Source organism: Paramisgurnus dabryanus, chromosome 21, assembly GCF_030506205.2.
Source record: "Paramisgurnus dabryanus chromosome 21, PD_genome_1.1, whole genome shotgun sequence".
NCBI classification, from domain to species: Eukaryota; Metazoa; Chordata; class Actinopteri; order Cypriniformes; family Cobitidae; genus Paramisgurnus; species Paramisgurnus dabryanus.
Window position 1 is genome coordinate 25,092,694 of NC_133357.1, and position 288,358 is coordinate 25,381,051.

General features: G+C 38.5%; 7 protein-coding genes and 1 long non-coding RNA gene across 14 annotated transcripts in view; 3 read left to right on the forward strand and 5 right to left on the reverse strand.

The window, feature by feature from the left end:
• Positions 1-6,530, forward strand: part of tnnt2a (troponin T type 2a (cardiac)) — a 9,944-nt gene extending 3,414 nt beyond the window's left edge. Inside the window, exons 7-10 of the mRNA XM_065282316.2 lie at positions 124-233; positions 2,760-2,850; positions 3,548-3,588; positions 6,327-6,530. Of these exons, the coding sequence (XP_065138388.2) occupies positions 124-233; positions 2,760-2,850; positions 3,548-3,588; positions 6,327-6,360 (276 nt within the window). The 3' untranslated portion in view covers positions 6,361-6,530. The remainder of the gene's footprint in view (positions 1-123; positions 234-2,759; positions 2,851-3,547; positions 3,589-6,326) is intronic.
• An 8,422-nt stretch (positions 6,531-14,952) lies between these two features.
• On the reverse strand, positions 14,953-55,606 carry pkp1a (plakophilin 1a). The gene is made up of 14 exons (XM_065286384.2): positions 55,354-55,606; positions 53,067-53,182; positions 43,209-43,459; positions 38,210-38,354; positions 36,087-36,294; positions 33,870-34,047; positions 31,115-31,232; positions 29,372-29,518; positions 27,676-27,843; positions 27,445-27,598; positions 27,096-27,282; positions 25,565-25,649; positions 15,881-15,969; positions 14,953-15,803 (listed from the first exon to the last, which is right to left on the reverse strand). Exons 1-13 carry the CDS (start codon positions 55,529-55,531, stop codon positions 15,892-15,894), a joined length of 2,013 nt encoding a protein of 670 aa, XP_065142456.1. The 5' UTR covers positions 55,532-55,606; the 3' UTR covers positions 14,953-15,803; positions 15,881-15,891.
• A 1,237-nt stretch (positions 55,607-56,843) lies between these two features.
• On the reverse strand, positions 56,844-73,369 carry smpd2a (sphingomyelin phosphodiesterase 2a). 4 transcript variants are annotated; one of them, XM_065286385.1, is made up of 11 exons: positions 73,211-73,369; positions 72,883-72,963; positions 71,778-71,874; positions 68,463-68,539; positions 64,239-64,332; positions 63,684-63,773; positions 62,690-62,772; positions 62,440-62,572; positions 62,235-62,339; positions 59,678-59,849; positions 56,844-57,749 (listed from the first exon to the last, which is right to left on the reverse strand). In XM_065286385.1, the coding sequence occupies exons 2-11, from the start codon at positions 72,930-72,932 to the stop codon at positions 57,337-57,339; spliced, it is 1,314 nt and encodes a 437-aa protein (XP_065142457.1). In that variant the 5' UTR covers positions 72,933-72,963; positions 73,211-73,369; the 3' UTR covers positions 56,844-57,336. The 4 variants fall into 4 exon arrangements, with proteins under 4 accessions (XP_065142457.1, XP_065142459.1, XP_065142461.1 ...); XM_065286387.1 differs by lacking the exon at positions 72,883-72,963; XM_065286389.1 differs by lacking the exons at positions 68,463-68,539; positions 72,883-72,963.
• Positions 73,370-75,540: 2,171 nt separating this feature from the next.
• tead3a (TEA domain family member 3 a) lies at positions 75,541-124,374 on the reverse strand. 3 transcript variants are annotated; one of them, XM_065286390.2, is made up of 13 exons: positions 124,155-124,374; positions 105,856-106,109; positions 88,063-88,127; positions 87,331-87,393; positions 86,770-86,781; positions 83,160-83,288; positions 82,834-82,877; positions 82,691-82,755; positions 80,455-80,591; positions 80,179-80,352; positions 79,940-80,083; positions 79,519-79,671; positions 75,541-76,696 (listed from the first exon to the last, which is right to left on the reverse strand). In XM_065286390.2, exons 2-13 carry the CDS (start codon positions 105,992-105,994, stop codon positions 76,583-76,585), a joined length of 1,239 nt encoding a protein of 412 aa, XP_065142462.1. In that variant the 5' UTR covers positions 105,995-106,109; positions 124,155-124,374; the 3' UTR covers positions 75,541-76,582. The 3 variants fall into 3 exon arrangements, with proteins under 3 accessions (XP_065142462.1, XP_073669085.1, XP_065142463.1); XM_073812984.1 differs by lacking the exon at positions 87,331-87,393 and adding an exon at positions 87,516-87,578; XM_065286391.2 differs by lacking the exons at positions 86,770-86,781; positions 87,331-87,393 and adding an exon at positions 87,516-87,578.
• Positions 124,375-135,447: 11,073 nt separating this feature from the next.
• On the reverse strand, positions 135,448-180,912 carry tulp1a (TUB like protein 1a). 2 transcript variants are annotated; one of them, XM_065286396.2, is made up of 14 exons: positions 156,344-156,390; positions 156,202-156,263; positions 148,842-148,974; positions 148,548-148,640; positions 147,569-147,682; positions 143,610-143,720; positions 143,026-143,199; positions 142,791-142,867; positions 142,529-142,690; positions 139,628-139,740; positions 139,445-139,553; positions 139,268-139,366; positions 136,808-136,979; positions 135,448-135,902 (listed from the first exon to the last, which is right to left on the reverse strand). In XM_065286396.2, the coding sequence occupies exons 3-14, from the start codon at positions 148,969-148,971 to the stop codon at positions 135,769-135,771; spliced, it is 1,488 nt and encodes a 495-aa protein (XP_065142468.1). In that variant the 5' UTR covers positions 148,972-148,974; positions 156,202-156,263; positions 156,344-156,390; the 3' UTR covers positions 135,448-135,768. The 2 variants fall into 2 exon arrangements, with proteins under 2 accessions (XP_065142468.1, XP_065142465.1); XM_065286393.2 differs by lacking the exons at positions 156,202-156,263; positions 156,344-156,390 and adding an exon at positions 180,781-180,912.
• On the forward strand, positions 167,712-180,189 carry LOC135772856 (uncharacterized). Its single transcript, XR_010543279.2, has 3 exons — positions 167,712-168,854; positions 169,127-169,386; positions 178,181-180,189. It is a non-coding gene; the product is annotated as an uncharacterized lncRNA (long non-coding RNA).
• A 5,336-nt stretch (positions 180,913-186,248) lies between the features above and the next one.
• On the reverse strand, positions 186,249-193,460 carry LOC135772751 (ETS homologous factor). Its single transcript, XM_065282299.2, has 6 exons — positions 193,334-193,460; positions 193,150-193,170; positions 190,282-190,432; positions 188,998-189,122; positions 188,779-188,923; positions 186,249-186,930 (listed from the first exon to the last, which is right to left on the reverse strand). Exons 2-6 carry the CDS (start codon positions 193,168-193,170, stop codon positions 186,614-186,616), a joined length of 759 nt encoding a protein of 252 aa, XP_065138371.2. The 5' UTR covers positions 193,334-193,460; the 3' UTR covers positions 186,249-186,613.
• A 38,660-nt stretch (positions 193,461-232,120) lies between these two features.
• The window catches only part of lgr6 (leucine-rich repeat containing G protein-coupled receptor 6), a 135,040-nt gene continuing 78,802 nt past the window's right edge, over positions 232,121-288,358 (forward strand). Inside the window, exons 1-2 of the mRNA XM_065286397.2 lie at positions 232,121-232,472; positions 286,315-286,386. Of these exons, the coding sequence (XP_065142469.1) occupies positions 232,291-232,472; positions 286,315-286,386 (254 nt within the window). The 5' untranslated portion in view covers positions 232,121-232,290. The remainder of the gene's footprint in view (positions 232,473-286,314; positions 286,387-288,358) is intronic.

Sequence of the window (288,358 nt, forward strand, 5' to 3'; positions counted from 1 at the left end):
TAATGTTTTAAAATCACAAACATGCATAAATATCATGATGATGAATGTTTAAAAACTCTTTTGAACACCTTCTCTGTGGTATAAAAGCCACATTCAACATTCACGGGTGACGTTGCTTTGCAGACGGACCGGCGTTGTGGAAAGAAACAGACCGAGAGAGAGAAGAAAAAGAAGATTCTTGGTGATCGTCACAAACCTCTGGACATTAGCAATGCCACTGAATCTGTTCTCAGGTTGGTCCTGCCAAAGTTGACTGCTATAAATTTAAAGGGATAGTTCAACCAAAAATGAAAATCCTGTCTTTTACTAACCCTCATTATGTTTTAAACCTGTATGAGTTTCTTGATTCTGTTGAACACAAAATATATTTTAACTCATTCCTCGCCAGCCTTTTTTTTAAAGCAACACTATGTAGTTTTTTTACCTTTAAATAATGTCTCTAAAATTATTTCAGTGATAGAACAACTTTAAACTGAACAAATTGTACTGTTGCTGCAACCTGAGCAGCCTCCTAGCTGCTACAAGCACACTCTGAAAGTGGCGGTGGAGGGTAGGAAACACAGCCCCGCCCCTCCCCCTGCCTGCAGAAGAGTGTCTGATACCAGGCACTGTTGCGCTTTTCAACCACATGGGGGAGCTGTGAGTCATTTTTACATGGAAACTACATAGTGTTGCTTTAAAGTTGCCTGACAGCATTTTTTGTGATTTTCACAAAAGTTTCACAAAATGCCTTTCAGGAATATTTTAATTGAAAAAAGTATAAACATACAAATATATCAAATGAAAGAACAGACCCTCGGTTTTCAGACAAACAATAAACAAACAAACAAAATGGAAAAAGTTTAATCAAAGGGACATTCCACTTTTTTTTGAAAATATGCTCATTTCCAACTTCCCTAGAGAGACTTTTCTATAGATACATTGTGTACTAAGACCGACAGAAAATTAAAAGTTGTGATTTTCTAGGCAGATATGGCTAGGAACTAAACTCTCAAACTGGCGTAATAATCAAGGACTTTGCGGATGTAACATGGCTGCAGCTGGCGTAGTGATATTACACACTGCCCGAAAATAGTCCCCTTGGTTACTTTCAATGGAAAATCGCCTAGAAAATCGCAACTTTTAATTTTCTGTCGGTCTTAGTACACGATGTAACTACAGAAGAGTCAAGTTTTAAATAGGACAAATATCAAAACTCTTTGGTAATTTTTTAGCGCGATGCTAATGGTCTAATCAGATTCAATTGATTATGCTAAGCTATGCTAAAAGTGCGCCAGATCCAGAGATCAGCTGAATGGATTTCAAAACGGGAAGAATCAAATGTTTAACTCTTGGGGAACTGGAAAATTAGCATATTGTTAGCAGGTTGTTATCGCAAAAAAATAAGCCTCCACAGTGTGATCACGACCCAACTCGAAGCGGAGGATCTTGTTTCACACTAAAGGGGCTTATTTTGCAATATTAACCTCCGCTTAGTGTGTGCATTATTTTCGAATAATTCAACGGCTTGCCGTCAATCATTTCTTACATAACAAACCTTGGAATGTTGTGACTGGCCAATCAAAATCAAGCATTTTAGTATGCTGTGTATTAAGTATAGATAAAGGCTGCACTGTAAAAAATACTTTCTGCCTTAAAAATTTTTGTTAAATCAACTTGGATTTACAAGTCATTTCAACTTACTATTATTTATCGTGACTGGAGATGAGTTGTTATAACTACAGGTGAGTTGTTATAACTTATAAAATTAAGTTGACTTTTCTCAACTATATTTTATAAGTTGTGACAACTCATCTCTGTTGACATGACTTGTAAATCTAAGTTGATTTAACAAACATTTTTAAGGCAGCAAAGTATTTTTTACAGTGTGTGTATTAAAATTGTTGCACATTTTTAAATAACAGTAAACCCAGCGGGTCTGAGTTATACAGCAGATCGTGATCGCTTTTGCATCCGTTTCCTATATTATTATTATTATTTTTTCTTTTTGAATAACATTAGTTTAGACTGTTTTGTGTTTTATATTATTAAATAAACAATTGCATTACATTATTTGCTCAAAATGTCTGCCTGAATAGTGTAATATGTAAAATAAATACAATTAATTCTGGCAGTTAAATAGAAAATTATCCCAATACATGTAATCATTGCAAAATTATACCAAAATGTATTATTTCCTAATGACCAAATGCGAACATTTTACCTGCTGCCGGTAGTGGGCAGATTTGGACAAATGACTTAATGGTCGTATGGGTTGGAGCAGGGATGGAGGGGTTGAAGGATATGTTGAAATGATGTTGTGATCTAAAACGGAATAAAAATTTACGGATTTTTTTTTTTACGGAAATAAAAATAAGGATTTACAGAAATGTACTAAATGTGGCGTTTTATCAAGTAGCTTTTTGGGGTCTCACCCAAATCATATTGAGGGAATACACATCTATTCTGGGCTCTTATTAACTGCTTTATCTTTATTTTTCAGAAATGTTGGGTTGAAAAGAGCCCGTTGGGTTGTGATTTAACTTATGCTGGGTTGTTTCAACCCAAAATGCTGGTTTGTTTTAACCCATTGTTGGGTCGAATATAAACATTTTCTGGGTTAATTTAACCCAACAGTTGGGCTTGTCCCTTTTTTAAGCATTTTTAGAGTGCATAAACATTATAGTTTTCAATTACTTTTGTATTTGCATTCTGTACAAACAACCAGATGTATGGAGACCTGATAATAAATAACCATTTCTTTCTTTGTTTATCTTTAGGGAAAAAGTCACAGAACTCTGGACTTGGATGCGTGAACTAGAAGCAGAGAAATTTGAGTTAGAGTATGAGTTTAACAAACAGAAATATGAGGTAGGTGATTCACTCATATAGGATTTCTACGAACGGCCACATAGTTCACATGACATGACGTCAAAATCGACCATATCTACTTTTTCCAGCCCATTCTCATGATTTGTGTATAAATTGCACACAATGCAAAAAAATCGTGCAAATTACAATTTTGCGTGCACGCCAGTCCTTCCCGTTCAACTTTGGCACGACTTTTCACATTGCGTGCTATTCATACGCACTTTATGAAAATGGGCTGACTTTTTCCTAAAACAAAGGAAATACTTTTAGCCTGCAGTCTTTTTTCATAATGTAAGAACTTGGACAACCACATCAGATTTAGCTGAGGTCATCTATCAGGTCATGCAAGCAAGCTATTGGTTATCATATTAACTAGTAGCTATTTAACATAAATACGAAATGATACAAATGCGAAATAATGCATTTTATGTGACAAAAAATGTATCTGTCCTACACAAGTTTATATCCTGTTTCACCTGGAAAAATGACTTTTGAATTAGTGTAGGTATTACAATGACTCACAAGAAAAGCATTCATCTCCGCTCAAATCCCTTCCTGGTCTATTTCTGTAGAAGTTAATAGAAAGTAAACATAAGTAACTTAAGGTCATGGTGCCATTCTCCTGCTTTCAGTGAGATGTTAGAGTATGTACAGTATTGTAAATACAGTAATAAAATAATTATGGTTGTCTCTACAGATCAACGTCCTGAGGAACAGAGTCAGTGACCACCAGAAAACGTAAGTGTATATTAAACATGCACCATTATCTATCTTTTAAATTAAAAGAGTTCCCAAACTGCCAAACGCCAAGCTTACTACTTCTTATGCAAATCTTGTAATAAATAAACATTGTTGAACTGGTTCTCAAGCTATCGTTTTGGTTTTAATACATGCCTGCACTGCTCTCCCAGGCTTGCTATGTTTTTTATCGAAAACTCTGCTACGTTTCCTCGAGGGAATTCACATTCAAACCAATCTCTGACTCATCGGTTTCTGCCTCAGGCATGGAACACAGACACAGAAATGTTTGTGAACACCCATCAGATCAGCGATCTGGCTGGCGGGGACATTGTTAAACCTGCTTTTTGGCGGAAAACTAATGCGAGAGCCAAAACTAAAAGACCTGGGGGAAGAATGAGGTTTTTTGGTTGCGATGTGGTGAATAACAAAGTGAGGACTTTCGGTCCATATCCATGACTTTTAACCAAACCTCTGGATAACAAGTCAACAGAAATACAATCTCAGTTTCAAAATCAAATTAGCTGCCTAATTATACAACATTTGAAAACATCACAGACACAACGGCTGTCAGGAGAATATTACCTGGATGCCTTTTAAAACACCTCAGTGTGCGAATTTGAACGATGTGACTCCACCGTACGAGCGAATGACGGTGGTATTGGCAACCTAGAAACCAACAGTAAATAAAACAAGGCACGCTTAGAAAATGGAAACAGGACTGCATTTAGTTCCGATTTGGCAAGTTATAAATTGCAGCTTATATGAATGCTGTGCACAGAAGAAGAAATGCAGAATTTTTGTTGCAGGCACTAGCAGCAAGGGCATTGCGGCAACGTCAAGTACAAAATATAGGAAAATTAACGTCAGCTAATACAGCTAGACGATCAGTCCCGTGAGTTTAATTTTTGCTAGGTTAGAATTTATTTGGCAAATGCGTTTCCATCTCCCAGTATTCTTATTTACTCTTTTTCAAAAACCACCTCAGGTGAGCGTAAAAACTTCAAAAATGCGCATTAAATCAGTGGAAACCCAGCTAATGGTGTCATGTGGTAGCAATGCAAATTTACATGAATTAGCCACCTTGTAAAATAGTAAAAAAAATGCCTAGGGACCTTGTGTTGACCGAATTACTGTACGAGGCAAAGGATAAAGCAATCCCACAATGCACTGCACCAAGCTCAGTGCACATTTCACTTAAGATGAAGTAAAAAAAAATGTTAAAGAAACAGTATGTAAGATTTTTTGCATTAAAATATATATATAAAAACATCTCTAGCACAGCGTTATATATTTTGTTCACATGTGTTCTCTTACATTATTTCAAAAGTTTTTAAAGGAAAATGCCCACATTTTGGGAATTTAGCTTATTCACCGTATCCCCCAGAGTTAGACGAGTCCATACATACCTTTCTCATCTCTGTGCGTGCTGTAACTCTGTCTGACACAGCCCCCGCTAGCTTAGCTTAGCACAAAGACTGGAAGTGAATGGCTCCAGCTAGCATACTGCTACCTATAAGTGAAAAAAAAACGTGTACATTTTCCTATTTATGTGTTGTGATTTGTATAGTCTCAGCTTGTACAAATAACAAGGTCATATGAGACACAGCCATCTTATAACCATATATATATATACAGGGAACTATATTCTCAGAAGGCGAAGCACTGCTACTTGGGTGGAGTTACTAGTTCCCAGTATATTGTTAAAAAATGACCGTGTCTCATTTGACCTTGTTATTTATACATGCTGTGACTATACAAATCACAACGTGATACAATGTTCGCGTTATTTTGTCATTTATTGGGAGCAGGATGCTAGCTGGAGCCATTCACTTCCATTCTTTGTGCTAAGCTAAGCTAGCGGGGGCTGCGTCAGACAGAGTTACAGAACACACAGAGATGAGAAAGGTATGTATGGACTTATCTAACTCTGGGGAAACGGTGAATAAACTAAATTCCCAAAATGTCGGCATGTTCCTTTAACAATGAATTTGCAGAATTAGGGGCGGTTTACATTTCACATCTAAAACCGTGCAGAAAGTGTACCTTAAGGAGCAATTTTGTACCAGTTAAATTTTAGGGGTACAAAACAGTTAACTGTACCTTTAAAGGTACAAAATAGATCCTTAAGGAACAGTTATGTATCCCAAAAGGTACAACATTGTATTATTTTTATATACCTTTAAAGGTACAAAACCTTTTTTTCTGACAGTGTAGGATTGTTTATACATGGCGTCATCTCCGGGTTATCCTTGGTTTCTGCTTTTGTTGGCATAGAAACCATTCATGGTATAAGTGGAATAATTGACTCTGGTCCTGTGAATGATTTGAAAATAACTACACTTTACATCGTGCCATATTACCACCTTGGATATGCATTATTTTCGTATAATTCAACGGCCCGTTGTCAATTATTCCTTACGCAATACACCCAACGATGTGCGCAGTGCCGCATGCTAGCAAGTCAATTTGCTAATGCTTCAATGAAGCCACACTGTTAGTTTACAATATAATGTAACGATTATAAAACTTTATTGAATTACTTCATCCATTAACATGATTTAATATCAACAGTGAAGGTGAATGACTCTCATTGTTCTTTCACAGAGACATCAAGCTACACCGTTATAGTTGTTTAGAAACTACTAGTGGCAAGAATTTCATATCTTGCCTTTAAGTCTGGCTGTTTTCAAACATTGATATGACATCTCATTTATTATTTGTTTTTATTTCTACAGGTCAAAAAGAACCAAGAGAGGCCTAAGGAAGTGAATCTGTACTGAACAGCTGAACTCCTCACAGAGAGCCCAAGACGACCTGCATATACTTTACCCAAAATAATTAATGTTAAATTGAATATTGTCATTTTAAATAAAAAAAATTATGTTAAAATAATTGTCTGTCCAGGACACACATATATTTACAATACACGCACAGAAAATAATAAATGAGAAATTAAACCAGCAATACTTTTGTCTGATATATTTTACCTTTGTAAAACATTGTTTATTCAGCCTGATAGCACGAGAATTTCTACGTATTTTACGAGATGGCTAATTTGTATGAATTCGTATCATAAAAAAACAATATCAAAACCCCACCCCTAACCCCAACTTCAAAGGGGCAAAAGCAAACATACAAAAATGTACGAATATGGTCGTATGAATTAACCACCTCGTAAAATATGTGCGAATTCCATGAGATATGGTTGTTTTTTCCATTAGTTTATTATTTATTAATTCACGCGATAAATTCAGAACTGAAATTGTTGTTAATTGTGTTTTTTTTTAAGTGTAACATAACTCTACCACTGTAGAGCAAAACTACGACAACAAGGACGTTGACCTGCCAGTCACTTTGACATGCATTATATGTCTATACATACTATTTCTGTTTTAGAGAAAGAAGAGACTACAGGACCATTCTGTGTGTTTGCCCCAAGCAATATCATATGAAAACCACCCATAACAGACTGCAAATGTAATTGGTGGTTATCTTCTATACAAGACAGGTATATCAGATATAAAGATAAAAGGGAATATTCTGAGAAACTGCAAGTTGAAAATATTAAGATGAGACAAGATGGGTGGCGTTGTGACAGGAACGAATTAAAAGGCCACTGGGTTAAGCCCCACATGGAGTCATGGCAATACCCCCTTGAGCAGGACTTTAGGCTCATGTTGTCTGTATAATTTAACAACTCTGTTTAACACATTGCCAAAAATCTTAGATTTTTTTTTACAAAATCATTACTTGACATTTTCATACATTTGATAGTAGTATGAACTTTTTAAAAGTATATTATCAGAGCACATAATATTTAAAAACATTCCCAGCTTAAAGGCAGGGTACAATAGGTGATATTCTCCAGAAACATTTTTAGTCATGGTGATTAAAAAATCTTTTTAAATCCTGATAGCAATCACCAAGTAAAGTGGTGTAAATATATTTATAATACTATATATCTTTGTGGAAGGCATAGAAGTATAATGAAAAAACTTTTTCCATGTAGAAACTGTAAAAAAGATCAACCCAGTAGCTCAGTTTTGGTAAACCATTCTCTGCAAACATGTGAAAAAATAGGTAATTGAAATTTGGTTCCCCTTGTGATGTAAGAAGGGGATAATACCGCCCCTTAATCTGCACTACGCAACCACAGCACTGACATTTTTGAAGAGAGAGAAAAATATTTTGTCAGCACAACTGAGCTTCAACAAACCACCATCATTGTAATCAGTGTTTGCACTTCATCAGCTCATTTGCATTTTAAAGGAAGGACACACCCCAAAACAGCACATTTTTGCTTGCACGTATAAAGTGATTTTAACATGCTATACTAAATGATCTATATGGTATTTTGAGCTTAAACTTCACATATGTTCTCTGGGGACACCAAAGATTTATTTGACATCTTAAAAACATCTTGTGAAATGTCCCCTTTAAGCAGTGTTCTTTGCCATAGTAACTTAAACTTATATTGTATATATGAGATGAATATTAGGCATGAACGCCATCGCAAAGTTTTAAATATGACTGGGAAACTCAAGATTTCCTATGAGCCTCGAATTTATGAGAGAGTTACAATTTCAGTGTTAAACATTTCTTCAATTCAACACCTAAAGAGCAAATGGATCATATTTCGAGTAAATAGTTGTTCAGAGTTAATCATGTCAGTGTTAACCCAACTCCTTAGAGATGTGATTATACTCCGTCCAAACATTTCAGTCTTCAGTTTTGGCTGACCGCCTGTCATTTTCCATGTGTCCTGAAGATCGAACGGTAAGTAAAACTAAATGATTTACATTTTTTAATGCTCTGATTTTAACTTTTATAAACTTGTTTTCTGTGGCTCTATATTATGCTTATTTCTAATGTTTGGTGTCCTTATCTGAACAGCAAGAGTTAAAGGGGTCATATTATGAATATAATGGATTTTTAGCTTAAAATACCATATAGATAATTTATTATAGCATGTTAAAATATCCACTTTGTACATGTGAGCAAAAATGTGCCATTTTGGGTGTGTCCTCTAAAATGCAAATGAGCTGATGAAATACAAAGAGTGATCACAATGATTGATGGTTTGTTGAAATTGAAACTCAATTTTGCTGTCAATTATTTTTTCTTTCTCTCTGCACTAAACAGCAGTGGTTGGATAGTTCAGATTAAGAGACGGTATACTTGTAATAAGACTTACATCACAAAACAGGCAAAATGTTAATAAACTATGTTTTCACATGCTTGCAGAGAATGGTTCACCAAAACTAAGTTACTTGGTTGATCTTTTTCCAATTTTCTAGATTGATAGAAGCACTGGGGACCCAATTATACAACTAAAACATGACAAAAATCAGATTTTCAAGCTACCACCCCTTTAAATTAGGTTTAGATCTTGGCTGTTTCATTTCACCATCATTGTAATCAGTGTTTGCATGTCATCAGCTCATTTGCATTTTAAAGTAACGACACACCCAAAAACAGCACATTTTTGCATGCACGTACAAAGTGGGAGTTTTAACCTGCTATAATAAATTATCGATATGATATTTTGAACTAAAACTTCTCATATGTAATCTGGGGACACAAAACGACTTATTTTACATCTTAAAAATCTCATAATATGACCCCTTTAACACTTTTGTGAGTTAAAGAAACTCTTGAATCGTGTTAACTCTGAACCAGTACTACCTAAATAGTTAAACCTGAAACCAGCCTGGAATCTCTTTTAGTGATGAAACTCTGGCCTTTACAATCTTAAAAAAAGTGTTTATTTAACGTTGATGAGTGTGGAGCTATAATAAACTCGGAAAAAATGTTGAGATGAACTCTGTGAGAGTTCATTTAACAATGGAATTTTTGCTGTGTTGGCGTGTTTCTGTGAGAAACATTTTTCGACAGATCTGGCAACCCTGCACGTTCCTCTACGCCAGTAATTCTCAAAGTGTGGTCCCCCAAACCCCCCCAGTGGTCCGCCAAAAGATGACCTAAACTAGGCAAGTGTTTATACAATCGTCACTTATTTAAGTAGATTTTTAATGTACTTGCAAAACTGTGATATCAGTTCTTGCCTTTCTGTTTTAATAACGTAAAAATGGATCGGTTGGCTAAACCAAAGAGGAGTCAAAAGAAGGATCAAGCGTCAACTGAGAGCAGCTAAAATCCACAGATCTATTAGTTTTGTAATGTACTCGTTTTTGTTTCATGTGTAAAATCCCTGTAATTTCAGTGATTTTGGACATGAAGGGGAACATTTTTTTTCAGTATTTTATTGTTACCATAGTTACAACCATAGACTTCATATACCCATCACCTCAGTTTTAAACTAATGGCTCTTTGGAATGACATTAAGTGGGACCTAGGCTGTTATAGTATGTTTAATTGCATTTTTTTATTTTCACATGTGCAGTTTGTTGTTCATATTAAGCTGCAACTCATTTCACATTTACTTTTTCAAATGAACTAAAATTCATATAATAATTTCTGAAGATAGCATTGCATTTGTGTTTAAAAAATTTGTTTTTGACTTAAAACAGTTGCATATTAAACTTAAACTTAGCTTATCCTTCCTATTGGGGGAGTTTTTTGGGGGAGTGTTAGAGTGGGATTCTGTTAGGTGGTCCTCAGAAAAAAATTGGAAGATAAAGTGGTCCTTGGGCTGAAAAAGTTTGAGAAACACTGCTCTACGCAATGCAGGCCAACCTAGAAAGGAAAGCAAAGCGAATATCTTATGTTCATCCTGAACCGGCAACACATGGAAAAATGACTTAAAAAGACTGAGGAATATGAAGAAGAAACGCCTGGAACAAGAAATAGCTAATGGGGCTTTGGAGAGCGATCTGAAGGAAAAGAGGAATGGTAGCTATTGATGGTCTCACCAAAATTGCCTACCCCTCTTTTAGGCCAAATAAGAGGAAAGATGACAAATAAGTTACACCAAAATATGTGCCGAACTATATTTTGAAACTACCGTGTACAGTAGATGACAACTGAAAGATGCTGTTGTCCCCTCAGGCCTTTGTTTAGTTTCAGTGTTAAACGCATATACAGTAAAGGATCTCCACCCACAAACAGGATTTTTGAGCAAATGCCTAAACGCCTTCACTCCAATTAGATTTTAGCAATACATTTCTGCTGTTCATATCTGACAGCATGCTCAATACAGCATTAACAAAACACTGCATGCACAACAGCAAGTTATAGAGCCTGACACAAATGAAATCAGTATTATTTATTTTGTAGTTATTTATAAACTTGCATTACAATAATTGGAAGAAAAATACCAGTTTGATTTTATATTGTAAGTTAATGGCAGTGTGTGTGAATGAACGCAGAACTCAGTCTAGACTACAGTGTGTGAAACATTCAAAATCCATTCAAAATAGACACTAGATCATTATACTGCACTTTCTACAATGCAATAAACATGAGCAAAATTATGCAAATGATCTTTGTTACAAGTCACGACTTTAACAGTTGTTTGTATTAGCAGTGCGGTACTCGGTTTCCCTATGACAGGAATGCATGAGCTTGCTTTTATATTGGGGAATTTGCATGACTCATAAGATCTTTTCTTGGATCACAGCCAAGCATTTTTTTGTGTAGGGTGGAGATGAAGCATCCAGTAGGGAGATTGATTAAGACAAATGTCTCCTTTGGAAAGAAACAAGTAAAGTTCTGCCTGTGCTGGGGAAACAAATCATTTGTAATATATCTGCACGATTTATGTTTGACACTTGTAGTTTGGCTTCTGACCAAAATGTTAAAAAATTCCTAAGTTAAAGGACACAAAGTTTTGTAAACACAAAACATGTAAATTTAACCCTTAAACTCTGTGGACCCACAGGCAGGTCATCAAACCTTTATATATATATATATATACACACATCGTAGAGCAGTTTACTGCAAAATAAGATTTTTTTTATCAATTTACTCTACATTATATGGGTAGACGACTCTTTTAATATTCTAATAATTTTGGGGGTATTAAAAAAGCGATAATTTTTGACCCATCCAAATGATTGTTGGCTACTGCTAAAAATATACCCATGCTACTTAATACTGGTTTTGTGATCCAGGGTCACATATTAATATTACATCTCTTTATTGTCAACAATTGTCTCATTTGTCTATATTAAATTCAGGTATGCTCAATTCTAATTCATGTAATGCATGAATAACATTTCAAGTTATGAGCAGGTGCCAAAGCATTTTTATTTAACCCTAACTTAACAGACATTTAATATTTAAATACAAAATGTAAAATTTGCATTTAAATGTCTCTGTTTTCCATTTCATTCCAACATTACTAAGTCTTATAAAAAAATACAAAGCAAAAGTAAGCTGCACATTGCACCATAAAACAAACAATATTTACAAAACACAATATAACACAGATGAAGTAAACAGCAAAGCACGGTATACTTTACAATAAAACCAAATATAGGTGTTGTCAGAAGAGGGATAATCTTGGCTCCATAATTGCAGATTATTAAAGGGTACAAAAACCCAAAGAAAACATTATTACAGAACAAAATAATGTTTTTAGCTCGAACCATCAACCTATTGCAACCATTTCCATACAATCATTTAGTATATTTTTACACTGGGTTCATTTGCTGCGGTTCAAACCCAAGGGCGAATGTCTTGACTTAAGCCACAACCTACTTTCTCATGATTTTAAAATAACAAATGTTGTTTTATTGTTATCTTGACAATTCAAATCTCATGACGTAATTTCCTCTCCATAATATTTTGTGTATTTTGAAGTAAACTGCTGATGCACATGAGTTGGGGTCTTCGCCAAACAAATTTAAAAAAATGGATTAGAAAAAAATGGATTTTCGTTCACAAGATCTTAACGTGATTGGATTCCAATCGGATATACATCGAAATCGGATTTGGACTGACGTGTGAACAAGGTCAAAGTTATTTCATTTAAATGTTGTTTAAAGCAGAATTGTTTATATTTAAGTGCAACTTTAGAGATGGTCCCTAAATTCACGACCATCAAATTGGGAATTACTCAGTGGCAGCCGGTGACTTCTTTTTTCGAGGGCGCTCGATGTGAAGTTCGTCACAACATGTATGTAGTCCGTCATGTGTGGGGTTCGTAATTTCAAAATATGTGTTCTGCGCGTCATGTTAACATGTGTGCATCAAGTGTTTTGTCAAAATAAGTGCCTGCTGCAGACGCGTCTAAAGGGTTTATGATAAAAGAGACGCTCACGTTTGCCAGATACTCGCATAATCTCATGCATTATTAGAGTTTACTCTTAAGGGAGTGTTTTGCGGGTATTTTGTGAATGTGAGCGTCTCTTTTATCATAAACCCTTTAGACGCGTGTGCAGCAGGCACTTTTTTGACAAAACACTTGATGCACACAAGATCACTTGACACGCACATCACATATTTTGAAAACACAAGCACACATGACACTTCGAACACTTATTTTGAATTTGAGAATTGTATTATGTTTCATTGTAACAGAAGGGTAAACACTAACACGTTCATCTTGCTCAAAACACACACACAATAACACCCAGTTTCAACATTTACGCTCTGCTCATCCAGTCATAAGAGGAAGTCGATCCACTGCGTAGGTTCAGTTATGCATTCAATAAACTTTCATTTATCTGAAGTCAACTGAGCATGCACTTAATGCATGAAGCACCTGCTGTTTTAAAGCTACTTAACCGAGTACTTTCTAAAAGAAAAGATCTAGTTATGTACAGTACCTTGAATCACCTACACAAGTCAGTATAATGCATTGCAATTGTGTTTGAACAAGAAACCATAAAAAATGTGTTACATCAAAATATTGCTTATTAAAAAATAAACAACAGGAAAAAATCAAATGTAACAAATGTTTTTACTTTTGTTCAGACTGCCAGTGACTAGTAGTGGCAGAGCGACATGATCTCATTCATTTCACAGGAAGTGGGAAAGTCCCTGAAAGTCTGAACGATAATATTCTGATATGTTTTAGCCGTTTTGTCAATTCAATAAAGGTTTAAACATTCAAGCTCCAAAAAGGGAACTTAACCCATGTTTCAAATCTTCTGAAGTAATACAGTCATTTAAGTATTGCAATACATAATACATACAGTGATTGCAAAGGCACTTATCAAAATAGATTTTGTGTTCTGCAGAAGAAATGCATGTAAAATGCTGAATAGAAATGGAAAATAATTTGTATACAATTACATAATATATGGATACAATGATATTCCATAATGCACCCAGCATGAAAACAAAGCCCTAACATGATGAGGGAAAAATGATTCATCTTTATAGAGAGTATAATCCAGGGCTGCAACAACTTTTTTTCTTATTGATTAGTTGGCCTTTGACGTCACACCACCGTCGGACGGCGCTGACAGGCGTCTGCTTTATAGAGCGTAAACTGTTTGCTTATAATTAAAGTCAGGCGCTGTTTCTTCATACAGGGAAAGCTGCACGCTCAAACTCAGGCACGTTTTCTTCATACAACACGAGCTGCACGTTTATCAGCCGCTTCTTCTTATTGCCGCGCAACCAGCTTGTTTTAAAAGCAATTTTGAATGGTTTTGTAATGCGGATCTGGCAACCCGGACAGGACAATGACAGAAGCTAAAGTGCAAATGAACTCTGGCTAATAAAGGTTTAATTTCATTCTTTAATATAAGTGAGTTTCTATTCGTTTAATTGTCTTAGGGTTTTTATAAAATTTTTACTGAAAGACAAACTAAGCATCTGCTTTAAAGTAAGGGGGAACTCAAGGTTTTTATTATGCTGCGTTTACACCAGCCACGGTAGAGGCGGCAAAAACGCGCTATATGCGCGTAGTTGGACGCTTGAACATTTGAGTTTACACGCTTCATTCGCGCGTGAAAGCCGCGCATGAAATTCTAGTCATTCGAGACATTCACGTGGAAATTTGCGTCATGGGAGGAGCTTCTGCGACTCTGCTGAGTCTCCGCTCACATCCTATAATCACGTCACTACTACAGCAAGGTCCTGATTGGTTAATGCGGTGCGGAAATCCGCCGAAGTTCAGATTTTTGAACTTGTGCTTTTTCTGCGGCAACGCTCATTTCGCGCGGAACGTTCCGCGCCACTCGTGCCGCAGGATGCCTAATCGTGTCTTTGCATTGACTTAACATGTAAATCACCCACGTAAAGTTGAAGATTAAAATGAGTTTATTAATCTGTGGCAAGATTTCCTCACCATCACATCCCTGAAAACGTAATTTGTTTTATTTGTTCATGTTTTGACATTTAAGATTTTTTACCATTTAAAAGCTGCACAAACTTTTTTATTTATAATTTTTTTATATCAAAACCCAAAAAATTATATTAGTAAAACTTTTAAAAGTAAAATTTTATACGTGAATACCCTAATTTAGCTATATGAAGTGAAAAAATCTAATTGAGTAATATTTGTTTTATCCGATTAGTCGATTAATTGAAAAAATAATCAGCCAATTAATCAATTATGAAAATAATTGTTAGTTGCAGCCCTAACATTTAGGCATTTAGCAGACACTCAAGTGCTCAAATACTGTTACATAAAGGGACATTTAGATACTGACAATCACACAGGCCTTACGGTGCATTCACACAGGGCGTAAGCGTTAACGCTTCCCATTCACTTTTAATGGGTGACGTCATGCGTTGCCGAAATGAATTGTGGATCTGTCGGCGCTGCGTCAGTACCGTTGCTCGCGGTAGAAGTTGAAAATTTCTCAACTTTTCAAGCGGCAACGAATGCGTTAGCTAATCAGATCACCTTATGCAAATAACCTAGGCAGAGCCAGCCAATTACGTTTATGGAAGACCAGAGCATGTGTTGCGGCCACTGTGATTGGCTGTTGTCCACGCTTCAGACAAGCCTTCCGTCAAGCATTAATGCTTTCGCCCGTGTGAATGTACCGTTACTGCATCAAGAAACACTCTTGGATCAGCATGTATCTTAATATAAGGCATTCGAGAAAGTTTCAATATTGCTAAAAAAACAGCGTAGAAAAGCAATACAAAAATATGACAGGAATTACTATTCTGCAAGACCAGTAGTGCAAGTTTGGCAGGCCAAAGTGTACAAACTGTTTCCCATGGTAAACGTGCACATTAGGCGCTAAAAGGATTTTGCTAGCAAGAAGCAAATATACTCAACAGTATATGTAGGCAATTCAAACTGCTGTTCTCTTTGTGGCTTCACAGAGACCATATCTGCAAAACTGAGATTGAAAATCATATTAAAACACAAAGCTACGGGCATCAAGATACTAAAAAAAATTTGTTTCTTAATACTTACCAACATGTCGATCAGCGGATTTTGCTCGTTACTATTTTGTACGATGCAGCCGTGACTTCGTTTATAAACGTGTACTTGTTCATCCCTTGCTGTAAATAAACACAAGATCAAAACATAAGCATCACTATATCAAATACACGTCACCGTTTTCTTCTGAATCTCTGCTTTATAATCGCATGTTTGCACACGCCTGCTGGAGTTCACAAGGTTTGTGCTGAAGTCAGGCATGGAGGAAATAAATCATTACTTTGTCTTGCTTCACTGCATGCGTTGAGCAGTGAAACAACTTTTCTTCAGTGGTGCGAAACATTACCACAACTAATATAAATCAAGGGTATAAATAATCATTTCCACAATTACAGCTGATTTGAAGTGAGCACTGTGTTACCCTTTACATATTTTTTCACAAATCTTCGAAATGACCAATCTTTGAAATGTCTAAATGCATATTCAGAGGAACTACTGTACATTAACACCTGTGGTATTGAACAGGTAAGATCGATGCAACAATTTCAACAATTTCATGCACAAATTCCAGCAGAGCTTTCAAGTGCAATGCTACTGAAAAAGAAACTATGCAACTTTTGAAATATCCTGTTGTTTGTCACGGGGTTAGGACCAAAATCTGCATTGTATTTAGCAACCACCTCTAGTTAAACCATGCTCTACTTTAACCATATGCACCAATGTCCCTAATAACAAATTTTAATTTTCTTTGTAATTAATATGAAAAGTTCAGACGCATAAGCTGCTAAACGCCACCTCTGTCAAAAATAAGATAATGATTGTAACCGAATGTTCTTCAAATATTTCCGCATGAAATCCCCTTAATCCCACCTCAGGCAATTCAGAAATACCGGTTTTTAGGCAGAATCCATTAAAAGTCTGATAAATAACATGCTAGTTAACAAGAAATCACGCCAGACACACTTGAGATTTTGCATCTGAACTCCTCATTTATACAGTGAGGAAAATAAGTATTTGAACACCCTGCTATTTTGCAAGTTCTCCCACTTAAAAATCATGGAGGGGTCTGAAATTGTCATCGTAGGTGCATGTCCACTGTCAGAGACAAGTATGATTTTTTAACTATTTATTTGTATGATACAGCTGCAAATAAGTATTTGAACACCTGTCTATCAGCTAGAATTCTGACCATCAAAGACCTGTTAGTCTGTCTTTAAAATGTCCACCTCCACTCCATTTATTATCCTAAATTAGATGCCCCTGTTAGCTGCATAAAGACACCTGTCCACCCCATACAATCAGTAAGAATCCAACTACTAACATGGCCAAGACCAAAGAGCTGTCCAAAGACACTAGAGACAAAATTGTACACCTCCACAAGTCTGGAAAGAGCTACGGCGAAATTGCCAAGCAGCTTGGTGAAAAAAGGTCCACTGTTGGAGCAATCATTAGAAAATGAAAGAAGCTAAACATGACTGTCAATCTCCCTCGGACTGGGGCTCCATGCAAGATCTCACCTCGTGAGGTCTCAGTGATCCTAAGAAAGGTTAGAAATCAGCCCAGAACTACACAGGAGGATCTGGTCAATGACCTGAAAAGAGCTGGGAGCACCGTTTCCAAGGTTACTGTTGGTAATACACAAAGACGTCATGTTTTGAAATCATGCATGGCACGGAAGGTTCCCCTGCTTAAACCAGCACATGTCCAGGCCCGTCTTAAGTTTGCCAATGACCATTTGGATGATCCAGAGGAGTCATTGGAGAAAGTCATGTGGTCAGATGAGACCAAAAATAAAACGTTTTGATCATAATTCCACTAAATGTGTTTGGAGGAAGAAGAATGATGAGTACCATCCCAAGAACACCATCCCTAATGTGAAGCATGGGGGTGGTAGCATCATGCTTTGGAGGTGTTTTTCTGCACATGGGACAGGGCGACTGCACTGTATTAAGGAGAGGATGACCGGGGCCATGTATTGCGAGATTTTGGGGAACAACCTCCTTCCCTCAGTTAGAGCATTGAAGATGGGTGGAGGCTGGGTCTTCCAACATGACAATGACCCGAAGCACACAGTCAGGATAACCAAGGTGTGGCTCTGTAAGAAGCATATCAAGGTTCTGGTGTAGCCTAGCCAGTCTCCAGACCTAAACCCAATAGAGAATCTTTGGAGGGAGCTCAAACTCTGTGTTTCTCAGTGACAGGCCAGAAACCTGTCTGATCTTAAGAAGATCTGTGGAGGAGTGCATGGGACAAAATCCCTCCTGCAGTGTGTGCAAACCTGGTGAAAAACTACAGGAAAGATTTGACCTCTGTAATTGCAAACAAAGGCTACTGTACCAAATATTAACATTGATTTTCTCAGGTGTTCAAATACTTATTTGCAGCTGTATCATACAAATAAATAGTTAAAAAAATCATACATTGTGATTTCTTGTCTCTGACAGTGGACATACACCTACAATGACAATTTCAGACCCCTCTATGATTTCTAAGTGGGAGAACTTGCAAAATAGCAGGGTGTTCAATTGCTTATTTTCCTCACTGTAGATATATAAGAATATATCTTGTATACAACACATTTAACGGTTTTTGTTTTTTTTATTGAATGGTAACAATTTGTAATGTGACAAGAATACTTTTTGTGCTGCTAAAGTCAGTATTTGATGCATATTATCAGCAGCAGTACATGCATGCGTTACACACCAACATTGTGCTTCAGCAATAGATTTCACGTGTTCACATTAACTTGTAATCAATAAGGTAATGAGATGAAGCATATTTGCCCTGCTGTCCAAGGGGAGCTCTGAATATCAGCCCAATCCCAGAATACCCCCCCTTTCACTGGGATAGATGTACCAGCAGAGAGTGAGGTGACGGGATGAAGGAGGGAACTGTCACGGGACAGAGGTGAGGGACGGCCATATATTGAGCAATAATTACGCTGATTTGTGGGATTACCATGCTATTACCGAACTCAGTTAAATAAACTTTATGTATATACTGTATAGATAGATGCAAGAAGTTAATAGGGCATCTATGTATTATATATATATATATATATATATATATATATATATATATATATATATATATATATATGGTGCTTCGTTAATATGCATCAGAGACTGGCTTTTTGAGCGTTCTCATTGTTTAATGAAATTAATTATTGGATTCTCATGTAAACATGGGCAAAGATTCAAAAAACAATTTGGACATATAGAGTATTTCTGTGCCGAATGCACTTCGTCGGGGTTTGTACAATTTTTTTAAGTTTCATTCGAAATTTTCATTATGTAACAGAATCGCTGGAAGTACAGTGGAAGTCCTTATATGGCATTTAATCAGACCCAAAAGTCGCGCACACAAAAACCACGCGCGAGTGCGGGATACGAGCGCGCAGAACACTATTCGTGCGCGGACAAGCGTCCTCGCGAGCGCGCAGAACACTATCCGCGCGAGGACAAGCGTCCTCGCGAGCGCGCAGAACACTATCCGCGCGCGGAAAAGCGTCCCCGCGAGCGCCCAGAATACAGTTTGCGCATGGAAAAGCGTCCTCGCGAGAGGGCACCTCCGCTCAGCGTGCACAAATGTAGTCACGCGAGCAAAGACTTGGATGAGCGCTCGCTCGACTCTCTCTATGCTCTCACTGCTGCACCACACGCGCTCGCTCGATCAAGATGACTTTTGGGACTTTGGGGGCGGGACATTGACTGATGTCTCCGCTTCTGTGATTGGTTGTTTGATTTGATTAGTGACACGCATGATCTCTTGTTCCACTATCCGTATCCAGTCAATCTAGGTAGAGAAGACACGTTTATATGACCATTATGTCGGAGCACGTAATTTTAATGATTGCAAAACCAAACAACATTGCCAATTTTATTATGTTTACTGTTTATCATCTTGCATATATACTGTAGGCTACTGACATTGTCAGGTCACATAGTTGGTTCGGACTTATTAGCAAACTTTAGTATAGTCCTGTACAAAACTTTATAAAAAAAGGTGATATTATCTAACAATTGTAATTTTAGTGTACCTTATCAGCATGACAAAGACTGTACATGTATAGCATTTTCAGTTGGGCTGTGTACAAATAAAAGAAGTAAATGTGAGATAGTTAAAAATGTCAAATGGAACAGTAAGATTTTTTTTAAATATACAAAACAAAATAGTATAGTGTAAAGAATATGTAAACAAAGATTACCAGAAATGATACATACAAACACCAACTCACTATAAAGAAATTATGGAAAGCTGTGTTGGTGTGTATAAATGTGTATGTGTATATGTTTATATATAAAAAACTAATATATTAAACAAAACTAGTATCTAGTTTTTTAGTTTTATTCTGTATCTTTACATGGTTATCAAAACCATGGTTATTTTGTGGTTACCATGGTTTTACTACAGTAACCATGTTTTTTTGGTTTTAACTGTAGTAAAACCATGGTTCATTTTTGTAAGAGGAGCTTATTGCATGGTTTAAACAAGACTAATGTTTTAACATAAATTACCTACTCCAACATAATGGTCATATTAAAACATGTTTTCTCTACCTAGATTGACTGGATACGAATAGTGGAACAAGAGATCATGCATGTCACTAATCAAATCAAACAACCAATCACAGAAGCGGAGACATCAGTCAATGTCCCGCCCCCAAAGTCCCAGAAGTCATCTTGATCGAGCGAGCGCGTGTGGTGCATCTGTGATAGCATAGAGAGAGTCGAGCGAGCGCTCATCCAAGCCTTTGCTCGCGTGACTACATTTGATAGTGTTCTGCGCGCTCGCAAGGACGCTTGTCCGCGCGCGAATAGTGATCTGCGCGCTCGTATCTCGCGCTCTCGCATGGTTTTTGTGCGCGCGACTTTTGGGACTGATTAAACGCCATATCCTTATATGGGCACCTCTCCCGGAATAGCGCATGCATACACCAACCAAGAGCTGAAACGAGAGACGTGATTCACCAGAGACGTGTTTTTGTTTGTGAGGGAAATTTAAGCTTTCAATTTAATGATTCACAATGGACATGTAGTGAATCATACGTTTTCCAGAGATAGTGGGATAATGTTTTGTGTGTGTTACTTGCTCATGTCGCGCTCCGCTCGCGGTACCACTCCAGGAGCTCTGCTTTTTTGTAAAGTAGTGTTAGAGCTAGGGGTGCCCCCGAATAGTCGAAGATTCGATGCATCGATAGGAGAAGCCTGATTCGACTACCAATCTCATAGTCGAATCGTCGCAGATGTGTTATGAAATGAGGATCATTCAATTTTGGCCGTATGGGTGCACACATTATCTGATTTCACATATAACAGCTTTCTCACAATATATTAATATACTGCATATTATGATAATGCTGCAAATAATATGTGAAGTAGCAGCTTTCAATAAATATTTTTTTAATGCGTTAATAAATCCAACAACCCCTGTGACCGGGCTTCACGTCCATAAGAGGTTTCTATGTTAATAAACCATTGCCTCTTTGTTTCGACATTTAAAAGACAAAGCTGGCAAATTAAACTATGACTTTCGTTCTTTTAATAATTTCTATATTTTATTTTATTTATAAATCACTTTGGGTTATCTGATTTAACTATTTGGCTTGTGTTTTGTTTACGTGCACTTGAGGCATTTTGCATATTTGTTCTTCACTTTGTTACTTCTGACCTTATTTTATAAAAAAATTGTATTTATTATAAACGTAAATTCCGATCTAATTTAAGTTTGTACATTTTGGATAGCTTTTCGTTGTATTGATGTTGCGCTATTGCGTGCTGGCCATGCTTGCGCATGTAATTTAGCCGAACGGGCTAGGTGCTCTGCATGCGTCTCATATTTAGGAGTTCATCAAACTAAACATTAAAAAGCGGATGTTTTTCGACGAGTATAAGTTTTTAAAATGTATTTAAAACATATATTGTCTATCTTAAAGTTAAACTACAAAACAGGTAAGCCGTTTTTTTATTTCGGTGATAAAACGGAAACTAGTATCTGCACCGAACCTATTTCTGCCTGACACGAATGTCTTTCTTGTGATTTAATATTATTGTCGGTCGGTGTTCACTTTCAAATGATAGCAAAGAGATTCCTGAAATAAATAATATCATCCGGTCTTTCTGTATCTAAAGTGAATACAGAGATGATCAAAGTCAAAGCAAGCAAGCAGGTATTTCTGTGCTAAATAATAACGCGTAGTGTCTATAAAATCATTAATTTCAGTGTTTTTCTTGTTATAAATTAACGTTTAATGAATTGTATATAAAGCTTAGTTTTTATCATTTACAGTCACAATCACAAATTATTTGTCATTTCTCATTTGTCGTTTTTTTTTTTGTCATGACTGCTTTGACGCGCTATCTCCAAATTAAATAAAAACACTTAATTGTAGCCGGAGTTTCCAAGGCAGGATCACCTTTGTTATTTTTTTAGGTTTAGTTATCAAAATGTATTTTTGTGTGATGTTCTGTAGATCTTGGCTTTAAAATGTTATGAGGAATAATTAAACAAATGTTGCCTTACATTTTACCTTAAAAATATATATATATAAATGCATCCTCAGTTTTGTCTTCGTTTATTACTTGAAAGACAGTTTTGGTCACTTTATCAGACAGTTGTTTATGTGTGCTGCTTGTGAAAGAAAATAAAAGTTACCAATTTGTACCTGGTCTGGCCCCCTCCCAACCCATGCACACAAACATAGATGATTCGACTATCGGTCGACTATGGAAAGATTCGAAAATTCTGATTCGAATATGTAAATCCTTAGTCAAGGACACCCCTAATTAGAGCATTTATAAATCTGATTAAACTGACTTTTTGGAGATATGTGGGATGCTACTACTCTATAGGCACTTTAACTAATGCAACAAAAACAACCTTATTTTAACTCTTTCCCCGCAATTGACGACTTAACTCTTCAATTTAGAGAAAACGCTTCCCTGCCAATGACAAGTATTTCCGGCTTTCCGCAATAACGCTATTATCTAGGTGAAGCTCTTCCATAACTTATGAAACCCGAAAGTATTGCACTAGGGCAAAAAGCTGTTTGTCCGTGTAAGTTCTGAGGATTGCTCTGCATCTGATCTCCAACAAAAGTCCTTCACAAAAATTTAATTCTCTCACCAAATTTTGTGTTTTTAAAGAAACCTACCCATATTTGAGATGTGATAGAAACAGAACTAATGAAAGTAGGATGAAAGCAGAGAGTCTGTTCTTTCATTTGATGTATTGTATAGGGATGCACCGAATCCAGATTTTTTGGGTTCGGCCGAATACTGAATCCACTGTTTAAGATTCGGCCGAATCCGAAACCCAATACCAAATCCACTGTTTAAGATTCGACCGAATCCAAAACCGAATACCGATTCCTATTCGCATCCTCATTCCATTAACACATTAATGAAGTAAACAACGTCCACAGCAGTGTATTTTTCATTTTATTTAATTTTAACTGTAAAAAAAGGAAAGGCAACATTATGCCAGGATGACAAGTGAGAAAAACTATTTTGACAATTACCATAAGCCTATGCATAATGAAAGCGATGCGGTGCGACACGCTCGCGTCCGTGAAATGTGAACCGCCACCCTAAGGCTCACAGAAAGAAAAAGCTTATCTCCACGTCAGCACCCGATGTGTGTAATCAACGGCCGCGTGACGTCGACCAGTGTAGTGCAAGCCTAGGGTTCGGTTCGATGGAAAAAAAGTCTAGGATTCGGCCGAACCCCGTCAAAAAGCCCAGTATTCATCCTGGATTCAGTGCATCTCTAGTATTGTATGTTTATATATTTAAGAAGAGCTTTTTATGGAAGGCATTAAACATCATGAAAAATGCTGGCGCTGGCTGGCAACTTTTAAAAAAACACTGGTGGGGAAAGAGTTAAGGTGTTACCAAATAAATCTAATAATAAATAGTAAAAGCGGTAAACAGTAAACACCCCAGCATGTATCCACATACAATGTGAGAGGCTCAGTAAACTATATCAGAAGTCGACTGCATCCCCTTCAAGCAAGCATTAAGCTCCATTATGCACCTATTTTTGGGCGTGTCTGCACAGATACCCGATTTGCATAATTCTTTCGTGGATCAGGTGCTGAATCAACAACCCCCTGCGTGTTTCTAATGGGGTTGGAGGGTCACATCCAAAGTACACTGTGTAAAACGTGGCTGCCTTGCCTCTGACTTTCAACATCGACTGGCAGAGAGACAGAACTCGTCTCCCGAGATTCCTTGCTTATTCCACTTAACCACTTCCATGGTACAAGTACAAGTCAGGACCTGGAAGTGTGCGTATGTGTTAAAACAGTTTGTGCAAGCAAGTGTGGCCCTGTTTACACTTGGTTTTAAGATGCTGTGTTACACAAACAGCCGACTCTGACATAATAAGTGCGTGCCAATTTAAACCCATCATTTCTCGCCCTCATGTTTTCACGACTCGCTCATAGACCTTAAATCACCTTAAAGTTATCAGGACAGAAAAGGGACAAAAGAGATGCATTAAAACACCAGGTGGGAACTGATTACGTCTCTCTCATCGATCAAAATGCATCTTAATACCAGGTGTAAATGTGCTCTGATGAGAGTCTTGTTTGATGTGTTAATGACTAGGCAAGAAAGATGTATGGCGGCCTGAGGATTTTTAACCCAATGCAGGGGTGCACAGACCTCCTGGTTTTATCTTTATCAATCCCTCAAGAATGATGAAAATAAACCATCGCTCTTCCCTGCAGCCGTTTGACAGCAACACATTTTAACTACTGTGCTGATGGGCACGTAGAATAAAAGAATAAAAATAATAAACCAGTTTTTTTATTGCTTCACAGCAATACATTACATAATTAACAGAACATGATATGTAAGATTACATAATAAAGTCTTCGTGGAAAGTCTTCGTTTGCAAAAGACTCGCAAAGACATGTCTGGCTCATCTCGCTCCCTTTTGATACTCAATTCGTTAACAATCATCGTGGTTGAACATGTTTTTGGTTTCGTTAAATTTGCATATTAAAAGAGGTGTGATAAATAACTCCTTGATGATGTATAATAATACATACCCTTTTATACGCAAAGATTCTGAATAATACATGGATAATGTGTCCGGGATTTGACATGGGATTGTTTGATTTTGGTTAATCACATCAATACAGCTGAACACGCGGATAAGTAGTTCGACCCATAGATATTATGTATGAATGCCACATAGAGTGAAGGTGGGGCTAATTCGCATATTCATATCTATGGTCCAAGCTGTGTGATTGAGTAGGGGCGGTTAATAATTCATTAAATTCACTTTTTTCATAAAAATTAATCTGCATTTAAAACAGGCGGTCAAAGAGGTGTCCTGCACAACAACTAGTCATTGCGATGACAGATCCGTCATCGCTACGTCACACTTACAGTATTTTTCCTGCCTTTTGGGCGCATTCTGGGACTGATCCCAGCAGTCTTACTAGGTCCCGATTCTGGGATCAATTCCAGTTTGCATTCACACAGAAGGCAGTCTGGCAATTTTCTGGCATTTTTCTATGATTACTGATTTTCTTCAATAAAGGCAATGATGTCACAATGTAAAATAATCTTCCTAAAACAGGCTTAATTTTGTGAAATATAACCCAGATATGCTCGTGTTTAATAAAAGAGAATATCAAAGCTGACAATAAAAAAGCATTTAAAAACTTCCAAGTCCATAAAACGATTTGCAGTAGGGTGATCTTACCTTTTTTAGCATATTGTGAATGTCTTTTTCGCCCCACATACTATACAGAAGAACTCCGGCAGCTCTTCTTCCATCTGTGAATGTCCTGCAAGCGAGAGAGAAACTCAGCTAGGAATTTATTAACGTTTTTGTATTTCCTGGGATTTTCCCTTCAAGAAAGAATTAAAGAGCAAGTATTGTGCCAGGGTTCCCCAAATCTTACCCTGGAGGGCCGGAGCACTGCAGAGATTGGCTCTAACCCAATCAAACACACCTGAACAAGCTGATCAAGGTCTTCATGATCACTAGAAAATCACAGGTGGGTAAGTTTGATTAGGGTTGGACCTAAATTCTGCAGTGCTCCGGCCCTCCAAGGTAAGATTTGGGGGACCTTGTATTATGCTATCGCATTATTAACGGAGTTAAAGAATTGCAATCCTCTTGCTAAACAAATGCAAAGTGTCAAAAAAGCAGTTGAATGTGTGACGGAGTATTTCGGAAAGTTTTTCCGAACATAGGAACCTGTTACGCATCACTGACCCCATATTCCTTTTATGGCACTTGCCCTGGAAAAGCACGCCCACACGTTAATCAGAGCACTGTACACTGTAATGTGTAATGTGCAATTACGACCAATCAGAGCAGAGTAGCATCACGCAAACAGGGGTTTGGAAAAATGAATCTTAAACGATTCATTTGAGAGTCGTTATAAAATAAGGAATTTTTACATGCACTGACCTTGCTTTTCCATTGCATAGTACCCCGCTGTTTGGTTTGGGTCGGAGCAGATTATTATTTTTGGAGGCTTTCCACTGGGTGCAGTACATAACCCAATACTTCTTTAGTACAACCTCGATTGGGGTTTCAAGCGAGCCAAGCTGATTCCAAAACGTGACACGAAAACAGTGTATGATTGGCCTGAGAGAATCGTCACTACCAGCCTCACCGCTATAATGTAAAAGAGGTAGCTTTACCTTCGTGCTAGCTTGCGCTGTATCGAGTAAACATGTTGTCAACTGTGCCTCGCTTTAAGTTCCCAAACTCCCCAAACTCGCTACGAAAACATCTACAGGTTGAGAATCAGGGACACCATAACAGTTTTTTCCCCACTTGCAGTTTGTGGCGGCACATTGGCGATGCGCAAGTTCGCATATGCTTAAATGCAATTTAAATGAGGCTCAGCGGAGCGCATCGACCGACGCCACCGGTGTTTGTACAGAAACTGTCATGAGGTAGTGATAAACGCGATGTGCAAACATCTATTCGTGGTGGTCAATTTTAATTTTGTGGCGGACTGAGAAATAAATAAATATATGGAAATGTACAACAACGCTCTCACTTGTATGTTGCCACAGCAGTAGGCAGCGCAAATATAACGACACGCCTATAATCCCTCCAACTCTGAAGTGTTACTTAACTCGATCGAAAAACCTAACCAAGCCAATTAAGGTGAGCTGACCCGACCTGACCCAAACCAAACCAAACCGTGGGGTACTATGCAATGGAAAAGCGCCATAACAGTTTAACAATCAACATATCCTTATATACTTACATGTTTCTACTCAGATCGCTCAGAGAGTCTATCAGATCTTTGGTCAGCACCTTTTTGCTGAGCTCGGGCTTGGACAACATGAGTGTGTGCATCACACGACACGCTGAGCTGATGGTGTAGTCAGAATCGTCCGTTTTGGAGTCGACAGAACAGAGGAGCGATGAGAGGTGTGGGAGAACTTCCTTGGCTGTGGTTCACAACAACATCATCCATTTTAGAGACTGACTAAATGCTGCGTTTTTCAAATACACTGTAGTGCAGTTTTATTCACTCTGTCCTGTCAACCTTGTAGCCCTTTACCTTTGGTTAACCATTTTATTTACTTTCAATTGAAATGCACTCATCTTACCCAAAGCACCCCGCAGTTCTGACACCCGGGACATGTTTCCCACCAAGGACACTGCCGTTCTCTGCAGGGAGGGGTTTGCCGAATTCAGCAGTGGAGAGATGAAAGGCAAGCCATTCAACTTTTCAACAATGGTCTTACTCATCAGAGTGGACACCTGGACAGAGATCCATTTAAAATGTACTTGAACGATTCATTATTGAGTTAAATCAGTGTTGATGCGAGTGTACGTACAGTGTTCTTGGAAGCAGTGAGGTTTTGTAGAGCTCCACAGCACGCCTCCAGTGTGGCTTCCTTCGTACTGTAGCTCAGCAGAGTCAGGTACAGTTGCAGTGACTTTTTATGGTACAGCCAACTCACACCCTTAGGCTCCTTCTTATCCATTGATGGAAATGAAATGTCCTAATACAAAAAGAACTGTGATTAGTGATGCGCCCATCATTATTTTTCAAACCAGATTACATTTTGTCTTTGTTTACAGCGGTTACAGGCGCGCAATGAATCTCAGTATAGGCGAGGCTGTAAAGGATTCATTTTATCCTTCGCAGTCAAGAGAAAGATTAGGTTTTTTGCATTTTGAGGTTGCATTAATATTGACAGAGGTTTGAGCGAGATGGGGAGTAGTGATGATGTTACTGTGTGCTGAGGTGAAAGTGCTGCAAACTTCCGCCATACAATATAGTTCTCATTTTTATCCGCTTAAAAAAAATCACCCCTAGTGTCTGGGAGTAAATGCGTTCTATATCTAAGACTATACGAGACTGAAGGACACCGGGTCGGATACAGCGAACTTGCAAGTGGGGTATTCTTCCTACAGACGGTAGGGGCGGGCGAGAGAGTCTTCATTCGTCATGTAATGAGTCATTTAACCATAAACCGACTTACGAAGATGATTTATTAACATAAAAATGCTGCCTTGTGTCCCTTTAAATAGGGAAAACATAGAAGTGTTTGGCGGCTTCTAAATTCATCCCTGTTTGGATCCTAAGGAATGAATGGTGCTAGGCTAAATGCTAACACATTTACGACGCGCTGTTTAAAGATTAAGTGCACGCATTGAAAAAGATAGGTCTGTATTAATCGTCTAAGTTGAGGTAAGAACATAGTAAATATTGAAAAAAGGTGGTATATCCCATTAAACATGAAACCACTTAAAAGGAACAGAATGTAAGAAATTTATATCAATTAATCATAAAATTACCCTGATATGTCACTAGACATTAAGAAATCATTTTCATTTCAAATACTTTTATCACTGACAACAGTGGTCTGGCCAGGATATTGTCATTTAAAAAGTGGAGTTGCAGCCCTCAACTGATGTTTATGTTGTCATTTTGCGTTTTGGCCACTAGTTGTGTGATTGCAGTACCAGTTTTAGCCACAAGGTTTGTGATTGCAATACCAGTTTTGGCCACAATCCTTCTTCTTCTTCCTTTATTTCTTAACGCCATTCCAGCATCTACGGCTATATTCATGGCGAGAACCAGGTAATCCAAACACAAGTTTATTCAGACAAGTTGATTTGTACACAAGTTGGGGGAGGGACAATTTGGTATCTCCAATTTGCCTAACTTGCGTGTTTTTGGCCTGTGGGAGGAAACCAGAGTGCCCGGAGTAAACCCACCCTGACACAGGGAGAACATGCAGAAACTCCGCACTCCCCGGGGCTCAAACCGAGAACCTTCTTGCTGTGAGGCAACAGTGCTACCCACTGAGCCACTGTGCCGCCCCGGCCACAATCCTACATACTGTTCCTTTAAACTTGGAACCGCCAAACACATGGAAACCTTTGCCGAAAGGGTTGCCTTCTAAATTCAATACATATCCATGCTGGTGTCATGGTGTTCAACTTATTGAAGTTAGTTGACCAGTGAAGTGTTTTAGGACCTGCAATTGTAGTCTTTTTTTTTTTTACAGGAAAAGCTCGTACCTTTTGAATCTTGGAGTTCTTGGGGCTGAATAAGCTCTGTTTGCTTGTGTCTTGTGGGAATTCATCTGGGATAGAAAAAGACTCCGGAGCCTCCGTCTCCAGATGGAAGCTTAAGTTATGAAGTACACAGACACAGTTTTCCAACGTCTGCTTCCAGCGTCGCAAAAGAACAGAAGGACACTCAGGTCACATCTATGTACCACTACATTTTTGGCAATATATACAGTGGGCTTTGATTTTGTTTTCCCTTCATAATAAAAAACTTCATTTAAAAACTGCATGTTGTGTTTACTTGTGTTATCTTTGATTAATATTTAAATTTGCTACATGATCTGTAATATTAGTGTGACAAAATAAGAATTCAGAAAGAGGACCAACACTTTTTAAAAGTGTTGCAATATTTGTTTTGATTTTCATTTTTTATAATATGTAAAAACAGTTATATGTTTAGGATCTGTGTGTTTCAGATGTCAGATCTCTCCAACCCTGCTCCTGGTAAGCTACCGTGCTGCACACTCCAGATTTGTGGACCTCCTCAGAGTCCACGCTTTGATGACATCATGTAGTCCAGACTTTAGGGACCCTTGATGCGAGTCCACCAAAGTTGTATTTTGGGACAGACTCGAGCGTTGCGCCGAAAATAGGAAAAGAAGTTGCCCATCAGTGTGAACTCCTCCCTTCTGTCATCTGATTGCTCTTTGGCAAGGACTCCTGGGTTGGTAAAGTGCGTGAATCCTGCTGCAGACCACAACAAGCGTGCAAAGGGGGCACTGATGAGCACAGTTCAGAGCGTAAAAATGACAGATGGGACACCCTATGGACTCGTAGACTAAGCGAGCACGCGCAATTTAAGGCCACGAGACCAAGTGCGCCATTTGGAACGGGACCAGATTTAACCCAGCTCCAACACACCTGTAATTATCAAGCACCCCTGAACACCTTGATTAAGTGCTTCAGCTGTGTTTGATTGAGGTTGGGGCTAAAATCTGCAGGACTGGAGATCACCAGGAGCAGAGTTGGAGACCTACACATCAATGAGGCATCATCTGAAAAGTAGCCATATCATATATAAAGAGTTTGGTTCCAAAACCTGAATTTTGTCAATACATGTTTATTATTATGTTATCATGTTTTTATTGTGCTACTTAGCTGTATTAATTTAGTCATGAAGGTTCAAATCAAAACAAACCAACTGCAGTTTGATATATTTGTCCATCTGTCATATATGTCCATCAACACCAACCTGCCAAAAGGGACTACGGATGAAAATTTGTCAAATACTGGCTAAATCTGGGGCATTTTACATATCTATGTATAGACAATAATACAAAATAATAATAACAATAATACAAAATATTGGAATATTGGGGAAAAAATCTCATTTTGGAAACAAATTCTTCATTCAAAAATGTTTTTTTCATTAGTAATATGTGTTGCTAAAGACTTCATTTAGACAACTTTCTCAATATTTTGATCTTTGCACCCTCAGATTGTAGATTTTCAATATTTGTATATCAGCCAAATATCGTCCTATCCTTACAAACCATACATCAATGGAAAGTTTCTTTATTCAGCTGTCAGATAATGTATACATCTCAATTTGACCCTTATGACTGGTTTTGTGTTCCAGGGTCACACATGTTAGTTTTTACATCGATATGAATAATAAAGAAACCCCAGATAATTAAAGAAACATGTTCCTAGAGATGACTGTAAATAAACAAAGAAGAATGGCATGATAACCTTGTCGTCATGTTCGTATCTTTCCACCTGGGACTTAACGTATGTCATGAGAGAGTCGATCAGGCCTGGGCAGTTTCTCATCGCTATCCTTTCTTCCTCAGACGCGCTGCTAAGGTTTCTGTAAAAGCAAAACAACAGACTGGCATTATTACAAACTACAGCCAGTGGACACTAGGGTGACCAGATGAGATTGACTGAAATTCGGGACGGGGGGCAGACGTCAGCGGGGGGGTGGGGGGGATTTGGTTTGCAGATCATCCAATAATAGTTTTATTTATTTATTTTATTTAATAATAAAAGATAATGAATTTCAAACTGAACCAATCATATTAATAAGTGCATATGCATATAAATAAATTGATATAATACGTAGGCTATAGAAGTATTATACTTCATACAATAATAGTTATATCATCCGATTCTTTTCTATATTAAATGTACTTATAAAAGAGACAATGAATTTCAAACTGAAGTTACTGAACCAATCATATTTTTATTAATATAAGTACATATACATTTATATAATACTTAAAGAAGTAGTTTTTTTAACACAGTGCCTCGCCCTCGATCAATCTGACTCCTTCACGCGACTGACTGTCACTGCCTGCGCTTTCAACTGTCCTCGCGGCTGCTGTAACTTTCACTCTCTTAATCTACTCTATAAAACAAAAAGAGGACAAAAAGCTCATATTGTCTTTGTGCATATAAACAAATTAGAAAAATAAATAGAAACAATACAAGTATAAATTCACACTTGAGCTATAGCCTACCGAGGTTGTGGAGCGGAAGTTTTAACTATATATAAAAAAAGATGCTGCAGCCAATGAGCAGCCGGCGGGGGCTAGCTGCAGGATGACTCAAACTCCTCGCGCATGTTTTATCATACAACAACTACTCAAGATTTTGAATAAGTTTAATTTTCAGGGAAATTCGGGAGCAGATTCGGGATTAAGATTTTGCTTCAGTATAATTTTCGGGACAATTAGAGCAGAATTCGGGACAGCAGCTGTCCAGAATTTTTTGGGAAGTCTGGTCACCCTAGTGGACACTGTTTGAACAAACAAGCGGATGATGTGGGACGATCTGTGACATCAGTAGGGTTTGAAGGAAGGAGATAATCTCCAATAATAAAAAACTAGCAATTAACCTCCCCAAAATTTAAATGAAAACATAGGACGTTTAATGTTCCCCAATTTTTAAACCAAATCTACAACCTTGGATATCAGGGTTCACTGTCACGCAATAAGTGTACAGCAGTACAATTCAATGGACACATAAAACACATTAAAACAGGCCTGGTGTGACTGCCCCCCCTGAACTGAGGGTAGTTACGCCACTGGCACGTTTCAAAAGTATACCCACAATGCAACAGTATATTAGGTTTGGGCTGGACTGGTGAACTATTTAAAGACAAAAATTCACTGGCCACAAAAAAAACCTAGAACAAATAACTAGAACAATTTATGAACAATTTGTTGCGTTATCATTTTATGATTGTTGCTTTACCTTTACTTTCATTGCATTGTTTTATTGTTTCTTTAAGTGACATAAAAACGACAAAAAGTTCAAATTATATGTTTTGGTAATCAACAATATGCCACAATTCACTTGATAAGACTGAACATGTATTGAACCAAGAACTTTATCAAGAAACAGGATATCCAATTTTCTGCCAACCGCCTCTAGCAAAACCCTTTAATAACTTTCCAACCTCTGCAATCTTTGTTGTAAGCCCAACGTGGTAACTTGCTCCTTATTCCTGAAGAAGCCTGTTGAGAAATTTTACACCGCTTGGAAGTTTTTTGCACAATATCCAATTCATCAAATTTATAATATATGACCCCTTTAAGAAAGCAAATTTTGGTATTTGGGCTAAGATCATTGGGCTAGTTTTGATATGCAGATATAGCAACGCCATGCAGACCAAGCAAGAATCGATCATCCTGAACAGATAAAACATGGCACAAAAATCTGAATCAAGAAATAGCTAAAAGCAGAGTTTTGGAGGAGGCGTGGCTTTGGAGAGCGATCTGAAGGAGGGTGGGATGGTGCTTTCCAGGATGCTTTCTATTCACTAAACAGCTGCTGGAAAACAGAACAAGCTAATGATGCCAAGTCTTCAAAGCACACGTAACATCTAAAAGAAACATCATGCCTTTTGACAAGCTAACAGAGCCAATATCCTTGTGTGCTACCCTACGGCGCTTTTGGTTTGACCAAAGTTTGAGTCATATGGGCTTGTATTTTTCTGACTCCTGTTCACCTGCCTCTCTCTCACATATACAGTTTTCTGTCTCACTGCCCTATCCAAATAAAAATGCCACAAAGAATTAATTTGACAAATCTAAACCCACTATTTTGGACACTTAATAAAACAAATAGTCTCAGCCTCAGACATCATCCCCATGTCTGATTCATAAGACTCGAAACACTTCAGAAGTTTTGAAGTTGTCATCTGATTGAGTAGGAACATCAACTTCACATTTTCAGTTGTTACTGGATGCTTTACATGTCATGGTCTCTTAAGTAAAAGCCCTCTGCTGTGGAGGCCAGACCTTCTACCATCAGTCTGAATTAGAAATCAACTTTATTGTATCAATGTGCCCAATGATATAAGCCCAAATGCATATTCATAAGTATCTCAATAGATATTTTTATTAAACTATTTAACGCCCATCCGTGTGCCACAGAAGAAAAATGTTCTGAGGGGTGATCCGACAACGCTCTAATTGGTTAGACAACTAGCAACTCTCACCTTATACAGCCGGTGGTGTTTTCGAAAACCTCAGGCTCGATATGCTTGTCAGTGCTGTCGGTGTTGCTGACAGGCCACCCGCTGTATGGGACCACAATGCTTTCTGTGAGCTGGGGCAGGACACTTTTAACGAGCTTTGGCTTCAGATCATTAGCCGAGGACAGATTCCACAACAAACCTACAGTATAACACGGACATTACGTCACACTTATATAGTTCAAGTATAACACGTTTATTTTCTTAAAAAAGCATTTCATCCATAAACTTAAATGCACAATATTAGTATCACTTGAAATACAAATAAAAATGTGATCCTTGACCACAAAACAAGTCATAAGTATTTTTTTGAAATTGAAATTTATACATCATTGATGTATGGTTTGTTAGAATAGGACAATATTTGTCCGAGATGCAACTCTGAGAGTGCAAAAAGCAAAATATTAAGAAAATTGCCTTTAAAGTTGTTCAAATGAAGTCCTTAGCAAAAGCATCCACTCACAGAAATGAAGTCTTGATATATTTACAGTAGGAAATGTACAAAATATCTTCATGGAACGTGAACTTTACATAATATCCTAATGATTTTTAGCATAAAAGAAAAATCAATAACCCGTACAATGTATTTTTGGCTAATGCATTTAGCCAAATCGTGTATCTCTTATTTTTTATCGTGTATCTCTTATTTTTACATTTTCTTTTTTCTCTTTTATATATTGTTTTCTCATTTCTATGTAAATCACTTTGAATGATCTCTGTGTATGAAATGTGAATAAACTTGCTTGCCTTGCCTAATGCTACAAATATAGCCATGTGACTTAAGACTGGTTTTGTCGGCCAGGGTCACATATGACACACAAACAAACAGAGCAGTTGTACAAATGTCCACATTTACGGAAAATCACACTATACCACTTCCTGCAGTACGTTTACATTTTTGCATATGGCAGACACTTTCCAAAGTGTCTTACAGTACACTTAATATAAGTTTGTGTACCCTAGGAAATTGAATTTATTGCGCTGCTAATGCAATGTTCTTCCAAATTAACCACAAGAAAAGGAACAACAATGCATAGTATGTATACTGTACACAATATTCCCAAAGTATTTCCACATTTTGCCAAAGCGACTTGCAGTACATTTAATATCACTTTGTATTCCCTGGGAATTTAAATTTATTGCACTGCAAATGGGATGCTCTTCCGAATGAAGTAAAGTACAGGAACAGCAATATAAAGTTAGAGTCTGTATACGGTACACAATATTCCCAAAGTATTCCCACACTTTTCCAAAACGACTTACACTACATTTAAAATCAGTTCGTGTTCTCTGGGAATTTAAATTTATTGCACTGCAAATGCGATACTCTTCCGAATGAAGTACAGTACAGAAACAACAATATATAGTTATAGTATGTATACTGTACACAATATTCCTAAAGTATTCCCACACTTTCCCAAAGCGACTTGCAGTACACTTAATATCAGTTTGTGTTACCTCGGAAATAGGCTTGTCGCGATAGTCGGTGAAACGGTGATAACCGGTGCTTCAGCCTCTCACCGGTTAGATCACTTGCCCACCACGACACCGTCTTTCACCGTCGTTTTGATATTTTCGTGTAATTAAATCATTTAGTTTCGTTAGAGAGAGCAAACCCTTACAACTGAATGTGTCTCCTGCCTGAATTCAGCGGAGCTGAACGCGCGTCACGTCACAGAGCAGCAGGTGTCAGATTTCATTTATTTCTGTCAGAGTTTGCGAGGCGAGCTGACTGACCAGATGATGACAGAAGCTGCGTGCTTACTCGTTTTTGTTATAATATACATATATGATGTTTAATATAAGCGAGATCGTTTTGTTGTTGTGTTTTTCATCAAGAAAAATATTAAACCCATCATTCAAGCAGCGCTTTTATGGATATTTGTATGAATATTGTACACCATATGCAAATTGTCTGTTTGCAGGGAATACTCAAGTTTATAAAATGTATAGTTTACAACAAGAACACTGGAATATCAAAGCAGTGAATTTTCTTATAACCAATTATTTCTTTAGAGTTTTGAAGAAACAGAACGAAAAGCCAATATTTCATTTAAGATAATAAATAGATTTAATCAAATGAGTTCATACGTCAACAAAATATATAAACGGCAGTCATCTAATATTTTTGAGAATTACACAAATCATCTTTAATTGACGTTAATAAAACTTTGGTCTTACCAGTGAGGTGTTTCTGGGTTTCCGTGTCGTTACTGGATGCAAGCACATTCCTAATGACTTCTAATCCTCCACAACTCTCCACCTGGAGCTTGTTCCTCAGGTCTTTAAAGACCACGTTACGTAGTGCAGCAGCCGCCGTCTGTTGCAGCTGAGTATTGTCAGTTTTCAAAAGCTGAATGAGAACAGGAATCCCTCCCAAGCGCCAAACCTTCCAGAGAAGCCAAACACAATCAATTATTCAGACGCTCACAATCTTGAAAACTGAACTGAAAAACTGTTGTGTCAAAGTCTGTGTTTGGTACTTTCATCATGTAATACTTTTTTTCTTAAATTTAGAAAATATGGATTTATGTGTTTAAAACAAAAGCAAAAAACCAAGAGCAAGCACAAGAACAGGAGGCTCGTCATTATTAACACCATATTATTGTCATGATTCTGCTCTCTTGTCCTTGTTTTACTCTTTTGCTGAGTTCAGACTGCACGATTTTAGCCCTGATTTTGACTCGCTGACATGGTTTTGAGAAATTGCAGACAAATGCCCGAAATCAAAGGCAAATCGGTGCTGGTGTATGCAAGTGACAATCACACAGTGTGAATTATCAAACACGCGATCTGAGAGAATCGCTGACATATCGGAGACACCTGTGAGATATCTGGCATGCTAAATATCTGGACCTGTCGGCGATTCAAAATCATGCCGTGTGAAATGTTTTCTGACTGAAAATAACGTTGATGATGACCTACAGCCAATAAGAGGGAAACATAAAGGGCAGCTGGAAGTTCGGGGAGGAGTTATGATCCCAGTCCCACGGTCTTGCATCGCAACCTTGCGTTGTTTCCTTGGGTGACTTCTTGCATGCGTTTGTTTGGTTGTGAGACTTTGGCCCAAATGGCACACTCCGGACTTTTGGACCTCCTCAGAGTCCACACTTTGATGACATCATGTAGTGCAGACCTTAGGGACCCTTGACGCGAGTCCAAGGCTGCGCTCCACCCAGTTTTAGACACGCACTCGCAAACTTCCGTAAACACTTTCCCTTGGGGGAATCCCTGTCGCCATTTTGAAGTGCGTTCCACTTTGTCGAGTGAACAAGGGAAGTTTATATGGACAGACCATCGCTCCCTTGTTTTTGACAGAGTACACTTCAGGCAGCTCCATATACCACAATGCAACACGATTGTGACGTCACTTCAGCAGCTCGCGCTTTGCACGTCTCAAATGATGGAGGGGGCGGTCTCAACTTTCTGTGTGATCAAGGGCTTAGTGCGATCCACATTTATCCAGAAGTGCGCCATTTGGGACAGGTTGAATATATTACACAAATGTCATAAAACTCTTTTTTTATGTAAAATCTTTCAAGTTATGCATTTATTTTATTTTTTTATTACCTCAAGCCTTGCAGTCGGGCTACCAACATGCATCTCCGCCCTGCCCATCGAGTTAACTTGACTTATAGGGAGGAAAGATATATTTAAATGCTTATGCATTCTCTCACAGATTTGGATGAGTAATTGTGGTGTTCGAAACTCAGGAATCGGGTGTTTAAATTGTATTTAAATGCGTGCACCTGTTTACTTTCACGATTGCGCAAAGCCGCGAACTGTACAGAAAACAAGCAGTACTGATTAGTCATTGACGATCTGAATCTGTTGGGCAAAATTGCCTCCAACATCGTCCGGTCAGTCATTACTGTCCTCATGTAAAAAATGAAACCTCCCGCAGCAAGCTTTAAAGTCATGTAGATTGCATGTGCAGTGAAAAGAATTAGGAAAAAAGCTACAGTATGTGTGACTTCGTGCAGAACTCACGACAGTAGCCCTTATTTTTTGATTGAAAATGATCCAATCTGTAACTGGAACATCATTGTATGATCCAAACTGTGAGTTTTGTGACCCATTGAACCACTATTAAATGGTGAGTATATGCAGTGCGAAGATGAGCAGGACAGTTTGCTTGCATGGAAATCCAGATCATTTTTTTGTTAAAAAACAACAGCATCAAAAACACCACAGGAATAGCAGAGCAAACATTGTGGCCAGTGGACCTATAGGCTTTTTTTCAAAAATACGACTTTATGATGCCGTTTTGGGTTTCAACTGAAATTCAACGAATTTCAACTGACCTCATTTTTGGTAATGTCCTCTGCAAAGGTGTGATGCTGTATGAATGATGCTCCACACAGCTGATATCTGTCGTCTGATCGTTTGAGGTACTCCACCGCATCCTTCAGAGTGATGCCAGCAAAAGCTGCTGTGAGATCATTTGTACTAAATGGAGAACAAAGAGATTTAATGACATCAATGAGTTAAAACTGCATTGCGTGCAGAATGTGTGCAGCGAAACAAAATGGGGATAAATAAATGGTTAAAGCAGAACTGAACAGAGTCTGTGTAGTCACAGAGACTTCACTGTTGGATGCTGCTGTATTTTCCAGTCAGGACTGTAAATATGCAAAATGCACAACACGATATCCCAGGGTTTTGTAATGTACAGTGTGTAACATCCGATTATGAACACCAAGAGTATGAGCAGTGTCAAACCAAGGACTGCATTTACCTGGGGTTTAGAAAAATTTGTGATTAACTATTTCAAGTAAGTAAAGCCCTAAAGAATGCTGACAGGAATTTTATAACAAAATACATGGAACACAGTTAATGTCACATACAAAGAGCAACTGAATTAACAAGAAGTAAATGGACTGCATTTATATAGTGCTTTTAACAGACCTGTGGCCATCCAAAGCGCTTTACAATTAGCCTCACATTCACACACACATTCATTCACTGACCGGCGGTGTCAGCCATGCAAGGCGCCAGCCAACTTGTCGGAGCACTTGGTCCGGTGGAGCCGGGGATTGAACCACCAACCTTCCGGTTTGTAGACAACCTACATGAACCACTGAGCCACTGCCACTGAAGTGAATCCCTACTATTGCCTGTTAGGCGGCATTAACACTGCATGTTTGAAGTGACTCAATTCAATTTTTCCCCTCATGTGGCTCAGATCAGATATGACCCACAAACGTGTACGAAGGCAAAAAAAGCGCATATATTTCAATATTCTCTGATCGGTTTCAGGCCATATTCATATGTGGAAATAAATCAGATATGAATCGGATACATGCCTTCGTGTCCGCAATGTAAGCGGACAGATTGGATATTCCCATCTCAAGACGGTCATGCGTCACTGAAAATGCAACGCTGGCAAATGACATCAACTCAAATGGACACCAACCACGATCACATGACTCTTTTTAGCAGCGCAATGGAAAAAACGATGACTTTAGTGCTGTAATGTTAAAGTTGTATGTCTTGTTACAGAAAAAAGCTTTATATTCTTGTATAATAATTTTGTCTGTGTCCATTGCATATCGTGACATTTTACTTCCTCTGGTTTAAGCTGTCCTGGGTCAGTATGTCTACCTTGAATTGTTTCACTTAAGTTTTTAGTGTAAATGCAGATATCGGATACAAGTCGCTTTTAAAAGATGATCTAAGCGAGTCGTCCAAAAAATTAGATACAGGCAACAAATCGGAATTGGGCATTAAGATTTGCAGTGTAAATCCAGCCTTATAAATACTGTAGTATGCAAGATAAAAGTCTCCCAAAGCCAATTGCTTGAACAACTGCTTGTGTAACCACAGGTTTAGGGTTCGGGTGTAAAATGCGATTTTTATTGCAAATGCAAAAAATGTTGTCAGTAATATTCAGGGTTCCCACACCTTAGTTGACTTTAAATTCAAGAACCTTTCAAGGACTTTCCAGGTCCAATACCCCCAAATTCATGAACTAAATGTGGGGACGCATTTCAAGTGAGAGCAAGGTAACATCGTGTTACCTTTTAAGATGCATTGTTACAGTTCCCTTTGGAGGGAACTCGCGCTGCGTCACTGCAGTGACACTTTGGGGACGCCTCCAGGGGGTAAGTGCGTCTGAATGTGTATATTAGGGATGCATAACGATTAATCGCGATTAATCTATAGCAGAATACAAGTTTTTGTTTACTACATATACAACCCCAAAACAGAAAAAGTTGGGACACAGTAGAAATTGTGAGTAAAAAAGGAATGGAATAATTTACAAATCTCATAAACTTATATTTTATTCATAGTAGAATATAGATAACATATCAAATGTTGAAAGTAAGATATTTTGAAATGTCATGCCAAATATTGGCTCATTTTGGATTTCATGAGAGCTACACATTCCAAAAAAAGTTGGGACAGGTAGCAATAAGAGGCCAGAAAAGTTAAATGTACATATAAGGAACAGCTGGAGGAGGACCAATGTTTAGGAATAGAAATGTTGTCCTATTCTTGTCTAATACAGACTTCTAGTTGCTCAACTGTCTTAGGTCTTCTTTGTCGCATCTTCCTCTTTATGATGCACCAAATCTTTTCTGTGGGTGAAAGATCTGGACTGCAGGCTGGCCATTTCAGTACTCAGATCCTTCTTCTATGCAGTCTTGATGTTGTAATTGATGCAGTATGTGATCTGGCATTGTCATGTTGGAAAATGCAAGGTCTTCCCTGAAAGAGACGACGTCTGAATGGGATCATATGTATCTAGAACTTGGATAAACCTTTCAGCATTGATGGTGCCTTTCCAGATGTGTAAGCTGCCCATGCCACACGCACTCATGCAACCCCAAACCATCAGAGATGCAGGCTTCTGAAAAGAGCGCTAATAACAACTTGGGTTGTCATTGTCCTCTTTAGTCTGGATGAAATGGCATCCCAGTTTTTCAAAAAGAACTTCAATTTTTGATTCGTCTGACCACAGAACAGTTTTCCACTTTGCCAAAGTCCATTTTAAATGAGCCTTGCCAAGGGAAAACGCCCGTGCTTCTGGATCATGTTTAGATATGGCTTCTTTTTTGACCTACAGAGTTTTAGCTGGCAACAGCGAATGACACGGTGGATTGTGTTCACCGACAATGTTTTCTGGAAGTATTCCAGAGCCCATGTTGTGATTTCCATTACAGTAGCATTCCTGTATGTGATGCAGTGCCGTCTAAGAGCCCGAAGATCACGGGCATCAAGTATGGTTTTCCGGTCCTGACCCTTACGCACAGAGATTGTTCCAGATTCTCTGAATCTTTGGATGGTATTATGCACTGTAGATGATGATTACTTCAAACTCTTTGCAATTTTTCTTTGAGAAACTCAGAAAACTATTTTTCGCCGCAGCATTGGGGGAATTGGTGATTCTCTGCCCATCTTGACCTCTGAGAGACACTGCCACTCTGAGAGGCTCTTTTTATACCCAATCATGTTGCCAATTGACCTAATAAGTTGCAAATTGGTCTTTCAGCTGTTCCTTATATGTACATTTACATTTTCTGGCCTCTTATTGCTACCTGTCCCAACTTTTTTTGGAATGTGTAGCTCTCATGAAATCCAAAATGAGCCAATATTTGGCATGAGATTTCAAAATATCTTACTTTCAACATTTGATATGTTATCTATATTCTACTGTGAATAAAATATAAGTTTATGAGATTTGTAAATTATTCCATTCCTTTTTTACTTACAATTTCTACAGTGTCCCAACTTTTTCTGTTTTGGGGTTGTATGTGTGTGAACTATGTATAATAACTTTATATAGATAAATGCCCACACATGCATATATTGTGTACATATGTATATACATTTGTATAACTTTATTATATATAAATACTTAATATATAAATATACATTTTTTTATTATACATGCATGTGTGCATATAATCATTATAAACAGTTCACACACACATATATGATGTAAACAAAAACTTTCATTTTGCTATAGATTAATCGTTATGCATCCCTAGTGTATATCAAATTCAACCAATGGTGTGGCTTAATGACAAAGACAGGGGGAACCAGGAAGTATATCGCTATCTCAAATATTGCCAAAGTCGGCATTACAGGGGCGCAGGGAGTATGGCAAGGGAGACGCAGTGTCTTGTTCCCTTCTCAGAGAACTACAGTTACATACATAACCTGAGACGTTTTCCTGTGTCAAAAATAACTATGCAAAAAAGCACTTTGGTATGAATCAACATTCACATACAGAAGATATAAGCATTTAAAGCGAACAGTTTAGCACGTGTGCTTAAAAAGTCTAGAATTTTTATGATATTATCCTACACTACACAGGAAATAATAATGATTTTTTTCCAGAAACTTCTTGCATAAAATTGATTCAAGCACTTTCAACGACATGTATCTATTTATGTTTATTTTCAAAAACTTCTTAGGGCCTTTAATTTTTTCCTTAAAGTGTTGTAAATGTCATGTAAAAATTGGGTCAATTTTACTTGCGATTACTTGCAGTTTAAATAAAAAAAAAAAAACGACACCTTGCACCTTTATCACCAAATTCGACTTTGTCACTGTATATTGTCTGCTCATCCTTTGTTTAAAATTTAGACAATTTAATTTCACTGTTTATACATATGAACATGAACACAGCTTGTCTGTAAATACAGTATGTGTAAGAGAAAAAAATAGGGAAGTAACATAGACGAAATCCCCATTTAGCCTAAGGCCGAGCCCGGAACCCTCTCCCTGCCAGGAAGCGCTCCGGGCTCAGGCCATTAACGAGATCGGAGCCCTCTACTTGGACAGCACGCTAAATACGCATATTTATAACCCTGTTCCGAATTATTTGTAAGTGTGAACTCGTGAATGAGTCAAGTTTAGTCACTATGCCATCCTTGTTTTTGATTGTTTGAGAACAGAAAATGGAAATGAGAACAGCTTTTTTGGGCATTCAACTGTACGAGATGCAAAATATCTGTAGGACAGACATGCAAATATGACATTATGACTTCAGGAATATGTTAATGAGTAAATGATCTAGCAAATAGGTCCACCACCATCAGTCTCACAAAATCTTGTTGGAAACATTACAGAATCTGCCACACTAGATTTTAAATAGACCTAACAGGTTATCACATTTCATAGAAAAAATTTAGCAAGTTGCTAAAGCATAAGTTGGTTACACTGTCTTACTGCAATAAACTACAGACTTTCCCTATTGGCAATGAAACACACGCTTTTAGTACATAGTATAATTATGTGAACTGAGCCAGAGCCAATATGTATTTTCCTCATAGGCATTTTTTGAACACTTACCTCAACGCTTCTGATTTGCTCCTGGGTTTTGTCAACGAATGTGATGAGCCGGAAGATTTCACATGATAGGTTGCGGCACGTGATAGGTTGCCCCTCTGGGTCATTACGGGGGCTGCGTGATTTAAGGTGGGATCACTGCCACTGGGCTTTATGCCATTGAATGGTGTCTCCATTTGCATTTGAGATTCAAACTGGCTGGTGCTCTGAATCTGTCTTCTCACGGTTTTGCGCACAGATTCGCTATAGCCATTCTGAGGGAAAAAAAAGAAAAAAAGTGCATTTAATCTGATGCATCTAAAGTTCTCGATTGGGACAGAACGCAGGTCTGGTCTGATCAAGCTGTGCATAGCAGGGCAAAAACCAAAACTTAATGTAAAGAAAAAAAACACTGAACCAACCATATAACTTATTAACTTTTGAAAGGTAAGACATTTCACTTTTCTATTTATGGCAATGATCTTGCATACAATCAAACTACAGTATTTTATCCGCCATGTAATATTTCGTTGGTGAATTAATGGCTGTTGAGATCATTAAAACAACATTTAAAGCACAAAACTAAAGATTTAACAATAAAACATTCAATTTATAAAGACTTCAATAAAGTTACTACAATGTCATCCTGGAGTGGACATCTGGACATGTGAGGTGGCCACCTAATGTCACTGTGAGAAATAAGGTGGGGAGCACATCACCTACTATAACACTAAAAAGGTCCCTGGCTTGAGTTTGTATTTGCTCCCACTTGGGCAAATAATGAAAAAGCAACTAATTGTTTACCACAGCTATGCAGATGGCACCCAGATATACAGTACTTAGCCCTATTATCCAATGAATACAACCCCATTGACTCCCTATGCCAGTACATTGATGAAATTAACAGTTGGATGCAGTGTTTCCCACAGATCTGAAATGTACTTGTGGTGGTAGCTGGTGAAAAGGGCAATCATAATTATCCACCGACAAAAAATGGTCTACTATACATGTGACAAAGAACTAATAATGTGTGACACAACACAATACTTTGATTTATTAAACATTAATATTAATTTCACATTATAGTTCATTAATCTAACCACCCCAAACTTTCTTTGCCATAAACAAAGCTGACACTGTTTGTCAAAGCACCACGAAAACACTTAATGTTTTTGCACTGATATATGAAGCAATTTGATGACCCCTTTTATCAAACTCAATTATATACAATACTATGTATACTTCAGCCTATTAATAGACAGTGCAGGTCTATAGATTATAAATGTTACTGATGTTATAATGGTAATAATTTCTATTAGATCTATTAGATTAGATTAGGCACTTTTACTGCTTTTGCTTTCTATTTCTCTTTTGCCGATTATAATCCACTAATTATTTCAGATTTAAAAGTCTACTTGCTGTCCCGATGACAGACTTTACATTACAGCTTTGCGTTTTTTATTTCCTGAGTCAGCTAGAGCTTTGCTCGTTCAGTATCAGCACTGCTTTTTGCTACAATCTCTGTGCAAACTGTTTAGATTTTAGTAAAGATATGGTCTATTAATAGTAAGATTATAAAAAAATGGGATAAAGAAAATGAAGCGGCGCGTGGTCGTGACAAGAGCCAGTTGTTATGCGCTTGCGGCCGTTCTCCGATCGACTCGGGTTTTACAAACAATATTAATCAGACTTGGGACCCGAAGTTATGAACTAGACCGACCCGGACCCGACTGACCATTTAAAATATAAACCCGGAACCGTACGGGTCCCGCGTCCTCAGTGAAGAAAGACCTCTAATGGTAAAACTCTGCTCAAGTTCAGAAACATGAAAGGATACAATGTGACACTGAGGTTGCTTCGCGTCGCACCCAAATTCATTGAGAAACAGAAAGCACGTGAACGGACACTCAACGGGAGAGACACAACGTGCTTGCACGCAAAATGAAGCCAACTTGGATGCTATAAACACATATGCACATAAGCATATGCAACCATTTTGGTCGCAGTGTAGTTCCCTGGCTGCTCCTTATGTGCTGCAGTTTATCCAGTTTGCCGCGCTGGATGTTTATGACACGTGCATCATCTTCATGGTCACCCGGCCCCCACCTCTCTCTCTCTGTCTCTCTCTCTCTCGCGCGCGCTCTCTCTCTCGCTCTCTCCAAAACACGGGTCATCCAGTCGAGTTCAGAAAATACGGAAATTCGTAAAGTGATTTTTTTTTTACCTGGGCGGGTCGCAATTTACCTGGGCGCACCGCCCAAGTAGGGCCTATGTATGGGAAACACTGGTTGGATGCATCAAAACTTCCTAAAGCTAAACCAAGACATAACTGAAGTTATTGAATTTGAAAACACAAAGTACCTTGATTTTTTAGGGGTCTAAATTGACAAAATGAAGTCAAAAATCAGTAATTTTAGGGTCTGACCTTAAAGGTGTATTGCAGAAGAAATTAAATTATTTGAGGAAAACATTTCAGGATTTTTCTCCATATAGTAGACTTTAGTGGACCTTAACAGTTTACAGTTTCAATGCATCTCTAAACGATCCCAACTAAAGCATAAGGGTCTTATCTAGCCAAACGATCGTCAAACTTTTCGTCTTGCTTCTCATCCGTGTGAAGCGCCAACGTGACCTTACGTATTACATAATCAACTCAAAAGGTTACACATGACATATGCGAAACTACCACCCCAGTTTTTACAAGTGTGGAGAAAGAGGAGCGTTCTGATGTGGTTTGACTAATACAACTTCATAATAATTAATGTCTTTGTGTCACTTTATTGTTTAAAATGGTCCACAAGGGTGCGTTTTACATATCTAACGTGTGACCTTTCGACGTGATTACGTCATACGTAAGGTCGCGCTGGTGCGACACACGGCTAGTGCAAGACGAGAAGTTGTATTTTTTTGGCAGAAAACGACAATAGTTTTGCTAGATAAGACCCTTATGCCTTGGTTGTAGAGGTGCAACGGTTCAAATTACTCATGGTTCGGTGTTTGTCATGGTTTTATGGTCACGGTTTCGGTTTGTTTTAGTGTGTGTATAAAAAATTCAAATAAATGTATTTCTTGGATAACGAACACCTAACACTTTGGTCACAACAGGCTTCTTAACAAAAATAAAAACCTAAGCAGTTTTTAACCTCTGCCAAAATCAACATTTTCACTTAAGAGTACTTGCATTATTATACTGCATGTAGGGCCCTATAATTTCCGCAATCACAGAATCGCGGAATTGGCTAATTAACACGGAATCTGGTAAAATTTGTTTTTTGTGTGGGAGAAGAACGTATGTCTGGGGAAAATGCAGACCGAGGGAAGCAAATCTGGGTAACACACCGCTCTTGTCATTTCAGACCCACTCCAAAACACTGAAAACCATGGCGAAGCGGCTCTCCATGACTCTGCTTTTGTCAGCGGAAAAAAAAAAGAAGTTCAATGCTAAGCACTCAGTTACTAGCAATTCCCACATGACTTTTATGTGACCGGAGAACTGTCATTTTGTAAGTTTTGTCAACATTCCGTTGACTGGGAGCGCAAAGATACATGCACTCTCTTATCCACATCTCTCTCACTGCACCTCTCTCACGTGCACGCGCTCTCGCATCTGTCCGAAATCCTCATGTATTTGTTCAGTTTTATGCGTTTCAAGCGAGCGGAGGCAAACTATCCCTTGCGTTTAAAAAAATCAACTGCATCAAGACCGCTCTCTGTCTCTCTTTCACTCGCACATGCAGAGAGTTGCGCGCTCATGTTGTCCGATGTCAGATCAGTAAGTAATAATCCTGTGAATTTTTGTAAAGTTATATGCATTTCAAGCGATTGTGTTTAAAATATGGATCGCATTTCGCAACTGATGTGTTTAAAAATAAAAACGGATTTTATAGAGCCCTATGCATGTACCAACATATAGTGCATTTCAAAATGAACATAAAATAGCTTAGAACACTGGGTTACTTTTTATATTCTATGCCACAACTTTTTTTTACAAGAAGATCAATTTGTTAACATTTAAACACATAAGGCAATGTGTGCTGTTTCGTCTCATCTGCAATTGCATGCTATCAACAACACCCTGGTGATGACGGCGCAAGCGACTTGTCATATTATTGCCTTGAGCATACGGCACTCGCGCCAAGCAAATTTCACAGTTTTGTCCACAATTTCTTGCGTCAGTAGACTTAAATGAAGCTGGCGGTGCCTCTATTAGCGGCTTTTCTCCTTCTCTCGCCGCGCTAAATGGTTCGCAACACAAGTACACCAACACATGAGGAGAAACTGTGAGGTTGGCAACAGATTTGCATACTTCGAGTTGATTGGACAGATACTCTCACATAAACACACGCAGAGCTTATTCAGAACCATTCATTAGTGGTTTTATGCGTTGTTTTTAGCTATATTAAAAAATGCGTGGTCGAATCAAACACTGTGCACCAAGGTGCACGTACGTGCCGAACCGTGGGAAGATAACGGGATGGTTCGATTCTTTACCCAGAACCATTGCATCCCTACCTGGTTGGGATCGTTTAGAGCACTTTGAAGCTGCATTGAAACTGTGAATTGTTGAGGTCCACTAAATTTCACTAAATGGAGAAAATATCCTGGAATGTTTTCCTCAAAAAACTTTTTTCTGGACTAAACAAAGAAAGACATTAACATCTTGGATGACATGGAGGTGAGTAAATTATCAGGATTTTTTTTAAGAAAGTGGGGTAATCCTTTAGTTTCAGTAGCCACGTGAAAGTGCAAATCAGCTTAGTGCCATCTGAGAAATACTGAGTTAGACGCTGTGTCTCAAGATAAGACTTAGAGAAACTTGTTCACCAGCAGGGTGGATTATTGCAATGGACTTCTTGGTGGGATTCCCAAAAAGATAATTCGATAGAGAACACTGCTGCCAAAAGTCTGACCAAAATCAAAAATCTCTGCATCCTACTCCAGTCCTCACTGGATTCTAGTTACATTCAGAAAAGATTTTAAAGTATTACTACTTGTTTATAAATCACTCAATGCCTTAGGACCTAAATACATTGCAGACATGCTAACTGAAAATAAACCTTATAAATAACTCAGATTATTAGGATTAAGTCAGTGAGAAATACCAAGGGTTAAACCGGTTCACTCAAAACAGAAAGTGAAGCTGCATTTAGCTATTATGCCACCCATAGCTGGAATCAGCTTACAGAAGAGATCAGATGTGCTTCAACAGTAAACACTTTTAAATCTAGATTAAAAACACATCTGTTTAAAGGAAAACACCACCATTTTTTTATATTTTACTATGTTCTTACCTCAACTTAGATGAATTAATACATACCTATATTTATTCAATGTGTGCACTTAATCTTTGTACAGTGTGTTAGCATTTAGCCTAGCCCCATTCATTCCTTAGGATCCAAACAGGGATGAATTTAAAAGCCACCAAACACTTCCATGTTTTCTCTATTTAAAAACTGTTACATAAGTAGTTACACGAGTAAGTATGGTGGCACAAAATAAAACGTGGCGATTTTTTTAAGCGGAAAAAAATGAGAACTATATTGTATGGCAGAGGAGCACTTAGTTTCGGCACTTCGACCTCGGGTGCAGTAATATTAACAAAAGTTTGAGCGAGAGGGGCAGTAGTCAGGAGTGATGATGTTACTGCGCGCCGAGGTCAAAATGCTGCAAACTATTTGCTTAATGCCACCCGAGTCTTTAAATAGGGGAGAACAAAGTGTTTGGTGGACTTAAAATTCATCCCTGTTTGGATCCTAAGGAATGAATGGGGCTAGGCTAAATGCTAACACAATCACGACGCGCTGTACAAAGATTAAGTGAATGCATTGAATAAAGATAGGTCTGTATTAATTCGTCTAAGATGAGGTAAGAACATAGTAAAATATTGAAAAACTGTGGCGTTTTCCTTTAACTCTGCATTTACTGAATGAGCACTGTGCTGCTTCACACTGACTGCACTTTTATCCCAGTCAATTTTAATCTTTGTAAACACATTAGAATTTTTTATGAAATTAAATTTATTTCCTTTTAATTGGTATTTCAAATTCATCTTTGTTTTTTATTGTGATCTTTAAGTGGGAGTCGTGATTTGAAATGTTTCTTATTTGTAGTGTTTTTTCTCTTTATTTCACATACTATCACATATGATAATGTGTTAAGACATACATTTGCTGTTAGCGGTACAAATATAATAAAACAGTCTGCTTGCAATCCTACAGACATTTTATACACTTATGTACATCTTTGAAAGATGAAAGATTATTATTGCAAATCTTTCATCATACCATGTCTTTTATTTATATCCTAATTTTCACGTTTTTTTTTATGATTTGTTGTTTCCTTACTGTTTATTTCGTATGTCTCTACCATTTGTTCTCCAACAGTAGCTGCTTTGCAATAATGCAAAATTGTGAAATAAATCTGAAAGTAACTGAATTGGTCTAAACTAGCCACATTAACAGAAAAAGTTTAGGAGTTGTTATTTACCTTAAGGAACAGCGGACTATCTTGTAATACTTTGGGTATGTGTGTCTTGCTCAAGGGCCAAGCTCCTGGAACAATGCAACTATTAAAGGCCACCTGAGGTCTTTTCATCCATTAGAAAAAATTTAAGAATAGATTAACTAACACAATGTTTAATCTGCAAGAAAAGACTTGTTGTACAAATTGTTGCTGGAAGGCAAACACTTCTAGAATCAAGGCTTTCAAAAGTCCAAAACATTTTCTTAATTAAACACAAAATTCTTCTTTATACACTGTCAGAGAAAATGGTCCCTAGCTGTCACTTAGTCGGACTCGGTACCCTTTCAAAAAGTACTCCTAAGGAGCTGATTAGTGTATGCAAATGCATGCTTTTCACCACAATTCAATGTTCTTCAATGTTTATTCATAAATATGCAAAGCATACAAAATATTTGCAACTGCAAAAAGCTGGAGGACCATCAAATGGTCTGTTTGGTGTTACAGTATGTGTTCCCTTGTAAGTCAGCGTGTGTTTGCATACAGTACCACTGCACAGGCCGTTATTGGAGACATTATATCTCATCTGTTCATTCATGTAGGCTGTGTGGACAGTGTGTTAACAGCAGCCAAACAGCAAGGACCTAACTTGCTTCAAATGCCATTGCTTTGCATGGCGATTTGGGATTGTATGCCTTCAATGCAATGTCTTCATAATTGATGCAACACTAAATAAGACTCTTTATATTTTTTGATGTTGGCAGACTATAAGGCGACAAGTTTTTCCTTGTGGTCATACAAAGAATCTGTGAGTTACTGCATGTTAATATGATTATAAACACATCATACAGAATTATAGCTCAGGTAAATGAAAGGCAAGTAGCCAATAATTATCATAAGTCAAATATTAATAAATATTAATAGTACATTTATGAGCAGCAAATTTACAGCCCACTGTCAATGTGATATTATTAAGAGGCAGGGAGACAACATCAATTTCAGTTCCAGTACAGTTGACCAATCAGAAGACACCAGAGGCAGCATTGCTTACAGTTGCAACTTTTTTTTATTTTACTTCAACATGGCGTCACTTTGAATAAAAGTGTCTGTCAAATATGTAAATCTTAACATTTTATAAAACTTAAAAGTTAATGATTTTCAGATTTTAACCCTTACGGGTGGTTGGGGGACGTTTTCAGCCACTAAGGGGCATTTTTAAATCTTACTTTGGCCACAACTTTCTCTGTTTCAGCAAATGGAATGATTTTTGGTGAGAATTTAAAAAAAAACCTCATCAATATACCATGGGTAAATTTACTACCCTTTCAGTTTTGTGCGTGGATGAAAACAGCCACTAAATTAAACGGCTGTAAAAAATGATCAGATGAATTATTTTTCCACTTTTTTTTTCATAAATCTGTCAATCAACCTCAGTAGCCTACTGATTAAAACTACTAAATATTATACAAAAATTCCATGATTTTAACTCTTTAATTGCCAAGTTCTTAGGTTCCCCAAACTGATTTGGGGAAAAACACACCAAAGAACTGATTTGTCAAAGATTGGTAAAAACATCAGCTTTGATGCATTTATAGTTTTTGTGCAGCATCAGATTTCAGTTTTTTCTCACTCATTTGCTGTTCGTGGCTGTTCTTGCCCCATTGATATTTTATAATTGCAAAACTATGACATCATATAATCATGCAATCTTAATGGTTGGTGGTTTTACCTTTTGCAAAGAGGAAAACATTTGTAATTTTTACTGTTGATCACCATGTGTCACCATTAACCCTTTAGTAGGCCTGTGCAAAAAACAGAGCTTAATTTCTGGCTTGTACATAGAGTTATATGGAGTATAACAGCATATTAGAAAGAGAGAGAGAGAGAGAGAGAGAGAGAGAGAGAGAGAGAGAGAGAGAGAGAGAGAGAGAGAGAGAGAGAGAAAGAAAGAAAGAAAGAAAGAAAGAAAGAAAGAAAGAAAGAAAGAAAGAAAGAAAGAAAGAGAGAGAGAGAGAGTTTGTGTGTATTGTTTATATCAATATGTTTTCTCATATTATGGGAATAATTTTGTTTCATAAGAGTTTTAATGTCTTATGTCTAAAAGGATACAGGTTAGAATGAAATAAAAGAATGATTAGTTACAATAAAAAAAGGACAAACCCAACCCGTTGGGTTAAGGAGCATCTGACATGTTTTTTAATCAGACTCTTAATGGGTTGTGCCAACAAACTGGTATTTCTGAATGACCTGAGGCTGGGATTAAGCCAATTTGAATCAAAGTATTTAATGAAAGTATAATACGTGCCTATACAATTCGGTTAATATCATTATCTAATTTGCATTTAGCGGCTTTTACATCTGAGCTCCTCAATTAACCCATGCTGGGTTGTTTTAAATCAAAATGCTGGGTCAAATATAAACATTTTCTGGGTTAATTTAACACATATTTTTTTTAGTTAACAACATTAAAATGTAATATTATTTTTAAATGAACTTAATAGTTACGCAATAAAATAATCAAAATCAAAGTAAACAAAAAAAATAACTTGTCTAACAATGCCCTTTCTTAATTGACTGCGTTTATGTGAACCTTGTTTGTTTTTGCTTTTGTATATTTGGCAGTTTTAGAGAAATAGCATGCAAAACAAAACTTTATTACTTAATCTGTGTGTGATTGTAAAATCGCCTTAAAAGTTGACGCTTTCAGGATTTCAAAACACATGCAAATAAAAGACGCTTGTGAACTGAAATGACTGTGATTGCAGAGCTATATACGCAATATGCACTTTTGAATAGGGAATATGACGGTGCATCCCTAAATCTATTAGCTACGTAAGATGTTTTAGATTTAATTAGTTACCAGCACTTACATTTGAACGTGTACTTAAATATAATATAAAAAACGTCCCTCATTCCCTATCACTATATTTGTTACCATGGAAACAACACACTAATACCTGGGTTTAACATTCATGTCACTTTTTAAAACTTGGCAGTTTGTTATCAATCAATCAATGTTGCGTAACACTCCTTTACACAGGAAATTCTTAGGTATGCTGTAGTGTTGTTGTATAAACATCAAGGGTAGCGATGCAGAGAATAAAACAAAACACCCTCATTGTAAAATCACAAGGCTGTGTTCTCCGGAGGTTAAATTTGTCAGCTGCATAGATCATCGAGGTCATCCCATAACAGAATCATGAATCATGATCTCATAAATGTAGTAACTATACAGCACCATAACAAAAAGAAGTAACAAGAGTACACGGTGAAAACAACTTTATGAAATGAAAACATGTATAATCTCTTGAACCTGTGTGTAACGTGATCCTTAAACTCTAAACAAGCAATGGACATAACTAGTTGACGTCCTTCAGTATAAATGAAAGATTTTGCAGGGCCTACTGTAAGTGAAGTCCGTACCATTCTGCTCTGGCGTCTGCTCATGTTGGTCGAGCTCTTTCTGAAGAGAGAGCCGTTCATTTTTGTCGGGGAAAACTGGAATTTAGGCTCACTATATTCCGTCGCAGGTGACTGAGCTGCAGGAAAAAAAGCCAAATAAATTTGCAATCAATGCAACAATTTATAATGTAGTTATTTTTACTATTTCTATTATTTCATGCACATTATGAACATCGTTGTCAAGCCAATTGAATTCTAACGTTACATTTTACATTTTTAATGTTTCAAAATTCAAATTAAGCCATTTTTAGAGTCAGGAAACAATTTCATAATAACTCTACACTAAATGTAACCAAGTAAGACAGCCCTTAAAACATTAGTCCATTTTCTTAAAAAAATCAAGATAATTTACTCATCACCATGTCATCCAAAATCTTGACGTCTTTCGCGACCTCACGCAATACGTCATCATGTCAAGAGGTCACAGAGGACGAACGCGAAACTACGCCCCAGTGTTTACAAGTGTCGAGAAATAGGACCGTTCCACCGTTGCATAATACTAATAAATGTCTTTGTGTCAGTTTATTGTTTAAAATGGTCCGCAAATGTCCGTTTCATATATGTAACACGTAACCTTTCACGCATTTATGTGAGGTCGCGCTGGCGCTTTTTAGGACTGGACATAGACGAGAAGTTGTGGTTTAAAAGTGCATATTTTTTATATTTCTTGTCAAAAATGACAATCGTTTTGCTAGATAAGACCCTTATGCCTCATTTGGGATCATTTAGAGTCCTTTGAAACTCACTTGAAAAAAATGTTTAAGTGTTGAGTTAAGTGTTAAGTGTTGGGCTCTATTAAAGTCCATTAAAATGAGAAAAATCCTGCAATGTTTTCCTCAAAAAACATAATTTCTTCTCGACTGAACAAAGAAAGACATTTTGGATGACATGGTGGTGAGTAAATTATCTGGATTTTTTTTAAGAAAATTTACTAATCCTTTAAGTAAGACAGGCATGGGAAAACCAAAAAAATCTATATTTATTTTAAACCTTGATTTTTTTTCTTCTTCCAAGTTCATTTTGTTTCAAAATTGTAATGTGCAAGTACATTTCGTCTAAACTAATTTACGCTAGCCTAACATTGTACTAAAAACAGTTGATACAAGTTGGCTGTAGTGGTGGGCAAAGATTGATCATGATAGTCGCATACAAAATAAAAGTAAGTTTTTGCATAATATATGTGTCTAATTAATTTGTATATTTATAATTACATTTCAGAATATTTAAATTTATATATCTATTTTAAATGTATATATAATATATAAAAATATAAATACAATTAAATACATGTAAATGTTTCTTAAATAAATACATGAATGTGTGGGTATTTATTTATACATAATTATTGCACACACTAATATATTACGTAAAAACTTTTATTTTATACGCGATTAATAGCAGTTATTCTTGCAAACTACTACTTGACTTATCTGCATATTAATTACACTTAAAAATGCTTGCCTAAGCAAGATTTAGGATAACCAGTTCACTAGTGACCACCTCCATAAACAATGCAACTTCAATAAACTATACGCACCTTACTAGTTATATTCATTAAACAGTGTCAAACTAAATAACATTTGTATTTTCAGACTCGAAATGCTTTTGAGGCAGCACCTATCAAGTATGTTTTCTTAAATTAAATAAGTAAATAAAACTACTTACTATTCCCTGTTTACTATTTCTAATTACAGTAACCGTTTACAAACAGCATTACATGATATAATGGTTGATAGGTCAGTAGTGGTAATTTGTACAACTGATGCAGGACATGTCAAACAATGCAATGTCACGTGTCCAAAGAAAGTTTACACTATTTATTATGTATGGTCTATATGGTTAGTGGTTAAGTCATTAGGCGAGTGTCACACAATAAAATAGTCTGCGACCATACTGAATGACACATTAGGTAAATGCGTCAGTTCTCATCACTGGATACTATCGTCTCAAAACATATTGTAAGCCCTTATTACATTTTTTGCACCGATCAGCCTCATATTTTTGAGACAACTTGTTAAAACAACCCCTTTTTGTGTGTTTGTCCGAAAATCCTCGAGTAGGTTTGTGATATTAATTACAAATAAAAGCTCGACCTCACAAACTTCCTTCAACTTGCTGCTGACAAAAAATGTTTTCAGATGCCAGACTCACACAGGTAACGTTAACTGCGCTCTCTTTTAACTTTAAATGCATAAACCTTTATTTTTTTTATTGCAAAGCAATTCGTGCATATGAGCAGCAAACTTACATGTTGGTGACTGACTGGAGTCATTTCTGACTATTTTTGACTTGCTCCTCTTGATGCTGTTCACCTGCTGCATGACTCGCTGCTGCCCGGTGCAACGACTTTTGTCGGACGGGAGGACAAGAGACGTGTCCTCCGTCGTGCTGGTGCTCCTTGCCGAACGAAGCGGGTCCGCCATCATCGCTGATGTTCACCCTAATCCGTCTCGTTATCTTCTGCACGTCTTCACTCTGGAAGCGGTCCTGCGGATTTTTGGCACTTCTGTGGTGAGCCACACCTAGGTCACGCCCTCCGAAGTTGTCGCTCTGTGGACCAATCACAGGCCTCCATTCACTTTTTAACCTGTCAGTTACCTGGCGTTTCATAGCAACCGTGTGGAAAAATTAAACTGTAGCAGTGCGCCAGCGTGTACGTTATTAATAAAAGTAAAAGTGCACGCCTGTACACGCATACTTGTAGTGCGTATAATGAAGCATATGAAGAAAAAATAATAAAAATGGTGTTTCATATGTCAACATGCTTGAAATAGTTGCAGAAATACTTTATGATGATCATACTCATGTCACTTATGTTAAACATTTTATGACTACGGTGCTCAATGTCACACATTGCTCATAGATATTTTGCAGGACTGACACTCTTATAATACAATTCTGCACATTCACTCACCAAACCAACACAATATAATCATGAAACACAATCAATATTTTATCCAATTGCTGTAATGTTTACAGCAGAGACACAGATTCATGAGCGTTTTGGTTACAAATATTCCTCAAAATATCATCCTTCATGTTCATCAGAACAAAGAAAACCAGCTTGATCAGGCTGGAAGTTTGGTTATCTGGTTATTAAAGATATTAAGGTTGTATTCAAAATGATAGAAAGGCAGGATTACATTTGTTACAATTTATTACCGGTACATAGAAAGCCAAGATGATCTGTTATTTTTATATGACATACATTGAACTCTGGAATGTTAAAAGAAAACATAATAAATGTTTGACTCTTCCTTGGAATCAATGTGTAAATTCATTGGAAGCAGACACTAAAGGTTAAAAATAGGTTGCTGTTCATTTGTTTGCTGTTCTGCGTCAGGAACCAGACACTTTACATCACCAGAAAAATGTTTCTCAAAGAAAACAATAGCCAAATAGTTTTGTACTTATTTTTATTTTATTTTTAATAATCAATCCTTTGAGAAGTTTTCAAGTAGACAAATATATGAATAAATGTAATAATGTAATTATCATTTTTTTTAACCTTTGCTATTAAATCCATCCAGTGGGAAAACATACTGTATGTGTAAATACTGTGTGCACCCTTACAAAAAAAATACATGTTTTTTGGTGTATTGATTACTATTAGCAAAAGTATGGTTTTACTACAGTAACCATGGTTTAACTAAGGTTTTTGAAAACCATTGTTATTCAAAACCATGGTCATTTTGTGCTAACCATGGTTTTACTACATTAAGCATGGTTCATTTGTAAAAAAACAAAACAAAAAAAAAAAAAACAGTAAGGGCTTTACTGCTACTATTCAAGTGTACTGCAAGAATGAGTTGATCAGTAATAAGAGCGCTACCTTGTGGAATGGCAAGGAACTTTTAAACATTTCAAAATGAAGAAAAACAATGTTTAAAATGCTTATATTATGGTACTACTTATGTAAATTAAACAAAACTAAAAAATTTGCAGAAATGTACAGCACTAAAATATGAGTGAGCACACTCTCATTCATAACACAGCCATTGGGTTTTATATATTGCATGATATTATAGGTTGGAGAAAATATGCAGATTCGATAATTTTCGATAATCTTTCAGATTTTTCAAACTAAAAAAGCTCCTCCACTTCCATCGTGTTGAGGTAGGTATAGCCTCACAGCACTGATCCAGGGTCAGCATTTCAAGTAATATCCTATTAGCTATATTTAACACTGAGGTACAGTCACTTGATCCAGGACCGGAGTTTTACTGTTAACTCACTCCTCCCATTTAAATGGACTCAATGGATGAAGCTCTGGAGAGCCATCAGAAGACGAAGACCCAGCCACTCTGCACCCAGCCAGTTTGCTCTGGAGGTAATCTGAGGTCAGTTTCATCTGGTCTTCGGTCTCTTTCAGGATTTTGATGTGCGTTGTGAAGAAAAGGTAAAGCGACGCTCCGGACAGCAGGGCAATCGAGCACACGGCCACCAATAACCCTGTGGTGGTGAGAGAGAAAAGGTTGCCCGCACATAAGCAGGGCAGGAGAGCCATGGCCAGAGACAGCAGAAGAAACAGAAGCGCTCCACCCGTCAGATTCAAGGCTTTGGCCTGCAGGGTTTCTGTGCAACACAAGCCTTCTGTAACCACCGCACATGCTTCTGTGACTGCATTTATCTGCTCTGATACTCCTGTGAGAGGTCAGGACAATAAATCAACATACATTTATATGAACAGGATGTTTTTTGCATTATGTAGGATGAGAAACAGAAATCACAAAAGAAGATTCAAGCTTGGTTTTACAGGCAGGGTCACGTGTAGAGATATGTAGGTTGATAGATAGATATGTGGTTTTACAGGTAGACTGTACTTATATCACTCAAACTGCTCTCGAAACTTGCGAAAATGACAGTTCAGTGCATAACTCTTGAAATAATAATTACATATCGTTTGTTTGAGTTGTTCAGTAATCCAGTATTCTTGCATTCCTTTTAAACACTACCAACTGTTTTTATACAATTTCTTCATACTTCCTGCAGTAAAAACCTACATTTTCTAACACACTTTCACTCAGTTGACATTTAGACATGCACAAAACCTTGCTTTGGTAACACTGTTCTTTTTTTAGTCTGTGTACTATTTTAAACAAACAAGGCTACAACAGTAAAGGAATAGTTTACCCAGAAATAAAATAAAAAAATCGCTTACTTAACCGCATGCCTTTCCAAATGTATTTGACTTCCTTTCTTAAGGTAACAACAGATAAATAATTTTACATTAAAGCTATATAAAGATTTTTGTAATGAAATATCCAAAAAATCACTTAAACATTCGGTTGTATTTTATGGAGTTGTGTACTTACATTATCCCAAAAGTTCCCAAGGATTTGTAAATCCAGAGAAATCCCATACAGCAAAAATACCTTCCAAAAATGTGTTTTAAATATATGCTCAATACATTTTGTAGAATGTAAAGCCTAATTAAATGTATTTTTCAATTAAAAATTATACTTAGTTCTAACCTTTATATCAACATATTTTTCAAAATGTATTTCAAGGGCAAGCAAATACATTTCTAATTTTACAACCCATATGGCAAGAAATTTATTCTTGGCCAAAATATATTTTAAATATATGCTAAATACAAGTTAATTTTATAAAGTATATTTTTAAGTTAAAAAATATTTAATTTTAACCTATTCAAACTTGGTATTTTTAAGTTTTGTAACATAAAAATAAAGGTTTTCTTCCAATGTGACGTGAATATATTTCCTTGGTTTGAAATATATGAAGGGCTACATATATATTTTATATGTTTTTAATATATATTTATTTTTAAAATATATTTCAAAATATACAAAAAATTGCACAAAAATATATTGGTAAAAACATATTCAAAACATTTCTTTTGTAAAAATATATTTTGGCATTTTTTTTTATTTTTTTAAATGTATTTAAAAATATATTTAAGAATATATTTTTTTGCCATACGGAATTCATGTTTTAAAGGGGGACATATCATGAAAATCTGACTTTTTATGTTTAAGTGCTATAATTGGGTCCCCATTGCTTCTATCAAACTAGTTTATGTGATAAAGATCAACCCAGTAGCTCAGATTTGGTAAACCATTCTCTGCAAGCATGTGAAAAAATAGATTACAATTTGACTCATTTTTGTGATGTCAGAAGGGGATAATACCTCCCCTTAATCTGCACTATCCAACCACGGCACTGCCATTTAGTGAAGAGATCAGCTCATTTGCATGTAAAATGACACACCTACAAAGTGGCAATTTTAACATGTTATAATAAATGATCTATATGTTATTTTAAGCTAAAACTTTACACTGTCAGAAATAAAGGTACAAAACTGTACCTTTTCTGTCACTGGGGCTGTACCCTAAGTTTCCGATATACACTATGTGATACACTTTTATGATTGCTTTTATGATAGATATACACTATGTGCTTTCTGGAACTTTAACAAATACATTGTGCTCATCTGAAGACAGATATATACATCTTGCGCGATTATGAGAGAATTTTCACATATGGGTGAACTATTCCTTTTACAAAGCATCCATCCGTGTAAATCTAAAGACTCTGCAGTAATACTGTACCAGTATCTGAGTCCCTGATGTTCCTCTGTCCCTGCTGTTTGCTCTCTTCAGACTGTAGCAGGGCCAGTTCAGCTGTCAAAGCCTCATGGTCAGAATATGGAAAGGGTTTATGAGCCACTGAACCTTTGGTGGTGGAAAGGGACTCACATTTCATGCTCACTGTCTTCGAGTCCTGCAAAAATAAGTCAAACACTATTGTTGAGGTTTGCATGTTTTTACAAATAATAAATGTAGTTACACACTGTTGTCATGTACTTGAACAGTTGTATAGATTGTAACAAATGTTATATAATACACTAAAGTTTTCAATGATTTGCGAAGTACTCCATTCTCAGCCATTATCAAAAAGATTAATCTATTCGCAAATAGCTTTTCACTTATGACACTAAATGCAAAACCAGATTTAATTTGCTAATCACCTTTACAACATTTTTAGAGTTAGACGGCCCTTGGTCAACTTATACATTTTATTGCACTTATGGAAATGCCCTGCTGGCGGGCAAGAGATCGATATCTGCTGTTGTCTGCAGGTTAAGAAGTGAGGGATTTCCTTGGTTTAGCCTAAATACTGAATAGCTGTTGTGCAATAAAATGCACTAACCGTACGTAATACGTAAGGTCACGCTGGCTGGCGCCTCACGAAAAGTTGTGGTTTAAAAGTACTTTTTTTGGTGAAAATGATTATCATTTCGATAGATAAGACACTTATGCCTCAGTTGGGATAATTTAGAGACCTATCAAGCTATGGTAAAATTGCAATTTTTAGCTGCATTGAAACTGTAAACCGTTGAGGGCCACTAAAGTTCACTATAACGCAGGCCAAATGCGGCCCTCCAATCATCTTTATCTGCCCCGCCGGTCATCTGATTTAAAATCAGCGTGGTTACTTTTACATTTTTACTTTACATAATAATAATAATAATAATAAATTGGATTTTTATAGCGCTTTTATCGAACTCAAAGTCGCTTTACAAGGCAGATAGGAGAAAAAAAATGGGGGGGGAGGCTATGGATAGGCAGAGGCGAAGAGATGGGTCTTGAGGCGAGACTGGAAGATGGTAAGGGACTCAGAGGTGCGGATCACAAGGGGAAGGGAGTTCCAGAGCCTTGGAGCTGCCCTCGAGAAAGCTCGGTCCCCAAAACTGCAGAGCTTGGACTTGGGGATGGAGAGGAGACCGGCTGAGGTGGATCTTATCTTACATGACAAATGATGGCTAAAAAACCGAAATAGACTCAAAAATAAGCTGCGTGGGATGCCAACCATCTGTGGGTGCGTAATTAACGGATCCAATTTGAGCTTCGGATGCATAAAAAAATAAACTTGTGCGACTAAACCACGTGACACGCTGACAGGAAGTGATGTATTTCAGTGTGTTTGAATCAAAACACTGTGTGCAAGGTAAAAATTATTAATCCTTTTTTGCTTAACTTTATCAGTTACTCTTATCGAAGACTTATCAGTTACACACCCTTGAAGAAGAGTAGTTGAAGACCCCTGCTATATCGAGAAAAATCCTGAATTGTTTTCCTAAAAAACGTAATTTCTTTGCGACTGAACAAAAAAAAGAATAAAGATATAAATATCTTGGGGGTGAGTAAATTATCAGAATTTTTTATGAAAGTGGAGTAATCATTTAACCCGCCAACTTTCCTTCCTCTAACCCCAACTTGTAGAACCCTTGAAATCCCAACTATCTTTTATCCCTAACCCGAACACTGAAATAAACACCATCCTTTACCAACCCTTACCCCCAAAAAATGTCCTAAAAAAAAAAAAACTATTTATTGCTGTTCTAAAATTTCATTTAGAGAATAACCTCTAAAAAAAACTTTTTATACACTGTTTTATAGTATATTTTACTGTCCCTGTTTTTCGCCCCGAGGTGAAATTTTTAAAAGTATGCCTGTGCCTGAGCCAGTCTTTTAAGGCCTTCATTCTCCTAACCCGAACCCTATATTAATCACATGTTGTTTATCATTTTGCTACACATCCTCATGCCCATGGCGTCAATATTTGACGCACTTGACCATGCGTCAATATGTTACGCGGAGGGTATACCTTTCGCGTCATTTTTTGACGAACTGGGGACTTCAATACTATTACGTCCGTTGCATTCTCTTTCCTATTTTCTTACCATTTTCGCGTCGGTTTAGGGTTAGATTACGCATATTAAACAGTGTACGCGAAATTAAACAGTTTAAACAGTTGTCACCTGGCGTTGGGGTTAGACACAGTTGTCACCTGGCGTTGGGGTTAGAGTTAGGTTTGGGTAGGGATGTCATTATGTAAATCTAACCCTAAACCGACGCGAAAATGGTAAGAAAATAGGAAAGAGAATGCAACGGACGTAATAGTATTGAAGTCCCCAGTTCGTCAAAAAATGACGCGAAAGGTATACCCTCCGCGTAACATATTGACGCATGGTCAAGTGCGTCAACGTACATGTATAATTACACGGGACCTAAATAAAATGTGACCACAAAGTCATTCTGGGTTTGTAATTACTCTTGTATTATCATCAGTTGTTTTAAGTAGTAAGTAGTAGTTTTGTTTTACCTTTATGAGAATGTAGTCGATCCTGATGCCTTTCTCAAAAGGAACAAGATCTTGCTTCTTTGTAAATTGGTTATCTGCTATGAGTGTGTGGCCATTTTCACACCCCTACCGAAAAAAAAAAAACATTACAATATTTATACTCTTTAAGACATACAACAAATTGTACAAACCGGATTTGTATTAAAACTAAACAAAGCGAACTGACGTCAAATGTGTCTGTCTCGGTATAGCAGTCTCTGAGTCCAGTGTGAGCTCTGAGGAGACGGTTTCCAAGGTCTTGAGGGTGCATGTTCAAATCCCCTCCCAAAATCACCACGTCTGCTCCACAAGATGTGTGGCTAATGACAGAGATTTACAATACTAAATGTTTATAACACCTCTGATCCTCTCTGTACTACACACTTTATCTCTCTGACATTTACATGTCAACCAACAATAAACACTTTGTCTCTTACCGCACAAACTGCACTAGTTCCCACGACTGTACAATTCTGTGGGGCAAGTATTCATCCCGAGCCCTTGAATACTCTGCATGCAACTGAGAAAAAAAACAGTATCCAATTACATCATACGCACAAATAAACCTGATTGGACCCAAAAAAAAAAGAGTTATTCATGTCCACGTAGCAAGACTAGAGTGCCACTTTATACACTTAACTGATTTACAGTGTTTTAAGAAGAAAACATCACTGGGTCTCACCTATGCAAATCTCACCATGCCAGGATGGGTGATTGCCATGGCCTTGCTATGCAGTCCCTAAAGTATTTTGTTTTTACTGTCCCAATTTAAAAAAGCCCAATCTTAAGTCGCTGAGAACTAATTCAGCTGCCAAATTAAAGTCTGGTCTGAGCTGTCTGGTTTTTGTCCATACAATTTAGTGTGATTTTGAGTATAAGCAACATTGATATTTTTGCCTGTCTTAGCAATTAAGCAAGTCAACAATAATATATCCAGGGTTTCCCGCAGCACTTTTCAGTTTGGGCTGCCCACCTAAGCTGGGAAACCCTACCACCTTAACTAGTGTTTCCAAAAAAAATTTGGCTGCACAAAAGGCCGTCAAGTGCATCTCGGAGAATAGCGTGGACATGCTTCACACCATGAGCGGGCACGCGCGCCACATGGCCGAAATGAGAAAGACATGGTACGTCACTGTCTGGAGCATAACTAGCCAGTTGATAAAACTATTAATTCATTAATAATCTAGTATGTGTTCTTTTTCTGTCATGGTTTCTTCAAAATTGACTTTTATTTGAGTGTTTTAAATAAAAATATTGCCCCTTTGATTGCCATGCCCCCGGCCCCGCTCACCCGCACAACCCTTCCACCTTAACTAACACATTTTCTGTGGGAAACCCTGATATCATAATATTATTAATAAATTACCTTCTTGACTGAGCAAAACAATAAATGTACATTTGCTCTGCTGAATTATTTTATGTGTCACTTACATGTGTAACATAGACGTGTGCCTTCATCCCAAACACGTCTATAATGACCAATCCGACTGCTTTACCCCCGAACCAGTCCCCATGGCGAAGCTAAAATGAGCACACATGTAAAAGACAAACATAGAAAACATGTCAGATAGTTAATTTGGGCCAGGGGGTTGTTGTATGAATCACTGTGAAAACACTCATCAGATTACCATACTAGATGTAGTAACATTAGATTTAGTGTCATTTACACTCCATTAAAAGCTTAGGACATGCATAAAAGCATGACAGAAATACACTTTAATATTTGGCCATGACTTTTCGCACAACCTCAAAAGCCATCCATTCACACTTAGTAATTCGTATACAGTACAAATACATTATTTTGCTTACATATCTACTTAAGAAATACATGGACATAAAATATTTATTTGTGTTACATGTTTATGTTGGAAATAAAGTGATACAAAAACATGAAACATATTTGTCTCATAAATAAATCACACACACACACACACACACATATAATATACACATAGAAATGATTTATACATATAGTGAATATCTCACCATGTATGGATACCCATTGAGGGAGTACTGGTAGATGAAGGCATCTTGGATTTTGTGTTTGGAGAACACAGCAAGACCACTGCCAATAACTCCACTGTAAAAACAGATATCAGATATATGAAGGTAAGTAATACAAACAGAAAACACATCTCTCGCTGTGCTTTCTTCTGTGAACACATCAGGACAAAAAAAAACAAAGCTGCTCTCATTCGGTCTAAAGCCTTTAGTGTGACTTTTATCTGAAGTAATTATATGGTAACAATAGAAAACTGGACATGCATTTGAATTTTATGAGAGAAAAAAAGTCTTCCTTCAGTGTGGGCATATGATATTTTTTCACCTTTGTGACCCTGTCTGTGAAACTCAGGTTAAAGTCTCATAATCTTAATGATGAGATTTGGTGCATCAAAAGTTTGATTTCACATTGATTTCAATCTTTTTCATGACATTACTCAGTCAATATTAAAGATATCAACATTTTATTTTCACAGAATGTTCTTTTCTTCAAAGGGGACATATTATAAGAATCTGACTTTTTTCATGTTTAAGTGCAATAATTGGGTCCTCATTGCTTGTATCAACCAAGAAAATGTGAAAAGAACAACCCATTAACTTAGTTTTTGTTAACCATTCTCTCTTAATTCTCTCAAGCATGTGAAAAAAATAGGTTATTGAAATTTTGCTCCCCTTGTGATGTCAGAAGGGGATCTTGTTATAGGGGATCACTGCCATTTAGTGCAGAGATCAACTCATTTGCATTTAAAAGGACACACCCCAAATGGCTGTCACAGTTTTTCTAACATAAACGATGACAACAGGCAGGATTATAAAACTTACAGGACTTTATTCACAAAACATACACGATGACAAGGAAACATACAGATGAGATCAGACAATGGACAGGCACATTATGGCAGACTGTAAAGGGTAAATGATAATGACAAACAGCTGTAACTAATGATGAGTGATTAACTAAACACAGGTGTGACTAATAAAAGGTAACACAAAGAGTAATGATAAACAATGATGAAAACAAACTAAATAGAACCAAAACCCTGACAGTACACCCCCTCGCGGTAGGCGCGACCTTGCGCCGTAGATGAAACGAAATAAAGGCAGGAGGGAGGGAGCAACAACCAAAAAAAGGTGAAAGGTGAGGGAAATGGTCTGGAGTAAGGCCCAGAGACCAGACAAGACGAAGCCCCAGGGTGGAGATGCTGGCGGAGGGCACCAGGGTGATGGAAGTCCTAGTCCCACCCTGGGGACAGATGATGGCATTGACACTACAGGGTAGGATCCAGGGCGGGGCCACGCGAGCAGAGAACCCGGGGGGAGCCGAGGATCCGGAGGGACGGGGCGGGCTGGTGGGTCTCCCGACCCAGACGTACAGTAGGAGGGATTCCGGAGCCACGCGGCGGAGCCAGAGCTAGGGAGTCCCAAGGTGACGTCTATGGGAAGGAGGAGCCCAACGAGCTGGAAGGGTGGAGTGAGAGACACAATGGGGAATGAGGAAAACCCGAAGGTGAGGGCGGGGCGACGACTGACCAGGGGCGGAACTAGAGGGGTGACCGAAGCCTGGTGATGTCGATGTGGAGACCCGAAGCAAGGCCGCTGGTCCAGCGGGGCCGAGGCGACCTCTCGGTCTCAGGGAGCGGGGGAAGGAGAACTGAAGAAACCCCCGAGACAGTGGGCAAAGAGGCACAGGACCCCTTTAAGTTTTCAAAGGCAGGGTAACAATTTATTGTCCATCAGGCAAAATAATAAACCTGATTCTTTAAAAAAAAATGAAAACCCTCCTCAATAAACTGCAATCAAAAGCATTATACATGCCTGAGGATCAAAAAGTGGTAAACAGGTTATGGATTTGTACAGACACTTTGCATTAAATAATCATTACAACTAATATAAAAGCTGTTTTGTGATATCCTCTGTCATGGTTCTGCCATCTTGTCCTTTGTTTAATCTAGTCTTGTGGCAGAATCATGACAGACCCATGTTTTGTGTGGGTTCACGTGGTCTCAGTATTGGTTTACTAGACCACGTGTTCCCTGTGTCTTGCCCTTTTACCCCGCTCCCTCGTTATCCTCAACTTCATTGTTTAACTCCTGTCACCTGTTGCCCTCATTAGTTGTCCTCTATTTTAGATCCTTGTGTTTGTTGTCCTGTGCTTGTGCATTGTGTTCCAAATACCTGTGAGTACTCTGTTTGAAAGTCAAGTCAAGTCAAGTCAAGTCAAGTCAAGTCAAGTCAAGTCAAGTCAAGTCAAGTCAAGTCAAGTCAAGTCAAGTCTAGTGTTTATATATCAAGTGTTTTGTCTAGTTGATTGAAGTGTATCCAGTTTAGTGTCACAGTTTAGTCCTGTCTAGTTTAGTGTTCTTAAGTCTTCCTGTTTATATTGTTTTGCCCCCTCGTGGGTTTTGTTTTCTGTTTTGTACATTATTAAAAGTCCTATTTTGAGTTATATCTGTCTGCATTTGGGTTCGTCCTTCACACCTCATAACAATCCTCCATGCTTTGGTGAGCATCTAACACTAGTTTATATTTTTTGACTGTAGATAGTACTGCTGCTTGGAAATTCAGCTTTAATGATGCCGTGCTTTAAGACAGGGTTTCCCAAACTTTCGTGACCCATTTTAACAACCTATAATCTATCTCACAATCCACCACAATATTTTAAATACAAATATATTGTTAAACATATATCATTACATTACCAAAATATCATCGAAATCGTTGTCATTGCTAGCCATTAACTGGACTAAACAGACCCAAAAGTGGGTCCCTTAAAGGTGCATTGTGTAACTTTTAGGAGGATCTCTTGACAGAAATGCAAAATAATCTACATAACTATATCATCAGTGGTGTATAAAGACCTTAAAAAATGAAGTGTATTGTTTTTATTGCCTTAGTATGAGCTGGTTTTATCTACAGTAATTCCCCTAACCCAAACCCTAACCCCAACCATCACAGAAAACTTTCTGCTACCATAGATTTTCTTTTGTGCGAGAAACCAAACAGTATTTATATATTTTTACCTCAAATACAGTAGTATGCCTAGTCAAGTGAGCCCATGCACAGCACCTTCTTATTTTAATGCCGAGTTGCGAAGCAACTTCGAGGGGCATACCGCCACCTAATGTTTCGGTGGCCCTGTATAGCCCTCAAGCCGTGCACCCGATACAGTAGGTGGCAGTATGCAACTATGAAAAAACTCAAAAGAAGAAGGAGGCGCTGTATTGGGGGGGGGAAATTATAGTTAAATATAGTTCGGTTTGGACTAAAACGGCTGGAGTTAAAAATCCACATTTGTGTTGAAGAAAAAAGTCACCTACATCTTTGGCCTCCATTAAAACCATCCTTGATTTAACATAAGCCGAGTCATTTCCAGAAGTGGTCCAGATCATACAGCCAGAATTGGGTTACTTACGGTGAACACGAATCGACCCAGAGCTTACAGCCATAACAAAAATGCATGTGCCAGATCACGCTGCGGGTCACAATCGACCAGGTTAACACACGCCGTGCCGAGTCTGAGCCGCAGGTGTCGCGGGGCAGCCGAGCTCTGGACAATTATACATGCTAGCTGGGATGTTTGTCATGTGATGGCTACCGTAGCTTCTCTATGCATTTCGAAAGGGAGGGTGAGCCGTGGACTGAGCCGTTGGATGCGGCTAAAATCTACACAGTGGACCTTTAAGATCTGTATTTTTTTCTTATAATGATACGAATTAGACAGCAGCCAATGATGCACTGCACTACACATAATAACCAATTTTGTCTCAAGTAAAGATTTCAGAAATTCCTTAAAGGAAAAGTTCCCCAAAAAAATAAACATTATGTCAAATTTAACCGAATGTTCTGTTACAAAAGCATACAGTGACCAGAGGCTGTCGAACATCACACCACATTTGAATTGGCTTAAGTACTAACATGTGCAACAGAAAGATATTGTACAGCTTTAGAAGATATCAAAAATAGCTTACAAGATGTAAAGCCTATTTTATAGTTCTTCTATGCTGTGTTTGTTGCTTGACAGCCCTTGAATTTTTGGGTTTCTTTTTAATTGGCCTGTTTTGACCTGAAGTTCCTTTATCTGGAATGTGTGAGAGAGTCTAGCCACTTGGATTATGGATTAGAAAGTCTCTTTAAAAATCCAAATCACTTTGAAGTACAAAGCAACATTCAAAGTTCCTCTACTGTGTGCTGTATTGATTAAAAACTGACCTTTTAAAATAGTGGGCATATGGATGAGAGTTGGAGAGCTTTCTCTTCAAGAACATAAAATCTTTTTCACTCCACACCTGCAAAAAGTATCAAACAAGCCCAGATTACAAACAATTCCAGTTTATTTTGCACACTGCTAAGCATAAGGATGTTTTTTTATATTTGAATATTATGCAAAGCTTTTCTGGCCATGTTCACACACAAAGTGATAGGGAAATTTTTGCTACATCACGTAATAAGTAACAGAACACTTTTTGGTCATTTGGTTGCTATTTCTGTTGTGTATGATTGGCTCCACCCACACTGAAAGTTCATTGGCTTATTAGTTCAAAATTCACATCAGGCAGACACTTTTATCCTACTTACATTACATTCAAGATATACATTTTATCAGCCCTTTTCACACAGATATTATGGAAAATACATGGAAAGTGCGTCTGGGATCGTTTGAGTTTTGGTTTATTCATACTGCCAATGATTTTCCGGGAATCATTGCGTTCACATGCCGTAAAGATCCTGTAGACAAAGGTTTTGTAGGCTTAAAGTATTTTTTTCTCCGCAGAGTCTTAAGTTTTCTTATTATCCATTATTATCCATTATAAGATTATAAAGGAGCGTGTGACGCTCTTTTCTAGTATGCTTGTGAATGATCTCAGAGTGGATATTTGACGATCTCCCTGATCTCTGATTCAATCCAGTTTGTAGATATTTCTTTTCATTAATGTTAATATGAATTCAAAACCCCTGTTTTAAAAAGCTGAACCATATTTTATGCTGCTGAATGATAGTGACGAGCTCCCTGATCCTTGCTTCAGTCCAGTTTGCAGACATTTCTGATCGTGAATGTTAATCTGCATGAAAATCCCTCGTTTAAAAAAGAGCTAAGCCATAACTTTTTGTTGCGATGACACGCGCGTCCTCCTTGCGGCAGTGTTTCCCAACCAGGGGGTCGGGGCTAGAGGTCTTCTCGGGTCCAAAGAAATGTACCCAACCCGAAATGAACTGAATCACTTTTTACCCGAACCCGACGTGCATAAATATTTTTTTTTTTAAGAAAACCCGACCCGAGACAAATCCGAGAAAATTAGACCCGAGTCCGACACCAACCAGTGCCATTTTTTTACCCGAATGTTAACACAAGCCCTGAAAAGTTCATCCAAAACGTCTCGATCCCCCCATGTTATTCAATGGGACTTGAGACCAATAAACAATTTAATTAAACTTCAATTATCTTTTTCCCGAAGCAGGTTTCTGTCATTTCCTGTAGTTTTTATCACGCTAATGTAAATTCAAGTGTTTGTTTTTAAAATAAGTTTGTTTTTAGTTCATTATTTAATGCTATAAAAACGGTGGTGTCACGTCATGATTGACAGGTGTGATATGTGCATTCTGCGAGAGCGAGGGCGGGGCCTTGATTTAGCAGATTTACTTTCTGCTTACTACTGCGCAGGACTGGTCCCAAAATCGCTACTACGCAGACTCAAGACCCAAGATGTCTGTGCCGTATCAGGACACTGGCGGCTTCACTTTTCAGCAATGGAAGAGAGCGAACAGGTGTCGTCAATCTTTTTAACAGTCTATGAAATTTACCTACAAGCGCTCTTGGTAAACAAAGGAGAGGTGTGAAAAGGACACTGACGCACACACGAGAAATAGTTTGGATCAGAGTCGTATAAAGAGAGAGTAACGACACGCTTTGATCTCGCCGCCGCGCGGTCACGTGATTCATGTAACGTTCTACAGTTCCAAACCAAGCTGTGCTGTCAATCTGTTTGCATAGGTTTTCAGCTATTTTAGGTAAATATTAGCTTGTAATGTAAATTGATTGACTTTTTTTACTAGGGAGTGATGGAAATTCAGTAAATCAGTTAATAAAGATAAACAGTTAATGGTGACCCAAAGAAAACTGCCGTTGTCTTGTCTATAGCCACTACAGCAACACAGTTTATCTTTTATTTTTGTGGCAAAAATATGGCTATATAAATTGCTATCAATCTGCTAAAAACATAATTCCTGCACTTTTACTATATTAAAATCACAAAAAATATCGCCAACGCGGTTATTTGTAACGGTGAAACATAACAGAAACAATAAATTCATATTTAATTATATTTATAGTACACATTAAATGTTAATATAATTATACATGATTTTCAAGGATACATTACTAATATTACCTACCAAACACAATGAAACACATAGCAGCATTGTGAAGCAGTGTGACTTTCTTATGAGGCATTTAGCTTCTCGCTGTTGCCCCCTAGTGTAACTCATTATAGATAAAAAAGATATTATAAGTATATATTAAAGTAGATGGCCACCAGTAATAAAATATTAAACCATTAAATCTATATTATTCACACATTATACACAACTCATTAAAATATAAGAATTTAACTAGTTATATTATTAACGATAATCATTACCTACAGCAGAGTTCATAAAATATCACTGTTGACTATATTCATGAAATGTCCGAAAATGTAAAGAGAAACGGTAATTTCATCGATTTACCAGCAGGTGTCATTGAAATGAATGGGCTTCAGTGCTGCGTTTGGAACTATGGGTCACTACATGACACGCTGTTACTTCCGCATTCCATTCTTACAACGGACGTCTATGTGAGTGTCGTAACTCTCTTATTATACAACTCTGGTTTGGATCATCTCTGGTCCGTTTGCCAAAAACACATTCATTTTAAATAACCCGAGACCCGATGTCGCCATTATAATTCCCGCCCAGTGCCGTGTCCGATCCAAACGTGAAACTTTTAGACGCAACCCGCTCGGGCCCCAGCATATTTCCAAGGGGGCCTCAAGATGACTTAAAATTATAAAAAAATGGACATAACAAGCATAAATCGAGATTTTTGGCCATTTTAGTAGCAAATATACATCTGTCTAGTCATTCCCTTTTCTATTGGGATGGGGGGCTTTCAAATTTTGTCGTGGGCAACCAGGGGCCCTTGAAGTGAAAAAGGTTGGGAACCACTACGGCATTGTTTTTGTCTTTGTTCACACACAACGCTTTCCGTAAATGTTACGGCAATGTTACAAGGTCCCCTTTACGGGAGCAATCCCAAAACATTTACAGGACGTGTTTGTGTTTATCTCTGCCAATTTTATGTAACTTTTCTAGATTCAAAGTGCTGTGTGAATGGGGTTTTTGTGTTCACCTGGATTGAACCCATGACCTTTTGTGCTGCTATTTTAGTTACTACACTAGATAAAGTATGCAAAATTTGGATTTGCTGGATTTAGATTTATTATACTGTAGGACAGAACAAAACAATAGAGTATGTACAGTGCAACTCACTTCCTGTAACAGGACGATGTCATGCCGCTCTCGGTCGAGTAATTCTCCAATCATCTCATACCGCGGTGAACAGTGTTTACTGAAGAATCGAATTCCCCTGAAAACACCAGAAAAGATCAGAAATACAAAACCACTGGCACTTTTGTCTTATGGTCGACCCCTAACCCACCCTGAAAACTTCAGTCGCATCACAATATCACATTGCATTATCATCCACAGCTGACCTCTGACACCATTCAATGAACGGCATGTGCACTTTTAATGAAACGCTGTGTAAGCAAAATAAGTGGAAGTTTTGAAAACCACGTTTTCTGTTTCAGCAGTACAATCACAAGCTGCGTGAGTGTCACTTGCAGAATTTTCGCTTGTTGTTCTGGAATGGTGCTGGCATCAGCAGCACAGAGGCCCAGACTGCATGTCATGTGACCAGTGGACTCACATCATGTGCTTTCACCTTTTTTACACACACACGACTGTCAGACACTTGAACAAAGGAGCTAGAATTTATCCAGAAACACTGATAGATCTAAGCAAAAATATGGTAAAGCAAAAATATGGTAAAGCACAGATATGGTTTAAAGAACTTAATGCATGCAAAATAAAAATACATTAGTACAAAATTAAATAATAAATGTAATACAACACTGTAGCCTACTTTACATCTAAACCTGTGGGAAAGTCATAATAAAATAAAAAAAATTATACAGTGAACTATATTTTCAAACCAATTCATTTTCTATTACACGGACGTCTGTAATAATATATATATTTTTTAACTTTGAGTTTTAACCTCACAGATGGTGTATTTATGTCTATTTATTAAACAATTGAAATGAAAAAAAGGTTATATTATTGCTCTTTGTATTGTTTTTACTGTTTAGACACGGCAAAACAGCGAATGAACCTATTACTAAAACATCTCTTAAATTACCTACACCGCACTCACATTTAAACGTGTGCAGAAAACGTATAAAATATTCATAAATAAAATACATAAATAATTAAACAAGCAAGCTACACTTCTTTAGGCGCTGACAAAAAGTAAGTATGAGTAAAAAACCCAGAAATTGTCTATCATAAGATAACCGCATCACTTTGCGCTCACCAGCAGTTGAGAGAAAAGACGCGCAGTTTGGCGGGCCGCTCGGTTGCCATGGTGCCGCTGCAGGCTTCAGTCAGTCAGCGCCTGTAAGCGAGAGTCATTTGAGTGCGCGCTTTAAAGCCCCTCTACACACACACACACACACACGCGAGCGTGTAAGGGGCGGGGCTTATAACTAATCCACAAAGCGATCCAACTCATGGACACTTTTTTTAACACGAACACTCGACGTGTTCATTTTTTATATTATAAATTAGATATTGACTTGCCTAATACATGCACAGTATTCGGGTTACGGCATATTTTATTTATTTATTTGCAATTTAAATACCTGCATGAGACTGCCACTCAAATCGCTGGGCAGCGCGCGTCACAGCGCTCAGTAAAAACTCCATTGGCGAGCGCGTGATAGTGTTTTTTCATTGTACATATCGATGATTGCCATCGTCCAGTTTAATGACCTCCACTGTATCATCTTACAGTACGCAGCACAGAGCAGCGCATGCGCATGACATACTGTATGTAAACACCCGAAAGGATTCTGGGTAATGTAGTCCGTGTTCTAAAAGCACGACCACTGCTCACCGAGAGTTTAATGTGAGGGTGCGTTTATACCTGGAGATTTTCACTTGCAGTTACCAGCTTTTTCTCTTAGCCATGGTTTTATTTATTTTATTCTTATATTTTATATGAAGGGGCTGTTCAAAAATGTTCCACAGGTATGCATTATTTTTTGATAAACGCACAACTGACCTGTAAAATATCTGTGGTAACCTTGGTATAAGCTGAATAATTGACTCCGGTACTTTAAACCATTAGAAAATAATGCACACTCTGCTTTACGTCGTGTCGCATTACCACCTTGGGTGTGCATTATTTTTGAATAATTCAATGCCCTGTTGTCAGTTATTCCTTACATATTATAATAATATTTTTATATATAATAATTCTATATATAATATATAAAATAATAATATAATCATTATTATTAATAAATTATTATAATAATGAATAATACATATACTATTATATATAATGGTATAATATAATATATAATATAATAGTATATGTCATTTTATCAAACAATTGAATTTTTTTATGTTTTAGAGTGAAACTCTATAAATGAATACAACAATACATCAGATAATTTAGAAAATCCATAGGTTATAGTCACAGTTTGGACACAGGGAAAAAGATTGATTTTCATTTAAAGCATATAACCTGGACAGAGAGGATGAAACACATGGATTAGTTTATAAATTAAATTTAAAATATGACCACAGTTCATCATTAAACACTACATAATTAAAGATATCAACAACCACTGTAGCCTAATATGTACTAATATACTGTCAAAATATTATTGTCGTTTAAAATATATAATTGTACAATAAAAAACAAATATTAACTTGATACGCTGCATAGATGTTACAACCCATATTTATTAATAACCAGAGCATGAATGATATTTAAACAAAGCAATGAAAGAAGAACCAAAATAAAAGCGTTTCCTGTTAACATACTTAAAATATACACAATTCACAAATCATTTTTTTCTCTCTCACACATCCAAGCATATATACACACAACCACACACACAAAAAATTATGACTTTTAAATGTCACAGATGATCTGAACCACACAAAAAGGCTACAAAGAGTTTTCTGGTGGATGATGTTCACATTCATTTGGATGTCATCCATATAAAGACCTCTTTGGTTAAAACATCATTTTTAAGTCTTTAACAGAACCCTTTTAAAAAGTTTTGTGGACGTTTGCATTCAATATTCCAAAAGGAAAATGTCCTACTGAAATATACAGTCATCCTCAATGTAAAATCAATACAGTATGTGCATAAACCATAGCACAGACGTATATAAACGTACCAAAATCTGATAAATGAATAAACAGATGATTGTAAATAAATGTCACTAATTATATTCGATACAGTGCCATAGCACTTGTGTAGAAAAACCATACAAAGGTATCCATGGTCCATAAGCTATGGTTGCCATTACTGGAAGCATACAGTAACCTAAACTCAAAGTATTGTGTACTAACATTCTGAACCTAGTGTGTTTCTATACTACTGAAGGAACCTGAGAACCCTTGCATCGGAATAGTCCAAACCTTATTGCACTTTTAGGTATGGAATAAAAGGTTAAATTCATTTTGTGCACTTAAAAATCATCTGTTTACAAAGTCTTGCATTAAATGTTAGAAAAATACTCAGTTTCACATAAAACAAGCTAATGTGTTTGTAATTGTTTGGTAAGGATGAGATTTGGTGAAAATTTTAAACTAAGCATTACACACTGTCAGAAAACATAGTTTAAATGGTACCTAGTTCTCCTTGGGGTGGTCCCCATAGGTACATCAAAGAATGCATACTAGCACGTCAAAAGGTACATATTAGTACCAAATGTATACAAATGCAGCATTTATAGTCGATTCCAAAACCGAGGCTATTAGGGGCCTCGCTTTAAACCTATTGTTTTGTTCCTGGATGCTGGTTATTCAATCAGCAAATGCAGAAAATACTTGCTTTAAAGAAAAGTATGCATGCTTACAACATTAGCGATTAGCCAATAAGCTAATAACAAAACAGATTTAATGTACACATTGTGCTGCTCTAATCTCAAAACGAGCTCATTTGTCCCTTTTAAATTTGTAAATTTATGTATTTTGATGTCTGATTGACCAGCATCCTAAATAGGTTAAAGCACACGCTCTGGAAGTCCATAGGACCTTTTTAAAGGGTACTGTCCCAGCGACAGCTTGAGAACATTTTAAACCATTTTTTCTGACAGTGCCTGTTGAGATTTGTCATGTGACCCATTTAACCAATAGCAGGGTTGTTCTGTCTTGCTTTAAACAATGATACTTGATTACAGAATACTGTAGTAACTCACAGATATATTGAAGGTAGGCCGCGAATATAACAAGGCACTCAAAATGAGGGCTATCACCATGCATATGCAGTGTTTTTCACAATAACCAACATTGCATTGGCAGTTGTACTTATTTTTGAGACCTTAGGTTTCAACAAAAAAATAAAAATGCTCCAAAAGCATGTAACGCCAGGAGGTAGAAACAGCTCACACACTTACAGCTCACACACTTTTTAAAAAACAGAAATTCAAGCCAAATAAAGAGCAACGCTTTCAAACGTGTGTAACATTGAACATGACCCTGATATGCTTCACTTATGTAACTTGCGCTTAACCATCGTAACAAACATTCAACGTTCCTTTCCTATAAGTTTTGTGACAGTCAAATTGTCCGCCCCCTAATCTGTTAAAGGTTAGAGGTAGCGTGTGCTGGTGTGTCAAAATGGAAGATTGTGATCAAAGTAGATTGGGAAAGTTCCTGATTAAAGATGGACTTGTATTGACCAGCATTCATTTGCTATTTGCATACAATCGCTTTAAAAAGACCTTTGTGCCTTTAGCGTTTTTACCATAAAAAGGGTTGTTATCCAACCCACGTTCAATAACTCTCATCTCACAATACATTTAATACAAAGAAAGAAACAGAATTATCCCTGAAAGTACATTTTCTTTCCTTTTAAAGAACTTAACTAAATATACAATACAACCTAGTGCAGAGTATCCTGGTTTGGGTTCTGTCCTTGTTTGTGTTTTTGTCTAAATTTGTTTCATTTTTTTGCCTGTAGTCATTTAAACACTTGGCACGGCGTTGTTCAGTCCTTCACGAGTCTGTAAACATGATACTGTGCTCCGTGGTCGCTTGTGGACACCTCGAACACAAATGCAATGCACAACAAAGTCTCTTGTGTGTCTCTGTTTGTAACAACCTGGTGAGAGGAATAACATATATGTTAGAAAATGTAACACTAGTTTCAGTTATGCAGTGTAGGTAGACAAATTAAACAGTATAGTAAACTTTCTTTTACATTAATTTAGTACTGTACACTATCAAAAAAATGTCACAAATGTCCCCAAGGGGGCAGTAGCCTTTCAAAAGTTCCTAATTTGTACCTGTACCTTTAAAGTACTAATATGTACCCTTGGTACTGATATGTACCTCTGATTTACTAAAAATGTACCTTTAGGGTACTTATATGCACTCTTCGTTATCAATATGTAGCTGTGTGGTCCTATTATGTACCTTTAAGGTGCTTAAAATCACTCTTTGGTACCAATATGTTCCCTTTGAGGTGCTAATATGTCCCTTTGACGCACATATATTCACTCTTTGATACCAAAATATACCTCTGGGGTCCTAATATGTCCCTTTGAAGTACATATATTCACTCTTTGGAACGAAAATGTACCTCTGGGTTCTAATATGTACATCTGAGGTGCTAATATGTCCCTTTGACGCACATATATTCACTCTTTAGTACCAAAATGTACCTCTGGTTCCTAATATGTATATCTGAGGTGGTAGTATGCACTCTTTGGTACTAATATGTACCTCTGAGACACTCATATGTACCTTTGATGTAGTTATATTCACTCTTTGGTACCAAAATATACCTCTGGGGTCCTAATATGTACATTTTAGGTGCTTATAATCACTCTTTGGTACCAATATGTACCTCTGGGGTCCTTATATGGGTTCCTAATATGTACCTTTGGGGTACATATTCGGATTATTTGGTACCAATTTGTACCTCTGGGGTCCTTATGGGGTCCTAATATGTACATTTGAGGTGCTTACAATCACTCTTTCAAACCAAAATGTACCTTTTGGGTACTTATATTCACTCTTTGATACCAAAATATACCTCTGGGGTCCTAATATGTCCCTTTGACGCACATATATTCACTCTTTAGTGCCAAAATGTACCTCTGGTTCCTAATATGTATATCTGAGGTGCTAGTATGCACTCTTTGGTACTAATATGTACCTCTGAGATACTAATATGTACTTTTGAGGTATATATATATATTCACTCTTTGGTACCAAAATATACCTCTGGGGTCCTAATATGTACATTTGAGGTGCTTATAATCACTCTTTGGTAACAACATGTACCGCTGGGGTCCTTATATGGGGTCCTAATATGTACCTCTGGGATATTTATCCGCATTCTTTGGTACCAATATGTACCTCTGGGGTCCTTATGGGATCCTACTATGTACATTTGAGGTGCTTAATCACGCTTTCGTACCAAAATGCAGCTTTGGGGTACTTATATTCACTCTTTGATACCAAATTGTACTATACCTCTGAGATACTATGCTCCTTTGAGGTATTTATATTCGTTCTTTGGTACTAATATGTACCTCTGGGTTCTTATATGTCGCTTTGAAGTACATATATTCACTCTATAGTACGAAAATGTACCTCTGGGTTCTAATATGTACATCTGAGGTGCTAGAATGCACTCTTTGGTACTAATATGTACCTCTGAGACACTCATATGTACCTTTAATGTAGTTATATTCACTCTTTGGTACCAATATGTACCTCTGGGGTCCTTATATGGGGTCCTAATATGTACCTTTGGGGTACTTATTTTCACTCTTTTATATAGAAATGTACCTCTGGGGTCCTAATATGTAGCCTGGTATAACCAGACTCTCGTACATTCATTTCATTTGTACAGAGAGTCTGGCCACGCTCCATTGCAAAGCGTTACTTCCGTTAAGGAGGGTCCATTGTTGAAGTTTAAAACTATTGGATCGGCCCAGAGTCACTCAGGATCTGCCAAATGTACCTCTGAGATACTCATATGTAACGTTGAGGTATTTATATTCACTCTTTGGTAACAATATGTACCTCTGGGGTTCTTATATAGGGTCTTAATATGTACATTCGAGGTGCATACAATCACTCTTTCGTACCAAAATGTACCTTTTGGGGACTTATATTCACTCTTTGATACCAAAATATACCTCTGGTGTCCTAATATGTCCCTTTGAAGTACATATATTCACTCTTTGGAACGAAAATGTACCTCTGGGTTCTAATATGTACATCTGAGGTGCTAGTATGCACTTTCAAAAGTAATATGTACTTTTGAGGTATTTATATTCACTCTTTGGTACCAAAATATACCTCTGGGGTCCTAATATGTACATTTGATGTGCTTATAATCACTCTTTGGACCAATATGTACCTCTGGGGTCCATATATGGGGTCATAATATGTACATTTCAGGTGCTTATTATCACTTTTCGTACCAAAATGTACCTCTGAGATACTAATATGTACCTTTGAGGTACTTATATTCTTTGGTATTGATATGTACCTCTGGGGTCCTAATATGTCCCTTTGAAGTACATACATTCACTCTTTGGTACGAAAATGTACCTCTGGGTACTAATATGTACCTCAGAGACACTCATATGTACATTTGAGGTATTTATATTCACTATTTAGTACCAAAATATGTACATCTGAGGTGCTATGCACTCTTTGGTACTAATGTGTACCTCTGAGATACTAATATGTACTTTTGGGTTACTCTTTGACTCTCTTTAGGTGCAAATATGTATCTTTTGAAATGGCACTGCCCCAGTGACAGCTAAGGACCATTTGTTTCTGACATTAAACTACATTATACATTATAGTAAACTTTCTTTTACATTTATTAGTGTTGTAAAGTACAGTATATAACATGATGCAGTATAGTGATTTTTCACATTGACCCTGCACTAGTCTTACCTGGAGTATAGTGAAGTTTTCCAGAACGCTGTTCATCATATATTTCTCTGGTAGGTGCTTGAGTTTATGGATGAAGTTGATCATGTATTCGCACATAGGGGAGCGATGGATCCGGTAAACGTACCTCCCACCCTCCACACGAGCATATTCTGTCTGTGGGTCACAAACTCAAACTTTCAATGCAGAGGCTGATTTCTAAATGTTAACGGCTACAGTCAGAATTGATCTATATGGTCAACAGTATGTGCACACCCATTATATCTACAGTATTTGTTCCTGTTTGATTTCTTTATTGAAATAAATAATACCATCAGTCAAATTCATCTTTAGTATGTTTTATTTAGTTTTATTCAGGGGTTGTGTTTTTACCATGTAGTATATGGTTATGAGAGGGGCGTTTCTGCATAAAAAGTGAACTCACCTCAACTTTCTCCACCACCTGCTTTCCAAATGAGCAGACTTTAGTGGACACAGTGATGGTCATGTTTTCAGCGCTGCTGTACTGACTGCTGACCCCATAAAACGAGCCAGCTCCATCCTGAATATTGCTGCTGTTCAGATCAGCCTGAAAGATCCAGTGATCAAATAATCAGTTTTCTTCCTGATGAGGTCTTTTTCAAGATTAACTTTACAGAGACTTTAAAAATTAAATGAACTGACCCAGAATTTGACCAGAAAGAAGGCATTCTGAGGGCCTTTCTCATACAGCTCCTTCAGCCCTCCCTTCTTCTCCGGAAACTTATCGTAGATCTGACGGATGTCCACTGCCTCCAGGAGGGGGTCGGTGTATGAGGGGTTTGTCTGGGCAATGTGGACAAACAGGTGCTTGCTATACTGTGAAGCAACATGAGAAAAGGTAACATTTATTCTTCTATACACACATAATACACACGAGGTAGATATGTAAAGAATTCATTGTAAAACAAAAGCACTCACAGTTTCAGGGTCTCTCTGGACCTCCATGAAGGCAGAATACTCCAGCATGCGGAGTTTAGAAGAGGCAATGGTCCGATCCTGCCATACAGGCATCGCTGTTGGGGTGGGAGGGAGGGGGTTGGTTAAGGGCTCATAACCTGTTGAGTAAATATACTAGTTTAGACTGGGTGATCAGTTATATACCTCAAAGAGTAAACTGAAGTTTAGGGATCACTTTTTCTTTGTTTTTTTGCATAATAGTAAAATCATAAAAACTATAGACACAAATATAACTACAGTATGTATCAAAATACAAACATTAATATTCATAATATAAATTGTACTCCTGGTATTTTAGCATTCGGGTCATTCAACAGAAAAGGTGGAATTCGGGTGATGGAAATTTGCTTAAATGAACTTCTTTCAACATTCCCAAAACTTCTTTAATAGCATTAATTAACTTGTCAAATCTATGAATCCACAAAACGGGGAGCTTAATCTATTTTTAACTTTTTAATACATTTTAATAAAGAATCCATGAGTCATTTATTTATCATTGATGTTACCTGTGATTTAAACAACATTAATGTTGATACTAAATATTTTTTCTCATATCAGCTTGTGTATTTAGTTAAAGGGTGAGTAGAGGAATGATAACAGCAAGAAAAATAATTGATTATTAATATTTGTTTAATTGAATTCTTCATCTTTACCCAGCATTGTATGAAATTAATTGATTCTCAGTTTGACTTTTTTCTTTAAAACCAACAAAAACAAAAATATTCAACCAAAAAGGCTTTGATGCAACGACTGAAATATCAGCAATGTCTTACATCCCATATCAACAACAAAATATTAGTAGAAAGTACAAGAAAATACATTCATAACACCAAAACTTGGTTTAACACCAATGACACAATGTAACACCAATGACAAAATTAGAATATAATAATAGATAATGAATATGAGAAAAAAACATTTTTATGCTTTTATGTTGGTCAGTTAAAGGAATAGTGCTTAGGAAGTACTCATTAGAGAAGTAACACTAATGATGGTAACACCAATGACAAATTACAGAAAAAAAATAATATTTTAACAAAATGGCTGCCATTAGCCATGTGCCATTTCATCAGAGATGTAACAATCACATACTTATTCAGTATAATGTATTTTTATGTAAAGATATTAACACTCGCAGCTATAAAAAAAGAGTAACACTAATGACATCTAAAAAAATCTTATCTCAAAATTCTTAGATATATCATGATATTTTAGACAAATAAGGTAAGACATCTCAAAAACCTTTTGCCTTCCTCTACTGCACTTCTTTCACTGACCTCTTGACCCATGAAAAACTTCAAAGAGCTGATGCATTGTTTCAAAATAAAAGTGCTTCGGGTAGGGTAACACCAGTGACATAAATTTGGGGGACAAATATTTATTTGATATTATTCATATTAATAGTGTATTTTTACCATTTCAGTGTTGTAGTAAATTCATACAGGGTTAAGGGTACATGTAAATTAGATTTGTTTTATAAAAACACAGTTCAACTTCCACGTATGATCAAAGGGACAGGGCAATTTTTAGGACCAGACAAAAAAAAGTTTAAAAAAAGAAATAAAAAGAAAATTAAATAAATAAACTCTCTCATCATTTTAAGGACAGTCTATATTTATTAAATATGTATCATTATGGGATTATTAGGTCAAATTAAATGATAAAGGGGTCTGCAAAAGCAAGGGACAAGCATTTCCACCTTTTTTGTAGAATGACCCATTCATCTTCTTGTCTTCTTCAATACTTGACAGCATTAAAGTATTGATTCACATCTAAATCTAGCAGCTATTTTTGGCTTCCTTTTCTTTATTATTTTGTCTATTTCAAACATCATTTTAAAGATGTTTTTTATAAATATTTTGTTATGCAACATCTTTTAAAAATACTAATATTTGTTTAGAGGAAAGGTTTCAAAGTTAAAGTAATGCCAGTGTCTTATTTTAAATTTTTTATAAATTTAAACACCATTTTTAATAGTTATCATAATTGGTTCAAGTTTGAAATACCAAAACAAATATTTATAATAAAAAAATTATGAAAATGTATTAAAACTAAATATATTACAAAGTGACAAATGTCATTAATGTATGAAGTTATTTTAAAAGGAAATACATACATAAAAGTATAATAAATATCATGTCATTGACCAAAGTATAGTATATATAAATACCATATGCTGTATATAAATTTCTCTTACTTGATATAGGTGTAGGTAGTGGGGGTTGTAGGCTGGCGTATGGACTCTGTGCAAAGGGTTTAATGCTATAAAAACACAAATTAAGATCAGCAGGCATTCAAAATGACCAGATGATCAGATGTCAATGTTATAGAAATACTTACTCCTGAGAAGGTCCAGACTGTCCTGGGATGTGGCCAGGCCAAAACTAGTCAACAAAACAGAGCATGAAAACCCACTGAGTTTGAAATATACATTATTAAAGTGTATTAAAGTGTGCACAGTCAGAAAAATGGTCAGAAGCTGTCACTGGGGCAGTACAAAATACAATCCCAATATGGATATGCATACATTTAATATTGATATGTACCTTTGAGGTGCTCTTTAGATACATTTTTAGAATGGGTAATGCCTCAGTGACACCTAGGGACTGATTTACACAATATTCTAATAGTGTAGATTGTGACTGCTGCTTAAGCTTGAAACTAACCCTGGGTGGAGGAGGGTATGGGTGCTGAGGAAGAGGAGGCAACTGACTCTTCATCACACTTGCAGAAACAATCTGAGCAGATGATAGAGCGGCCATGTTCTGCAGGGCTTTGTCTTTGGAGGCCTGATCCTGAGAGACAGGAGTAAATTGGAATAATGTACAAGACTCTCTGGACTCCTAAACTTAACATAATGCCAGTTCTAAGATGTATTATAAACATGATATTTTAGGTTAAATTCCAGAATTATCACATTTAGGACTTATAACATTTATTACTATTAAGCATAATGTATACATTCGAGTGTGAAGTTTTTAGTAAAGATTGCTATATGGTAGCATGCGTTTTAAGAGCACCAGACAAATATCATGGTATTGGTGCATGATATTATTCTTGCAACCACCCGCAATAAACCCAAACAAAGCATAAACAAAGCACGTATCATTCAGCTGAGCAGAAAAAGAAAAGGAAACAGATACAGACAGAAAGACGACGACAGACGTCTGGCCCATCCAGTGTTTCTAAAGTCTCTGTGATTGAGTTATATTTTTGTCTGCATTTTCACACCTAATTATTAACAAAATAATTAAAGGGGACATATCATGAAATGCTATAATAGGCTTTATGCCCAGCTGCACTACTTCCTGAACTTCAGCCAGCTCCTTGTTTCCTATCTGCCATTATTGGACAAACTGATTAATCCAAGTGTGTCTGATTATTGTTGTTGTGACTACTGAGGTCAGGCACACCTGGATTAATCAGTTTGTCCAATAATGGCAGCCAGGAAACAAGGAGCTGGCTGAGGTTCAGGAAGTAGTGCAGATGGGCATAAAACCTATTGGGTCCCCAGTGCTTGTGTCAACCTAGAAAATGTGACAAAGAAAAACCCAGTAACTTAGTTTTGGTAAACCATTCTCTGCAAGCATGTGAAAAAATATGTCATTGAAATTTGGCTCCCCTTGTGATGTCGAAAGGAGATCTTATTATATAAATATACCACCCCTTAATCTGCACTGAGAGAGACAGAATATACGACAGCACAACTGAGTTTCAATTACAAAAAAACATTATGGTGATGAGTGTTTGCATTTTATCAGCTCATTTGCATTTAAAGGGACACCCCCAAAAACGGCACATTTTTGCTAACACCAATAAAGTGGCAATTCTAACATGCTATAATAAATTATCTATTGGGTATTTTAAGCTAAAACTTCACATACGCACTCTGATGACAATGAAGACTTATTTTACATCTTAAAAAAATCTCATAAAATGATTTGTTGTGTGCATGACATATCAAGCTCGATTAAGCAGGACACTAGCAACCTTAAACTACAATTTAGTGTAAGCTTCCCACAATTCCAATATTTAACAACCAATCATTTAGAAAACTATTGGGCCGTCTTAGTCAATGTCTGTTATCAGCTATCCCTGGCTATTTGCCATCATCATCCATATCTTGCTGGAAAATCATGATGCTATCGAAAGCTAAGCCAAGCTAGTTGTAAAAGTGCACTCCGTACTCTAAATATAAAAACATATGCATTTAAAGATGTTTACTTTAAATACGAAGTAAAATCATTCACTTGCTTCCCTGTTGACTCGATGAGGTACGAGTTAATGTCCAGGTAGTCACCTTTGCCCACTGGGTAGCGTTGTTACACAAATTTGACGCTGGGAGAATGAAAGGGACATGTTTTACAATTGACCAAATTAAGTTAGCGGATGTATCTTTCACGCATTATGGCTGGCAGGGTGGACAGATAATTACTTGACATGTTTAATCTGAGTGATTTTTTAAGTTATTCACGCCTGCCGGCTGTGTAAGAACGTTGCTTTGTGCCGCTATTTTGTATGGAAGTCTATGGAAAGTCCCACTTGCATCTGTCTGATGCAAAAGTACTTAACTTGTACAAAAGAAAGCGGGCTGTCCACCGATGATTGCTAAGGGCAAGCAGAAAATAAACACAAATTATTTTTACAGCGCATCACTCTCGCGCCCAGATATCTGCAAATACACGTCATCAATTTTAATGAGCACAAACACACCCGCACGCGTCATTATAGGGACACACCACTTTTTTTATCAATATGCTTATTTTCCAGCTCCCCTTGAGTTAAACATTTGATTTTTACCATTTTGGAATCCATTCAGCTGATCTGCCGGTCTGGCAATAGCACTTTTAGCATAGCTTAGCATAAACCATTGAATCTGATTAGACCATTAGCATCGAGCTAAAAAATAACTAAAACTTGACTCTTCTGTAGTTACATTGTGTACTAAGACCTTCAGAAAATTAAAAGTTGTGATTTTCTAGGCAGATATGGCTAGGAACTATACTCTCAATCTGGCGTAATAATCAAGGACTTTGCTGCTGTAACATGGCTGCAACAGGCGTAGTGATATTGAAAGCTTTGATTATTTTTGTATTATTTTGGTTATTTTTGTGCACAATGCTAATGGTCTAATCAGATTCAATGGATTATGCTAAGCTATGCTAAAAGTGCTAGCGCCAAACTCGGAGATCAGCTGAATGGATTCCAAAACGGTAAAAATAAAATGTTTCACTCTAGAGGAGGTGGAAAATTAGCATATTTTTTTTTTAAAGTGGAGTGTCCCTTTAATAGCGGTTTACTTTAGTGATTTAGTTAAGGTGACCACACGTGCCATTTTTCCCAGACACGTCCTTGCCAGGATTTCGGTGCATCTTCCAGAAGTCGTATTTGTTGACCGCACACACCATTCAGTTAAAAACATAAGACATACAATTGTAGTTTCATTCTTACCTTAAAATGTAACGGTTGCTTTTCTGTAATAATAATAATAATAATCCTCTATGACGTATGCGGCCGAGAAATATGACTTCCGGAAGACGAACCCGAAATCCAGGCCAAGACGCGTCCGGGAAGAATGGCACGTATGGTCAGCCTAGATTTAGTCCACAAAAACCGTACCCACCGTAAAAAAAAATTTTTTTTGCCAAAATATATTTTAGAAACGGTGAAGCTTGTTTAAATATATTTTTGAATTTGAAAATATATTTATATTAAACTTTAATATCTCAAAATATATTTTAAAATGTATTTCGGGGGTAAGAAAATATATTTATATTTAACCTTTACACCTCAATATATATAAAAAAAAATGTATTTCAGCAAATATATTTTTTGGCCAATTTTTGTATAATTTGAAATATATTTTTTTGCCGTATGGGCCAGACCACCCTTTTTAGGTATACTTTCGGAGTGTGGAAACAGGGTTCACACCATCCAAACGAACCGGACTTTGACGTGAAATGGACTTGGGGGTGCACCAAAAACGCTAATGTGACCCCCCCCCCCTCAAAAAATAATACCCTTGTAGTAAAGAAACATTACAAAACACCCGATGCTTTGTTTGAAACTTACAATAAACAAACACTTAGGCCCAAAACAAAAAGAACAGCTACGGTTGCTGAACACAACTTAAACAGGTGAGGTCGGTGACAAACAACTGGCAGCCAAAGCACACAACTGCCTGAACCTATGTGACATAACCAGCCAAAGCCAAGCATCTGCAGGTGTCTGTGTGCGTCAAGAGGCGAAGCAGACTACAGGAAACATTTCACTTACCAAGTTCATGGCCTAAAATTGAAAGGAAGAGAAACTGTTAAAATGCTGATGACACAAACAGATCAGATGGCACACTGATCAAGTGAATTGAGACTGCGTCCTCTGCGACACCACAGAAACTGTTGTTCTTCTCTAAGTGTCGTCTTACTTTTAAAAAATGTTCTTACTTCTTCTTTTCACACTTTTGGGAGGTCATGAGACCATTACTTCCCCACCCAGAAACGATACAAAAATCATAATTATGTTTGTTTAGTACATATATGTGAACCTGTCTGTGAAAGTAACCAAAACACTTCCACAAAGTAAATACATGAATGAGCAATGATTCAGACTTTAGAAAAGAGATTAAGGAGGGAGGTTCAGATTGGTCCAAACACAATCTAGCAATACAACTAGCATGCAATGCAGAATACAGTGAACCACCCGAGGATGGCATTACATTGCAAGCATGCTGTTAATTTCTATCACAGTGTATTTGTTTCAATAAATGTCTTTACATTTTTATATAGACAGGTAAAGTGTACAGCACGGGTCAGGCTGAATCTGCAGTAAAGCGCATACCTTCAGCTTAGACTGAATCTCGCGAGACTTTCTCCGCGCAAGAACCTGCAGATGGCTAGACACCTGCAGGGAGGAAGCCAGAAGAGGGGAAAGAAAGAGAGAGAGAGAGGAAAAGAAAAGAAAGAGAGGCGAGCCAGTGAAAAGAGATGGAGTCAAGATGCCACAAGGTGGCAGCACAGCCATACCTTAATGCCTGTTTGGTATTCCCGCACTTTCTTTCTGGCTAACACTTGAATGTGACTAGACACCTGAGGTAAAACATGGCCACAGACATTTGGTATAATTCTTATACAAACACAATGAAACATTTGTCAATGTACCAAAGCTATTCACTTTTATCTTAACATTATTTTGCATTGCAAAAAGTGTCCAAAATTACAGGAAAATGCAGACTTCAGTGATCTTGGTTTCATTTCATGGCATGCACCACAATGAGATCACATGACCGGTTATTGTACTAATTTGGCTTGCTGAATAAATTAATCTTATGCATCAACAAAAACTTTTACTTTGCAATGCTGCATTCTCACCAGTAGGTGTCAGTACTCCACTACTGTTCTAACCAATAAACAAAAAATACTGTGGCACCTTTAATGCAAAAAATCTCACATTTAGGCTTTATTATTGTCTTGAAGGTGAGTAAAGTTTTGGCAAAACATAAATAACAGTAACCTGCCAAGTAACCTGTGTAGTGTAAACATTTGTATTTATTACAAGTAATACTGACGATACCTGTTTTCGTGTTCGGGATTTTCCGGTCCGCAGCTTTATGTATCTTGCTATCAACTCATTGCGACCTGGATCGGCATAAAAGAGAGAAACTAGTATTGGTTATTGTAAAAAACAGCACTGACAGTGCAACAACAATGACAATATAATACAAGAAACTACGTAGGCCTTTAATGTATATCACACTTAAGCATTTATATGCTCAATGCAAACAATATCAGTTTAATGATATGACATAATTAGAATTGTTTTTATAGAAGTGAGTGACTAACAAAATAATTAAAGGGGACATATCATGAAAATCTGACTTTTTCCCTGTTTAAGTGCTGTAATTGTGTCCCCAGTGCTTCTATTAACCTATAAAGTGTGGAAAAGATCAAAGTAACTTAGTTTTTTTAAACCATTCTCTGCATGCATGTGAAAAAAATAGGTCATTTAGATTTGGCTCCCCTTGTGATGTCAGAAGGGGATCTTATTATAATAATACAACCCCTTAATCTGCACCATCCAACCACAGCACTGCCATTTAGAGCAAAGACAGATAGTAAGAGAGAAAATAATTGACAGCACAATTGAGTTTCAATAATAAAAAAAATTATGGTGATCAGTGTTTGCATTATATCCGCTCATTTGCATTTAAAGGGAAACACATACAAAGTGGCAATTTTAACATGCTATAATAAATTATCTATGAGGTATTTTGAGCTAAAACTTAGCATACACACACTGGTGACAATGAATAGTTATTTTACATCTTTAAAAAAATCTCATTAAATGTCCCCTTTAAAATAATAAAATAATCCCCTTGCAGTAATGAAACATAATATGCCTTTATATCACACTTATGTGAGCATTTATATGACTCCGTTTTTATGATATGACATGATTTGAAATTTCTCTTTGACCCCTGTAGCTCTGCTTATAAAGGAAAGCATGACACCCACAGCAAGGTCATGGGTTCGAATCCCAGGGAACACACGTGCTGATATGATGTATGTGCTGCAATTTGTCTGAAACGAATACATGTAAATGTTTTTCCCTTGGCACGTAATTTAACACTTCTCATCTAAAGCTTGTGGAAACGAGGACTCTTATAGACAGAATGCTTTAATGCCTCCACCAGCAACATCACAGCAGGGTGTAAAGCCTCGTATGTGACCATTAGTTTATTTATAGACCATTGAAAGACAAGGCTTGTGATAGATGAGTCAGGTGATGTGGGTGGTGACTTGGCAAAATGAAAAAGCAGCATCGGCCAATCGGGTCACACCGAGCGGATAAATGTTTTCATACAAAGGGCGATTTATTAGATGTTTACAACAATAAATCTGTTTGGGTAATACCATAAGTATGATGCTATGGAAGAAATGATCGGGAACAAAGGAAGACGGGGGAGGAGAGATAAAGAGGATTTCATCACGGTTTATAAAGGGTTCGACCTTGTGAACAGCTGTGCAAAGTTTCAGCCATGATTTTTTGGGACGTCCCACCACCCCCCGACACATCCGACTGACTGACGGCCAGACCTCCTGGCCCATACACATGAACCCCAGCTCCCATATTACACCAGAGACAGATACACACAGGTCACCGACAAACGCATTTATTTAAAATAAATATCAAATATATTAGCACATTAATGCTGTATAAGACTCCAATTTATAGGACATACTAAATAATATTAATACATGAATAAGCTTACCATTGATTTGTTATTTTTAAGAAAGGACAGTATTTGGCCGATATACAACTTTTTGAATTCAACTAAATTTGAATATATGGAATCTGAGGGTGCAAACAATCTAAATATAAAAAAATCGCCTCTAAAGTTGACCAAATGAAGTAGCAACACATATTACTAATAATAAATAATTTGATATATTTATGGTAGGAAATTTACAAAATATCTTCATGGAACATTAATATACTAATATAATGAATGTGTGTATATATACACAATATATATACACACAAAATCAGTCATAAAATCAGTCGCAAAAATTATTGTTTTAACCCATTTTTGACTGCACTCTATCAACTGATAATGCACATTTTTAATGTGTTTAGATTTCTTTTTTATAAAACATGCAGAATACTGTAAATTGCTTTTATACATTTATTTTTTTATTGTGTAACAACATACAGTAAGTGCAGTATATACAACAATTAAAAATATATGTACACTAGCCTACTGTAATAGTTGTGTAGAATAGTAGGCTAAACGTTTTTGAATGTGTTTCTATTTTATATAAAGTCACATTAAAACATAAAAAATTTGTAAAAAAGTGCTATATAAATAATCTTTTATTTTAAAGTGAATACAGAACAAATATTGGACAAAAAAACAAAAAAAAAATTACGATTTCAGGTTTTTTTGTATACGGCCAGTTTGTCGACTTTTTATTGTACGGCAATGAAAAGTCGACAAACTGGTGCACACACAAATTTTGCAAAATAGCAAAAATAGTTTGTTTTTTGTTTATTTTAATTATTTAACTCTTTCGCCGCCAGAGTTTTTTTTTTAAAGTTGCCAGCCAGCGCCAGCGGTTTTCATGATTTTCACAAAAGTTTAATGCCTTCCAGAAAATGTTCTTCTTTAAATATATAAACATGCACCTAGAAAATATGAAAAAGATCAACCCAGTAACTTCGTTTTGGTAAACCATTCTCTGCAAGCATGTGAAAAAATAGGTCATTAAAATGTGGTTCCCTCTGTGATGTCAGAAGGGGATAATACCACCCCAACCACGGCACTGCAATTTAGTGCACAGATCAACTCATTTGCATTTTAAAGGACACACCCAAAAACAGCACACTTTTGCTCACACTTACAAATGTGTCATTTTTACATGTTATAATAAATGATCTATATGGCATTTTGAGCTATAACTTCAAATACATATTCTGGGGACACCAAAGATTTATTTGACATCTTTAAAAAGTCTTGTGAAATGTCTACTTTAAACAAACAGGTACTACCGCCTCAAACGTATACCATTGGCTGTTAAATCTAACAGATCATAATTTTAGATTACAAATCACTTCAATTTAAAGTTGTATTATGCATACATTGTATGGTGTTTAATATGTCACCCTGGGCCACAAAACCAGCCATATGGGTAAAATTAAATAAATAACAAGCTTTCCATTGATGTATGATTTGTGCGGAAACATTGTATGGGTCAAAATTATTGACATTTATGCCAAAAATCATTAGGATATTAAGTAAAGATCATGCGCCATAAAGATATTTGGTACATTTCCTACCATAAATGATCAAAAATGCGATTTCCTCAATACTTTTTTGCACGCTCAGATTCCAGATTCAAATAGTTGTATCTCAGCCAAATATTTCTACAAATATACCATGGTACTTATGACTGGTTTTGTGGTCCAGGGTCACATATAATGCATGCTTCTTAGATATTTGTATGGCTGTACAGCACATACCAAACACAAAAAACTGATTTTTTTTTTTTTAATCAACAAATGCTTGGCACCAATAGATACCATGTGTAGTATTTGCAACAACCCAAACAAATTTGACGCTTTTTTATTTAATTAACCAGTACTGATGAAATGACAACACAGGTGGATGTCAAAAAGGGATTAGGCGCCCAGACAGCAAAATAAAAAAACGCACATGGAAAGAAGAGGGCAAACATATTTTGTTCCAGACAGACAGAGGAGACTGTGATATAGAGGCATAGAGAATCTGGACCATTCCCAACAGCCTTGAACTCCTGAATCCCAGCCAAAAGCTTTCAGAAGGCTGCACTCTACCTGCCCACAAATAATGTGTTTATGACCCTAAACTAAACGCTGTACTTCCTGGGAGGCTTGGAGAAGAAGGACAGATAACAGTGGGAGAAAGTAGCAGGAAGTAAGGAAAACATGTGAAACTGGAAACAACAGCTTAGATGTAATTCATATTAGACAGGCTACAAAACATCTGTTTCTGACTGTAAAGATTAGCAGATATGTTTATCGTTAGCATCTTACAACAAACATATTGAGGCACAATCTCCATCAAGCTACTTTATGCAAGTCATCATGTGCTTTGTTTAAGGACATTGGTCACAACTAAATAACCAAAAGCGGGTTCAAGCGCCTCTTCGTGAGCTTGAACCTAAAACCTTGTGGTTACCATCCCAATTCTTTCAGCACTATGGTGTTTCCTTTTGGGTTGTGACAACAGTTGTATGGCAGTCATGTGGGAGAATCATGTTTGAATTTGGATTATGTCAAGTCCCAATCCCATTTCTGTCTACCGGTTCATTTCCTCTCCATGTCTCCCATTTGTCATTATAAGTAAAATCAGCTAAATTTGAGATCATTTGCACACCAGCCATCCTGTATGGCCCCTCTCCAAGAACCACATCAGAAAAAAAGAGTAGAAACTTTAAAGACGTTTATCTCCCTCTTTGGTAGGAAAATGAAATAGTTTAACCATACATTTTTCCAAGTGCTGAATCTAAAAGAAGCAGATCTGACTAAAGCCGTTCCAAAGGAAAGTGCTGATTCGCTTAAAGATTCCTCTAAAGTGCATCCAGGAAAAGCAGGGGAGAAATGAAACCTTCTTTGTACGCATTTATTCCCAAAATAAAAAGCTTATTTTAATGACTCTAACCTTTTCTCAAATTAGAAAGGGCACCTTGCTGGGATGAAAATGTGAGATAAATCACCATAGCAAAGGTGTTTGGCTATTTTGACTTTGCCAGACTGTTTGATGGTGGACACAGATTCAAGCGCTCATCTACATTCTTACTAAAACTGATTGTGAGATCATTTTTTGGTCGTTCTCCTGAAGGTCCACTGGCAAGAAGGAAATCAATAAGGATGTTGTCTAGTATGTTTCCGCTTTCATTTTTCACATATAGATGGTTTCATCGGACGCACGTGATACACGTCTGGATCCGAACCTTACTTCCGGTTTCGTTTTTTTAATGGTCTGACTAGTTGCTAAACTGATCTCTTGAACAAATGCCTCGTCGAAAATAACAAATGTTTTGGTTTCCTAGGTAATCTATGTGTTGTTTTGTTTGCTTGTTATATAAATAAACTACGTTTAAAGAATTTGTTGTTATTTATTATTAGCGGAGTTTACCGGAAGTTACGTGCGGACCGCGACAGCGGCTTGTTTATGTTGTTACCGCTGAAACGGTTTATACAGTATCCTCCTAGTTCACCCTGGATAACCCTTCATCCGACCAGATGCATGCGTGTTTATTGACTAAAACCACCTGCTTTTTAACAACTCTCCCACCTCCCACCTGTTGGCCCGCAGTAAAAAGTCGAAGTTTAGAAACTGCCAATCAGGAGAAAGAGCAAACCGGCGGCCAATTAAAAACAGGTGTTATGCCTTCCTGCGCTGGCTAAAACTAGATTCTCACAAGCTGATGCAATCCACAACCTGGCATCTCAGACAATACATCAGGATGTGCACAAATATGCCGCTGTAGCTCAATTGGTAAAATATTACATTACATATTACAGGAAACACATACTGGTGCAAAATAACTTTGTCATAGCTTATATTTAATATAGCTTTAATGCACTTTAAGTAAAAAGTGCATCAAGTATCAGTGGTGTATAAAGATCTTACATACTGAAATGAACTTCATTGTTTTTATTACCTTAGAATGAGCAGTTTTATCTGCATATACCACGGGCCCTTTACATGGAAGTTGCCATTTTCTGCCGCCATGTTTCTACAGTAGCCCTACATGGACAAAACGGGTCTATTCATGAATATCAGCTGACGTCACTCACTTGTCTTCCGCCATTTTGAGTACCTGAAGTGGTTGCAAAAGAACTAGAAGCTATGCCTTCAATATGTTGTGAGCATCAAAATCACTATTTTTACAACACTAAGAAGGCTCGACACAACATAATACTTTGCTGGAAGTATCACCTGTGTCTCTACACATGAACTCGAGCATTGAGAACATTGTTTGTGTACACAGAGTTTACTAAAAAGAAGGTTTATGAACAACTGACTTTAGTTGTTTTGGTGTTCGCTCGCCGCCATCTTCCCAGTCAAGATCTCCGAATGCGACATAAGGAGGGAGGAGAGTAAAGATGGATAGCTCCTAAAGCATAGTTCCATATAAATGCATGTTTAATTCGTTGTTTTGTCGCAAGTGAAAAACAATATTGACCTTCTAATTGAAAAAGGAGCCTCATATGATATTCATTCATTTGCATTCGGAAATCGATTATTTATGTCTGGCAAAGACAGGCAGAGACACCATAACAGCCAAAGTCAGTTGTTCAAAACCTTTCTTTTTAGAAAACTCTGTCTACACAAACAATGTTCTCAATGCTCGCGTTCATGTGTAGATATCCAGCAAAGTTTCATGTTGTGTCGAGCCTTCTTAAGCCGAAAGTATACTAGGGACGTCCGCGTACGCGCGCCGTCCGCATGACGTCATTTTCGTCATCAAGAGGGTCCGCGGCCGGCCGCGCGGACCGTCCGCGTGCAGCCCAAAATTTGAGACCGCGCGGACAGTCCGCGTACAGTCCGCGTACAACAGCGCATGCGCGTGAAAATATTTAGACAGTGCACTCCACTATAAACAATTATACAAAGGAAATAGACAGCATTTGCACACACACTATGGTTTTTCTTCTTTAACTTTTACTTCTTCCAAGAACAGAAAGCTCTGGAGCATGTTTGTTTGATTCCTGTTCTTTGTTGTCTTGTTGTTTGTTCTAAACTGTGTTTGCAATGGTGGATCAGTTACTTTTCTTCTCCTAACCTAATGTTTTAATGTACTGTAAATGTCCCCAAATCATTGCTGCCCTGACAGCCTGTTAGACTAATAATTTGAATTAGAAATCATTTGTATTGCGTATAGTGTCGAACGCGGCCATCCGCGTGTGGCCGCGGGGAGTATACTCGAAAAGCTGCGCGGACGCGTGCGCGCGCGAGCCGGACGCGGACGCGGAAAAAAAGTATACCGCGGCCTTTAGTGTTGTAAAATAGTGGTAGTTCGGTAGCAGCGGACAGCAGCTGGAAGAACGCATCAGGGATCAAGTAGGCATCAAACCCTAACCAAGATATTTATTTTTAAAGTAGCGTTTCTTTCCATGACAGTCGAGGTGCGAAATGTTGTTTTCGTAGCCATTTCCTCTACACGTAAGAATCATAGACAGTAAAAGATAAGAAATCCGTAAATGCTTGTCAGTAGCCTTCTGGTACTCGGTAGGTACTCAAGATGGCGGCAGGCAACTGGAATGACGTAAAAGGTCACATGACTGATATTCATCAATAGCGTGCGCTCTGTCACTATGTTGTCTCAGACAATGACAAGATTGTCCTGTGGCGGCTAGCCTCTCTATGCATTTTGAAATAAAGGGGTGAGCGGTGGACTTAATGATATATTAACTTAACCAGAACAAATTTTCTTTAGCATGCACACTGAAATAAGTTTGCATAATTTCTCCTTATTTAACTCTTTATTACCGTGAAGCTGCTTTGAATTTGTACTGTGTAATGTCCTATATAACTCATGGAGGTATTTTTTACAAACCTACTTGGTGCACCTGAAGTACAAAATACCAGTTAGTGACAACTCAACTACAGTACGTGTTTGATTTGTGCAATACCTTTAAGACCGTAAATACTTCAAATAGTTACACTCTTTCTAGAGTCTTAATAAACTGGCCAAGTTTTCTGATGGCAAAGAAATGAGTCGCATAAGTCATTTCTTAAGATCTAATAGTAATAAGCACAAACAGATATGTCAGTGAATCCATAATTAACTAATTAAAGTCACAATTTAAATCAAGACACATAATGACTGCGTTTGCAATTATTGCAAGTATGTCATTATGTGCATGAATATATAAGTGTGAGTTCACACATTTCTGGAAGAGCCAGTCTGAACCTCCGGCAATCCAGCAGAACGTGTTCTTACTTGCCATGAAAACAGATACGAGCACACACATAAGCTGTCAAAACATGCCGGTTGAGTAAAAGATGGGTGGACCGTCCCCGCTGAGAGAGGTCAAAGGATCAAATAAGTTTCATCTCACAGTCTTAGTGGTCACTCAAGGCCAGCACTTATCTGAAGTGGAGAACACTCAATTTAAAGGCAGAGGTTGGCAGAGGACACACCCTGACCTCTGACAACCCCTGGAGGGCAGCCCTCCCCCATACTAAACTTTTATAACTCCCAAAATCACAGCTCTATCACTCCATGTTGTTGTCAGACAGCCCGTTTCTTTATTAGGGGCCGTTTACACAACAACGTTTTTAGCCAAAAACAGGACATTTTTGTGTTTTGTCCATTTGTTTACATAACAACAGTGTATTGAGGTCATAGTTATTGTTTCTGTGTAAACAACAAAAATAAAATCTGTAAAAAAACGATAACTTCATGTCTATAGACGGTTTCAGCAGTAACAACATAAACAAACGGCTTTCGTGGAACATATGTAACTTCCGGTAAACTTTCGCAATAACAACAAAGTCCTTTTAGAGTAGTTTATTTCTGATAACAAGCAAAATAGACAATAAGTAGCTTACCTTAGTTCAAATCACAGCTAAAGCATTTCAAAAACTACACTAAGCTAACGTTACTGTGTAAAATGTGTACTATATAACGTATACAATCTTAACTACAGATCGGCTGCCAAACCTCCTCGATCCATCTCCCCTTGTCTAATTAACCGAAGCATGTGTTATTTTCGATAAGGTATTTGTCCCAGACTTTAGTATAGTTACTAGACTATTAAACAAACAGAAGTTAAGTTCCGTCCAGACGCGTAACCGCGACAACGTACGTGCGTCCGATGAAACCGTCTGTAGGCATGCGCAAGTACTAGATAAACCAAAACAACAATGGCAGCCTACAGGACATAGGGTCTCATTCCCTAAGCATGCGTACGAACAAATTTGTGTGTGAGATGTTCGTACAGATGTTTTCACGAACGAATCTTGATTCAACAAAAATTTACTATTTCTAAATTTACGCAAAAATGCAAGAAAACCTAAAACCAATCGTATGCAATAATCACGTACACTATAATCAAATACTAGGCTATAATTATAATGTTTATAATAATGTTGATATATAAAATTGACATGATTATATTTTATATTATAATTTTTTCTGTATTATATATATTATTATACATAATCTATATTATTATTATTATTATATACATTATATTAAATATTATTACAGCCTACTTATTTTTTCTAAACATAAAGAAGATGCGCTTTATGACAAATCTTCACCCTTTCATTCCTCACATTTTAAATCTCTATTTGAAAGCGTCTGCTTAATGCCTAATGTAAATGTCATGTAAATGTAATGAGAAGTCCAAACGTCAATCACTTGATTTCCTGTCTGTTTTATTTTAGATACAGATGCTCTGTCTTATTAATTAAACATCATATTTGTTAACGCATCCAATACTTCTTTAATGTTACTCCAGTCGGAGGACAGCACTGGCTTCCTTCAGCGACTGCAAAACCTCGCAAATTAAAAATGCAAAGCAAAACAAAAATTTACCGATAATAAATATGATCATGGATTTCTTTTTGAGCTATTTTGCTTCTTTGACAAACTGCTCTGAAATTTTCGATGGACCAGCGCTGCGGAAATCCCTTATATGGAGCTGGTTTAGGCGTGTTTTATGCAAATTACCAACCTCGTGCACGTGGCCGCTCACGTAGAACAGTCCAAATTCACTAACGTAAGAACAACTATAAGAACAAAATTATATGCGTACTCAGGTGTTGTGAATTAGGCGGAAAGTTTTCGTGAGAAGTTCAAGTGTGCGTAAAAAAACATACGCAATTATTAGTGAAGGAGACCCAGTGTTTGTGCCGCTCAAGATACTGAGTTTACAAAAAAATTCCGCTTTTTATATTCCAGGTTTATAGTACCTCACTGTCCAACCAACGATAACTAAACTGCTTGACGTCTTAGCCATCTTGATTGTTTGGACTTGCGTAGACATGTAGTGCTTCTTTACAAAGTAACATTGCCATCTACTGGCCTGGCGTGTGTAAGAGTCAGTTCACTTTTCTAATATTTTGCGCGTGCAAATACTTTATTTTGAATGTAGATGCGTAGCGAGCACACTCAAATAGATTGCGACGCAGTTGCGATGCGCACGCGGTGTGACGCCATCTTTATTCTAGGAGCGTCGCGCCACAGCTAGTTGAAAATACTTTTCAGAATGCCACGTAGAAAAAACGGAGGAAAATCTCAAAGTCGCATTTTAGTGCAGTTTTAAATGCAAAAATATGAAACACGTATAATACAGAATTTCTCACAAAGCAGAAACTTTTTGTTTAAGTGCATTTGTTGTTGTGTAAATGTAGGCTACATTGGTTAGTGTTTTCCTTATTAGATTCATAAAGAAATGGATAGAGAGGAGAAATTGTTGCAGGCCAGACTCAAGCCTGCATCGCCTGTATCCCAGCTCAACTTGTGTACCGAACGCAGTGCCAGCCAATGACTTCCTCTCGATTTCTCACATCTGCGACGGCTTCTTGGAAATCAAGCTTCGCTATCATTTATCACACAGATGCATCCGTGTCATCTCCTCTGAGGAACCATCACATCTGTTGAGCTTGTGCAGCTGAAATGATGATGTCATGCGCCTGCTAATTCAGGTTGCGAGAACAAGCGACCGAAACTATCAACAACTTCAATAAAAAGCTACTACTATGACAAGAAAAGAAGCATAATAGCAAACAGATTTCCAAATTAGCTCATTTTCAGCGATAGACCTTGAGATCATTTACGAAGTGTTAGCCTTGATATCATGTCTACAACTCAACAGCTCTGACACACAGGCAATAAACTTAAGTGATTGCAGGTCGAGACTTAAAAAAAACATCCTGGCAACACATCACAGGTGTTAGATGACAAATCAAGCTCATTAAAGCGGCCAGACACACAATGAGAACGCTGGATTGTTTAACTTGTCTTCCCACGTTCCAAAAAGAGTGAACTTTATTGGGAAAGCTGCTTTCTGTTAGGAGACAGCAGGAGATCGGCAGTGAGTAATGAAGCTCTGAGAAGCATTAACAATGTTGGCATTGATGATTAAGACAAAATTAAGCTGTTGTTTAGTTTTCAGTCTCTACTTCACAAAGTGTCCCGGCACAAAGGCTCTGTTACAAACCCTAATGGCTAGCAAAATTATGAATAGGATACCCCACTGTGAGGAGTTTTGGTAATGGCACCCATCCACCACTAAAGTTAATAAATCCCCACATATGAGTCATAAACTCTTCCGCTCCAACCATCAGTCAGTAACAAGTTATAAGACAGCTGCTTATATAGGCAGTAGACAGCAACTCTTTAGGTTTTCGAATAGAGCTACAGGTGAGACGATGGGAACATTTTGAAGAATCAGAATCTCTTACAATCTAATCTATAGGTAAGAGATTTGGATTGCGAAAGCACAAAGTCAACTGGGACAGCTCTCCGATGTCTCCCCCAGATGGCCAGACTATTTTAGTGCTGTCTAGTCAAAGTATACATTGCGCCTGGTGAACTTGTAAGCACTGGGGGTGAAAGAGGAAGGGCATATCAGGATACCCAGTGCACCTTCGGAGATTAACTTCAGGATCCTGGCATTAACGTCTGGAACAAGCCTGTTTGTTTATACTATGACAATAACTATAACTATACTAGCATGAACACTAATAGACGATACTGATAATGTTAATTCTAACTCCTGCCCTGCAGTGTTAAGTGTTAACAATAACTTTAGAGTTTAAAAAATCGTTTTAAATTAAAGGTCCGGTGTGTAGATTTTAGCGCCATCTAGCAATAAGACTGAGCCAACGGTCCACAGCTCACACCTTCTTCACGCATAGTGAAGCTAAGGTAGCCACCACCGGACAAACACGTCATCTTCAAAGACAAAGTAGTGACAAAACAGGCTACATGGCTGCACAAAATGGCAACCTCCATGTTAGGAGAACCCGCGATGTATGTAGATAAAAATGGCTCATATTTAGGTAATAAAAACAATACAGTTCATTTTGTAAGGTATTTATACACCACTGATAATATAGTTGTGTAGATTATATTGCATTTCTGTCAAGAGATCCTCTTTAAAGTTACTACACAATGCACCTTTAAAGGCAGGGTGCATGATCTCTGAAAGCCAATGTTGACATTTGAAATCACCTAAACAAACACGCCCCTACCTCAATAGAATCTGGACCTTCTTTTGATAGACCTGCCCCACACATACTTGACACAGGCACTGATGTTGGTTAGTAGACACGCCCCTTACTGCTGATTAGCTACAAGTGTGTTTTGGTACTCAGCCCAACTCCCTCTTGCAAAGTGTTTTTCAAAAATCACGCACCCCACCTTTAAAGATAATATCAGAGTTCACAACACAACTATAACGATAAAAATACAATAAACGGTATTCATAAAGTTTTTCCAGCTGATGAATGATAAACCATTGACCGCCAATCCAATCAATTCGAATTTAAAAAGTGTAGAAGCCCTTTGCTGAGGTCCATTACATCAAATTATTTAAAATCGTTAACCTCTTGTTGACTACCTAATGCTTTTTTCTGCTACACTTACTATGCCAATAGATAAGATGATCAATTACACAAACTAGATTCACTGTTTAAAGGTGCAGTGTGTAACTTTTAGTAGGATCTCTTGACATAAATGAAATATAATCGACATAACTATATCATCAGTGGTGTATAAAGACATTCCATATCTTAGAATAAGTCATTTTTATCTACATACACTGCGGGTCCCCTTACATGGAAGTCGTCATCATGTTTCTACAGTAGCCCTAAATGGACAAACTCTTCTACAGAGCGCGTTTCGTCCCTACGTTGTGTCAGACGATAACATGTTTGTCCTGTGGCGACTACCGTAACTTCTCTATGCGTTTCGAAATTGAGGTTGTTGCCAATCTCACCACTAGATGCCGCTAAAAACACATTACACCTTTAAAGATACGCAAAACATTTAATTGCTGGTTGTAGCCACTGTAAATGCAACAAACACTGAATATTTACACATTTAATGACATGTAAACATTTGAAGAAGTTTTTATCAAATCTACAACATTAGGGCCATTAACTCTTGCCCCGGCATTGACGAGTTTTCTCGTCAATTAAAGGCGCTCTAAGCGAATCTATGTGACGTCACTTTTTGTTGATGTTTGAACTGTTTTCAAACAAACTGAGCGTAGCTAACTCCTCCCCCTCCCTTCCGTGCTTTCATGAACGCGCCCAAGCCCAAATCCTTCTTGTAGTTTATTGGCAGGAACACTTTGTTATGGTTTCTGGTCGTAGGTTTGGCCACTTTGTTTTTATTGCAGTTTCTGGAGCCTGGGCTGTCTATAGAGATCTCGTTTTTTTTTACAGTTTGATCAGCGGACAGGCAGCAGGCAGATAGTGAGAGGATGTTTACTGTATGAAACAAAAAATGTTTTATGGTCTAAAATGCGTGAATTCGCTTAGAGCACCTTTAAGAAAAAACATTTGGATGAAAAACGTGTTCCTGATGAGTTTTTATGGTTATCTGTAATACTGCGACTCTCCACTAGATGAAAAACTGAAGCAAATTTTTTTTCATTTTACACTCCGTGTATGTTTTGATAATCATTCTTAATCTGATCTCTAACAAAATTCCTTCACAAAAATGCAATTATTTAAGCTTTTTGCTATTTTTTTTATATTTAAAAGTTTATAAGCAGAGAAAAAAATATAAATAGGATGAAACTTTTTTTATATTTTGTTTGTTTGTTTACTGTTTATTTGAAAGCAGAGGGTCTGTTCTTTCATTTGATATATTTGTATGTTTATATATTTTTCGAAGAAAATTTTCCTGGAAGGCATTTTGTGAAAAACACAAAAAATCCTGGCAGGGAACAAAGCCGGTGGGGAATAAGTTAAAGGTAAATAATTTGCGTAAGTACTGTGGAGCATGAGCGAATTATTATCCGGTGGTATGGATGCTAAAATAAGTTATCTTTATAGTTAACGATACAGTTATCATTAAAGCATGAACGGCCCTTTAGAGGCACAAAAAGGATAAAGATGATGCACCGTTGGTTTACGTCTTCAATGCCTAGATCTTTCCTTCAAGATCTGACTGTAAAAAGCCGAACTCCGCTATTCTCTTTAACATTTTTATAAACAATTTTATAAAATATTTGTATTTATAGTTATAGTTATCATTATAGTCCATAATGTGAATGGCCCTAAAGGGGTGATCTTGTCATATAGAGTTATATGAGGGTTCAGAGAGCAAACCCACAGCACTTAAGGTTGGTAAGACACTGTAGGGACCCTGACAGCCCATGCTACCACAAAAGGACAAAACGGCTGGCTGTTGAAACAAACCTTCCTCATCTGTTGAGTGGGGGATTAGAGCTCATGTGACAGGCGTGGGTTGAGTGGTAGGGTGCGGGACAAGGCCATAGAGCTGTGGAATGTGTGTCCCCTTCAAGCCGAGGAAAAAGAAAGAATGTGGGCCGGTCTCCATAAGCCTTTTCTGAAGAGAGGGTCAAAGGTCAAAACACCCCAAAGCCAAATGAGCTCATCCACGCTAACAATCCTGTATTAAAGCCTGATGCTTAGTGTCGTAATAGTTTAACAAAAGGATTATGGGTAAGTCATAAAGCAGCGTTTGTTAATTAAGACAGATGCTGACCTGATCCTCACCAATTACTATCCATGTTTGGAAATATCATAAGCGTACCAAAAAAAGTTCAGAGGGATGAGGTGTCACACTCCTGGACCCTACCTGTGAAAAGTCATTTGTTTGTAATTTATATATATATCCTTCATATCTTTAATATTGACTGAGTAATGTCATGTCAAAGATTGAAATTACACTGAAATTAATAATTGAAATTAAACTTTGTTAATCATCATTAGATTATAAGACTTTAGCCTGGAACTATTTTTGGGGTCATTTGGGGCGCAGTGACACGAGCTGCACACAATCTGGCTGTATGAATCAGAAGGGTTTACTGTGACAGCTGAGTTGAGGGAGGATAAACAGTCGCATAATTCACGTCAAGCTTTGGGATTCGTGATTCACACTACTGCCCCCGAACGAAACTTAACCGTACCAGAGACAACCTCTAAAAGCACAACCTCTGCAAGAAGACCAGGGCACAGTTAAAGGAAAACACCCCCGTTTTTCAATATTTTCTATGTTCTTTTCTCAACTTAGACAAATTAATACATACCCATCTTTTTCAATGCGTGCACGTAATCTTTGCACAGCGCATCATGAATGTGTTAGCATTTAGCCTAGCCCCATTCATTCCTTAGGATCCAAACAGAGATGAATTTAGAAGCCACCAAACACTTCCATGTTTTCCCTATTTAAAGATTGTTACATGAGTAGTTACACGAGTAAGTATACGCGTTAGGATTGTCATGGCGTAGGAGCACTTAGTTTGCAGCACTGTGACCGCGGTTTGAGCGAGAGGGGGAGTAGTCAGGAGTGATGATGTTACTGTGCCAGAGGTCGAAGTGCTGCAAACTAAGTGCTCTTCCGCCATACAATATAGTTCTCATTTTTTATGCGCTTAAAAAAATATCAGGTTTTATTTTGTGCCACAATACTTACTCGTGTAACTACTCATGTAGCAGTCTTTAATTAGGGAAAACATGGAAGTGTTTGGTGGCTTTTAAATTCATCCCTGTTTGGATCCTAAGGAATGAATGGGGCTAGGCTAAATGCTAACACATTCACAACGCAATGTACAAAATTACAAGCATTGAAAAAAGATAGGTATGTATTAATTCAACTAAGTCGAGGTAAGAACATAGTAAAATATTGAAAAACTATGATGTTTTCCTCTAAGCGTACCACACCCAGATACAGTACAAAGTAATCACTAAGGCTGTGACGGTGACAGTCTTTTTATGTGTGGGTGCATATGGGAATTGATGCATATAGGCTTATATATAAAGCATATATATATACATATATATATATATATATACACATATATATATATATATACACATATATACAAATATACAATGTAAGTGACGATCAGATATACCTTTCCTTACACATGTTTATGTTCATAGGCGCCAATTTCTTTTACCACAGGTGGAAAACGTCACAACGTCACAACGTCAAGCAAATAAATATTCAAAAAAGAGTTACTAAAAAAAAAGTAGGTTACTTAGCAACGGCAGCACCCAAGCACTTTGAAAAGAAGAAGAAAAGCGGCACGGTCACGTTTTTCTACGTGGTTTTAGACATGAAATGTGAAAAAATTGAGCATATGTGCTTGGCCATTTCGGTGGGTGCTCAGGCCGAGCCCCGGAGCTCCACCCAAAAGCCAGCAGGTCATCATTGAAATCAGTTGTCACCCCTTGCGAATAGCGCATTAACTCTGAGCCTTTTGGCCATTTGCGTTCACACAAACTTGAATACATCTCGCTGGTCTAGATTGTACTTTATATTTTTCATAGTTTGTGACGTGCACACCACCGCCGGTCACACTTGACCACCATGATGGTGCTGCACCACCACGGTGGTGTGGTGGTTATGACAACCGTCAAGGCCCTAGTAATCACGCTAGTCAAAAATACCAGACTTTGGGGTTCGGTTCAAAAAGTGTGAGTATATCCTAAAGATATACAAATAAACAAGGACAAAATGCACAGTAATGTTTACAATCCTAAACTGATCTCAATGATTTATGATCTACATGAAGTATAAAAAGTTCATCTGCAGCTACTTATAATGTTGATGGTTTGACTTGAAAAAATTATTTCCTGGCATATGTTTTTGTATACCATTTATATCATAAAACATTAAAATCAGCTGAGAGTGATATATATATATACTAGTCAACATTTGAAGTGGATCAAAAACGTTTATCAAAGTTGTCCTAAGGCAAGAACAGGTATTGAGTATTGATTTTAAAACAACTTTTAGAAAAGTTTTTGATCCACTTCAATTGTTGACTAGTGTATATATATATATATATATATATATATATATATATATATATATATATATATATATATATCTAGATTTCTCATTACATTTACAAAATAACTTGGGAATGTTTTGATGACCTCTTTCAACAAGTTTATCCAATAGTCTATGGAGACTAAAATGAGTCAAGCATGAATGTATCTCTGTTTACTGTTAACTCTGAATCATGCATTCAGTAATGATGACTCTAATACGTAAAAAAGTCAAAGCTCTTGATAAAGAACTAGCAATAGTGACCATATTGAGAATGCTGACTCAAATGGGAGACACAGGCAGCATTCCTGTCAGTGGATCCCACGTGGGAACAGGAAAATCTGGAGGTGTGGAGTGTCACAAGTTCACCGTTTGACTCACTGTGGTAAAACTCCCATGCTATGATTTGGATGTGTTTGTCGTCACGTTGTTTTGAGTTATCCATGTTGATTCAATAATAGAGCTGCTCTACTAAACAATGACTTTGTTTACCAGAAAAAATCTAAACATCCTTAAAGCAAGATATTATTACTTTAAACTTGTACATAATAAAAGTCTTGTTTTCAAAGAAATCAAACAAAATGTAGTGAAGTTTAGGAATAAAACAGGAAAGTTTATGTTGCTCACCGTATTACCAAATTCTTTTTTTCTTGTCTCAAACATAAACCACACTATTTTTTTGTATTTCCTCCTGCATCCTTTTTCCAAGGATTTTATTTGAAAATGAAAAAGTACTTAATAAGGAAATTTATGTTTTGAGATATCTGAGCTTTAGATAAATCTAACCAGGGTCTTTCTGGAAGCATTCCAGGCCTTCCTGACTCACCATACATCTTCCCTTCATCTGATAGGATGATTTTTCTGCGGCCGCATGGTGGATAAATGGCCAGAGCCTCCTGGAAGCTCTGTTCGATGTCAGGGCTCCAAACACCCTCCGCATCCCCGTCCATTCCGGCCTTGTCCATCCCATCCACTCCATCCTCGTGCCCCTCCTCCGGGCTCTCGCTGGCGCTCCACTCGTTGGCTGCAATGGTGGCGGCTCCACCTGGGCCCCTACGTGAGCCCACACACCCGAGACTACTGCAGAGAGATGGACAAAGACAAAAATTGGGAAAGTTAAAACTTGTCGTCAAGGAACAAGCACATGAACAGGTACAAGTTTTTAAATCTTTGCATATCGATCTCTTAAGTTAACAAAAAATAAAAAAGAGAAGTTAACTTTCGCTTGATGCAGATGATGTGACCTTAAACTTCACTTCTGGACCTGGACCTTTTTTCCAAACCTGCACATAAATAATCTGTATCGAGGATCATATTACCATTTACCCAAGCACAGTGTATCGTATTATGTGACGTGGAAAGTATAAAATAAAGACAAAATAGATGTCAAAGCGATGGAAAGACAGCACGCACTGAGCTGCCGAGCAAGGCGGCAGATTTTTCAGACTCCTGATGTCAAGTGAAGTTCAGGTTATGTGATATCAGGTTTTCAAGGCCGTGCTTTACAGCCTTTGTGAGCTGGAGGGTATTAATAGCGATCGTATTAAAAATCAAGATCATCCTACTGAAGACAGCGACAGATTTTCCTGGTGTCAACAAGGCAGACTGAGCAAAGGCCGACCAACGTTCACCATAACATAAGCTTACGTCCTTTCAATAAAAATAACTAGTAGGGCTCAGAAGCATAATTGAAAAGTCTCACTATTTTGTGATACGTTACATACATATTTAAGTCAGAGCCGATGATGTAGTGGGCAGCGCTCCCACATGTGGTGCTTTCGCACTTTCGTCGACCCGAGTTCGAATCCAGGCTCGTGGTCATTTGCCGATCCCCCTCCTTTCTGTCCCCTCCTCAACTAACTGGTAATTAAAGGCAAAAATGGCCAAAAAATAACTTAAAAAAAAACAAACATATTCAAAACATCAAGTGCTCTGCAGTGCAAAAAAATCACTTGCTTACTTAGTATTTTTGTCTTGTTTTTAGTACAAATAAAAAAAAATCATAAATTAAGATGCATTTTCTTGATAAGCAAAATTACCTAAGAAAATAATGCTGCGTTCCAGGCAGGTTTTTAAACTCGTGAGTTACGACTTCAAAACCACGACTCACGACCCTATGCGTTCCAGGCAGCCAGTAACCCGTGTTTTTACAACCTTCTACCGGTGAAAGTGCACTGGAACGGCAGTCAAACCCGTGACTTCCCACCCGTGAACTCGTACTAGATCGATGTACTCCCAGTTCAGAGTTGTGAGTCGTGGTTTTGAAGTCGTGAGTTACGAGTTACAGGTTGCCTGGAACGCAGCATAAGTCTAGTTTTTAAACAAAAAATATCAAATTTTATTGAATTTGTGCTTAAAACGTGAAAAAATCTGCCAATGTGGCAAGAACATTTTCCTTAAATTTTTCATGATTTATGTGTTTAAGAAAAAAATTACACAAATTTACTAGACGTATTTTCATAGTTAATTTTGCTCATGAAGAAATGCATCTTGATTTAAGAATTTTTAGACATTTGTACTTAAAACAAGACAAATATACACATGTAATGTATGTAAAATGACTTTAAAGCTTTTTTATTTAGATAAACCATTAACAAATTAACAAAATTATTGTCCGGTGGTGTGGACGCTAAAATAAGTTATCTTTATAGTTAACGTTACAGTTATCATTAAAGCGTGAATGGCCCTTTAGAGGCACAAAAAAGATGAAGATGACTCGCCATTGGTTTATGTAAAAAACACAAAAAGAAAATTATATTTCAATATAAAAAGTGATTGTGGACTGGATTTTCTTTTACCTTTTTCACAGTCTTGTGCATGCCAAAGATTAGTAAAGAGTAGCATTTTTAGTTTTTGTGCAGCATCAGATTTTTTTTTTTTTTTACATTTATTGTTTGTGGCCATTTTTGTCCCATTCTCTTCCATTATAACCACACTTTTTGATTGCAGAGCCATGACACCATATAATCATGCATTTTTGATTCTTTGTGGTTGCAAAGAGGAAAAATTTGTCATTTTTACTATTGATCACCATGTGGCACCATTAACCCTTTAGTAGACCTGTGCAAAAAACAGAGCTTAAGTTCTGGCTTGTACATTGAGTTATATGGACTATAACAGCATGTCTTTCTCCTTTTAAACTCATGAGTCAGAACAGAAGGTGAGGCTGTTAATGTCAGACTTAATGGACTACTTAAAATGCATTAAAATCAGTGTCATGATCTTGCTTAATTTTATATTGTCACACACAAACATAACGTGTTGTAATTATTGTTCATTCATACCACCCTGTCATAATTGCCAATGATGAGACAAATACACTAGATTCACAATAGCTTTTACATTTTACAACCGAACAAATTAAACATTAGTGCATTTAATCAAATTTTATTATAATGATAAATTAAGTTATCCATAAAAGTTGCCCCTCACCGCAGATTATATTGACTTCTTTTAAACAGACTGGGATCCAACTCAAGAAAACACCACCGTTTCCCAAGTCATTCAGTCCGTATGCAAAATGAATCTGCAAGTTTATGAAACAGCATGTACTGAGAAACTAATAACAACTCACCCCAAAGCATTTTTGTGGCGATGGATTTCATGTGTGGTTAGCACTTTGCACAAACCATTTGCATTCAATCATAAAGCAATTCTCAGACAAAAATCCTTACGCAGATAAGTAGATTTGGTAAATTTTATTTGTAGTGCCAAATAAAAATCATCATAATTTAAATTATAGTAATTATAAAAATGTCTACCATTTCACGACATTGATTTACAAAAGGGATACTTAACACAAAATTATTTCCTCATTCCCACGTTGGTTTAAACCCATATGTGACTCCACAAAAATAAGGGTAAATTCTTTTAAAATCGAAGTTATACAAATACAAAATGTGTTGTTGCACAGAGATGTGTCACAAAATGTGTTGTTTTAAGAGTGATGGAACATGATCTTCACTTAATATCCTAATGATTTTTGACAAATCTATAATTTTAAACAATATAATGTATAGTTGACTATTGCTACAAAAATACCAGTGCGACATATGACTGGTTTTGTGGTGCAGGGTCACATATGACTTTTTGCTTTTGTGGAACACAGAAGGTTTACTTTCATAGTCAAAAGTGACAAAAGGAAAATCCTGAGAAAACCATGGGCCTCAGAACCATTATATGTGGAACAAGGCCTACCAACTTTTTAAGACCAGTCATAATGGACACACCCACTTTTTCTCCAAATTACCCACTAGAGGAATGCTCAAATAAATTAAACTCTGTTCCGCGTTTTAGCCACAACTTTGTTTTCTACGCTGCTGCTTCCTCGAATCCACTCCACTTTTGGTGTGTAATGGGGCATACACACCAAATGCGAGGTCAACAGTTTGCGTGAGTAGATTACATACAAAGTCAATGAAAAGATGCGATCAGATGCGTCCTTGCGTTGGCCGATTCGACATACGCTATTTGCTAGGGATGCACCGAATATTCGGCCACCGAAAATTTTCAGCCGAAAATGCCCAAAAGAGCATTTTCGGCTTTCGGCCGAAAGACTTTTATCACCGAGACAATACGGCCAAAATGTTGTGATGACGCAAACAGAAACCGCGACCTGCACATGCTTGTCTGAAGCAACATGTACAGTATGTGGCGTGGATGTATTTAACCGCAAAAAGGCGCTAAAGTACGCACAGAGGCACATGCGGTTGTGTCCGGTCCAGACGTGATCATCACAGTGAGTACGCCCTTCAAAGATCAGAACTCTTGATGTATAAACTTTAGAGAGAGTCGCGCAAATGTGTCTCATACTGTGTAGTCCATTAACATACATGTGCCGAATAAAGCAATGAAAAACAACGTAACGTTTTTATGCTGCGCTGTTTGGGATTCGCCTTCGTTCTCTGTGTGCGCGTGCGTTTAAGTGCCCTCAATAGTGCACACACGAGTGAGACACAAACAAGCGAACGTAAAATCTTTCTGTTATTAACAGGGCACATATAAACAAAATTATCTCCAAAGTATTCTTTTTCTAATAAAAACATTTGTTTATGTCTTAAGTGTATGTATAGATTACAGTCAAAATTAAAGTCTCTGCTTATTTAAAGAGACAGTAACCTCAATTAACCTACTTAAGTCTAACAAAGAGACAAATAGCTCTAAAAATAATAATATATTTAATTTATACAATAAAGACAGTGTTATGACTCATTTAATTCGATTTCTGTACCTAATGCTAATGTTAGCCCTTATTAATGTGCAGCTTTGTTCTTTTTTATAAATGTTTGTAATTTCTTTATTTGTTATTAGATTTTCCCCACCCCCTTTTTGCTGATCTGAAAAATAATCTGATCCGTGCCTCAAAAACTGTAAAGTGATCTGAACCGTGAGTTTTGTGATCTGTAAAGTTAGTACACAGTGATAGCCATAAATGCATTTGTACTAATAATTGGAATAATAATTTATTTCGGTGTTTCAGTTTCGGTTTTTCGTCCTTTGTTTCCTCTTTATTGGTTTCGGCCAAGAATTTTCATTTCGTTGCATCCCTACTATTTGCCTCAAACGCGCCTTCATGCATATTGAAAATATTTAACTCAAGCGAGAAATTCGCAAGACACAAAGTTAAATCCCACGAGTAATGTACAGCGAGCAACACTATGCTACGCGTTTGGTGTGTAAATAGCATAAGTGTGTATTAGTACATCTTAACTTTATGCAAAAGGTACAAATCCCAAAGTAAACGATGACGCGAGTTATCGTCTTCAATGTAAATCTCTTTTCTTGGACAACAACAAACACACAAATTGTAGGCAACAGTTTACTTCCTGGGACTGGTGACGTAGACAAGACCGACATTATCATAATTCCTCCCGCTTGGACTCACAGTGTGTTAGTTAACTCCTGTTAGCATTGCATTGTGAGCGAATCTTTTAAACATGGTAAGGAGCGTCACATTTCCTGCTGACATCTGAGGTATTCAGGCCAATCAAACGTACAGATTAGCTGGCCAATCAGCTTTTCAGATCAATGAGCTTTGTACATAATCAGTGCGTTTTAGGAAGACAGGGATATCTGGAGCTACAAAAATGTACGGTATGTGGAAAGTAATTTGTTTTTTAACCATAAAATACCGTAGTTTCCGGACTATAAACCATAACGGACTATAAGCCGCATCATTCAAAAATGCGTCATTCAGACGTGAAATGACATATAAGTCACAGTGGACTATACGTCGCGTTTATTTAGAAAATTATTTCACAAAATCCAAGCCGAAGAACAGACATTTTCTCTGGAAAGGCAAGTTATTCAACTAAACAACAGCGGACAGAACAGCAGGCTGAATAGATGTCTGTATGTTAAAGTAAAATTATCAATTATTTAAACGATAAACCATAGCATACAGAATTTACCTGGAAGGTTGAATAGTCTAAATTAACCGAACAAGCCAACTAGTGTGAAGTTCGGATACTCGTCATTCCACATTACAGAACCCATTGAATTACAGAAGAAGCATATGGAGGACTCTCGTGGCTGTAGATGGTAATGTTGTCTCTTGTCTCATAAATGTAAAAATTATTCATACTGACTTACAAGGCACACCTGACTGTAAGACGCATCACCAGCCAAGTTTTGAAAAAAAAACACGGCTTATAGAACGAAAAATATGGTATGCAAACATGTCGTATTATACCAAATACACAAAATAACATTGTTTTTTAGCAACAAAATAGGTGTTCTTTAAACTTAAAAACTAAAAAGTTTCTGCTACTTTCGGCAATCCTACGAGCCATGATACAACAAGATAAACAAAGCTTTTAGGCTATTAAAGCAATTGTTTTAATAAAAGGCACCAGAATACAAGAAAAATTGGGCCCACACACATATTTTGCTTCCGACATTTTGTTTTTAAACATTTTTTGCTTCCCATAGACAATTTTTTTTATTTTGGATGAACTGTCCCTTTAAGACCCACACATTTACTAGAGTCTAACATTGCTACTGGTGAGAAGTTTAAAAACCAAGGAATGTCAAGACCATCACCTAGTGACTTTCAACCACAATATGGCAAACATGCAGAAAAAGCCACAAACAACAAAACCAGACTTCAGAAACAACATTAGTGGAGCCAAAGTGGTTATCATGGAGGACCACTGGTATGGACCTTTAGAAAGCGAAGGGCCTGAAATTCCAGACATGTCCTTATTAAGACAGTTACAGTGTCGCTAACACACTCTCAGTCTCTCTCTCTCTGTTGTATCACCCGCACCTCCACTCTGTCCTTCCCCTCCCGTTCTCCCTTCTCCTTCCCTCTCACAAGCACCCTAGTCCAAATCCAAAAAAGGTCTGAGGAACAGGGAAATAGTAGGAGGTGGGAGTATGGGTTGCCTGACCAATTTAGGTGTGCGCTAAGGCTCAGGAAACACACAGCGCTCTCCCCAAGAACAATCCTGCTGTTTTAAGCGTACTGGTTTTGTATAAGTGAATGTAATCTATGAACAGACCTGACTAATTTACCGGTCACGCAACTCTGAAATAATTCAAGACTCTACAAACACCAAAGAATCAATGAAGAAAATTTTATATGGAGTGTGGCTAAATTTTCGGTTTACGCCGATGAGTAAATATTGACCTTGAGTCTAAACATGTCACCATATCTGTGAACACCCGTCATGAAAAGGTCACCTGTCGGCAGCGCACGGCCACTGAAGAGACATCGGGTTACAGAATCAAGTGACAAACCAAAAGCATCCCACACCCTTGATGGATAACAAACGTTCATTAAAGGAGCATCTTTAACCGTATTGCTATTACACACACTTCGGAGTGTGGCGTGTACACTAATACAAATTGTATATCATTACAAATTTCAAAGATTCTTTTAATATTCTTCTGTATTGGGGTAAAATTTGGTTTTTGTTGTGTTTTGAACAAAAGTTATGTTCTGAGCTATTATTGGATCTTACCAATAACTACTAGGTGGAAAAATAACAATTAAATTTAAGTGATTGACAAATTCAGTCTCTGTTTATCTGCTAGGGCTTTAGGAGTGCAGACAGGAGATTGTTCTCATTTGAGACTTGGAAAACAGCTGCGGTGCTGCTCTCTTAACTACTCTCCCCTTACACACTCCACAACACACACACACACACACACACACCCACGCACCCACGCACGCACGCACGCACACACACACACACACAAAACAACAGGGCAACAAGGAGACTATAGCAGCTGCTACTTGAGATCGGATTACAGATAAGGAAGGCATTTTAAGGCATGAACAAGCAATGCTGGACAATCTGATTTAATGAAAGACAATCTGAATCTAAATGATATTTTGATCCATAAAATGTGTATTATTTACAACTGAAAATCCAAACTTTTGATGACATGATTGTTGTCTTTTCAAAGTGCACGTTTTTAAAATGACACCTTGTGTCAGTGTAAATTACAAAAATGTAAATTAAAGGTGATGTCATGCACTTAATTCAGTCTATAGGCATGCGTGAGTATAACAAAAAAACTGCTGCATAATAATTAATCATAATTAATCGTTTACAGAATAAAAGTTTTTGTTTAATTATATATGTGTCTACTGTCTATAATAATTATGTATATATAAATACACACACATGCATGTATATATTCAAGAAGTTGTATATACTTTTTTATAGTTATATATAATTTATATTATATATACAGTACTGTGCAGAAGTCTTAGGCCGCCACCACCACCAGACTTGTTTTAGAAGTTTTAATGTCCATCCATATTTATTTTTCAATCTATTTCATTAAAGATACAAACAGAAAATACAGGAAACTTGTACATTTTTTTTATTTTCAGGACTAAATGTCTTCTTTAGGCTCTCTTGGCACTAAACACATCTTCAGCGTATTTGAGCAGAATGAAGTAAAAAAAAACTATTTCTTTAAAATTAGAAATTAATTTTATTTAGGTTTAAGAGATCCTGCCGTTTTCCTGCTATTGCTCAGTGGAAATGGAGTTTACCCTAAAAACTTGACACATCAGATTACATTTTTATACAGTTTTTAATACTATATACACATTTCCTGTATTTTCTGGATGTATTCTATTAAAGAGACTGAGAAACAATTATATATGACGACTAACAACTAACATTGCAAAAACAATAAATCTAATTCTGTATCTTAATCTAACACACACACACACACACATATATATATATATATATATACATACATACATACATACATACATACATACATACATACATATATATATATATATATATATATATATATATATATATATATATATATATATATATATATATATATATATATATATATATATATATATATATATATATATATATGTAAGGGATAATGTAGAGGCAGCCGGTAGTTATTGGGAAATAAGCCCCGACAGTGTGATCAGGACCCGACGCGAAGCGGAGGGTCTTGTATCACACTGAAGGGGCTTATTTCCCAATAACTACCGGCTGCCTCTACATTATCCCGCTTATTACACGGCTACTTGCCACATAAGAAAAAAAAACTGGACATGAACATGAATTTGAAACATTTTATTGGCATATTTGTTTTAAATTAACATTTTTATCCTTCCGCGAAACTTTGCACAGATGCATAAAATGATCGTAATACCTTATTAAGATCCTCTGCTTCATACTTGTCTGTCTCCATTTTTTTCTCTTTAGCCAGTCTTTGAGAAGTTTTAATGGCCATTCTGTATTTTTTTGTGTGTTGGCTTCGTAGCTGTCATGCTCTATTTTGTCAAGTTCAGTCTCAGTAAGCTGTCTGTGTCTTGTCGTGGTTGTCGAGTGTTTGTCACAAGATGGCGCCAAACAGACAGTAATCTTTATTGATCTTTATTGGCGCGGAGCGATTTTACTCGTGCAAGTAGTCCGGCTATGCGTTATTATTTTGGAGCGGTTATTATTTGAAAAGAACGAACCTGCAAATGTCTCAACTGACCAATCAGAATCAAGCATTCCAGAGAGCCGTGTAATAAATATATATAAAATTTAGTTTATATACGATTAGTTGTGATTAATCATGCAGCCCTCTGTGGCGGCCTACAGGACTGTGTTTGTGCTGCTCAAGAAAGTTTACAAAATTTTGCCACTTTATCTTCCAGTAATAAACCTACCTCACTGTCTGTTTAAACAAAACTGCTCTGTGTTTTCAACTTGTGTTGATTGTATTCGTTGCTCTGTAGAAGAATGAGTATGTGCGCAGGCGCATGGTGTTTCTTTACAAAATAACATCAACATCTTCTTGCCTGGGACACATAATAAGTGTTTTTTGTTGTTTTTGTGTATCTGTGTGATGTGGGTCTTTGTGATAGTGTTGTTGTTTGTATGTTAAATTTTTCAAAAACGCTTTAAATGGAGAATCTCTTTACATTTATTAAAAATATATTGTTTGGACTTCTTTCACTTTTAATGTTTGGAAATATTCCACTTTCATAAAAAATTCAGATTATTTACTTATCTCAGTCCCTCCAGAAAAACGTGATTATGATTTAACACATAATCAGCCAAAGTCTGCATATTTATGCGGGGGACGCATTTTTTCAAATATGCCACATTTTGGCAGCATGCAGATTTCCATGCGCAAAATATGCGGGGACTTGAATGATTTCATAAGCCCGGCATTTTTGTAGCAAAAATCACATTTATCTTAGCAGAAAGTTGAAAATGCCTCACACAAGCGCAGCCATGTCCCCTGTTGCCATGGGAACGTTATGAAGTGACGTGATTATGTGATGTGAACATCATTGTAAAGCTGCAAAAGCTGAAAACAGTTTTTGCAAGTTCCCGCAGTTTTTGCAAGTTCCTGCAATTTCATTGCGTAAAATCTTATAAATATCCTGCATATTCAACTGCATTTATTAAGAAAACGTCCCGCAAGATCAAGGATTTTTGCCTGCAACAATCACAAAAAAACCTCCACGTTTTTCTGGAAGGACTGTTATCTAGTAAAATTATTGTCATAAAAAAGTACTGTTAAACCACAACTTCTCATATTGCACTAGCCTTGTGATGCGAAACTACCGTTTCGACGTTGTTGTATGTATAAAGATACTAACTAGGGGTGGGCGATATGACCAAAATCTTCTATCACGATAGGATTAATTTTATATCATGATAACGATATGTATCACGGTAGAGTTTTTTATGTTTTAATAAGGTTTAAATCTTTAATACCATAGAAATGTTCATAATTCTCACAAAAAACATATACAAGCATAGAAAGAAGATAAAAACAAACAAAACTCAAGCTCTCTGAAGATACACAGTCAATAAGAATGATAATAAATAATTATGCATGTATGTATAGGCCTATATATATTTTTATTTAAGGTAGAAAAGTGATTTAATCAGGAGCAGTGAGAGATTTTTTTCTCAATGCTGTTTGATTAACACGAGTGACAGACAGGAGCAAAATTAGGTAACTTCCCCTTTAAGACCAAAGTCCGGATCCAATACACTGTTACACATGCGCTTTCTCTTTTAGCTGTTTACTTTCTCTTAAGACCTTACTGGTCGTGTTTATGATGATGCTTGCAAAGACGGGAATTTTGACGCATATGTGTATTTAAGGCCAATAAAGCGGGAAAAATGCTCACGAGCTTAATAAGCAGAGGTCGCGCGACTTGCGCGCTCCTCACAGACAGAAAGAGCAGCGGTTGCGCGACTTGTCCGCTCCTGACACACAGAAAGAACGCACGCATACAGATCTGTTGTCTGTGTTTCAATGGCTTAAAATAACTTGTTTTAAAACTGCAGTGCTTAAATACGTGTACAAACGTTACGTTTTCGCGACCACACGCACAGGAGCGTGACGTGGGCACGTAACCTCGATAGAAACGATAGTCCAAAATCTCTACCGGTTGACAAATTTCTACCGGTTAATTTTGTCTACCGGTTTATCGCCCACCCCTAATACTAACTAATGTATTTGTGTCTTTTTATGTTTGGAAACGTCTGCAAGTATGCGTTTTACATTTGTTGCGCGTCACACAGCTAGCGCAAGACGAGAAGATTGTTTCACTGTAAATAAGACCCTTATGCCTCGGTTGGGATAGTTTAGAGCCCTTAAAAACTGCATTGAAACTGTAAACTGATTAAGTCCATTATATGGAGAAAAAAAATGAAAAATGTCTCGTCAACAGAAGAAAGAAAAATATAAACAACTAGGATGGCATGGGGGTTAATTTACTTAATTTTTTTATGAAAGTGGAGTAATCCTTTAACAAATAAAATAAGGTAACATTATGCATCAACACAACAACTTCTGATATCAAGCCCAACCAACAAACTATATTAAGTAAAATATTACATTGATATAATTCTAACACTAAAAATAAAAATATTAAGTTGAATATTCATAAAAAAAGTTGTTTTAACTTCTTTTTCCACATGATTTAAATTTGATTCAGTAATAGACACTGGTTACACAAAACTAACCAAAACCAATACACCATTATATTAAACAGATTGAAGTAAAAGACAGTCAAATCTCCAACATTTCCATTAAAAATGCCTTCTAATTAAACCAGCAACTTAACCAGTGTTTCCCATGCATTGATTTATTTGTGGTGGCCCACCACAGAATCAACGCTCGCCCCCACAAATAGAATTTTCATGATTCCCATTTACATTTTTATTTCACTATTTAAAACAGCTTAATTCGGCTTAAAATATAATTTAATATATAATACAGATCAAATACAGATACAGATCAAAGAGTAGAAGTGAAACATATTTCAGGTGCCAACACTAGATCAAACGCAAACACGACATGATGACATCACATATATGCTAATTAGCGGGTGACGTCATCACCACCACAGTCTGCTCAAAATCCTGTGGGAAACACTGTTAACTTAAGCAAATTCTCTGCTCTTCAGCACACATGTAACCTCTTTTAACTTAACGAACAAAACACTAATCATTAATAAAGGTTTAACCTTATATCATCTTATTTAGAAATGCATAAAATCTAACTTAATTTCTACATTTACTCCCATAATCAAGTCCCATGCAAAGGTAGAAACCTGAAACTTGAACTGGGTTGGTGTGATCATTTTTTTTCTACAACTTAAATTAAACAAACTAATGTGGTAAATCAACAATCAAAGGCATTTAATTAAGTTACAAATCCCCTGAAGGTTCAAAGTAAGGTGAGCAGGACACTGACAAGTCCAGACAGTTAGCAACCATGTGCAGGTGTTTCGCACAATAAATACAACTTTACATATGTGAAAAACCCTTCACTGGACACACAAAAGAGACAAAGACATGCTAAAAGGAGGGAGAAATGAACCGCCTCTCTTCCTCTATGGACCCAACCCATGCTAAACCTGATCAACCTGCCACTGCAGTTTTCTTAGACATCGAGTTTCTTAAGAAAACCCAAACCCCTTTCAGGCAAACAGCATCTTTAAAATGCACTGCTTTTTTTCTTGCATTAAGGCATAGTTTGGGAAATAATAGTACATGTTTCAAGTGAAGGAAAGGATTGTTCGCCATGATATCAACTTTAACTGGGCAGGAGATAGGAATAGTTTTGATTGCAATTAATAGTTTTCTGTTAAACAGTTTTTTGGATTTATAAAAAAAGAACTGGAAAGTGATGAAAATAAAGAAAAAAACAACAACTTGACAGTGTTTGGCAGATGAAAATACATAAGATCCAGTTAAACTGTGTGGATAAAGTAGGAAATTTGGTGAATCGGACAAGCCTGCCAGAAGTCTACCAAATATACTGATCTTTGGTTTTATTATTTTGAAACCCAGAATCTCCCTGTCAATAACCCAATTTCCTCTCCATACGTCCCAGCTTACACGGGTGTGGTATCGTGACCTGTCACGTATCAAGTATATCTACACCATTTCACTTTCACAGTTTTTATTTGAGAAATACATTTTAAAAAGTTAAAACACTAAACACATCAAACACCATTTTACATTTACATTACTTTTATGTCTGCCTACAGACACCCCTTAACAGACCTTTAGGCCCTGTAGACGATGCTAAATACAGGTGTAAACAGGGTCCAATTTCAGCCACATTCAGGTGTAGTCGAAAACGCATGTTTGAGCAGCCACAAAAAAAGCTACTCTCCGCCTACTGATCTAATGTGTGATGTGCCGAGCACAATTTTTTAACATCGGTCCTGACTTCTAGTGCAAAACGCATCTTATGAGGCTGTTTACACTTGGCATTAACATGCGTTTTCGTCGATCGGATCACAAGTGGACGACGTTAATGCCAGGTGTAAACGGTGTTCAAAACGTTTTGAACGCGTCCACTTTCGACCACTTTCAACCACATTCAGAGGTAGTCGAAACCACTTTCGATCGGATCGCTTTGGAGTTGCGGAACGCAATGTGGTTGAATGTGTTCGAACAGCCACATGCGACCGCCTTCTCTCCGCCCATTTATCTAATCTGAGGTATTAAACACTAATTTTACGTCTTTTTTGACTTCTGCCGTGAACATACGGTGAACAGCGCTATTTTTAGCCTTTCATTGATAAAACTACTGCGGGTGTTCTCCGTAGTTTCGTTTTGAAAACGTGAAAGTTGCGCGATCCTATTTCATCAATTGCGCTGAAAATTCAGAGAAAGCTCCAACAAATAAACGTACAAAACACTGTGCAGCATGTATACTTGCTAAACAAGCAGCGGGCTCCGACATAATATAAGTTTGCGTCCATATAAACTCATAATTACTCCCGCTCGCGTTTGAATGACAGCAGAGAGACTCGCCCCCCGTCTCACAGACCACCCCCTCACAGTATTCAGGACAGATGCGGTCGAAAGTGGACAAAAGAGACGGATTTAAATACCAGGTGTAAACGCAATGTGTCTCTCTCGTCCACTTGTGATCCGATCGATGAAAACACATCTTAACTTCTTACACCCTGAAGCTATTTTGGGGATTTTCGCCTGGATTTGGCCTACCCAATTTCAAAAGCATCCCATACCCACATGCAGAGGTTTACATACAAAAGTTTGGTATCATTTTACAGGTAACCCTTTGAAATTACATAAAACACTGTTAAAAGTGCTCAACATGGTTGTATGTGACATCAGTCCTCTAATAAACACAAAAATAAATAGGCGCTTTTTGATGTTTTTTTCTAAAGTTTTTATTTGAAAGTATATAACTCTGGCCCTGGGTATCTCAGGTCCCTGCAGACAGTTTTGTTTGATTCCAGCAATTGTCAGCTTACAGAGGAAAAATGAATTTTTTCTCTATCATAATCTATGCAAAAGTTATTTTACTCCAACTGATGGGAGGAATAATACGCTTATGGTGTACAATTTCTGCCAAAAAACATTTGAAGTGCTACCATAACCACATACAGTGGAATAAATGCAATTTCTTTATATCATTTTAAAGAAAACCCTTTGAAGTTACATAAAAAGCTGCTGTTTGTGACAAATATTGCTATTTATGTTGTTTTTCATATGATGAAACACCAAATTTTATTTTTTATGTTGTAAACACTGTCTTTGATAGTGTATAACTCTGGTTCTGGGTGCTCTAGCAGACTGCAGACAGTTCTGGTTGTTAGCAGCAGCAGACAGTAAACACCCAAAAAAAGAATGAACTCTTTAGCATGTCGCATTCAAAAGATATTCTCATTTTACTAAAGGGTGTGAAAATACATTTTTCATATAAATATTAATTTTTTGTTTTGCACATATAATAAATAGCAAGGGATTATATATGCACACAACCAAAGAAAATGCTGTGAATGGACTCATTGTTTAGAGTAGGACCTAAAATAAAAGATGGTGTATCATTTGTAGCTATCTGTGCTATCTGAGGCAGTCCACACTCAAGTTTCCCATATGTTTACAAAAGACCATTTTTTACCTTATTATTCATTCAGCGATTGTTGGATATGTGTTGATATTAGAACAAAAATAACGCTGTAGCCTTATTCCTGAGAGTGAGAGCTTTCATTTGATATAAGACTTGCCCATGTTTGTCATTTTTGAAAAATATGAAATATGTAAATATTAAATGATATAATAAAATATTGGGGGGGTGATAGTGTAAATTAAGTGTAAATAACTTTCTTACAGTAAAAGATGTGTCAAAGTGATGCATATCTGCAGAAAGTAGAGACTCTAAGCTTTCAAACAGTATCTCATATGTGTTACTGGGGTCCATGACGGAGCATCAAAGATTAAAAGAATATTTTATATTATGTCAAAATACGAAATTCTGGACCCGGGACAGGGTCCTCAGGGTTGAAGAGGTTAATACCAAGTGTAAACAGCCCCTTAAAACCAGGTGTAAATGTACTCATAGACAGAAAATGTCATATTTATAGAGCGTTTTTAAGATTTCCACTCTGAAGGGTGGTTTTACTTTTCTGCGTTTTATGCCCCAAAAACGTCGTCGGCGTGTAAACGAAATGCACATTTGATAAAATATTTTTACCCTCGAGCGTTCTCGTGTAAACAGGGCCTAAGTCCCAGACAAAACTAGTAACAGTATACGATCAACAGGAAATTATACAATTTGAAGATTTTGATTAACAGACATCACATCTGATCCAGACTTATGCCAGAGTAACCCAAATGCATCTAAACTAATGACCTAAATATCTAAAATGCTAGCATGTAGAAAACTGACAAGCAAACCAGTGCTTAAGTTTTCTACCAAACAACAGCATTTGTAATTCAGTAAGTTATCGTCCGTTTACAGTGTGTACCGGTCTGAAGGGTGAATCACACGCTGAGATGCTATTTAAAGCCATGAGGTCAGCAAACACACTTGTCATGTTTTGCAAGACTCTCTTGAAGCCTCACAGCCAGTGTCGAGAAAATGTCCACCTCACATTAGGTTACATTCATCGAGAGCAAGACAAATTTAATGTTAATAAATCAGAAAACATGTTTAAACACTTTCCAGCAAGCAATCTTGCGTTTAAAGTCATCTAATAGCCGTCCAAACAAAGCCCAGGCCTAAAACTTTGGGGTTTCCATATAAACGTGAAGCGAATCTTTTCAAAATACGAATTGACAAATATGAATTAGGTGCGTTTCCATAAAGTTGTTAGAGCGAATAACAAGTAAACAGAACAAGACAGGCTTAAAAAGTTGAGTGAAGACTGCATTTAGTTATGATTTGGTATGTTACAAATTTACTAGCAGTGCAGTTTATATGAATGCTGTGCAAAGAAAAAGGAACGCAACATTTTTAATCAGGCACTAGCAGCAAGAGCATTAAGAAGACGTTGAACCCCACAAATGGTAAAGACAACGTCAGCTGATACAGCTAGAAGATCAGTCACGTGAGTTTACGTTTTGTTCGCTACGCCAGAATTTATTCGGCACATTTCCATCTCCCGTTATTCGCAGTTACTCCCGCTTTTTTTGCGCAAGTCAAAAACCACCTCAAGCGGTCATAAAAACTTTTTTACGGAATTAAGGGATATTTATAAGAAATTTGGCATTTCCATCACTCATTTCTTATGCGATACTTGCGCATAAAATCAGAGTGATTAAAACCAAGCTAGTTAAAATTTAAAGATGTCTAACTATAAGCAAAAAATAAATGAAATAAAATAAAGAAATAAATGAAACCAAACAATTTGTAGTTACTGTTGACTTTGCTTACATGATGATCATACATCTCACAAATTATTTCAGCGAAAAGACACGTAACCAAATTCTAGTTTATTTTGGCTAGATATCTGGTCTATAGTTAACCTAGATGGTGAAATTATGACTTTTGCTTGCTGGTGTATGCATATCCAAAACATTTTTGATTTTGCACTGTTTAACTAAACATACAGGGATTATGACTTCACTGGGTTTAAGCTGACTTCTTATAGTCTTGTATGACTTCTTATAATCTAGTAGTGAATGTTAACCAAGCAGTAATACTTCAACAAGGAAACTTCTGGATTTTTTGGCATCACGCCTGTAGTATATAACATTTGTCGCAAGAAATTCTCATCTGATTGCTCACTGCAACCTTACACAGCCTGAAAAACCTGTCGAATCTCTGCACAGCGAAACTAAGGAGGCGTGCGGAACTGACACATGTGCTGAATGAACTGAGACGCAAGGGATCCTAAAAGACGTCAAATATTTCAGATGAATGAGATTATTACCCTCCCTTTAACAGTAAATGAACCATACTTAGAATTGGTATGCGCACCGCATTATACCTCAAGAAACAAAATTTAGCAGCATGGTTTTCATATCACATTAGAAAAGACTGGCAGGCTATATGAAATACACAAAGAGAATAAAAAGCATGTACAGTATATAAGACCTGTATGTATACAACATAAATACTATGTGTTGTATGCATTTAAAAATGAGCCCATACATACAACACAATTACTTACTAATTTACTATATACACAGAAAATTAAAAGCATAATAACATTTAAAAAGCTTAATAAACTTTGCCATAAACTTCAAGATGACTTATGACCCATGTGGGTGACACATTGTGGTTAGTGGTGTAGTCCAGGGCATTCAGAGTAGCTATACTCCTTTATTAGATGGCATGGGGTATACCCACTTCTTAATATTGATTAATAATATTAATTTCATAATGATCCTTATGCTGAGGAGTCAAGCAACAAGTGACAATACTAAACCTAATATGCAAGACTAGACTTACATGCCACTGTTTTAACACAAGACATTCAACGTTAGCTGGGCCACTTTAAAAAAAATGGGGGTATAAATGAAGAGTACCTACCTCTCCAGTCTCCAGGCACCACATACAACTGATTATGGTTAGTTTAGTTTCATAAGTTTAGTACACAAGCGTTAAATTCTTCACTAAAAGTCATAAAACCAAAATTGTCTTCTGTGAATAATTTTGCTCCACTTTATTAGTATTCAAACTTTTGTATATATGTATACTATACTATAAAACAATGACGCGTGTGCATTTGTATATCAGCAATGCATTAACATCTGTAAACCCACGTGTGTGAGTGTGTGTAATACAGTCATCACTCAGGCTGCTCCGAAAAAATGCCAAAAATGAGAATGATCTAAAAACTCCAGCGCGAGCGCGGTGACTGCGTGAAACAAAGGAGCGCAATAAGAGTTTGGCACTTACCTTAAAAGCAAACCTCTGCTCTGCTGTGTGTGCAACAACACGAGATTTAAGGGACTATCTCATGAGTCCATTTACAAATTCAAACAACGCCGATGTTTTTGACGAAATATTTCTCCAGATTTGACAGTAAAGTTGGAATGTGAAGTATGACTTCGGTATGAAACACGGAGAACTCGAGCGGAGCGCTCGAGGAGGAGTCATGAGGAGAAGGAGGTCAACTCTCCACCCCCACTCAAACTTTACGAGCAAATCTCAGGCGTGGGTATCAGATGAGATGCGCTCATTGGTTGCGATTGCGTGTCTCAAAACCCAGGGCATCATGTACAAGCAAAACAGACGTAAACAAGGAATAAATGTAAAAAAAATAACCGCGCGCTTTTTATTCAGGCAGTTTTCACACAGCCATTCTGTGAGGGGGATTTATGAAGTCATCAATAAACAAACTACTGTGTTTATTTTATAGCATTATGTTATTGATGTTAAACGTTAAACATTTTTTAAATATTTTCTTAAAAAATGTTTTAATTTTAATTTCCAGCCTGACCAGCTAAGTCCAGCTAGACCATCTTAAAAAGTGACCAGCTTGCTACACCAGCAAAACCACCAAGCTGGTAGACCAGCTAAAACCAGCTCACCAGCTAATGCTGGATTTTTCAGTAGGGTGTACATATCTACTTAAAGAGCACCTAGCTATCATCCAATTCATGATTTTACACTTTGGTGTGTAAGTGTGTATTAGCACATGTTAACAATATTCAAAAGGTACAAACCCCAACCCTGCTGAAAAAAACAGCATCAAACCAACATGGACCAACATGGGAATTATGCTGGTCTATGCTGGTTAAGCTGGTGGTCACCAGCATACCAGCACCAAAACACAACTTATGCTAGCATGACCAGCATGGTATGCTGGTGCTAATGCTGGTTTGATGCTGGTTAAGCTGGTGCTAATGCTGGTGCTCATGCTGGTTTGATGCTGGTTTAGCTGGTGTTCACTAGCAAACCAGCACCAAAACACAACATATGCTGGTCTTGCTGTTTTTTTCAGCAGGGAAAGTAAACAATGCACGAGTTATCGTCTCCAACGTAAATCTCTTTTCTTGGACAACAACAAACACACGGATTGTAGGCAACAGTTTACTTCCTGGGATTGGTGAACATCAAGTAGACAAGACCGACATTATCATAATTCATCCCGCTTCGGACTCACAGCCTGTAAGTTAAAGCAACACTATGAAGTTTTTTTACCTTTAAATAATGTCTCTAAAATTATTTCAGTGATAGAACAACTTTTAACTGGACTAATTGTACTGTTGCTTCAACCTGAGCAGCCTCCTAGCTGCTACAAGCACACTCTGAAAGTGGTGGTGGAGGGTAGAGCACACAGCCCCGCTCCTCCCCCTGCCTGCAGAAGAGTGTCTGATACCAGGCACTGTTGCGCTTTTCAACCACATGGGGGAGCTGTAAGTCATTTTTACATGGAAACGTCTCGGTTACGGATGTAACCCTCGTTCCCTGAAGGAGGGAACGGAGACGTCACGTCGTGACCGACGAATTGGGAACTCGCTTAGAGAGACCAATCTGCTTCGAATACTACTAAAACGCCAATGAACTTGGCATTGAGATATTTGCATAATGCTGGCGCCGCCCCGCCAGGTGCGTATATAAGCAGCAGGTGCAAATGAGGAAATTAGCTTCTTTTTCGCTGAGAAAGCCGGAAAGTGTGACCGGCCGTAACAGCAGGTGGCAGCACCTGTGGCGACGGGACGTGACGTCTCCGTTCCCTCCTTCAGGGAACGAGGGTTACATCCGTAACCGAGACGTTCCCTTTCAGTCGGTCACTACGACGTCACGTCGTGACCGACGAATTGGGAATCCCTATCAAAACGCCACTAGGGGCTGACCTCTTCCAGTGTCTGCGTAAAGCCCTCCGGTTCCACTTAAGGATAAGGAGAATTAGGTTTTAAGGCAGAAGGCCGGGCACTAGATGTTCCTTTAACCCCACAGAAGTGCCAGCGACTGGGAAGCGCCCTACCTGAGCGGGATAGGAACGCTGCGGAAGCCACCACCCGTCTTAAGGGTTAATGGTGGGCGAAAGTCAACCGTAGTTGAGGTAAAAATGACAGCCGTGGCTGTGTAAGCAAAGCAGTGCTCTGCTAAGGGAAACGTGGGCTAGTAGGATTAACCCCACGGAAAATACTCACAAAGGAACCCGGTGGGACACAATGTGGAGCCCGAGCCAACACGTAGGTTCGCGAGGATGCAGCTAGTGAAGGCTGACAGCCAATGCTCCGCAACAAAGGCTGCCAAGGCAGCGGAGGAAGAACAATTCAAACCATTACGCATTTTTGTTCTGAAGGCCTTCCATACTGATACAGTTATGAAGCATCAGATGGAGGCTGCAAGCCGACCTGTGAGACTGTTCTCCGTGCTCCCCCTGGTGAGGAAAGAACACGAGAGGATACAGGCTCAATACGAACACTGTAAAATCTAATGAACGTATTAGGTGTCGCCCAACCAGCAGCTCTACAGATGTCTGTTAGCGAGGAACCACGAGCTAGAGCCCAAGATGAGGCAACGCTCCGTGTGGAGTGCGCTCTCAAATTAAAGGGGCAAGGAATACCCTGAAGATTATAAGCCAGGGCGATAGTATCAACTATCCAATGAGACATCCTCTGCTTAGTGACAGCTTTCCCTTTCTGCTGGCCACCATAACAAACAAAGAGCTGGTCTGAGGTCCTGAGGCTTTGCGTGCGATCCACGTAGAGTCGCAGTGCGCGTACGGGGCACAACAAAGCCATGGTTGGGTCTGCGTCCTCCGGAGGCAGCGCTTGCAAGCTCACCACTTGATCTCTGAAAGGAGTAGTGGGAACTTTGGGCACGTAACCTGGTCTGGGCCTCAATGTTACACTTGAGGCAGCAGGACCAAACTGAAGGCACGAGTCGTCAACAGAGAATGCATGTAAATCCCCTACTCTCTTCACTGAGGCCAATGCTAGCAGGGTCAGAGCTTTCATTGATAAAAGCTTCAGACTCACAGACTGCAAAGGCTCGAACGGGGGGGCCTGCAGGGCTTTCAGCACCATGGACAGGTCCCAGGGAGGAATAGAAGGAGGGCGCGAGGGGTTTAGCCTACGAGCGCCTCTTAGAAATCTAACAACCAAATCATGCTGGCCAACTGTTCTGCCGTTAATAAGTGAGTGATGAGCAGAAATAGCAGCGAAATCAACTTTAATGGTGGAGGGTGACAGCCTACCGTCTAACCTATGTTGAAGATATAAAAGCACGGTGTTAATAGGGCATTCTCTGGGGTCCTCGCGTTGCGAAGAGCACCAGGTGACGAAAAGGTTCCATTTAAACGCGTAAGCCCGTCTCGTAGACGGAGCTCGTGCCGCGTTGATTGTGTTAGATACCGCTTGCGGTAAATCACTTAAACCTTGCGCGCGCTCAACGACCACACATGGAGATCCCACAGGTCGGGGCGCGGGTGCCATAATGTGCCCCCTCCTTGAGAAAGAAGGTCCTTCCTCAGGGGAATCCGCCAGGGAGGGGCTGTCGCGAGGAGCATTAACTCTGGAAACCAATTCTTGCTCGTCCAATATGGGGCGATCAGTAAAAGGTTCTCCTCGTCCTGCCTGACCTTGCACAGTGTCTGTGCCATTAAGCTCACTGGGGGGAATGCGTATTTGCGCATCCCCCGAGGCCAGCTGTGTGCCAATGCGTCCACGCCGAGGCTGCCCTCGGTTAGTGAATAAAATAGGCGACAGTGGGTATCGTCCGGCGACGCAAACAGATCTATCTGCGCACGACCGAACTTCTTCCAAATTAGCTGGACCGTCTGGGGGTGGAGTCGCCATTCGCCGGGGCGCGCCGCTCGAGAAAGCGCGTCCGCTGCTGTATTGAGCGAGCCCGGAATGTGAATGGCACGAAGGGACCTCAGATGCTTCTGACTCCAAAGGAGGAGATGACGAGCGAGATGCGACAGGTGACGGGAGCGCAAACCGCCTTGACGGTTGATATACGCAACGGTCGCAGTGTTGTCGGTGCGTACTAGTACATCCTTCCCTCGCAGCTCCGTAGCGAAGCGTACGAGTCCCAGATATACTGCCCACAACTCTCGGCAATTGATATGCCAGTGCAACTGGGGTGCTGTCCACACCCCTGAAGCTGTAAGCTCGTCGTACGTGGCACCCCAGCCCGTGTCGGACGCATCTGTGTGTACAACAGCATGCTGAGCGATCTGTCTCATGGACACACCGGACCTGAGAAACGCGGGGTCCGACCACGGGGGGAATGTTAGGCGACACGCAGGTGTAATGGTTACACGATGGATGCCGGCGCGCCACGCTCTCCTCGGGACTCGATCGTGAAGCCAACGCTGAAGCGGTCTCATATGGAGCAGTCCGAGCGGTGTCACGGCCGCTGCTGCAGCCATATGCCCCAGGAGCTTCTGAAATTGTTTCAGCGGGACCGCATTCTTCCCTCGGAATGAACCGAGGCAAGTCAGAATTGACTGGACGCGCTCTTCTGTCAAACGCGCCGATAAATCGATCGAGTCCAGTTCCATCCCGAGAAAAGAGATCCTCTGCGTGGGGCAGAGTTTGCTCTTTTCCCAGTTGACCCGAAGACCCAAACGGGCGAGATGCCGAAGCGTTAAATCTCTGTGCTCGCACAGCGTCCGTCGAGAATGCGCTATTATAAGCCAATCGTCGAGGTAAGCCAATATGCAAACGCCGCTCTCTCTGAGGGGTTTTAACGCCGCCTCCACTACTTTCGTGAACACACGGGGAGAGAGGGATAGCCCGAACGGTAAAACTTTGTACTGGTATGCCCGTCCCTCGAACGCAAACCGGAGAAACGGTCTGTGACGAGGGATTATGGACACATGAAAGTACGCGTCTTTCAGGTCTATTGCCGCAAACCAATCTTGGGGGCGAATTGAATTGAATATTTGCTTCGGTGTTATCATCCTGAAGGACCTCTTCTGCAGAGATTTGTTCAGAACGCGCAAATCCAAGATCGGTCGCAACCCACCGCCTTTTTTGGGTACTATAAAATATGGGCTGTAGAAGCCCGATCTCATCTCGGTTGGAGGGACCGGCTCGATCGCGTCCTTCGCCAACAGGACTTCGACCTCTGCACGCAGTACGTGTGCATCGGACGCTTTCACCGTGGTGAAACGAATGCCCGAGAATTTGGGTGTGTGCCGGATGAATTGAATTTCGTAACCGAGGCGAACAGTGCGTAAAACCCAACGAGACGGGCTGGGAAGCTGAAGCCACGCCCCCAGGGACCGTACGAGGGGAATTAACGGCACTGTCGGGGTACCCGCGGTGGGGCGGCTGAGCGGGACAGGTGGTACTGCCGGTACGTCTGCTGAGACAGCATAAGTATCTACAGTATGTGTGTGTGTGACACTGACCTGAGCCCACTGAGGGTGACGGTCGTCTGGTCTCCTCAGCGGAGAGCACAGACTCCGAGGAGGGTGCTGGTGGTCCCGTCTCCTCAGCGGAGAGCTGGAACTCCTCAGAACACCCGCTGGCGATAGAGGAGAGGGAGGAAGAGCATGTGAATGCCCGCTCACATCTCTCTCGATCCTCTGAAGACCTGGAGAAGGAATAGGAATGCACTCTTTTTGTGGTTTTGTGGGTGCCGGCTGAAAAGCCGGCGGAACAGAAACAAAAGGAAACCAAAGATTCTCCACCCGGCCCTCTACCGGTGGAGGGAGCGATGCCATCACCGTCTCCCGTAGAGTGATCCCATCCCAATCCAGGTCGCCCGTCTCAGGGCCGCTTCGTCTTCCGTTTACCACGGGAAGCGGGTGGGGCGGGCGGGGCGGGCTGTCGACGGCTGTTCCCCCTCCGTGGCCTGGAAGATGTTCTAGTGGGGGGGGCGGAGGCAGCCGCCGCAGGGCGCCCTCGGCGAGGAGCAGACGGGCCCGCCGGCGCTGGGGGGGAGATGCAGGTCGCTTGCGCCGGGGCATGATCTGTGCGATCGCCTCTGTCTGCTTCTGGGCGGCGGAGAACTGCTGGGCAAAAGACTCCACCGACTCACCGAAGAGGCCAGCCTGTGACACTGGAGCGTCCAAGAACTTGTTCTTGTCCGCTTCCGACATGTCAGCCAGACATAGCCATAAGTGGCGTTCCTGGACCACCATCGTGGACATGGCACGACCAATCGCCTGCGCTGTCACCTTCGTAGCGCGAAGAGCCAGGTCAGTGGCAGCCCGGAGCTCCGAAAGGACAGGCGAGTCGTGTCCTCCCTCGTGCAGATCCCTCAAGGCTTTGGCTTGGTGAACCTGCAGCAACGCCATTGCGTGCAGGGCTGAGGCCGCCTCTCCACATGCCTGGTGGGCAGCGCCCGTTAAACCGGAGGACTGTCTGCAGGCACGAGAGGGGAGGGTTGGGCGGTCCTTCCAAGAGGGAGCGTGTGCCGGACACAGCTGCATCGCGACAGCACGCTCCACGGGAGGGATCCCCGTATAACCCTTAGCGGCTCCGCTGGTGAGGGAGGTGAGGGGGGAGGGCTGAAACGGCCGTAATCTCGTGGAAAACGGCGACTTCCAGGTTCTAGTCAGCTCCTCGTGCACCTCGGGGAAGAAAGGCACCGGTGGAGAGGGTTGTGAAACCCGGGCAGCTCCAAAGAACCAATCATCCAGGCGGGACGGCTCGGGCTGAGGGGGGGGAACCCACTCTAACCCTACGGTCTCCGCCGCTCGAGCGAGCACGGCCACCATCTCTGGATCGAACTCCGGCGTCCCAACCCGACCAGAGGGAGGAAGGGCGTCGGGGTCCACGTCAGGGGGAGGAGGCCCACCCTCGGATGCTGCGGCGTCGGTGGACCCGGAGGGCGGCACGATGGATTCTAGAGACATCGTAGAACACGACGCTGAAGTCTCCATCGGCACATCAACCGGCTGTGGATGAGGAGGCTGAGAGCCTGAGGACGAATCCCCCGCTCGGCTCAGCACAGTGATGCGCAGGTCGTCTTTTGAGAGCTTCACAGCCGCACCGTGGCGGCGTTCAGCACTCGCATGACGAGGGTTGCGTTTTTCCCGGAGGAAAGACAACCGTCTGCGCAAATCCACAAGGGACATGTTCTCGCAGTGAGAACACTTACCCCCAGCGAACGCTGCCTCTGCGTGCTCGATGCCCAAACACGAAAGACAACGCTCGTGACCGTCCTTCGGACCCATGTATTTGCCGCACCCAAGATCGCACGGACGAAAAGCCATCCTGAAAAGGACGCTGATGTCCGGATATACGAGAGAGTGGCTGCCTTTAACAAGGCACAAAGCTCTCTCGTATCACTCTTTTAGGGAAATTCACTCAGATGCTTAGTTGATGAGCGCACAGGAAGGCAACGCACACACTAAACTCAAAACAAAATAAAGATGTAGAGTCGTGGAATTAAGCGAAGCGTCCGCTGTGGTACTGCTAGTCCAACCAACTTCAGCAATCGAATCCCACCAGAGTAGAGTAGCTTCTCAGTAGCAGATACTGCCGGCTTTCGAAGCGATAAAAAGCTAATTTCCTCATTTGCACCTGCTGCTTATATACGCACCTGGCGGGGCGGCGCCAGCATTATGCAAATATCTCAATGCCAAGTTCATTGGCGTTTTAGTAGTATTCGAAGCAGATTGGTCTCTCTAAGCGAGTTCCCAATTCGTCGGTCACGACGTGACGTCGTAGTGACCGACTGAAAGGGAACTACATAGTGTTGCTTTAACTCTTGTCAGCATTGCGACTGAATCTTTTAAACATGGTAAGGAGCGCCACATTTTCGGCTGATGTCAAATATTCAGGCCAATCACAATGTACAGATTAGTTGGCCAATCATGGACACAGCGCTTTTTAGATCGATGAGCTTTGTACAGAATTAGTGCGTTTCAGGAAGACAGTATATCTGAAGCTACACAAATGTACGGTATGTGGACAATAATGTGTTTTTTAACCATAAACCACGCGAACACATTGTATTATACCAAATACACAAAATAACAGTTTTTAGAAATGAAATAGGTGCACTTTAAAATAACATTTAGTTAAAACAAAAAAAATCTACATTAACGGTACCAAATTTAATGAAAATTTTTGCACAAGAGGAATTTGAAGAGTTTATTTACAGTTTGAGAAGTTTTAACAAACATTTTCCTTCATTTATTTTCATTTCATTTATTACATCAGAAGTTTTTTACACTTAACGTTATGGATTTTGGTGAATCAGATCACAAGTGGAAGGCACTAAATACACGTAAACGGGGTGTAAAAAGTTTTGAGCTCATCCACTTTTGACCAGAGAGGTAGTCGTAAAAGCTTTCGACTGGATTACTTTGTGGTGTAGATGCTCATGCCGTCGAATGTGTTCGACTATGATATAATAGTAGTACGCAGTGGCGTAGCGTCTGGGCATTGAGGGTATGCACGTGCAAATGGGCCCAGGCCAATAGGGGGCCAGGCCCTGGGTCCGTCCCAGCTTTTAATACAATTTTTTTTTTATTTGTGGCCGCAATAAATATATTTTTGTATGCACATCATGTGTAGTAATTTCTTATTTCTCCGTAATGTCTAATATCTCCGTCATTTCTTGTTTGCGTTTATTTAATTTTTTTGCACGCCATGGCTGCTGTAGACTACTACGCCATAATTTTGTACATGACCCATCGCCGCGCCAAAAAAAAAAAGAAAACAAAGTGTGAGAGGTTACTATAGCGGCTATCTACATGAACATTAAGGATGGACAAATATAAACCTAAAAGTGGGGCCTTAAAGAGAAAAGAGAAGGCGGAGAAGTTTTTCTTTATTTAATTCTACCCTTTAAAGTAAAAAAGTAAAGTAAAAATATTTGACTACCTTATAAAAAGTATATGTTGTTAACAGACATGCGCGCCACAGTCAACAGTGCCAACGGGCAAGGTTGGGGGGGGGCTTTGGCTTAAAGGGGCCCATACATTTTTTTTGCATATGGGCCCGGGACTGACTTGCTACGCCACTGGTAGTACGCATCAACTTAATCCCTTAATTTCTCCCGCTCGTGTTTTAACGACTCGTCCATATACCAAGCAGTGGTCTCCAACATGGTGCCCGTGGGTCTGTGAGTTGCCTGCCAAAGCACATTCTATTAATAACCTTAAATTTCATATTTATTACATATTTTTAATATGAGCTTGGATTCTTTATTGTTTGTTTATACTTTAAACAATGATAAACAAATAAAATAAAATATCTGCTAGCCCTTGCTCACATAAATGTTGGAGACGCCTGCGTTAAAGTAATCAGGACAGAATCAGTCAAAAGTGGGCAAAAGTGACGAATTAAAACACCAGGTATGAACAAACCACTCTTGTCCACTTGTGTGATCCAAACAACCAAAACACATCTTAATACCAGGGTCTGGGGTAAATTAACTGTTTACACTCTTCCAAAAATAAACCATGGTTTTACAGTTAACCCCCCCCCCAAAAAAAAACATGGTTACTGTAGTAAAACCATTGTTTTGCTAATAGTAATTGATACATCAAAAAACATAGTTACTACACAACAAAAAAAAAAAACAATGGTACAGTAAGGCAGTGACGCAAAGAATTGTGGGTCATGTATTCCAATAAAGAATTGATGTGTCTTCCACATACCAGTAAAAGGTTACAATCTAAGGGTGTACTAGTGATCTACTTTTATTTTTAAATGAGACCAAATATATGGCCTACAACTGTATGGCTTCAGGAGCATGCAACCTGTTACTAGCTATGCAACACAGTCGCTGAACATCATCATCACCACCAAACTTTGGAGATCTCTTTCAATCTTTATAAAGTGCCACACGGATGATGTATTTTTGTAGGCCAACTCAGAGGTTACCAGGACAGGCAGCTCTCTATTTCCCATGTTTCAGGCACCGGACCCATGAAAATGTTGTCTACACACACTTTATATATATTATTATATATTCAGTGTTTTATTCTTTTTCTATATTTAAATATTATAAAATATTTATTGAATAAACATAATGAACGATTGTTAACAAATAAACGTGACAAATGAACATTCAGATAATGGACTTTATCGTTTTACTATACAGCATAATGCATAAAGCCACACAAATATTATTTTATCTCACTGATGTTAATAAGGTTAATGTTTGTCTGCAATATTTGCCGCATCATGGTATTTACATCACTGCTTGATTGCATGGACTCATGTCATATGCTATACAGGGAATGTGCGAATGAGTAAACAATTTCAGACACAGCAACTGTCTCCAAACAAGTTTCCCAATGCCCCCCACTCCCACCTCATCCAACACTGGTCAAACATTGGTTGTGTCCGAAATTGCTCCTTATATCTCATATCGCATATATAATGCTGTGGTTCTCAAACTTTTTTGGCATGCAGCCCCTTTTGTGTGTGGTGCATCGCTCTGTTGCCCCCCTAAGACAATTTTTGACATAAAACTTGACATTTGAATGTAACAAAACATTTTAAATTGTACAACATATTGCTGTTGGTTAGTAGCCTTATTTTTCTGAGGTTTAATTACTGTACACAGAAATGATGAAAAATTTATTTTATAAAATATAAAACTGGGGCCCCCCTGGCATCATCTTGCAGGCCCCAGTTTGAGAACCACTGCTATAATGTACCGCAGTAAGGGTTGCCAAATTCTTTGATCATGATGTTTGTCAGGCAATCATGCAGTTTTTTTAGGTGAATATGGAGATAACCCCACGGTAATCAAAACTAGAACTACACTAATAGTTATACAATGATTAATAAAAGAGAGAAAGTCTTTAAAGCTCTGTTGAAACAGCGCCACCCTAAGGACAGTTTTGGCTTATGCAGTATTCGATTTAGGTGTTGTTTCTGGTTATCATTCATTGCATGTGTTTTTAAGCTCATAATATGATATTAAAGACATTAAAGAATATTAAAGTTATTTAATTTGAAAGGTCAATGAGGCTAACAGCTAAACCTGTAACATTAAATTTTTTAAGGGTGTCTGGTCATCTTTTAACCTAATTAATATGCATTCTTATAAACAAAATAAAGACATCAACATTTGATTTTCTGATGTCTGGTACATAAAAGTATCAATGAACAAATCACTTAAGATTATACCCTGATAGACTGGCCCTCTATCCAGGGTGTACTCTGCCTGTGTCTGAGATGCTCGGACAGGCTTCAGGCCCCTGCAGAGGACCGGCAGGTTTGGAGAATGGATAGAAATCACTTAAAAACATGGCAAGCACAGAAATATATATATATATATATATATATATATATATATATATATATATATATATATATAAAACAATGAAAATGCCCAAACATCTGAGCTATTATCTAATATTTGCATAAAACTAGCCTATTTGCATGTTACATGTTTAAAAAAATGCTATAAAAACTTTAAATTTATCATTTTTTAATTAATCCTGAATAAAAACATCACATGAAATGCACAAACTTCTGTATCAACTTCATTGGAGTCCCAGTCTCATTCAGGCACACTGAAAGTCATGAAAATGTCCCAATGTCTGCAAATAATGGTGGTGGCTTTTCATCATCTTGTATCCCAATGATGAGGTTATTGTGCATTGATAGGACTTTGTGCTTTGTTTTCATTCGCACGCCAGTTTGCTATCAAAGCTGGAGAGGGCGATAGCAAAGGCCTGTACCGCACACATGGGGTACTTATAGTCCAGAGTAAAAACATCATCAGCTAGTCTTCCAAACTGCATCACAATGTAACTATCTGCAAATCAGAATATTTTACTTTATAATCATAAAGAAACTTAGGAAGACTATAGGAAAAACTTCATTTATTGTCAACATTTTGTAAAAATACAATGGCTGAGAAGTGCAAAAAATAAAATCTAAAAATAAAATCTAAAATCAAAACAATAAATTAAAAACACAAAGGCAAATCTAAAAACAAAATGGCCAGTCAAAAAAACCATAACAAATCAAGTGGCAAAATAACAAATCAGAAAACACAATGACAAACCGGAAAAGAATGCAAAGGTTACTGCTGACTGGACAACACCTCTGTCAATCAAGATACACCGAAAGTACAGCTGGTAGCACAGTGTGTAAATATGTGTAAATACATGTATTGCCCTTACTGTGGGTTCAAATTTAGCCATTATTCTACAGTTCATATTTGGGATTGGGACATTCAAATTCCCACACACACCCACGCATAGAATTGTGGGACAAGATGATGAAGATATCTCAGGAGTCAGGAAATAAACCAAACATTGGATTCGAAGGTGCCTTGATGCCTTCCAGCATTTTTGAGCTTCCGGACGCACCCAAAGTCTAACCCAACCTCTGGTTGCAGGTATTATTATAGGCTAGCTAGCGATAGTTTAGCTATGTACTGTATTTTTTAATTACAAAAAATAGAATAAGTAAAGCTTTAGTGAAGCAAGTAGTGTGTGAGATTTTCAGCATCTAGTTGTCCAATCACCAGTAACAATTCCATTAACACATTTTTTTAGGGATTGATTTTGGATTTATTGTTTTGTTTTGCACTTATCGGCCACGGTATAAAAATGAGCAGGATATTTATGAAATACCATTTTATTTTATTAAAATGCTGTAACCTTTATTACAAGTAAAACTGACCGCATTGTCAATATAACCTGTATGACTTACTGTCTTTGGTGTGGACGATCTGAAAGTTTTTGACAGAGGCCTGCGTGACCCGACCAGAGAAGTTGAGCACATATGAGGCGGTGTCATCATTCCAAACAGGAGTTTTGTTGTGAAGTTCAATCAGGTTGTCCATCTGTCTATTGTGGTAGCATGCAAGCAGATTGTCATTTTCCTAAAAGTAAAATAATAGTGCATGGATGAGTTTTAATTAGGGCTGGGCATAGATTAATCTAGATTAATCTCATACAATATACATAATATGTAAATATGGGTTGTTTTAACCCATTGTTGGGTCAAATATAAACACTTTCTGGGTTAATTTAGCCAAAAAAAATTTTGACCCAAACCTTGGTTAAAAAACCCCAGCATTTTTGTGTATAGTAAGTGTATAGTAAAATCGCTGGATTACATTTATTTGCTACATGTAATGCATTTGTAATTTAAAGCGTAACTAAACTCCTGGTCAGAGCGTGACTCCACCCACTGGCAATATTTGAAAAATGCAAGAAAAGTGGGCAGATCCCAACGGTGATATAGGGGACGAACTAAGTGTGTGGTGAGATCGTAACAAAGGGCGTGGTGAGCTTGAACCTGCTTACGTCACGAGGCATTTTTTGGACCCAACATCCAATAGGAAAATTCAACTGCAGTAACCACCTTCCAACCTGAAGAGGGCAGCACTCAGACGTTTTTACACCAGTATTGAAACACTTTATATCCAAATGTCAAAAAACTTCCTACATTCAATGAACAGCACTAATAAAACCCCATTCTTACAGATCATTAACTAAAAAAAGTTGGTTTAGGGTTCAGTTACGCTTTAAGCATGCAACAGCTCACCATATCGTTACTTGTTCCTAAAAGAAGGTAGAAGTTTTGTCATAAGAGGATCTTTAACTGTTTCAGTATAATGTTGACCTGTTTTATTGAAGTGTTTGATAAATCTGAAATTTCCATTAAGCACAACTTTTACTCCTTGTTAATTTACAATGATGGTGTCTCTGTGGAGATATTTTTTTTTTTCAAATAATGTCTTTCATGGATAAGTCAATCACAGAATGTTTTGTATCCATTTCAGTTAGAATGCAGTTTATGTAGACATTGATTCAGGTTGCGAAGTTTTGAGATACAGGGCTCAACATTAAAAAAAATTGTGCTAGCCCATGGTTCAGATTTTTACTTGCCTTGCCAAAATTTTTCCTGGTCCTACCACAAAAAATAGGAATTGGTGTAACTTGAAGTTACTAATTGAAGTGTTTTTTTTTTTTGCTAGTTCATGTATTGTGACTTATTAACTCTTTCCCCGCCATTGACGAGTTATCTTGTCAATTAAGAGAAAATGCTTCCCTGCCAATGATGAGAATTTCCGGCTTTCTGCAATACCACCATTATTTACCAGGATGCACTTCCACAACTTATACCACTCTGTGTATGTTTGCAAAAGTCCTTCGCAAAAATTGAATTATCTCGGCTTTTTGCCCAAAATTTTGTGTTTTTGAAGAAACCTACCCATATTTGAAAGGTAATGAAAAGAGAATTAATGAAGGTAGGATGAAATGTTTTTTTATAAATTTTTTTGAAAGCAGAGGGTCTGTTTTTTCATTTGTTATATTGTATGTTTATATATTTAAAGAAAAATATTTTCTGGAAAGCATTAAACTTTAATTTGAAAATCATGAAAAATGCTGGCTCTGGTTGGCAACTTTTTTTAAAACGGTGGAGGGGAAAGAGTTAACACAGTTAAAAAGTTGTAATCCATGCTAAAAAAATGCAAAGTGTCAAAATAGTAGTTGAGCATGAGAGTATTTCTGGGCCAAACTCACGCCTCCTCTTTTCTGCAAGTTTCAGAAAGTTTTTTTTTTTTTAACATGGGTACCGGTTAAGTATCAGTGACCCTATATTGCTTTTAGGGGCACTTTCCCCAGAAAGGCACGCCCACATGTCAATCAGAGTGAGAGCAAGGATGCTCATTAGCATTGTTCCGTCGATTAGAAATCACAGGCATCACTGCACGCGACAAATTCGTTTTCTATCAAGAATCTACAATGGCACGAAAGAAGAAGTGTGTTTTTAAATGTAAGGAGAAGAAAGCCTTGTTCAGCTTTCCAAGTAAGACAGCCTTATGGAAACAATGAATATAGTTTGTTTATTCAGGGTAGCAGCAGAGTTTTGCTTGTTTGTTTAATGCTGGATTTCGTTGAAATGGGGCGGTCCCAACTGGGTCATAAGTCGCAGGCGGTAAGTAAAACTGCATCAAATGTCTGTGTTTTGTTGGCAATTGATGCGCAAGTAAGGAATTGATGACGGGACGGATGCGTAAGTACGGAATTGATGACGGGCTGATTTATGACGGGCCGTTGAAAAAAAGTGTCGAAAAAAATCCCTTTTACATGTGAAATTTCCTTGTGTTGTTATATGCCACAGCTCAAATAAAAGTAATAAGTTAGCAACTGATCTCACCGTTTCTGGACGTATTGGCACACGTTCGTTGTCTTCATCCATACCTGGTATAATCACAGTCATTTTTCTGGGCCCTTTAAACCCCAAGACATTTGTTTCCTACAAAAAGAAACACCAGCATTAGACTTGCAAAACTCCGGGAAAACGAATGTGGAATTGATTAAAGTGAGCACTCACATAAATAATAGCAGCTAGCTCTTGCCGAGCATTGGACATGTCCCTGAGGGCGCGTTCAGGGTTGAGACCGTTGTCAAACACTGTGAACTTGGTACCCATGAGATTCGACCTAAATAATGAAAGTATAGTTTCACATCAAGCAGACATAAACATACTTTTTACATTTAAACAGACAAACATTACCTTAACTTTCCAATAAAATTATTACCACCCCTCGACAGGTCAGTGGCATCTATGGAGATCAGATAATTTGACGTTGCACACTTCTTTCTTTTTCGACCAGCCAATAGAAAGACCTGTAGGACAGGTGTGAAAGGCCAAGGGGCATCAAAAACGGCTTTATTATTGAAATCATGATACAAATCAAGATTAGGAATATGCTCCAAAATATTACTTCACTACACTCCTGTTCACTACACTCTCAGAAGAAAGGTACAAACATTTTACCTTTTGTCACTGGGGTGGTAGGGGAGGGCAGGGATAAAGTACCACTTTTCAGAAAAACATAATTGTAAAAGATAATGTTTTAGACAGACTTTAGACATTTTTGCTGTAACGCAATACCAGGTGGAATTTTGATCAAATGTGAACGACTTCAGTATAATTTTACTTTGAATATAAGTAGCGCATTGTTACTTTTGACCCTGTCAGCTGAGACAAAAGCAACACACAGGTGGGTCAAAAGTAACACAAGAAAAAAGATAGATGTTTGTGTTACACTTGTTTTTAGTAAATATTAAGCTTGTCAAAAGATTAATTGCATTTTAATCACATTCAAAATAAAAGTTTTTTTGATATATGTGTGCACTGTGTGTAATTATTTTGAATAAAAAAATACATATGTATGTATTTAGAAACAATAACATATATTTATTTATTAGAATTTTTATATGTATAATCTTTAAAAATTATAAATACATTTTTTTCTTAAATTTATACATTAATGTGTGTAGTATATATATATATCAAACTGTAAAAAAAACGCGATCTCTGTAGACAGCCCAGGCTCTACAAACTTCAATATAAACACAGTGGCCAAACCTGCACCACAAAACAAAACAAAGTGTTCCAGCCAATAAACGCCAAGCAGGATTTGGGGGTTGGGTTTGGGCGTGTTCGTGAAAGCACGGAAGGGAGGGGGAGGAGTTAACTACGCTCAGTTTGTTTGAAAACACATTTCAAAAATCAACAAACCAATTCGCTTAGAAAGCCTTTAATATGTAACTGCAAACATAGTTCGTTGTTTATCTTTGCAAAAAATAATTAAATTACATTTCAATTTTACATTTCAGTTTCATCAAATGTTTCAAAAGCAACCTGACAGTACAAACTTGATTTGTTGAGAATTATTATTTTTTCAACAATACGAACACTGAAAAATAAATGAAACCAAATTAGAATAATATTACAGTATTAGCAGCTGGTCAAAAGTAACAGGTGTTACTTTCGTACCGACATGAACTCCTGAAATTTAAAGGAACAGTATGTAGGATTGTGGCCAAAACTGGTATTGCAATCACAAAACTTGTGGCTAAAACTGGTACTGCAATCACACAGCTGGTGGCCAATATGCTAAACGACAACATAAACATCAGTTGAGGGCTGCAACTCCACTTTTTAAATGACAATATCCTGGCCGGACCGCTTTTGTGAGTGATGTAAGTATTTGAAATGAAAATGATTTTTTAATGTCTAGTGACATTTCAGGGCCATTTAATGATTAATTGATATAAATTTCTTACATACTGTTCCTTTAAACCCGATTAATTTTTATTTTGAAAAACTTCAGGATGTGTTAGAGAACTAAATAGCCTGTAGATTGATCAGTACTTTAACACATTAAACCAGAAACACAACGCTTTATAAGAAAAAAATGTCAGCTTTAGGAATTTACTTATCATGGTTGAAAACAGCTTTCTGGACCTACACGCGCAAAACCGTGATGAAAAAACGTAATATTTGTCATCTCTGTCAAGGGTTGCATGCTAAAGATGCTGTCATAGTTTGGGATGCAAATGTTATTAGGGCTCGAAGAAAATTACTTTGTAACTATAGTCCCACCTTACTTTCGCCCCAGTTGTCCACTACCGACCAGTATGTACAAAAATTGCTGTACACTGTCAGAAATAAAGGTACAAAACTGTACCTTTTCTGTCACTGGGGCTTTACCCTAAGTTTCTGTTTGGTACCTTTACATGAATAAAAAACAGAATACAATTTTGGGTAGATTACCGTACCTTTAGGACCTACATTGTTAGAAAAAAGTCAAAATATGTACCCTAGCTGTCAGTGGGGCAGCACCCTTTAAGAAGGTAATTGTATGGACCATTAGGAACAGATATGTAAACATTTAGTACCAATATGTACCTTTGAGATACTAATATGTATTTTTGAGATACTAATAAGCTCTCTTTGGTCCCAGTATGTACTTCTGAGGTACTAAATTGAAATCCTTAGGTGCAAAGCTGTACTTTTTGAAAGGGTACAGCCTCAGTGACAGAAAAGGTACAGTTTTGTACCTTTATTTCTGAGAGTGTATCTTAATGTAGATTACACTGTAAAAAAAATCCGTAGAAATTTCAATGTTATTGCAGCTGGGTTGCCGGTAATTTACCGTAGATTTACATTTATGTAATTTACTGGCAAGAATTTGCTCAAAGTTCAATCAATTTTAAATATTAACAAGTCTTTATCTTTACAGAATAAAACTATACAATAACAACCCTATGCAAAGCATTATGGGAACCAGAAATCATCATCAACCTTTTTCTGTTTTTTGCTTCAGATTTTGTTTCCCAGAATGTTTTGCTTGATGCTGTTTTTTTTGTTTTACTCTATAAAGACAAAGACTTGTAAATGTTTAATGTTCATTTAACTTTGAACAAAATGTTGCCAGTTAAAAACATAAATTTAAATCTACGGTAAATTACCGGCAACCCAGCTGCAATTTCTACGGAATTTTTTTACAGTGTATAGAAAGGGGTTCATTTTTTCTAAGGTATGATCTGTATATGTTACTTGAATGACATCCAAACACAGTCAGCTCTATTAGGGGAAATATCTTAGGTTCAGTTTGACACTCACCTTTTTGTCATTGTCCAAATGGAGGTAGTAGGTAGGGTAGAAGCCTCTGTCCATGCCCCGCTTGTCCCGTGTCACTTTGCACTTGACGGTGATACTTTGAGGTGCAGGTTGAAGAACAAACTCCTCAAGGTCATCAAACTCAATCTCTGGAGATGGAGGCCTCTGCTCCAAATGCCCAAAGGCAAAGAGTTGATATTTTGCATTTAGCGCAACATAATTCAAATAATTCACATCATCCTCAGTGATTTCACACGAGTCTTACCTTTTTATTTTTCTTTCCTTTGCCTTTTTTCTTTTTGGTCACTTCTGAATTCTCTTCCTCACTTTCATCAGATTTGGCTGTGAAAATGACAGGCATAAGAAATGCATCTTAAAGGCGGGGTGCATGATGTCTGAAAGCCAATGTTGACATTTGAAAATCACCTAAACAAACACATATGACCCCTGGCATTAATTGTGGTTGTTTCATACAGTATAATGACATTGTGTTCACTCACGCTTTTTCTTGTTATTCTTCTCTTTTTCCTTGTTACTGCTATTCTTATCTTTTTTCTTGTCTTTTTCTTTCTCCCCTCCAGTCTGAAACATGGAGGCAGAGTTGGGCGTCAATTTCTTGTTGCTCTTGCTGGATTTAGTCTCTGGTTCACTCTCTTCACTCCCAGACTTGGAGGCTAAAGCAACAATTTACAAGTTTTAGTTGATTTTACTATTTAGAAATAAAGAAACACAACTGACAATAATTTCAAGCATGCATACTGTTACACTACATAAAGATGAAGTGTTCATTTCTGTAACGCTATCAGCACCATTTAAACAGATTTCCTGGACACTCCCTCGGTGGCCATTGGTCAGACAAACAGATAGTCCCTCCCAAAACTTAGGACATTGTTAGATCCAGTGCTGGGATGCATGGTCAAAATTCCCAAACAAACAGGGCAATGTTTTTCACAGGAGATTTTGGGATAAGAAAATGACACACTTCATCCTTAACTTGGTGTTGGAAGTTTTTACATTACCTGGTGTAACAATTCTGCTATCAAAAAATGATTAATGTGATGATGTAATGTGATATTAACCTTACCTTTCTTTTTTGCAATGAAGTCTGGTTTATCGCCGTTTATCTGAAACATAGAAGCTGACCCCTTTTTAGGCTTCGCAGTTTTTCCTTTGCTGTCTGATTCACTTTTAACCTCTGCGGAGAAAATAATGGAAAATATTTAAAATAAAATAACTCAGGGTGGTGGGGGGTGGAAGTAACTATGAATGAATTGTGGTCGATCTTAGGTTAGTTTATTTGCATGCAGTGTCTATGTTTTGCCACTTACTTTTACTAAAAGACTGATTCAAATGATGTAATAAGAGAAAAAAGATCAAAAAGTTATGCTGAAATGTATTTTTATGTCAAAATGTCATCATTTCTGGGTTACATCTTAATGCTAATGTTGTAGAGGATGAAGTAGACCTCTACTGTCAGAATAAGTACAAAACTATACCTTTTTGGTCGCTGAGGAGGTACCCTTTTTGTAGCATTATGAGTATACAACACATAGAAATTTTGTAGATTTGGAGGTACAATATTATACCATAAGCACCTATTGTGTACCTTTAAGGACCTTTTGTGAACCAGTTAAATGTTACCATGGGTTCACACCAGCTGTGTTTGAGGCGTCAAATTCGCCCCTACCGCGTCTAGTTTGCCGCTTGAACATTTTGAGTTTACTCGCTTCATTTGTGCGTGAAAGCCGTGCGTTAAATTTTAGTCATCAAGACATTCACGTGGAAATTTGCGTCATGGGAGGGGCTTCTGCGACTCCACTCGCTTTCTGTAATCACATCACTAAGAGAGCAGGCTCCTGATTGGTTAACGCGGCGCGTTTTTCCGCCAAAGTTCAAATTTTTCAACCCCCGCGTTTGCTGCTACAACACTTAATTCGCGCCATTCGCCAAACTAGACGCGCAAATGAGCCAGAAACGTGTCTACCGCACCGCACTAAACCCCTAATTCGCAGCCCGGCACCTCCAGATGCACTTCAATGCGTCTTCACATTGACTTAACATTGAAATCACTCACGCTTGACTCCTCTACCGTCGCTGGTCTGAACGCAGCATTACCGTCGGTTCACACCAGCCGCGTTTGAGGCGTCAAAATCGCGTCTACCCCATCTAGTTTGCCGCTTGAACATTTTGAGTTTACTCACTTCATTTGCGCGTGAAAGCAGTGCGTTAAAATCTAGTCATCGAGACATTCACTCGGAAATTTGCATCATGGTAGGGGCTTCTGTGACTCTGCTCGCTTTCTGTAATCATGTCACTAATAGAGCAAGCTCCTGATTGGATAACGTGGCGCATTTTTCCGCCAAAGTTCAAATTTTTCAACTCAAACGTTTGCTGCGGCAACGCTCAATTCGCGCCATCCGCCGAACTAGACGCGCAAATGAGGCGGAAATGTGTCTACCGCGCCCCACTAAACGCCTCATTCACGCCGCGAGACCTCCAGACGCGTGTCAACACTTCTTCACATTGACTTAACATTGAAATCACTCAAGCTTGACGCCTCTATCGTTGCTAGTCTGACCGCAGCATTACCATCGGTTCACACCAGCCGCGTTTGAGGCGTCAAAATCGCATCTACCCTGTCTAGTTTGCCGCTTGAACATTTTCAGTTTACTCGTTTCATTTGCGCGTGAAAGCAGTGTGTTAAATTCTAGTCATCAAGACATTCACGCGGAAATTTGAGTCATGGAAGGGGCTTCTGCGACTCCGCTTGCTTTCTGTAATCACGTCACTAATAGAGCAAGCCTCTGATTGGTTAACGCAGTGCGTTTTTCCTCCAAAGTTCACATTTTTCAAACGTGTTTGCTGTGGCAACGGTCAATTTGCGACTTTCGCGTGAACTAGACGCGCAAATGAGGCGGAAATGTCTACGCGCCGGATTCGCGCCATGAGACCTTCAGATGCGCATCAACGCGTCTTCACATTGACTTAACATTGAAATCACTTGTGCTTGACGCTTCTACCGCGGCTGGTCTGAACGCAGCATTGGGGGTACAAAACATAATGGGGCGGTTTCCCAGACAGGGATTAGACTAGTCCTAGACAAAAATAAATGTAAGAGCTGTCCAAACTGAAAACAACTTGCACTGACATATCTTAAAATACATCAGTGCCCTTTGTTTTGCCTCAAAATGCACACAAGTAATTTTTTTAGTAAGGCATGTCTGTTAAAACTAGTTATATTTCACAATTAAACCAAGGCCTAGTCCTGGCTTAAACTAATCCCTGTCCAGAAAAACACCCCAATAGGTACACAAAAGGTCCTTAAGGTTAAAGAATACATATAGCTGAGATGTTTGTACCCAAAGATGCTACTTCAGCACATTTAGCACCTTTAAAGTGGATAAAAAAATCAAATGCTGGATTTCGTGGTAAAAACCCCCATGTGAAAGTTGTGTGAGTTTAGTAAATTTCCCTCTGTTTGACTTGAAATATGACTCATTGAAGCCGATTTCGAGTTCATGGGGTATTTAGCTCAGAATCTTTGTGTGAAAGTCAAGTCAGGACCAGTTCCACGAACATCCCTGAGGTTATTCAGGTGTGCCATTGAGCTTCAGATAATCACCACAGCTTCTAGTTAAGCAGTGTCTTTCAGTTTGCAAGTCATGGCTCAGTGTGTAGAAGCTCCATAACAACATCCAGAGGGTTTTCAATGTGAATGTCAAAAGAAAGATCAGAGAGCCATAAGTTGGTTTAAAAAATTCATTCAGGGTTCTGAATCATCATTTTCATTTACACCTGCCTAAATGTTTTTAGGGTTTAGTAAGACCTGTGCACCCTAAAAAAAAAACATGCGAAGATTTTTTTCACCAAAAGCCGTGGTTTTTAAACTGTGGGTCAGGATCCACTTGTGGGTCACACAGTGAGATATGGTTGGAAAAGCAAAGTCACTCAGCTGTGGCGGTGGATGATACAAAACAGATGACAAAGATTTTAATATAACTAAGTATATTGGTATTACAAGTAAACTTACACTCTCTCAGAAAAAAACAAACAAAAGCTGTTACCGGGGCAGTACCCTTTCAAAAAGTACATACATATTAGTTTATTAGTGCCGCAAAGGGTGCATGTTGGGACTTCAAATGTACATATTTGTACCTAAATAGTACATATTAAGACCTTTTGAAGGGTTCCATCCCAGTGACAGCTTTTGTACGTTTTTTCAACCTTTTTTCTACCTTTTTTCAACCATGTATTTCAATCATAAAATCACAAGAAAAATTAGAACTACTCTCCTCTAAAAGAGAACAAATGTGTGTTTTCCCCACATTTTCATTTTAAAATATTGTGGTGGGTCCTGAGATTAAAGTTAAATGAAAAGTTTGGGAACTCCTGAAGTATGCCTACAGTATGTATTTGAACACTGGACTTTGTTTTGCATTTGTTTAAGTAGTTTCTCTTTTTATCTGACTGGCCTAATAACACAACCCTGAGGGGCTCATCTGTTTTCATCAAGGCAAAAAATGAGGTTGAGACTTTAAAAGACAACCCCCCTCCCCAAAACAAAACCTGAAACCCTAACTAAAACAACAAAAGTTAAATGCACTTCAGTTGAGAGTTAAAGCGCCCCACTTCAAATCGTAAATAAATCTGAGTTGCAATCTTTAAGACGGCTCTCTTGTATTGTCTGGCTAATCTTTTTAGCTCACGGGGTTTACTGCTAATCCTCTTCCTGAGCGGCAAACTCCATGCATGTGTCCATAACGACATTAGGAGTCACACACACTAAAGCCATTGTCCATTGGTTTCCTCTGATACGAGGCCTAAAGTGTTTTGCTCAGAGTGAATAAACAACTGTTTCTGGAACCGAAAATACTCTGTATGTGAAAAACAACCCCAGACTCCACTACGATCTGTAAGTTCATTGCATTGTAAGTTCAATGTAACATAAATGCGAATTAACCGTTGAAGCTATCTAAACAAAAGTCAAAATGACCCTGCTTGTCCCTGCTTGTTAGCATTTACGGGTGAATACGCTAAACTGACCTTTGGTTTTTGATTTCTTTTCTTTGGTGCCAGCAGGGGGGATCTCTTTGGGGGATTTTTTCTTTGTGGTCTTCGGTAGGGTCTCATCATCATCCTCATCTTCATTTTCACAATCTGATCAAAGAAATGAATATTGAAGAATCGTTTGAATGCAAGGCACTGTCAATATGAAATCAGAATTTACTTGCTCTATGCCCACGATGGATTTGAAGAACAAAATATTTATGTTCTTAAAGGGCTGCTAACCTTCTTCAATATAAAAATAGTCTCTGGTAAACCCAGAATGTGTGCGTAAAGTTTCAGCTTAAAATACACCACAGATCTTTCATTATATGATTTGTGGCTGCAATGAAAACGTGCTGTTTTTGTGTGTGTGTCTTTAAATGTAAAGAATGCTTCTGTCCCCCTCCCCATATGTAAAGTAAAGGGTAGAACGCTTACACGTGTGCTTTGGACTACATCAAAACATGTGTCTTTTGCAGAAGGTTGAACTATGCGCTCATAAGGCGGAGTCTGTGAGCGGTCATGGGTGGGGAGTAATCAATGTGACATCACATTGATAGGGGATCCCCAACAGCCTGTTTTGTCAGATTGTTGCGGTTCAAATGAGATTACATAAAAAAGAATAGATGGATTTGTACGATAACAGAATGTTTAGCACACACACTGGCAACTCATTTTCTGATAGAAACACATTTAAAAAAAAAATTTAGGTTGGGGGCTTTAACACTGGCGCTGACATCTTGGGTCTTGAGTTTTCTGGGACAAGTCCTGCGCAGTAGTGAGTAGTGAGATAAAACGCTTTTTTCCCGCTTTCTTTGATTATTATTTGTTTGAAAGCAGAAGGTCTGTTCTTTCATTTGTATGTTTATATATTTTTAGTAGAAAATTTTCCTGGAAGACATTTTGTGAAACTTTTGTGAAAATCACAAAAAAGGCTGGCACTGAGTTAAGACCTACTGCAAAAATCAGATCTTACCATTCTTCTTTTTAGAGCTACTTTTTGGCTTCTTCCTAGTGTTTTTTTCTTCTGCGTCGTCTTTTTTCTTTTTCTTTGCCATTGTGCTGTCTTCTAGGGGGCAAAACAAACTGTGTATTATTGCACCACTGCAAAAAAAAATGTGTCAATTAAAGCAGCGCCTGGAGCAATATCTTTTTTACAGTTTACATTGCTAATACAAGTGTGGAATCATTTCTTTATTGCCCTAATAGTCTGAATACAGCATGATTGACAGCCATTCTCTGTATGGTTGTATGTCTGTGTGAGACTAACTTTTGGAGCGTGTAATCTCCTCCTCGCCTGACAGCTCTTTACTCTTTTTAGTTTTGCTTGTTTTTGGTTTTGCCTCCGGTCCACTGTCCTTTCCAGAATCCACCACCGGCTTCTTTTTTGGCTTCTGCATGAGCTGTTGATAAGAACGGTAAATTGCATTTACATGGTGTGTTGGAGCGCACTCATATTAGAGCTAACCTGACCGAACCATGCCCAAACACGTGTCCCAACTCCCTACTCCCCCAGAAGCACACACTAACACTGTTCTCGGCCGATCCGAGCCCGGGCACGCTTTCGTCATTAGGATGTGATTGCTTAACACTAGAGCCCATCGTAGTGTTAAGTCGGTGCTTTTTAATTTTGCGTTGTTTGGGGCACGATGTCACACAGCCCTCTCACATGCATCATATTGTTGATCTGTTGGTGCACAGCTCGGACATTCATGTAACACTGACTGTTGTGCGCATTAGAAGGTTTATACAAAGGCAGATAAAGGTGAATGGTCACGCAATTGATGTCTCTCCTTTTAAACCGCGCAATTTGCGATCACACTATAGCCCTTTTCACACAGAAATTCCGTAAAATACACGTAAATTGCATCCTGGATTTTTCCGGAATAGTTAGATTTTTTTTCATTTACACTTCCAAGTTTACCCGGCATGTGACGATCCCGGAAAGACACGCGACCTGTTGAAAGTCCCGCCCTCTCTTCTACGCAGCGTCTGAAGTTTGCATATTATATATTATTTCTCTCTCCAGAAACAACTCGCGTGCATTTTTGTTTATGATAAGACTACAAAGGAGCGCGTGAACGCACAGTTCTATGCTGGTGAATGATCTCAGCTTCAGAGTGGATATTTGACAAGCTCCCTGATTTCTGCTTTGATACAGTTTTCAGACATTTCTCATCGTGATTGTTTATATGCATTTAAAACCCGCATTTTGAGGAGCTGAACGATATTGTTGGGATGACATGAGGGTATTTTCGTTTATTATAGCTCAAATGAGCACGTGACGCGATATTCTTTTATGCTGCTGAATGATCTCCGTTTCAACGCAGTAAGTAATGAGCTAACTTACCTGATATCTGCTTCAGTCCAGTTTGCTGACATTTCTCGTAGTGAATGTTGTAAATCCCTGATTTTAAAGAGTTGAACCAACTTCATGTTGCCATGACACGCGCGTCCTCACTACGGCACGTGCGTCATTGTTTATGCATCTCATATATCATTTCCTGATAACTGCTTCAATCTAGTTTGCAACATTTCTCGTGGTGAATGTTTATATGCATGTTATCTCTCGTTGTAAGGAGCTGAACCATAACTTGTGTTGTGATGATGACGCATGCGTGATGACACTTCGACACGCCCATTACTGCATTCTTGCGGCTTCATGTTCACACAGAGGGTTACCCGTGTATCTTACTAGGTCCACTTTCCGGCAACGATCCCAGAAGATTAACGGAACGAGTTTTTGTTCACACAGACGCTTGTCTGGCAATTTTACGGGTATTTTCTGGGACCAGAGGTCTGTGTGAATGGGGTTTATGCAATCCGCATTGAGCACAAATGAACCACCCCTGAGCCCATCTCTGCTAAAGGAATGCCTGGCTAATTATCAGAAGGCAGTAAAAGAGGCAAAAAAAAAATTTTTTCAAAAATAATCTCAGGTAACATTAATCGGCCAAAAGCAATTTTTGATACAATTGATTTTGTTTTAAATCCCTCAAGTAAGTTTATGAGAGATTCTACACAAGAGAAGTGCGAAGAATTGTTAATGTTTTTTGTTAAAAAAATCGTGAATATTAGAAGTGCCATTATACCATCACATCCACTTCTATTAACTAATCCAGCACGATCTAACCATTACTCGAACTTTGATCCAGTCTCATCATCACAGCTGGCCGACATTGTAGGTAGCTGTACACTGGATGTTCTCTCAACACATCTTTTTAAAAAAGTTTTTCCTACTGTGAGTTCTAGCCTAAAAGCTATAATCAACAGCTCTTTGGTCAGTTGAGTAGTACCAAACAGTTTTAAACATGCAATTCTTCAGCCCCTGTTAAAAAAACGAATTTAGATCAAACAGTAGAAAATAACTATAGACTGATTTCAAAATTGACTTTTATTTCCAAGATTTTAGAGAAAGTGGTCTACACACAGCTTTACTCAGAATTCTTTTGATATCTCAGATACACATTCCAGTTGGGTTTTAGGACCCGTTACAGCACAGAATCAGCTTTGCTTAAGGTTACTAATGATATACCATTATCGTTGGACTCGCATGTTGTTCTTGCTTTATTAGATCTGAGCGCTGCGTTTGACACAATTGACCATGAGACTCTTTTAAACCGTCTGGAATGTTGGGTTGGTGTCCAGGGTACAGCCCTCCAGTGGTTTGTGTCGTGTTTAAAGGGCAGGACAGTTGTAGTGAATTTGAGACCTTTTTTTCAACATTTGCACCTTTAGTTTGGGGTGTTCCTCAGGGGTCGATCTTAGGACCGTTGCGGTTCTCTTTGTATATGCTTCCTCTAAGCTCTATTTTTCGTAAGTACAGTATTGCATACCACTGCTATACTGATGATCGTTTACTGATGTTTTATTTTCCTGTGAGCTTAGAAAAACATGGTCTCTTCAAAAAGTACAGGAATGTTTTAGTGAAGTAAAGCTCTGGCATTCTAATAACTTTCTCCAATTAAATGAGAGCAAAACTGAGATTTTGATGGTTGGTTCCGCCTTAACACATCACCCTCCCTGTCTTTGAAGCTTGAGGACAACGTTAGAAGTTTAGGGGTAATAATGGACTCATCCCTAAACTTCAACAAACAGATTGGGGCTGTTGTTAGAGGTAGCTTTTTTAACCCGAGATCGATTGCCAAAGTAAACCACTTTCTATGCAGAAAGGATTTGGAAATTGTGGTTCACTCCTTTATCTCATCAAGGCTAGATTATTGTAATTCGTTATATATACGACTTCCCCAAACTGCCTTAGCCCGCATGCAGTGCAGAATGCTGCGGCTAGGTTTTTAACAGGAACTAGGAAAAGAGACCATATAGGGAATGTGGAGTTGACGTCACAGCGTGTGGCATTGTAAAGCACTTTGGAGCAATGGCTGTTGTCTAAAAAAGTGCTATATAAATAAACTTGCTTGCTTGCCTTCACTTTCGGGCTTATTTCTGCGATAACAACCTGCTATACATTATTCCTTACATAATTCTCCTCACAACCAGAAGACCATTATGCTATTCAGAAGACTGTATACCTTACCCGGCTAACTAACACACTATATTTAGCTATGAAGTGCTTTGGTATAAAAGCAAGCATTAAAGATCTTTTACACAGAATTGGTTTCATACTTTATAACTTCCTGAAACAATCATGGTATCAAATTTCAGACATTGCTGTTCTAGAATCTCATCCCAGCTTTAAAGTGAATGTCAGAAAATATCAATATATCCCCATACCTTCTCTGCAGACATATTTACTGAGATGATCTCAGATCAGCCAAAAAGATATAGGTCCATGTAAGAGAGCAGAAGGAGCTGAAATGTGTGTCGAGAGGGCGATTATAAAAGCTAGTTCAGTCTGGAGAAGATGATAATAGGATTCAAGACAAAGTCCATCTGCCCAAGAAGCAACCAAAACAACACAGAGAGGAACGTACCATCTACTTACACAACCATTCAATGAACAAAAATGACATGGCCATTCACCTATCTAGCATTAACATTATGCAAACTTACAAAAAATAATATTCACAGATACAGTAAGCATACAAATACATAACTCACCTGCATTGACCTTTCAAAGTGATCATTATGAAGGCTAAGAGATGAATAAATAATTAATGCAATTAACAAAGCAGACAATAGATTGATGATGTTATGTATAAGGTAGCAAAAGAGAGAAGCACTTACACATCTGCTGTCCAAACCTCCTGTAAGATCTCTTTCTGCAGAGGCATTGCTCAAAATCACTAGGTCACCAAAATTTCAAAACTCCTCAAAAAGTGTTCAAACATCAATCAAATAGCTGGTTCAAAATAATTTGACCAACCAAACTAATGAAGCAAATGCTTAACCAAGCATAGATTAAGAAGTATGAAAATCAACCTAACTCTAACTGTATGTACTCTATAATGCTACCATTGCCTTTTCCACATGGATGTCTTTAAGGGCATGGGTTTTACATTACTCCCATAATGCATTTGGCTTTAGGATGCCATCTGCTAATGGGAACAAACCATCCACAGCTTCCACCTAAAAACCAGTCACTGCAGTATAACCCTGTAAGCTTAAATAGGATTGTCATCAGAATTAGATTTGGACCCACGTGTTTCTTTGAGGGATTTGCAAAAAGAAAAAAAAATCACCCACTAACACATCTCACTTAAATATAAATATTCAAGGAAAACACAACCGTTTTTCAATATTTTATGTTCTTACATCAACTTAATACATAACTTTCTTTTATCAATGCGTGCACTTAATCTTTGTACAGCACGTTGTGAATGTGTTAGCATTTAGCCTAGCCCCATTGATTCCCTAGGATCCAAACAGGGATGAATTTAGAAGCCACCAAACACTTCCATGTTTTCCCTATTTAAAGACTGTTACATGAGTAGTTACACGAGTAAGAATGGTGGCACAAAATAAAACGTGCCGATTTTTAAGCAGATAAAATTCCGCCATACAATATAGTAGTTCTCTATTTTTTATCATTATTTATTTTAATCCCTTAAAAAAAACAATTTTGTGATGTGTGAATAATTGTGCAATAATAATGCGAATATTACTGCGCCCGAGGTCGAAGTGCTGCAAACTAAGTGCTCTTCCGCCAAACAATATAGTTCTATATTTTTAATCTGCTTAAAAAATCGCCACGTTTTATTTTGTGCCACCATACTAACTCGTGAAACTACTCATGTAACAGTCTGTAAATAGAGAAAACATGAAAAGTAAACTCAAACTGTTCAAGCGGCAAACTAGACGCGGTAGACGTGAATTTGCAGATGCGTGTTCAATGATTTACATGAGTAGATTACATACAAAGTCAATGCAAAGATGTGATCAGACGATATGGGTGGCTATTCGCCTCAAATGCGTCTTCGCCCCAAATATTTAATTTAAAATTCGCATGACACGAAGTAAAATCCCACAAGTAATCTAGAGCGTGTAAGCCATGCCCCGCGTTTGGTGTGTATTTAACATAAGGAATGAATGGGGCCAGGCTAAATGCTACAAAATTCATGACATGCTGTACAAAGATTAAGTGCACGCATTGAAAAAGAAATGTATGTATTTGTCTAAGTTGAGGTAAGAACATAGTAAAATATTTAAGTCCAAGCAATGTATTTAAATTATGAAAATAATGGTTGCGGCCTCAATATGTTACATTTCTCTAAAGATCCAAACAATCACGAAAATGGATGCATTAGAGACTTTTTTTTCCATTTTCTAAATTGGCATTTACATTTACACTACATTATACATATGGCTACACAATATTTAAGAATAATGATATGCAATAACTTTCTAAAGGATTTGATATGATGTGCAATACAATAATGGTTTAAGTTTGTAAAATCAATTTGAAAAATAATAATACAATATATTTAAAATCATTATATAACAACATACATGTTTCACATTCTTTCTGGGAAAAATAACCATTGCTCTCTTTGCCTCACCATTCACCCAGTTTCTGCTATCTGCATCGACCTTTAACTATATGCATGTCCTTTTGAAGTATTAAAATCATCCAGTTATTTCAATTCATTGCAATGTGTGTTTTTTATTATGCACATTTGCGATATTCCTTTAGTTTCGATAGATCTTGCAGCCCTTACATTACATTTATCCATTGACCCGATGCTTTTATCCAAAATCACAAAACACAGAGAGCATTTAACATTTTGCAGAGCATTTTGGCAGCCACAAAATTTTAACAATTCAGAAAAAATAAATTATCTGTCGGATTAAATATTTATGGAGATACACCTTTATGGCTATACTATTATCTAATATAATATTATATATTTTAATTGCATAAAATCATAAAACAAGCATTTGTCTCATTCGACTTAAAGTTGACAACTACAGATTCTGCTTTAGAGTTGTTGTTGTTTTTGCTTTTGCAGTGAGAAAGTTAAAGGAAGAAAGTGAAAATGTTTTATAGTTCAGGTGACTTTATAGTTCAGGATTTTGTTAAAAATCTCTTTTCAGTTTTGCTTGGCAATAGATGTACTTGTAGTTACCAATACGTGCCACCAGAGGGAGAGGTATAGCAGCCTATGTTGTGGTGCCCAGAAATCAGTTCTTCTAAGCTTTTTGCTTGTATGTTAAAAACAACACAATCATAACATATCAGTTGCCAGTATAATACATTATGAAATGCATCTGATTGTAGGCTGTTGAATATAATAAATTTTCTTAAATGAGTATGTTTTTGCTTTTCAGTAAATATAAGCTTATGTTAGACAGTATGTGTGCTTTTTAAATGCCTCGTTTATCGCTTGCGCACTGGGGTCCATTTCCTGTCCTTAAATCTATTAAAGAATGTGGGCCGTCCAAACTACAGCTTTAATTATGAGCCTAAAGTAAAGGCATTGAGTGCAGCTGCCTGGCATGCATGCCCTCCTAACCCAAGGGGTCTCTGTGCCCCTCTCCGCTGTGTGATTATGGCAGTCTAGACTAATGGATCTCCTGGCTGGCCTGCACTCACTGACAGCCTTTCCCACAACTGGCATCACGCCTGAGAGAGGCTAGTGAATTGACCCACTGTGGTGAAGCTCCTCGGGCCTTAAAGGGACAGTGTCCCACTACAACCTGCCACTGAGCAATTCAGAAAGCAAACTTTGCTTTCTCTTAATAGAATTAAATGTATTTAGGGTTAAAGTGTGATGGATAAACCATACACTATTTGAGAACAAACCTGTTGCTCAGATGTTACACATTCATAGCTCAGGCATCATAGTAAAGATTACTTTTTTATATACTGTATCAATGTTTCTTGGGTGTTTCTCCTTGTGAGAAATTGTCATCGCAAAATTGTTGTGATATACAAAATGTAGAGCAGTTATTGAACAATATGGATCATATTATTGTTTAATAAAATGTTGAGTTTGCATTGAAAACATTAAAGGAATAGTTCACCCCAAAATAAAAATGTGCCCATATTTTACTCGTCCTCAAGCCATCCAAGGCATATATGACTTCCTTCTTTCAGCCAAATATAGTTGTAGGTATTTAAATAATACCTTGGCTTTTCAGCTTTGTAAGGGCATTGTATAGTGCCCCATTTTACTTAAAAAACTGCATCCATCCATTAAAAACTAATACATTAATACACAATAACATACTTGAAATATCAGCTGTCAAAGCATTAATGACGCAGCATCTCCATGAACAGCATCTCCTTTCCCTACAACAAAGGAAAACATGAAATCGCATCATACTGTATGACCCATTTAAGGAGATAAATTACAAATTGTGACAAATTACCTCAATAGTAAATTTGGAGGATAGGTTGATCCAATGCCATTATAAAGCTGAAAAAGGCATGATATTATTTAAAGGTGCCAAAGAATGCATTGAATAATCTGTTAAATTGTTCTCTCATATCTACATAGAAGGTCTGTGGCTTTATTAAGTGCAAAAATGATCTAGAGACGGTTTTCAATGTCCATTTACAACCCTAGGGTTTGCCCTTAGAATTAAATTGTCCAATTATTACCTTATTTGAAAGGGTCATGAATAATAATGTTGAGCTCTGCTCTGATTGGCTGTTTCACAAAGCAGCTCCTTCAGTAGCTTTGTGTGTGTGTGTGTAAACAGACCTTATGTTTGAGTCTGTATCAGACGAAGATACAGATTTTAAGGAATAATCAATTGTTTGGAGATTGTTAATGGATGTTTCTGAGTCATAAGTTTATAATTTTTTGTCAGTATACCCTGCTGAAAAAAACAGCATCAAACCAGCATGGACCAGCATGGGAATTATGCAGGTCTATGCTGGTTTAGCTGGTGGTCACAGCATACCAGCACCAAAACACAACATATGCTGGTATGACCAGCATGGGATGCTGGTGCTAATGCTGATGCTGATGCTGGTTTAGCTGGTGTTCACTAGAAAACCAGCACCAAAACACAACATATGCTGGTCTTGCTGGTATGCTGTTTTTTCAGCAGGGTAGACCTGCAAAACGTAACTGTAACGTCAATAGTAGAACTTCAGTCTAAACGCTAGCATATAGCGCTAATTCAGCAGTCACAACTTTGTTTTTAGCATTGTAACAACATTGTAATTAATTTAATGTGTAATTTAATGTTGGGGACTTACATCTCGACTGTAACGTCACTGTCTGTGTCTGAGATTGGCCTGTCTTTTGCTTGCACAAGGTTTAAATAAGATGGAGGAAACAATCATGCTGGAGTCTCACGATATGTCATTACCATGTCAGAACTCGTATTATTTATCTTTGCCTACACTCTAAAAACAAACGGTGATAAATAGCGCTAAAAGTGGTTCACTGGCTCGTAATTATAGGGGAACCATTTTAAGTGCCATTATGTAGTACCTGTGCAGAACCATATTGTGCTATATAGTAGGGATCGACCGATATGGATTTTTTTTAGTGCTGATGCAGATTTTGGTTTCATCAGCCTTACCCGACGACCAATACAGGCTGCCGATTTTCTTGAGCCGATATTTTGCAATTAAAAAAAGTAACATTTATTGAACTTATCAAAAACTATATTTAACAAATAGTAAAAACAGGTAAGGGGGCTATGGAACAATGAACTGCACTCTCCAAAATGATGAGGAACTATCAGCAAAGGATATTTATTTCTAGCACTATTTCTACCACAAATTTAGAGATGAGAAATAAAAAACCTGCTTTGTCCAGTTATGATCAGTTGTTAGGCCGAGCTTTTGATGTTGTCATGGAAAGGTTGCTTGTTTTTAGTCACATGACCTGCAATCGCTTGCGGCTTCCAGCACTCTGTCTGTAAATAATTCTGGAAAAAAATCGGCGAACACAGCACCCACGTATCGGCTGATGCCGATACACATAAAACTCACAAAAATCGGCCCGATATATTGGCCGGCGATATATCAGTCTATCACTACTATATAGAACCACATCTGGTGCTATAGTGGTGCTATATCACCCCCACATGGTTGTTCATAGGTGCTATAGCACTAACAATGGTTCCCCTATGATTATGAGCTATTTAGCACCAATATTTTTAGAGTGCAGATAAATACAGTTTTATATTCTATGGCGCCTTTTATATAACTTCAACTGTGTTTGGCTACATACACAACTATGTAGGGCGGCTGGAGGGTGAGTAAAATATGGCCTAATTGTCATTTTGGGATGCACTATTTCTTTAAGTGGACGTTTTGATTATTGACTCTGGTATGTAAAAAATCTGAGCACATTTTGAGATCTATTCTGAAACTCAAACTGTATTGAAAAGCACATTAATGGTGGAGTGCCGAGAAAAATCACCTTTTGCTTTCTGAGAAAGAAAGAAAGTCATACTGGTTTGGCAGGACATGAAGATGCACACAAACTTACTTTAAAAGCTACATGCGTTGCTGTTTTCTTGAGTGTTCGTGGCAAGATCTAAGTGCTGGTGTGATTGCCATGCTGTAGGTAATGCAAACTCTGCCAGTTCTTCAGCACAGGGTACAGGATGCTCAAATTAAACAAAAGTAAACAGGAAACTATAGATAATATGATACCATCCTTAGGGGCCTAAAGCTCAGAGCAGTACGTACCTTATTCTGAATACACACACAAGGAAGGGGGGGGTGTAGGGAAAGAAAAGAGCAGGCTATATAATGAATAGGAACAAAAGGCAAACAGTAGGTGTTCTCCTTCCTAATAAAAGGCTGTCAGATGATTTGTCATGAATTACAGTACGAGAGGTTCTCTGCGCTTGAAAGATGGCGTATTCTGTAACCCTGACGTCCCGGCAGCAAGCAGATGGATGGCAGTGCGAACAAGTGCACACCGTTCTCCCTCAGGGTGTTTTCGAACGCTCTCGCCCTATCTTTGCATGTGTTGTGAATGCTGTCATATTGTGGTGCTATTGTTTCTATAGAACGTGTGAATAGAGTAACTTTATCCTCAATACTTCTGCTTGTTTCTCATAATTATAGGGTTAATTCAGGGAATAAGATAGGTGCACATGCAGCTGCTTGGCTTTTGCTTGGTCTTACAGTATTTCATTTTAATTAACTGCACTATGGGTTGGTTGTTACAAATGACCTCACACACATGGAGCCGATAGATCTGTCATGTTTAAACCATGTTGTTTAATTTGCACTAAATTAGTCAATTCTCACTTTGACTTGTGAAGGCCTCACAAATATGAGTCAGCATGTATAAATTAGTTCAATTTTTCACCTCGACGTGACTCACTTTGCAGTACAGATATGTACCAGCGGTTACTTATTAACCCAAAGGACAGCAGATCGGTTGATACTTAAAGCTGTGGCACGCTGTCTGTACTGCTTTGAACTGAGTCAATGCACCTGTTTCTAAAATGCAAATGTCTATGCAAAATATAGTGCAAGTCATATTTGTTAAGCTTTGATAGTTGAATAAAAGACTCACAGTAGACTCTTATAGTGAGTAAATTAACTTAGGGCATTGGGTTACACTTTATTTAAAGGTGTCACTGTTACAGTCTAATAATACATTTAAGAACAGAGTACTTATAAAACACTTACTTATAAAACACATGTACTTACTATAGGGTTAGGTTTAGTCTGAGCCGTCACCCTGTAGCTTAAAGCGATACTCCAGCCAAATATCCAAATTACACCATGATGAGTTATTTAAGTAAATGTCTTTTCTTTTCCAAACGTTTATTGATAGAAAACAGGGATCAGGGAACAACAATCTTTCACAGAAGTAATCCCACTCCAAGGGGTTAATAAAGGTCTTCTGCGGCTAATCGGTGTGATATTGTAAGAAATATATCCATATTTTAAACTTTATAAAGTATAAAAATTAACTTCCTGTAATGATGGCAACATGGACTCATTCATGTGAGTCACTGCACAACGTAACCATGGCAACGAACACTCACTACGCCAAAACTTGCGGAGTCCAAGATGGCGCCGTTACCCGGAAGCTAGTTTTTTACGGTTTATAAAGTTTGAAATCTGTATTTTTTCTAACAAAATCGCATCGATTACCCGCAAAAGACCTTTATTATCCTATTGAAGCCATGTGGATGACCTATGTGAAGAAAGTCAGAAGTTGTTTCCTGATCCCTGTTTTTTATAGTTACAAAGCTTGGAGAAGCAATAACATGTACTAAAATAACTCCCAATGTGCTCCTCTGAAAGGTGATGGACACATGTATCATGGGGTAATTTGGATATTTGGCTGAAGTATCCATTTAAAATAGGTCATGGAGGGAAGCAAAAATGAGGACATTGATAAACAATAAGTATTTGGACACTAATCCCAAAATAGCTGTAAAATGCAGCCTGATCTCACAGGAACTCGTACACATCTTATGAGTTGACTAATTCTATAAATTCGCACAACGCGAGTAAAAAAAACATACGATTATTATAAAAAATAATGAAACCCCACCTCTAACCCCAATGTCACAGGGGTGAAAGCTAAATTTATACGAATTAACAACCTCGTAATATATGTACAAACAAATTCCCGTGGGATTGTTGGTAAATTGTACAGTACTGACCAAAATCTTACCGTCTAGTTTGCCGCTTGAACATTTTGAGTTTACTTGCTTCATTCACGTGTGAAAGCCCCGTGTGAAATTCTAGTCATCGAGACATTGGTGCGGAAATTTGTGTCATGGGAGGGGCTTCTGCGACTCCACTCACTTTCTGTAATCATGTCACTACTAGAGCAAGTTCCTGATTGGTTAACGCGGCGTGTTATTCCACCAAAGTAAAAAATTTTCAACTCACGTGTTTCCTGCGGCAATGCTCAATTCACATCATTCGCACGAACTAGACGTGGTACCTTATGCTACATACACACCAAACGCGGGGTATCGCGTTACTCGTACTACATTACTCGCAGGATTTAAAGTGACACTTTGTAGTTTTTCATAATATATTTTCAAGTCACTTGTCAACTTAAAATAGGTTGAGTGACATGTCTACCATAGCCTGACGGGGTCTGTATCGCTTTTACTCGTACTTTTAAACTTGAGGTTTTGGGTAGTAACCCGAGCACAAAAAAACCCCTACAAAATTCTGCTTTATGGCATACGTCACTTCCTCCACTTCCTCAAATTCGGACGTGAGAGCACAACTATTTCTTTTCCCGATGTTTTTGTCATGGCCGAAGCAGCAACTAAGAAAAAGAAACCAAAGGTTTTGTCAGAGGAGACCAGAAAGAGAAAACGAGAGAGTGACAGAAAAAAAAGGACGAGGATTCGCTCACTGGTGTGAACTAAAGAAGGAGGACTTGGCTGTCATGCTTTTGGACTAGTAGTAATGTTATATTGCTTGCATATATAAGTCCTGTCTGGCACCCAAACACTATTTTTATTGAAAGTGAATTTCACAGGAGGCTACTTGGAGAGTGTATAGAGAGACTTACATAATGTGACATTGTGGCAACGTGGTGGCGTCATGGACCTACAGTATGACATGGTCGATCTGGGTTTGATGCCCCTTTAAGGCAGAATATTTTTATATAAACTTTAACCAACGTTTAAGCGACCAACGTTACAACTGGCTTGTAAATGTGAGCTACGTGATATTTTGGCGTTTGAAAAAATAAAACCCATGAAATTATATTCATATGACATGCTGTAAGGCACACTTTGTGACCTAAAGAGTTGTCTTCTTTTCCTTTGCGACAGTGCTGCGACGCTTGTGGCCTCTAGAGGCGCTAGACGTGAAAAATACATGTCTAGCACCCCCTTGTGGCCAAAAAGTTCCGTGGTGTGCCTTTAACTTCGTTTCATGCGAATTTTTCACTTGAGTTCAATATTTTTAACTTGGGTGAAGACGTGTTTTAGGCCAATAGCGTGTGTTTTCGCTGCAATCGCGCCACCCATATCGCATCACTCGCATCGCCACACGCAAGGACGTGTCTGATCCGCCTTTGCATTGACTTTGTATGTAATCTACTCGCGCAAATCGTTGAACTCGCATCTGGTGTGAACCCACAGTTAGAGACATATTAGGACCCTTTTTGTACCTTTTTTCTGAGAGTGTAAAATATATAAACCATATGAAATGATTATTTCTTCATTAGAATACAAATCAGTAAATACAGGAAATTTATATGCAGTATTAAAAAACAAGGTAACACTTTAGAATAATGGTCCATATATAGCAGGAACCTGCAGGATCTGTTAAACCTAAATCAAAAGAAAAACTATTATTCTCCTCAAAAAACTTCAAGATGAGTTTAGGTCACACTAAATACTGACTGAAAATTATGTTTTTTACGATTTCAAAAATTTCAAACATATCAGCATGTGTGTTCCCAAGGATTAAACCCACAACCTATTGCGCTACTAATGCAATCCCTTACGAAAGTTAACCATGGTTTTACTACAGTTAAAACCAAAAAAACATGGTTACTGTAGTAAAACCATGGTAACCACAAAATAACCATGGTTTTGACAACCATGGTTTTCAAAAACCATAGTTATACCATGGTTAGTGTAGTAAAACCATGGTTTTGCTCATAGTAATCAATTCACCAAAAAACCATGGTTACTACACTTTTACCACAATAAAACCATGGTTAATTTTCGTAAGGGATGATCTACCACTGAACTGCAGGAACACTTTGCTAAATAACAACGCTTGGTGTTTATCTTTGCAGTAGCCAAGGAATTGCATGTTTTACATTTAAAAAAAACGGACAAGCATCGTTTGTTGTAGATATTTGTATCTAAAATGGCATTCATATATTTCAAATGTAGCTAAAGTGGGACAACAAACTGTAGTCATGATATTGGGGAGTTAGAAAGCGTTATCTTTTAACGTTATCAGAGACCGGACCAGTTTTTGCTATGACTGTAGCATTTCTTTTTAAATTCCCCTTGTAAGTGTCCTTAGTTGCACTAAAGTCACAAACAGACCGCAGTGACTCATTTCAGTAGATACACACAATCTCTACTGCCCCCAGAGATATAGAGCATATAAAAAAGTCATCCATTTATACAACTCTCTCTCCGTGTGTTGTTGTCACTTGTACAGATCCTCAACATATTCGTTGCTGTAACTTCAGGGTGCGCCTGGCAGGTTCCAAAGTGACAAGAAGATTTAAAATCATGACGCTTTTTCAATATTACAGTCACACAAAGCCCTCAGGGGTCGGGGTGGTGTGCTATGATGTCGCTATCTCTCCATGACCTGAAAATCTGGGTTAGAGGAACATGTGTCCTGACTTGACCGGCGTGCTACAGGCGGGGCTATTGTTGATGAGTAACTGGCAATAACCAGGACAATCGCCACTCTGTTGTTTGTGAAGAGACACTATTGAACTTGTCTCAAACACATACTCATCTATGTATTTATCTTGGAAGACAAGGCATTTTATGATGCCTTAAAATGGTGTCCTGAGATGAACCTGCTAAGCTTGTGGCAGAGTCACCTGCTAGCATGCTAAGGCGGTTAAACGTGCTCACAGGTTATCATGAGACAATGCAATAACCTTGACTTTTAAACATGGACAATATCAGCTCACGTATCAACAACACAAAGGTGTATACAAAAATCTAAAATAAGTTTGAGTTCACATTTGTGTTCCTTCCACTGTCAAATACATAAAAAGGACGAAACTTTGTTCTGCTAAATAAGAAACGTCATTGAATTAGCCACTTCACATAATGCAGCGATTATTGATACACCATCGCTGTCTGAGTCTGAGCTTTACAGACTATTAAGTCATTTGATAGCCCTTTGCTGCCCATATTTACGTTTCAAATTATATGTTCATCAAGGTTATTGTAGCCGTTTATCAGGCTTGTAGTTTTCACCGATGATAATACACATTCACCACACTCACTAAGAAGATCGAGGACCACTTCACTCTCTTAAGCGCTCGAGCAGAGCTTTCAATGTGGCACTTAGGACTACTTAGCAGCTTCATATTTCAAAAATATGTCAGCTGGCAATGAACAGGAGAAATGAAGGGCTGTTGCCTTGATTAGGTAAGCAAAGAAATAATACATGATGGATTTCAAGAAGGGCTATATTCCACCAGGAGAGTCTTGTTTATTGAAGAACCTCTCGTCTGGGAATGAAACCAAATTGGAAAACACCTTAACATTCATCTTACAGGTACAGAGGACATCTGACCGTAATAATGGCTGATTCATAAAAAAATCGTCCGTTTGAATCAGACGTTTTCGAATTAGTGACACAGGTTCATATCAGATCAGATCACTAATTCATTTAATGGACATCGTCTGTTTTGAATGTAAATGATTCGTAACATGCTAGGAACCAATGAGGGAGCTAATACTACACTTCCTTGTTGCACTTAAGGGTGGTTTCCCGGACAGAGATTAGACTAGTCCTAGACTAAAATAAATGTAAGAGCTGTCCAAACTGAAAACCACTTGCCCTGACATATCTTAAAATACATCAGTGACCTTAGTTTTTCTTTAAAGGGACACTCCACTTTTTGGAAAATATGCTAATTTTCCAGCTCCCCTAGAGTTACACATTTGACCAAAGAGTTTTGATGGCTGCAGCAGGCGCAATGATATTACGCAGTGCCTGAAAATAGTCCCCTGCTATTGAAAGATACCAAGGGGACTCTTTCGGGGGCTGCGTAATATCATTGCGCCATGATGAGTCCATGATTATTACACCAAAATGAGAGTATAGTTCCTAGCCATATCTGCCTAGAAAATCGCTACTTTTAATTTTCTGTCGGTCTTAGTACACAATGTATTTACAGAAGAGTCAAGTTTTAAATAGGAAAAATATCAAAACTCTTTGGTCATTTTGAGCGCGATGCTAATGGTCTAATCAGATTCAATGGATAATGCTAAGCTATGCTGAAAGTGGTACCGCCAGACCTGGAGATCAGCTGAATGGTCCCTTTAAAATGCACACAAGTAATATTTTTTATAAGGCGTGTTTGTTAAAACTAGTTATATTTTCTAATTAAAATAAGGCCTAGTCCTGGCTTAAGCAAACCCCTGTTCGGGAAACCACCCCATATATTTAAAAGTTTAATCAACTTAATGTTACAATTTATTTCAACTTTCTTGACAAGTAAGGAGTTGCTATTAGGGATGTCAAATTATGCATTTTCCCATATTCGATGATCATTTAAATTAACGATCAATCAATCGAATAATCGTTAACAGTAATAGTGCAATAAGCCATTACAGCAGTGGCATATAGCCAATGACATAAAAGTGTGCGTAAAAACACCAGCTTCCTCACGCGAATTAAAAGATTTTATTTTGTCTAAATAATATGCTAGTGGGATTTTAAAATGAGTCAATGTAGTTGGTGTTTTAATAAAAATCATCAATTTAATCTCGTAATGAAATATAATGACTAATATATATATTTACTGTGATATAATAGACACAGTAAACTCCGCCTCATAACGGGCACTCCGCACAGTCGCATGAAAGTCCGTGCGTCCATGACAAAATAAAAGTTTCATTATCATCAAGTGTTATTTTTCTAGTTGTTCACCTCGCTTTCTGAGTCGTTGATACACCGCGTGTTGTAATTATATCCAAGAAGCACACGAAGGGCACTTTTCCCGTCGTCACCTCAGCTTAAGACCTGCGGCGTACTTTCAGCAAAGATGCTTATATTATGAAGACTTCAACCTTCCATTAGAAAACCCGCAACAGTGTTTAGCGTGTAGTGCCTCAGCCAGTCATAATGATGATCAATGATATATGTTGCGGGCGTTTAGAGTGTAACAACAGTCAGTTACAGTTTACATTTAACAGTTTCTTGCCAGAATTTAAGTTTTTCATTTTAATCTGTTTATTAAAAACGGCTTCTGGTCTCCTTCCCTGTGTAAAGCAGCGTTAGCAGCGTTGCTATGCTTATCTTGCAGGCTTCCCTGAAGAGGGTCTTTACTTTCAGTATCCTAACTGTGTTTAGATTTTCGGCATCGGACCCTCTCAGATCCTCTGCGGATGCCATTTTGTTGCGTTAGCAGCCAGCCTCGTCTCAAATGAGGACAAAAAGCCCAAGTGTGTGTTTGGCATCAAGCATCGTTGCGATCTTGGCTAGTTTAACTTCTTCGCGCTTGGTTAGTGTTTTCACCAGCTGTGTATGTGCTTTGCGCAGGCGCCAGACACACGTGCTTGCTTTTTCGACAGTCATTAAGTTTTATCGATTTAATTCTTATCGACAATTAATCGAAGATCGATTAATTGTTAACATCCCTAGTTGCTAAAAAATTAAGTTGAATTAGCTTAAGTTAGCTTAACTTATATTTTTAAGTTTAATCAACTTGCAATTACAAGTAAGAAGTTGCTATACATTTTAAATGAATTGTAATTTTTAGTTAATTAAACTTAAAAATGTAAGCGCGACAAGGAATTTTTTACAGTGTAGGTTTTGAAGTATTTAAAGGGGACATTTCACAATACTTTTTAAAGATTTTTAAAAAGTATTTTTGGTGTCTCCAGAGTACATATGCAAACTTTTAGCTAAAGAAAGCATAGATTATTTCTTATAACATGTTAAAATGGCGACTTTGTAGGTGTGAGCAAAAAGTAGCTGTTTTGGGTGTGTCTTTTAAATGCAAATGAGGTAATCTCTGCACTAAATGACAGTACCGTGGTTGGGGCCATATTATCCCCTTCTGACATCACAATTACCTATTTTTCCACATACTCGCAGAGAATGGTTTATCACAACTAAGTTACTGGGTTGATCTTTTTCACATTTTCTAAGTTGATACAAGCACTGCAGACCAAATTATAGCACTTAAACATGGAAAAAAGTCAGATTTTTATAAAAAGTCCCCTTAAACTATTGGAGTAAAAAGTGAGTTTTTTTAATAGCCGAATAGCAGATATGTTAACAAATACATACAGGGAATTTTTTAATTGTTTTATGTCTGCGAAAAACTTCATCAAACCACTGGAACTTATTTTATTATTTTATTAAGTTATTTGAAAATAAGTGTTTGAAAGTAACTGGTTCACAGACTTTCTATCGCTTTCTACAGCTCAGGTCAGAAGCATCCGTTCAATGCGAACCTCTTTCTGAACAGACTCTTTAGGTGGGTATGAAACTTAGATGTGTTAATTTGCGACATTCAGCCACTGTCAGTCATTTTGAGCTACGCTCTGTGTTTTTAGCGAAGCGCTAACACCTGTGATGCGTGCGGAGCCAAAGTAAACAATTCAGGTTGGAAAGTAAGATGATTCCAGAGCCGCAGACCCAAAACAAACACACAGTAAAACAATCCCTCTATAGGCAGCGCAGCCTTCCCATACGTGCGTTTCCGGGCCCCTGCGTTACACAGAATTCACGAGCACAGATGCTTCTTTCAAAGCACATAGGTGCAGGTGTTTCAAGCTACATTTGAAAGGTTCCCCTTTACTGTACCCATGTAATTGGACCCTTTTAGAAAGCTGTCAGGGTCCTGCTTTTAGTCCACTGCTTGACATGTACAGGAAATGGTGAGGTGTGCACCTCGCACACATGAAAAGGTGCTCTGATCCGTCCCAAGGCAGACACACGGGGTCTGACCTAGATTCCCCTCGTGCACAACATGAAAAAAAGCTGCTCTGCCAAGTATGGAAGAGTGGGAAGGGCTGAGGCACGGTGCGTAGCTGTGCCCCATGTCTCTCTCTCTCTCTCTCTCTCTCCCAAACATGGGCGGAGTGTACCGTGGCCTTTTCAAACTCGTCCGGCTGGCAAGCAGGCTGGCTTTTGGAATCAAGCAATGCTGTTTTGAACCGCTGCCAAATGACACAGCCTCTGCCGGCGCAGCTGAAACATTTACAGCCTCCCCTCACATCGACAGGAAGAGACACGGGGCGCAAATTTGTAAGAGAGGGAGGAAAAACTCGGAATAAATCTTTGTCTGCAACTAAAGCCCTGCTTGCATCAAGGATTTCCTTCTGTACTCGCACGCCCCCCCTGCTTTGGCACGGTGCCATTCGAAAAGATGTTTAAGAAAGATGTTTTTTCCACTCTGGGAGAGTTGAACATGGAACGGATACGCAAAGAAGTGAAGAGTTCAGCGAGTTCAGTTAATGAGAAATATGTAAATGCATCAATAACAAAGGAATGATGACGTCACAAGCTGTGCTGCCCAGGACACTGCCTGATAGCAGACGGGACAAGCTGGGGAAGCATGGATTTATTTGAAATGATGCCATCTGTGTGCAATAGGGTGTCCCTGATTAACATCGAAACATTATTGCACAAGAAACAGGACCATGTGAAGTTTGTCACCGTAACGACTGACACGTTTTACTAACTTCCTCTTTCATGGTAAGGAGCTTGAGGACCTGCAGGAACCTTCTGAACTTTAAGAATTTGCAAGTGTTCTGTTAAAACTGTGCTGCTAATTTCAGTAATTTCCCTAGGGCTTATTTGAATGTCTTTCTCTTCGTTGCCGTCAACCAAATGACTGCAGGCAAAGTGCGACTTGGGTAATGATGTCAAACATGACTTGTGAGTCATAAAACCACAAAAATCAGTCAGGCAAGCGGGATCTACCAAGTCTAGTACGTCTGTTAAGACTCTCTGAGGAAGTCTTATGAATGACAAAGAAATCCAAAACACAGGCAGTGGACGAACAGCCTTTGGATGTGTATAATGATTAGCGGGGACTATAACTGCAACTACCTGGGACGGATGCCAAATGCTGACAAAGGCGATCATTGCATTCTCAGGAGTGAACAGAATCAAGTCTTCGTTCTCTCGCACTTCTTTGGCTAAGGTTATTTATATTTTTGGGGAAACCACAGAAGACTTTGACTCATAGCAGAAGAGCTTATTCACATTCTTTGGCTAAAGGGAAAAAAAAATCATGTAAGTACTGACTTGAGAAAGTTTCTCCTTAAATAATCAATCCTGGCCCATATTTTCCAGACTTCTTGGGTGCAGAACGACCCTCTCCAATCTCTATAAAAACGTGATTCAAAGATGCATGTTTAGCGCGCTAGATTCTTCATCAAGCACAGTAGAAATTATTGTCCTCTGTTGTTTTTGCATGGCAAACCGTATCTCTTCATGATTTCTGCTTCTTTCATTTCTGGTGCTCAGTGTCTTTCTCTCTCTCTCTCTTTCTCTCTCTCTCTTAGTTTCTGTCTTTCTCTTAGCATCCTGTGCCAAAGTGGGCAGGGAGAAAGAGCTTGTGGTGAGGCGGGTGAAGAGGAGGCCGCTCTACGTGCTCTTTCTTCAGCCACAACCCCGTGGAAGAGCATGTTTAGTGGCAGCACGTTTCTGGGTTTCTCTCCCTCAGTTAGCCGTACTATGTGCACGAATGTGAGTCTGCTCTCCATGTCGCCATGACCCCTGCGTGCCTTCTTATAGCCTTAAGCATCGACCCTCTAGCTTACAGGTATTTGAATTTTTGCCTTCATATTTTGCATAGAATATTTGTTTTCACCTTTTAAACCCATTCTCTTTAAGCATCATTGCTATACAGTATATTTTAACCCACTGTCCTAGCTTTCTTGTTCAACGTTGTCTTCCACTTGTAAACGTGTCCACCTCAGCCCTGAGCCCATGCCTCGGATTCCGCCATTTTTAGTACGCTAAACGACTTAATCGTTAAGATTCGTTGATGTACATTAGATAAATGTTTTTATATCGTGATTTAGTGCTTTTTTGGGGCTTTTATTGGTATATTATCCAAAGCAAGGTAGGTTCTTCGTTGGTACGTGTGCCTTAGGAATAATGCTCTTTTACTTCTGTGTCATTCTGTGCTGTTGATTTTTGCTCAGATTCGAAATGTTAAACGCGCAATTGGTTCTTGGCTAATGCCTTAATTCTTTTGGAGGGAATTCACCACAAAGTAATGTTTATGGAAATAACAGTATCGTTTGTGGACGGCCTGTGGTGTAAGCGAATTGTTTAACCCTTTAAGTTTTATTTTTGAATACTAGCTGTGTAATTTTTTGCTATATGAATAAAGAACGAATGAAGGCTGAACATATGATGAAGTATACACTAAAGAAAAGCATAAACTATGTTCATCTTATGAATACTATATAAGAAAACAATACAACAGTTATTACAGAAATACAATGTTTATATACAAAAAACCCGTATTGGTTAAAGAAATGGGTATGTAAGTATATTTATATAAACATGAAGGAAGAGTAGCAGAAATGCACATTTGCAAAAATAAATATTTCAGAGTATAATTTAGAAACGTTGTGATGCTTTTAATTGACAACATATTAAGGTAACCTAACTACATTTTTGTTCAGCATAAAAGATTGATCAGGATAATACGTTTTATCGGTAAACTTATCTTAGTGATTTTTCTATTGGGAGAAAATTTTAATTAAATTCCTTTAAAATGGACCTCACGATTGACGAGTTCTGATTTCTTAAAAGAAAGCAGAAGTATCCGATTTGCATTTTACCAACCTAGACAAATGACACTTACTAAAAATCACAATGCATCGATACATTTTATTAGAAGTCGCGTCTGTAAATAATGTTACAAAGAAAAGTACTCAAGATGGCGTCGACATGCCACGTGTTTGTGTACTATGATACTTAGGCTATTTTACCTAAAGTGGATTTGCTGTGTAAAGGATTTCCACAAACAACAGCAAACGATGACTGCACATTAGCGAAAAAAGGTGTAAAAGCTGTACAAAACTCTGCATGGTGTTAGGTTGAAAAACACAATGTTTTGACTACAGAGCAAGGATTTCCCTGGATATTATTTCTTTTTGTTATATTACTTATTAGGCAGGCAATTCGCTGCTTTTGTACAGTAAAACCAAGAGTCTCGGAAGAAAGGCAAACACGTTTGTATGTACATGTTTATTTTGCTGTTAGATAGAAAGAGATGGCAGCAGGAAAAAAAATGGAACGAGGGCGGGCGGAAAGGAGACCATTTCCTCCACCCCCTGTTCTCCTCAGATGAACTTATCATGTAGCCTCATATTTTCTCTTTTTTTCCTTTCGCATACAGCTTGGCAACATTTACTGTAGCGTTGACAATTAGATACAATATTACAAGCAGGAAGTCTGTTCCACAGCAAACACAAGATTAACCCTTACAGCGCTTGATTTTACTGCACATGTAAATAACTTTACTTGCAGTTGTTTGGCCGCAAAAGCGCAGACGTGTGACATATGCTCAGTGCCTATTAGTTACATTACAGGCCCAGACAGGGTCAGAGATGTAAGTCTAATCTGCAAGGTCTCTGTATAAACATGGCAAGGCAGCATTCTTATCGTTGAGTTTCGATGAATAACAGCATGCTCTCCGGAGACCGCGTGACAGAGTCAGCCGAGGTCAGGCCAAGCCCTGCTTCCTGTTTTTTGGGGACCGCTATTTTTGCAATAAGGGCGTTTTCCCTGTAGGTTGATGACAGGGGATCATAAGCAGAATGATTAATGATATTGTAAAAAGCTTACGGCTTTCAATAGCTTAACTCTTTTAAGCTATGCTGAATGTACTGTATGAACAATGCTGCCTAATGTATACTTTATAACGTACAGTAGAGTGATTCATACAAGCACGCTATACATTGCTGGTCAAAAGTCTTGAATGAATTTGTTTTAATTTGTTACACTACAAATCTTTTGTTGTACGTATGAAGTTCCACAAAGCTAAAATGATCATTTAAAAGTCATTAATCCAGTTAAACCGGATATTTAAGGAAAATCAACAGATGCTATGCATAAAGCATCCCAGAATGCATGGAGTTTGTTGAAAGTGTGCTGATCTGTAATGTAGGCAAATACTATTTAAATATGAAATGATTTATTTCACTACCAAATTATTTATAGTCATTATCTATGAAATTGCATAGTTTTGACGACTTTGCTATTTATGCGGATATGTGGGAAATAAGCAGAATTATGCAGCTCTGAATTTCAGTGTGTGTGTGAGAGTTTTTTAACAAAGTGTTACTGTAAGTCGTGCACCAATTCGTCCTGCACTATTTTAGCTAGGAATGAACTCATTATCGCCGAGAATGCGGATCTACAGCTGTACAAACAAAAGATTAGATGAGAAGATATCACCTAAAAAGATAACACCAGCAGTATTAATAGTAAAAAATGAAAAAATAAATAAACCACATACTGTGCATCTCATTTGTTCACGTATCTCATATTTCCGTCACTCATGAGCAGAGGTTGCGTTAAGCTCGGGATACGCTGCACGATTTTTGGCCGTCCTAGACGAAAGACTGTGATACATTCGTTGTGATTTCTGTGATCTACAAAGATAGCCTTGTTTGACAGTGTCAGAAATTCAACATGATAAACGCACAGTGTGTTTGCTGCTACGACATGCGTACCGGTATTTGTTTACCAGTAGCGCATGCTGATGACCAGTGGGGGCGATGACTTCTTTTTCGAGGGCGCATGATGCGAAGCTCTTCACAACATGTATTCAGCAGCGTTATGTCAAAATATGTGTTCTGCACGTCATGTAAACCATGTGCATCATGTGTCTTGTCAAAATACATGCCTGCTGCACACGGGTTTATGAAAAAAGAGACCCTTGTGTTTGCCAGATACTTGCTCAATCTCATTTGTAATCAGAGTTTAGTGTTAAATTAGGGCGCACTCACACTATCCAAACCAAACCGCGCTCGGGCACGTTTGACCCCCAAAGCCTGGTTTGTTTGACTAGTCTGATCGCTCTGTTCTGTGCCCGGGCGCAGATTGGTTAACCGCGCCACGGCCGGGTTGCAGAGGTGGGCCGGAGCACGGTTTACTTGGGCTCAGGCGCGGAAGGCTGTGGTGTGAGCGCAATTGCGCCTGAGCGCAATTCAAAAGGTGAAGACGTCAGTTGCGTGACCACACCACCTCATCTGCCTCCGTAAAAACCTTTTGCTGCGAGCAGCGGGGTTACGTGAATGTCCGAGCTGCACATGTGACAGATCAACTAAGCAATATGATGACATGTGAGAGGGCTGTCTGTAATCGGGCACCAAATGACTCAGAATAAAAAACACAGACTTATCATTACGGTGGGTTCCAATATTAAGAGAGAGCTTTACTTCCTGCTTTTTTCAAAACAATCACATCTTAATGACGAAAGCGCGCCCGGACTCGGATCGATAGGAAGTACAGTGTGAGTGTGTGCATCTGGGGGAGTAGGGAGGGGTGACAATCGCGCTGGGGCATAATTTGGTTTGGTTTGGATAATGTGAGTGCGCCCTTAGTGTCTTGCGAGTATTTTGTGAATGTGAATGTCTCTTTTATCATAAACCATTTCAACGCACGTGCAGCAGGCACCTATTTTGACATGACGCATGATGCACATGACGCAACAAACACATATTTTGAATTTGCGCCCCTTGGAAAATTACATTTGCACTTCCCACTAGCTTGACAGGGCTGGGAATTACATTTACAAGTTGTAAGTGTAATTTTATCAAAATGACGGATGGCTTTTAGATTTTCCATCACTGCTAAAATAATAGAAGTGATTTCCAAAGATGGAAAATTTTCAGTTAATGCCACCTCTGCTCATGAGACATACATGACTTTGTGCATAATGTAAATGGTTAGGTATAGAGCTAAACTTGTAGTAGGTTAATAAGGACCTTTATGGACATTAAGGGGATTTTCAATGGGGAAGCTCTTCTCCTATCTTAAATGAACACAGCACAATAACATTGTCTCAAGTTCTGCTTTTTTACTTGTGGCTCTAAATCTGCCAACATCTCCCCACCTTTAGCTACTCTACCATCACCCTCTTCTGCATTCATTGAAATTCAGCCTGGCAAACCAGCGCTGCCCCTTTCTTGGCACCAGACTCAGAGACTGAGAGACAGAAAGGAGGGGAGAAAATTAAAATGAAAACAAGAATGTGTACCGTTCATCCAATTTCTCACTCGCTAACATTGTGCCAACCGTTCACTCAATTCCGAAGGATTTAATGCCAGCTTTTCGCGAGGCATTTTTGTTGTTTAATCTCAGTGATTGTCGTAATCGCATATGGCCCTGGCAACCAAAACACTAGGAGGTGTTTAGGAGGCTAATTGATTTGCCTGTTTACCTTTAGTGATTGGACGATCACAGGGGCTAACGGTTGTGTCTCTTCAATACTGGGTAAGATAAAACGCCATTTGTTGATCTGATTTGTTTGCCTCTTTTCTCATTTTTAAGAAATCCGCAGCAAGATGTTTCTTTGTGCCTAGCAAATGCTTGGTGTATGGATATGTCATTAGGTTGTATAACATACAGTAAGTGAAGCGTAAACAAATGTGGGCAGTAAAAAAGGCAGTCCATTATTGAGAGACGAAGAAGGGGCTGAGCTTTGAGAATTGGCATATACCAACCTTCAATAAGTGATGGGTTAAATGTCTTAAGGCAAATGTTTGCTTTATTGGTTGGTTGTCAGACTTCACAGTATATCACAGTGAGGAGTTGTGGAAAAAAACAGTTGATTTTAAAATTAAAGGATGCTTTTTACTATGCTTTAAATAATACTAATAGGCTTTGTTTAAAAATAAGTAAAGATGCTAACAGTAATGTAGACAGCATTTTAAAATATCACAGGACCAAAAGCGAACACGGTTGCAAAACATAAACCATGTTGCCTTCTAAAAGACTGCACAATCCCAGAATGCATTGTGACAAACTACAATAGTGATAGGCAGTGGGAGAAATGTTGAATTTATTCACATGATTTTTTAATACCGAAAAGGTATTAAAATCTAAATACAATTTTAAAATAATACTATAAATCTACTATTTGTACATAATATGTTTTCAGCTTCGAATCTTGCTGCATTACCACCTCAAAAAAAAAAAAATTCAACGGCCGGTCATCAATTATTCCTTGCGTGGTGCACACTACATTCTTCAAGCATACAGCATCCCGGACACCAATACTTTAACAATTCATAAAATAGAAATTACTTTCTGACTATCTAAGATTTCACTAAGTTTAGGCTTGTTTTGGTAGTTTTACTGCACAATGAGTGGAAAAAGTGTATATTAGTCCATTTTCTTACCTTAAAGTTGTGGCATGTGATTTCAGACCTAACAAGCGGATTTATATAATTTGTAAGCCTCCTGTGTGCTTTACTTGAAGAACACTATATAGTGCACTTTGTAAGTGTTGCTGCCTACGTAAAGCATTTTATTAAGCTGCCTATGGACAGTTAGTAGAAGACACCTTACTAGGTTTTGGAAGAGAACCAAAAAGTCTCATTTAATAACTCCAGGGTTTCCCGCAGCACTATGCAGTTCGGGCGGCCCGCCTAAGCTGGGAAACCCTACCACCTTAACTAGGTCATCCAAAAAAAAATTCGCTGCACAAAAGTCCGTCAAGTGCATCTCGGAAAATAGCGCGGACGTGCTTCACGACCAAATGAGAGAAAGATGTGGTCCGTCACTGTCTGGAGGATAACTAGTAGCCAGTTGATAAAACATCTCGGAGAATAGCGCGGACGCACTTCACATCGTGAGCGTGCACGCGTGCCACACGTCCGAAATAGTCCGTCATGTCTGGAGGATAGCCAGTTCATAAAACACGTGTCCGTGAGAACTGTAAGTGGACTTATGTTTTGGGTTTATTTAAGCCTGTTATTGTATTAGTCTATAGTTCTTGCAAATTTAAAGTAAGTTAGCTGGTGAATTTGTTGTTTGAGCAACCTGCTAGCTAGGTTTCACGTGCCTGTTGATTAAATATAATTGTTAAGCGCTCTTGCTCACTTTATTTATGTGCATTATTTACATGCTACAGTAGTTACACTCCTTTAAGATTATGTAATTAATAGTGGGAAATAATCAGTTTTTACAATCTTCACGCTATCTATCATTGTTGGCCTGACGTTCTACAACATCTGCTTTAGTTTGTGTTTATTAACCCTTTAGTTTCACTTTATCACGCAGCTTTTCCCGTTAGAGGTAAAACATTTAATTAATTAATAATCTAGTATGTGTTCATTTTCTGTCATAGTTTCTTCAAAATTAAGTTTTTTTGAGTGTTTTAAATAAAAATAATCTCATTTTCATCATGACGCGTACGCTCCGCCCCTTTGATTGAGACTCCCCCTTACCATTAAGATAAGTACAGTAGAGCAGTAAAATGTTGGTTTCATTTGTGTTTTGGGATCTTTTGCAGCATTTTTTTTTTACCTATGTATGGTCATCATAAAAATAAATAAATAAATATTTACGCACCATCTCTTGTTCTATAAATCTATAATGTCTTATGGCACAAACATTTAGGGCAGCAACTGGCCTGCATATTTTGTAAATGTACCAAAAAGGTCATTTACATATGAAAATGGATTTAAATATCTGGCAAAACACCAAAATCACCGGTTAGTCTCCATCAAGCCGATTATAGCGTACACTGGGGAACAGTATAATCTCAAAATGATCCAAATGCCACATCTGTCAGACCACATCAGCGTATCTTCCTCTTTCACGCTTGAGACATTTAATGTTGTCACTGTCTAAATAGGTTAATGGCTGTGCATAGCAGAAAATTTTTGAAAAACTAAAGAATTAATAAAATTATGATTATCATTAGGTTTTAGCAAATAAGCAACTAAGGTTGTTTCGGTGTAGTGGATTGATTTGACCATCACTTAAAAGTTAGCAAACCTGTCCAGAAACCAGAAAATCACCATCTCTTTGCTTTCTTTGTGTTTTAGCAGACTGCGTCTTGTGCCAAAACGTTTCAATGACTGTCGCCCCAAATGGGCCAGGAAGATCATATGTATGCTAATTAGCTAAGAGGACTTTTGTATGTTAACAAATTACTGAAAGTCAATTCCCTGGAAGAGATTTGCATGTTTATTTATGCAAAACAGACATGTTCCACCTCTTTACGCAACACAATAACTGTTTTTATTTTGGCAAATGTTTCCGAGTTTGATCTGTGTCCCGCTTAGCCTTTTAATTAGTGTTTAAAAGGGATTCCTGATGTGTTTGAACATGAAGAAATAACATTTACAAGGATGGTACGACTCGTTTGAATCTTTAGGTACTGCCCTGACAAAACAAATAAGTCAGATAACATTTTAAAAGTCACAAATGTCCAGGAATGGACTATTCATAGACTTGTGCAGCATGTCTGTACTTTTTGTTGTGTGTCAAAGAGCGCTATTGACTCGAGGGTGAATCTGGTTGTTGTACTGATGCCAGATTGTGTCCCCCAGCACGATCTCACTCCTCTTAACAGCTTTAGTGAACGCGTGAACGGTTTATCAGGCACACCTCACAGAGGTTGCAGGGAATGCACAGCACCCGTAGCTTAAAATGGCCGAAAGGACGCCATTTTGTTTTCTCTCATTTTTCTGAGTGGAATAGCAGAATCACAGCTTTGGTACTGTACAGGAGACAGCTGGGGAAGCCATGTTTTACATCGTCTGTTTACTTCAAAAGCGTAGCCTACGCAGGGTTGTCCTGTTGGAATTAGCTCAGTTTTTGGCAAAACGGGTGTGAATTCCTGGCGAAGAATCAAGACGTTTTCATGATCCTATGCCAGCCTCGCTAGAACGAGTGAGTAATTTCTTTTGGTCTCAAAATTACCGCTCCTCCTCCTTTAGCCTGTATCCTCGCTTAACACGTTCAACTCCTCTCACCGGTCTCCACAGTCTTTCGTGTTCAATAGTTTTTCAGACTCAACCAAGCATCGGTGACGCTGGAGAACACTTGCTGGACTCTCAGACTACTGTTTTTTTTGTCAACAAACTAAGAAATAACTGGCATTTTAATCTATGAGGAAATTTCAGATTGCAGTTGATGACATAGCTTTATATTTGTCTAACGCAGTTAATGTAAAACCTTAAAAGATGTTTTTTTTTTCATTAATCTAGTTAATAGACCACTTATGCTTAAACCTACTGTACTTTACCGTACCTGCATTATTGCGCTGGTGTCATGACAAACTTGCCTGAACTGTAAGGTGAACTGTAGCTACAAGTGTATGGATCACTAAAATGTTTTAAATCATTTCTTTAGCTATATTTTAACATTTGGCAGTATTTATGATAAAATTAGGGTTAGGGTTAAAACATAATAGTCAATACTGTAAGGCTAATTCAAGTTTTTAAAGCTTAGTCATTCTGTATACTACTGTTTATGACTGTACTTGATAGCCTAGCATACATAAACTGTTAGGTGATTTCCAGTTACCGCAAAGTTTCACTGTATTGCTGTACTAACAAACTTCTCTATCTCTGCAGGTATTCTAGCAATCGGCTGTCTGGTTGGTTAAAGTCTGCTGGTTAACTGTCTGCTGTTCTTGGGGCTGAGGTAGTAGATTGAATAGTTGTGGAGCCCTGTGCTCTGTCACTGAGATAACTATACAATCTACTGTCTTTCCTAAGGTGACAGCCAAATCATCCACAAACACCACCAAGTGTCAATGCTGTCCCCAATTCCTGCTAGGGAACCTGAACCTACAGCAACATTCTGGGCTTCTCCATATTTGTTTTTTGGTGTGATTTTAAATTTAACATGAAATGCAAATGAATACACTCTATAGAGGGCCGCAGGGGATGACCTGATGATCGTAGGCCAACCGAATTATCACAAAAAATAAGCTCTGTGTTTAACAAAAGTTTAAGATACACGTTTTGTCAAACAAGATAATCTTCACATTTTATGAATTTATGAAAATATGAATTTGTTTTTTATTCCTAGTAAACACATTTAGACTTATGCATTACTTTTTTGGGCAAAACTTTTCTTAAGCTTTTTTAAACACAGAGCTTATTTTTTTGCGATAATCCAAAAGTCTATGGGAAAAATGAACGGGCTTTTAAGCAGGGGAACCAGTGTCCCGCTAACTTCCCGGATACAAAATATGTCATCCCTCCAGCACTCTATTTCCTTTCTAAGTATTCAACAGTGGTGGCTGGTGACTTCTTTTTCGAGGGCGCATGATGCTAATCTAGTCACAACATGTACTGTATGTAGCCTGTCATGTGTGTGGCTTGTCGTGTCAAAATATGTGTTCGCCACTTTATGTAAACTTATGTGCATCACGTGTTATGTCAAAATACACGTCTGCTGCAGACGCTTCGAAGGGGTTTATAATAAAAGAGATGCTCGTGTTTGCCAGATACTCACTTAATCTCATGTATAATCAGAGTTTAGTTTTAAATTAGTGTCTTGCGAGTATTTTGTGAATGTGAGCGTCTCTTTTATCATAAATCCTTTAGATGTGTTTGCAGCAGGCACGTATTTTGAAGTGACGCATGATGCTAATGGTTCACATGACACATATTTTGAATTTGAGTCCCTTGGAAGAGAAGTCATCGGCCGCCACTTGTATACATCCCAAAAAAACTATACAATCCTCGATTCGATTACATTTTCGATTCTAAGGTCAGGGTTCGATTCTCGGTTTTTACTTTTCTTTTTTAAAGCACAAAAAATGCTATGCCATTTTTAGACTAGACTTTTATGAAATATAATTCTGACCTTGAACCCAGAGATGCCCTGCCATATTAGTCGTGCTGCCAGTGGAAAAATATGGTACACGCACATATCTGATAAAACGAAACTTCCTGTCAGATGAACGTATGTTAGTACTTTGCACCTTAAAAACGCGCTTTTATTACCCCTTTAATGATTTAAATAAATATATACAGTGTTTATAGCGCCATGTACTGCTTTAGGTTTACTGAGACTCTTTTGCTGATTTGATTTGCTGGTTTGTAAGTCGCTTTGGATAAAAGCGTCTGCTAAATGAGTAAATGTTATGTAATGTAAATGTTTAGTGGAAGAAGTTAGTGACTGACAATGACATGAAGGGGAAGTGGGTAATTTTTACACCTCCAAACAATGACTATTGATCAGGCAAATTTATGCCACTGCTGGAGCCATGTTTACGTTTGGGTGCCTTGACAGGGTGAGGTAGTAGGTTGTATAGTTTCGTGGGAGGGATCAAACCCTGTTCAGGTGATAACTATACAGTCTATTGCCTTCCTTGTGGTACCAACTATCGTCTGGCTAGAAAAAAGCATCACTGAAACGAAAATGTATAAACCCTACTACTTCCTATGTATCTGAACCAGGCGTACATGATGTAAGGTCTCTCTATTGCAAGGTTGCTGCTAGTATTTCATGAGGAGAATAATCAGATTTATGGCTAAATCAATATTTCTTTTAAATGTTTACACATCATAAGAAATGCAAATATTTGACTTATGCAAGATATGGTTTGTAAAAATAAAATAAAAAGTCACTGGCCACCTTGTCTTTGTTCTGTACCCTCAATGCCATATGGTCATATATAATAATTGTGTATTAAATGTGGTAAAATATTTTAAGTTAAAGAAAAAGTACTTAGATGTAACAAGTTGATGCATTTTTTTTTTTTTTTTTTTTTTTTATCCAAATACATTTTTCAATGTATTGGAAAGGCAGAAGTTAAAGGGTATGTAGATTTACAACTAAACTATATATCACAGATTTTGCTTGCACTAATGGTTAACTGACAATTAGTCAAGTAATGTGTTTTAATTAAAGATTTATTTGACTAAAGGATTATATTTAGTAAAATGATATGACATTTGGGTCAATAAACAATAGGAACGCATATTCACTATGCTAGCATGTAGATTTCAATTCAGCTAAACACTAGGCCTATTATACAAAATAAACAAAACAATAAACGTGTTACAGTACAAAATGTATACAGGAGTTATACAATTATATGCAGATGTGTTTCCTGTAATAAAAAATTAACAGGCCAAAACCGTGAAGCTAATTCAAGTGAAGTTCAGTATTGAAACGAACGGTTCATTTAGGGCTAACGTTACATTTGTTAACCTACCTTCATGAATATCCCCATTTTCTCTTGAAGTTGTTGATAAGCAAATATGCACTTAAATATTACTGTGTAAACAAAAGGTGGACTTTGGTCAAAAGACATTTGTGTTAAAGGCTTTTGCCTAACACGTTTGTGTTGTCAGCACAATCCAGTGACTGTACACGGCCGTTTCTCAATCCGAAGGTTGCAGCCTCCGGAGGTCGCATATGCAGGCTGCATACGTCATCAAGCGTGTTTAATTTATGTAACTTAGCATCACATTCGCAAGTCATTCGCATATTTCAACAATTTACGATTGTCGAAGAATAATATCCAGCTCTATAATTGTTAATATTCTGAAATAATGCACTCTTGATGATGTATGCAGCCTAGATATGCGACTTCCGGAGGCTGCAGCCTTCAGATTGAATATCAAAATGTCAAACGCAGACTCGAACTTTAAAAAAAGTTGTGGCAACGTTAATAAACAGTGGTTAACTCTTTATAACAACTAATATTTTATATGTATATACATTTATAATATAAAATGCTTGAATATAGATTAGTAAAGATCGTGTAAATGAACTTGTTATTCACAAAACTTTATTTTTTTTAACCATAAAATTAAATTTGTTATTTTGTTATAGTTTTCATTTTATGTTTATAATATTTAATATATAATATTTACATTATTTTGTACCAGCATTATTTTTGTGACCAACAGCCCGCTACAGCGAACTTTTCAAAATCTTGTGATGCCCCCTGGTGGTCAAAAATGCATGCACAGTCAGCTTTATAACTGAGGACTTTGAAAAGTGTCCTATATTCCTTCTACATTTCAGTACACAGTTCAAAATAATATAATAATCAGACAGGAAATTATCCAAGACATGCCCACATATGAACACGTCCCAGTGGTTATTTCTTTGTACATGTAAGCAAAGGGCACAGTCAAAGCCAGCCATACATGTATAGTTTATTAGACAAGAACATTTAAATACTGTATAGCCATAATTAACAATCATGTAACATTTAGTACATTTTATATATTAAAGGGATAGTTTACAAAAAAAATAAAATTCTGTCATCATTTACTCGCCCTCAAGTTGTTCTAAACCTGTATATTTTTTTATGTGGAATACAAAGAAGATATTTAATAAAAAAAGATGGTAACCACACAATTGACAGCTCCCACCAGAAAATTTAGACACCACAACGCAGAAAATGGGTTGACAGAATCATACGGCCTAAACGGCATGCTGTGGCAATGAGGAGCTCATCCAGACCACAATGAACAAATGAACAGGGATTTAGTTAAGAAGCAAAATCTGAAGATGGATATAAGAAGGTCTGTGACCATCTGGTCAGGTCTCACACACATACAGATCTTCAGTATGCATCTCTGGGGTCTAATTTTCACTCATCAGTCTGGATCTAAACAGACAATTTCACAAGCACATCTGTATTTCATCATTACACTTGCAGGCGGACATTTTACAATCCAGATTATGGAAATTTTGCAGAGCATATTTGATGCTGGGAGGTTTCAATAATCTGTAGATCAGTGGTCTCCAACATGTTGCCCGTGGGCACCAGGTTACTCTTACAGAGTCTGTGAGGTGCCTGCTAAAGCATTCTATTAATAGCCTCAATTTTAATATTTATTTATTACATATTTTTATATTAGCTTGAATTATTTTATGTATGTTAACATTTTAAACAATGATAAAACATATCAACCAATAAAATAAAATCAATAAGTAAAACAAAAAAAGTAGCCCTCCAGGATATTTTAACCATTGTGGTAACCCTTGCTCACAAAAAGGTATAGGAGACCCCTGCTGTAGAATAGATTATACAATGTTTAAATGAGCGAACTATATAAATTGTATAATGCCTATACATTTTTAATATGCATGGAATTCCTAGGCCTATACTGCGTTTTCCTAATTTGCATAACAAAACAGAATACAATGCACAGAATTACCATATACCTTCATACAATGGGATTGAATTAACATTTTCACTGTGACAAATCAACTGGAAAAAATGTCATTTTAAATGCAAAACGTTTTTTAACTAACACAAAATTACAACTCAATGCCAGATTACTGTAATTAAGTACAGTAATGTAATGAGGTCATCAAACCACAATGTTGCATTAAAGTTTTTTTTTTAAAGTCGGATACTGTATCACAATAATTTTTTACACAGACAATTTTTAGTTTAATCCATAAAATACACAGCATAGTGTTATTGCCATGCCCATACCCTGGCCTAAACCATCTCTAAAGACCCACTTACGCCACCTTGAAGTAAAACTTTCAACTCAAAATCAATAAAAAAACACAAAACCCATTTCTTTTTAACATGTACATCTTTTAAAAGTTATAGTTGTACATTAACCTTAACAAAACAAATACACTGTTAAAAGTGGTAACCTGCAATTGTTGCAGTAATATAAGCTATTTTTACAGGATGTACCTTATACATTTAGTTTTTTTAGTGTCACCTGTTGTATTAAACATGCTAATTTTAAATATTTTATTTGTATGTATTGAAGAAAATCAATTAATTTAACATGTGAAGCTTATTTAAGGTTAGGTATATAAAAGTAAAAATAGTTGCATTGGTTGTCAATTAATGTGTGTCTCCATCAGTTTCTGTAGCTGATGTATTACACAAACATCTTTTTTCCTCATGTCGATGATTAACAGTTCTGTTACAGGGACGGTTTTCAAGTGTACACACACTTTGCATACGTGGCCATAGTGTATGAGTGTAAATACACAAAGTGTCATCTGTGTGAGCCCATCATCACACTGAGGTTTATCGATGCTTAAGCAATGAGCCATGCGAGATATCAACAGACTGGAAAAGAATACAGATGAAAAATATAAGGCAGGTGGGCTGATGAAAACTGATAGGGCTGGAAGTCAGACTGTATCAGAGTCTGCAGCGTCTGACCTCTGTCTGAACTTGAAGAGATAAATATACTTCACATGCATTATACACAGGGCCTCAGTTTTGCATTAGGGCTTAGATTTCTGTTAATGTCATTGTAGTGTTATGTTTATTTTTCTGTATATCATCATATATTTATTTTTCACATATAACGACCACTTAGTTTTTAGTGTTTATTTTTAATACCACATTGTTTACTCCTCTAATAAAACAGTATATATTCTATTGCACTTATTACTGTTTGTAATGGACAGGTACACTAGGGTGTGCCCTAATATGTATTATTTAGGTACAGATATGTGTATTTGGTACCAATTTGGTACTTATTTTAAGGCACTATTATTAACTCATTTGGTGCAATGGTGTACTTTTGTTAAGAGTAGCCTACTGCCCCAGTAACAGCTAGGGATCATTATCTGACCGTTTAATCTGTGTATTACAAGGTATAGAGGCTGTTGACCACCTGCTAGATTACCTAAATACCTTCCTTTCAGTGAGAGATACTGAAAAACAAGTTAATTTAAAGAATTTGTTAATTCAAATATGAAATTTCTCTCATAATTTACTCCCTCATGCAATCCTACTGTACGTATGACAATTATATCAACATTTCATATTAAAAAATGTCATTATGTGATTATTTTATATAAAATTTCTGAGTTCTCGTGTGCCTCGTGACTAGTTATTCATAAGGGTGTTTTGTCACAAGACACGCAAGAACCAGTGATTTTTGACGATTTTGACATAAAAAACAAAAAAAAAAAGTCCCACTGAAAAAATCTGTTTTTGTGTGGTGTTTTAAGATGTTTTAAGACAAGCCATGTGCAAACTCATCATTCAACTGGTAATTTTTTCAATAAAACCAGAGATAGTATTATTCCTGCGGTTTAAAAAAAACACCTTGGTTTCCAATGTCACAAACATGTAATCAATCACATCGATAGGCTACAGTTTAACACGTGGATCAGAAGTTCGAGTAATAGATATTATATACAGTATGGATGCTGTATACCCTGCTGAAAAAAACAGCATCAAACCAGCATGGACCAGCATGGGAATTATGCTGGTCTATGGTGGTTTAGGTCACCAGCATACCAGCACCAAAACACAACATATGCTGGTCTTGCTGGTATGACCAGCATACGATGCTGGTGCTAATGCTGGTTTGGTGCTGGTTTAGCTGACGCTAATGCTGGTGCTGATGCTGGTTTAGCTGGTGCTCACTAGCAAACCAGCACCAAAACACAACATATGCTGGTCTTGCTGGTATGCTGGTTTTTTCAGCAGGGTACACTCTGTGCTGCTCACACATGCAATTATGTGATTGAAACTGCCGAATGTAGCATCTATTTACATTTATATCTATGGTCAGAGGTGTTGCAAAAGAGTGGAGGCGGGACTAATTCACATATTCATATCTATGGTCTGAGCTGTGTGATTGAGTAGAGGCGGGGACTAATTCGCATATTCAAAGATCTGTATGAGCCAATGGTGTAGAGTTAAATTCAAGCTGTTTTAAAGCATAAAGAAATAAAACTTTTACATATGATATTATGATGCTTAAAGGGACACTCCACAAAAAAATATGCTCCTTTTCCAGCTCCCTAGAGTTAAACATTTGATTTTTCCCGTTTTGGAATGCATTCAGCTGAGGTTGATATTATGCAGCGCCTGAAAATAGTCCCCTGTTATTGAAAGTAACCAAGGGGACTATTTTCGGGCAGTGCGTAATATCACTACACCTGCTGCAGCCATGTTACAGCAGCAAAGTCCTTGATTATTACGCCAGCATGAGAGTTAGATACCCTTTATTTTTTAAAATATGTATTACGGCAATGACAAGTTTTATATTTACATTTATGCATTGGCTTGAACCCATGACCTTTGCTGGGGCTATCGGAAGGTCCCTCTTTCAATAGGTATTGTCTCTAAAATTGGTTGACTCTCTAAAATGAATCACTTTATTGTTTTCCTTTCTGATGTAAGTCACTCTGGATAAAAGTGTCTGTAAATGTAAATGTAGTGGTCTACTGAGTTACAGGAAACTGAATTACACATGTTTTCTGGACAATACCATGGACTTTTTGACATTACTGTAAACTTACAATTACTTAGCAATTTATGATAATTACCCAAGGTTTTTGTCATCATGGCCTGCAGGGCCTTAAAAATAGAGGTGCTTCACGAGGCCATAGAAAAACCTTTTCTGGCTGAATATTTCCTTAATGAACCTTTACCATCTGAAAAAACTTTCCAAGTTTCTTTAAATTGTATAACAGTAAAAAAGAAATGACTCTTTTAAAGTACTTTTGACTGAATGATTCTTTATAGTAATAGAACCAAAAATGGTTCTTCTATGGCTTCACTGTGACAAAACTTTAAAGCGTTTTTAAGAGATGTGACATTTTGGGTTTTTTGATAAATTCAATAATGTACAGTATAGTTTGTCTGAATGTAAACATGTTATGAATATTATGAATTCTACAACTTTGCTATTAAAATATTTTATTGAGTCATGTCAGGTGCATTTCAATTTGATTGAAAAGTCAATATTAGCACAAAAATATCAAAACACAAAAGCAGTTTAACTACATACAACGTAGTAAAGGTCAACAATCCTTAGATTCACATATTTGTAAAATCAATTTCTTCACCTGTCATTTAAACACGATCTGCTTAGGAGTCCGTGTTATTCACAATCAAACCTTTTCCCATCTCAATTAAGCCTCAATTACCAAATAATATTTGATAATCACTTCATATGCCCAGATTGCATTAAGAACATGAACGTAACAGAGGTAACACCATCCTCTATACTATAGTCTATGAAATACTCAGTATTTGTTTAGATTTTCCCAGTTAGGAGAAATTGATTCAATGTATGGATGCCAGATTAACTACCCATGAACCTTTGAGAACTGTTCTGAAGTCCCCTCAGTGTTTTCTCAGTGAACTGATAGGTGAGTTTACGCTTGACTTTGCAAATCTCTCCTGTTCTGGAGTAGTTTCTGAGGGCTCGCGCCATTTTCTGGTATGTCATTGTCTTCCGGTTGCCCTTGCGTCGGCCCCACATCTCTGCCAGCTTTTCCTTGTTTTGGGAGGAGAACTGGAACGTTCCGTTGTTAGATTGGACCCACCAAATGCAGCTCCGCATATCTGGTGTCTGTAGCATCTCATATAGGAACTGAAACAGCCGTTCTTTCCTTTTACCTGAGAAAATGTATTGTTTATAAAAATTTTTATTTCATTAAAAGGTTACTTCACATGTTTTAAACTGTATTGTTTGCATAATCAGTTGAAAATAAGCGACATGGTAAAACTATAAACAACTCATCATTTGACAAAAATGTAACTTGTTTACATGTTTACATGACAACAATGTAGTGAAAAACAGAAAAATGTTTTTCTTTGCTTCAATTAAAAATTTCACATACACAAAACAATGCATCCGTGTTTACACAGATCTGCAGAGATGACTAATTCAACTGTATTACGTGTAACAGGCCAGTAGATGGCGATGCTACCTTGTAAAGTAACACTTTATGCCTTTACACATATGCATACTTCTGCACTGTAAAATGTGAGTAAAAATGTGGGTAAAAAAGTAACTTAAAGAATTACTTTAATTAAAGTGAATTTTTAAACTTAAATATTTTCGGTGTTACCAATTGAAGTTATTTAAACTCATTCTCTGCCAGCCTTTTTTTGAAAAGTTGCCCGTCAGCATTTTTTCACAAAACTTTCACAAAATGTCTTCCAGGAAAAAAATTCTAAAAATATATAAAGATACAAATATATCAAATGAAAGAACAGACCCTCTGCTTTCATCCTATCTATATTTTTCTCTGTTCATAAACTTTTAAATATGGGTATTTTTCTTAAAAAAAATTTTTTTTTGCAAAAAGCTGAAATAATTGCATTTTTGTGAAGGAATTTTGTTAGAGATCAGTTTCAGAACGATTATCAAAACATACACGGAGTGTAAAATTAATAAATAATCTTTTGACTTCAGTTTTTTCATAAATTGGGTAAATGCTTCATCTAGGATACTCGCAGTATTACAGATTACCATAAAAACTCATCAAGAACACGTTTTTTATGCAAATGTTTTCTTTTAATTGACGAGATAACTCGTCAATGGCAGGGAATGAGTTAAGTTATTTTAAGTTGATCCAACTTTTACAGTGTACATAACTGTACACATACATAAACAATCAAATACAAACAATCAAGTTAAAATCTTTTAAGTTAAAAAATAAAAACTTTTTAATAACATAAACACAGTGTAAAAAAGTAATATTAACACAATATCAACACAAGTTTTTGTTTTACCTAAATTAAGTCAAATAGCTGTCTATAAGTTATGTTAACTATATACTAGTCAAAAACTTAAAATTTTAAAGGCGGAGTCCATGATGTTTGAAAGCCAGTGTTGATATTTGAAATCGCCTAAACAAACACGCCCCTACCCCAATAGAATCTGGACCTTCTGTTGATAGACCCGCCCCACACATACGCAACCCGGCATTTGATTTGATTTGATTGGCTATAAGTGTGTTTTGGTAGTCGGCCCGTCTCCTTTTCCAAACCGTTTTTCAAACATCGTGGACTCCGCCTTTAAGTTTAAATTACTTGCATAACCATTGTTGTTTTGGTTATACTCACACTATAGACTGAATGAAAACATGCGCATAACGTCAAAGTTTTCACAGATTCACGTTTATGTAATTTGTGCGTAGACAACAAGAGATCGTTATTAAAAGCTGGCACTGTCTTTGAAACCCATCAAGTATGCGTTTCAGGACTCATTATGTAACAGCAAAAAAACTTGTATTTTATTTAAAAGTTTTATTAATAAACTTTTAAAACAGTTTATTGGTGTCATGTAAATGGCCCCAAGGACAAAACAATTACAACTTAATGATTCACTCGAATCTAGTGGTTCAAATGACTCACTCTCAAACTGTCCAAAACAATCAAATTCGCAAAACTGAATCATTCTTCCCAAAGTCTAGGTGACAAAAGGACAATTGATATATAAACAATGCCACGTCTTACCCGAGAGTGGCGTATAAGCCAAAGAATCACACACATTCTGTCTCTTCCCGTCTGCACTCGGAGACGGTGGGAATTCTTGACAGCCAGAGCTGGTAGACAGGGAATCTGAATCACTGCAATGGTTTCTGTCATACTGGCAGTGTCCCTGAAACAGATTACTATTATTAATAACAACCACTAATGACTTTCCCAAACTTCTTTTATTTCAATATGACTCACCCACTCATTGAGACTGGACTGACAGGGCCACGATTGATGCTGCTGGGTCTGTTCATGTGTGTTCACTGTCGCTGGTACTCCACCATAATGCCATTCATATGCATAGCGACCGGACCAACTGTTCTCTATAGAAACAAATCAATCAATATTTTTCCACACAAAACAATCAACACACAATCTTGGAACCTGGTTTTGTTTGAGGTTATGTAGTTGTACTGTAACATCACAATAAACATTTTAAGGTTGAATATAGAAACTGAATCAAAACATTGCCACTTTGACTCTACCAATAATATCATTTTGGGCCAGGGCTATTTGTGTGTCTGACCAATGGCAGATGTGGGAATTATTATTCCCTGTGAAAGGCATGAAGTCTCATAATCTAATGATGAGATTTGGAGCATTAAATCATTGATTTCAATCTTTAAAACAACCTTACTCAATGTTACTTACATACAATGTTTTTTACATTATATGGGAAGATTTTGGGCACTATCGTACACCCGCGACCCAAGTGTTTTTTGCTAGTTTTAACCTGATGCAGTTATCATTTTTTAACATCTAGCGTCACGTCATGCATTTGGGCCCATTTGTGTGCCCATGGGTGTGCTAGTCTGAAAATGAGGTGTGTTCAGGTGCATTGTTGGCGCGTTGCTATTTTGATGCAACTAAAATAGACCAAGATGCCATTAACCAACTAAAACCTGGTCTGAAGTCTAAAGTCAATGGCGCAATATTGTTTTTGTTATTTAAAGAGCGCGTTAGTAATATGCGCCTATAAACAGGACGACAATGCGCATTTGCTTATCACACACATGAATGCGCAGCAGCACACAAACATTTTTTAAATCTAAAAATGAATAAAATCTAAACGATTATTATATCATACATTTTGAATATATAATTTTTTAAACATCAATTTTAAACTAGTGGTCTTCTTCCTATACATACAGTTTTTCCGCTTACAAACTCTTCCATGTAAATAGGTAATTCGCCTTTGGCGTGTATGCAACTGGCTTTTAAAGAAAAATTTCCTTAGCTGGGTTTTCACAGCCTGAACCACACTGTTGGAATTTTTGTCTGAGGTGTTTTCTGGTCGGTACGGATGTTTTGACATTCCCTGACATTTGTGCTTATTTTAGTTTTCCAACATTTTAACAACTTCCTCAAACTAAACAATGCTTTACATTTTTGTGACATGGACTCCCCTGTACCAAATGTATACACCATGCTTAAAAAAAATACAGAAGTGGGTTTTCCCTCAGCTTCCCTCCAAACACTCACCTGCTATGCTGTGCTCCTGTTCAGTTCTGCTTTGGACACATGGTCCTGACATCACCTCCACTGAGTGCTCCAGCAGGTACTCCTCAATCACATCAAGATCCACAATCCCTGATGACGCTTCCCTGGGTCCAAGTTCTTGAAAATACTGAATCTGTGTGTACATGAATGCATACTGTCAGAAAGAAAATGGTCAAAATATGTACCCCGGCTGTCACTGGGGCTGTCCCCTTTAAAAAAAGCAAAGCTTTGCACCTAAAGAGTTCACACGAGTACCTAAAATATACAAATTAGCATCTCAAAGGTAAATATTTGTACTAAATGTATCTGTACCCATTGGAAGATATAGGACCATTTTAAAGGGTAAATATTTTTCATCAGTTTTACTAACAGCACTGTAAAAAATAATTTGCTGTAATTAAGTAACCAGTTTTGCCAGTAACTTACTGTAGAAGATTAAGTATGAAAATGTTTCATGTTCATTTAACTTTGAACAAACTGTTGCCAGTAAATAACATAGATGTAAAATCTACAGTAAGTTACTGGCAGCTAGTTGGCACAGTAATACTGTAATTTCTACAGAATTAGAATCAATGCATCACTGAATAAGATACACGTTTTATACAATGTACTATAACTATGTACACTGTACACTTACATTTTTAAGTTGAATCAATTTGGATTTACAAGTCATTGACTAGTAATGAGTTGCTGTAACTTATAAAATAAAGTTGACACAACTAAAGCAAATTCAACTTGATTTATTAAGCAACTCATCACTTGTCAAGATAGTCAAAATGACTTGTAAATCCTAGTTGATTAAACTTAAAAATGTAAGTGCAAAAAGATTTACAGTGTAAATAAATGAGAATGTAAAAATACTTTGCTGCCTTTAAAATCTTTGTTAAATCAACTCAGATTTACAAGTCATGTCAACTTACTATTATTTATTTTGACAAGAGATGAGTTGACTTTTTTCAACTATATTTTATAAGCTATAGTTATAACAACTCAACTCTGGTCAAGATAAATAATGGTAAGTTGAAATGACTTGTAAATCTGAGATGATTCAACCACAAAAATTTAAGGCAGCAAAGTATTTTTACAGTGCATTTTACCTTAATTTGTTTCTTGTTAAACTTACAGGACAGAATTTATTGTAGCCTAATTTAGAAAATTATGTAAAGCACAGCTGTGTAAATAAGTAGGTTATAATATCCAAAGTTTTACAGTTGTTTAACAAGAATATCTAACCTAGTAATAATAAGGATGAACTGTGTTTTCAGCGGACACATTTGCATTGTGAGTTTGAGTAAACAGTTTTGGTTACATTATGCATTTATTTTGACAGACAAAGTAGATCCTGTAAACACGCAAGCTTATACATTGGCCCTTGGACATTTTGGCCTTACATGTAAATGAATTTATATCATTACAATACACAAATTTCATCATAAGAAAACATCAAACTATGCAACTTTTTTTTTTAAGTTAGTTAGAGTTACACAGTAAATAAATGTGGTACACTGTAAAAAAAATTCCGTAGAAATTACAATGTTATTGCAGCTGGGTTGCCGGTAATTTACCGTAGATTTACATTTATGTAATTTACTGGCAAGAATTTGCTCAAAGTTCAATCAATTTTAAATATTAACAAGTCTTTATCTTTACAGAATAAAACTATACAATTACAGCCTCATGCAAAGCATTCTGGGAACCAGAAGTCATCATCAACCTTTTTCTGTTTTTTGCTTCAGATTTTGTTTCCCAGAATGTTTTGCTTGATGCTGTTTTTTTAGTTTTACTATATAAAGACAAAGACTTGTAAATGTTTAATGTTCATTTAACTTTGAACAAAATGTTGCCAGTTAAAAACATAAATTTAAATCTACGGTAAATTACCGGCAACCCAGCTGCAATTTCTACGGAATTTTTTTACAGTGTAGAAATGACAGTATTACAGGTGTTGGCAGCTGTTTGCCAGTAACTTACTGTAGATTTAAATTTGTTATTTACTGGCAACAGTTTGTTAAAGGTAAAAGAACATTAAAAATTAACAAGTCTTTACAGAATAAAACTATAAAATAACAGCCACATGCAAAGCATTCTGCTTTGAGAAAAAGCAGAATGCTTTTCATGAGGCTGTTATTTTATAGGTTTATTCTGTAAAGAAAAAGACTTGTTAAATGTTTAATATTCATTTAATTTTGAACAAACTGTTGCCAGTAAATAACATAAATTTGAATCTACAGTAAGTTAATGGCAAATAACTACAGCACCTTTTTAACCCTGAACTGTAAAAATACTTTGCTGCCTTAATTTTTTGTTAAATCAACTCAGATTTACAAGTCATGTCAACAGAGATGAGTTATCACAACTTATAAAACATAGTTGAGAAAAGTCAACTTAGTTTTATAAGTTATAACAACTCACCTGTAGTTATAACAACTCATCTCTAGTCAAGATGAATAATAGTAAGTTGAAATGAGTTGTAATTCTGAGTTGATTTAACAAAAAATTTCAGGGCAGCAAAGTATTTTTTACAGTGTGTATAAACAACAGAACCGCATGCATACTGTATCTGCATAGTAAATATAATGCAAAGTTTGCAAAAATAGTTTGAGTTAATGTTTAATATTTCACCTGCTTTGTAAATATATCACTGTTTTTTGCTTTTCTTTTTAAAAGCATTTATTGACAATCGTTGTTTAATGAACTCAGATTCAACAAAGCTGGAAAAATTCAAGTATACCACAGTCTATCTGTTATAATCTTTACTTTTTTTTTTACTATAAACTAATTTTATTTACTATTTAGCTCCAGTTTTTTCCAAACGTGTTCAGTTCAAATAGAAGTATAAATAATACTCACACTTTCAAGGGTTGCCAGCATCTGAAAAAAATACACAAGGTAGATTTGTTTATCAAATGAAGTTAAAGCCTAAAAAATCAAGGAAATAAATCAAAACCAAATCAAAAACTTTTAGGAGAAACGTCAGCAAACTTGCATTTGTTTACATAACATTAGATAACTTTTTAAATGAGTGTTAAATTACCTTGATGTCTTTCCTTTTGATGTTGCTGAGACAGATTTAAATGTATCACAACCGACAGGTAAGAAACACTGTGTTGAATACACTGTAACTGCTGAATAAGCGTTTGAAACAGAGGGTGGGGTAATGCATCACCTGTTATATACACCTGTTTCCCTTATCTACCCCCTTTATATCCTCTAAACTTTCTCCCCCTCCCACCGTCCTCCTCCCTCGTACTGAAATATTAAAAACATTGTGCCTGCCTTCTGTCATCAAAATGCAAATCTCTATTAGTCAAACATTCAGCTGGGTTTAACAGTATGAAAGTTCTTACAGCCACTCCCCTTATGTTTTGGTCTGTCTTTCCTCGGTGGGATTTTACTTGTAACTGCCATAGCAATTATATAGGTGTATTATTATGTTACATCATTAAGATGACTGTTAGGTTCAGGAACCAGACAGTTGCATTATGATATGGAGGTTCATATAATTTAACTCATTTGCATAAAGCTGTATGACACGAATAGCTTTCATGACAGTATGTGATCATCTTATTTCCTGCTCTGGAGTCAGTAGACTGTGGTAACTGTATAGCGTAGCATTCAGCTGTGATGTGCAACGGGTGTGCGTCAGTAAAACTCTTGAAAAACAACAAAGCTCTTACATAAAGATCAGATTCATTAAACGCAGACAGAAATATGATAGTCTGTGCAATGGGTTAATCATTTCAGGCAAAACAACAATCTAACTTTGTTATTTTTAAATAGCAGTGTGCAGTAACTAGTGCATACTAGATTTTTGCAAAATTGGTGTGCTAATGACACATACTGTATGCTGACTACATACAGTATGAGTATATATCAAGTTTTCATTCCCTGTAGATTTTTCTTTCCAGTACAACTTTCCAGTGTTATGCCAGGTTTGCCATCATTGACTGTCACTGACGTCAAGCTTGATGTGGCAAGTAGAGCAGGTGCCATGTTTTATCTGAAAACTGCAGGTATTGTCAGAGGCGTCATGCCCATTCAAACTGAGGGGGCACCTGCCCCCTTGGTTTTTTTGAGCCAATGGATTTTGCATCCAACCTCAAAATCAAATAAACGTCCATTAATCTGTTATTTGACTTTTAATCTGTTAATATGCACAATATTATACATTCTGTGCTGCATCCTTGTCACTTTTCGGAGATTTTCGCCGTTTTGATCGTGTTTTGATCATGTTACATTACTTTTATTCTGGCGGCAGCTGGCGCTGCAGTCAGAGCGCAGCCGCAGACGTCATCAGTGTCTGGGCGCGCTCACGAGCTCTCTGCTGTTGCTGGCTTGCTGCTGCATTTGGCTATCTGAGGAATTAAAACGTGTTAGAAACGCACACAACATTTCCAAACCCCAGTACGGTAATGTGCAGTTAACCTTCTCTGTGTAGAAAATGTATGGTTTTAAATGTGACCGTCTCAACGTTATATTAGCAGAGATTCATCTTCTTGGCACAACGCCAAAGTTCGCCAAAGTTCACGCGGGCGCGGAATCTCACATGCTCACATGAGGTAAAATTTAATGCAAAAATCCGTTCCTCTAATAATTTTATCTAAACATATTTTTTAAAATCATTATTGAACATTAAAATCAATCACGTGGCTATAGCTTATGTAATTTTCGTTGTTTATATACTTTATGGATTTAAAATTACATTAATTTTATATGATAATGTAGTTGTTGTGCAAAATGCATTAATTACACAATTAAACAAGCCATTAAGACTTAAATAAAACATGCCGTTTCAGATGTGAATATGATGCAAATGTGTCATTATTCCGATTGAATAGTATTTGATATGAAAGTTAGTCATCACTTTTATTTTGGAGGTTTTTGCATGAAAGCAGGGGTTTTCAGATTGTTAGAAATGTAAGTGCCATGGAAAAGACTGAAAGCTCTATAATATTTCGTTTGATGTCTGTATATGCACAAATTTCTGTGAGCTGTTGACACTGTGCCCCCTTAAAAAAAATTGGTGCATGACGCCCCTGGGTATTGTTATTCTTCCAAAATAAAGTCAATGAGTTTGGTACAATATGAGAGCGAAAATGATGACAGGATTTTTAGTTTTGTGAGAAATGTAAGCTTAAGCGCAAGTTCTACCAGGGAAACTCTTATGCCACGTCATTTATTTCACAAGACCTAGCCAATCACTGAGTGTATTTAAGTCCTTTGCTCCCCTGTCCTTGTGTATGCAGAAACTGACGCCAGCATTCACAAACCACCCACTCACCAGGTCGGCTCCGGCTCCGTCCATACACAGGGGTAGGCTTCGCCCCTGCCATCATCTTCAGGCAGGAACTGCATGAATCTGCGATGCCCGGATTCAAACAATGGACAGGGCCTACGCCAAAGAACTATATAATTTCACCCTTAAGCTTTTGCTGTTAATCATTGTTAAATAAATTGAAATTTAGTTTTTCAGGTAGAACTAGTTAAAATCAAACTATGTAACTGCGTTAAATTTCCAACATGATCCCACAGGAATTCATATTTGTACACAATCTCATGGCAATTTGTATGCATTTTATGAGTTTGCTAATTCTTAGCAAGTGAATCATTCAGAAATGTATTATTATTAATAAAAAATAACAACGCTATCTTATGGCAATTCATAAATATTTTACAAGGTGGCTAATTTGTACCACCATTTTCTGTACTTTCGTTTACAATTTGCTTTCACCCCTGTGACGCTAGGGTTAGGGGTGGAGTTTTGTTATTGTTTTTTTATGAGATTTATATCATAGATAGTGAATCATACAAAAACACACAATTATACCATACGTGCCATTTTACCCGGACACGTCCTGGGGTGCGTTTCCTGAAAGAATCGTCAGCCAACTACTGTCGTTAGTTTAGTCGTTACTGACAAAGTTCAACGATTCGGTGTTTCCCGAAACCATAGTTCAAACGCATCGCAAACTTGTGTGGTTTGAACGACAGCTCTTCACCTGTCGTTAGAAGCATCGTTCCTTGTTATTATCATATGTAGACTTACGTTGATCATGCTTTTGAACAAAATAAGCGTAGTACATTCTATATCTATCATTCTAACTATATTAAAATATACGTTTAAAATATATATAGTTAATATATGTCTTAAAGTTTGTAAACAGAATGAAAGCGCTATATTTGAAAACTGCGCATGTGCACAGTCATACGAGCTTTAAGACCCCGGGGAATCCCTGGGAGGAGTGACGTAAGAGGGAACCATAGAGAACTTGCGCATGAATTGAATATCTGGAAAATAAACAACCGATAACTAAATCACGGTAACAAAATAAGTCTTCCGATGCAATATATGTTATTTACAGCAATAATCTGACATTAAATCGATTTGCACAGATTAATTAGTACTTAACCTCCCATGTGACATCATCAACTATGTTGTTGAACCAACATGGTTCAAACGACGAATGTGCGACAAAGTTACTAAGCTTTTGGGAAACAGTCGTGACAAGGTAGTTAGTTTCTCCAACTATGCATCGTACTATGTTGGTTCAGCAGCGAGTTACGTCGTTGTTTGGGAAACGCACCCCAGACCAGGATTTCATGTGCGTCCTCGGAAGTCGCATTTGTCGCATTTGTAGACCTCATATGTCATTGAGGTCAACAAATCTTGGCCAGGACGTGTCCGGGTGAAATAGCACATATGACCACCCTAGATAATCGGATGTTTTTGAACGATTGACTTTGTATGAATTCATAACAACTACCAACTTGTAAAATATACAAATTGTCATGAGATCAAGTTAAAAAATATACAATATTGAAGCCAAACCCCTAACCCTGCCTTTAAACCCAGCATCACAGGGGTCAAGGCAAATCGTACAAAAACTTACGAATTTGGTCATATACAAATTCATATGAATTAGCCACCTTGTACAATACGTACAAATTGCCGTAAGATTGTGTTGCAGATTTCCTGGCAAACAAAATATTACTTATTATATATTAGTCACCTGAGAGTCACATACAGTAAAGTATGTAACTTACCAAAAGCATGAAACAACACAGTTGAAACAACACAGTGGGCGTAAAAGCTTTGTGACATAAGGCTTTGTTGTAGTGGGGAAGTCCCTGTACAGAACTTAGTGGACTACAGAGGAATCTACAGGACACCTTAGAGGAAAAGAGAAAAGGTTTGGAAAGTGAAATGAGGAACAGAGATATTGCATATTGCATATATTTATAATGCACTGAAAACTTTTTGTTTGGGGATGTTTTTAGATTTAGTTCATGTTAAAGCAAATGTGATTTTGTCAGCAATAAAAAGATTCTTGGGACTGAACCTTCAGTACACAGTACTATCAGTAGTATATGATTTAACAACATGTCGAAAATAAATTAAGTGAGCCTGTATAATCTGACAGGGAATTGTTGGTTGAACCTTAAATGTAGTAATGAAATTATAAATGTCAAAAAGGGTACTGTGATTTTAAATTACAGGAACATGTGTGATAATGTCACACCCCGAGGCGGACCCAAATAGACTAAAGGGTCACACCCCTCTTAACTCTTCCACCTCGAGGAGTTTCCCAAGACCACCCCAATGACCAGACAGACGAGTATACTACTATTAAAATAAACTTTATTAAATATTTAAAAAGGGAAAAGGGGGAAGGGAAAAAGGGAAACTTAAAACTAATGTGGCTCTTCTTTGCCTCCAGGGCCACTCGGGGAAAAGACTGGGGACCGGGGCTCTGGCCCAGCAATCCGTGGCGCGCTCCGCTTCTCCTGGAGGCAGAATCAAACACAGTCAGACCAGGGTAAGTACTCCGTTGCTACTCACAGTACTGGGGGATCCTCGTTCCCACACAGAGCTTCACTGATGCAGGTAGGTAGTTGCTATAATCACAGCACCGGTTTATCCCACAGGTTGTGTTACTCACAGTGCCGGGGGATCCTCGTTCCCACACAGAGCTTCACTGGTTCAGGTAGGTAGTTGCCATAAGCACAGCACAGGTTTATTTCACAGGTTGCATTACTCACAGTGCCGGGGGATCCTCGTTCCCACACAAAGCTTCACTGGTTTCAGGTAGGTAGTTGCTATAAGCACAGAACAGGTTTATTTCACAGGTTGCGTTACTCACAGTGCCGGGGGATCCTCGTTCCCACACAAAGCTTCACTGGTTTCAGGTAGGTAGTTACTATAAGCACAGAACAGGTTTATTTCACAGGTTACGTTACTCACAGTGCCGGGGGATCCTCGTTCCCACACAAAGCTTCACTGGTTTCAGGTAGATAGTTGCTACATACAGTGGATTTTGCTACAGTGTCAGTGTACCGTATTCCTTCGCCCTTCCAGTATGGCTGTCCGGGCGTCGTAGGGACTAGTGAGTCCGATGACCGGAGCCGAACGCTTCCCAAACTCCCCCTCCTTCTTCCACGACCGGGGTCACGAGCTGGGGCGAACTTTCGTCGAGGCTCCGTTCACCACAAGCTTCTGTTGACGAGGTCAGTACACACACCGTTACGACCCACAATCCGCACGGTACACACTTGATACTACTCACTGTGTTCTACCACTGTCTGTTCTGTGTACAAACGAAGCTCTCGTTGTCACACCCCGGGCACAGGGCTTGGTTTTCTCTCTCTCTGTAGGACTCAGGCCACAACGGATGTCGTCCTCTCGTGACTCGTCGGAGGCTCGGCAGTTTGAACGCTACAAGCACAGCATATACACAGCAAGTAAAGCGAAAACACCATCAATCAGTGAAACTCACCCACAGCACTCTTATACAATTTCACGTGAATTTTAGATCGTCCTTGCCACCTGACTACGACGACCTCGAGAGGATGGTTGGGTAACAACTGGATCACAATTGAGGGAGAGATATGTGATGTTCACAGGCCCGGCGTGTTGGTTATCACTCCCCTGGCTCACCTGCACTTCCTCCAGGAGAGCGATCCAACCAGCGTGGTCCGTCTGCAAAGCAGCAACACAGCGTACACAAAGTATACCACCAGCACCCCGTTTGATGTCTACAAAGGTCTTTTTATATGCTGGCTCTTCCCCTCGTCAGCCTACCAGCGATCGCTGTGCAAATTATCCCCACCTGCGCGCAATCAGGCTTAATTTGACTTCGGGGAAACCCCGGAAATGAAATGTGGAAGCCGGGTTCCGCCCGTCGTTCATACAAAATGTGGAAGCCGGGTTCCGCCCGTCGTTCGTTCAAAACGTCACCTGTGACAATAAGCTACGCTATATGAAATTAAATGAATACCAGAAAACAATCCTGTGCATATAAGTAAACACAATTCAATTCAATTCAATTCAATTTTATTTATATAGCGCTTTTCACAATTGTTAACTGTTGCAAAGCAGCTTTACATGAGTAGATGTAAAGGAGAACACAGAAAATCAATAGATAATACAAGAAGTAGAATATAGCGGCTAAGGTTAAACCGTACAAGCGAGCGTATTAATAATGTAACGTATACAGTAAAGTGCTAGTTAAGCCAAAGTTGGCTGACTCTCCCTGGGGACAAAAAAACCCCTAGGAGAAAATCCGGTGGGAAAAAACTCCAAGAAGGACAAAAACCCTTGGGAGAAATTAATATATATTTATATATATAAACACGGTAAGGATAGGAAGCGGGTAAGCAGATTAAACTGGTTCAGCCGGTGGTCGCGCATCGGCTGGGCATCACGTTGAAGGACAGCCAGTAGATCAGTGGTGCGATGACCTTCACAGCAGCAGGAACTGGTTCTGTTTGTCTCATTGTCCTCGGGGTCGAGGACGAGACAGGTAGAGAGAAACAGACTTCTATTAGTGTAGGGACCGTTCGCATGTAATGTAAGTGTCATACATTATAGTGGTTTAAGTCAGCTCGGTTCCAGACAGGCTAACTATTGCGGCAATAGTATATTACCCATATGAGGTATGTGAGTGCTTTGTTCTAGACAAAATAACTATTGCGGGATAAGTACACAATTTATGAGAATTCTGTTATAAACTGATCATAATTGTTGAGAGATGTATATGAGCTGAAATACAGTAAAAAATATATTACCATACAGCTACACTTTCAAAGAAAATGGTCAAAAAATGGTCCCTAAAAATGTCTGGATTATTTTTTACCCATGTTGGGTAAACATTGGACAGAACACACCGTTGGGTTAAAATTAACCCAAGGCTGGGTGTCTTAACCCAACTGATGGGTTATTGTTAACCATGGTTGTTGCAAAACAACAACCCACATTATGTCATTTTTAACCCAGCATTGGGTAATTTTTAACCCAGCATGTGTTTTGTCCAATATTTACCCAACATGGGTCAAAAATAACCCAACCATTTTTAGAGTGTATACAGGAGCTGTCACTGACACAGATAAAAAACATTGTGCTATTTCGTCACCATTTTGCACGTGTAGGTCCAGAAAGCTGCTTTCAACCAAGCTAAGTAATTTCCTATAGTGGTCATTTATTTCTTCTTATGCGTTGTGTTTCCCATTCATTTGTTACAGTGCTGATCACACCAAACGCATTTATGGCAGTTGCAGGAGCCTTTTTTGAATGATTTTCAATGGGCAGTAAGCATTATGCACGCCAAAGGCTTTGCGTTTTTCTACTGCCTGCCGCAGCATGCGTTTTTGAAGGAGCGCTGAGAGCGGAAAAGTGTCCGATGTTATTCGTGTTTTTCCATTGTCCAATCGAATGAGGGGAGAGGCGGGCCTTCCATTGTGGTGACAAAAGTTTACAGTTGTTTGGAACAACCAGACTGCAGTCACTTACTGTCTCCTGTGTTTTTGTGCACTACTCATCCACAATATGACTGTCCTAATATGACAGTTAACAGCAAAAGAGTGCCCACGCTTTAATATTTGATAGGTATTTGAGGGGTAATCATTTGGTACCAAATTAACAGGGCAAAACAAAGATGATAGAAAATGGTTAGAACTTAAATTAAAGGGAAAACCAATAAACAATCAAGAAAAAATTCTGATATTTTATCCAAAAATTGTATTTATAGTTCTACTCAGAAGTCATTGAGTCCATCCTCTGTACTTCTATAACTGTCTGGTTCAGCTCAACAACTAAGTCAGAACTGTACACATCCAGAGTGAGTAAAAGTGCTGACAAAATCATTCATGACCCCTCCACCACCTCTTTGAACTTTTGCTGCATGGTCGTCATTACGGATCGCTGAACACAAGGAATAGTTTCTTTCCTGAGACCATCTACCTCATGAACAGTTAATGCCACCACAGGAAAAAAAATAAACACGTACAATACACAATGATAAAGTAATTATTTAATTTAATTTAATTTATTTGTCTATTCTTTTTATTTTACAATTCCTCTGTTGTATAAAACATGCCAGTGATACATTTTGTCTATTTGTAATTTTTTTAATATTTGTATAACTTTAATTTCTTATTTAATTATTCTTTCCTTATTACTATAAGGCTAGACATTAGAAAGATTAAATCTTCTATACCCTCTAGAGCAAAATATTAATAAGGCTTAGATAAACCCATAGGGATCAGTTAAATTAAGATGTTTAAGCTTAAAACAGGGTTTCCAAACCTTGAGGGCCACTGTTCTGCCACTGTTGAGCTCAAACTTGCCTCAACACACCTGTCAGATGTTTCTAACATGCCTATTAAGCGCTTGATCAGCTAGTTCATGTGTGTTTAATTGCGGTTGGAGCTTAACTCTGCCGAGACACTGGCCCTCCATGAGCAGGATTGGACAACCAGAAAAAGATGTTACTGGTGTGACAAATCAATGCCACTGGCTTATTTTAAGATCTGTCAGTACAAGTTATTTTCAATTGAGACAGCACAAACATGTGTCTTAGTCTAGTCAAACATCATCACTAACACCTTTGATAAGAAACTGCTAGGCAAAATAAATATGTGAAGGTTTATCTTGGAAAGGTAAAAGTTCAATGCCCCCAATCGGTTATTATTAACAAACAATTGAATGGGAATTTTTGTGTTGGGGTTTATGACATCACAGGCAAAACAATGACAAGACCTTCAACTGTTGACGAGTGAGTTATAAGTAATGATGAGAAGCATCCTGTGACAGCTGGGAAAATACATCTGTCAGATAAAGTCCACCATCTGCAATATGGCACTTTTTTATGGACTTAGCATTACCAGTTAAGATGACTTTAACCTCCACTGAGTTATCAGACTGTTCAGAAAGAGTGTTTACTCTGTAAACAGGTCTCCAAGATTGCAACTTTGTACTGTGAGAATCCCGCCACAGTTCAGTGTTTGCTTGTGAACATTTTATTGGTTGATATTTGCTGTCATCTTGCTCCAATCTTTGTATAAAGGACAAAAAAAAGCCAGACAGAAGGCGAAGTCTCTTTACGTGGGAATTTACTGTGGGAATTTCACTTCTTTACTTTTTTCCATGTGATGTTCAGTATGCAGCACATACTTGAAGGTACTTATATAGTCAGATAAAGTATGGCCTCAGGGTATAAGTGAATTTCACATTGCATCACTTTACTCACAGTTGCTTTTGTAGGTGTGTGTGATGTCGCCAAGTGATTTGACTTTTAGCAGCCATCGATTAGGTGTAAAACAGGATTTTTGGAATGTTGATGTGTAAACTGAATAAACATTGAATATTTTTATGAAGGATGGCGAACGTGCTTTCCAAAATGCAGACTGTACGAAACTTTTTTTAACTGCTACCTGCCGTATACAGTAGCACCTTTTGGTAATCTGGCACAATGCACACTTTTTGATTTAAATAATATCTAAAAAAAACTGGAAAAATAATAACAATAATAAAGCAGCTGCCAAGATGCTGTAAACCAGACAAGTTTGTTTGGAAAACCCCCCTGGCTTAAGGAATATCTGACGGTTGTGCTTTGACAGGAATGGTGCACCTGTTGCTGATTAGTGATGATGAGAGACAAAGGGAGAGAGAGAGAGAGAGAGAGAGAGAGAGAGAGAGAGAGAGAGAGAGAGAGAGAGAGACAGACAGAAAGAGAGAGAGAAAGAGAGAGAGAAAAAGAGAAAGCTGCAGGTGTAAACGTGAAAGACCAGATTCGTATCATATGAATATTTTATCTTTGATTTTATCTTTGATTCCTACCCCTGTACATAGATAGATGTGTTTCAGTCCAGAGCTTCAATAAATCAACAAAACCTACAAATCAATGAGCTAATAATGAAATTAGGAGCATGCAAGTTTGATTTTAATCACTGATTTTAATCTTTGACATGACATCTGATTTTATGAAAACAGTAAATCTAAAAACAAAATGACTTTAGGCCACAGTTAGTTATAGTCAGTTTTTGCTTTTATAAATGTTCAGTTGCAGTGAATTGATGCAGCTTTTTATGTGTTTCAGTGTTTTTTATTTTGTAAATGACTAACCTTGACAGGAATGAGGAAAATGTTTTCTAAAAATAACTATCGGTTTCTATTAATAGTTAGACCTAGGCAAAGTGATGACACACTGATGGTTGCATATACTGTAGGAATGAATTTATGTAAGCAAGAAATACCAGCCTGATCTCATTTCAGTACATATTTTAAGAGTTGTCTAATTTGTATAATTTAGTACGACGCTAATCGTGCAAAAACATATGATTATCGTAAAAACCCAATAACAAAACCCTGCCCCTAACCCGAATGTCACAGGGGTCAAGGCAAAATTATGAATGTGGTCATACAAATGAATACGAATTAACCACCTTGTAAAATACGTACGAATTGCCATGAGATAGCGTTGGAAATACATATCAGGCTTTAATCTTTAGTTTAATTTAAAGGTCCCGTTCTTTCTGTGTTTTTGAAGCTTTGATTGTGTTTACAGTGCGCAACATAACATGTGTTCATGTTTCACGTTTAAAAAAACGCGGTATTTTTCACAAAATTTACTTATCTGTATAGCGCTGTTTTCACTGTTGGGCTGATGTCTTCCTTGTTCTTTGAAGTCCCTCCTTCAGTGTTGTATAAAGTACTAGAAAGCAATACTTGAGTAAAAGTACAAGTATTGTACTAGAAAAAGACTTTGGTAGAAGTGAAAGTTGTCTTTTAAAATATTACTTAAGTAAAAGTCTTAAAGTATCTGATATATACTGTACTTAAGTATCAAAAGTAATTTTCTGATATTTAATGTACTTAAGTATTTGAAGTAAAAGTAAAAAGTTTTTTTTTTTTAAAGCAAGCGGTTAGAACTTTGATTGTGAACTTTATTGTGGCTTTCTTATAGTAAAGCATATTCAGGGTTCCCATTATCTTCTTAATCTCAATCATCAAATAAAAATCAGTTTTTCCAGGACTTCTCAGGCACAATTCTCTTAAATTCAAAGAGCAAACAGCATATTTTTAGAGCTGACATCAAATAAAAAAGCAGAACTTTTACTTTTGTATGAACTTCAGGTAAAAATTAAAAATAAATAATAACTTATTTCTTTCAAAACATGAGCATATTTTTGAAAAAAGTGGAGTGTCCCTTTAAGTTAGCTGCCCTACTAAGAAAAAATGCCAACTCGTTGTGTGGCAATGAAAGCACTGTGACTTTGATCAACAATGCAAGCGTAACTTACATTCACAATGTATAACATTAGCACAACATTATCCTATAACCACTGAGTTTTGAGTTAATTAACATAAAAGGAAATATCAAGTTTGACAAAATGTATGATGCTTTTGAAGACGTGAATACAGTCCTTAATACTTTCTTTCTAACCCGCCACTGATTTACTTAGCAGTTTTTAATAAATATTTCTCAATCTAACATTAGCCTACCGGAGGGAATATTCGGCCGGCAGTTATGCTATAAATGAATTAAATAAAATCAGCGGTGTAATGTTAACGTTGACGTTTATTAAACCATCACATTAGACAGATAATTATCTGATACGGCTTATGAAAACTAAAGTTGAATCACATTGACATTACTTAATAACTATTTTTTTAACGTACCTTGATGTGATTCTTCAGGTTGGACGGGGAGTTTTTAAATGACAAAATGTAAGTGATTTTCGGTAGGCATAAGACGCGCTTTATTCGGTAATCGGGAATCTTTAATTCCAATGTACACAAACATTTCTTACAAATACGGCCATGGGTGTATAACGTTAGCTTTCTCACCCTGTTCATTGTCGGGTCGGTCGATTACGATAACGGGAGGTCCTCCAGTAGGTGCTTTCATTGCAGTTACAGTTGTACTTCCTCATCCTTTGGCAACACTACGCTAAAATACTAGAGTGTGCGTGAAATAGAGTGTGCGGAGCGTGCGTAATGCAATCTAGAAGCACTGATTCGCCAAAAACTCCCTTATTGAGGTCACACACATTTCTTCTGATTTTATTTTGTAGTAACGAGTAACGAATATGCTTAGTGGAAATGTATCGGAGTAAAAGTATACATTTTATCTAGAAAATGTAGTGGAGTAAAAGTGAAAGTTGACATAAATTTAAATAGCGAAGTAAAGTACAGATACGTGAAATTTCTACTTAAGTACAGTAACGAAGTATTTTTACTTCGTTACATTACAACACTGCCCTCCTTCAGAAATACGTATGGATTTCTGATTGTGTAGTTTGTTTAGTGTGTTGTGATTCGATAGCAGCTTAGCTTGCCGTTAGCTTAGCTGGCGACTGACGTATTCCTGTGGGTGGAGTTTAGTAAAAAACTGTTCTAGTGACGTCATTAAAGCAGGAGGTAGAGGGCTGTAGTCCAAACAGGCCGCTCGCTATAGGCTTTGAAAGGTGAATTCTGTTAAAGAAAAATAAATAAATAATCGCCTGGCAGTGAACTTTGAGCTTTATCATTTTACAGGTATTATTTATGCTCTAACAGCAACATTACACACTAACTAGGGTTTAAAAAATTGAATCAGAAAGAATGTGACCTTTCAAATAATTTACAGCTGATTGATTACATTTTTGTCAAAGTACACTTTTGGAGACAGGAATACATAGGAAAGCATCGATTAAAGTGCACATCGGCACAATGTAAAAATTTTTTACTATTTTTTAACACGGTTAATTTTTTAAACATTGTTAAAATTTACAGTGTTAAAAAATAATAAAACATTTCTACATTGTGCCAATGTGCATTTTAATCGGTGCTAAAAAAATATTATTTTATTATATTTCTTCACTATCATTGTTAATTGATTTAATGATTTAATATTTGCTTTGTTTATAGTACGTTATTAAATCTAAATCAAATTAACCTAAACCATTTAATTAGATGTTGAAACTGCAAATGGAGTAAAATGACAAGCATTTTCAAACTGTTATTCTATGACGCACATTTACTATTATTACTCGTCTGACGTTTATTTGGATCTGAGCGAGATAACATCTCTTTCATTTAGTTTTTCATTAGAGACGCCTGCTTGGCTACATGTTGTGTACTTCGGCATGCAAATATGATCTTGATCTTTTCGATACTGTATACTAACAGTTCTTGACCGAGCTATTTACAGGATAATACTGGTTAAGGGTGGGGGCTGAAGTGCCCCTGTGTGCCCTGCTGTTCTCGCAGCCTGTAGCCTAACTGAGATGTCAGCGTTGCACAGGTGTACATTACGGTTTAAAAAGAATACCCAACTGAATTTACGTGTAGCAAGCTTTAAGCAAATTAGCTACTGTGCAAAGATTTGTAACTGGCTTTGCTGGGAATTTCCCCTTGGCCCACTGGCATTGTTATGGACAGTTTCTGTCAACAAACAAAGTTGAGCATAAAGCGACACAAATTTATAATTCTTGTGAATTTTTAAATTAAGAGTTATAGACCTATTTGTCTAAAGATGAACTTTTATGTTTTAATTTTTATATTTAGGCTATTAAGTCTCCACTGACATAAATGTCATACAACAATTATGCCAAAAAAATATGGCATAATAAACATAATTCTTCCTTTAGAGTTTGTTTGTTTTAACTGTCAGACAGACAAAGCTTAAGCTGTGATGGTATATGATTGTAACAAAAACATTCACTGAGTAACTGAATTAACAAATTAATACTTTTGTAAAGTTTGATAAATGTTACATTGATATACAATAGGGGTGAGCGGGGCACAAACTAACGCAGGGTTAATTGTAACATGGCTACTTTACATAAAATGGTTCTTCTATTGCTGTGAAAAACCTATTTGAGCACCTTTATTTTTAAGAATATGTATTACACTCACAAACCCCACAGGTTATCACTCCAGCAGGTTTTTTTGTATTTATTAAAATAATACTTTCACACATTCAGTAAAAAACAATTCAAGAAACATCCACAGTAGTCCATTTCAGGGGTTCAGCATTATGACTTTTATTCTTATTTAACGCATATAAAAAGACAAACAGAACTTTATTGTGCCTGCGAAACACTAATCCATCATAAAAGCTGATTATCTGAGACACAATTGGAAAATCTAGTTTGAAACGCAGTTGTTTCTCTTTTGCACCTGTGAGGACAGTGTAGTAAAGTGCTATGTATCACCTCCTTCCATTCAAAAGATGATTTAAAACTAAGAATGTTGGTGATGAAACATGCAGCCCTACAGATCCTGTAAAGTTATCCCACGGGACACTGCTTTCCCAGCTTGTATCCAACAGCAATAAACCTCTCTAGACAAACAAAACCAAACCCATTTTATCTGTAGTCCAATAAAACATACACATGTAAATCATGTGTTCTCAAGTAAGAAAGATAAGACAAAGCTTTCTGCGTCTCTTTCAGATTTTGTGTAAGATCGCAAAGATCCCAGGGAACAGCATGTGAATTTTAAATATTCACGCGCACACACACGCGCATGCCCGCACACACACACACACACACGCACGCACACACATGTTGGTGTATGTGGTTTACGGGGATATCTCCATAGACGCAATGCATTTTATACTGTCCAAACTGTTATATTCTATTCCCCTTACCTACCCCAGTCCCTAAACCCAATGTCACAAAAACCCGTTGCCAGTCTTTAATCTATGAAAAACTACCATTTAGTATGTTTTTTTAGCTTTTCAGTTTATGGGGACACTCTCTGTGTCCCCATAAACCACCTTTATAGCATAATAAACATGTCATTATACACTATTCATGTCCCCGTAAACCACATAGACCAACCCACACACACACACACACACACACACACACACACACACACACACACACACACACACACACACACACACACACACACACACACACACACACACACACACACACCATGACAAGTGAATTTACTGAGCAATTACAATTGTTCAAAAATGTAAATGATACTTTAAATTTCAAACTAAAACAGCCAGTAGACGGCGGCAAGATTTTAATGGGTCATTGAGTCATTCAGGGCTGCCAACAGTCACACATTCGGCATGAGACTCGTGCAGTTGACCCCATTCTCACGCTCTCAAACCATAGATCCATTATCTAACTTCACACAACTGTTAAGACCCCCGTGGTGCGTAATACATGTCATGAAATAATTGCCTAATATAACTGTAAATACTGTACAACAGCTCTATCTGGCCGGCCTCAATCAGCAGTCCAAAAGCGCTCAAGGAGCTGCACAATTGTTTCTTTCTTCTGCGGCTGATTCATGTATACTTGGCGAACAAAAACAATGAAAACAATGTTGTTTTCTCTTTATTTAGAGCTAAGTGAAGGGCCCTTCAAGGGTGCATAAATGCTGTTTGGGAAATGGCCATTGTTTACAGCCGAGCATGAGCTAAAAACGACAGAGCTAGTGCGCATGTGCCTATTGTGACTGTTTTTCTACTGATTGTTTGTTGGAATGTGTGTTTTATTGTTGATTTTGTAAGATGACTTTGAGTGTTGAGAAAGATGCCCTTTAAATAAAATGCATTATTATTATTATTATTATTATTAATGTCACAGGTCGAAGCGGACCACCTCTAACGTGAGTCACGCCCCTCCCTCAGTTTCCACCCAGAGGAGGTCCCAAAATGCCCCAATGACCAAGCAGATGAGAAAACAGAATAAAATATAACAATCTTTATTAAATATTAAAAGGGAAAGGGGAAGGGGGGGTTCTTAAAAGGTAAGTTCTGGCTTTAGATGGCTTCTAGAGTCGCTTCTGACTCGCACAGGGACCACAGGTAAGTTTTCTTAGCCTATCCTTATTAGGGGTGGGATAAAAAATCGATTCTTAAATGAATAGCGATTCGGACGTGGGCCGATTCTGAATCGATTCACATATGTCAAGAATCGATTCTTAAATGTTAGTTTACAAAATACGTTATCAGAACCAAATGGCGGAACTCAACTGGGGGAGCGGTGCTGCACACGGACAACTTAAGAGATTGCGCACTGCACGAGTGCATATAGCGGAGCTTACAAGAGCAAAAGAGAAAGAAATAAGATCTAGAACAGCCCTGTTTGAATCATTCTAAACTGCAAGAAAACATGATACACTTTGGGATTGTCTTGCTCTGCCTTTTCTCTGTTCAGTGAGCGGCAGGGAGAAACAGCGCATTTAATTTAATGACTCTGACAGTGCTAATAGCGTTTCCCTAAACCATCCGCTGACTGTTTAGATATAACATGAATATACTTCTGTAAAAATATGCACATAGTTTGTTATTCAGTCGCTGGATGCGCTGCATTATATAAATACAGTACTACTGCCGATCACTGTGTATAATGATGATGCTAGACGCTTAAGGTTAGTCAGTTCGTGGAAGTTAATGACGGTTAACATATAGAATTAATATGTCACGTTTAATTACTAATTTTACTGGTTTTAATGTCTTACAACAGAAACAGGACATATATGTATATAAGAATGACATTTTTTATCCCTTAGTTGCATTAAAGTACAGTATATGACAGTTCAGAGACTAGAAGCAAAAGCACAAACATTAACTTGGCTTTGAGAGCAAATGTGACGTCACAGATATGCAAATTAGTACGTCAAGAATCGATTTTGAATCGAATCGGGACCCTAAGAATCGATTCTGGATCGATTCACGAGGGTCCAAACGATTCCCACCCCTAATCCTTATTTTCTTCGTCCACACGTGAATCGGGTTGAATGTCCTTGACTTTATCTCCCTCTTTGTGGCTCTTCACAGCCTCTCTGTCGGGACTTGGAGGGACAGAACACAGGTAACTGAATCGGGTAGGTACCTCAATGCTTCAAGCTGCCGGCACCCAGGTGATCCACAGGCAGGTACGCTAGCCTCCTGGCTTGAGGCGTGCAGGTGAGTATACAGGGAGATACACTGGACTCTGGGCAACAACACTAGCACTCTTGTGAACAAGCAAGGGGGCATACAACACCTCTGTCGCTTCAGCTAAAGAAGGTGCAGGCCACTGCTGCTGTAATATTTGGGCTAACACGCCGCTGTTGTTGACTCACAGGTAAGTAGACCGTGATGCGGGGTCATGTCGTACAGCAGGCTGCCAGAATGAAACCGGCTCCTTCCCGCCTCCTGTCCTTCAGACCACAGGGCAGAATTTCGGACGTGGGCTGACGTCTGCAAACACTCACAAGTGCAACGTTATATACACAGACAGTAGATATACTTTTCCCACGTAGCAACTAATCGTAGGTCTTCCGCCTTCAATGCTTGCCACAATGTTCACATCAATTCCTTACTTGTGATGATCGAAGAGCGCCACCACCAGGCGAGGAGGGAGGCCGACAGATCTCCATTGTATAACAAGCAGCCACCCGGCATCTGTACTTCACTCCTTTACTACAGGGCTCCTTCGTCGGCCTAAGAGGCGACCACTGACAACACAGATAACAGCACAGCACTGCAATTTGCCCAAGTGCACACACTTCAGAAGAACTCACCCACAGCAATACACACACTCCTAGTGAACATGGTCAACGTCACGACAGGATGGCCAAACCTGCAGTTCCTGCAACAGATGGGTGACTGGGACAGGGGACAGCTTGAAGGTAATGTCACGACCCTTAGCTCCTCCTTCCTTTTCCCGCTGAATTCCGATACTTGAAATGGCAGAGATGAACTGAGTGACAGTTTTAACACAATAGTAACAGGGTAACAGCAGAATGAATGTCCAAGCACAACACACTGTTCCTTTAACCACTGATTACTTCCCTTCTCTGGCAGATGTCTCTTACATCCAAGATTGTGTATACATCAAATGCTTCGGTAGTTGGTTCGCCCGGTCACTCCGTTCCCCGTGTTCTTTCAACACACAGCCACAATGGTAACAATCACCTCAGAAATACACGAATAGTTCCACTTATCTTGGTAGTACTTGTAATTCACTTTTCTCCGTCTTGCTTTACATGCCCAGCCTGCTCATCCACGTCAATGCGTCTCTCCAAACAATCCGACTACATCCGTCTCGCCCACAATGCTTTGCCAGAAATTAACCTCCCTCTTCGATCTTCTTGACGCCCTATTTATGTGCCCCTGCTCTTCCACAATGCCCAATCACCGATTGCCGCACTTATTAAGCACACCTAAAGACAGTATCGCTTGATTTTGGTTGCCCGGAGTTACCGGAACTGGCCGGGTGTTTCAGTAAAAATGGTCCGGGCGGAACTATTTCCGCCATTTTGGGTTCCGCTACATACAGTCACTCCGTGACATTAACACATGATGTAAGTAGCTAAACCAGTGCTCACAGTACTGGCACTTTTATATTTTAAGTTTTCAAGTTTCACTATATGCGACGTTACGCAGTATGACCGTATGACATCAGAGTCCCGCTAGAGCAAGTCGAAATGTTATCAAATAGCTGGCTTTACCCTTGCTCTCGCAATACTTTGATGTCAAACACAGAGCAGTCTGCGCAGCACCATGTAAAAGTCGATCACACAAAGCGTCAAGGTCTGGATGAAAAGCAGGCTTGTCCAGATTCCACGCACGCAGATTCCAGAGATGCTCACAAGTCTCTGAGCTATAGTCCAAGTCAAGTTTTAAGTCCCTGGGCTAGAGTCCAATTCAAGTCTCAAGTCTTTGAGCTCGAGTCCAAGTCAAGTCTCAATTCTTTGAGCTCAAGTCCAAGTCAAGTCTCAAGTCTTTGAGCTCAAGTCCAAGTCAAGTCTCAAGTCTCGTTGTAACAAATAAAACTCTAATAACAAATAAAGAAATTACAAACATTTATAATAAAGAACAAAGTTGCACATTAAGTAAGGTCTGAAATTAGCTTTAGGTACAGAAATCGAATGAAATGAATAATAACACTTTATTGTACAAATTAAATATTATTATTATTATTATTTTTAGAGCTACAGAAGTGATTTTCTCTTTGTCTTTGGTTGTTTGATTAACATTAATGACACAGACTTAAGTAGGTTAATTGAGGTTACTGTCTCTTTAAGAAAAATAATCACAAACTCTATAATTCACTTAAGACATAAACAAATGTTTTTATTAGAAAAAGAATAATGTGAGATCATTTTGTGTGTATGTGCCCTGTCAAGAACAGAAAGATTTTATGTTGGCTATTACTTATTGAAACACGTGCAATTGATAAACTTTACCTATTAAAATTGCATATTAATCCGTGGGTCCATCACGGCACTACCCAAAGCTTCCGATGAATGGCACAGCAGCGGCCAGTGCAGTCGACATGTATGTTCGCTAATATGTGGCCGCACGCGCGGAGCAGATATGTCACGTGTTACATCGTGGGCAGGTTATAGGTAACGGAGGGAGGGGAATAACAGCAAGCTCGTTAGATGTTTCCTAAAAATAAACACTGTTCACAAGTCCTGCAGCTCGAGTCCAAGTTGAGTCTGAAGTTTTTGAGGACAAGTATCAAGTAGAGTCTGAAGTCATTATGTGTGCGACTCAAGTCGCAGTCTCAAACTCGTGTCCCCATATCTGGCAGATATCCTCAGAGCAATTAACAATTACAGTTGCTGCCAGCCGTGAGACTCAAACCAGCAACACTCGGATTACAAGCCCGACTCTCTAACCACTAAGCTACGACAAGAGCTCAAACGTGTTTGTTTCCTAATTTTTATGTAAACCTTGTGCATGTAAAAGACTGCTGGAAAACAGGCCCATCTCAACATTACACCGACTGTGATGTAACAGTTGAGATGTACGCCCCAACACTAAATAACACACTAAATTAACTACAATGTTGTTACAATGCTAAAAACAAAGTTGTGACTGTTGAGTTAGCGCTATATGCTAATTCATGCTACAGTATATGCTAGCATTTAGGCTGAAGTTCTACTATTGAGTTACGTTTTGCAGGTCCATACTGAAAAAGCACAAACTTACCACTCAGAAACATCTATTAACAATCTCCAAACAATTGATTATTCCTCACAATCTGTATTTTCATCTCATACAGACTCAAAGATATATGGTCTGTTTACTAGTGAGCTACTGACATGAGCCTCAGAACAGGGCAAAGCAGAGCTTAACATCATTATTCATGACCCTTCCAATCAGTGGCGAAGCCAGAAATGTTCAAGTGGGTGGGCCTTTATAAAACAGGGTGGGCAAAGCATAGAATGTACATAAACTGGGGGCGTGCACAACAAAGTGTTTAAGTCCGTGGCCGGCGTATATTTTTTTCCCAATGGAAGCGTGGCTTTTTTCAAACAGCCAGCAGCTGTCCGTTTTTCCGCACTGTGGTCAAAAAATATTCAACTTTGGGTGAAAAGCTCAGCTCGTCAATGTAAGTTCTCGCACGGCCGTCCAATCACAGTGGTCGAAGGGCGGGACAAATATCACAACAACCAACCGGCTCACAGCTCAAGTATCACAGCAACCAAAGCGCTTGGCTAAAAAAAACAGCTGGAATTTGTTGTATGTATAGTGATGTATAGTCTCTGTTTCCAAAAGTAAACAGACAACAGCAGATGTCATCGTGGAAAGGCTGTTAAACGTGATGATTTTCGACTCGCTATTTTCAAGTTCAGTTCAATCGCGTGTCGGCGGAACTAACAATGACTGACGAATCATATTCAACGTTTCATGTTGACAAGCGTGTGCACCTATAGGGTAAAAGAAAACTGCGAAACTGTCTGAACATGCAAACTTGCACTAATATCTTATATTTTAATTATATTTATAATTTTATAACATATATGAAATTATAGTGTGATAAGACGTCTATTCATAGTACTATTATTTATTTTTGTTAAATAATTTACACATTTGTCTGGAAAATGGCCTTCTGAATGGGTGGGCCACAACTCAAAGTGGGCGGGCCCAGACCCGCCCAGGCCCACCTGTAGCTTCACCACTGCTTCCAAATAGGGCAACAACAGACCATTTCATTTAAAGGACTAATCCTAGGGTTGTAAATAGACATTATTTTTGCACTCAATAAAGCCACATACCTTCCATGTAAATAGCAAAGAACAATTTAACATATTATTTCACTGCATTCTTTGGCACCTTTAAGTTAGATTAAAATCCACTGTAGTCCAGACCAATTCTCAATGTGTTCATCTGCCACAAGAGGGAGCCAACAGCTCAATAACAGAAAATTATTCCATCTGCTCAGTATAGGCTACTAAATAAAAATACTATAGGAGTACCATATAGTGACATGATAGTGCCCCCTATAAAATGAAATAATGCATTAATTTCAGTTGTTATGTGTTTTAGCCAAATATTGAAACTATGTTGTTTAAAACAGTGTTTCCCAACCGGGGGGGCCTCAGCAGATTTCTAAGGGGGCCTCTAGATTACTTAAAATTATGAAAAAATGCACAAAAAAACAAGCATTAAAATCAAGAGGTTTCATTTTTGTTGACCATTTTAGTAGCGAATATACATCTGTCTAGTCATTCCAAGTTTTAGTTAATTTTACTTGGAAAAACTGAGTGAGTGGGGGGTCTTCAAATATTGTTGTGGGCAACTAGGGGGCCTTGAAGTGAAAAAGGTTGGGAACCACTGGTCTAAAATGTCTATGGTTTAAAACACAGACCCGCACTGACCGCTTCGGCCCGTTACTGTGATACGTCAAGGCCGCCGCCATAAAGGAACAGGCAAACATGAGCTGTTCTGCCATGAAACACCAGAAAAGACTAAAATCATGACAGAAAAACCACTTCAACACTGTAAGAATGTTTATGTTCATCTTATGTACATTTAAATAATATTACATTTGGGATGTCTTTTTATAAAACATGTTAAAATATAAGGGTCATAGTCAGCAGACGGGCCTGGTGACTGGGCATAGGACCGCCCACTCTGATGAACAGGCCCTAATTATTATAAAAATATTAATTTGTCAAATAAGTATTGTTATTGCTTTTGATATTAATACAAATATGGTTATAACATCTAAAATTGTAACATAAAGAAAATCTAGTTTTGGCTTGATGAGTTTGATTGACATCTGTGTTAGGAAATTGACCCGGGATCTTGACATGCGATCTGATATATAATCTAACGAATCATAAAATGCCTTCTAGAAGACAACCACATTGACAGTTTTACATTTTGAGAGTAGTATTGTGCAGGTTATGAAACTAGAGGAAGAATTTGTTGTTGATGTTGTTTTAGTACAAAATGTGAATCATTGTATCATGGTGGCTATCTTTAAGCTGGAGAAGGGAAATTGTGTATCACTTTAATTTATTTGCACAGACGTTGATCTCAGTCCTGTATTGTCGTAATTGTACTTTTACTCTAGAGGGCGCTGTAGGATATGTTGTTTCATATTGAAACTCAAAACTATAACACAACATTACCACACTTCATTCATGAACTTCAACTTACGATGTAAGAGTACGATATAAATATTACTTTTTTAAATTATGCATCACACATCATACACTGTTAGAAAAAAGGTACAAAAGCTGTCACTGTCACGGTAAAAGTCCTACCATTTAGATGTAAATATGACACTGCTCCAGTGAAAGCTTCTCTTCTGAGACTGTATGTTTGAATGGCATTTAAAGATTTTAATGCAAACTCAAAGCTTATTTTGCACCCTTGCATTTACATTAAAGAAATGAAGAGTTTGGTTCCAAAAAATGATAACTGCCATTTATAGAAAAAAAATGTATCTAGTTAGTATTAAAAAGTAAATTAATAATTTTACGCAAAATTTGATATCCTCCGTGTTAGTCTGTCATCTTTTTTCAATGTGTTTTTCAAACCGCGACAAACGCCACGTACTCCTTCTTCTCTGCAAAATGCAATAAATCCGCTTAACCAATCACAGCGCACCATTCCATGCATTGTAAACAACAATGGCGGCGCTTTGAATACACACAGATTCCTAATTTTCCTCGTCTACTTTGTACGTCGTGATAAACAAACAAACAAAAACAAAATAATACTTTTGATGGCATTGATAAACCTGTGATGGTTTTCTTTGGTGGGGAAGAAACGTAAGCCATCAAAATCAAATAATTTACGCAAGAGGCACTCTGGCGAAGGAAAAATGCCGGTTCTCACACGACAGCACCAAGCTTCTGTCATGCTAACACATTGACCCCAGGGGATTTTATGAAAAACTTTAAATTATTTTACTGGAAGTCAACGAAAATCGAGCAGGACCAAAACATTTTACAGCTGATCGTTGCTGTCAAAAAAGTTCAGTGACGACGTCTCAGGTATAACAGCAACAATAACAGTGTTCTTAATATGACAAAGTAAGTGTTTTGATTAATGCCATTAATGTTTATTTATCAGTGTATACTAGTCAACTGAATGAATATAACACAGCAAAGATGAATGCACATTTATATATTAATTCAATAGATTTATAGCATTTTGAACAAAATAATAATCAGTCTTTATAATAAATCTTTGAAAATCAAATTATGGACTTGATTTTTTTTTTTTTGATATATGTTATTATACCCATAAGATGCAGTATGTGAAAGTTTATAACAGAAAATAGTGGTTTTCACCTTGTCACTTTCTTGGTATAGAAAACACATTTTTACCCAAATTTTTCAAAATGGATTTATTGCGTTTTGGGACCAAACTCTTCATATTTAGTTTTATACAGACTAATGCAGTCCATGATGTCTAACATGTACGAAATAAAAATGTTAAAAAGTCTGTTTTTCTCTAAATCTTCGCACACAAAACCTTTTGCTTTTCAGCTCAATCATTTTTCCCAGGTTCCGCTTGGCTGGAGTCAAATGGAGACAGTAAAATATTATCAGTCAGTGTTAACATTCCACCTGAATTTAATCGCAGCTTGCATGCAAGATACAATCATCACTTACCTGTGTCTTTCTTTCTCTCGCATGGTGAACATACAGTATCTGCGCCATGAATCCAAACACAGCCCCACACCCTATAACAAGTGCCATCTCATGCACTTTGGACACTTTCAGGCAAAGTTAAAAAAAAAAGTCAAGAAGGACTAAAAAACAATTTTGTGTCCAAAGAAGGCATTCTGTTGCTTTACTTCTATGTTTAACCAATAAAAATAATTTACTTTTATGCACAAACTGCAAGTCTGATCACTTTTATGAAAAAACAGCACCTCTTCTGTCAAGCCGGAGGATTAAAGTATCATTCATGTCTGCAGCACAGGATAAATGACAGGTGCAACATTCGGACAAGCAATGTCATGCTTCATTCTAAAGATTTGATAGGCTTGCATTGAAAAGATCATAATCTGATTTCTATCAATACCCTAAAAGGTGGGCCTAAGTTATTTCTAGTAAGTCTTAAATGTTTTCCGACTAGAAAAACACCCCGTAATCCCACATGTGTCTTTTCTAAAGATCAAAGGCTACAGTCAGAAGTCAGAGATTCGGAAAGGAACTCAAACATTTATTATGAGAAAATGATCTGTAATATTTATTTTACATACTGTGCTTCATGTTTTGTAAAGAAAGTGTCTCATTTGTACCTCATTTCTTTATCTTCAAAGCTTTTTTGAGAAAAGTCAAGAGATTTTAACTATAACTGTGTTATGAAAGAAAAGCACAGAGCAATACAATTCTCACATTGGAAAATAAATTTTTCATCAGGGCAAAATATCAACAATTTTAACAAATTTCTTAAATATATATTTTTTCTTAATATTTAATTGTAGTCTTTGAATGTGATGCAGAGAGATTCTAAAACGGCTAACTACTGAAGACCAAATATAGTACGGCTATGTAACCCAAAATAACCTTGATTTTGGTTACATGCCATTTTTGCCAAAAAAAGTTGCAAGATGGAAGATATATTCCACCATGTAAGCAAACTCACAGATGTTCAAGGTGTTTGCTTTCATTTCTTTAACATGTTAAGCGTATACACATAGTCTTTTCTTGGGGTATGGTACTATTATGGTACGTCCACACGACGCTTCCCATTCAATTTTACTGGGTGACGTCATGCGTTGCCGAACTGAATTTTGAATCCGTTGGCGCTGCTTCACTGCCGTTGCTCGCAGCAGAAGTTGAACATTTCTCAACTTTTCAAGCGGCAATGCATGTATCAGCCAAGCAGATCACTTCATGCAAATAACCTAGGCAGAGCCAGCCAATTACATTTATGGAAGACCGGAGCATAGGTTGCGGCCAATGTGATTGGCTGTTGGCCACGCTTCAGAGCTTCCATCAACCGTTAAGGCTTCTGTCCCTTGTGAATGTACCGTTAGACTTTCACTGACAGCCCAAGTTTTGGCTTGTTTTAGCCAAAATTGCTTGCATCGCATGCTCACTCTTAGAAAACTGAGATTATTACCCTTTAACCTATTTAAGCTGCCCCTAAATAACACTTGCAAGTCCTTACCTGGAAATAATTGAAGCAATCAAGTCAAAACAATCGATAAATTATCAACTTTATTTATTGCTGTTACAGTAAATCATCTTCTCTCCTTACAGTAGCTTCTGTAATTGGAGTGCCAATGGCAAGACATAAAATTGAATGAAGAATAAGTCTTTTATTTCTTCTGTTCTTCTCTTGCAGGTTCTGACTCGTGTGTGTATTATGGTATACACTAGCTGACTGTATTTTTATATTGTTAATGTGGTTCTTACAAGTGAGCCAACAAGTATTCATCTCACTTTCTTGGGGGTAAACAATCTGGTTCATGAACTCTTGCACAGATTCACAGAACAGTACAGGTGACAGAACTGCAAATCTAGGAGAGAAAAAGACACTTTTGGTGAAGAAAAAAGATAAAAATAAAAGTTTGATCTCACTTTAATGTTTCAATCAATTCTCTTAAACATGAATCTTTGATCCCATATATTTTGATGTTGTCTCAATATCTAATGCCCCATACATTACAAGCGACTTTGTCACTGTGTGTCACCTGTCTCTTTTAATGAGGTTGTTAGGAGGCGTTTCTAATTCTGGGTGTCATAAATGAGTACTCTCCACTCCAGTGACGAGAGGCGGATGACATGAACTCCGCTGCTTTGCTCTCATTGGTAGTCGCTCCCGAAAGTCACTCATCATTTGCATAAAGTTAAACTTTACTCAACTTTGGCATGGCCCTGGACACGGCCCATCCAGTCGCCAACGGTCACTGTCATTTGTGTTGCATTAACATTTCCATTAACGTTTTCCCCGCCATTAACGAGTTCACGCGTCAATTAAGAGAAAACGCTTCCCTGCCAATGACGAGTATTTCCGGCAATCCTTATGCTACGTACACACCAAAGGCTGGGCAGCACGTTACTCGCTCTAGATTTAACTTTGTGTCATGCAAATTTTTTGCTCGAGTTGAATATTTTCGTAGATTGACTTATATAATCTACTAGCGCAAATTGTTGAACTCGCGTCTGGTGTGAACCCACAGTTAATACTGCTATCATCCACCAGGTGGCTATCTTCCACAACTTATAAAGCCCGGAAGTATCACCCTAGGGAAAACAGCTGTATGTGCACACCAAAGCATTTAAACGTGGCTGAAAACACCAGGCGGGCACAGACTGTGTACCTGGGTTGCTATGATACGCTTTGGTGGGCATGCTACAGTACCTAAATAAATAAATGACAAATATCAAATTATTAACTCACCCACATGTCATCCAAGTTGTTGATGTCTTTCTTTGTTTAGTGGGAAAAATTTAGTTTTTTAAAGAAAACATTCCAGGGTTTTTCTTGATTTAATAACTTTTTCAATGCAGTTTAAATTGCAGTTTCAACGCAGCTCAGGGCTGGACTGGGACAAAAATTCGGCCCTGGCATTTTGGCCCAAACCGGCCCACACTACATACAATGCAAAAAATGATTTTATAGAAAAAAAATTCTTAGTATTTCTGTCTTGTTTTCAGTAAAAATATCTAAAAATTCTTAAATGAAGATGCTTTTTCTTGATGAACAAAATGACCCAAGAAAATAAGTCTAGTTTTTAGACCAAAAATATCAAATTTAAGTGATTTTGTGCATAAAACAAGCAAAAAAAAAACTGCCAGTGGGGTAAGCAAAAAATCTTGAACATTTTTCTTAAACACTAAATGCAAGAAAAATTTGCTTACCCCATTGGCAGAAGATAAAACAACTTATTTTAAGAATTTTTAGATATTTTTACTGAAAACAAGACAAAAATACTAAGATTTTTTATTTTCTTAAAAATCATTTTTTGCAGTGTATATTTAGCACGTCGAAAGATCAGGCGTCACATATGTGAAATGCACACTTGTGGACCATTTTAAACAATAAACTGATAAATTGACAAATACATTAATTAGTATCATTCCTCATACAAAAACGTCTGAACGGTCCTCTTTCTTCACACTTGTAAACACTGGAGCAGTAATTTCGCATACGTTAAGCATGACCTTTGGACGTGCTTGCGCAATACGTAAGGTTGCGTTGGCGCATCACACTGCTAGTGCAAGACAGGACCTTGTGGTTTGAAAAATACATATTTTCTTGCAGAAAATGACAGATAGATTTTGCTTGATAACATCCTTTTGCGTCGTTTGGGATCTTTTAGATCTATTTGAGACTGCATTAAAACTGAACTGTTGAGGTCCAATAAAGTCTATTAAATTGAGAAAAATCCTGGAATGTTTTCCTCAAAAGACTTAATTTCTTTTTGACTAAACAAAGAAAGACATCAGCATTTTGGATGACATGGGGGTGAGGAAATGATCTGTTTTTTTATGAAAGTGGAGTAATCCTTTAAGTTATTTTGGCAAAAAGTGGGTTACTCACAGCCGTACTAAGTCTATAGTTAAACTAGACAGTGAAATGACAGCTATTGCTTGCTGGGTTGAAAAGCCAACCACTGAGCAAAAACAAAAACTAAATTATTTACTGTGTATTGCCAAGCAACAAATGATGAGCAAAGTAGTCCACATTGCAGAAACCATGAACATGTATTAGGGGTTGTACGTTTTTGTTTTTATTAGGGCTGCAAAAATATCCACATTATTGAAATATAGCAAATGTGCATTTACTGGAAAGATTTGCAAATGCTGTATGATTGTATTTGTAATACTTTAAAGAGTTACGTAGTAAAAGTTTAAGGTTACGAGACCAAAAGAGTGACTCTTTCTTTCTCCCAGAAGGAATGAGAAATGTTGGATATAAAATTATTTATTTTTTACAAACCTAAAGCATTAAGCATTTTTCTTTAATGTTGTTCAAGATTTTCCCCCTAAGTGAACTGAGCAGGTGGTCATAGCAGCCAGATATGATTGCGTTCACCAGTAATTGTCTGTTCCCAGCCTTGGTAAGTGGGTAGACCCAGGTCTCCAGTTTCTCCCTCTCATCAGGCGGCCACTGAATGGACTTCCGCGCTTGATGGAGCTCGAATAACCTGTGGCAGATTCAGACAGGTGAGAGCCAGGTAACTGCTTCCCTTTTGTGTCTTAAAAGATTGCCGATTCTTGGATAGTGTGTGTGTAGGGGAGGGTGGGTTTGAGATTGGGGGGGGGGGTGTAGGCCTTTGATCTTAAGGGGCAGGGGATGGGGGCAGATCTTCCAGCGGTCCCTGCAGCTCCAGCCGTACAGGTAACCCAACCCCGTTTTGGCCTCCGACTCGGCGCGCAGGTGCCCAGAGGTGGGAACTGTTTGCAGAGCTGTGTTTGGTGACAGCAACTTCTTTACTGCCTTCACATTGTTCGCAAATCCCTGCTTTTCAGGCCTTTCAGAATCTCTCGCCCTTTCGGTTTTACTCTTCACTAGAAATAATAACAGCAGATTTCTTTCACGCTCTGCAGAAAAACACAAGCCTCGGTCTGTTCTTTGACTGCCTGTGTGTAAATAAAGATTAACTTTAAAGCATGTTTTCATGCCTATTATTACCTGTAGGAAAGAATAAAGCATCAATAATATTGCTATGACACTTTTGTTGTTTCTTTTAGAAAGCAAAGAGTTTCAACAGAAGCAAAGTCAGAGTCTCAATCTTCTCTACATAGGAATCTCTAGTGTGTCTCATGTACTGTAAAGTTAGAAAGAGATCTCTGTAATTACTGTGCTCAGACCTATCAAAAAAACTTTTATAACATTTCTTATCAAGTTTGTCCACAAAATCAAATTATCAAAGCTTTGCTATCTACATTCATTTTATTGCTCTACTCTCACTACGTCAACAATTGCACAACTTGTTTATCTGTTAATACCTATGTTAGCACATAAGATGTTCAGCATTCAAAATTTCTTTGAAGACCCATTCTCACCAAAATGAGTACAAATGACACGCAGTGTGATTATTGTGCAATAGATATGCCAAATTCCGCTTTTGCATGAATATGATACGCCAGTCCTTCCCGTTCACTTATATGGCGAATCGTTTTGTGTCTTTTTATTTATTGGTTTCTCATTTGTTTTCTGTTTTTTACCATTGTCGCTTGGGTTTTGGGTTGGAACAACTTTTTGTAACATAAAATGACATCCTAACCCAAACCCTGATTCTAACCCCAACTCCAAGCGACCAATGATTTAAAAATAAACAAAACATGGAAAATCTATATATTAAATTACACCCTAAAGCAAAACCCAAATCTAACCCTAAACCCAAGCGAAAATGGTATAAAAAACAGAAAACAAATGGTGTATCTATTGCACGATAATCACACTGCGTGTCATTTGTACGCATCTTGGTGAGAATGGGTTGGTATTTGAGCAGCAACCAGATATATTACATGCTTAACCTTTTTTATTGTTTTATATATATATATATATATATATATATATATATATATATATATATATATATATATATATATATATATATATATATATATATATATATATATATATATATATAGATGTGTGTGTGTGTATAAGTGTTATTAACACTGTGTTAAATATATACTGTTATTTTCAGACATTTCTTCACCTGAAAAGGTAACACTGTGACGTATAGATCATCTCATGGACACTAGTTTAAATCATAAATATTGTAAAATATATAAAAAAATTCTTCCTTTTAAATATACAGATATTTTTTCTGATTAATGGACTCTATCCTCAGGTGTTTAGATATTAACAGATGGTTTAATACATTGGTAATAAATGCATTCTCTTGCTCATTCCATCTTTTTCATTGAGGAATGAATGCATATTTAAGTATTGAGACTGTACCTAAAATGATTCTTCAGCCAAATATTAAAATTACTCAATATATTTACTCACCTTCAAGCCAGCTGAGATACACATGTCCATCAGGGAACAACATCTGACTTTAAACCCCCCAAAAAGTGCGGTAATGACGCCATCTTGGACTGCAGGATTCACAAGGGAGTTTTAGTGTAGGGAGCGTTTGTTGCCATAAGTATGTTGCGGAGTGAATCTCAAGATGGTTATAATAGTTTATAAAGTTTGAAATATGGATATTTTTCTAACAAACTCGCATCGATTACCCACAGAAGACGTTTATTAACCTCTTGAAGCTGTGTGGATTACTTTTTTGAAGGATTAATGCACTTTCATGTTGTTACAAACCTGTATAAATTTCTTTGTTCTGATGAATACTTCTGATATTTTGAGAAATGTTTGTAATCAAACTGTTGCAACATGATCTCACAAAGTTCCGTGAGATAGTCACAGAATTTTTTGCTCATTTTTCCGTGGCATTCTCACGGATCTCCACATATTTCGACTTTCTTTTCCATGGCATTCTCACGGATTGGTTACTCAACTGCTTTTTCCTATTTTCTAACCATTGTCGCTTCGGTTTAGGGTTAGATTTGCTGTTTGCTTTAGTATGTCACTTTAAGTATTGGTTTATACTATTTTGTCTGATGTATTCTTTTATATTTTCTTAACTTGAATCAATTGTCGTCTGGCGTTGGGGTTAGAGTTGGGTTTGGGTAGGGATGTCATTTTATGTAAATCTAACCCTAAACCGAAGTGACAATGGTAAGAAAATAGGACAAAACAGTTGAGTAACCAATCCGTGAGAATGCCACGGAAAAATTAGCAAAAAATTCTGTGACTATGCCACGATGAAATTCGTAAGATCAGGTTGAACCATTCATAAGCCCCATTCACTTCCATAATGTTCTTTTTTCTACTTTCTACTTTTTTCTAGCTATTTATCAGGGGTGCGTTTCTCTAAATCATCGTTAGCCAACTACTGTCGTCAGTTTCGTCGTTAGAGACAAAGTTCAACGATTTGGTGTTACCCGAAACTATAGTACAAACGAAAATAAGCAAGCTGCATTGCAAAAGTTCTTCACCTGTGGTTATAGATGGGTTTCAGTCATGTGACTTTTTACGTCATGCCGCCATCTTGAGGACCTACCAAGTACCAGTAAGCTACTGACAAGCATTGGCTGGCTTGCTACGATTTACGGATTTCTTATCTTTTACTGTCTATGATTCTTATGGATACAGGAATTGGCTACGAAAGACAACATGTCGCATCTCGACTGTCATGAAAAGAAACGCGACTTAAAAAAAATATATCTTGGTTAGGGTGTGATGCCTACTCGATTCATGATACGTTCTTCCAGCCGCTGTTCGCTGCTACCGAACTACCACTATTTTACAACACTAAGGGGGCGCGACTCAACATGAAACTTTGCTCGAAGTATCACTTGGATCTCTACTCATGAACGCAAACATTGAGAACATTGTTTGTGTACACAGATTTTAATAAAAAGAAAGGTTTTGTACAACTGATTTTGGCTGTTGTGTCTGCTCGTCATCTCTGCCAGACGGAAATAATCGATTTCTGAATGCGAATGAATGAATCTCATATGAGGCTCCTTTTTCAATTAGAAGGTCAATATTGTTTTTCACTTGCGACAAAACAACAAATTATCTGTGCATTTATATGGAACTATGCTTTAGGAGCTATCCATCTTTACTCTCCTCCCTACTTACGTTGCATTCGCAGATCGATACATCTTGACTGGGAAGATGGCGGCGAGCGGAAGCCAAATCAACCAAAGGCAGTTGTTCAAAACCTTCTTTTTAGTTAAATCTGTGTTCACAAACAATGTTCTCAATGCTCGAGTTCACGTGTAGAGACACAGGCGATACTTCGAGCAAAGTATGATGTTGTGTCGAGCCTTCTTAGTGTTGTAAAAATAGCGATTTTGATGCTCACAACATATTGAAGGCATAGTGTCACAGGTAGGGGTGGACCCAGATGTAAATAAGGGCACGCCCCTTTCTCCACCTCGAGGAGATTCCCAAAGCCACCCCAATGACCAGACACACAAGGTAAGCATAAAATTAAAATATCCTTTATTAAATTACTTAAAAATATTAAATAGGGAAGGGGAAACGGGGGGACTTAAAACAATGGCCACTCTAGGCTCTCCTCCACCACCACTGTATCTTCACACAGTCCATTCTCCTCATGTTCCTTCTCGTTTTCCGTTCTCTCCACAGGAGGCCACTAGGACACAAAGACACTGTTACTGAGACTTCGAGTATTTCTCACCGGCTCTGCTGTTTGCAGCTTTCTGGGTAGGTATCACGTTCACAGTTTGTTCTTCGATTATTCACTCTCGTTCTGCTCTCTCTCCACAGGTGGCCGCTAGGACACAAAGACACTGTTACTGAGACTTCGAGTATTTCTCACCGGCTCTGCTGTTTACAGCTTTCTGGGTAAGTATGGTTCTTCTCTGTAAGTCAGCAGAGGGGCGAAGGTCACACACCACCTCACCGGGTCGAGCGCTGCCCTATCTCCAATGCCCGTAGGCCGATCGAATCCTGGACAGGGGCGCCCCTTTGTAGAGACCGCGGGGGCGGCGGACCCTTTCGCCTCTGACTCTGCGACAAAACAGACACAGGTAAATTTACACCACGAATATTTCCAATATTTACTCACGGTCACGGGCAGCTCTTAGTCTGCGTCCCTTCGTACTCCAAACAGCACACTACATATGGTAACAGTAGTTTCTGAGGTCGTTAGCCTCTCCGTCCTCTGCCCAGTGGAAGAAAATGGATGATGCGGGGCTTCGTCTACAAGACACACAGCAACCCGCAGCGAATACACAGCACCACTCCAACGTGAAAAGATTTATTACACAGTCTCACTCACCACACTATAAGTGCACCACAACAAGGGAAGCGCCCGGTGTCCTCCACTGCGCTTGGGCTACGGTAAGGCGATGGGAAATACGACCACAATAAGTCTCGTTGCGGTGGCTGCTTGAATTTGTACTTCTAACGGCTCGCCCACCACACTCTTGTAGGGGTAGGGCCGCCCTCCTTCTCCTGGAGGTTTCCAATGGCTACACAAGTTAATTTTTGCCAGTTACTCCACACAAAAAGGGTATACTCACGGCGGATAGTCTTTATTTACGTTGTACCAGACGGTCAATTTTCTTCCTGCTTTACTCCTTCAGTATTGGTTAGAACAAAGTTCCTTCTTACCCATAGGACTTTCCTGTTTACTCCAGCAGGTCCACAATAAAGACTGCAACGAAAGAGAGAGAGAGAAACACAGACAGCCACCACGTCCAAGAATGAGCACAGCTCCGTTTCCCAGCACACACTAAGCACAGGCTTGACAGCACAATGCTCTCTTCGGGGTGCTCCTTTTCTCCACTCACGTATCGCCTTTCTTTCACCCCAGGCAGCTCCTGTCTTCTTTCCGCGCGCTTCAAGCGCAGCCCGGATCAACAGAGCCTGCGGGCTCTTCAAAAGGTACGTAGTTACCTCTCCTGCCCTAAGCAGAGGAGCTCTCCCCGTGTCAATCCCCCTCTCGTGCCCGAACTCCCGAACTGTGATCTAACTGTGCTTTATATACTCCTCTCTGTACTTCAGTCATCCAATTGCCCAGCGATCTCTTCAACTAGGCACAGCTGTGCCCAATCGGCTGATTACAGCCTCCGCGAATCTGCCGGATGTCCGGTGTTTCCGTTCTTCGGTCTGGGCGGAAACATCCGGGCGGAACCAAAGTTTCCCGACTTTTGGTTCCGCCCAAAAGATCGTCACCTTGTGACATCCTCCCCCGCCAATCCGTTCTCGTCCCGAGAACGCGTTGTTTAGGGACTGATAGGGTGTTGATGGGAGCTTTTCTTTAAAAAAACGTGGTAGGCCATTGGGGGACCTTGGTCTCAACCCGAGGTGGACTGCCGACTACGCCAAATCTGTCACAGGTAGGGGTGGACCCAGATGTAAATAAGGGCACGCCCCTTTCTCCACCTCGAGGAGATTCCCAAAGCCACCCCAATGACCAGACACACAAGGTAAGCATAAAATTAAAATATCCTTTATTAAATTACTTAAAAATATTAAATAGGGAAGGGGAAACGGGGGGACTTAAAACAATGGCCACTCTAGGCTCTCCTCCACCACCACTGTATCTTCACACAGTCCATTCTCCTCATGTTCCTTCTCGTTTTCCGTTCTCTCCACAGGAGGCCACTAGGACACAAAGACACTGTTACTGAGACTTCGAGTATTTCTCACCGGCTCTGCTGTTTGCAGCTTTCTGGGTAGGTATCACGTTCACAGTTTGTTCTTCGATTATTCACTCTCGTTCTGCTCTCTCTCCACAGGTGGCCGCTAGGACACAAAGACACTGTTACTGAGACTTCGAGTATTTCTCACCGGCTCTGCTGTTTACAGCTTTCTGGGTAAGTATGGTTCTTCTCTGTAAGTCAGCAGAGGGGCGAAGGTCACACACCACCTCACCGGGTCGAGCGCTGCCCTATCTCCAATGCCCGTAGGCCGATCGAATCCTGGACAGGGGCGCCCCTTTGTAGAGACCGCGGGGGCGGCGGACCCTTTCGCCTCTGACTCTGCGACAAAACAGACACAGGTAAATTTACACCACGAATATTTCCAATATTTACTCACGGTCACGGGCAGCTCTTAGTCTGCGTCCCTTCGTACTCCAAACAGCACACTACATATGGTAACAGTAGTTTCTGAGGTCGTTAGCCTCTCCGTCCTCTGCCCAGTGGAAGAAAATGGATGATGCGGGGCTTCGTCTACAAGACACACAGCAACCCGCAGCGAATACACAGCACCACTCCAACGTGAAAAGATTTATTACACAGTCTCACTCACCACACTATAAGTGCACCACAACAAGGGAAGCGCCCGGTGTCCTCCACTGCGCTTGGGCTACGGTAAGGCGATGGGAAATACGACCACAATAAGTCTCGTTGCGGTGGCTGCTTGAATTTGTACTTCTAACGGCTCGCCCACCACACTCTTGTAGGGGTAGGGCCGCCCTCCTTCTCCTGGAGGTTTCCAATGGCTACACAAGTTAATTTTTGCCAGTTACTCCACACAAAAAGGGTATACTCACGGCGGATAGTCTTTATTTACGTTGTACCAGACGGTCAATTTTCTTCCTGCTTTACTCCTTCAGTATTGGTTAGAACAAAGTTCCTTCTTACCCATAGGACTTTCCTGTTTACTCCAGCAGGTCCACAATAAAGACTGCAACGAAAGAGAGAGAGAGAAACACAGACAGCCACCACGTCCAAGAATGAGCACAGCTCCGTTTCCCAGCACACACTAAGCACAGGCTTGACAGCACAATGCTCTCTTCGGGGTGCTCCTTTTCTCCACTCACGTATCGCCTTTCTTTCACCCCAGGCAGCTCCTGTCTTCTTTCCGCGCGCTTCAAGCGCAGCCCGGATCAACAGAGCCTGCGGGCTCTTCAAAAGGTACGTAGTTACCTCTCCTGCCCTAAGCAGAGGAGCTCTCCCCGTGTCAATCCCCCTCTCGTGCCCGAACTCCCGAACTGTGATCTAACTGTGCTTTATATACTCCTCTCTGTACTTCAGTCATCCAATTGCCCAGCGATCTCTTCAACTAGGCACAGCTGTGCCCAATCGGCTGATTACAGCCTCCGCGAATCTGCCGGATGTCCGGTGTTTCCGTTCTTCGGTCTGGGCGGAAACATCCGGGCGGAACCAAAGTTTCCCGACTTTTGGTTCCGCCCAAAAGATCGTCACCTTGTGACATCAGCTTCTAGTTCTTTTGCGACCACTTCAGGTCCTCAAAATGGCGGAAGACAAGTGAGTGACGTCAGCTGAAACCCATGTATAAGCGTAGTTCCTTGTTATTATAATATGTAGACTTGCATTGATCATACTTTTGAACAAAATAAGCAAAAAAAAAAAAAAACACACGTAGTACATTCTATATCCATCATTCTAAATATATAACATTTTTATTTTTTCGTCTTTAAGTTTGTAAACAGAAGTAGAGCGCTGCATTTGAAAAATGCACATGTGTGCAGTCCTGCGAGCTTTAAGACCCTGGGGAATCCCTGGGAGGAGTGATGTAAGAAGGAATTTGCGCATTAATTAACATTTTGAAAATAAACAACAGATCAACTAAATCACGATTACAAAATCAGTCTTCCGATGCAATATATGTTATTTACAACAGTAATCTGACATTAAATCGATTTGCACAGATTAATTAGTACTTCATCTCCCACGTGACATCATCAACTATGTTGTTAAACCAACATGGTTCAAACGACGAATGTGCCACAAAGTTACTATGCTTTTTGAAAAAAGTTGTGACAAGGTAGTTAGTTTCTCCAACTATGCATCGTACTATGTTGGTTCAGCAGCGAGTTTCGTCGGGAAACGCACCCCAGTTTGGTTACAAACATTCCTCAAAATATCTTCCCTTGTGTTTATTGGAATAAATACATTTATACAGGTTTCTAACAACATGAGAGTCAGAAAATGACAAAATTTTCATTTTTTCGTGTGAACTGTCCCTTTAAAGATATTATACCACAGGAATTCATGATTATCAATCATTAAATTAACTTGATTCTCCACAGAAACCTACGTGGAAAACTGCATATCTCACATGCATGTTCATTATTTTGGAGCAAGACAATTTTATTAAACGGGTACAGAAAATCACAGTATCACCTGAATGATGCTTGCACAGAAAACTATTATTTACAATAAAACACTATGAATGATACTTGTGATCTTTTTTGACAAACTATTAGTTCTTATTCTTTATTCTGCAAGAGGTTGATCGAATTTGTGTGTGTGTGGATAATGAAAAGATAATGTTAGGCAATGACTACAGTTCAGCTGGGTTTTTTGAGGAATTGTAACAAAGGCTCCACAGAAAATGGGCTCAGCTGAGGAATTTTAATGAATTAATGGAATTCACTTGAGCACACCATGAATGATTCTAGATCAGATGAATGAGCAGGACTGAAGATTAACTAAAATCATACAAAACATAAACCCCAGAAAATAAGATTGTGTGACAGATGGGATAACTTAATTTAATGCAAAACAACTGATGCAGTGTTATTTGATTCTTAGAAATCGGCTGCAGCTTTACAAAGGGGTTCACGCTAAAGCAAACAATAAAAATACAAAGATAAATGGTAAAAATGGCAGAAGAAGAAAGAATACTTTCAGGAACTCCCACTCGAGATTCCTAGAAACATTTTAGGACGTCAATACCAACATAAATGTGACAAAACAAACACTTGCAATTAAAGTTATCATGTGCAATTCAGTACATCAAACAACCAATGAGTAATAACACAATCGTAGTGATGATACATAAAAGGCCAAAGCCTGCAGTCACCATTCACTTTTTTTTAAAGATGCAATAAAAATACAATAAAAGTGATTGGTTGATTGTTACTGTCAGTGTCTTTAACTTTCTGCCCAAAGTCTCCCTTTGTGTTTCACAGAAAAATAAAGTCATACGGCTTTGGAACGATATGAAAGAGATTTTTTATTTTTGGGTAAACTATCCACTTAAAGAGTTTTGCAGACATTTGGAGTCCCACACACACAAGCTGAAAGGAAAACCTGCGTGGCTTTCCTGGAAAAAAAGTGCACGGTACACAGTAGTGTATTTGCTTAAATGTTTAGTTAAAATAAGGTCCCAATCTAGAATTCCTTTGAGACATAAATAGTATTTATGCTCCAGCGACTTGGAAAATTCCAATACATTCCGAATTAACAAACAGATATGTGTTCCTACCTATTGTAATTCCTACCTACTTAATGTGAGAGATGCAGAACAAGCCATGCAAATGGCCTTCGCTGCGTATCGGATATTCATAACGCCTGTGGTAAAGTAGTAATAAATCTGCAGATTGTTTGGCTGAGCACTTGGGCTGAGGGCAGCCCACAGCTTAACTCAATTATTGTTGTTCAGGTTATAAAACACCATGTAAGCGTTGCTCCAAGCGCAATGGAGCGAAACGATATTCGCATATGATTTATATGGGGAGCAACAGCAGGAGAAGTGGTCAGTGTTTGACGTCTAAATCTGTATAGCAGGCTCACGGGGAAACTTGCCACAAATCCTCAAGGCAGCATAGATAGATAGATAGATAGATAGATAGATAGATAGATAGATAGATAGATAGATAGATGTAACTTTGGCTTCTCTACATTCGAACCGTCCACTTCAGCTGCCTGGGGCAGAAAGAGACAGCGCAGGAGAAAGTAGGAGGAGTGCTTAAGCTCCACCCTCCAAAACCTCCAGCCAATCGCAGGACGGCTGCAAGCTTCTACTACAATAGGTGAATGTCTTCTAAGAGAGATGAGACGGGAGAGAGAGAGAAGACCTGGGCAACCCCCAGACTGACTCATACACCCATGGGAGTTTGAAGTGACAGAATAAATCTACAGAGACGAGGCTCGGGATAACATTTCATAAAGCTGAGAGCAGAGCTGAGACCTCAGGAGAGACACACACAGCATCCACATAAAGACATAAAGTTGGAGTCATTGTCATGTTTGTGGTCTTACTGATCCTGCATGCCATCTCGGGTGCCCATTCTCACGGGCCACCGTCTGTGAAACAGTGCCCGTCTGCGTGCCAGTGCGAGGAGGATGGCATCTTACTGCTTGTGGACTGCTCTGAACAAGGATTATCATCCGTGCCAAGTGACCTGAGTCCTTTTACATCCTACCTGTGAGTACCGTATGTCTTAATGCTACAACCACCTGCTGTGTGCTTTCTTGTCTTCTCTGAGCCGTTTTGAGAGATGAGTTGCATTTTTATATGCACTTTTGTTCACACCTTCAGTCACTGACCCGCTTAATGTGAGTGAGAGCGCTTGTTACCAAACAAGAAAAGTAGTGCTGGTTTCCCATGTGTCCTGTGACAGTTCTCAGTACGGCGGTATCTGATGGGAACGTGTGTATAGTGTGATGCAGTGGGGCGCTCTGCGCAGTATTGGGTTTCTCTATGTCAGCTGGAAGCCTATTGGGTTTAAGTCCACGCTAATCGCTAAGGCATGCCATATGTCCCCTGATTGTGAATGATGACGCAGAGAGGGACTAGAATGTTCGGTCGTAAAACGTTGCGAAGCTCACGTGAATCAATAACTGGAGAGAGTTGTGTTTCAGGATTTGGAGGAATGGGATTGCAAACACATGTATCCCAACTTTTCAAAACATATTGAAACATCTAGTGCGGCATCCTCGAGGCATTTGCATGCCCGCGAGATTGGATCTGCATTTTTACGTCGCTGATGTTAAAGGGAGTGTTTTATTGCCAATGTGCTGCATGGCTTTAGAGTTTATTAAACCCTGCAGCTCATGTAGTTAACATACATTAGTGCACGCCTGATGGTTTATACAGACCAAAGTAAATTTTTATACTGAATCTTTGGCTGAAGTTTACAATTCTGTGATTCTTTAAAATGTATTAAATATAAAAAATATATATATTTCTTAGTTACATTATTACATTAGATCACTGAAAGGTAACACCTGATCTACTTTCTTCACTTAATGAGAGCAAGTCGATGTAAATATTGACTGAGCTTTGATGTAGACTTCATTGTTAAGATGTCAGAATGTGTGTTTAAGTCTGATGAAGACGTGCCGCTCTACAGGAGAACTCAGCTCTTCTGAAGCTATTTAATCTAATGCTCATTCATTTGTCATCTTTTTATGCAAACCTTTAGACAAACCAAGAAAAAGTGTTTGCAGCAGAAGTGTACAAAACATGCAACTTCTGCATATTTAGACTGAATTCTTGTTCTGGCCTATTATTATTATTATTATTATTATTATTATGTATTCTTGTATAGCTTTGTCATAGAGCATTACATTAGCAGTGCAAAAGGTCATTTATTCAAACCCAGAGAACATACTAAGTAAAACGTATACAAAGCGGTTTAAAGCGTCTGCCAGAATGCGTAAATAAATTATTATTAATATTACAATTATTAGTATTATTATTATTACCCATGTTGAGAGGCTGTAAATGTTTATTCTTATGGTAAAAACCCACCAAGCTTTAGTGAATTTTGCAATTTATGTGATTGCATATAATTTAATTATGGGATGTACTGTTGCCCAGTAAGTAGCTGTTAGCTTTGCAAAATATTTACATTTATGCATTTGGCAGATGCTTTTATGCAAAGTGACTTACAGTGCCTTACAAGGTACACGAGATACTTTAAAGTTTTCAGTTTTGGGTTCAAACACATCACCTTTTGCATCGCAATGTTCTGCCACAGAGCCACGCAGCAACACAAATACTAACCTAAAATGCCTAAAGTCCTCATGGGGGAACAACTGTCCCCCAGAACAGTGGTTTTTCAACTGGAGGGCCCTGAGATAGTGCCGGGAAGGGGGGGTTGTGGCATTTTATAAAATGAATTAATTTATTATGAACTCTGTGTAATTAAACCTCAGAAAAATAAGGCTACTAACCAAACGCATTGCATTGTATATATTAATAAGTTTTGGTTAGTTTAAATGTAATGTTTTATGTCATAATTTTTCTTTGGAGGGGCCACGAAGGGCACAAGTGGGGGTCACCGTACAAAAGGGGGGCCACACGCCGGAAAAGTTTTAGAACCACTGCCCCAGAACACAGATTTTTGCAATATTCAAAGCAGTGAGGCGACATAATGAGGTTACATGACCATCAAAATAGCATTATGGGCATCCAACCTGTTATTGCACACTTACTTTTATTGCAGAATAAACTAGTGGCTACAGTGGAGGCCAGTGACTTCTCTTCGAGGCGTGAAGCTCTTCCAAACATGCATTTAGCCTGTCATGTGTGTGGCTCATCAAGTCAAAATATGTGTTCGGTGCGTTATGGAACCTATGTGCATTATGTCAAAAACATGCCGGCTGCAGATGCTTCGAAGGGGTTTATGATAAAAGAGACGCTCGTGTTTGCCAGATACTCAATCTCATGTGTAATCAAGAGTTTACTGTTAAGTTATTGTCTTGCGAGTAATTTATGAACGTGAGCGTCTCTTTTATCATAAACCATTTTGAGAAGTCACCGACCACCATTGAGTGTCTAAGTTTAAATAGCAAATTTTTATAATGAAATCTGTAATTTATAAAATAGCTTTTTTATCATGAATGCCACTAGGTGTCAGTAGTCTAAGATAAATACTACAGCCAGTGCAACATGAAAAAGATTATTAAGTGCACCTTATTTTGAGATTATTGCATTTTCCAGTCCCTGTTCTCATTTCATCTACCTTATGGTAACTTACTTTACTTTTTAATTCTGTAATTAGTGTTCATTTTTATACATTAAAACAAATGATGCATGTGTCTCAATAAATGAAAAAATAAAGAGTTAATACTGCTAGAGTGTTGATAGTAAAGGCACAAGTGTTGGCAGCCAGCAATGCTGGACATTCTAGCAGTTTTAGATGCCTGTCTCGCTCTGCAGCGATCGGCCATATGGGATAACAGGTGCCCTGGGGCGCGGAAAAAGTCTGTCACTAAGATAGGCATGTTTTTGCACTGGCTTTTGTTTCTGTTGGTTTTAAGAGGAGTGGACATTGAAGTACATCAGACAAAGAAAACTTTAGATGGCAGTTTTGTACACTAACACAAACCCGTTTGATTTATAATGGTTGATATGAAGTTTCTGGAATGACAGACCTGCAGATGAAGTTTACTTTACACAATGGTTTTAATCTGATGTAACAATATGAGTATATAAGGTATACTTTGATATCATGTGTTTACAGTACATTGGTGAATTTGATAACATATTGAATTGTTTGTCATATCATGTTATAGTTTTTAAAGTCGAATATCAATGCAGATAAAATATTCATTTTTAGATTTTCAAATGATTTACTTTAATACAGAATACTTAAAGGGGACATTTCACAAGACTTTTTTAAGATGTCCAATAAATCTTTGATGCCAGAGTACATATGTGAAGTTCTAGTTTAAAATATCATATAGATAACTTATTAAAGCATGTTAAAATTGCCACTTTGTAGGTGTGAACAAAAATGTGTCATTTTAAATGCAAATGAGCTGATCTCTGCACTAAATGGCAGTGCCGTAGTTGGATAGTGCAGATTAAGGGGCGGTATTATTATAATAAGATCCCCTTCTGACATCACAAGGGGAGCCAAATTTCAATCACCTATTTTTTCACATGCTTGCAGAGAATGATTTATCAAAACTAAGTTACTGGGTTGATCTTTATCACTGGGGACCAAATTATAGCACTTAAACATGGAAAAAGTCAGATTTTTATATGATATGTCCCCTTTAAAGACACGTACAGGCACCTGTTATATTTGTGTTTTGTATGAATACAACAGAAATTAAATTTAATCATCATCTGTTCATTCTGATGTTGTTGCAAAATGTAAAGGTTTCTTCCATTGAACACAAAATGTTTGAGCAGGATGTTTGTGATTGACAACCTCAGTCACAATTCACCTTCATTCTATAAAACAAATGTTATTCCTTTAAGTTCAGATAAAAAAAGAAACACATTTGCAAAGTGGTGGAAATGACATTAAAGTAAGTCAATTACATTTTTGTTACTTTTAATGTACTTATGGTGAGAATTAAATTTTATTTTAAGTCATTAAATACTTATTTTTGCAATAATATCTCATAAACCTATACCTATATATTATACGTAAGAAAAAGGTAACATCATGCATGTCAGCGAAAAGCCTTGACATGAAGACGATCACGAGCATGCGAACATACAACCGGCTAAAACGTCATCACATGACCAGCTGTCAGCCGTGAAGCCAAGGGCCATATATTTTCATCTCTCTCAGGGCAATTTTCTACACAAACACAAATTAATGTTGAGCTCGAGCTGAGGGCCGTAGACACATGTTTTCGCTTACCGCCCTGCCTTGAGATCCAGTGCTTGGCCTTGAAACCTTTTCGAGTCGGAAAGAAAAGAGACCAGGGTGTGAGAGTGTGTGAAAGATGCCTTCAAGTTCCGAAAGCGTGTTGTGTTATCTGATTCGAAGACCATAAATCTATTTGCGGATCTTTTCACCGCTGATTTACGCTTCGGGGGTCAAATGGGCAAAGTTAACACCTTAATCACGATGTAACAAATATTACAAGCAGCTGGAACGAATTTGAAATCCACATATCAATTATGTCAAATAACCACAGAGCTGTTCCAAATTTAATTCGAGTTGTGTTAGTTTAGTTAAGTTTGGGTACGTTTTTCCTTTTCCGTTTGCTACTCTGAATGAAACAGGATGTTCAACGAGGAAAAAAGTATGGGGGACTTTGTCGTTCGGGAATTGGTAAGATTTGTGATTCAACCAAACCGTACAGTTATTTCTAAGAAATTGACAACACAATCTCTTGGCAATTCATTTAGGGTGGCTGATTCGTATGAATCTCATTACTTTTATTATGATTTGCTTGTGCCCAAGTGACGTTAAATTTTAGGGGTGGGGCCTTATTATAATTTTTTCTAATAATCATATTGTTTTACGATTCACCTCGTACAAATTCATGCAAATGAACCACCTCATAAAAAGTTACGAATTCCTGTGAGAGCAGGCTGAAATTGATCAAATGTGTTTGTGCAATTTTGAATCTCCACTTTTATCCCAATCGCTCATTTTGCTAAATATCTCTGTCATTGATTTCTTAAATTTTAACTTTATTTATATGTAACAAATCTATATTTGATCAAGTTCCAGATCTTTGGGTTGTTTATGCACTTCCGCATCAGGGTGAATTTAACCATGAAATCATTAAATTGCCCCCTAACCACTTAAAGCTCGCCAGGGTGATAATGTACTTTTTATTCTGCTAGTGGTGAACGGTTTGAGCTTTATAATGTGGTAAGTTTGCAGGCTGATCTCTCAAGGAGTGCTAGCAGACAAACTGCACGGACAATCCCTCGCGGCTTTGATGCTTATGATACCACTGAAAGCAACGCAGCAGGACTCGCGCAGTCCGGAGGGCTGAGAAATAACATCACAGTTGAGGTGCTTTGGTGGATTTATATTGCTTCATATTCACCCCCATCAACAGCCCATTACCAAAACCCAGAGTCTCTGAGAAGTAATAGTCGAGCGTTAACAAATATATGAAACACATGGACAAATTTGGCTAAGTTGACTCGTGCTTTTCCTGAGAGAAAGAGAAAGAAAAATCTTTCTTCAAATGAGGCTCCAAATAACAACGGGGTATCTGGAACGGCGTATTTAATAAAACTTCCACAGTTTACAAAGGTCTCGCCGTACAAAATCTCACCTCATGTGCAAGTAAAGGGGACATTTCAAAAGACTTTTTTAAGATGTCAAATAAATCTTTGGTGTCCCCAGAGTACATATGTGAAGTTTTAGCTCAAGATAATTTATTATAACATGTTAAAATTGCCACTTTGTAGCTGTGAGAAAAAATGTGCCGTTTTGTTATGTCCTATAAAATGCAAATGAGCTGATGAAATGTAAACACTAATCACAATGATGGTGGTTTGTTTAAATTGAAACTTAATTGTGTTGTTAATAATTTTTTCTTTCTTTCTTTCTCTATGCACTAAATGCCTGTGCCGTGATTGAATAGTGCAGATTAAGCGGCAGTATTATTATAATAAGATCCCATTTTGACATCACAAGGGGAGCCAAATTTCAATCACCTATTTTTTTCACATGCTTGCAGAGAATGGTTTACCAAAACTAAGTTACTGGGTTGTTCTTTATCACATTTTCTAGGACCCAATTATAGCACTTAAAGGAGCGGTGAATCAAACAATCAATTTTAACTTTATAATTTGTTATATAAGAGGTCATCATAAAATGAACATCCTGCAAGTTTCAAAACTGAAAATGTCCGTTCTACTAAAATATAAAAAATTTTGACACTAAACCAGGAAAATGGTTGATTCAGGAATGTGCCGAAATATAACGTCAGAGTAGAATTGAAACACCTTCCCAAACCCAAACACAACGACAACTTTTATAGCCCCGCCCACAGCTTCGTGTGACACACGTGTGGGCCAGGGGTAAAGCAAACCATGCAGTGTCTCAACAATCAGTAAACATGTCTTTAAAGATGGCCAAATGTAACCAAAATGACTTTTAGATACATGTTTCCTTTGAGACTTTTATTTTGACGCGGTGATCTGTTATGAGTACCCATGGAGTGTTAGGTTGTGGAAGAACCGTCTGGGAAGAACACAGCTGCTATATAACGGAGACCCGGAACATAACATTAGGAATGCATGGTTAAAGTTTGTTTTTAAAGAAGTTCCAGCTCGTGTGGGGAGTGTTTGATTACTTTGTGTACCGCGGATTCATTTGTAAAGAAGTCGATGCTGGATTTGCAGAGAGACTGTGATTAAAAGCACCACTAATATTGCATCTGGGAGGAATGACACAACAGTATACACAGTAAGTAAAACAATACGACTGTAATGTAACGATAGAAATATATAAAGTTAGTGATAAGGAAGGACTTACCAGGCGCAATTTAGATTCTGATGCGCGCTTACTGTGTTGTATACGGTAATTTAGTCACATGGAGTTAAAAGTTTTGTTTCTACTTTACAATACGTATTGTCATTTATGTGTATCATCTTTAGCACCCAGAATCTTTTTGTGGCTCAAACATATTTGTGTTTGTCTGTTTTTACAAATTAATGTTTTTAAAACATTTCCCCACATGTAATGACGGGGAATGAAGCTATCCAATCATAGCAGAGGGCGTTTACGTTTGCGGCCCGCCCCTTCAAACAAAGCTTTTTTCCAGACAGCATCAAACCATGTTACAAAATAGCCTATTACTAATTGCTTTTGATGTTTTTGATTGTAAAAACCATGCGAACATCATAAGTACACCTTAGACAACAGTATAAAACAATAAAATCAACAGATTCATTGCCCATTTAAACATGGAAAAAGTCAGATTTTCATGATATGTCCCCTTTAAATAGCGAGTGTACTTAATGTATGGTTTTCTGTCATAACAGACAACATAGTCAACCAATACGTCATAATGCACAGTGTTATGTTAGTAGAAGTGAAAACCCCATTGTCCTTGTAGCTCAACTGATGGCAACACATCAAGGTCATGGGTTTGATTCCTAGGGACCAAACAAATGATAAAATGTATACATTGGGTGCACTTTAAGTGTCTGCTAAATGCATAAATGGAAAAGACTGCTTAGACTTTCTCTAAGTGAGTGCTGACCTCAGTTCACGGTACCCCAGTGACCTGTTTACCTGCGTCTGGTTCTGCTTTCTGTGTCAGGATAGGTCATGGAAAGGCAATGAGGGAGTTCATCTATTGATCTATTCAGAGCATTGGTGAATTCAAACAGACATAGGAATCTGTCACACTGATGCGCAATGTAGTGAGTGAGTGAGAGGGGTCAGAATGTACAACCTACCCTCCAGGCTGTAAGACATACTAAGGTATGTTTACACCTGAGAACGTTACGGATCGTCTGGCACACACTCCACTTTTACCGTAAATGATTGTGTCTTTTACGCTATACATCACATACTTGCAAGATGCAAAAAATGGCAATGTCGTGAAATACAGGCTTGAGCAGTTTGTGGAAAAAGAACACATTCTTTCATAAATTCCTTGGTTCCTCGAATTCGAATTCCAGATAAAAAAAGACTGAATGGAAAGAAAAACAAAAACAAATAAACAAAAAACAGCAGGCCACTACATTTGGACTTTTGATTAACACACAACTTCATTTGTGTACGAGCTAGTACACAAACGGAGAGTCGCAGTCTCAACCTCACCCTCAAACAAACACGAGAGCGATCGCTCATTTCCTGTTCTTCCCGTTACCTAACAGTGAAACGAGAGCAATTAGTGCCCTGTGAAGTCAGCCCGAAAATAGTCAGAGCCCATGCAGGATAAATAAACCAGCGGACCTACCGCAGACTGCCTCATCCCCAGGACATCTTTAAATAGATCCAGAGCTGGAGGAGAAGACCCGACTCAGACCTTCTTGATTCTCCATGTGAACTTATATACAGTACCAAATTCTGCCATCACAAAAATAATTCCAAAATTCCTATTTATTGGAGCTGAACTCATAGTAGATGAGTGGATACCGAATAGTAAACAAGACCAATTGTGGATTTTGCCCTTTTCAATTGAAAGGGTTCATAAATCACCCCCTTGGCATTCTTGACGATCCATCAGAGGCTTTTGTGAGGGTCTCTTTTAACCTGTGGTTAAGTCTTTAGCCACATTTCAACATTGGCCATTTAGTTTCTGACAAATGTTAAAAACTGTGGTTTTGAGGTGACACGTTCTTACCATGAAACACCACTGAAAATCTTCAGGGAAGACAATGGCTGGGAAAGAAGATACCCTGCTCTGTTGTTAAGTGGAAATGGTTTGTACAGAAGCTCAGATTTATAGTGGGCACGGTTACCTTCTCATTCAGAAAAGCTTCGAGATGACAGATTTACTCGAATAAATGGGCAAAACAAACTTTATAAAGATTTATTCTTAACAGAATTCCAGAATGGTGGTGGCGAGCTCAGGTCAATCTACAAACAAGTTGATCTATACACACATTAGGGAAATGACAATTTGGCACCTCCATTTCACCTAACCTGAATGTTTTTGGACTGTGGAAGGAAACCCGGAGTTCCTGGAGTAAACCCATGCTGACACAGGGAGAAGATGCACACAGAAAGACCTCCCCATCCAGCTGGAGTTCGAAACTGGGGCCTTCTTGTTGTGAGGCAACAGTGCTACCCACTGAGCCACTGTTTTGCCTACATGCAACTGCTTATGGCATTACACTGTTACTCCTAAGTAAGATTGCATACAGCTTATCCCCGATTGCACTGCGCGGAGTGGAAATGTTTGGTGACCAGACACAGGCATTTTCAAAGCAGGAATTTAAAACAGATTTTTTCTTATCTAAACTATTTAGGGTTGTGCCTCGCATCAAAATTACTGGCTCAGTCCTGGTTACTATCTATATATCAGGCCTGTATTTAAAGGATCATTCCTTACCAAGCTAGTAATGGGGGGGGGGCAGAATACTGATATTTCTGACAATAAGCAAGAAGGATTTGCGTCACAAGCTTTAAGAACAACTGGAAACATTCCTTTATGAGACAAAACGTTCTGAAATCATCAAGGACTGTTGCTGTATTAATTCCTAAACCGTTATGGCTGTCAGATGTGACACGGAGTAATTTTTGTCTCCTTTGGAGTGACTCAAGTTTGTGGAGTTGTGAGATGTCTTGCCGATGGCTCGGATCCATGGAGGGCGTTGTGTCTAGCAGGAACGGATGAGGGAATGGTTCCCTAAGAAGCGAGCCATAAGGTATGCGTGACACGCGTAGTCACATCACTCGCAGCTGCAAATCTCACAGTATACAGCAACAAAGGACCTACAATCCAAACAAATCTATTCAATGCACAAGTAGAGCAGCATCATAAACCGGCCAAATATGCGTCATCTTGTAGCCGAACAACATCTCTCTTGTGCCGCAGTGCAGGTGGAGTCCCTACACATCATGAACCTTGTAAATAATATCTTTGAACATTGCGACTTTCTTTGATGCTACAGTATGTAGGTCTGCACCAAAGAAAACCTAGTTTATAACTCTAGAGATATTGAAATCAAAGCATGTTTTTGTAATAAATGAAACAAGTTGTTTCCCAGAAGGATGGAGTAGACCCAACTGAATGTGAGGTTAAATGAGATTAAGTGAACTTAAAAGGTTGAAAGTGATCAGACTTTTAATGATGGCATAAATAAACTTCTTTGGAGGCAGGATACCTGAGGTCTGTGAAGGTATGATCCTTTATGAGTAAAACCATGGCATGCTCTTACTTGCCAAACTGCTGGTGAACATCAAAGAGAAAAGACATAAGAGATGATCCGCTCCTTTGAATGTGGACAGTTTTTCCGCTTTGAGAGCATGGACCACGTGACTTAATAATCATGTCTGATGAAAACAAGTGAAAATATGTCACGGTTTGCAGTGCATCTTAGATTCATGTTTCAAATCGTTTTTTTCGGCTTTGACACGCGAATTAGGATAACCAAACCCATGCACGGCAGCACGAAAGCAAATGTTTATGGAAAAATGATCGTGCAGTCTTCAGCAGCATCACGCATTGCTCGCCGTGCATCTTCTGTAGAGGCTGCAGTAGCTCCAGGGAAAGGGTGAAGGGGAAGAAGTGGAGGGTGTTTCCTCCACCCAACCTGCAGCTGCTTAAGATACTCGCCACTGGGGACACAGGAGAAAATTTATTGCAATAATCATCTCTCTAGGCAATGCATTAAATAGCGCACTACCGCTTTGAAAAATCTTTGAAAGACATTCTCTTTGATACTTGATTAGAGAGTGAGGTTTTCTGGAGGAGACAAACACTTCAGTCTTAACATGTAGGGAGATGTTGGATAAAATCTTTTTTTAACTTAATGCACTTGATTAGATGTTGGGGATGAATGAGAACTTGATTCTGTTTTTGAGTTTGATACTCTAGAAAAAGTAATTATGTTTTGAATTATATGTTGAAGGTAAAACATGTAATTTTTCCTTAATCTAATCCAGGCTTAAATAAATTGTACCCCCCCCCCCCCCAAAAAAAATGATGTCATTAAATTCTCACCTTGCTCATGAAGTTAGAAACCTATATGATATTGGAAGAATAATAACAGAGGCAGTTGAAGCACTGAAGAGTCGTGTAAGTGATCCACTCTATATCAACATATATTTTTATGTTACTTTAACTTAACAAATTAAGTTAAACAATTTCAACTTGTTTTTCCTAAGTTATGTCAACTTATCACAAGTTAAAACTTTAAGAAGTAGTATGAATTGACTTGCATAATTAAAGGGGACATTTCACAAGGCTTTTTTAAGATGTCAAATAAATCTTTGGTGTCCCCAGAGTACATATGTGAAGTTTTAGCTCAAAATACCACATAGATAATTTATTATAGCATGTTAAAATTGCCACTTTGTAGGTGTAAGGAAAAATGTGTCCTTTTGGGTGTGTCCTTTAAAATGCAAAAGAGTTGATCACTGCACTAAATGGATAGTGCAGATTAAGGGGTGGTAGATCCCCTGCTGAAATCACAGGGGAGCCAAATTTCAGTTACCTGTTTTTTCACATGCTTGCAGACACTGGTTTACCAAAACTAAGTTACTGGGTTGATCTTTTTCACATTTTCTAGGTTCACATTTTCTAGGTTAAACATAGCACTTAAACATGGGAAAGTCAGATTTTCTTCGTATGTCCCCTTTAAATTTCATGCTGCAATTTTTTACAGTGCATATGACTTGTGCGCTATATTCCACAGTTTCATTTTCATGTAATAATTCTGGCTACAGCAGAATGAGGTTGTTAATACAAGGTCAAAACTTTAAGTTTCAAACAGGAAATTGTGTTTCTACAGCTGGGACATGAAGCAGGTGTGCAGGACAGGAACCATCTTACCCCAGTATTAAAATAGGAACACTTTAAAATACCGAAGTAGCAAGACACAAATACCAGCCCCCCCATAAAAATAAAGCCTAATAATACATATTGAACCGGCTGTACTCGAACCTGCACTGAACAGGATTCGAAACGTTGATCGGTCAGGCATAAGTCTGTCACTAGAGCACCTCTTGAGATGGGGAGTGAGGTTTAAGTGTAATTTATAGTCATGCGTAGGTTATGCGTAGGCTGTGCATAGCTTTGCGTAGCCTGATGATGCGCACCGCGCCAAAATGTTAACAACGCGTCTATTCTACGTGGACCACAAGCGCTGTGATTGATCCACTAAAACCCCTCCCGTCAGGTAAAAAATCTGTTGCATTCTTCATAGGCATTTCAGCTTGCGACGATAAGAACAAAGATGGGCTAAGTTGAGTTATTTAACTCAAACTGCAACAAAAGTAACTCTCTATTTACCTCCATAACTGCTGGTCTTCTCAAATCATACACAACAGGCTTCTTCTTCTTCTTCGTTTGTGGGTTTCTGTTTCTTCTTTGGCTGTTGCACCGCTACTGTGGGTTACACGCGTAGATACTGCCTACCAGCGGTCTGCATGTGTAATCACTTCGACGTGGATGACGACACAGAAGTAAATATGAAAACTGACACGTAGCCTACGGCATCGAGGACCTATTCTGAAGTATAATGAGGCCTTAAGTCCTGTAGTGTGATTTCGAATCTCCATGAACATGAGGATCAGCAGTTTTGGAAGCATTTGATGAGCTTGACTTAGCCTGAACAAAATGGAGAATGACGCTAAGCCTAGGAAAAGTACTTTTAACACGCAGAGTAGCTACTGGCCTCAATAAATTTAGCTCTAAATGCGCTCTCTGTCAGATCTGACAGAACGCTAGTCCACACATTAGCCCTCATCAGCAATCACACAGACATATTTTAATGTCATATGCCAAAATTTGGTAAAACTAACCCACAGAGACAGATCTGGGGTTATTCTGTCTTTCCACATGGTTGCTCCTCATAACACACACTTGATCTACTCATCATTCTACTCATTGATATTTGTGGCTCCGTCTTCCATATGAATAGCAATTTGCTCTTGTCTTTCTGACTTTTTCTCTCGTTTTCTCCCTTCACGACCGCAAATTGCTGTCATTATGTGACGCATTGCAGTGGTGATGGCTAACCAGAGTCTGGCCTGTGGAGAAAACCACGACAAGCGAATTAAGAGCGGAGGGAAAATAAGAGCCTGTGTGTGTGTTGGGACCACCCAGACTCTCATAACCAGAGGGTAGGACCACAAGCAGGAGCGATTCTGTTCTGCGGCCCGCATCTTTGTCCCTCGCTTTCTGTCTCAATTCATTTCTTCTATTCAGTCTGTTCTCAGTCCCACGTTTTAGTTGTATAAACTGAAGCCAAAGTTACATGACTCTTTAAGTTCATTTTTTAGGCTAAATACATGTTTCTGTCCATATGTCATGGGTGGAAATTTAAGGAATAGGCTGAGGTTAGTAGTAGTATTTAAGAGATAGGAAGGAAGAACACAAATGGGGATTTTAAGGTTGATTTTAAGTAGAAAAAGATCCTTAAAATCACAAATGCTGCTAATGATCTTTTCAGAGTTTTATGTAAGCACAAATAAACATGTTTTACTATTCCAGCTTTACAGAACTGGACCGAATGTGCATTCTTATAAAAAGTGGCCATGTGATTTGCGTGCGCCCTGGCCCTCCAAAGTCTTGCGTCTTTCAAAGACTTCCTCCAAACGTTAATCTCTTCCTCTTAGGTTCCCCCTCTTCCGTATTGCATTCCTCTCCATGCAACAGAAATAGTTTCCATGCGGATTCCCCATTATGTCAGTAGAGCGATGGTTATCGGTTCTGACCCAGGTCAAGGCACACTGTAAACAGGATTGTGGGACAGGCGGGCCGTCGGAGAGAGGAGCCATGCTGAAGCCAGACGACGGGACAAGCCCACTATCAGCCCCTGCATCAGGCTGCTGGCTCCAGACTGCTCCCTCTTAAACTTCACGCAGACCTGCAGACCCACCCCATTCCCCTTCATCTTACCGGGGAGTGGGTGTTGGCTTGGGTGTTGGTTTGTGGCTGATTCACCATGTGGCTGAAGAACAGGCAATGCATGATGGGTAAAAACTACAAATGTAGATACAAGCGCATACCTGGTGATCTTCATTGTGAAGAGATTACAGTATTAACAGCAGTGGGGGAACCTAATTAATACCAAAAACAATATAGATGAGAATTAAGGTCTTGGACATCAGGTGCCCTGGCCAGGAAAACTGGATAGAGGAGTTTGCGCTCCTGAAATTCTTAGTGAGGGGCTACAATGCTCCTTGTAAAAAAGTTAGTCTGGAGCCCTGCAATTACTAGACCTTTAAAATATGGTGGGGGGTTGGGGGGCACTTTAAATGTGGTCACCCTAGCTCTGACATAGTATTGGACACTAATGTGCAGATAGAAATTCACTGGCTCTATTTGAAGTGACAGGGAGTGTGATGACAGGAAGACCGTTGAGATGGATATGGCGCGGTTAGATGTTGCTCACATTGCTGCCGACTTGTGTTTGGCTGCAGGCCAGTGCGATGTTGTTAGGGAACAGCACTGAGTGAAAGATGGATGCCTGTAATTACTCAAAGACCCTGCACGGTTTGAACATCCATTAAGATGTCTATAAGAAGTTCCAAGAGATCTCATCTTGGTTGTGCTATACATTACAGTGTACTATAAATACATGTTAAAATTTAACCGCAATAACAAAATAAGTGTCATTCTTTAAAATATTTACAGAAATCATTGATTAATAATTATTGTTTATATTGTAATACTGATCCTATAATTATTGTATATTAATGGAACTATTTAAAAAATAGCAGTCAAACAAACAACCTTTTTTAATAATGGAAAAAATTTAAGTTATATAACAAAATTATAATAATGTGAACATAGGAGTTTAAAGGGTTAGTTTACTTCAAAATCAAAATATTATCATAAATCACTTATCCCCACGTCTTTCAAACTTGTACGTCCTTTATCATCTTCGTAACACATTTTTTTTTTATATTTTTGAAAAAAACCAGGAGGTTTGTGACTGTCCTACAGAGCTGTTGAACTGATGCTATTCAAGCCCAGAAAATAATAAAAGACATCCCCAAGTCCATGTGCCATCAGTGGTTCAATCAGAATATTGAAGCCACATTCTGGAGTGAACTATTCCTTTAAAAATGTAAAAAATGTTTAGTCCAGTAAACTTACAAGTGTGCAACATGTGACAGCATCTAATAACTTGAGTAAATATCAATGGACTATTTTATATTGTTACTGACCCAATTGGGGACTGTAGGTAAAGTAACGCCGTTGGTGTATAAATGAGTGAGTGAATTTACCATTTTAACTAAATTGAGCAACTAAAGAGACATGCCTTTGTCTGACCATTTTGGCCACACTTAACAGCCAACAACTGTGATGTGTGTGCCAAATTTCTAGTTAATCTAAGCACGCCAAGAGCCTTAAATATGCCTGAAATAAAGGTAAACTTTGACGCAATGCCATGGCAAAAAAATCTGTTCGCAATTTATCAAGTTTAATGTCTTGGCATCATGTTCACTAAGTCTGGTGACAATTGCATGAATACCATTTGAGTATTTAAAAGTAAACTTTAAATATGCAAGCAACTGTAAGCCTTAAATTTGCCTGAAAATAAAAGTTTGATGCAGTACCATGGCAACAGTGTTAAGAGATATAAAAAAATATTTCACAATTTAGCATCTTCAATGTCTTGACATCAAGTTCACCACTTTTGGTGTCAATCGCATGAATCCTCTAGGAGGAGTTTTTAAAAGTTCACCGTATGCAACTGTCAAAAAAATCCACCTTTGTGATATGAGACGCTTCCTTTTTCTATGATTTCGCAATAAATTTGTCGCATTGCCATGGCAGCACCGTTCGAGATATCAAAAATTCCTTTTCAATTTAGCAAGTGCAATGTCTCTGCATCATGTTCACCATGCTTGGTGTCAATAGCATGAATTCCCCAGGAGGAGTATTTAAAAGTTCACCACATGCACTTTTGAAACAATCCAAAATGGCCGACTTCCTGATGGGTGGAGCTAATTGGTTTGAGGGCGAAAGTTGTTAGAACGATGAGATCTAAATACGTACCAACTTTCGCACTTCAGCATACATGTTTGCCCAATCTGTGCACCAATATTTGTTTTTGCATTACATGGGGCGCTACGGAGTCCCCTTGCCACGCCCGTGTTCCAGCATTTGACGGACGACTCTGATGTATGTGGAAAATTTCAAGAGTTTTTGAGCATGTTAAGGGACCCAAAGTGCCCAAAGTGCTTGGTGCTCGGGCCCTAAATATACTTCATCAACATGACTAAATTAACCCATCTTCATTAGGTCACAGCAAAAAAGACATTTAAAGTATTTTTGAAGTTTTTTTAACCAAACAATGACAATAATGTCCATATGTTACAATTTCTATAGTGTCATTGCACTATATTCGTAAATATATTAAAGGTGCTGAAAAGATTCTTTAGTGATGCCATTGAAGAACCATTTCTGGTTCCTCAAAGAACCATTCAGTTAAAGGATCTTAGAAAATAATTTCTTTCTTACCTTTTTATAATCTAACGAACCTTTGATTAATTACAAAGAACCATTTAAACAGAAAGGTTCTTCAGATGTTAAAGGTTCTTTATGGAACCATAGCGCCATTTTTTTCTGTGGAATCGTGAATCCCCTTTATTTTAAAGAGTGTAGTTTAGTTTAAGTGAATGTTGGCATTTTTGCCATGTTGCTGGGTGCTCTGCACATCTATCTAGACATTTAATTCTGTTTGATTTGATTGGAATGATACTATTAAATTGAAAAACCTCCATCCATTCCCCAAACCCTATTGTCCTACGCAGAGTTGCAGGAGGGCTGGAGCCTATCCCAGCAGCTCGGGCCACAGGCAATTTTAAAACATGGGATAAAAATCTAAATTAATTCAAGTTGACAGCCTCATGTAAACTATCTCTTAATCCCTTGCTGAACAATGCTTAACTTAATTTCTAACAGTTATTTATTTCTGTTCTGTTTGGCATTATTATTTTCTTGCTATAATGGAGTTTATTTTATTGCCTAAGTCTTTTATACTCTTTTATTACTAAATACTTCCTCATATTACCACATAATCATAGTTTTAGTTAAAGTTATAGAGGTCGCTACATAAACGGACTAACACAAGTAAATATTTTTTATTGGTGTACTCTGTATTTGCTTATAAACCATTGGAATATGGAAACTGTAAAGTTTGAGCCTCTTTTATTAACTCTGTTTTATAACATTTTCAACACAAATCTATCTCGCATTAATAAATATCTGCCACAGTGTTACAGTTTTACCAATTTTATATTCGAAACAGCCCTGCAATCCTATTATAATGCACCATGAAACCCAGCTTTCCAACAGCCTTCTCCACATATCACGTTTCCATTTACTAAATCATTTAGCTCAGCACAACTTTAGCCAAAAGCCACCAAGATCACTGGAGGATCAGCCTCTGTCTTTGTACTGGCTAGGAATTTCATTACTCAATTAGAAATGACAACATTAGTGTTGGTTCATAACCTCTGGATTAGTTGATGGCCCTCATCCCAGGACGTTATGATGACTGCACAGTTCATCATTGGCTTCATCCACGTTTCTAAGGAAGACAGACTAAGAAAAACATGTTTTGAACAGCAACAATGGTGTCGAGAAACTAAAAACTTCCTGCAATGTTATGGTGCAGCTCTAAAATCCATGTTCTTCTAGGAAATAAAAAGACAGTTGACTATGGGGCTGTCCACACGGAGACGCGTATCACTGTATACGTATACATTTGTTATCGTATTGGCATTTCATCCACACGTATCCGGCGTTTTGGGAGACTGAATCCGCTATTTTTTGAAACCGGGTTCTAAAGTGGATAAATCTGAAAACGACACCCTTGCGGTTTCGTCTGTACAGCCAATCCGTATATTTTGTGAAGCGAAAACGTCATCACATCACGTGTCGGCAGCATCACACGTAACAGCAACAACAATAACGTCGGATTACGTGATTGTGTTCGTGCTACAGAAGCTACTAAAGCCTACTAGCTTTATTACAGCAAAATCTATTGCTTCTATGCAATTGTGGTGACCAACAAGCGATAATGGACAACACCATACGTTGGCTATGCGCATGCTCAAAGTCTTCTTCTCCGTGTATAGTGTATATCTGTGGCAGAATTACAGCGCCCCATACTGGTCCGGCATATATAATACACCGCTTTCAGTCGGTTTCAGTGGTTTCGTGTTTACGGATTATTTTTTTAGAGCAAGGAAAAAAAATTATCGGATAGGGAATGCACCGGCTTCGTGTGGATATAGCCTATGAAAGATCATCAAATATAATTATTTAGCGTCAACAATAAATACTGAGGAACAGAAAACTTGTTTTATAAAACGGGCAGTTCTGGTTCTTCATTCTGATTGGTTGAAACGCGTTCTAAGCCGTGATAAAATACACCGGTAACCTCACGGTTCAGACCACATTACATAAGTATCACTGCGCCACTGTTGCTGCATACTGATTTAAGAAAATAAACACCATTGTCTTTAATCATATTTTTAATTTGTCTACAATTGCACAATTAATGGCGATATCCAGATAACTGTCAATTAATATTGTGGAGTCATCTCGTCGATAAAGAGAAAACGTTGTCTGAGGAGTTTATAAGTCAAGTTCATACGTCCGCTATTATCCACTGGGGGGCGATCTTACCCAACTTAAACACTGACGCATTCACTCAACACTGAAAACAGCGTGTTTTCATCAGGCTCTGAATCTGATCTTACAAAAGTTATTCACAAAAATTGAATTATCTCCGCTTTTAGCTGAAAATTTGAGAGGTGATAAGAGAACAAATGAAGGTAGGATGAAACGTTTTTTTGTTGGTTTTTGTTTGAAAGCGGATGGTCTGTTCTTTCATTTGATATTTTATGTTTATTTAAAGAAGATCATTTTTTCTGCAAGGCTTTAAACTAAAACTGGGTGGCAACTTTAAAAAAAAACGCTGACGGGGAAAGAGTTAAACATGCTTCCAAACATATGATCATCACTTCAACGGTTGCACAATATAAATGTTAATGTATAAATTAAATTAGATGAATGTTGATTTATAAAATAAACACCACAGTCTTAAATCATATTTTCATTGTGTCTTTGCTGCATCTCTGTTGGTTGGGAACTGCGCTCTGTTTCAGTCACACTTGATTCTGAGGAACTACTTTGTTTGGCGGAAGAGTAATATTTGTACTAATATAATTACAACTTATTTGTGTTTTATTTTATAAAATCCCTCTAACTTATGCATATGAAGTAACCGTTTTATAAACGCAATAAACCCCCTCGAAGCAGTGGGGTTACAGTGCATTTTATAACAGCTAAGGGGGTTCTCCGCTTCGCGTTGTGCCTAACAAAGCCCCTTAGCTGTTATAAAATGCACTGGTAACCCACTGCTTCTTGGGGTTTATTGCTTTAATGAACCAATACTAACAGAATCAGGGGAGAATTTAGTGATTTGGGGGCCCAAAGCAAATCCATGTGTCGGGACCCCTACTATGCACCCTTTCCTAATGCGATTGCGTCTGTTGCTCAAACAAATTCATAGTTTGGACTCAAAACACTAATATTTGTGGTTGATGAAAAAATAGTGAATCTATGGTATTTTGTTTTTTTATGGGTTAACGGTACATTCACACCGGGTGAAAGCATTAAATCTTGACAGAAGGCTTGACTGAAGCATGGCCAACAGCCAATCACAGTGGCCGCAACACATGCTCCGGTCTTGCATAAACGTAATTGGCTGGCTCTGCCTAGGTTATTTGCATAAGGGGATATGATTGGCTGACGCACGCGTTGCCGCTTGAAAAGTTGAGAAAGGGTCAACATCTGCCGCGAGCAATAGCAGTGACACGGTGCCGACGGATCCACAATTTAGTTCGGCAACGCATGACGTCACCCATTTAAAGTGAACGGGAAGCGTTAACGCGTACGCCCCGTGTGAACGTACTGTTAGGGGAGGAGTTGGGTTAGGTGCTAATAAATGTTTAAAGGATGTAATGTAAATGCAGTTATCCTGCAGTTTAAATTAAAAATCATGTCCCAACATAGGTATATGTCATAATAATAATGGCAAAATGATACACCATTATCAAATTTCAGAGGGGTACCCTGTGCTTTAAAAAGTGTTGACCGAACATTAATTTGTGACAAGTTGGGAGTTAAACAGTGTTGTGCCAGTAGCCTCCCCAAACTAGATAAAATAATGACTGTCTGCCATTGGCCAAACCAACAGATAATCCTGCCCCACAAATATGCTATTGCATTCCTAATAAAGGAGATTCACAATCCAATAGAGCAGTGTTTCCCAAACCTGGTCCTCAAGTACCCCCTCCCAGAAAGTTTTAGACGTCTCCTTATTTAACACACCTGATTCAACTTATCAGCTTGTTAGGGAGACATGTTAGCCATTCTGGAAGGAGGCTGATGAGTTGAATCAGGTGTTGTTTGAAGAACCTTTAACTGAATGGAATTTTTTAAGAACCAAAAAAATTGTTCTTCTATGGCATAGTTTTATTTTTAAGAGTATAATGTCACTAGATCAGTGCCGACAGCACCACAGTGCCCCGGTGTTTAAACTTTTCAGAGAAATCAATCTTGCTTAAGTAGTCGGTTAAAAGATTCTAAGACTTACTTGGGGATAATCAACTGAAGTCCCTAAGGAGTCAAAGATGCAACGGCATTGTGAACAAACACAAAGTAGCTTCCGCTCAAGACAAAGGTGCAGTTATATTCCTGGGGAAGGAGGTGGCAGGCATGAGGTTTCATACGGCCCACCTTTAAAAATACTTTGCCCAGGGACAGATTCTAGATGACAGGGTTATTATGCCAACAATAGCTTAAATAAAGGTGGGGGGAAGAGACAAATAGCAGTCTTAGCTCAGTCACAGCGATATTTCCTGTTCCTGTCAAAGACATAAAGAGAGCTAAGGTGTCAGTGTCAATGTTTGTGCTCACGGTTTGAGATTGTGGAGTTGATACAAGGTGATGATGGGAGGGCAGGAAGTTTGAGCTGATGATATGGTGGGGCTTGTCCAGTCTATACTTGCAGGAATTGCTATAGAAGAGGCCCAGCCTATTTACAAAAGAGCGAACAAAAGGTAGTTTCTGAACTCTCAAAGTGACTTGGGGACTGTACGGATATCAAATTCTTATGAGTGGGAATTCGTGCATGGTTTGCGATCACTCCCACAGAGAATGATGCGTGCGACCACATTGCAGAGATTCCTCCTGCACCATGAAAATCTGCCGGACCCCTGTCCTGTCATCAACCCCCATTCTATAATGCCACAAAGGAGGCATTGTGTTTGGTCCCAGACCCGGGCAGACTGTCCACGAACCAATCATGTTTGGCAAAGTGAGTCTAGTCAGAACAGAAGGATTAACAGGAAGATGAGAGCTAGAGTTGTTAACAGGATGATCTGTACAGGAACTCTTTTAAACCTTCAATGAGAAGCAGTCAAATATGTACAGTATGTAATACGGGCATTATCACGATAACATCTCGTAAAGCCCAAAACGTCAGTTCACTCAAGAATGAAAACGTATTATTTACTCTCCCACTAGTCTGTTTAAATCCATACTGTGGAACACAAATCTGCTTTTTATGCAATGACACATAGTGATCACAACTGTCAAGCTCCAAAAGCAAAAAATACATAAACCGGTAATGATTTCCTTCGATAGTCTACTTTTTTAAACATTTAGGACGCTACTGTACAAGTAATCCTGCAACTTCTTGTCAACTACCAATCATTGGAGTATTAGTTGACTTTCTTCTAACACTTTATTGTGATGATCTACTAGTATCTTTTTAACTACATGTCAACTTATTTCACTAAACCTAACCCCTATCATAACCCCATCCCTAAAGTCCAATTTATAGTTCTGCGTAAAGCCCGGAATACACTGCAGGGTTTTTGCCCTCTTATAAGATCATTAACTTATCACAGTGTGCAATATGGATCGTTTAAACTCTGGTAGGACAGGCATCTAGACTGTACGATGATGACACGGAAGCTTCGGCGGCAGCGTCACACGTTGCGCGACGTGACCAGCATGCGCTCGTGGTAAACAAATACCAGTACGCAGGTCGTAGCAGCAAACACACTGTGCAGTGATCATGCTGAATTTCTGACACTGTCAGAAAACTATCACAGGCTATCTTTGGATGCAAGACCTGGAAAATGTCCGTCTTTGAACCTCTCTCACTGTATAACATAAGACCACCGATGAAGAGCCACAATAACAGAAATCGTGTTGGCAATCTTTCGTCTGGGACAGCCAATAATCGTGCAGTGTATCCTTAGGCTATCTGTAGCCTCTGCATTGCCTGATGTGCACCTCGCCAAACTTTTAACAGCGCATCAGTTCTACGCGGACCGCAAGCGATGTGATTGGTCCACTAGAACCCCTCCCGTCAGGTAAAAAACTGCATCATAGTGATTTCTGTTTGTGACAGTGAGAACAATGATGGGCCAAGTTTTAATTAATTATATTACTATCACTGCTGGTCATCTCAAAACATACACAAGTAGCTGTTTCTTTTTTTCTTGTGGGTTAAACTTGCCAAGCTGCTTCTTCTCTGACGGTCGCGCTGCTACTGTGAAAACACACGTGGATACTGCCTACCAGCGGTCTGCATGTGTGTTTGCACATCGACGCGGACGACGACGCAAAAGTATAAATGAAAACCGACGTCATCACGGCTATGCCGTAGGACCTATGCACAACTATAATGTGCCCTTAACAGTCTACTAATACACTAATAAGATTTAGTTGACATCAAAATGATAAAATTGTGTCATTTTGTCAATAACAAGTTTCTTTAAGTTTTGCTAGGTTATTTTTAACCTAATATTGGGGAAAAATTGGAAAGAACACATGTTGGGTTAATCAGGGCCGGCGCTAGCTATAGACCAATTTAGAGTAGACGTCACAGTTACGTCACTGCAAGCTGCGCGCGCAATGCGGTTGCAGAAAAACGGTGGAAATGAATTAGACACGAGTGAAAAGAGCAAGATAACTCACTGGAAAATGTCCGGTTGTGCTGTTAAGTGTCAGAATAAGAATGCCAAAAAAGATGGCTTTCATTTTTATAGAATACCATCGTCAAATACATCATTTAAAGATAAACGTAGGTGTTTATGATTACAATAAGCCCTTAAACGGACAGAATGGAGCGAGGAAATCATCTGGAAATCTTTTAATAATTAGAATAGAAAATAAGTAGAGAAGATGTCCGGTGTTCTGTCGAAGTCTGTTCCCTCCATGTGTTTCTTATAGCGTTTTTATCATGTTACAATTATAATTTATTAAGGAAGAAATAATAAAAACTGTAAAATTATGAAATATTTAATAAACGCTATTATATATAATACATGATAGTATTGCTTTTACATGTACTTTAGCGATTCAGACTGTAAAAATATTTGATTTAGCAAAAAAGAACAATACATATACATTACATACATGCATATCAGTAGCCAAGCCATTTAAACTTTTGATCTATCTAAAAAAATAAACGTAATGTGATTAAAACGCTATAAGAAACATTGCACTAAAGGGAAACATAAAGGAATCAGACTTCGACAGAACACCGGATCCATAAAAATCACGGTTTAATGCTAAAACACTTCACAACCCTACTGCGGAGCAGTCACTTTCTGCAACCAGTTTGGCTCCGCCCACAAAAAACATCATCTCTGTTTGCAAACACGAAATTGGTCTATAGGCAGAGTAGGCAAATGCCTAGGGCCTCAAGCTTGGAAGGGGGGCCTCCATAACTGCTAAGTCAATGTGCGCTGGTCCGACAATCACTACTGACAGCATTAAATAAAGTTTTAAGGTGAGTTAAACTTTATGCGGCGCCGCCACTGCAAGAATTAAGTTTGTATTTAAAAAAGTTTGTATTTAAAGTCGAACAGCAAACAAAACTGGCGTTACCTAAAGTAAACTGTCTGTATATCTTGTAAGTCCTCTACACTTTATTTTAGTTTTCAAATCATGAAAGTAGTTTGTCTGTTTAACTTCCAGTGGCAGCTGATTTGTATGGATATTTATGGTAGTTTATAAAAAGGTATTGCAATAGTCTGATAGATAACTTTATACTGTATATTGGTTAAGTAAGAGGGAAATTCTTCTTTATACCAAGTTAAAATAAAAAAACAATAAAAGTTGTCTAGGAGGTGTTCACCTGTAATTTTTTTACGGTTAGGGTTTTTGCAATGTACTGTTGTCTTTTTAGTTTTACTCTTTGGAGAAAGCAAAACTGTTATCCTGTGTTATTCCAAAAAAGGTGGTGTTTTTAATAAATGTGACTCCCTTAAAATTTTTAACACATGTGGTTTTGCATAATTTCTAATTACATTTTAGCATAAAGATAATCAATTTGTTGATAAAACTTAATAAAAAGTAAAAGTAATGGGGAAAAACATGTTTATTAGTAGTGCTCATCTGATTTCTTACGCAGTAGAAAAACACGTTCTCACATTATTCTGAAAATTGGAGGGGTGTGAGGGGCCTCCAACATAAATTTTGCCTAGGGCCTCAAAATATCTAGAACCGGCCCTGGGGTTAATAAATAAACCTATGATGAATCTATGCTGGATTGTTTCAATGCCATGCTGGGTTGTTTCAATTCATTGTTGGGTAAACAACAACCCAGCGTAGGTTTATTTATAACCCAATATGTGTTCAATATTTACCCAGCATTATGTTGAAAATAACCTAGCAAAATTTAGAGTGTAGTTTTTTACACTACTGCATTGATTCAGAAGACATATAAACTAATACACTAGTAGCCTACAACCTTTTTTGTTTAGTATAATTTGTTAATACACAACTAAACCTTTCTTAAAGATTCTTCAAAACAATTGCTTTTGTATTGCACAAAAACAGCATATGGGTTTACAATGAAATTTACATATAAATTTTGAAAGAATTTTAATATTGGGGGCTTAAATACAACGTCTCCCAATAAGAGTTCTGCTGTGTGCATTTCTTGTATATTACCGACATCTGGAAAAAACATACTAAAGCTCTCTAACTAAATCCTAAAGCTCACTCTGCTTAGAGTACATCTTGACCCTAAGATGAAAACTTTGTCATCATGCTAAGTATGACGTGGCAGGCCGCAGTCAGCATGCGCTGAGGGCCCAGCTCTCCGCAAACTCCCCTCCCACCCATCCGGTGCTCAGATCTGTGGCCAAGTGCGGTGAGTAAAGCCCGCTCAAAGCTCCATTCCAATAGCAGCCAGATCCGCTGGCAGGCAGGTGATAAATAGTCCCGGCGTTAATGACACTTAATGCTCGCCCAAATCCCTGCAGTAGCATCAAAGACGATAAGAGTCCCTTTGCTAATGCCACTCTATAGAAGAAGGGGATTACAAGGCAGAGAAAAGGAGAAGGGAGTTGATGAGACAACAGCGAGCGGGAGATCACAGTGATGCTCTGCGCCAACAAAGGCAGTGGAGACACGGAGGAATGTCTGGGTGGTGAAGGACGGGAAGGGGTTGGGTCTAGGGGTCCTGGGATGGATCAAATGCGGGAGAAGTGGGGAAGAAGACACTAGAAATGTCTTTATTAAAGAGGCTGAGTCATCCCGATACCCTCGTAAACAGAATAGGGAAGCATGAGGAAGAGAAGCCGGTATTGGGATTGTTTGAAGGACACTTTAAATAGTGTCATCCTGGAGGGGGCTTAGACGTTAGACACATTGTCTCATTTCAGAGAGCTGTGATGTGGCAACTGGTAAGCTTCATAAGAGTTCAGACAAAGTCCAGAAGTGCTCTCTTACAGAATTACAAATCCGTAAGAATTACATATAAAATTGCAGATGAGGTGCTTAAACTGTCATCTCAATTTCCAGAGATTTTCTTTTTTGGTAAGATGATCTTTAAAAAAAGAAGCAGTGATGGAATTGTCCATGTAATTCAAGTATTTCCATGAACTTTTTGTTGCAAACAACTGCAAAGCTTCCCACTAACCTTATTATTCAAATACATTTTCATTAACCAACTTAATTTATCTCATGGATAGACTTTGGCAAGAAACATTTACATAATATAGTACATCAGCTCGATATTTGCAAATCTTTCTTCACCCATAAACAGTGCTTGTCAACTGCTAGGTCACGACCCAAAAAACAGACCTGTCCGAGAACTTGTGCTACCTTGATGGGTTGTTGTCACTTGACTTGACCGGGATCATGAAAACCTGTTGAGATGCAGTGGCCAAAATCATCTGGCATTACTGAAAAATGACACTGTGCCAAAGTTGTCCACTTTAGGTTTCCAGACACTTCAAACAAATGCTAAAAGCCACTGGCATGTATGAGTCAAAGGCTAACGGTTATTGTATAGAGTCAACTGCCTTTTTGTGAATGCTTCTATGCTTGTATGAAGTATGTAGGACTATCATTCCACTTCCTGTGAGTATTGTCAAACGTGGCGACCTTTGACTCATGCCTCCGGTCCGAACTGCGTCATCTTTTGTCAATATGCAAAAAGCGGTTGATGGAACAGAACAATGTCTGTTCTGCCTGTGTGCTTGTGGGAGGTAAAGGGAATTCTGGGACATAGTGAGCCTTCTGTGTTGAAGTACATGTGTGTTGTGTAGCTGGTGTTTGTGTCACGTTTAAATTTCTTTGAATTAAATTCACCATTTAAGCTTAAAAATCACACAAAAATCCTCTGGGGGCCTATTTTATTTAAACTGCACAAAGCCGAGACATTTATGTTAGTGATTGAACATTTCACTTGAGGGCATTCATTTGATAGAGATTTCGAAAAAGATCAACGATTATTCATTTTAGATGGACTTGAAAGGGTGCAATGAGGAAAAATACAGTACAATATCAATCTAAGATTGCATCTATTTCAATGTAGAGATCAAGGTAAAAAATCTGATAAGCGGGAATCTGTAGCCCTATCAGTGTGTGTGTGTGTGTGTTAAACTGAATGACATCCTTCCAATGCCCCAAGGGAAAAAGAATAAAGCACAGCTCCCATGACGTTTCCACAGACTAAACATCCAATTTCGCCACCCAGACATCTGACTCTCTCTCTCTTTCCCTTCTTCTTTTTAAACCATTAAGCATTTGTGGTATAAGGAAAATAAAGGCCGGCCAATAAGAATTCATCTTTTCCACCCTCATTCTTTCTGTCCTCATTTTCTTTCTCTTGTTCCCTTTCCTGTTCTTCTTCTTTTTACTTCTGCTCCTGTGTTTTTTGCTCAGGTGAAAGAGTGTCCTCTTGTTCATTGTGCCGGAGTGAAAGGGAGGCCCTCGGCGCAACAAAAGCCAGAATATTTATCTCAGGAAGCTTGACAGTATGTCATAGAAAAACATGTCTGTAGAAAAACAGAGGGAGGGGAAGTTAATATTGTCTCCTCCTTCCTGTGTCATTGTGAATTTGTGTAAGGAGAATGTCAAGCCAGACGGCTTTTCAGTGCTCGAGAAAGGACAAATATTGTTCTTTTCTCTTTCGGTTTTCTGCAGTTTTCCATACATTAGGGTCATTTTGTATACACTTTAAAGTTGGGCTTGTTTAATTCACCTCAGCCGATTACATAATTAAAGTTGCATGTTTTTCTTTTTTGATCACTCTGCAAACATTTCCTTTTCAAATTCACCCTGGTACTTGTTTCCAAATACACCTTTCGATGATCAAAGGAACTTACCAAGCACTCAAAACCATTCCTGTTTTTAATAGCCGATCATTGGCTGGGATGCATGTCGAGACTTGCGTATGAACATAGAGACTTTTGATTGGAGAGAAGAAAAGGGTTTAATGAAATAGTTCACCCAAAAAAAAAAAATTTACTAATGTCTCTCAAAACTTTTTTCTGTGAACCACAAAAGGTGAACTTTGAGTTATTTTCCAAGCAGGTCACAGAGGTCACATCACATAAGCACATAAGCATATATAAGTCTTAAGCAGCTATACATTAGCTTTATATGTCAGGAGCATACAAACATTTTGTATAAAGTATTTATCCATAGAATTTTCTTCCAGTGAGCTGTTCACAACAGTGACTGAGGCAACACTTACTGACAACGATGTAATGAAAAACAGAAAGTTTTTCCTTTGCATAAAAAGAAATCACACATGACAGCATTGTCAAACAATCTACGTTTAAATCGATCTACAAAAACGACTTTAAGCGCTGTAACATCTGTGCCAGGCCAGTAGTTGGCGATCTTACTTTGTAAAGAAACACTGCATGCCTGCCCACATACACATTCTTCTACAAAGCGATAAATACAATCAAGACAACGAAAGCGTTAATCGGTTATGTTTGGACGGACAATGAGGTTGGTTTATTATTAGTGACCCTGTACTACAAAGCAGCAAAATTATGTAAACTTTGTTAGAAAAGTGTTGTTAAACTCAATATCACAAGCAGGACAAACAGTAGAGTTCCTGTAGGCTGCCATTGTTGTTCTGGTTGTCAATAACTCGCAAATACCTGTAGACTGAAAACAAAATATGCATGACATTACTGATTTTGCGTTTTTGTCTCAACTTTTTCCCCGCCAGCTTTTTAAAAAAAGTTGCCAGCCAGCGGCAGCATTTTTCATGATTTTTACAAAAGTTTAATTGAATAGTTTTCTTCTTATCACCTCCCAAATATGGGTAGGTTTCAAAAACACCCAATTATGAGCAAAAATCAGAGATAATTGCATTTTTGTAAAGGACTTTTGATAGAGTACAAGAGTAAGAACTCCATGTATGTTTTGTGGATCGCTCTGAATTGGATCTCTTTCATATGAGGCGTTGCTTCCGGGTTGTATAAATTGCCGAAAAATAGTGGTATTGCGGATTGCCGGAAATACTCGTCATTGGCAGACAAGTGTCTTCTCTTAAATGACGAGTTAACTCGTCAATGAAAAACGTGCACTTTAAAAGCACTTTTGTTTTCAAAAGTTTCCAGTTTTTTGTTAAAAACAAGTTATGTCACTCAATTCTTTATATCGAACTGGATTGATTTAGCTTACCTGGACTTTTTTGAGTAAGCAATTTTTTTAAAGAATGTGTGTAAAAAAAGTGCAGGAGAAGTTAAAGTTCAAGCGAGAGAGAGTGTAAGAGAGAGAGATGTCTGGAAGACCTGCTTTTCTTTTTTGGGGTTGACTGGAGAACAAGGACTAGAACAGCAGTGTTAACGACAGAGCTATTGAAACGGATCCAGGGCTTTGAAGACGACAGCAGCACCTGAGGACGGCCTGTTTATCTTGTGGCTTTCCACCAGTGGCCTAGGATTCACAGAGCTGTGTAATGTTTACCTAAACATGTCAGCTTTTAAAGCTGGAGGGTGATGAAGGGGAGGATTAGCTGTGCCAGCCTGAAGGAGGACGAGAGCATGAATGGAGCAGAAAATACTTAAGGACAGAGAGAGAGATTGCGAGACATTGAGAGAAAAAGTAAAGGGGGGTGGTTGTAGTAGCTTAGTGGGTGGGAAGTAGTTAGGAAGAGAGAAAGGTCAAACAGTTTGGATTTGATGGGACAGAGATAATTTATGGTCCCTGTTTTAGAGTAGAGAAAACATATCTTGTGGTAATGTGGTTGATATAAATTCTCATCGTAGATGTTGCAGATGATTCACAACAGCACAGCAGGGTTTCGGAAGTAATGTCTCATTTATTTTCTACAAAGAGAAAAGATTTTAAGGAAAAGTACCATGAGCTCAAAATGTACTTAGGCAATGATATATCTGTCTGTGAAATCCATAGGTTGTGTGACTTCAACTTTATGTTGTAGCTTATGAAATAAATGTAAATTAATAAAAACAATTTGGTCAAAGTAGCCATTGTGCAGTGGTAACCAAAAGCCTGTCCAACATAAATCTCATTCAAATAGCACTTTGGTCCCAGAAAATTTCCATTTAAATTGGCAGAGAGCCTTCTGTATGAACACAAACAAGTTCCGTAAATGTTCTGGGATCACTCCCGTAAACGAGACATAGTAACATTGCCGTAATGTTTACGGAAAGCATTCTGTGTGAACAAATGGCAGAAACAATGCCATAAGGGGCATGCCATAGTGAGGATGTGCGTGTCAATGCAACAAGAAGTTATCGTTCAGCTCTGTGACACGGGGGAAATTAAAAGAAGATTAAAGGGACATTCCACTTTTTTTGAAAATATGCTCATTTTCCAGCTCCCCTAGAGTTAAACATTTGATTTTTACCATTTTGGAATCCATTCAGCTGATCTCCGGGTCTGGCAATAGCACTTTTAGCATAGCTAAGCACAATCCATTGCATCTGATTAGACCATTAGCATCGCGCTAAAAAATAACCAAAGAGTTTTGATATTTTCCTATTTAAAACTTGACTCTTCCGTAGTTACATTGTGTACTAAGACCGACAGAAAATTTTAAGTTGTGATTTTCTAGGCAGATATGCTAGGAACTATACTCTCAAACGGGCGTAATAATCAAGGACTTTGCTGATGTAACATGGCTGCAGCAGGCGTAGTGATATTACGCACTGCCCGGAAATAATCCACTTGGTTACTTTCAATAGCAGGGAACTATTTTCAGGCAGTGCATAATATCACTACGCCTGCTGCAGCCATGGTACATCAGCAAAGTCCTTGATTATTACGCCAGAATGAGAGTATAGTTCTTTGCCATATCTGCCTAGAAAATCGCAGCTTTTAATTTTCCATTGGTCTTAGTACACGCTGTAACTACAGAAAAGTCAAGTATTAAATAGGAAAAATATCCAAACTCTTTGGTTATTTTTTAACGCAATGCTAATGGTCTAATCAGATTCAATAGATTGTGCTAAGCTATGCTAAAAGTGGTACCGCCAGACCCGGAGATCTACTGAATAGATTCCAAAACGGTAAAAATCAAAAGTTTAACTCTAGGGGAGCTGGAAAATGGGCATATTTTCAATAAAAGAGGAGTGTCCCTTTAACATTCATGAAATGTCTGTAAACTGGACTAAAACAGAGATCCAGGAGCTCCTTACAGTCCGCGCTGAAGCTCAAATCATTCATCAGCATAACAAAACAGCGCATCATGCTCTCCTTATGATCTTATCATAAACAAAAATGCACGCGCATGGTTTCATGGGAGAGAAATCACGGATTATAAGCACTTCAAATGCTGCAGAAAAAACTAAGTGCAGGACTTTAAATACGTCACGTGTCTTAACATGATCTTTACGACGTGTATAAATGCAGACACAGATTCTGGAAAATCATTGGCAGTGTGAATGAACCAAAAATCAAACGATCCCGGATAAATCCCAGTCGCATTTTCCGTGTATTTTCTGTAATCTGTGTTTAAAAAGGGCTATATTAATGTACTGATGATCTGGTCGAGCTTGCACAAAAATGTGTTGAATGTAGTTCAGAAATTACTAAAAAAAGTTAAAAACATGACATGAAGCCTATGATATGAATCAAGAGCAGTGTGTTTTGTGTAGAAAGGTGTCTTTGGGCTGTTTGCAGCGTTATTGCCTGGTGGTCCATTGTACAAAAAGGAACCCCTATCCTCACTGTGACTCTTAAAGGGCAACTATGATTTTTTTCTTTATCTCATGTTATGCCGTGAAGCTGTAACACCAAGCACTTTTTCCTCTCCGGGGTGGTCTCCTCTGAAGCTAGTGTAAAGACACTTTGAGAAGCTTTGGCCCCTGACTTACAGGAAAGTGTTTGTGACTTATACGCATAAGAGCGTCTGTGGAACGGAGACAAAAAACAGGAAACCTGCCAACAATGCTCAGATTGTTCCAGAAGTGCTGATAAATGGATTTCTGTCATCAAGGGGGCAAGAAAGACAGAATATCTCTAATGAACGTTCCTCACTCTAATGAACACATGCGGTGGCCTTATCAGCAAACAATGAGGCACCGGCTAGAGCATTAGCTTATCAGTTTGCGGTTTGTTGTGTGTGTGAGGCCGGAATTGTTCGGCGATTACGGGGAACGATTTCCGAGCTAAGTTCAATCTTGTTATTTTGGGTCCCTGGGTCTCTTTGATAAGCCATTACGTCAGCTCGGCGTTAATGATGAATTGAATCATAGCTCCGACCTCCACACGTTGTTTGACCCGAAAAGGTCCTGAGGTTCCTCACTATGGAGACGGTACCAACTTCTCCCAAACAGGATCCTAATCTTTGCATCTGACTGACTTTTCCACCTTCCCCATATTCTTATGCACCACAGCAGGAATTTTGCATTTGTCAAGTAGAATTCCCAGAAATGTCCTTGTTGTTCAACATGGACTAGTCCCAAATCCTTTTGTTAATGTGGTAGGTCTGACTCAGGGATTGAAGTCACCATTATCTTGAAATTCATCATCTCCATCATGGTCATCATCATCTTCGTCAAATTCTGAAATGGGCTTAATAATGTTTTTGAAGGTGGGATACACTCAGCATGCTTGAGGTTTTCCAAGTATCAGTAGTGGAAACTATACTTTCTCACACTGATTCTCTAAATGACTGTATTTTAAAGTGAGGAGCATGCCAGGGTTGTCATGATGAGCTGGTGTGAGGCAGTGAAGATTAAAGCATACCTGTGCCAGGGTCTGGCGGAGGAATCGAACCCTCAAAAGCCACTTCAAAGACCTCCTCTTTCTCTCTTTCTTTGCTTTCACACAATATATATATTTATGCCACAGGGCTGTTGAATGCTTTATTTTGATTGGCTGAGAAATGTTCCACGGGTGTTGATTATTTTTCTTTAAAACGCACACCTAACTTGTCAAATGTCTTAATATAACCACCAAAGCAAGTTTGTGGTAACTTTGGTAAAAGTGGAAAAATTTACTCCGGTCCTTTGAATTAATTGAAAATATTGCACACCCAAGGTGGTAATGCGGCATGTTGCGAAGTTAGCCGTTACATCGTAAGTGTGCATTATTTTCAAATAATTAAGCTTGAAACACATTTTTCTAGTAATCTGAACTAGCAGACATGCTATAGTAGCTGTTTAGTTTGAGTTGTCTGTACTAAGCTTAAACTTTACTCAAGCTTTCATGTACTTTCTGTGTATTCTGTGTATGTTAAGTTTTACTAACTCAAATACGATTAGTTAATTTACTAGAAAATGTACCTGTTTACACAAGTTTTCTAAGTAAACTCAATTTATTACTTGCATGGACTTCACGAGTTAAGGCAAGCCTTATGATCCATACGATCCCAGGATATTTTGAGAATATTCCACCGAACATCTTGACCGTCTGACCTCACAATGTCACCACCAAGGATATTGCTCACATTATAGTTATTTTGACAATTAAAGTTCAACCCTAATTTCAAAACATATGTTTGAGATATAAACTTATTTCCAGGGTTTTGTACACACTGCATATATTTCCTTCTCTTAAATTGCTTCTGGCTTCTGAGGGCATACAATGGTGATATATCTGGAAGTATAGTGAATATCCAGACTCATTTTTTTGCATCTTTTAATCTTCAGCATAAATACTGGCTGAAGATCAACAGTCAAAAACTTGAGTTAAACGTATGTTTAAATTCAAGAAAGAGCATCTCAACGTGAAGTCTGTCCCCCTAGACAGGTTTGTATTGTGTAATTTATCCTCAAAGGGCTAAAATTCATTTTTAACCTGAATTTCACCTCAGCCCAGAGCGTGAGAATCACAGAAAACATGGCAGAGGCAGACGGATAAGTTTCAATTTCACTTCACAACAGTGTTAGAAATTAACTGAACAAGATTTGATTAATTCTTTCTGATCACTGCTTTCACATAGCCGTTCGTTCACTCTAACACTGCTATTTTCAAGCTATGGTTGGGTCAAAAAGGGACAAACACAACGTCTGGGTTAAATTAGCCCAGAAAATGTTTGTATTTGACCCATCCATGGGTTAAAACATCCCAGCATAGGTTAAATTATAAACCAGCAACAGGTGGGTTTGTCCCTTTTTCGACCCAACCATGGGTTGAATATACTCCAGAGTGTTTATGACACAAAACTGAATCAATTAACAGAAAGCATAATTGTTTTAGCAAAAAAACATAAAAGAGGTGGTGTTATTAAAGGGACACTTCATTTTGTTTGAAAAAAAATCCAGCTCTCCTAGAGTTAAACATTTGATTTTTACCGTTTTGGAGCTGAACTCCAGGTCTGGGTGCAACACTTTAAGCATAGCTGAGCACAATCCATTGAATCTGATTAGACCATTAGCATCGCGCAAAAAAATTGAGTTATTTAAAGGGCTATTTAAAACTTAACTCTTTTATAGTTACATTGTGTATTAAGACCGACATTAAATTAAAGTTACGATTTTCTAGGCAGATATGTCTAGAAACTATACTCTCATTCTGCCGTAATAATCAAGGACTTTGCTGCCGTAACATGATACAATGATATTACGCTGCTATTGAAAGTAACCAAGGGGACTATTTTCGGGCAGCCATGTTACAGCAGCCAAGTCCTTGATTATTACGCCAGAATAAGAGTATAGTTCCTAGCCAATTCTGCCTAGAAAACAGCTCATTTTTATTTTTCGTCGACCTTAGTACACAATGTAACTACTAAGGGAGCTGGAAAATGAGCATATAAAGAGTTTAGTTGCAAAACGAGATAACTCTGTTTTTTTCAACTGCAGTTGAAGTTAGAAAAATGTAAGTTAAAAAATATTTACATTTTAGGCGCTCCCAATTAAAGTAGTTTTTTTTCAATTGATTTAACTTTTACTTATTGAGGCGGTACCCATTCAAAAAATACACATTTACACCTAAAGAGCTCATATAAGTACCTCAAAGTAACAGATTGGTACCAAATCTGTACCTAAATGGGTACACTCTAAAAAATTGGTGCTAAATACAGTAGCACTAAAAGCTTGTAATCATAGGGGAACCATTTTTTAGTGCTATATAGCACCTGTAAAGCACCTTTGAAGAACTATCCGGGGGTGATACTGTATAGCACCACTATAGCGCCAGATCGTGACCGACGAATTGGGAACTCGCTTAGAGAGACCAATCTGCTTCGAATACTACTAAAACGCCAATGAACTTGGCATTGAGATATTTGCATAATGCTGGCGCCGCCCCGCCAGGTGCGTATATAAGCAGCAGGTGCAAATAGGGAAATTAGCTTTTTATCGCTTCGAAAGCCGGCAGTATCTGCTACTGAGAAGCTACTTTACTCTGGTGGGATTCGATTGCTGAAGTTGGTTGGACTAGCAGTACCACAGCGGACGCCTCGCTTAATTCCACGGCTCTACACCTGTTTTGTTGTTTTGAGTAGTGTGTGCGTTGCCTTCCCTGTGCGCATCATCAACTGAGCATCTGAGTGAATTTCCCTAAAAGAGTGATACGAGAGAGCTTTGTGCCTTGTTAAAGGCAGCCACTCTCTCGTATATCCGGACATCAGCGTCCTTTTCAGGATGGCTTTTCGTCCGTGCGATCTTGGGTGCGGCAAATACATGGGTCCGAAGGACGGTCACGAGCGTTGTCTTTCGTGTTTGGGCATCGAGCACGCAGAGGCAGCGTTCGCTGGGGGTAAGTGTTCTCACTGCGAGAACATGTCCCTTGTGGATTTGCGCAGACGGTTGTCTTTCCTCCGGGAAAAACGCAACCCTCGTCATGCGAGTGCTGAACGCCGCCACGGTGCGGCTGTGAAGCTCTCGAAGGACGACCTGCGCATCACTGTGCTGAGCCGAGCGGGGGATTCGTCCTCAGGCTCTCAGCCTCCTCATCCACAGCCGGTTGATGTGCCGATGGAGACTTCAGCGTCGTGTTCTACGATGTCTCTAGAATCCATCGTGCCGCCCTCCGGGTCCACCGACGCCGCAGCATCCGAGGGTGGACCTCCTCCCCCTGACGTGGACCCCGACGCCCTTCCTCCCTCTGGTCGGGTTGGGACGCCGGAGTTCGATCCAGAGATGGTGGCCGTGCTCGCTCGAGCGGCGGAGACCGTAGGGTTAGAGTGGGTTCCCCCCCTCAGCCCGAACCGTCCCGCCTGGATGATTGGTTCTTTGGAGCTGCCCGGGTTTCACAACCCTCTCCACCGGTGCCTTTCTTCCCCGAGGTGCACGAGGAGCTGACTAGAACCTGGAAGTCGCCGTTTTCCACAAGATTACGGCCGTTTCAGCCCTCCCCCCTCACCTCCCTCACCAGCGGAGCCGCTAAGGGTTATACGGGGATCCCTCCCGTGGAGCGTGCTGTCGCGATGCAGCTGTGTCCGGCACACGCTCCCTCTTGGAAGGACCGCCCAACCCTCCCCTCTCGTGCCTGCAGACAGTCCTCCGGTTTAACGGGCGCTGCCCACCAGGCATGTGGAGAGGCGGCCTCAGCCCTGCACGCAATGGCGTTGCTGCAGGTTCACCAAGCCAAAGCCTTGAGGGATCTGCACGAGGGAGGACACGACTCGCCTGTCCTTTCGGAGCTCCGGGCTGCCACTGACCTGGCTCTTCGCGCTACGAAGGTGACAGCGCAGGCGATTGGTCGTGCTATGTCCACGATGGTGGTCCAGGAACGCCACTTATGGCTATGTCTGGCGGACATGTCGGATGCGGAGAAGAACAAGTTCTTGGACGCTCCAGTGTCGCAGGCTGGCCTTTTCGGTGAGTCGGTGGAGTCCTTCGCCCAGCAGTTCTCCGCCGCCCAGAAGCAGACAGAGGCGATCGCTCAGATCATGCCCCGGCGCAAGCGACCTGCATCTCGCCCTCCAGTGCCGGCGGCCCCGTCTGCTCCTCGCCGAGGGCGCCCTGCGGCGGCTGCCTCCACCCCCCCACTAGAACATCTTCCAGGCCACGGAGGGGGAACAGCCGTCGGCAGCCCGCCCCGCCCGCCCCACCCGCTTCCCGTGGTAAACGGAAATCGAAGCGGCCCTGAGACGGGCGACCTGGAATCGGATGGGATCACTCTTCGGGAGACGGTGACGGCATCGCTCCCTCCACCGGTAGAGGGCCGGATGGAGAATCCTTGGTTTCGTTTTGTTTTTGTTCCGCCGGCTTCTCAGCCGGCACCCACAAAACCACAAAAAGAGTGCATTCCTATTCCTTCTCCAGGTCTTCAGAGGATCGAGAGAGATGTGAGCGGGCATTCACATGCTCTTCCTCCCTCTCCTCTATCGCCAGCGGGTGTTCTGAGGAGTTCCAGCTCTCCGCTGAGGAGACGGGACCACCAGCACCCTCTTCGGAGTCTGTGCTCTCCGCTGAGGAGACCAGACGACCGTCACCCTCAGCGGGCTCAGGTCAGTGTCACACACACACATACTGTAGATACTTATGCTGTCCCAGCAGACGTACCGGCAGTACCACCTGTCCCGCTCCGCCGCCCCCCCGCGGGTACCCCGGTAGTGCCGTTAATTCCCCTCGTACGGTCCCTGGGGGCTTGGCTTCAGCTTCCCAGCCCGTCTCGTTGGGTTTTACGCACTGTCCGCCTCGGTTACGAAATACAATTCAACCGGCACACACCCAAATTCTCGGGCATTCGTTTCACCACGGTGAAAGCGTCCGATGCACATGTACGACCGATCTTGGATTTGCGCGTTCTGAACAAATCTCTGCAGAGGAGGTCTTTCAGGATGATAACACCGAAGCAAATATTCAATTCAATTCGCCCCCAAGATTGGTTTGCGGCTATAGACCTGAAAGACGCGTACTTTCATGTGTCCATTCTCCCTCGTCACAGACCGTTTCTCCGGTTTGCATTCGAGGGACGGGCATACCAGTACAAAGTTTTACCGTTCGGGCTATCCCTCTCTCCCCGTGTGTTCACGAAAGTAGTGGAGGCGGCGTTAAAACCCCTCAGAGAGAGCGGCGTTCGCATATTGGCTTACCTCGACGATTGGCTTATAATAGCGCATTCTCGACGGACGCTTTGCGAACACAGAGATTTAACGCTTCGGCATCTCGCCCGTTTGGGTCTTCGGGTCAACTGGGAAAAGAGCAAACTCTGCCCCACGCAGAGGATCTCTTTTCTCGGGATGGAACTGGACTCGATCGATTTATCGGCGCGTTTGACAGAAGAGCGCGTCCAGTCAATTCTGACTTGCCTCGGTTCATTCCGAGGGAAGAATGCGGTCCCGCTGAAACAATTTCAAAAGCTCCTGGGGCATATGGCAGCAGCAGCGGCCGTGACACCGCTCGGGCTGCTCCATATGAGACCGCTTCAGCGTTGGCTTCACGATCGAGTCCCGAGGAGAGCGTGGCGCGCCGGCATCCATCGTGTAACCATTACACCTGCGTGTCGTCTAACATTCCCCCCGTGGTCGGACCCCGCGTTTCTCAGGTCCGGTGTGTCCATGAGACAGATCGCTCGGCATGCTGTTGTACATACAGATGCGTCCGACACGGGCTGGGGTGCCACGTACGACGAGCTTACGGCTTCAGGGGTGTGGACAGCACCCCAGTTGCACTGGCATATCAATTGCCGAGAGTTGTGGGCAGTATATCTGGGACTTGTACGCTTCGCTACGGAGCTGCGAGGGAAGGATGTACTAGTACGCACCGACAACACTGCGACCGTTGCGTATATCAACCGTCAAGGCGGTTTGCGCTCCCATCACCTGTCGCATCTCGCTCGTCATCTCCTCCTTTGGAGTCAGAAGCATCTGAGGTCCCTTCGTGCCATTCACATTCCGGGCTCGCTCAATACAGCAGCGGACGCGCTTTCTCGAGCTGCGCGCCCCGGCGAATGGCGACTCCACCCCCAGACGGTCCAGCTAATTTGGAAGAAGTTCGGTCGTGCGCAGATAGACCTGTTTGCGTCGCCGGACGATACCCACTGTCGCCTATTTTATTCACTAACCGAGGGCAGCCTCGGTGTGGACGCATTGGCACACAGCTGGCCTCGGGGGATGCGCAAATACGCATTCCCCCCAGTGAGCTTAATCGCACAGACACTGTGCAAAGTCAGGCAGGACGAGGAGAGCCTTTTACTGATCGCCCCATATTGGACGAGCAAGAATTGGTTTCCAGAGTTAATGCTCCTCGCGACAGCCCCTCCCTGGCGGATTCCCCTGAGGAAGGACCTTCTTTCTCAAGGAGGGGGCACATTATGGCACCCGCGCCCCGACCTGTGGGATCTCCATGTGTGGTCGTTGAGCGCGCGCAAGGTTTAGGTGATTTACCGCAAGCGGTATCTAACACAATCAACGCGGCACGAGCTCCGTCTACGAGACGGGCTTACGCGTTTAAATGGAACCTTTTCGTCACCTGGTGCTCTTCGCAACGCGAGGACCCCAGAGAATGCCCTATTAACATCGTGCTTTTATATCTTCAACATAGGTTAGACGGTAGGCTGTCACCCTCCACCATTAAAGTTGATATCGCTGCTATTTCTGCTCATCACTCACTTATTAACGGCAGATCAGTTGGCCAGCATGATTTGGTTATTAGATTTTTAAGAGGCGCTCGTAGGCTAAACCCCTCGCGCCCTCCTTCTATTCCTCCCTGGGACCTGTCCATGGTGCTGAAAGCCCTTCAGGCCCCCCCGTTCGAGCCTTTGCAGTCTGCGAGTCTGAAGCTTTTATCAATGAAAGCTCTGACCCTGCTAGCATTGGCCTCAGTGAAGAGAGCAGGGGATTTACATGCATTCTCTGTTGACGACTCGTGCCTTCAGTTTGGTCCTGCTGCCTCAAGCGTAACATTGAGGCCCAGACCAGGCTACGTGCCCAAAGTTCCCACTACTCCTTTCAGAGATCAAGTGGTGAGCTTGCAAGCGCTGCCTCCGGAGGACGCAGACCCAACCATGGCTTTGTTGTGCCCCGTACGCGCACTGCGACTCTACGTGGATCGCACGCAAAGCCTCAGGACCTCAGACCAGCTCTTTGTTTGTTATGGTGGCCAGCAGAAAGGGAAAGCTGTCACTAAGCAGAGGATGTCTCATTGGATGGTTGATACTATCGCCCTGGCTTATAATCTTCAGGGTATTCCTTGCCCCTTTAATTTGAGAGCGCACTCCACACGGAGTGTTGCCTCATCTTGGGCTTTAGCTCGTGGTTCCTCGCTAACAGACATCTGTAGAGCTGCTGGTTGGGCGACACCTAATACGTTCACTAGATTTTACAGTGTTCGTATCGAGCCTGTATCCTCTCGTGTTCTTTCCTCACCAGGGGGAGCACGGAGAGCAGTCTCGCAGGTCGGCTTGCAGCCTCCAACTGATGCTTCATAACTGTGTCAGTATGGAAGGCCTTCAGAACAAAAATGCGTAATGGTTTGAATTGTTCTTCCTCCGCTGCCTTGGCAGCCTTTGTTGCGGAGCATTGGCTGTCAGCCTTTCACTAGCTGTATCCTCGCGAACCTACGTGTCTGGCTCGGGCTCCACATTGTGTCCCACCGGGTTCCTTTGTGAGTATTTTTCCGTGGGGTTAATCCTACCAGCCCCAGTTTCCCTTAGCAGAGCACTGCTTTGCTTACACAGCCACGGCTGTCTTTATTCCTCAACTACGGTTGACTTTCGCCCACCATTAGCCCTTAAGACGGGTGGTGGCTTCCGCAGCGTTCCTATCCCGCTCAAGTAGGGCGCTTCCCAGTCGCTGGCACTTCTGTGGGGTTAAAGGAACATCTAGTGCCCGGCCTTCTGCCTTAAAACCTACCTCCTCCTCCTTAAGTGGAACCGGAGGGCTTTTACGCAGTCACTGGAAGAGGTCAGCCCCTAGTGGCGTTTTGATAGGGATTCCCAATTCGTCGGTCACGACGTGACGTCGTAGTGACCGACTGAAAGGGAACGTCTCGGTTACGGATGTAACCCTCGTTCCCTGAAGGAGGGAACGGAGACGTCACGTCCCGTCGCCACAGGTACTGCCACCTGCTGTTACGGCCGGTCACACTTTCCGGCTTTCTCAGCGAAAAAGAAGCTAATTTCCCTATTTGCACCTGCTGCTTATATACGCACCTGGCGGGGCGGCGCCAGCATTATGCAAATATCTCAATGCCAAGTTCATTGGCGTTTTAGTAGTATTCGAAGCAGATTGGTCTCTCTAAGCGAGTTCCCAATTCGTCGGTCATGACGTGACGTCTCCGTTCCCTTCTTCAGGGAACGAGGGTTACATCCGTAACCGAGACGTTCTACATAGCACAATATGGTTCTACACAGGTACTACATACGTAGGTGCAATGTAGCACTTACAGTAAAGGCTCTCTAAGCGAATATGTTCGACGTCACTTGTTGTTGATATTTGAACTGTTTTCAAACAAACGGAGCGTAGCTAACTCCTCCCCCTCCCCCTCCCTTCCGTGCTTTCGTGAACGCGACCAACAACCACCCCCAAATCCTTCTTGGCGTTTATTGGCTGTAAAGCTTTGTTTTGTTTCGTGGTGCAGGTTTGGCCACTGTGTGTATATTGAAGTTTGAAGAGCCTGGGCTGTCTACAGAGATCGTGTTTTTTTTACAGTTTGATCAGCGGTCAGGTAGCAAGCAGATAGTGAGGAGATGTGTGCTGTATGTAACAAAAAAATGTTTTATGGTCTAAAACGCGTGAATTCACTTAGAGAACCTTTAATGATGACAAGCCGGTGAACCACTTTTAGTGCTTTTTAGCACCGTTTGTTTTTAGAGTGTACTGCACCAGTAACAACAGCTTGGGATCATTTTTTGACTATTTTTTCTGACAGTGTATGTTGGATTATATACCTGAAATTATATACTAATGGAAATATAATCTTTTATCTAACAGACTTTAATGTATTCACAGGTTTATGTCTTATAATTTTTTAGATTTTCTTTACATACAGTGTTTTAGAAGCATAGTGTTTTATTTTTTTATAATTCTTTTATTTCCTTGCCCCGCTTAAGACAATGGCAACAGAGAACACCATGTTAGTCTATGATAAAAGCAAGAGAGACATGCAGAGAAGGAGAAAGGCTGCAGCTGTTTGGAAGTAATAAAGTCTTCATTGCACGTGTTGACGTTTATGAGTACATCACTCTGAAGGTTGTGCATCAAACGTCTCACATGTGCACGCGGCAGAGGGTTGCGACACAACCCCAATATCTTCTCCCGCAGGGCATGCAAAAGGGACAAGACTTATAAACAAAAGCCCCTATGACTCGTGCCATAAGCACTTTTAATAATAACAGCAATAATCATCAAGATTCATGTGAAACATGACTGCCAGCTATTTCCTTTGGTCTTTATAGTGTTATGCACATTGCTGGGACATGGAATGCAGTCGTCACATCTGCCCTCTGCTAATTAAAAATATCTATATTCTTGATTGCAGTGGTTGCAGTGTGATCAACATGATAGGCTTTTTTCTGAAAACACTCCCGAATGTGTTAGATCAGCACTGCACGTTTGGCTGCAAACCATGGCAAGTTTTCATTAATCGTAATTATTGCAATAAAATAGCATGTGTTGCATAAAGTGCTGAAAGAACTGAGACTTCCCACACGTTGAAGTGGTTTTATGTTGTCAGCAGCAAGGGTTTATATTGCATACTAAAGCAACAAAGGCAAAAAGTTATCCATTACAAAAATATTTACAAAACAGAGACGCAGTTATGCAAAAAAATTGACCCTGCCTGTGTAATCCAGGCTAAAGTCTTATAATGTAATTATCAGATTAGGAGCATCAAAATTTGATTTCAATCTTTGACATGATCTTTCCAACTCAATATTAAAAATATGATGAATATATTAAAGATTATTCACATGTTGGAGCCGATGGTGTAATGGGCAGACGCACTTTCGGTGATCCGAGTTTGGATCCTGGCTCGAGGTCCTTTGCGATCCCGTACCCCTCTCTTCACCCTGTCTTCTCCTATCATACTATCTAAACAAGGCAAAAATGTCCCAAAAAAATATAACTTTAAAAAATGAATATTCACAGAATGTTCTTTACTTTATATTGGATGATTTCATGTAGAAAACAGTAAATCACAAAAATGACTTCAGCTGAGTTTTCAGGCAGGGTCACAAAACAGTACAAAAAAGAGTGATGTAATAGTTGTATAATTATTGTAATATTTCGACCGATGCACCCCACCTATAGATGTGGATATGTGGTTGTCTCTGCACTTGTGGTTTTGAAGACTTTCAATGGCCGCATGTGCCCATGTCTGTAAAGTCCACAAGGTCATAGGGTCATAGGGTGTCCTATTTTTTTGGTTTTAAAGGGATTCTTATGGTGCCCCCTTTTTTTGGTTGCTATGTGCCCTCACACTTTCCCTGAGCCCACACTTGTGCAAGCTTCTCCCCGACAGTCAAAGCAGCATAACATCATGAAAGTGCGCACTTGTAGGAAGAACATGAGTGTTTAGGGTGCCATTTGGGACAAGTGTGCTGTTCAAGACAGGGTCAATACTCCCAAGTGAAGGTTGATCTCTTACATGTAGCCTACTTAAAGGCGGGGTGCACAATCTCTGAAAGCCAATGTTGACATTTGAAATCACCTAAACAAACACGCCCCTACCCCAATAGAATCTGGACCTTCTTTTGATAGACCTGCCCCACAAATATGCAACCCCGGCCCCTTACTGCTGATTGGCTACAAGTGTGTTTTGGTACACAGCCCAACTCCCTTTTCCAAAGCGTTTCTCAAAAATCATGCAACCCGCCTTGAAAGGAATAGTTCACCCAAAAATAAAAATTGCTCCACATTTTACCCACCCTTAAGCCATCCTAGGTGTTTACGACTTTCTTCTTTTAGCCAAACACAGTCAAAGCTCTTTTCAGCTGTATGATGGCATTGGATAGTGTCCCGTTTTAAAAGCTCCAAAAAGCACATCAATCCATCCAAAACTAATCCATACAACTATTAAATTGTCTTCTGAGGCATAGCGATAGGCTTCTGTAAGAAATCATATTTAAAACTTTATAAACTACAGCCATACGCATGTTTACCAGAGAGTTGAGGTCAGGCGGACCTCTGATCAAATGTTACAAAATTATTTCGCTTCCTCACATCCTAGGCTCTGATATCCTTGGTTATGGTTATTTGTTGTTATTATGACAATCATGTTTTTCATGCTTACACTGTAAAAAATAAATTGTTGGCTCAATGAATTATTTTTTAGTAACTAGTTCCACAGAAATTTTACGTTCACTCAATTTCTGACTCCAAAGTGTTACCTGGATTAATGTTTTTTAGTTGGCCCAAACTTGACTCAAATATAAAAAAGTATGTTTGCTCAACTAGTTTTATAGATCATTCAACTAAAATGTTTTAATCAGTTGAATCTTTAAACACTTTCAGCAAAGACTCTGTCAATTAAATTTTAAGTATTTACTCAATGTTTTATGTGTTACTTCAATTAATATTTATTATTTGGGAATACTTAATAAACTTTTTACAATTATTTATCAAATAATTTATGCTGGTGTTGTTGACAAATAATTAACTTCAGTCACATAAAAACAAAAGCTTTATTCACTTGAACATACAGAATTAAGTCTTCTCTAAATAGAGGGCATAAAACAGTCCAAAAAGCCTCCAAAGTCAGTCAGAACATCACCAGGGCCATTTAGCAGAACTTCTTTCGCCATGTATCCCTCTGGTCTGCCTCTCTCCATCATCACCGCTCTGGTTTGATAAACAGAGGAATATAAATACACACATGCATAGATGTTTAATATAATAAAGCTTGACGGTGAAAGACTTTATACCCTAGAATTGCCAAATTTCCCTCAGACATCACACGTAATTGAATTAAACACTATTGGGCGGTTTTCTCGAACAGGACTTATCACTGACTAAAATACTGACATCTCTTAACATATGAGTGCTATTATTTTGTCTCAAAATGCACGCCAGTATTGTATTTTATAAGGTTTGTTTGTAAAAATGTCCCAATTATAATTAAGACGGAGTAATAAACCCTGTCCGGTAACTAAAATAGCTCCACTTTAACTCGGACACATAACATAACACACCTTTATATAACTTATATCTTTACAAAAACGTTGAGTATTTGCGTCTTTGCCATTTAATATAGTCTAAAATTAACATTTATTTACAAACACTTACCTGACGTGAACTTGAGGCTGATGACTTGTGTCATGTGAATCAGTAAGTGATTCAGGCTGTTAGGTGCGGATTGATCTCAAATGAAATGACCTGTGATCCAGATCCTTCCGAGTTGACATTTTAAATTAAAAACTCACGCACATACTGTACATACATACACACGCGCGCGCGCGCACACACGTGGACACACACGGGTATATTTAGAAGTTTTATTTAAGATTGTTATGATATTGGGACTATTTCTCCACCCGCTCCTTCAGCTCTGAAGTTCAAATTCGCATGCAGTCCGGTTATAACAAATGTAAAAGATATGAAACATCACTCAACAGCGATATCAATTAAGTGCAATCCTAAAATATGATTTAAAACATAACCCTTTCATTGTTAAGTATGAGAAATTAAAATGAATTAAATCACTTTTAAACGCCACAGAGATATCAGAGCCAGCAGTCGATTTCTGATGCGCTTGCCGAGGCGAGGCTGCGCTGGGCGGGGTGTGAGCGCTTAAGCGCCGGTGATTTTCTGGAGCTCATATTGAGCTCATATGGAGCTCCGTCCGAAAGTGTCCGAGCACATTTTTAAATAGACGCTATCTTTATTTACCGACCGCATATTTAAACTTTAAGCACATACATTCACGCCTGAACAACTCTTACAATTACATTTTGTGACCAAATAACAGTAATATTTTGAGCATTTTGTTGTCAACTCCACATATTTACCTGATTTGTCTTAATTAGTTCAGTCAACACTAGCCATTCTGAATGTTGACTGGTTTTGAAAATAACCATTCATTTAATGTTTTAAACACAGATTTATCTAGACTTAAAATAATATGTCTTCTCAACTAGCTCAAACAAAAAAATTGGTTTAACTTATATATTTTTGCCCGTCCAACATTTCATTAATTGGATTTTTTTACAGTAGAATTTACATCATGTAAACACACATGCCAAAGAATCTGTGCCTCTATGCTACAAAAGAAAGCTTAAAGTATGTTGTTTATTTCAACATCCTATGCTTAAACTGCTGTTACCTCCCTGCTAAAAACAGTCTAATGCTGATGTTGCACTAGAATTTACTGCTAATAAAACATGTTATTAATAGAGATTCACTGCACTAAATAGCATTTAGCGCCTTACCATTGATGATGAAAGATTAGAAAACAAATCCTCTGTAAGCATGTCTTACAGAAATGCATTAAATACTTTTACTCTTAGTTCAGCCCTTTTAATAGCTATATAAAAAGTATGTGAACCCCTTGAACTAAATACTGTGTATTTGTAACAATTATATATGATACAATAGTGGATTGAACAGAGTCAAAATGCATGTTTTTTATGTATCCTTTTCACCTTAAATAATTTGGTGAGTTAACCCTCTGGGGTCCTAACATTTTGGGACACTGGCAGAGGTTCTGACATGCTCTTACATTTGGTCTTTTTTCAGTTGCTTTAAAACATAATAATGGCAAAAGTCTCATAACAATGCATTCATCACAAACTGGGCTACAATATTATATAAGCAACGTGCATGTACATGTTTGGATTTTTGAGAAAAAAAATTATGTGTGAAATTTTTTAAAGTCATTGATATAAGTCCACAAAACCCATACTAAACATGTTTTAACAAGACTTTTCTAAAAAGAATCTAATAGTCTAGAGTTTTTTCTTTAAAATGATGTGAAAATCATTCTGTCTATTCACATAAAACAATATATTGATTTAGAAATTGTAAGACAGTTTTTGTTTATAGGGGCCGTATGCGAGAAGGATTGATTGACAGCTGAGCAAACAAAAGACCTGCATAATGAGCTGCATAATGAGCCTTTAGGCAGGAATGTGAGAGGGAACTACAGTAAAGAATGTGAGGATAAAAGAAATGTATACATGTTTGTTTGTGGTTTATTAAGAAGTTAACAATATAATTATTGATTATATGATTATTAATGATGGAGTATTTTAAGTTGATTCTGCTATGATAAGGAGAAAACACGTCAAAAAATTGTAAACAATAATGCCGTCGCGTTAAATACACACAGATTCCTAGTTTTCCTCATCTACTTTGTACTTTGTGATCAACAAACAAACAAAAACAAAATAATACTTTTGAAGCCATCAAAATCAAATAATTTACCTGAGAGGCATTTAGGAGACAGACAAATGTTGGCTGTTGCTTGTTCTCCCAACAGCATCAAGCTTTTGTCATAATCTTATAAAAAACTTTACCTTATTTTACTCGAAGCCAATGTAAATCGAGCAGGACTAAAACATTTTACAGCTGATCGTTGTTAAAAAAGTTCAACCACAACGTCCCAAGGATAACAGCAGCAATGTTATTAATATGACAAAGTAAGTGTTTTGATTTATGCCATTAATATTTTTTCAACTAAATGAATATAACATGGCAAAGATGAATGCAGATTTATAAATTGATTCAATAGATTTATAGCATTTTGAAAAAAATAATTCATGGATTTATTGCATTTTGTGGAAAAATACAGTTTTTATAACCTAAAGATGCCATGTGAAAGTTTGTAACAAAAAATAGTAGTTTTATTTTGTCACTTTCTTGGTAACATGTTTTTACTGAAATTAGTCAAAATGGATTTATTGTGTTTTGGAACAAAACTCTTCATTTATGAAAATATTTTTGCCCAGAGAAATATATTTTTTCCCCTGCTTTTTTAGATGGGTAGCTTAGCTGTTTTCTTCGTTCAGAGTAGCTTCTGATAAACCGTTTATTTATGTGTGCGAGACTTTCTGCATTCTTTATTCTTTCTGATATCATGTAAGTGATATGGATTCTGGCCATTTAGCTGCTGTAGGCCCAATGCTCAAATGCTTATTAGGTCATAAATACCATCTGAAGTGTGCGATATTGGGAGTAGCTCAAAACCCAAATATTCCCTCCGGTTTAACAGGTTTGTGTTGACTGCATTCCATGCCACCATGTCTGTGGAAAACAGTGGTGGTCAGGTCAACTCATTTCGTCTCTGTTTCTGAGTGAAGTTTTCCAGCCCTCATCTTCAGCAAATTAGCTTTTCACCTTGTCACGGTTGACACACTGACAAAACAAATAAACAGTGAAGTATCAAAGTGTATATGATGAATATTTTCAGACATTTCAGTTTATCCTCTCAAGCCTGGTGGTCTACGGTTATGAGAAGCTGCCCTTTTGGCTGTTCCAGGCCTCCGGGGACCACAAATGAAGTAACGTTGCAGTTCGGTTGCATCAATGTCAGCGCGCGCAGCCTCAAGAGTTTAAAGTGGCTACATGAAACCTTGCTACAATTGTTAAGCTCATATGTTCAAGGTTGACATTTTTGCAGCGAAACCACTATAACAACACCGCAGCTGTGTTATGCCTATGAAGTGGCACCCTTCTTGGTTTGAATATTTTATTAAAGCTGTAGTTTGAGTAACGTGTCAAAAACTTCAAATAGCATGGAGAGGTGCAGAGACAACTTTTTCCTTGATGTGTCCTTCAAAGCCTACCATCCTGTGTGTTCGGTGGAAAGAATAACAGTTGTGACATGAATACGTTTCAATAATCGTATTAATTTAATTCATAAGCATATGATTACTTTTCTTCAAAAAAAAACACTGTTAACGTTTCAATTTTGTTTGGTTATTTTAGCTTAAATAAATCTGTTCAGGATCATTAGATACGAGGTTACAGTGCATTAGAAATGTATATGTACATTTTAGTACAATCAGCTTTGGCCCCTGTGGCGTTAGGGTTGGGGTTTCATTCATGCTTTATTCGCTTCATCATACATTTATTATTATTATTATTATGATTATTGTATAGTACAAGGGCATTTGTCCGAATTGTCTCCTGAAAGACAAGGAAAAAATATGAAGATGATGAAGATGGTTTGATTAGTTTAAAGGCAGAAAACATCTGTACACACTTACTACAAACCATGGAGGAAATTACATCTGTTGAACAATAATTCAGACTGGAAAGTTTTTTCACTCTTCCTCTCAGATGGATGGTAAAATGTGCAGGTGTGGGTTTTCTTTGATATGAGAGTGCATATGTTTCATTCGGATGGGTCTTGGCTGCTTTGGTCGGCTGGAAATCGTCAAAGTCAGAGTCTCTCATCAAACGACCCGGAGATTGTCCAGGTCACTAACTGAAGGAGCTGTCTAGATCTGAGGAGCTTGCATAATCTATTACTACTGATTAAATAGAATCGCAATCGGGCCAGCTGATAACACAAATCATTTGTAGACACCAGATATATTTCGCCTCGTCGGGACAGGTTAGTCTGTCACAATCTCAACGCTAATTCCGGCTCTGGAGTTCATTAATTAATGAAATGGGAAATTGAGAGCGGCACGCATAATAAAAAAACAACAATGCCAGATTTCATATGTTGTAATCAAGAGTTGCTCGGTTTTTGAAGCCAGGCAACTGGAGCAGGCAGGATTTTCGTTTGAAATGTGAGATCGGCCGTATGGATTACTCGTAATTGTTTGATGAGTTTAATCAATATTGTGCGCTTTTTCTTTTTGATTAGACTAAAAGTTAAATGAATTTCAGAAGGAGGATCATTGTGTTCTTTAGAGGTTGCACAAGCATATCAAATCTTTCCAGTCACTTTTAATAATGCGCAATTCCTGTTTTATTTTCCATAATTCCCCATCTTGGAATGTACTTGCGTTCTTGTGGACTTGTGAAACGTCATCAGACACGGCCCATGTACTTTAACAATTTAAAATTCTCATTTAGCCAAGTTCACATTGCTTCGACCCTTTTATCGAGAATGTACTGGGAGGTTTAGCAATTGAAGTTTCCCACAATCCATTTCGTGAAAACGGCAATAAAGCAGAAATATGTCTGTTTATGTATCACAAAATGTGGTTAGTGTGTCTAATGGTCGAACATTATGGGCCCTATTTTAACAATCTGAAACGCAAGTGTGAAGCGCAAAACGCAAGTGACTTTGTGGGCGAATCTTGGGCGCTGTTACTATTTTCCCGGCGGGAGAAATAACTCTTGCGCCAGGCGCAAATCAATAAGGGGTTTGTCTGAAGTAGGTTCATTACTCTTAGGTGTGGTTTGGGCGTAACGTTAAATAAACCAATCAGAACGCTATCCAACATTCCCTTTAAACGCAAGGGCGCAAGTTCCATGGCGAGTTGCTATTATTATGACGGATTTACCAGGCGCACACCAGGAGCGGTTCACAGCCGAGGAGACCGACGTTCTTGTAAGAGCAGTCAAAGACAGAGAAGTTGTTTTGTATGGGGATAGGAGAAACCTGTCCAAATCAGCGTTGGTTAAACAGGTGTGGGAGGAAAGAGCCACAATTGTCTTATCAGCTGGCATCCCCATCGTTGCGCCAAGCGCTACAATGATGTCAGGAGACGGGGGAATCCCAAGCTTGCCAGCATAAATCGGGCATGCCGTGTAACGGGAGGTGGATCTGCCTCTACACAGCACCTGACCCCAGCAGAGGACATCGCTGCGTCCACCCTCACCGATGAAAGCCAAGAAACGCAAACCCAAAACGCGGTCCAAACCCAAAGTGCACGTACAAATCCAGTTCACATACATTAAGGTTTCTTAAAACATTTTAATTATTATTTACATAAATTAAACATAATACAGCCACACAACAAACTTATGAAAATATTTTAATCGTTATTTGCATGAGAATTTTTTAACGCCGCCACACAATAAATAAAGACAATTGCGCTGGGTGCAAGATAGGGCCCTATTTCATAACTTACTGTGACAAGGCTGCTCAAAGTAGATATTTGCTTGTAAACATTTTAATTAGACAATAAAGACGTGGAAATGCCTGCTGAAATTTACATTGAAATGCATGCTTAATTGGCACGGCACAAAATATATAATCTCAAGGCATTTGCACCATTATATGCATATTTTTTTATTTTACTGTATGGATTTAAAAATGGCAAAATAACATGCAATTAAACAGTGTTGATAAATACAATGATTGATTGTATGTTTATCATTTTGTGAATGTTGCCATGTTGAATTCAGTTAAAATATGGTGAGAAGGTCCGTAACCAAAAGCACATCTCAATTTGCTTTTGCTTTTGCCGTCCTTACGTCCTTCCAAGTTCTTTCTTTGAAGGTTGCCAGTTTCCAAAAGAACGCAAGTCCTTTCTTAGTATCAGGGGGCGGGGCAATACTTTACTAATTTATTTATTTGTTTATTTTTTACTCATTTATGTCAAGTCACTTGATTGGTGGACAAAAAAAGAAGCAAGGGCAACACTGTCACAACTGCAACCTTCTTAAAACTGATGCCATAATCCGAGTGCGCCATTTAAAGCCCAGGCGCTGTAAACTTTTCTGCATCCCAGGGAGCGGGAACAACACCTTCGCTGGTTTTAACCGTCTACACGCTAACAACTTCTGTAGTGCATGGAAATGTTGATTATGTCACGATAATATCGCCTTCCGACACGGTTTGGTTTGGATAGTGTGAGTGCGCCCTTAGTGTGAGTGCACCCAACACTTCAATCTACAATAAACATAATTTAAACAGAATTGAGGCTTTTGCTGAACAGAATCTTACATTTAACTGGATTGACATTACTTGTCATGCAAATGCCACAAAATTGTTTAGAGAATTTGCATTAATGTTTGTCAGAAGTTTCACTTAACGACAACAAAGCAAAATATAGCTGCAAGCAGCAACACGGGGTCAAGCACCTTCAGCGCAATGAGCACCCAAAGCACAGCAAAAACCACAAGACGCAGCAAATGCGCAAAGCGCAGAAAGCGTGCAATACAGAGCCCGAACCCGAAGCAAAGCAAATGCAGAGCAGAACCACTGCAGTGCGGAGCAACAACAGTAAAGATGGCAAAAATATAACACGTGTGGAAAATCAGACAGGTCGAGAAGAACGTGTTAAAGGGAACACAAAAGGAAATCTCAATAAGTGAAAGTAAGAGCTGGGATTCGAACCCATGGCCTCAGGTTCATAAAGCACGGCATTAACCGCATGCACCACTGAGTAAACGATTAAACCACTGAGTTGGTGTGTCCAAGCTATAGAATAGAGATTTAGAGCTGTAAACATTGACATCCAGCAATTACCAAACGTGCAGAAATGACAACAGAGAGCACAAATAACTGAAATACAATGTATAGTATGAAAATCACAAAACTTAAGTGAGAAAAAAGTTAAGACAAAATATCACAACACATGGGATTCAAACCCATGACCTCAGAATCTCATGGCATGTGGTTAACCAGATGCGCAACTCGGTTAACACAGCTCAAAGGGCAGCAAAAAAAAACTTAGGTGCTGCAAGGAATGACATATGCCAATCAACACAGATGCAGAACTGACAGTGCAGAGCAGAACTAACAGAAATACAATGTATATGAGAATCAAAAAGCTCAAGTGAGATTGAATACAAGAAGATCATTCTGTATAGTAATGCTATACAATGTAATATACAGTCACATTAATTTACTATGACAAATAGACAACGTCACAGGCACGGTCAACTTTGGAGTGGTATTTCTAAGAAAGAGAACAGAATATCAAAAATCTGTTCAGTCATTTCTGTGCGGATTGCTCCAAACATTATACGAGCAGTACCTGGCATAAAATAAACAAAATTTGTAAAAAGAGTAGCGAAAAAATCATCTACCATATGCTTTACAATAACACATGAACAGAATGTTGGAAAATGACAAATGAGGTATCGTTGCAATCGGCATAAACCAGTGAATACAATTTCACAAAGAAATTAATATCAGACAAAGTATTCAGAAGTTATAAGCAGTTCCATAAGAACTGTTATAGTTTATAACCCCTAGGTGGCGCTGTACTCTGACTTCCAAGGTACCTTCAAGACATCATGCTGAATCTCCCTACTGATTTTTGCACGGATATGTCCAATAGTTCAAAAGATATAACAATTGATGACAAATTTCAAAATGTCGGACAGATGTGTGTGGTCAAACCCGGCATAATACACATCGACAGATGCGGCATGAGGTAAGCAATCCATAGACATCAAGATCATAATTTTCTGACAAACAGTTCAGAAGTTATGGGCAAAAATAGCCTATTTTCATATCTCATGACCCATAGGTGGCGCTGTCACCAAATTTGGCATGAACCCCAAGTTCATGGTCCACATGAAGTGTACCAAATTTCATTTCAATTGATCAAAGAATGACCAAGCTACAGCTTCAGAACCATTTTTACGTCAACCTTGTTAAGTTTGCGCATTTATTACTTTTGAACAAAGATAAATATCAAAATTCTGTTCAGTCATTTCTGTGCGGCTCACTCCAAAGTTCACCTGTGCCAAAATTCATAACAATTGAACCAAATTTGAAGGAGGAGTAGCGAATAAACGGAATACAGTACATTTCAAAATGGCCGCTACTGTAATGGGTGGAGTTTTACTGTAAGGCATCAAAAACAACAAGCATGAGGAGAGCAATCATGTGTACTAAGTAGAATTTTCATAGATCAAGCGGATCAGCAGTTATAACCATTTGAACATTGAATTTTTGCACTGCTGGTGGCGCTATAGAGTTAGTGCTAGAGACCCCATTTTTGGTCACTTGACTTTTCAGGACCACCTCTACAACTGTGCCAAATTTCATCATTTTCCTATGTACAGTTCATAGGGCTGCCATAGACACCAATGGCTAAGAAGAAGAAGAAGCAGAATAATAATAATAATACTAACAATTCCAATAGGTGTCACAGCACCTCCGGTGCTTGACCCCTAAATACATGGTTGTACAGCACGTGCTGTTAAAACAGTTACATTTGTTAAACTAGTGTGCAAGAATATCATTATATTGTCATCGGCATATAGATCATCTAAATAACAGACACATGTGTATTAGAAATCGAACAGCTGTTTATTAAAAACGGATTTGGGTTTCCATTCTTCAAAATCATAAATATGTAGCATGACCTCTTCCAGTTTTACCCAAAGACAGCTTTCATAAATAATGTAACTGATATCATTGTCATTGCCGCTGACCCTTGTTTCCTCTCTCTGATTTTAGGGATCTCAGCATGAACAACATCACCGAGATCCAGCCCAATGGTTTCCGCAATCTACACTTCCTCAATGAACTGTGAGTACATTTTATTGCCATTGAAATCATAACTAAATTTCAATTGTATCCATCTCCGTGATTTGACAAATCTGTGTACACAAAAAAATGCGTTGATGAGCGGTTATTTATGTTTAGTGGTTCATCGAAGGTTAAGTTGGAGACTGACGCAATTCCAGATGTGTACAAGATCTAATACAAGTCTACCATGAAATCATGAATAAATAAATGAAATCATCAACTCGAGGGATGATTAGTGTACCGAGGCATGCGCTGAGCATTGTGTATTTATATGTGGTCTACCTTTGTCACTCCAATCATGTATGTTATGTTCAGGTTATGCGAACAAAATATCAACATTTCTCATTTATAAGCAAGTTATAAATAGCTTGTACTTTAACCAGATGCAATTTCAAAATAGTCAAGCTGCTAGTACAAATTGTTAACATTGTTGAGGTATTTAGGCATGGTAACTATTATATTATGGTTACGCTATAGTACATTTAACTGAACCGTCCAAACAAACAAACTTTCCAATGCTTTGTATGAAAGAGTCATAAATGTTCTTAGTAGCCCATATTCTGCATGTGCAGTGCGATCGCGGTGTAGCTCTTTGTGCCTCTACGCTGTGAAACGTTGGATAAAGTAGCTGGGTTACATAATGTCAAGTGGTATTATGTTAGCGTCACCACTTTTAGTTACTCAACAGTGAAAACGGCACGTGTCAGAATGAAACAAATCAGAGATGCTACGTCTAGCACGTAAACAAGTTGTCCGGACGTTTACGTGTCGGGCATCGATCAAAAGAAAGGGTAACGCAATGTAGCATGTCTGCTCACACCTTTCTCCCTGAAGGACCAATTAGCGCAGGTGAGAGCTAGCGTAACCTCTTTGAGAGTCTCTGGAGAGAGTTAGCTCCCAAACGAAAAGCACCTGGCCGCTATGGCAGTTAGCACGTGGTGCCGGCACCAGCAGAAGCAGGTCTGCAGAGCAGCTGGGCCCCTTGGCCACCTGACTGACACAAACAGAATGAATTGGGAATGGCCGGAGCTGTCAGAATGTGTCGTGGAACATGTGGACGACGTGAGGACTGCAGGAAATGTAAAATTGTTTCAATAGTCAATATTTACGATGTGTCTGTCCAAACAAACTGACAATTCATCATTCCACCTCACAGAGTTAGTTCTCGCTCCTCTTGGGAATGCTGTTACAGTTCAAACAACCGGTTGCCGTGTGGGGAAAGATGTTGAAATTCCAAAAATGTTGGCTATTCTGTCCTACCTCCTCTGTAACCCCTGTAATGATCACATTTAATAGGTGGGCATGCATTAACGGCATTACAAATGATAACTGATTGCGATTCAAATTCGCTTGACTTTTTTCAAGGAAAGCAACTCACAAAAGTAGCTTTGAATGCAGAGTTAGGGATCATTTGTACAGCATGCTTCTTTTTTAAACTTCAAGAATGATATGAAAGCATTGCTAAACAGACATATATTCTGTCTTAAGCCCACGTTCAACTACTTAATGAAGTAATGTTTGGCATTTTTTTAGGATTTTAGTTGCATTGTGTTCCACTTTACAATCAAATAACTATATTAATTGGGATTAAATTATTGTTAAATAAAAGAATAGTTTAACAATAGACTTCATTCAGTACCGCATTATGAACAGCAGTGTTGGGGAAAGTTACTTTTAAAAGTAATGCATTACATTACTAAGTTACTCCCAAAAAAGTAACTAATTGCTTTACTTAGTTACTTTTCATGAAAAGTAATGTTTACGTTACTTTTGCGTTACTTTTTCTTACTTGTCTGAGGCTTGATCTCTTTCAGGCCTTTCAGGTGTTTTTATGATCGCAAAAATGTTAAGCTCTGGCCTACAATCTCCGTTTCTGACTTAAACTTTTCCCGCTCAGGCGCACATAGTGCATAATTCTACGTTAATACGTTCAGTTTAATTCAGTACATTATTTTATTTTTAAATTGAATTA

Bases quoted from the DNA above. Each gene is read 5' to 3' on its own strand.
- pkp1a (XM_065286384.2), bottom strand. From the start codon at position 55,531: ATGATGGCGGACCCGCTTCGTTCGGCAAGGAGCACCAGCACGACGGAG. The intron at 43,460-53,066 runs GTACGGACTTCA...TTTTTCCCTCAG, and splicing joins GCAGACGCCAGAGCAGAATG to AATGGCTATAGCGAATCTGT. The intron at 36,295-38,209 runs GTCAGTTGAAAT...CTTCTCTGGAAG, and splicing joins AGGACATTACCAAAAATGAG to GTTTGGCGCTTGGGAGGGAT.
- smpd2a (XM_065286385.1), bottom strand. From the start codon at position 72,932: ATGGCAACCGAGCGGCCCGCCAAACTGCGCGTCTTTTCTCTCAACTGC. The intron at 64,333-68,462 runs GTCAGTTTTTAA...CTGTTTTTACAG, and splicing joins TATGCCCACTATTTTAAAAG to TGGAGTTATTGGCAGTGGTC. The intron at 62,773-63,683 runs GTAAGTGACACA...TTTTTTTCTCAG, and splicing joins CACACGTCTATGTTACACAT to TTGCATGCAGAGTATTCAAG.
- tead3a (XM_065286390.2), bottom strand. From the start codon at position 105,994: ATGGACAAGGCCGGAATGGACGGGGATGCGGAGGGTGTTTGGAGCCCT. The intron at 82,756-82,833 runs GTAAGTATTTCT...GTGTTTTTATAG, and splicing joins CAGTCTGGACCTTCTCAGGA to CATTAAACCCTTTGCACAGA. The intron at 79,672-79,939 runs GTGAGTTCACTT...TGTGACCCACAG, and splicing joins AGGTGGTGGAGAAAGTTGAG to ACAGAATATGCTCGTGTGGA.
- tulp1a (XM_065286393.2), bottom strand. From the start codon at position 180,879: ATGTCTTTTGACCAAAGTCCACCTTTTGTTTACACAGTAATATTTAAG. The intron at 143,721-147,568 runs GTCAGTTTAGCG...TTTTCTCCGCAG, and splicing joins AAAGAAATCAAAAACCAAAG to AGGTTAAAAGTGAATCAGAC. The intron at 139,367-139,444 runs GTGAGTGCTCAC...TTCTTTTTGTAG, and splicing joins AGCTAGCTGCTATTATTTAT to GAAACAAATGTCTTGGGGTT.
- LOC135772751 (XM_065282299.2), bottom strand. From the start codon at position 193,170: ATGCTGGCAACCCTTGAAAGT. The intron at 190,433-193,149 runs GTGAGTATTATT...ATGTACACACAG, and splicing joins TGCTGGCAACCCTTGAAAGT to ATTCAGTATTTTCAAGAACT. The intron at 188,924-188,997 runs GTGAGTCATATT...AATCTGTTTCAG, and splicing joins AGTCCAGTCTCAATGAGTGG to GGACACTGCCAGTATGACAG.